We start from the raw sequence: 215,251 nt of genomic DNA, 5'->3' as shown, positions 1-215,251 counted from the left end.
AACCACGGCCAAATCAAAAATTACAAACAAAGAAGGAAACCATTTCAGCTGCTGGTGTCATGTGTGTTTATGTGGCATTTGTAGATGTGACTTCGTGAAGCTCACTGGAGGGAGTGGGTTTGTTGTGGGTTTGTCATACAAGGTCCGTTTGAAGGTTGTGGGCTATTAACCTGATGTAAAGAGCCCTGCTGTTTGGTCACTCTGTCCCATGCTGCCCTCCACTTTGATGGAAGCCTCTCTCCAGAGGACATTTGTAACAAGACAGAATAAACTAAGGTTCAGAGCACAACATTTCCATATTCTAGGAGAAAAGGAAAAAAAAGATGGCAGCTTCTCTAATTTTTCTTTTTTGTTTTTTTAATTAATTTATTTTATTTTTGGCTGCCTTGGGTCTTTGTCGCTGCCTGCAGGCTTTCTCTAGTTGTGGCGAGCAGGGGCTACTCTTCGTTGCAGTGTGCGGGCTTCTCATTGCAGTGGCTTCTCTTGCTGCGGGAGCACGGACTCTAGGCGCGTGGGCTTCCGTAGTTGTGGCATGCAGGCTCAGTAGTTGTGGCTCGCAGGCTCTAGAGCACAGGCTCAGTGGTTGTGGCCCACGGGCTTAGTTGCTCCGCGGCATGTAGGATCTTCCTGGCCCAGGGCTCCAACCCGGGTGCCCTGCATTGACAGGCGGATTCTTAACCACTGCACCACCAGGGAAGCCCTCTAATTTTTCTTGACTTGCTCGTATGACAGCCTAAGATTTTTCAGGGTTTGGGAGAAAGGAGTAAGCAATGCTAGAGAAATAAAGAAGTAGGGACTGTATTCAATATCTTGTAATCACCTATAATGGAAAAGAATCTGAAAAAGAATATATATATATATATGAATCACTTTCTGTACAACTGAAACTAACACAACATTGTAAAATCAATGATACTTCAATAAAAAATAATATAATTTAAAAAAAAAAGAAGTAGTGGGGGACTGACCAGATATCTGACCTGGGTGCATGTGAATCAATCCTATCCCACTAGAGCAGACAGAAATGCTCATGGTAAACCAAAATCCCATCAACAAAGTTCCCCATTCCCAACTTCATATACCTGAATCACAGTCAAGGGACTAAACCCTTGCTGGAGAATCCAACACACCAGTTTAAGAGCAGGACAAATCTTGGCAACTGTGAAAGCAGTAGACACATTTTGAAAAGCGTTATCTGCATGTCTAAATGCAAACGGAGAGGTTTGAGATTGGCAAGGGGTGTGCAGAAACACAAGCTCCATCACTCCTGACCAGTGTGGCCAGGTGTCCAGGGAGGAGCCCACAGAAAGTGGGAGGAGCTCTTTAATGATTATCCATCCGGCATGCAAGCTGACAACAGGATCTGTAAGACCACAGGGTTGAGTTAAAAGAGAAGCCTGATCACAAAATGCTGCTTCCACATGCCTTCTCTGGTGCTTTTTCTCCGACCGAGTGACTCTAGGAGGGGAACTTTCTGTGCTGGAACTCTGGCAGCCCTTTTACAATTCAAAATGTCACTGTGACCCTGTAAGCACAGCAGATAAAACACAGAGGGGAATGCTTACCTCAATCTGACTCATAAATCAGTTTTAAAGATCCAGTAAAGAAAAAAAAATCCGTTCCAAGGAGACTGGACCAGGTAGGTATATTTATCTTGTACTCATCTGGACCAAATCTCCAGGCCATAACTGCACTGTCATAGGTTCTCAGAATTTCTTATGCACCAGTTAGGTTACTCTTATGCTTAATCATACAGGCACATGTCTTGTGCCTGTCTCCATTTGATTGGCAACTCACACTGATAAGTTCTGGTTTTATTTACGGCAGCCTTGCCCACAATCTTGTTCCATAGTCAAGTATTGTTTTAGACAGCTTTTTGCTTTTGATAAAGCAAAAGCTGGCATTGCTGATAAATACAGACAGAAATGGAAATATTTTTGCAGGGTGCCTTTGAAGTGGACCTGCCCATAGAAAAGGCCTGAAAATGACCTTTCTGGAAGTTGTTTTAAATAACATCCACTAAACAAGGCAAAGGTCATGGTTTTAGTGTAAAGATAAGCCCTCTTTTTCCACCAAGGTTAAAATATATGTTCAGCAAAGACTGGAGCAGGCAGGACCTGACTATGTCAGCAGAGGGGAGGGAGTGGTGGGAGAAAGTGAGCTAAAATCTTATTTTCACTTCTCTCTAAATCAGTGGCTCCCAAACTTGGAGAGTTTTTTAAAAAATAGATTCCCAACACCTTTTTCTGCCCTCTTCCCCCTACTGATTCCGAATCTCCTGGGGTGGAGCCCTGTGGGGTGGAGACTGTGTGTTTTCCAGTTCCTGCAGGTGATAGGGGCAGCCAAGGTCCTGGAATCCGGCTCACTCAGAATGTCCAGTGTTAATCCCTGTGGCCATTAATCCCTTTTCTTTATTTTAGCAAATGTCGCCCTCTAGTGGAAGTTATGATCCAGCCTTCAAATGTTTGTGCCTGTCTCAATTCTGTTTGAAACCCTTCAAAATTTCACTTAAAAATGATTACGAGGTTGGTTTGCAGATAGCTATTTAGTGAGAGAGTAGTTCCCTTTGAAGGAGACTTGAAAGGAAAAGCTAGTAAAACCAGAAAGGGAGGTCATGGTTGAAAGCTTCAGTACCATCTCAAAGGAACAGTGTCTTTACCAGGCTAAATCCACTTTGACTATTTTGAGTGATCTCCACGCTGCCACTGCTCCCAAACAGACTTGAACTTACAGCACATGTTGAGGGGTGGTTAAGGGATAAAATGATGAAGCAAGAGTTTCTGGTAGCAAGCTAAATGTTTATCTCCTTCATGTCCTAATTTTTTAAGGGAAATTCTTTAAAAGCTGCTGTCACTGTGAGCAGTTTGGTTCTTAGGTAAATAGAACCTTGGTTCTTCCTGTTCCAGGATGACTGGATGTGAAGAGATTGTGCCACTCACTCCGGAGAACTTCTCTTTACCACAGAATCCAATCTGCTGTACACTTTTTTGCTACCGCAAAGATGATTCTTATCACAGTTAACATTGGTTGGCTGTGGGCTATTGTTTGGAAATGTGCAAACACATGTTTTATAGGACCAGCTCATGCTATCTGCATAGCAGTTCTATGAGGTAGTGTTCTTAGCCCCATTTTACAGATGATACATTGGAATCTTAAAAGATTAACGGCCAGGTGGGTAACACATAGCTAGTAAGTGGCACAACATGGATTTTTTTTTTTTTTTTTTTTTTTTTTGGCTGTACCGCACATCATGTGGGATCTTAGTTTCCCGACCAGGGATTGAACCTGGGTCCATGGCAGTGAAAGTGCTGAGTCCTAACCACTGGACCACCAGGGAATTCCCAGCACAACCTGGATTAGAACTCAGCTGTCAAAAAAAGAACTCAGCTGTCTACATAACTTCGGAGTTCATTGAGGCAACCACGGATGCTGCAGCCTGTTCCACCATCGCTGGCTGTTATCCTTGCCCCTCCCCCAGCGTAGTGACAAGGTACCATTCTGTGGCCCGTAAATGTGGTTAGGCAGGAGCCCAGACTGCCTTGTCCCTGGAATACTATTAACAAACAGAAGTTTGTACAAATATGTGGTGATAAGGGGCATTGCCTCAAATAACATGTAAGTCTCCTGATCTCACCTGGGGGTTGATTGTGCAAAAGCACAACTCACAAAAGGCACAGACCAGCCACCTGGGAGAGAAGAGTGGGCTTTCCCCTGGGGTTTCTGCCCTGGGAGGGAGCTCAGTCTAATCCTGATTATTTGTTCACTTCCCTCTGAGCTGTTGTATTTTACACCCATTTGTGCTGAGTCTATATGCCACCATGGTGAAGTGTCCATAGTGGTACCAGTGTATCGTATATTAAGATTCTCAAAGGGCCAGCTCAGTGCCAACGTGGAAACGGCCATCCTCTCAGAGTGCCTCTTCTTCCTCACTGGTCAGTCCCTCCTAATCCCCTGGGATCCAGCTTATTTCAACAGAACTCTCTGGAAACTTCTCTCAAGCAGCTCATATTCTTCCTCCTGCAAAATCCCAGTGGGCTTGCTTTATCTTTTTTACCCTGGGCCTCTCTTCAGTTCACGTATGTTTTTGTTTGTTTGGTTTTTGGGTTTTTTTGGCCGTGCCGCCTGACTTGTGGGATCTTAGTTCCCGGACCAGGAACTGAACCCGAGGCCTCGGCAGTGAGAGTGCAGAGTCCTAACCACTGGACTGCCAGGGAATTTCCTCAGGTATGTTAACAGTTCTTTTTTCTTGAACTTTTCCTCCTTGGATAGTACCATTTTCCGGTTTTCCTCCTGTCTCTCTGCTCTTTTTCCTCCTTGTCGACTGTGTTTCTTAAGGCTCAAGATATGTACCTTACCTCTTCTCTCTCTCTCCTTTCTCTCCAAGAGAGCTCATTCACAGACATAACCAAATTTTATTTTTTTAAATTTTTTAAAAAATATTTTTGAGTAGTTTTTCTTTTTTTAAAAATTTTATTTATTTATTTTTTGGCTGTGTTGGGTCTTCGTTGCTGAGTGCCAGTTGCGGTGAGCAGGGGCTACTCTTCGTTGCGGTGCGTGGGCTTCTCATTGCGGTGGCTTCTCTTGTTGTGGAGCACAGGCTCTAGGCGTGCGCACTTCAGTAGTTGTGGTGCACGGGCTCAGTATTTGTGGCGCACGGGCTTAGTTGCTCCACAGCATGTGGGATCTTCGCAGGGATCGAACCCGTGTCCCCTGCATTGCCAGGCAGATTCTTAACCACTGCGCCACCAGGGAAGTCCATAACCAAATTTTAGAGTAGAAAGAAACTTTAGCTATAATTTCGTCACCTTCATTTTTCAGATGACCTCATCTTTGACCTCGGATGGTTATCACTAATTCATTAATTTATTCATTCATTCTTTTAACAAATACCATCAAGGGCTTCTGAGTTCAAAGGATTGGTACCATGAAGGAATATCACAGTTTGCAAGCTGGTAAAGGTGATAGGACGTGCAGAGAGAGAACCAATGTACAAGGCCAACTGTGAAAAGTGCAAGGAGGTGAGAATAAACTCAGAAACAGAACTATGGTGTTCAAGAGAGAGATGGGTCTGGTGAAAGGAAGGAGGTGGGATGGATAGAGCAGGGAGGGCTTCATGGAAGAAGTGGTATCTGGGCTAGGCCTTTTGTCAGATTTGATAGGGGAAAGGAATAGTCTAGGGGGAAAGGAGGACCAGAACAAAAGCCTGGAGAAGGGAAAGGACTGTGTGGCTTCATGGAAGCCCCAGCTGCCTCATTAGTGAGCTCGTGTGCTTACTTCGGCAGCACGTATACTAAAAACAAGTGAGCTCATGCTCGACTTCTACCCAGAGGAGCAGCAGGAAATGAGGCAGGGCAGGCAGGATGGGCCAGTGGGTGGGGGTGTTAATGTCAGGCTGGGCTTTCTTAGCAGGCAGCAGAGTGAGACGGGACTGAAGGTATGCTGCGGGGGGAGAGTTTGGGCAAAAGACAGGCATTTGAGAGACATCAGGAGCTGGTTAACAAGGGTTATTTGGGCCTTAATCTAGAGCAAGAAAAAGGAAGGGGGGACCAGGGCTGATACAAGAGACCTTACCAAAGCAGGATGGAAAATATTTGACTGGTGCAGTTAAACAAACAAGAAGATTCAGAAGAAGGAATTCAACAACAGTTATCAAGTGTTTACCATGTTCAAGGGACCGTATTAACCGAACTGAACTTGGGTCCACTTGCCCGCCTCAAAGCAAAGCCAATTCACTGACACCAGGTTGTGATGAAGGAAAGCATAGTGTTTATTTGCAGCTCGCCAAACAAGGAGTATGGGAGTGGCTCATGCTCAAAACTCCATGTTATTGGCTTTCAGGGATGGGTTTTTAAAGGCAACACTTGGGGTGAGGGCTGCAGGGTGCATGACTTTCTTGATTGGTTGGTGGTGAGGTAATAGGGTGATGTTTCAGGAATCTTAATCATCAACCTTCTGGTTTCAAGCAGTTTGGAGTCTACCTGCTTTTGCTCAGCTTATAGTCACCATCCTCCACTTGGGTGGGTGGTCTAATTTCCTGCAGAGCTCAAAGATATGTGTGTCAGATCATTACGTACCTCCCCTGAGGAGGAACTAGGACTCTGTTTTATTGCTGAACTGTTGTCATTACTTTTCTTGTTTAACTGATTTTCCTTTGTTTCTGCATTCCTTCGCTTCCCTAATTCCCAGGTCCTGCTCAGCTTCAGCTGTTCTCACCATGGAAGGAGCAAGTGAATAGGAATTAGGGTCCGCCTTGGAAAAAGGGCAGATATGCTAGGTGGTACTGGCTCTGCCCTAGTGGGCACCTACCCTGGTGAGGCCAATCATTCTACTCTACTGTGGTAGCTAAGTTTCCAAAGATGGCCCCAAACAATACTTTCCCTCCTTATAAGCCATGCTGCTCTTCCCATCAAAAGTAAGAGCTATTTCCCTTCCCTTTGAATCTGGACTGTCCCCGTGACTGGTGTCCAGAAGTGACATTCTGAGACTTCCCAGCCCAAGTTTAAAGGGCATGGCAACTTCCATTTCCTTCCTCTTGGAATACCTGCTCTTGGATGCTCCCTCTTGGAATCTAGCTGCCATCTTGGGAGAAGCCCAAGCCACACTCAGGCCACATGGAGGAGAATGGAGTTGCTTTAATCAACAGCTCCCAGCTGCCAGCCATCTAGGTGAGCCATTTTGGGTGTTTCAGCCCAATCAAGCCCCACGGTGACCACATGGAACAGAAGTCCCTCTCAGCTGAGACGGTAAGCAGAGAGGGTAGGGGGTCTCCAGAGAAAGAGAACCAGGCATGGCTTTCTTGACATAAGAGAAGCCATTATTGGCCTAAGCTATTTTGTGATCTAAGCCTGGCCACAATGCTTGCCCTTGAACAGGTCTCAGTAATTAAAGATCTTAAGGCAAGTGAGGGAATGCAGGAACAAAGGAAACACAGTCAAGAAAAAATAGCTCAGTGATAAAACAGAGTCCTAGTTCCTCCTCAATGGATATACATAATAATCTGGTACGGTCTTTTGAGTTGTTCTACAGGAATTTAGGCCCCCACCCAGGTGAAGGATGGCTAAGACCCCAGACTGGTCTGAACCTAAGGAATGATGTTAACTTATTCTGACCTTTGTGCCTTCAGTCAACTAAAGCTTGGACTCTGTCAAACTTTGCCCCAATTCTGTGCTGAATTCTCCTCTACTCAAGGCCCTTCATGAATATGCACACACTGCCCCAGCCTCTTCATGAATATGCATATACTTCCACTGCCTCTTCATGAATATGCATATACTGCACCAGCCTCTTCATGAATATGCATATACCCTTAGCTTAAAACTTCCCCAGTTTTGCTGCTTGGGGAGACACTGCTTTGCGAAATATCCCCGGCATTCTCCTTACTTGCTGCAAGTAATAAATCCTTCCTTCTCCCAGTCTTTGGCTTGGTTGTGTCTTTTGGCTTGACACCTACCAAGAGGCAAACCCTGTTTTCAGTTAACAAGACTAGTTAACTCACAGATCTGTGAGAGATAATAAAATGGCTGTTGTTTTAAACCACTAAGTTATGTAGTGGTTTGTTGTGCAGTAATAGTTAACCAAAACAGCTACCCATCTGACCAACTTTACTCGACCCATGGGTAGGCTTGTACCCAACCTGGCCCCAACTAGAGCCACGAAAAGAGACTCGTTACCTCTTTACCGGCAAGGCCGGGAGGTGTGAGGCCCAGGAGCTGCCTCCATCGTGTAAAGAAAGCCAACACAAAAGAAAAAAGTTGACAAGTAAAGAGAAGCACAGATGCAGTCAAGGAGCCCTGCACAAGCTTAAGTTCTGATTCTAGTTGGCTTGACATCAGCCTGCACAGCTCTTCTTCCCCTATTTAAACAAACCTTCCCCTATTTATCCCAGCTAGTTTGAGTTGGGTTTCCATCACTTACAACCAATAATCCCTGATTAAAATGCTAGCTCAACATTTCTAAGAGGACTAAATCAACAATATACATGACTACACCTGGCCCATGACCTACACTAAAGACATCATTTTACACTCACCATACTGGCAAACATATAAAAAGTGTGATGATATCAAGAGTTGGTGAGGGTGGAGGCCAATGTGGGAGTGCAGATTAGAGCCTCCACTTTGGAAAATAACTTGCTATTATCTGGAAAGTTGGAAATGTGCTTACCTAGCAATTGTGCTTCTGTGTGCATACCCCAAAGGATCTTTTGCACACACACAAGAATATTCAGAGCAGCTTTGTTTGTCATACTAAAAACTGGAAGATATTTTAAACATCTAACCTAAAGAGGAGAGATGTATAAACTGCAGTATAATTGTGTACTGGGATGCTACACAGTAGTGAAACTGGTCGCATTACTACAAGTCCTGGTTGCATTACATACAACATGAATGTCGCCAATATTAAGCAATAAAAAGAGCAAGTCCAGAAGAATATATACAGTATATTCTATTTCTATAAAGCTCAAAGTCAGGCAAAACTAAATAATATACAAATATATGAAACGAAAATCTAAAAAAAAGCAAAAACCAGACAAACTCAAAATTCAGGACAGTGGTTTTCTCTGAGAGTAAGGGAGGGAGAAGTAGTCAGAAGGGGCCAAAAGTGAGCTTCAAAGTTACTGATGATGTCATTTCTCTTAAACTAAGTGGTATCTGAATGTTCAATTTATTAATATCTCCAAATCACACATATACTTTTATGTACTCTCTGTATTCAGAGATACTTCAAAATCAAAATTTTAAATGAATTTTTAAAAATTGAAGTATAGTTGATTGATGATGTTGTGTTGGCTTCAGGTATACAGCATAATGATTTGGGATTTTTTTTGCAGATTATATTCCATTATGGGTTATTACAAGATACTGGGTATAATTCCTTGTGATAGGCAGCAAATTCTTTATTTTTTTTTAAGCACCCTTCTTTACATTCATGTATTCTTTTTTTTTTTTAATTTTGGATATAATTTTATAGCAGTAAACTCAGTAAAGACATTTTCATAGGTCAGTGAAAAAAGGTAAAATCTTTCATATATGAGGCATAAAATCACGTGTTAATGTAAATTGACAGAATGTGTGGTACTGGAACAAGAATAGAGAGGACTGTGAAACAGAATAAAATTAAAAGTAGAGCCCGAATAATGTGGAACCCTAGTACATGATAAAAGTGACATCTCAAACCACTGCTTCAAAAATGGGCTGTTTAAAAAATTAATTAATTAATTAATTAAAAATTAATTAATTAATTTTTGGATGCGTTGGGTCTTCGTTGCTGCACCCGGGCTTTCTTTAGTTGAGGCGAGCGGGTGCTGCTCTTCATTGCAGTGTGCTGGCTTCTCATTGCGGTGGCTTCTCTAGTTGCAGAGCACGGGCTGTAGGCGTGCAGGCTTCAGTAGTTGTGGCGCGCAGGCTCAGTAGTTGTGGCTCACTGGCTCTAGAGCACAGGCTCAATAGTTGTGGCGTGCAGGTTTAGTTGCTCCGCGGCATGTGGGATCTTCCCGGACCAGGGCTTGAACTCGTGTCCCCTGCACTGGCAGGCAGATTCTTAGCCACTCCAAACTCCGGAACTCCACACTCCGGAGGCCCTCCTTGCCACATGCTGCCTCTCCCCTTCCCTCATTCATTTATTTTTATTTATTTATTTATTTTATTTTTTGGTTGTGTTGGATCTTCATTGCTGCACACGGGCTCTTCTCTACTTGTGGTGAGCAGGGGCTACTCTGTTGTGGTTTGCGGGCTTCTCATTGTGGTGGCTTCTCTTGTCCCGGAGCATGGGTTCTAGGTGCACGGCCTTCAGTAGTTGCAGCACGCGGGCTCAGTAGTTGTGGCACAGGGGCTTGGTTGCTCCACAGTGTGTGGGATCTTCCCGGACCAGGGATCAAACCCGTGTCCCTGCATTGGCAGGCGGATTCTTAACCACTGCGCCACCAGGGAAGTCCCTAGGCAGTAAATTCTTGTTGCTTTTCTATTTTATGTATACTAAGTTTGTATCTGTTAATCCCATACTCCTAATTTGTCTCTCTCCCCTTTGGTAACCATAAATTTATCTTCTGTGTCTGTGAGTCTGTTTCCGTTTGTATATACATTCATTTGTATTATTTTTTAGAGTCCACATATAAGTGATATCATATAGTCTTTGTCTTTCTCTGACTTATTTCACTAAGCATAATATTCTTTAGGTCCATCCACACTGCCACAAATGGCAATATTTCATTCTTTTTTATGGCTGAGTAATATTCCACTGTGTGTGTGTGTGTGTGTGTGTGTGTGTGTGTGTGTGTGTGTGTATATATATATATATATATATATATATATATATATATATATATATATATATATATATATATATGAATGACACAGCTTCCTAAACCATTTGTCTGTTGATGGGCACTTGGGTTGTTTCCATGTCTTGGCTATTGTAAATTGTGCTGCTATGAACAATGGGGTGCATGTATCTTTAAATAAATTTTTTAAAGGCAAATACTGTCACATTGGGATAAACACTATAATCCAACCATATGCCTCATACAACGGACACAGTAAGAATAAAATAACATGGAAAGGTTAGAAATAAATGGATGGGCAAACTTGTATCAGACAAACACAAACAAAAAAAAGACATGAGTAATAATGCTAATGTGAGATAAATTAGAACTCAAGGCAAAAGACATAAATAACTTAGAGAGTTATTTTATACACTGATATGTGTAATCCACAATGGAAATATTATCAGCCACAAACCATAATGAGAATAAATAGCATAGCCTCAAAATATACAAACAAATAACAATAGAAGTAATCATGGAAAATGACAGAAGCATATTTTTTAATTTTTTGTTTAAAATTTTTATACAATAAAATTAAATCTTTTGGGTGAACAGTTCTGAGTTTTGACAAATGCATAAAGTCCTGTAACCACCCACACAATCAAGATACAGAAAAAATCTATCACCCTCAAAAATGCCTTTGTGCTGCCTTTGTAGCCAAATGCTCCTCACATCCCCAATCTCTTGGGAGTTCTTTGATCTGTTCTCCATCCTTATAGTTTTGTCTTTTCTATAATGTCATATAAATGGAATTATACCATCTTTTGAGTCTGGCTCCTTTCCCACCGCATAACACCTCTGAGATTCTTCCAAGTGTGACATGTGTTGATAGTTCATTCTATTTTTGGCAATATTTTATGGCCAAGTAGCATTTAGTTGTAAGGATGTACCTCAATTGCTTACCACTTACCCACTGAAGTGCTTTTGAGTGATTGCAGTTTTAGGGGATTATGAAAATGGTTGTACTATTTTGCATTCCCACACAGTAATGAAGAAAAGTTCTTGCTGTTTTGCATCCTTGCCTGCATTTGGTATTTGAAGCATGATCTTAACACTTCACTATTAATCAATGAGAGTACATACACTCCCAATCAAGTATAAAATACAGAGAGAGAGTACATACACTCCCAATCAAGTATAAAATACAGAGAGAGATTTGGACAACATAATTACAGCTAAGATTGAATTAATAAATTTTTTTAATTAATTAATTAATTAATTAATTAATTTTTGGCTGCGTTGGGTCTTTGTTGCTGTGCTTGGGCTTTCTTTTTTCTAGTTGCGGCAAGCGGGGGCTGCTCTTCCTTGCAGTGCGCAGGCCTCTCATTGTGGTGGCTTCTCTTGTTGCGGAGCACAGGCTCTAGGCGCACGGGCTTCATTAGTTGTGGCACGTGGGCTCAGTAGTTGTGGCTCACGGACTCTAGAGTGCAGGCTCAGTAGTTGTGGCGCACGGGCTTAGCTGCTCTGTGGCATGCGGGATCTTCCTGGACCAGGACTCGAACCCGTGTCCCCTACATTGGCAGGCGGATTCTTAACCACTGCGCCACCAGGGACGCCCCAAGTTAATCAATATTTCATGTCAATATCTGTACATGATAGTGAAAACATCTCCACTTCAAGAATCTGTGGAACATTTATAAAAGTAGATCATATTCTAGGCTACAAAGAAAACTTTAATTCATTTCCCAATGTAGAAACTGTATGACAGTGTAATAAATGTTGACTTAAAAACAAATGTTTGGGACTTCCCTGGTGGTCCAGTGGTTAAGAATCCACCTTCCAATGCAGGGGACACGGGTTCGATCCCTAGTCGGGGAAGTAAGATCTCACATGCCGTGGGGCAACTGAGCCCGCGTGCGCCACGACTAGAGAGAAGCCCTCGTGCCGCAACGAAGATCCGGCGTGCCGCAACTAAGACCCAACACAGCCAAATAAATAAATAAATACTTTAAGAAAATGTTTCAGCAGCAATAGAAATAATCATTGTAGGGACTTCACTGGTGGTCCAGTGGTTAAGACTCTGTGCTCCCAATGCAGGGGGCCCGGGTTCAATCCCTGGCCAGGGAACTAGATCCCACGTGCCACAACTAAAAGACCCCACATGCTACAACTGAAAGATCCCACATGCTGCAACTAAGACACGGCGCAGCCAAATAAATAAATAAATATTTTTTTAAAAATCGTGAAGAAAAAAAATGTTGTCTGCCACTCCAGTTCTACAAGGAAATAAAGCCATTAGTCACTGAAGTCACCCACTGAGAGTGGGCCTGTGGGGATTTCAGGATGGAGAAAAACAGGAAGCATTCTGCACTTTGGACACTGCCCCTAGATAGTTAAGATACATATCTAAGGAAAAATTTCCACACCTCCTAGATTCTTGCATCTTCCCATAGGTAGAAAAGCACTAAAATCATTAACTTGAGATGTCTGTTCTTTGTGATTAGCAGTAATCTTTGATGTTCGACTACATGTTTTTTCCTCAGCAAAAAAATTCATATATAGCTTGGCTCCTCCCTTACCTCTTGAGAACACTTTCTCATAGCTCTCTGACTGTCTCCTGGGCTACAGTCCTCAGTAAGACACTGAATAAACTCAACTCACAGCTCTTACATTGTGTGTTTTGGTTTTTCTTAAAGTCAACATCATATAGATGTTACAAAACACTTGCCAAAATAACTACTGTTTTGGATCAAAGAGGAATTTTAAAATTTAACTAAAGACTATGTAGAAAATAATGAAAATAAGAGTCCTATTCAACTACAAACTCAGGCTGAAATGCTTTCATTATTACAAAAAAACAATAAACTTTCCTTATTAAGTTAGGAGGAAAAAAGGAAAAGAATTCCCAAGGAAAACATAAATGAAGTAAAGATAACCAGATATTGTGCCCGTGTGTCTTCTGTTCCCTCTCCCAGTAAATCAAACCCAGAGGGCAGGGACATATTATTGACCACTTGTGAATAATATGCCTGGCTCACAGTATGAGCTCAATACTTATAAGTACTTTCAGCTTTCCCAATGTTAGATCTTCTCTCCTTTGGGCTTCCAGAGTAGGCTGTTTATAGCTCTATTTTAGCATTTATTAAAGTATTGCAATCCATAAGTCTTCCACATCACACCAGTCCTTTAAAAACATATTTGTTTACCACTCAGAATGTGCCAGCTGACTGACATTAACTTATTTAAGCCTCGTACACTTTTTTTTTTTTCCTATTTTTCAGATATTGAGGCTCAGAAAAGCTAAGTGATCAAGGTCACAGGGCGAATTCATCACAAAGTCAGGATTTGGTTGCACATCAGTCTACTTTCAAACACAAGGTCTTTCTGCCGGAACAGGTTACTTTAAATTCAGGGACAAGACTAGTTTGTCACCTCAGCTCCTAGTTTAGCTCCTGGCACAGAATATTAAACAGGTTAGGCATCACTTGCGCCCTGCCGTTTGTAACGTATCGTTTTGTGTAGTATGGAGAAACGCACTACTCACAGGCCGACGACCTACGTCGCGAAAAAAATCAGAAGAATTTAGGACATCGCGCGACTCCTAGTCTTTCCTTGACGTCCATCTTTACGGTTGGCGTGTAACCGCTCTATATTCTGGAGGACTCAGCGAGCAGGGCCAATTATTAGGCCACTTTACAGGCACGTGGCTGGAAGTTTGACTTGCTATTGGTTAATGGCGGTAAAGCCCGCCCAACCACCTCCGGTCTGCTTCTTTAAGTAGAAGCCCGGCGAGTTCCCCTTCCTTTCAGCGACTGTGAAGTGGCGAAGGTGAGGTGGAGTGTGTTCTGGGCCGGGGCAGGCCTGTCCCCTGTTTCGGGGCCTGGGAACCGGATGGAGGGTGGGCGGCTGGCGGTGATGACATCCGAATTAAAGCACGTGTTAGACTGCTGACGCGGGTGATGCGAACTGGAATCTGAGCCGGGCCGCCGAGGCGGTGGGTGGGAAACGGGCTTGCGGGTATACCACCTCCTCCTCACCCACCGCTCTCGTTCTTGCAGGTCCCGGCTGGGAGAAGGACGTCGGATCTCGTCCTCCCAGCTTTTCGACCCTTCCCCGAAGCCCCTCAATAAAATGGCTTGATCCCAGCGGTGGTGTCTCTGTTGTTTGTCGCGACGCGTTGCCTTTGAGCCCCCGCCGCGCCTGCGCGTGGCGCCGGGGGTCAGGCTGCAGCGCCAGAGCAGCACGCGCTTGCGCATAACTGGGGCCGTCTTGCCCCCGCGGCGGCGGCCCTTTTAACCGCGAGCTACATGGCGGCATTGGGCTGCCGGGGTAGGGGGCTGGGGAAGACATCGGGGGTCCTGCAGTCTCTGCTTATTCCTGTGCCTGTCCTGTGAGTCCGAGTGTTCTCTCCGTGGAAATCAGTGAGACGGTCAGGTTCATTTAACCGCGGCGGGGAGGGCGTCTGCAGGGAGGGGAGATGAGAATCCGGCTGTGGCCTAGAACAGCTTGAGTGAAGGCCGTAGTGCACTTGACACGAACTGGCTCCCGGTCGTGAGCTGCATGGGCTGAACTCGTCTGGCTGAGGTGTATTCGCGGACGACTTAGGAAAAACCGCCATTTAGGGTCAACTGCTTATTTGGATATGCCCCAGATAGCTTGAACAGCTCACAATGACAGGGTTTTGTGCATTGCTGGGCACAACATAGGCACCTAAATAAATGCACAATCACTCCTGCGTAATCCACATTCTAGGTGATGACGATCCCTCCTGAATTTAGGTGAAACGTGCATCATTTCTGAGTACAAGGCAGCACGTGTTGAAGGGCAGGTATGCACAAGTGCCATGTCTAGCCGCTTTGGTACTTAATAATGGACGGGGCCCCAAGTTAGCAGGGTTAGTAGGCAGTTGGTGTAAACTCTAGCTCAGGAGCAGGACTTTTAAAAATACGAATCGAGGATAATAGCGCCTTCCTTATATCAGGGTGTGGTCTACTTTGGATCCTCAACAGAACCGGTCCAGTGACCACCCAAGAAGCTGAAGCTGCTACTGGCAGCTGAGGGCCCAGGTTTATTCTGTACCACAGTTTATTCTGGTCCTATTATCTAAGCAGGATCAAGTAGAAATAACTTAGATGCGTATCTAGTATTTGACATGAGATATTTATTTTGTGAAACAATGCAAGCGATTGTAAATCCCCACATACTATTTGATTAAGTGCAATAGGGTACAGTCATGTGTAATCTCTTTACACAATAGTGCATCTAGTCCTTTGCCTTTAATTATTGCACAAAAATTATAAGACCAGCGAACAAGACATGCGCACTGACAGGCAAATTGGCCTACACAATGAGAAATCAGAACAGTACACTGACTGGAATGGTCCAATAATTTACGTCAAATGTTTTAATGGTGCAATTAAAGTAATCAAATAAGGGTTCAAATGTTTTTTTCAATATATTAATTTCTTTAAAGTCCCGTTCAGGCAAGGTGCTGTTGCTGTTTAAAAAACCACTATTAGCTTTGTCCACAGATGTAAGTTGTCAAAAGTTAACCCAAGGTAAGTTTGATGTTGAATGCAGCTTTAAACAATTAAAAAATTGTATTGAGTGTACTTCTCAAAGCAAATTACACAGTTTGAGAGAGCCCCGAAACCTGTAAACTAAATGTTCTGACACAAATGCACAAAATAAAGTTGGCAACGTTAAATGTCACGTTAATTTTGAGATCTGTAGTGTTTGATGCTGAACAAACAGCAAGTGTTTGATGCTGAGCAAACACCAGCATCGTCTTGACTCAAGATGATAGAGAGCAGTCTCCGGGTTTTGGCCATCAGAAAAGGAAACTGCCCACAAAACATCCCAAACCAATTAGGTTAACAAAGCATTTAAGATGCCTATTTAAAGCTTCCCAGAGCTCACAGCAAGTGCCAGGTGGAAGGACGGTGGCTCTGGCTTTCTGGCCCCACCCCAGTCCAGTCATTACGTTTGTTTGATATTTCCACATATGCTCACGTCTCAGGAAAACACTTGGGATTAGTCAGAAACCAGGTGATTGTACCTCCTTGGTAAAAGGTGTGGGATGGTTTGATCTCATGGCTTTGCCTAATGGTCACATAAATCCCATGGTTCCCGCCCCAGCTGATAGTGTTAGAGTGTATGTTCTATGGCTACTTGCTTCCAAAACGCACAATTAATAAGAGTAAGTTGCTATGCATGTCTTTTTATCACCAAAGAAATAGTTCACAAAATTCCACTCCCCACCCTCCACATGTGTAACCACACTGACGTTCTCTTGGTGTGGAGGGCTGCATCACACGAACTGTAAAAGTGAGAAAACATTCCACTGCACTGGCTGCCTGAGAAAAAGCTTTGGAGGCATCGAGGAGGCAAGGGGAAGCCTTCCAGTTGTGCAGCTTCGCTCTCAATGTGCTCTTTTGCTGCCACAGAAACTGGTAGACTTAGAAAAGCCATGGTGGGAGTCACCTGTAATCTCTGGATCCACCGTGATGATCCTTCCAGTTTTCCTTTGCTGAGTCAAAGCTTTGCAGGAGGCAAGCTGGACCCCATTCACTGGACACCTCCCAGTGGGATGGGCGCCCGCAGGCAGAGGGCAGAAGCTGTGGCACGAGGAAAGGCCAGTGCTACAGCCCAGATGGCAGCTGAGAACCCCACACCTTGAGCTTCATCTCAATACTGGGAACACCAGGTCTGCACCCATCACAGCTGGTCAGCAGCCTCCAGCGGTGGGTCCTTCAGGAGGCTGGAAGTGGAGCGGGGATCCATGGCCGAGTGCATGATGGGGATATAAACGTCGTCCATGTTTGGCATGACAAAAACTTTCTGTAGAAAGAAGGAACAGGCATGTGGAAGAATGCTCTTTTCTCAGAGTTGCCCTAGTGAGTTCTGATAATAATTTTAGGCTTTAGACTAGTTTTTAAAATACATATGAAACAACTTTTCCTACACATTCCAAACTAATTCCTCTATGATATCTAGAAAGCGTTGAGGTATCACACCAGTGCACGAACACGAGAACCCAATAAGCTCTGAGGAAGAAGCAGCCTTTGATTTCATGTACATATAATAAAATTACTCATGAATTGATAAATAACATTAAGAGAATTAAGAGCGTAAGCTGCTCACAGTATTTCCAAATTACTATATCCAGAACACATATTCCAACACACATAAGCCAACTTACCCATTTAAATCCTAGCAACAAAAATGTAAGCTAATTTTTTTTTTTTTCCAAACCAGAACCAGTTAAAGCTACGTATGAAAGAAATCCTACTATAGTGAACACCCAAAGGATAATGAGTGATTGACAGTAATGGTGCTTTGCCTATCTGTTTATAAACTAATTTTATGTAAGTGAATTTTGGCAATGTATTCAACTTCAGCAATGCTTTCTTCCAAAGCAAAAACAAAAACAGGTGGCCATGGGAGAATGCAAGCAGTTACCCTTCAACTTCCCAACTTGCCTCAAAAATACCATGCACCAAAGTCTGCCCCCTAAAAGAGATGACCCTTATATCCCAATACCCCTAAAAGAGATGACCCACCCAAATTCCTAATGCAGGATCTAGGGAGATAAGAAAAAGGAAACGAACTGAAGGCATGAGATTGTCTTTCCCCTAATTAGGTTCAAAGTACTTTTCCTTTTGGAGATAAGATTAAGCTTTCCATAGACTGGTTTTTAGTTATATTTAACCTATAGCTTTTAAATAATAAAAAATATATAATTTTAAAGGCAATAACTCAAAATACACTACTGCAAAAATAATACCGGTCTTCTTCAAAAGCTGAAATTTACTACAAAGTAAATTGTTAATCCGTAAAACCTTAAAAGACAACTATGCCTCAAAAACCTGATAAAAATTTGATAGAAACAGCTCATTCCAGGGCCTCAGCTACACTGCTATTTCCCTTGGTGGCAGAATGCAGAAGACAGGCTTAGAGAATGAGCTCTGGCTTAGTCAACTCCAGAAGATCTCTAGACTACCCTAGAAGATCCACAGGGGAGGGACAGGCCTGATTCATCTTTGGACTTCCAGGGTAGGTGGTAGCTACACGCGGAATGTTTGTTGCAACAAACAATTTGTTTGTTGAAAACAAACCAAGCAAGGTGGGTACCACACAAGGGCAGGAACCACCACAGCCCGGGTGCTACTAGCTGGCCAATTCCAGGCCCCACCCGGGGAAAAAGTCCAAAGATAGCCCCAGCAGATGGACGGCTTAACCCTCGCTGGGCCTACTGGTACAAGACAGTCATTTTGCTCTTTGACCCCTACCTTTTGAGTTTCCTCTAAAGACTACTTCACGGGGTTCTGTGGATGAGTTTCAGAGTTTTTGAAACTTTATGCCTATTTGATCATATGTGTACTTTCCTGAGGTCCATAGCTTTCACCAGATTTTCCAAGGAGGATCCTGACCCACATGAAGTTCAGAACCTCTGTTCTACCCAGAGCTTTTAGAGCCTCAGCATGAAACACTAGATGACACTGCAGGTGTACCTGAAACTCTTGCTCCAGTTTCTTCTCTATCCAGTCTGTCACATGAACTAAAGTCACTTCTCTCTCTCCAAGTTTTGGCCGAGCTTTCAGCTCGATATGTGGTGGCTTCCGGAAACCATACCTTTTTAAAGAAGACAAGTAATAACCACATTTAGAAGCAAAGAAAAGAAGTGGACAATACCAAGAGCAAACATTCCTCATTTACACAAGGCTTTATCACTACTTAAATGTTCTCTTCTTCCGAAAATCCCTTCTAAAAAACACTTCAGTGCAGCAAGTATGAATTGTGAACTCCCTGTGTCCCTGGACCCAGGGCCGTGATGATCTGAGAACAGTTGTGACAAACTAAGAAAGCCAGGAAATGCCACTGGAAAAGTCCATGACCTGGGCATTGTTTCTGGTTTTTGTTTTTCCTAAAATGGCAAGGATCTTTTTTGTTTCTATTTTTATGAAAGTAGGATATGTCTGTTACAAAATCCAAAATATACAAGTGTATAAAGCAGAAAATAAAAGACACTCTCTCTCTGAGTCTCATAACCAAGATAGGACCACTGAGAGAAGTGGGATCAATTTTCCCCACACTCCTAATATGCATACGTAAATAGAAACGTTCTATAACCTGCTTTTTCATTCCACACTCCACACCATAATTATGGCTTCTCAATGGAGCAGACTGGCACTCAGAATTGTTGGTAAGGTATCCAGTCAAGAGACTGCGTGCTATCAAACTAAAAACTTCAACCCATCATGGACCAATGTTTTAAAAAATCCAGGCAAACCTCGGAGATACCGTGGGCTCAGTTCCAGATTACCACAATAAAGCTAATTACTGCAATAAAATGAGTCACGTGAATTTTTGGTTTCCCAGTGCATATAAAAGTTATATTTACACTATTCTGTAGTCAATTAAGTGTGCAAAACAATGTACGTATCTCAACTGAAAAACACTTTATTGCTAAAAAAATGCTAACCATCATCTGACAATGCAGGGTTGCCATGAACCTCCAATTTGTAAAAAACGCAATATCGGCAAGTACAAGAAAGCAAAGCATAGTAAGATGAGGTCTGCCTGTACAATAAAAATGGCAAATTGCTATAAATGTTTCTAAACACTCTCAGTATCTACACTTATCTTTGTGGATTAATAACAAACAGTTCAGCACCCGAGCATGCCCTGGGTGGCACTAGCCTAGAGGTCTCTAATTTGAACTCCCATTGAGCAGTGGCATTTGTAACTCCTAAGTCAAAGCTTGGAAGAGGGAGAAACGTATCAACTCTTACTATTTAAAAAAAAATTGTTATTAGGCTTGGAAAAATGCACAGCAAGTTACTTATTAACTTGGTATTTTTGGATGGTAAGGTTACAGGCTTTTTTTTTTCTGTTTTCTTCATGTTCTTCCAGTGAAAACATTACTTGTTAAAAATAAAATCTAAAATGGTATTTTAAAGTTTTTACTGGGAAACACCAATATCATCATTAAATGATCAGCCAATTAAAAAATCCTTTTGTGATCATTCCTACAAGCCCTTCTGAACACTAAGGTTGTGTACCAGCATGCTGGTTTCACTCTATAACAGAACAGAGCTATCTTTTTCACACAACTGTAGCTTACGGTACAAAGAGGTCTTTTATGCAATCCCTGTATACCCTTATGCACATTTGAATGTCAATTTTTTGAAAAAAATATTAATTAATTAATTTATTTATTTTGGCTGTGTTGGGTCTTCGTTTCTGTGTGAGGGCTTTCTCTAGTTGCGGCAAGTGGGGGCCACTCTTCATCGCGGTGCGCGGGCCTCTCACTATCGTGGCCTCTCTTGTTGAGCACAGGCTCCAGACGCGCAAGCTCAGTAATTGTGGCTCACGGGCCCAGCCGCTCCGCGGCATGTGGGATCTTCCCAGACCAGGGCTCGAACCCGTGTCCCCTGCATTAGCAGGCAGATTCTCAACCACTGCGCCACCAGGGAAGCCCTGAATGTCAATTTAAAATTGAGATTTATAGATAGTGATTTTCTTCTGCTGGGCTCATGAGAAATTTATTTCAGTGATTCTCAATCCTGGCTTAGTCCCCCAACTGCTGAATCCTGGGGGCTGGGCTGGGCATAGCTTTAACAAGTCACCCAGGTGACTGTGATATGCAGGTGGAGTTAAGACCCACGGGTTCAGTCAAATGACAAGACTTTCTACCACAGTTACCAAGCACACATGCTCCTGCCTCAACATCCAGGTCTGACCTGGGGAAGTCTTCCCTAACCGCCCAGGACTCTGCTGGATGTGTGATCCCCATCTGTAAGGTGGGCATAATGATGGCCCTATCTCCGCAGGATGCTGTGAGGACTGGCCAGCTGAAGCAGTTACACCCCAGGCTGGCAGAGAATACGAGGTCTACAAAGGACAGCTGTCCTCACTGGTGGAAAGGGTTGGCTTGAGAGAGGAGGAAGACCAAGAAGAGAAACAGCCCATCCCATAAACTTCACCAATAACCTCAACTCTCCCTAACGTGTGAAGATGAGTCTCTACATGTGAATTAACCACTCACAGTAGAAGGCAGAATCAGATTTACAACTAACGTTAAGGTTCCATGAAAAACGTTTGAAAGTGCTTCTTCCCAGGAGAAAGTACTTTCCATAATGTCAAGGATCAGCAAGCTGGGATTTTTATGGTCACGCAAGAAGGGGAATCACTGGCTGGCCCCAAGGGGCCCTCTACGCACCATATTCGGTCAGTCGGGGGAGGTGGAATGTTGACCGCCAAGGTTCCTCTGCATTCTTGTACTTCGACAGTTAGCAGCAGTGGTGTATTGGAGACTTCTTCAATCTTCTTTTTAATGAACTCTGTCTCCGTTGCTTTTTGGAAATATTTTGACTTGGTAATTTTATCAACAAACCTCATAATCTTACTTGTTCGGTGACCTCCAACATACCTTTAAATGAGGGACACAGACAGGTGTTATTATAGACTTTGTTCCTTCACAAACAACTTGGTGGCTCTGTGTTCACCTGACTTTAGACCTGAGTTTCTCAACCGCGGCACCACTGACACGGTGGACTGGGCGATTCTTTGTTGTGGATGTTGCCAGATGTTTAACAGCATCCCTGGCCTCAGCCTACTGGATGTCAATAGCACATTCCCCCACAGATATGACAATAAAAAATGTCTCTGGACATGGCTAAATGTCCCGGGGAGGGGGGGACAAAATAACCCCCAGGTGAGAACTACTACTTTATTTATTTTTTAATTTAATTTAATTTATTTATTTTTGGCTGCGCTGCACGGCATGCAGGATCTCAGTTCCCCGACCAGGGATCGAACCTGTGCCCCTGCAGTGGAAGCACGGAGTCTTAACCACTGCACCACCAGGGAAGTCCAGAGAACTACAACTTTAGACAAGGTGCAGACATCAGATAGAGCCTGAGTCTTGACAAAGGAGAGTCAGACCAAGTTCTCACAGTGCAAGCAGGGAAGGCATCTCACCTGCTCTCCTTTATAACCTTCAAATACTGAATATAAATCCAGTGTCCTCTGAGCGAAATCTCACCATCTCTACGTACCAAATAAGAAATCGGGCTGCATTAACAGGGCCACAAAACACAGTAAAACACCTGCCTTTTAGATGGTGTCACACCAACTCTGAGCAGCAACTACTTGTCAAAGGGCTTAGGAGCATCTAAAGAAAAAAGCTACATCAAGCTGATATGCTAGCAGCCCAGGAAAGCAAGCTTTCCTGTATCAGGTCATATCTACCTAAGACTGCCCTAAGAAGAGAGGATATTTGCTCTTAAAATCCTCCACAGTTCCAGAGTGTCAGGAATAGTATGTGTATGTGTGTAGGCAAAAGCAATTAAGAAGGTCAGGTGGGGAGAGTTTAAATAATGCACACAAACTTTAGTCCCAATTCCTCAAACATCTAGATTCTCTTTTCATCTTCTGTAGGATTTCAAAAGTGAATAGGTTGATATTTTCTTACAAATACTTCTGAATCACCTGGTTTCTTTATCATTTTAGTTTCTTCACTCACTTTAAATAATTAAAAGATCCTTACAGAGAGGCAGCCTAAGCACTTTGATCATTCAGCAGTCCAAGTAACAGGCAAAGGGAGCCACCAAAATGTAGTTCATGATCCAAAAGATCAGCTAAGTGATCCACGTTTTCAAAATTCACCGAAGAAATCACCTGAATGTTTCAACACTGTAGGAACTAAAAGCTCAACAGAAACAAGTGTGACCCGTCAGAAGGAAGTAATGCTCCCTATCGGCACCAGGGGGAGCTGTTGTGTAATCTGTGCTCCTTGTGATAAACACGCCCTTCAATTCTCTGTTATTTATTCCAACGGCCCAAGAAAACCATTTTGGTCTGGACCCTCTTAATTAGGGAAAGCTATTCGGGTCTTTTGCTTTGGGGCATGAAATTTTATCCCACTGGCTTTTAGTTATTAATGCAAAAACCATTCACTCAAAGTGAAGGAGGAAGGAAGATCAGAGAGGAAAAGACCATAAAAGCTCACTCCCAACTTGCAGCCCTGACCCCTGAAGACCCCAGAAGCTGGATCCACTCACCCTTCAGCCCCTGGGAGAAGCGGTTTGTCTCCTGTGCCGGGCTCTGGTGCGTCGTCTTCGTCAGAGGAGCCAGCACTGGAGGACTCCTCGTCGCTGTCGGCCAGACAGAAGGCCCTGGGCCTGCAACTGATCAGGGCAGAGTCACCACGGCAGCTGGCCCAGCGCCAGGCTCCACCGCCACCACTGCTACCGCGTCATCACTCTCCCCCACCCAGCCCAGACAGAAGAGGCCCAATCCAAGCGTCCTCGGGTTGGCCTGGTCCCCCGGGAGACCCTTCAGTGCCAAGTCCCCAGCAGGACCGCAGAGGACTTGGGCCTGATGGGCTGGATTCTGCGCATGCGTCAGAAAGACAGGTGGTGGGAGTGTGATGCAGTCCACACAAAATGCAGTGATCTCGTCAACAGTGCAGCGTAGCCAATGGGAAGGTGAGTGGAAAGAACGATGGTTGCACGGGGGAGGGGACAGCTCATGTTGGCGCCATGACCACCTCACAGATGACGGGGATGTTCAGGCAAGTCCCCTGACTCTGGCTGAGTTCAACAACTATGCTTTTTGGCTTAGTTTCCTCCCGTTAGTTTTGGCTCAAGACTCCTTCCTAGTGAAATTACGTATCCTAGCCCACCCCTGCCCCAGCTCCTGAAGGTCACAGAAAAAGTCAACAACCAACAAATCTCAAGGGACTCTAGGAAGCAACTGACATGAGAACCCAGGAACTTTTCAAGAAAAGTGCTAATTTAAAACCGTTTTTTAGGGCTTCCCTGGTGACGCAGTGGTTAAGAATCCGCCTGCCAATGCAGGGGACACAGGTTCGAGCCCTGGTCCGGGAAGAGCCCACATGCCGTGGAGCAGCTAAGCCCGTGCGACACAACTACTGAAGCCCGCGCTCTAGAGTCCTCGCGTCACAACTACTGAAGCCCGTGCGCCTAGAGCCCGTGCTCTGCAACAAGAGAAGCCACCGCAATGAGAAGCCCGCACCCCGCAAAGAAGAGTAGCCCCTGCTCACCACAACTAGAGAAAGCCCATGCACAGCAACAAAGACCCAATGCAGCCAAAAATAAATAAATAAATAAATTTATAAAAAAAACCCACACACAACGTTTTTTATTTTTTTTTTAATTTTATTTATTTATTTATTTGTTTATTTTTGGCTGCGTTGGGTCTTTGTTTCTGTGCGAGGGCTTTCTCTATTTGCGGCAAGTGGGGGCCACTCCTCATCGCGGTGCGCGGGCCTCTCACTATCGCTGCCTCTCTTGTTGCGGAGCACAGGCTCCAGACGCGCAGGCTCAGTAATTGTGGCTCACGGGCCTAGTTGCTCCGTGGCATGTGGGATCTTCCCAGACCAGGGCTCGAACCCGTGTCTCCTGCATTGGCAGGCAGATTCTCAACCACTGCGCCACCAGGGAAGCCCCACAACGTTTTTTAAATGAAGTAAGAAAAAACTTCACCAGAGAGCAATGTCCCTCGTCAACCTTTCCAGGGTAGAGCCTCAGTTTCCACTGGATCACTGGCAGCAGCCAGTGATCAAGGCTCCCCTGTGGGGCCCTGGCGGTTCCTGGCCAAGCTTGGGCCCCACAGAAGGCAGCTCCCTCCCTGGATGGCGGCTTTGCTTCAGAGAGGCAGAAAGCAGGGCCCATCTCTGAGGCTCAGAGACTTAATGGGGACAGAATGAACACAGTTAAGCTACCAAATGGTCACTAAGCAGAGGGTGGGCCTTGTATTTTTTTTTTTTTTTTTGGTTGCATTGGGTCTTAGTTGCGGCTCACAGGCTTCTTAGTTGTGGCACGTGGGGGCCTTGTATTTTTGATAAGGACAAAAATCACCAGGACAGGGGAAGGCAGCGCAGCTTAGGTCCCATCTTCCTGCGGGCGTAACCCTTTGGGGTTTTCCTTGGGCCACCAGAAGCCCACGGGGGCAGTCATCTCCTGACCAACAAGGGCCAAGGGCACCCAAGGGCAGAGCACACCTGCCAGTGTGGACTTGAAGGCCCAGCAGAGGCCCCAGCACTGGGAAGAGGGCACTGAAATCTCCGCCCTGAAACAGGAGCCCGGCTGTAAGAGGACCGAGCACAAATGTCCTCCCTGGCAGGACACCCGGATCCTCCTTGATCCTGGCCCTGAAACATTAGAGCCAGCGCTCTAGCCAACAGGCTTGAGTACAGTGTTAAAGGGAAACTCCCTCTGCAGACACAAAGGCCTCTTGTCCCTGGCCACGGGGACAGCACCTGACTCCTCCTCCTTCCATCAGAAGCCGGGCAAGTCCAGGAAATGCTCACGTGTGTCTGCTGGTCACAAAACCATCTCCGCACTTTCCAGGGTTAGGCAGCCCTCACAGAGCTCTTCTTTTATATAAAAAGTAAAATAGGATTCCCAAGAAAGCCTACACTGGGTCTTGGGATGAAGAAAGTCAGGGAGGTAAGTCCCCAAAGATAACACAACCATCTCAGAAACCTCTCTTACTTCTCCATCAGTAAAACGACTGTGCCCCCTGGCTCAGACCTCATGCTGCCAGGTAAGGAAGGTACAGAGCACAACAGGCTGCCTCAGTATCCTGGACCGCAGTGAAACCTGCAGAACCACTGCTCCCTGCTGTCCCCACTGGTATTTGTCATCTGGCAGCCTCCAGACCTGGGGCAGAAGATGCCAAAGGCTGAGCACTGCAGTGAGCTCTCGGGTTCCTGAATTAAGCCTGCACAGGACAGAGAACAGGACAAATTTTGTGGCTTGAAGTTAATCATTTAGACGATGTTCTGTCAGTTAAAACAGATCAGATGACATGAAATTCTGACTGTGACCAAATGGTACCTCTCCTCTCAGCATAGGGAGCTGTATTATGCGGCACCCAATACTTACTAATTAAAAGTGTAATTAAATATTTGGCTGATATTCAAGTTTTATAACTGAACATGCATTTTGTGATCTCAACTTTATGATGAATTTCAGAGAAAGACACCCTGCACATTCTTATATAAGATGTGCTAGAACGCAATAAGCCTACTTTTTTAAACACACCTTAGAATCTGAGATAAGTGTAATATCCTTTCAAGAGTCACCTTAAAGGGCTTATTCCAGTTTTGCTGCCTCTGCTAAAAATCTTTTTGGAAATGCGCTTGCAGTCGGACACATAAGAAAAAGTGCGTTATTTTATCACTGATACTCTCTGTCTTGAACCAAACATTTAATTTCTTAGTCTCATAATCACCATCACCTCTGAACGACGTCTGGCAATTTCTCAAAGATCCAATCCATCTAGAAAGTAGGAAGATTTGCTGTCACTCAGAATACTTAAAGGAATGTCACAGACTCCGGAGGCAACTCTAAAAAGCAGCTCCAAAAAATGCTTTAAGTCAGGGCTGCATAATTAGATTAAACAGCCCAGTGAGGACTGCGTGGAGGGGGACCACGCTCACGAGAGTGCGTTCGTTTCCTTTAACAGAAGTCGGGCCCATACATCTGCCACACACACGTGCACGTACACCCACAGAGCTAGACTGAGTCACGGCGTGAGCGACAAGCACTGGGCTCCCAGAATATCAGGGCCTCGGGGCGGGGTGGTGGACCCGGGTACACCGGGGACTAGTGGCCCAATACAGAGGTCGGGGGGGTGGGGTGGTGGTGGCCCATACAGGGACGTGCACACCAGCCCAGGCTGCCGTGGTAGAGCACGGACAGGCCAAGGGCCTTCCAGGAAATGCTCGCCCCGATGTGCATTTAAATAGCAGCCAACGGGCTTCCCTGGTGGCGCAGTGGTTGGGAGTCTGCCTGCCAATGCAGGGGACACAGGTTCGAGCCCTGGTCTGGGAGGATCCCGCATGCCGCGGAGCAACTAGGCCCGTGAGCCACAATTACTGAGCCTGCGCGTCTGGAGCCTGTGCTCCGCAACAAGAGAGGCCACGACAGTGAGAGGCCTGCGCACCGCGATGAAGAGCGGCCCCCACTTGCCGCAACTAGAGAAAGCCGTCGCACAGAAACGAAGACCCAACATAGCCATAAATAAATAAATAAATAGCAGCCAACGAGCAGCACATTCCCCTTCCCGACTCGCTTGGGTCCCCTTCAGGCCAATTCCTAAAGTTCAGACTGCCCAGCTCACCACCTGAATTCCATTTTGAGTGCCTTATCAGCCCAAAGTCACTGTAGCTACAATGTGTAACAAGAAGACTGTTCGGGAAATACAAAGACTCAAGGAAAAATGTCTGAAATATAAAGGGTACCCACATTTCAAAGGGAAAGGCCTTCACTAGAGTGAAGCGACACAGACTTCAATTTCTTACCACCAGCCTCAGGGTCCTCATGAACTTTCTACAGTAAGCAGGACTTCCCACAGGCTGAGCAGCACCTCCTCAGGTACTCCCCAGGGGCACAGTCATTTGCACACTTGAAGGGGGACAGACAAAAGCAGCGAGACAAAGCAGAGGCCCTGCCAGAGCGGGACGGCAGGGGACAAGCCCTTGCCCAGAAGTGAGGCCCTGGACAGGCGGCCACGGGCTGAAGGGAGGGCCTGGAGGAAAGGGCTGCTGCAGACCCACCATTCACACGTGCTGCTCTAGGAGAGGCTTCCTCAAGGAAACCAAAGATCACAGGCTCAGCAACAGCCACAGGTGCAGGGACTCTGCCTGTCCTCCGGCATTCAGCCTCAGGGCGATTCCATAGCTCCTGACTGAGGAGGAGGAGTGAGGCTAGAATCACTTCTGGGGTCAGGCTCTTAGCTATGGATGGGCTTTTGAGAGGCTCTCGAAGCTCCCAGAGATTGTGAGCCAAATGGTGCATGTGTCGGCATTCTCTGGGGGAAGGATCCAGAGCTCTCAGATTCCCAAGGGGGTCCTTTATGCAAAAATGGGTTAAGGGTTCATTTATCCAGGCGTTTTCCTCCCAAGTGCTTTTAAAATTAAATGACAGCCAATTACACCTCAACATAAAATTTAACACCCTCACAGGAAGAAGCAAAACATTTTATACCAGACTCTACTGGAAAAAAAATGGTACTTTAGATATATATTATAAATTAAATATAATACCATTACATTCCTAACACAGAGGACTTTTTTCATGCAGTCTAGAGAAGCACTGCTTGCTCAGAAACGTGTCTGTCCTCCGATCAGCTGAGTTTATGAACTTGAAATTGTGCCAAGAGAGCTGCATGAATAACAGTGAACATGGAACGCCTCAGTGGCAAGGATCTCAGGGACCTGGCTGTGGTGGGGCCCCACCTGCTCCCAAGACCCCTCTTTCCAATGGAGTCCCAGCAGCCCTGGGCCAGCACAGGGCTGTTTCCAGAAAGGGCTCCCTGCACAAATGCTCCTGACCGAAGTCTGCTCTGTCCTGCTCCCGGTTAGTTAGAGCTCATTTTCAAGACTGCTTCTGCCTAAGGTGCTTGGTTTTACTGGCAGCTGGTTCTGCAACTTTGCTGTCCCAAGGCTGGCCTGATGGCGCTCAGCTGGGCATTGCGCCGGAGTCGGGGCAGCTGGGGACAGAAGCTGAGTCTGCCTAGAGGGCTAGATCAGGACCCCGGCAATACAAATCAAGGAAGTCTGCACGACTCTCCCCACAGGAAAGCCTCTTAAAATGCTCCTGATCTCAATCCTCTCAGGTCTACAAACGGTGCCTTTATGTCGGGGAACATGATGAAAGGACAAGCTTCCTCGCGGTGTCACATGGGTCCGAACGAGACTCAGCACTGATGGGGTATGAAATGCTACATGGAGGGCTGATCAATACCACTCACCGGAAAACACAATCCACAGATTGCCGAATCCAAACACATTTTAACAAAACAGTAGAAAAGTGAAAGGAAAATAGCACAGATACAGGTTAGACTGCATACAGCAGGTGAAATTCTCCAAAAATTAAAATATGAACATTTTCATTAAGTCACCTGGATAACTCAGAATCACCTTAGTGAAAGAATGTTCTCAAATGTATGATCCAACTCCCCCATCTACTGTGCTTTCACCACAAGTATGAATACAAGCATCAGGTCAGCATCATAATGAAGCAAACATCTAAGAGCCTGTGTCTTATATTTATATTTAGATGCTGAGAAGGTGGCTCCTTGTGGCATTTTCCTATCGTCGTACTGCCAATTCCATGCAAAGGGGCTAAAGATGTGAGAAGCAGACTCCAATCAGCATTTTTAGTTTGGTTAAAAACAATAATATAATTTAAATATGTAGTCTGAAGCAGTCATTTTTAAGGTGTGTGGGAATGTGAAAGTTCCGGCTTATCCTTTCCAGGCATCCAAGAAAAAAAATCAGCTTCATTAACTATCTCACAAATTGGGAATATTTACTAAATTAGACAAACTCGGCAACAGATGCAGTATCTTCTACAAAAAGAGGAATTTACTAAGAAAACAGATATTGTATTATTTAGGGGAAAGGTGTCTCAAAACACTTTAGGAGCACCCTCTTGGCTACAAAATCAATCGTCTAATTGTAAATAATTCTGACTCTGTGATTAAAGCAGGCAGCCCCCTTGAAGCACCTCAGCCTGGCCCACATAGTGCTGTTTGTGGCTGCAACCTGAAGGAGGAAGCTTCTGGATGATGCTTCTCTTCACAAAGCATTTTATTGTGCAGCCTGCCCGGCTGGTCTGAGTCAGGGATGATTTCCAGGTAATCGACACTGTATGCTCCACTGGCAGCACCGAGGCCTACGGCACTGAGCAGAGGCGGGGACTCACGGTCTGCAGCGGGTGAAACCAGGAAACCATTCCCTGAAATCCTCCGGGGCCAGGAAGCACTTACATGAAGCTTGTGCTCAACATTGGGGCTATACACATCAAAGCTGCTTCTCAAGGGCTAGAGGAAGAAGGTGGTTCCCCAGGGTTGGGTTAGTAAATTCATATAGCCCCTTACCCTTCTTTGCCAATCTCTCCAACCTTCAGGGCTTCAACAAGAGGCTCTTTACCTAGTTTGGTCAAATTCATTTTGGTCTCAAGAGTCATCAGAAAGGACCCGTTGTAGGACATTTCCAAATCGATCCAGAGTCCTGGAGAAATGGAGAAAAAACAGAAGGTTTTTTCCCCCCCCAGAAAAACATAACTATAAGTGACAGATTAAAATTTATATTTTAAAGTATCTAAGTAGGTACCACATTGAAAGTCTATATATATTGCCTGTACTACCAATGCATGCAAGAAGAGACTGTGAAAAGAAAAGTTTCTGGAAACAGTTCAAGCGTCTGGCAAATTGCCAGTATTTCAGCATCTGTTAAAATGGTCACAGTGAGCTCAGGGTCCTGTCCTCTGGGTTCTTCTCACTTTTGGTAAGACACACACTCCCAGCAGGAGGAGATGGTTTGCGCCAGGGCAAAGCCAGGAGGAAGTCTGCGTTGTCCCAGCTGGTTAGAGGCAGAAGAGAGGTGCAGAGACTTCACAGCAAGCTGGGCTCTTTAAAGACACAAGTGAGAACCACTGTCTTTCTTAAAATTATCTATTGTTTGGGGGTGGGGGAGGGGAGGGGCACAGAAAATGGTTCAGGTTTAGCTTGGTATGATAAGCATGGTGACAAAACCTTTTAGAAACCTCTTCTTTCTGGAAATTGTGTAGGAATGGAATCAAAAGAATTCGTGTTCAAGCCCCAGGATTATCTAGATAAAGTTGGGTAACCACTTTGTACCTTAGTTGAAAAACCTGTTCCTTAATGACGCAGATGTAGAGAATGGACTTGAGGACATGGGGAGGGGGAAGGGTAAGCTGGGACGAAGTGAGAGAGTGGCATGGACATATATACACTGCCAAATAAAAAATAGATAGCTAGTGGGAAGCAGCCGCATAGCACAGGGAGATCAGCTCGGTGCTCTGCGACCACCTAGAGGGGTGGGTTAGGGAGGGTGGGAGGGAGACGAAAGAGGGAGGAGATATGGGGATATATGTATATGTATAGCTGATTCACTTGGTTATAAAGCAGAAACTAACACACCATTGTAAAGCAATTATACTCCAATAAAGATGTTAAAAAACAAACAAAAAAAACCACCTGTTCCTTAAAAAAGACACTCATGTCAACGAGAGCTTATCTTAGAGGCTTTTGGCTTTGCGGAATTTCACTGGGAAGGCCCACCAGCAGAAGTGGCCACTGCCCAGAAGTCTAAAATGCAAATGGGGTCAGTCATCTCACGACCTTTTCTACCCCAGGGTCCTATGATTCAGCAGGTGGGACAGACTATGCTGTGACTTTACAGAGTCCAAGCTCCGTAACACCTCAAGGACTTCCCATCAAAACACGGTCCTCACATGCACCCCAATGTTCACTGCAGCACTATTTACAACAGCCAGGTCATGGAAGCAACCTAAACGCCCATCAACAGACGAATAGATAAAGAAGATGTGGTACATATACACAATGGAATATTACTCAGCCATAAAAAATAACAAAATTGGGTCATTTGTTGAGACGTGGATGGATCTAGAGACTGTCATAGAGTGAAGTAAGTCAGAAAGAGAAAGACAAATATCGTATATTAACGCATGTATGTGGAACCTAGAAAAATGGTACAGATGAACCGGTTTGCAGGGCAGAAGTTGAGACACAGATGCAGAGAACAAACATATGGACACCAAGGGGGAAAGTGCGGGGGGGTGGGCGGGTGATGAATTGGGAGATTGGGATTGACATGTATACACTGATGTGTATAAAACTGATGACTAGTAAGAACCTGCTGTATTAAAAAAAAATAAAATTCAAAAATTAAAAAAAAAATCCAAAACAGATCCGCTAGCTGGCTTGTGGGTACTAACAGTATATTCAACAAGTGTAACTTTTGTAAAATGCAAAAAGAATAAATCAATAATACAGTGAAAAAAAAAAAAAAAACATGGTCCTTCAAGTGGGTGTTTAAATGTTAATAAAGTTTTATAGATCCTCATAAGACAAATGACAATATCTAAAAGGAAGCAGGAAATTAATCTAAAACCACTGTTCACACACAGCCGCATTTTCAAGCAATTACAGTAAATAACTTATCCCCTGTTTGGCCACCACCTCAGATAATAGTTTTCTTAACTTCAATAAGCGCTAATGGTGTAACTCCTCACTAAAGGCAGAATAATTTCCATTTTGCTTTCACCAAATTCTTTTTATCATAATTGAAGATAATTATTTTCTGTGAATGACCTGGTTTAATTAAGTGATATGTAGATCAGTTGTAAATGTCTTCTTTGCAGCAACACACAAAACTGCTTTATTTCTTGCTTACATTAAACATTTAAAAATCATTAATTAGCTTGCTCTTCAGAGGCAGTGTTACTGGAAATAAAGGGCACATCTGCTTTAATAAAGACATTTAGTCATTAATCACTTCCAGTAGAAAGGGAATTAGGGCAAAAAGCTTGATATTAGTAGATTTTAAAGTCAATATAAATGGAACATCAATAAAGAAGATATTTCTTCTTGTATATCTCCAGCTTTATTTAACTTGAGAATCAATAGCCTCAAACTACCTGGTAGCGGTATGTATTCAGACATAATCATTTCCTTTGAAAGTCCCAGTCAGGTTTCCAATAAATATTACTAGTATGTATTGCCTTCGAAGGTTGTCATATTAAAGGCACCAGAATTTTACTTGTTATAATAAAGTGGAAGGTTCTGTTTGTCTGTTTTTTAAATGAGGGGATATGGACACAGGTTTGGTAAACAGCTGGCCCACACCCCACTCATCGGGACATTCTACTCAGTGACGTGTGGTCTGGCCCCGCTGCCGGGAGCTGACGCTGGGAAGAGGGAAAAGCACATGCAGCCCAGTCACGTGGACCGGGGCTTGAGTTCCCCTGGAAGTTTCTCGATGTCTGGGCACCGGCCTCCTCGTCTGTACAGGGGAGGCTGCACGGCTTGTCCAGCCTGGCGCTTGGTGCATCCTGGCAGGGCTCTCCCCTTTCTCATCCATCACCAGCCACTTCCTTCTTCTTACCACTCTGGGCTACAGCCTAGCTTGCTGCTGTTGCCATAGCCGACGGGGACCAGACCAGAGGAGGACACAGGGCCAGAGGGAAGAGGCTGCACTGGGCAGCCAGAGAGCCCTGTCCAGGCTGGGGAGCGGGCAAGGCGAGGACATCTGACCAAGCTTCTGCACAGGGGATGAAGCCTGTTTTTTATATCATTGTAGATGCTCCATGAGGCCCACCCACGGGGCCTTGCTCAGCCCCCATTCTCAGTGAAGATATGAAGGAGTCAAGAATGGTTTGAGAATCTTTAAATACAGATATAAACTGCAAACATTCAAACAAGTTATCTTAATATGACGTGCTTGCATTTAGATGAGGGTAAGATGACAATTTTAACATTAGGTGCAAAGAAAAACACGCTTCTGTGACAATGACTCAGTGGGAAAAAGCTCCCTGAAAACCTTGGAGTGCACGTAACTGGAGCCGAAACCACATGGTTACATAAAGGGTGAGTCAGGAGCTCCCACCTTGCAGGACTGAAAGACGAAATCAGCAGTTACTAGAAAGGTGGTCTTCTCACTGAGGACAAATGTAGCAACACTGTGAAGAGGGGACAGACACTGTGCTCTGAGTGGCACCCTAACCCTAACGAGCTGCATGCTCCTCACCTGGGTGAGTGCAGGAACAGAGCTTTTTCTTCTGGGCTCTTGACAAAGGTTAAGACTTGCTTGTGAGGCATTTCATTTAAAATGTTGCTTCCTGTAACCATCTGGTCTTGGTAGTGCTCAAGGACAAAAACCAGAAGTTAAGGAGCAAGGCAATTTTTTAAATCTTTAAATAGGCGTAAGGCAGCCAGTCCTGAGAGGTTCTCTGGAAAGGGCATGAATACAAAGGGTCTTGTCTTAGTCTTCTTAGGCTGCTGTAACAAAATACCACAAACTGTGTGGCTGAAACAACATTTATTTGGCACAGTTCTGGAGGTTGGAAGTCCAAGATCAAGGTGCTGGCCGATTCATTCTTGGTGAGGGCTCAGTTCCTGGCCTGCAGACAACCGCCTTCCCCGTGTCCTCATGTGGCACAGCGAGCAAGCTATCTCTCTGGTCTCTCTTCTCATGAGGGCACTAATCCCACCATGACCTCATCTAAACTTAATCACCCCAAAGACCGCCTTCCCCGTGTCCTCATGTGGCACAGCGAGCAAGCTATCTCTCTGGTCTCTCTTCTCATGAGGGCACTAATCCCACCATGACCTCATCTAAACTTAATCACCCCAAAGGCCCCATCTCTAAATACCATCACATTGCAGGTTAGTGCCTCAACATATGAGTTTGGAGGGAACACAGACATGCGGTCCGTAACAATCTCCATCACATGAGGGGTCTTCACGTTGTGAGGCTGTCCAGTGGCGAAGGGTGGCACCTGATTACCAACAAGTCCCTATAAAACCGGCCCGTCACTGGCAACAAGGGAAACACAACTGACAATGAACATGACAAACTTCAGTCAGTCTTCACACAAGGACTTGAGGAGCTCGGAGGGCTGTTTTTCTGTTTCTCTTCAGCCTTGTGAGGGAAGGATCAGTTACCACCACTGCTACTCAGACTGTGGCAAAAGCTACTGCTCACTCCACCTCAAAATGTTTATTTAGTTCTTAACGCAAGCTATCAGAGCTCAAGACACTGAAGTGAATCCCTGTCCTCTGGAAGTTTATGCCTGAAGAAGAGTAACGATGGCTTGGGCCACCTGGTGCAGAGCAGACCTTGATGCCAGCAGAGACAGTACACATGCCCTGGTACGTGTCACCAGAGACGAGTAGAACAGAGGTTCTTCCGCCTTCTCCCTGGTAGTTGATTTAATAGACCCCATGGCCTCAGAAGCAGTCCTACCATGCTCGAATAAATCTAGTACTTTCACTCAGCAGTTCACTGTCATGTTTACTATTAAAATAACTAAAAGGCCTCAGTCTCACTGGAACAGGTTTAATGGGGCCGGGGTTGCTCAGGAGGAGGTAAGAGGCCCTAAAGCCTTGCTCACAGGGCCTGGCTCACGTTACCTGCTCCTCCACTTCCCTGTACCCGTAACTGATGGCTGGTTTTCACTCTGAAAGCCAACATTTGGCATCCAAAAAACAAAAGCTCTTAAAATGGAAGATTTAATAATATACAGATTTTACCAAGAACAGATGTTTGAGTTATTCAGCTCTTAGACAACCACATTAGTGACCGTTTCGTTCCTGGCAAACAGACTGGTGCCATATTGCTCACTCAGATACTGCAGAAAACTAGTATTATTCCTTGTAATTGGATGTGTCCTTTAGGACAGATGTCATTTTTGGTTTTGTCTACCTGTAACTGTTCTCGGAAACAGCTCCACCTTTCAAGGTCAACACAGTCCCAAATCAGAGTCTCTCCTCCCCACCCCACCCAAGTTCCACAAATGAGTATTTTTTTCCCCTTCCCACAAAAGGTATTTTTTCCTTGTGCAACACAGATCTGGTCAGAGAGTATATGTGCCATTCTTCTCAGTGCTGAGCCCCACAGTCTGGCCCTGTCACCGTGACCAACCTCAGGCAGCTGCTCTCTTGATGAGGGTGTAGCCAGAGGAACAGGCCGTTCACAGACTGCCCCTGGTTCCACTTTTCTGCAATACTCCGCTGGCAGAGTAGCTTCAGCCCCATCACTGAACAAAGGCACCAGGCGCCACAGATCAAGGTCTGGAAGGCAAATGTAGATGGTGGACGTGCCAGACACAACTACAGGCATCTCTGAAGACAGACCAGCTTCCTCTTCCCGGGGGACATGGTCATCTTTCCACAGAATCCAAGCCCTTTGGTGGAAACTCGGGTTGTTAATCGGGTATCTTGAAACAGGGCAAAAATGGTGCCACACGGCACTCTGTCCACGTGGACGCTCAATGACCATCTGCAGACAAACTCCGTGTAGCAAAAGCCCTGAAGACTAAATTAATTAAACTGAACCTGAGGGGTCACGGTCCCCAGCCTTGGCTCATTCTGACACTGCTGACACCCCTGCAGGCACTGCTCTGAGGTCACTGGTCCCAGGCATGGAAGAGAAAAACCTGGCTGACAGACGAGGGTCCCCACCAAACCCCTTCAGGAGGATTTTACTAATCAAGCTTTGCAGCAGCAGCAGCAGCAACGAAAACCGATGGCTTCCTGCGTGTCACGTGTGCTCTCTGAGTGCTGACATGAAGCGTTTAATCTCCACAACCAACAGGCGAGAGGCTACTGCCGTCATCACGCTATGGATGAGGAGCCCAAGGTGTTGAGTGCCTAGTAACCTCCCCAAGGCCTCGCTGCTGGATAAGGAAGGAGCGGGGCCCAAACGCGGGTGGCCGGGCCCAGAGCTGGTGCGCACAGCAAGCCTCTGGCTCTGGCCTAGAAGCTGTGGAGCGGCATGGAAAAGCGAGGCTGCTGAGTGATCTCTGGCACATCACGCCCTGTCTGGGCTTTGGCTTATGCATCTAAACACAGCAGGGTCCTGCTAGGGAACCTCTGATTGCCTTCTCAAGTCTAAACAGTCAATCTGCCCAACTCTTTAAGGGTTTGAAAAAGGAGCTATACGTTTTTAATTAATTTTTATCCATAAGAAAAAAGATTAGGAGAGAATGCACCAAGAATGTACCAAATGTAGCAGAATGGTCATCCTGGCTATCTCTGAATGATGGAACGATGGGTAATGTTTCCCTTTTCTAAATATTCCAGTTTTCCCCACAATGAGTATTTGTTGAAGGAACGAAGGAGCAAACATTACCCTAACAGAGTTAATGAAACAACTGGAAAGAGCTTGGCCTGGTGGCCCCCCGAGGACAGGCCCTGGGGACAGCAGCGTCGGGTGGGGATGAGGAGTGGTGGGGGGAGGCCTTGCTCTGTGGCCTGTAGGGAAGGAAGGAGACCACCCCCCACCCCATGGTGAGGTGTGTGTGGAGCGGGCAGGGCTCAAAGACAGGAGGTGCACGGCCAGTTTCCAAGGTTCAGATCCTCTCCACCTTCTGGCCACGGTTCCAGCCCCGTGAACGGTGGTCCTTTCCCCTTATCCGCTGCACTAGAACCTGGCTGTGTGTCTGGAACCAGGAATGGCCCTTTCCCTTCCATCTGTTCTGGGAGGACCTGCCGGCCTCAAGCTGTAGGATGGGTCAACCAAACACCTCAGCCGCTCACATTCTAAACCCTCCAAGAGCAGCAGCAGTGAAGGCAGTGATAATGTCGGTAAAAATAACAATAGTTAACACTTAGAGCTTGTTTGGCACCTGATGTTTTCCGAGTGCCTTTCATGTATTAACTCATTTAAGCCACCAAGTAGGTGCCATCTGTCTCCCCACCTGAGAGAGGAGTTAGTTAGTGAGGAGGTTAAGGACTTGCCCAAGGACAAGGAGCTCAGAACCACCGCTCTGTGTTGCTTCAAGAAGAGCATCCTGGGGCTTCCCTGGTGGCACAGTGGTTGAGAATCTGCCTGCCAATGCAGGGGACACGGGTTCGAGCCGTGGTCTGGGAGGATCCCACATGCCGCGGAGCAACTAAGCCCGTGAGCCACAGCTACTGAGCCTGTGCGTCTGGAGCCCGTGCTTCGCAACGGGAGAGGCCGCGACAGTGAGAGGTCCGCGCACCGCGATGAAGAGTGGCCCCCGCTCGCCACAACTGGAGAAAGCCCTCGCAGAGAAACAAAGACCCAACACAGCCAAAAATGAAAGAAAGAAAAGAAAGAAAGAAAAGAAAGAAGAAAGAAAGAAAGGAAAGAAAAGAAAGAAAGAAAGAAAGAAAGAAAGAGAGGGAGGGAGGGAGGGAGGAAGGAAGGAAGGAAGGAAGGAAGGAGGGAAGGAAGGAAGGAAGGAAGAAAGAAGAGCATCCTGAGGATGGAGCGATCCAGCAGCTCTGGCCCCAATATCCCTCCCAAGCCATGTGCCTTCAACAAACAAGCACAAGCTAGGAAATATTACCGAAAATAAGGGTGTGGGGTGTGTAGGGGGGATTCCCTGGGAGGCGCCCCCTCCTGAGAGCGGTCGAAGCCCCCTTCACCCTGGGGAGCAGTTCCCTGAAAGCTGAACTCTGCTTTTCAGAGTCAGTTTTAACAAGTCACTCCTGATTTTCATTCCCCCCAAAGGAAAGGTTTCTCTTAGAGCAATGGAATCCAAGATGCATTGTCCCTTCATGTTCATTTCTGCTATACCATCACATGTAGCCTTTGCAGACTTGGAAAAACCTAATTTGATCAAACTTTTAAAACCCACAGGCTTCATGTCTTTATCATTCCTTTCTTTAGTAACATTTCTTCCCTTGTTACATAAAGCAGGCAGATCTCTAAAACTTGCCCTGAAAGGAGCTAAGTAAGCCTCAAATGGATTAAAAACTGGCAAAAGCTTTGATCTATATAATAACATGTCTTGATGCAGCTCTGGCCCCAGAGGAACGGGAAAGAGACTTGAGACTTAGGCATTTAGTGAATTTCACTCAAAGCCTTACAAAGCTGCCGTGGGAGGCTGCAGAATTCACAGCCACAGGGACACTTCTTAGATGCTGCCAAGCCCAGCTATGGCCCTGCTCCCCTCTCACTGGAAATTTCTACTAGTTCAACAAAGGACAGTTCTGAGATAAGAGACTTCTAATGCATTAGAAAATAAAGCATGCACACGTATTATTTACCTTCGTTAAGCCTGACTCTCAGGAGGCTTATGTTACCTGATCGTTCACCAGCTCGTTACAAGTCAGTTCCTAAAGAGGCAAAGGGCAAAGGGCAACCTAGAGCCCCCCAGAGCCAGAGGGAGCCAGGCAGCCCAGGAATGCCGTCGGGGCGAAGACCCTAGCTCTGCACCTGACACATGGATAATGCAGCTGTTTAAATTTCACATGTGGTTGAAAGAACTCTAGCTAGACCATTTGCAAAGCATCTTTTCTAGTTTTACTCTTAGTGAACCAGAAATTCACTAAACCTAGGAGCACTCAGATTCATCAAAGTGTAGACACAATTAAGTGGTCACAGGTGATTTCGACGTGCTATTAGGTGGACTTCTGGATTTGCAAATAATTCTCTGGTCTATCTTTCTCTGAAATCGATGGGATGCTAAAGACCTGGAAATATGGACTAAACTGTTAGCTGAAATAATGCTAGAGAGATTTGTTAGAGCTGCTAGCTGTAGTGCTAAAAAAGAACTCTCTGTATTTACATCAAATGTATACAACACAGAACCTGATTTCACTAAATATGTTCAAGAGCCACCTGATATAGCCATACAGAGACAAAAGTAGATGCTATAGTCTATCAATCTTACAAAATATTTACTTCAAAACAAATATCACTCTCTTGAAAAGTTGTAATTATTTTCTCCCTTACTTTGTTCCTGAGCCTTTTGAGGAAGAATGTAAATCCAGTTTAAGTGGAAAGAGGCTCACTTGGAGAGGGATATTCTAGAAAAAAAGTTGAATGCTTCCATGACAGGGAGATTTTTCCCTTTCTGCTCATGGACTATTCTTGCCTACCTAATTCATTCTTCTTTTCACCAGACTCCTGGGTACTAAACTTTCTGTCACGGTGCCACAAAATACACACGTATCTTTACATCATAATTTTATTTAAACTCTCCACACATTTCAATCACCTTCTCACAGGCACACATACACAAGTAGGCACAAATAATGTGTCTGTAACATGTCTTAAAAACCAAATCAGAGAACTTCCCTCCAGCAGAGAGCCTTACTCTCAAAATACTGCCCAACAATATAAGTCTTCATTTTTCAAACACTTACTGAGTGCCTACTTGGAGTGGAAAGGAACAGAAAGAATAAAACATGAAGCTCAAAGAATCTGCATCCTAGAGGTTAAGGCAAGGCAAAGATGTCACTACTTATGAGGAGGGGCAGCTCCCGGTAAGAATCCAGGGCTGGGCACATGCAGACGAGAAGCCACGAGGGGTGAGTGGGCCTGAAATGCAGCCACTGCCTCTCACCCTGGCAAGGGCTGTGACCATGCGGGGCCGGGCCCCCATTAACTGGCATGTGGGCATCTTTGGGCTGGAGGAGGACCTGTAAGGATCCAGAAGACCAGAAGGGCTAGGAGCGGGAGTCCTGATCTACTCCCCACCGGTTTCAGGCTGTGACCGTTAAGAACAGAAGGCACGCAACATGAAATATGGTTAAAAACACCCCCAACTCCCTCCAAACACAAAGCCTTGGTATTCAATCTGCAGCGACGGCAACATTCTAATGCTCATATAAATGCTCCACTCCTCTCTGGAGTCAGTTAAGAGTTACCTTGGTGATCAACGTAAGGCTTGAAGGCCTGAAGGATTTTTGGCACAGCTACTCCCATGTCGAGCTCCGTCAGAGTTAGCTCATTCATGAAGTAGGGGAGCTGGAGGACAGAAGGAAACAACCAAGGAGACTCGTTAGGAAACTGGTAAATGCTAGAAGTCAACATACTCTCAGAGGGAACAATGGTCAAGGTTTTGGGAAAACATTTATTCAACCAAAATTTATTGAGCGCACACCAAGTACTAGGCAGCGTACTACAGACAGAGCCGCGGACGAGAGAGGCAAGGTCCTTGCTCTCGTGGGGCTTATGATGAAGAGGCAGGAACAGACAGATAAGCAGACAAATACCCTATAACTGCAGAGCGTGACCGGTGCTATAGAGCAGATAAGGTGGGTAACGGGGCAGAGGGAGGCTGGGCCATCTTGGATAAGGAGGTCAGCGAAGGCTTCCCTGATGGTGGCGTGTGGCCGGAGACCAGACTGTGGAGAAGGAACGAGCCATGCTGGTCAGGTTAATAATGCCCAGAGTTGGCTGAAGGCTGGGAAAATGGACCTCTCTTAGACTACTAGTGGGGAGTTAGGAAATCACTACAACATTTTCTGTAGGCCAACTCACAACATGTATTAAAATCCTTGGGAAAAAAAAAAAAATCACATCCCTTGACCCTGTGCTGGATGTTTTCCCTTTGCCGCCCTGGGATCGAGTTCCTCACTACATCCCGAGAGGCTGGTCTGCGGGAACCGAACCGCTTCGATGGACTCTTGCCCTCTGGCTTCTGGTCGGGCTTGGCCAGTGGGACACAGCCGTGGGCAGGGGGCGGGGAGGTACATGGAGAGGAGAACTGTCAGGCATCTGTCCCCTCCCTCTACTGAAGGCCACAGCTCCTATCGGACGGGCAGCCCCCTCCACCTAGCCCCTCTGCCCGAGGCTGGGTTAACCGCTCCCCACCGCTCCAGCCCTGGGGGGCTGCACGACGCCTTTCGGTCTCTCTGCATCGGCCCCCACCTTCATAAATCCTTCCCCAGCTTGCTGCACCGAATGTGCCATCTGTTTTCCGCTGGGACCCCAACTAACACAGCTGTCAGTAGGAATTTACTCTAAATGAACTAACGTAAGAGTGCTGGTATCATGCTTAGAAATTCCTACTTCACCTCAAGAGCAGAGAATTAATTGACCTATGTTTCCTTGACCCGGATTTATGTACATGTATGTACATTAAAAAAAAATCTTTAGTTCAGTCCAAATTTTTTTTTTTTTTTTTTTTTTTGGCTGTGTTGGGTCTTCGTTTCTGTGCGAGGGCTTTCTCTAGTTGCGGCAAGCGGGGGCCACTCTTCACCGCGGTGCGCGGGCCTCTCACCATCGCGGCCTCTCTCGTTGAGGAGCACAGGCTCCAGACGCGCAGGCTCAGCAGTTGTGGCTCACGGGCCCAGTTGCTCCGCGGCATGTGGGATCTTCCCAGACCAGGGCTCGAACCCGTGTCCCCTGCATTGGCAGGCAGACTCTCAACCACTGCGCCACCAGGGAAGCCCTCAGTCCAAATTTTAATGTAAGATGTAAACTAGGAATCCACCTTAATTTTTTTTCCCAGTGGCTAGTCAGGTGTCTTAACCTATTTGTTTTGAACAACCAAATCTTTCCCTACTGACCTGCAAAGCCACCTTTCATTATGGGATTCCCATTGCACTGGAGTCTGTACTGAGCACTGTTCCCTACTGGTAGCAAAGTGGTTTTGTTACTGTAGCTTTAAAATACATTGTTAAATCTGGCAAGTCCCTCTCTTTTCTTTTCCCCCAGAATTTTCTTATTCTCATAAGGACTGCTCCAGTTGAACATTAGAATAATTTTGTAAAATTTAGAATATAAGTAAGAGTTAAAAAAAATTGAACATACGCTGAACATTTCCCATAAAATGAGGAGCATCTAGCCAGACATGAATTTAGTGCCTATTTTGGCTGGACCTCTTCAGCTGTCTCTCTGCAGAGAAACTTAAGACACTTATAGGATTCACCAGTCAGGGAATTTCATCTCTGATTTTCTGTGGGGATGGAGGTGTTAGTTTAAAGAGGTTATGATGTCTGAGATGGACAAAATGTGACTAGAGACAGTATTCAAATGTGCCTTTTGAACTGGTGGTTGCTTTATTTGGAAAACCTTTTTCCAAAGCATTAATGTTATGTGGTGGCTGGCCTCCCAATCAGCCTACAGAATGATACTTGGCCAAAAATGTAGCCAAAATCTTGCACCCTTGCCCCAGTCCTTTTTGTCTATTATTGTCATCCTAATGCCCAGTGTTTCTGAGGCACGCCAGGTTTCTATGGGGACAGGAGTGGACACTGAGCCAGGGAAGTGCACGCAGAGAACATGGTGCCCCTCCTTGCGCCCCGTCCAGCCTCCCTCCCCACGCCATCCTGCTCCCTGGAGTCCCCGAGAGGGCAGAGGAAGGGCCTGAGGCAGGGCCTAAGATGGAGGAAGGAACTGAAGGAAGCGGGGACTGCGAAAGACTTGGCAGGGGTGGGATGGGCACTAATCACCAGTAAGCAGGATGGGGAGGGGAGGTCAGCAGGGCGTTTCCTACTTATTCACCTGAGCACCCAACTCCAAGATTCTGCAACATTTCTAACCAACCCCCTCACTCCCTCTTTGCTCAGATCTCTGATCTGAATCAAAACTCAGGACCAGGCCCTAGAGCTGCTTCCTTCCTGCCCCGTCAGCGGCGGGGGTCGGGGGAGGCAAGGAAAGGTCACTCCCCCTCCTGCTCTTTTCAACCAGAGACTCTCTTCTTTCCACCCTAAGGGCACCACAGTGAGACGGGAACCCACTGTGTGCTCTTTACCCTCCTGGGTAAAGCCAGCTGGGGACCGGGCGTTCTCCAGGGTGGTGGGGGGTGAGTTAGAAGCCGTTGCAATAAGAGCAGCATTTGCTGACATGGGCACAGAGGCCATAACTACTGAGGGCTCCAAGGTGGTGCCAGAGAAGCCGGCCAAGGCCTAGGGCATACTTGCCGTGGAGGCCGAAACTCAGCTTATTTTAAACCCATCACCGGGCACCAGATACACACACGGGGCTGCTCTTCCACAACGTGAGTTATTTATCACGGGTGAGGGTGACAATCACTGCAGCCAGCATAGCGCCCTCCATATGTCAGGCCCTCAAGGAGACCAGGAGACAGGGGGGATCTTTGTCACAGGGGGCAGCTCAGGCTTCTCCAACCACTCTGGTTCTTGACTGCCCATTAACCAATACTCACTACTGTATTTAAGGAACAGCCCTTCCCAGGGATACCTGGATATCTGGTGATAGTAAGAGTTCTCTTGGCAGGGGTGATGGCAGGTTCAGAATGGGGGTAATCTCCCGCTGCCTTCCCGTTTATTCCATCACCAGGGTCCCCTCTGGTCTGCAGGGCACTTCCCGGGACAGCAGCTCAGGTCGGGGTGGAGGGTGGGAGGCGCTGAGGCTGCCAGTGGGGGGAGTACAGCCCCCGCCTCTGAACTGCCGGCGCTGCTGGATCGGGACCACTTTCTCCACCCTAACCCCCTAGCACTTCTGACCTCAACACACAGACGAGAGTTTATCTCTGTACCCTGCAGAAGCCCACAGGGTCAGCAAAGGGAGAAGATGAAAATGAAAGCCCTTCGTCAACCTCCTCTGGCTTGAGGGAGCCCACGGTTCTCAATCTGGGGTGGAGGTTGGCCCCAAGGACTCCCAGCGCCAGAGAGAAGCCCTCCGACACCCGCTCCAAGTCTGTACTGGAACGTGTGTAGCGGCGAGAGCGGAGTCCCTCTACAGCTCAGGAGTGCCCTGTTTTGTCGCCAGGACCCAGAGCCCTCCTGCTCAGGGAAGCACCCGTGACAGTCTCTGGGAAAAGAGCAGCACCAGCCCCGCCCGTGCGCCTCAACCCGGGAACTCAATCAAGCCCACCGTCATTTCCCAAAAAGAGGAGGAGGCTGAGTGAGCTCCGGGGCGGCTGCTGGCCTCTCCTCTCCAAACTGCTTCCCGCTCCCCCTACGGACCTGGCTAGCGGAGCGCTCGACCCTCACTCGCCCGAAGAACATAAACGGGCTGAGCCTTGTCAACAGAGCCCTCCCAAACACCTGCCCCGAATTCTGCCTTGAAATCCACTCTTCCAGCTGAGGAGGCCCCTCCGCTTCATCAGGGCCTGGGGAAGGGGTGACAGCGGCCGGAGTGGCAGAGAGCCTGACTGTGCCAGGAAAGGCTCTGTTCCTGACCCAAAGGCACGACAGGAATCAAATCGAAGCTCCTCCGTGCCCACATTTTCTTCCAACATAATTTTACCGTGACTCACAGTCTCCTAACCTGGAGTCCTTGAACTCTCGGAAATCATGGGCAAAATCATGGGCAAAATGTCACAGGGCATTTTTCTAGGGAAAGGTTCCATATGTTTCTGCTTCTCAAAGGTATCTATGACCCAAAGGATCCACTGACTTAAGCTGCTGACTGTGTAAGCTCTCCGTGAAGATCTGGGTACCGAAGTGACTCTTCCTTGGTTGGGTCTTCAATGGATCAAAAACTTACTTCTAAGTAACCTAAATAAGGTCTCTCAGTCGGCAAAGGTGGTACTAAATGAGTCATTTAGTGGCAATTGTGAAGAATACTTATGCAAGTTTAAACTCACTTCCAAGTGGGCCTACATCAGCACTGGGACTGTTTCTTCAGCAAAGAGAGAGCCCAAAATAAAATACCATCTGGCCAGAAGTAAAGGTCAAATGCAGACACATTTAGAGTGCAATGGTAGCTTTCCCAGCTTTGAGAGGGAGTTGGGAAAGAGGTCTTAAGTAGTCTGGCATTTTCCTCAGAGCACATGCTGTGTGGCCAAGATTGTGAGGCTGGGTGGGCTGTCCGGCCATATGATTTCAGTTCATTACTAACTTAAAGATAACACAATTCTATATAACAAACCAGCTGCAACAGCTCCCATTTTCCCAAACCAAATTCTGGATTCTCACCCAGAGTGAATAACAATGAGGGCAATAGAAGGGGAAAAAATAAACAGGAACATTCACTACATCCCCAGAGGCAGTTAGTCGTATGGTCAAGGTCACAGCCCAGATGTGTTATTTTATAAGAACTTACTACTCCCATTTGTTATACGTTGAAAACCAAATGATTTTTCACTTAGGATATAATGTACAAAACTTCTAGAAATTAAGACGTGATGAATCGGAAGCCTCTTGGGTGGAAAACAATACCTTTATTTTGCTGAGTTTCATTTGGATTTTCTTAGACACCAGATCAGACCAGTACTTCTCTCCTAAGAAGTCCCAAAACATTCTTCCAAGCAAGGCATTCACCCAGGCTTCCTGTTCTTCCTCCTCAGAGGGTGGAGCCTCTGGCAACTGGTAAAAGAAAAAAAGGACCAGAATTAACTAGAAAGCAAATGGAGAGCAAGCCAGGGGCTTATTTTTATAAAGTCACCGAAGGTCCCTCCCTCTAGAGAAGGGGGACCGGCCACGTGAGTCGTATTTCTTCCCTATAAATTACAAGTCCCACGTTGTATCAGTGAATAGGAAAAGAGAAACAAAAGCCACCATCACAGATAAAAACTCCTCTTTGTCTGTTTTCTTCTTCTACCAGTCTTCTTGTGAACCAGCTAATATTTCATACAATTAGCTCAGCCATATTACCCTACCCTTCCCCTCCCCCCAAATTAGCTTGGTACCAACATTCTGAGTCAATGACACATCTGATCAAACGTCTGCCTCTCTTTCTTCCAGCTAAGGCTCCCAGGACATGTAACTGTCGAGCTGGTCTCACCAGGCAGCCCCAGAGTTTCTCAATGCCGAGGACTCTCACATTCAGCCTGACTCTTGGGAGGTCATGATTCTCCTGGGAGAGAGGCAGAGAGTGCTTAGAAATACTGGTGTCTCGGTCTTGTATCCAGCGATACTGATTTAAGTGGGTGCGAGGATTTTTAGAAACTCTCTCACTGATGTAATGAACAGGTGAGGTTGAGACCCACAGCCCTGGATTAGAGAGAGGAGTTCTGTGACACTCCTACAGCTGTTCTCACCCATCTCAGCCCTGTGAAACACCCTGGGCTTCAGCTCCACTTGATACAATCCATCTGAAACATCTGTTGTGGCCAATGTGCAAGGTGGGAAAAGAGCAAACCCTGTTAGCCTCCAATTTCCAAGGCTAAGAATTAGACCATGGATTCTTGCCTGGAGACAGCCAGGGTCGGGGTGAAGCAGAAGGGAGAAGCGGCCGTGACACCCACGGACGGTGTGGTAGTGCAGGCAATGCTTGGTGGTGTCCAATGACCCCACGCCAGGCCCTATGATAAGATTCCTGCTCAGGTTCCCTCGGTTACATCTCACAATACCCCGGAAAGACAGCACTTTTACTTCTATTTTAGGCAGGAGCAAACAGACTCGGAAGTGTTCAGCACCCTGCCCGAGGCCCTGATTCATCAGCACAGCCTGACTCACGGCTTCCCCCCCGTCCTCCACCTGCTGTGTCCGGTGGGAGGAAGGGGGTGTGACCGGCCCGGGTGTGACAGACAGACATGTCCTTGTGCCCAGGTCTCTAATTAGGTGATAGCCTTATAGAAACAATTCGCCTGGGAAAGCAAAGACTAAAAGAACTAGAAATGCAGGAATCTGTGGATTGCTCACCCTTTCTCTTCCCTCTACGGTTTATATAAGTGCATCTGCCCTGGCCTCACGGCTGCCTGCAGCCATCACCTACACCAGACGCCTCCCGGTCTCTGTGCTCCAAGCGTGTGGGCTCACACCGGTGACGTCTGTCCTGCACAGCCGTGACCACGCGCCCGCACAGCTGTGTCCTAAGCCCCCGGGTGGCCTGGGGCTTGTGGATTTGACACTTAGAGATCTGATGACCTGTGAGTGTCCTAAAGGTCTATGGCAGGGACCTATGTGTGATTTTTCTGAAGCCTGGAGTCCTTAGGGTCTGACCCAGTTGAACTGGTCACTGAGCTTGTGCAGGGCCTGGCGGACTGCCCAGGACCCACCTGTCCTCCACCCTCATCAGGGCTTGTGCTGTCTCTCGCTTTGGGGGCCTGGGGGTTCACCTGCATTTCTCAGTCTAATGTTACTGCATATAAGCAGGGATATCCTATGTTCTAGGAGTCCTCCAAACTGGGGTATTTCCAAAGTTCTCCCTTATAAATGTCGGCGAGTCTCATTAAAAAAAAAAAAATTAAACTCTGGTTTAAAAAATAATACATGTTGGTCACTGCATTTCAGAAGACATGGCTTTAGCTGCCTCGTGTGAATGGCTGTAGGGTACTCTCTCTGTGCTCTTCTGGAAAGGCTTCTTATATTAACCGAGGCATCTCTACCACCAGGTTCTGGATGGTCGAGTGGAAGCCTGTGCCCAGCGAGCACTTAGTCATGCCTCAAGCTGTACGTGGTGTTTGGAATCGCTTTTCTCTCTGCCGGAACATCTGCACCCCACCCCAAGGGGATCTGGTTTAGCTCTTCTGAGGTTACTGTCTTTGAGTCACATCAGATTATCTATGCAGACTTCTGAGTAAACACTCACCCAGGGACAATACCCTCTTCCCCCCAGGGATCCGGGCAGTGCCAAGAGGCTGCCCACGCAGGGCAGTGCACGTCTCACTCAGATTTGTAGGCTGCACAAGAGAAGAGGTTACTTTTTCCCTTCTCATGTGGGAGAGCTGACTCTTTACTAACCTTTCCTTACAACCCTACTTATTCACAGGAAACAGGTTTAACACAAAATAGCATGAAACAAAGGCTATTTCACAACTTTTGTCCAAGCCAAAGGCATATGATGTGGAAACAAATTTCTGAAATAACTGACAAGGAGGTTGTTTTTTCTTTTCAACTGTTCCTTTTTCTAATGCAGGCTTCTCTCCACAGACTCATTGGGAACAAAGAAATATCCATGAGCAGCAGAACACTGACAATGCATCAAGGCAGCTTTATGAACAAAATCTGGATTCAACAGGCTGCTAGGAAGAACTCACTTCCAATGGAAGTCATACAAATTTAAGACCAAAAACAATAAATGTGCACACATTTCCTAATGCTGCTGTTTGGCTACAGGAAGGAATGTGAGAAGCAGATTCACTTTACCATTTCAACTAAAGATGTACATTTAGAAAGGGTACGTTTCTAAAATGGCTTCCAAAATAAAGTTTAGAGAGTTCAATGGCCCGAAGCTAAAGCAAGACTATTGTAACTGTCTGAGTAGCTCTTGGGAGATATTTTATTAAAAACCAACCTGTAAAGAGAAAATAGTACAGATTTACTTTTTGTGGTGTAACTTTTCCTATTACAAATAGCCAGGCGATCAGCCCAGCTTTTCAGGGGCAAAGACAGCTTGGTGGCTTTGCTGCTAAGGTCTGGTCGCACACCATCTGATGTCATGAGGGCTTCACAAAGGGCTGCCTGGCCCAGGAGAAGGCACAGCGGAAGACCCTCCCCGTTAGCTGTTTCCCCAATTACAAAAACAAGTATATTTACTAGAGAAAACACCCATAATCCCATTATCCAGATATACTTATTTAAAACATTTTAACTATATTTCCTTTCAGTCTGTTTTCAATGTGTGTGTATATATATATATATTTTAAGAATACAAAACTTTAAAAAATAAGCATAACTAACATGGTTTTGTATCCTTTTTAAAAAACAGATTTATTGAGATATAATTCACATACCATACAATTCACCCATTTAAAAAGCATAATCAGTGGTATTGGTATATTCAGAGTGTGAAGGCATAACCACAATCAATTTTAGAATATCTTCATCACCCCCAAAGAAACCCTGTATCCACTAGTGGTCACTCCCCATTCCTCCCAGCTCCATCTCCACCAGCCCAAGGCAACTAACCACATATCTGTTGCAGTGAATCTGCCTATTCTGGACATTTCATATAAATGGAATCACACAATATGTGTTCCTTTGTGGCTGACTTCTTGCACAAAGCATAATGTTTTCAAGGTCATCCATGCTGTAGCATGTAACAGTACATCATTCCTTTTTACTATGGAATAATACCCTATTATGTGCATATACCACACTTTGTCCATTCTTCAACTGAGGGATATTTGAGTTGTTTTCCACTTCTTGCTATTGTGAATAACACTGCTATGAACAGTTGTGTCCAAGTTTTTGTGTGGACCTAGATTTTCATTCATTTCTCTTGGATATACACATAGGAGTGGAACTGCTGGATCATAGACCTCTATGTTTAACGTTCTGAGGAACCACCAACTGCTTTCCACAGTTGCTGCGTCATTTTACATTCTCACTGTACAAGGGTTCCAGTTTCTCCACATCCTCATGAATCATTGTTATTATCTGTCTTTTTTATTCTAGCCATCCTAGTGGTTTGGATGTAGCATTGCATTATGGTTTTGATTTGCATTTCCCTGATGGCTAATGACTCTGAATATCTTTTCATACACTTACTGGCCAGTTGTATACCTTCTTTGCAGAAATATCTATCCAGATCCTTTGCCCATTTCTTAATTGGGTTATTTACCTTTTATTATTGAGTTATAGGAGTCCTTCATATATTCTGGGTAAAAAACCCTTAGACATAAGATTTGCAAACTCTGTGGGTTGTCTTTTCACGTTCTTGATAGTACTGTTTGCACACAAAAGTTTGTAATTTTGATGAAGTCCAATTTACCTATTTTTTCTTTGGTTGCATGTACTTTTGGTATCTTATCTAAGAAGTCTTTACACCTAGCCCCAATTCACAGAGATTTACTCCTATATTTTATTTGAAGAGTTTCATAGTTTTAGCTCTTGCCTTAAGGTCCATGATCCACTTTGAGTTAATTTTTGTACACGGTGTGAGGGAGGGGTCTGACCTCATTCTTTTTCATGTGGATGTCCAGTTGCTCCAGCACTATTTGTTGAAAAGACTATTCTTTCCCCCACTGAACTGTCTTGGCACTCTTGTCTGTATCCTTCCTAAAATTTATTTTTAAATTGGATATATGGCTTTATATTTTTTACTTATTGTATGATAAACACTTTGCAATTCCACTTTTAAATGTTTAAAAATCTGACTCTGAGCAGGGAAGGGGGAAGCCTTGGGAAACCATTCTGCCAATTAAGATTTCCTGGTTTCTGTTTGATTCCTATTTGCTTTGTAGAGTTCTTATCTCCTGATAACACCAAACAGGATGTAGTATCTTATGATCCAGTTTGTAGGTAACAAGATAATTAGTGGAACTAGCAATAATGAAGACAGGACTCTCCAAACCTGGGGCAGCCTACATGACCTCTAAGTATTTCTGAAAACCTTGCATTGAAAAGGAGCGTGGCAGTGCCTGATGTGATCTGAACACCAGAGCCTCACACTTGGTGAACAAGCACAGCACTGCCTCACCAATGGTCCTCCCTCCCAGGCAGGCTGCTTCAGGGCATGAAGAACTAGTAGCCTCCCTGGCCTCACACCTTTGAGCAAATCCACAGGTTGCCCGTGAGGTCTCCCTTCCTGAGGTACCAACACTAGGGGTAATACTATCCCACCTTTAGACATTTCTTAAAAGAGTTTCCTCGTTTTCTTAATTGCTGTTTATATCTTCTCCTCAAACCAAGCAGACTACCTCAACAAGATGATCAAGCTCCGGGTCTCCTCAGCCAGCCTCACGGTCTCACTATTCTAGACGTTAAGCTGCCTGAGAAGAGAGAAAATGGCGCCAAGATCACAGGGGTTTGGAGACTTCAGAGGCTGGTACAGTCTGTGTTTGTGAGATAAAGCGGAGTCACAAGGGCAAGTCAGGGCTCAGCGATCACTAACCGCTAAACATCTGGAGAACCAGGCCCTTCCTCCAAAACAGCAGTATTTTATAATTCAAATTTTGAGCTCCAAAGTGATTTCAGAATCCCCCGAACTTGTTTTTAATTATTATGGGTAAGAATAACTACCAAAAGTGTTCTAGCATTGTTTAATACAAATCTAGTCTATATTTACTAATTATCACTGGCTGTTTTTAACATTGGTTTGGCTTCTGAGCACCCGTGGCCCTACTCACCTCCTGACCCAGTTTAGCACTGGGCCATGTGTGAGAAAGGAGGCTGAGTGTGTGGAAGGTGCCGTTAGACCTGGAGCCCTCAGGGTGAGAGATGCTTTGAACATGGCCTGTAAGAAGCAGCAGCAGGGTGGGGCAAAGGCTGGTGCTGTGTCCCAGGCTCCTTGTATAGAAGAGGAGGGGGCATGCTACCCGGGGTGAGCGTCTGGGTGGTGCCGACACTGATGAAGTGACAGTGTAACTTGAAGAGGTGTCAAAGGTTCCTTTGTGTCTCTGAGCCCTTTCAGTTCCTCTTGGACTCATGACAGCAGAGGCAATATGAACCCAAAGAAATAACCTGGCCGTCTTTGGCAGGAAGGATGAGCACTAATGACCATGTCCAAAAGGTCCACATTTGGCAAAATTGTGGGGAAACAGGCATTCTTATTACCAGTGGGAATGAACATTGGTACAACCCTTATGGAGAGGCATTTGGCAATATCTAACAAAACTACGTGTGAGTTTACATTCTGACATTCTCGTAAGACATCACCTTGAAGATATACTCCCCAACAACACAAAAATACACATATACAAGGTTGTTCATTGCAGCATTGTTTGTAGTTGCAAAATATTACAAACCACCCATACGCCCATATAAAAGAATGAATATACTATGGAACATTCACACAATGGAGTCAGTCTCTGCAGTTGTTGAAAAACAAGAGGAAGGGGAGATATCTAAGAACCGACGTGGAATGATTTCCAGAATGTACTGGTAAGCAAAAAAAGCGTGCAAAAGAGTATCCATGGCATGCCACCCTTTGAGTAGGACAGGAGGGGAAATGAACCCAGAGAGGATGAGCCAGAGACTAATGAGACTGGTTCACTCCTGGGCTGGGGGTGGGGGGATGGCTTGGATGAATAGAAGGAATAGGGCGGGGGAGACAGCACTTTTCTGAATATGTTTTTGTACAGTTTTGGTTTTTGGAACCATGTTAATGCTTCACAGGCACAGAAAAGAAAATTAAAGAGGAGGTGGGGGAAGATCCTCATTTGCTCAAATTACAGAATTAAAGAGAAATAAAACTAGTAAAGAACTATCTCCACTGAAAAGGAAAGCATGAAAAGTAATAAAAAGAGTATAGGAATAAATACTGTAGCAGACCTTATTTCTCAAAAATGGTGCAATGATACTTCCCATCCCAGATGCTCTTCTAAGAATTTGCTACTCCCTCAGCAAGAGGTGGAATCTATGCCCCTCTCCTTGAAGCTGGGAGGGCTTTTTGACTACTTTGACTAATGGAGCAGGAAGGAAATGACATTATTTTACTTCTGAGATTAGGTCATAAAAAGCCCACCTGGCTCTTTCTCTAGGGACGCTTGTGCTTGAAACCCAGTCACCACACTGAAGGAAGCCCAGGCCACATGGGGAAGAACCGAGGCCTGCAGCCCCCAGCCCTAGCTGAGCTCCCAGCCACCACCCAGCAACTACTTGCCAGCCATGCAAGTACCATCTTGGAAGCAGGTCATCCAGCCCCCCTAGCTGACACTGCGTGGAGCAGAGAGAAGGTTTCACTGCTAGGCCCGGTCCAATTACAAATTTGTGAGCAAAATAAATCATTGTTATTGTTTTAAGCCACCCCATTTGGGGCTATTTGTTACACAGCAATAGATAACTAAAACATACACCTATACCTTATTCATGACTGTCTCTACTACCAGACCACTCCTGAGAGCCAGGACGTGGTCCACACATGCTTCAGGCAGGCCAAGTGGACGTGGGAGCCCAGCACTAAAGCTCACACACTTGCTTCAAAAGCCCCTCTTTCAAAGACAGTTATCTGTGTTCACACAAGTCTGGCTCTCTGGTTGCCGAGCCCATGCAGGTTAGAACCATTAAATTAGGGGTAGGGGTGGGAGATGAGGATAAGCACTCAAGAAAAGGCAACTAGAAGGACACACACTAACACCAGCCAACTGACAACTGACAGAAAATGCTGCAGAGTCTGTGGTCTGGGATGGTTCAGACGGGGGTGAAAGGCCTGACCTCGGTAGTCCTGCAGGACAACAGGCCTGAATTTCCATGTGTTGTATTGAGTCTTTAAATCACCAGGAAAAGATTAAATCATCCCTGCCTGCTCTGCCTAAGGGGGGCAGGAAGTGCAATGTGGTTTTTAAAGACTTTCATCAGACTTAACTTAGAAGATGAAAAGAAGGTTCTGGTGTTTAAAGGGGTTAAGTGCTATGTACCTGGAAAAAAGGTTTGTAGCAGAGACACCCCCACCCCACCCCAGCAACAGCAGCGCAAGGTTGAGGGGCCAGGCTGTGTGCCAGCAGGACCTCCCAGGCCCTCCTGGGGCTTCCACAGACCCCAGTGATTACACGATACAACAGGCACATGTGACACATACTGAGGAAGCGATGTTCTAAAACTTTTGTTTTTTTAATTTACAGAACTCTTTTTTAAAAAGCAAGCATTTATTTATTAGATCCTTTTCTTACATCACACAATTCTCCTGATTTTCCTGAGTCTAATGAGAATCCAGACAGCTGACAGCCCAGGCAGAAAGGGAATTAGGGGGAGTGGGACTCACTGGTGGTAAACAGGACATTTCCAGAGCGGTTTTCTATTACCCCGCTCTAGCTTAGAGGGAAGTCTACTGCCCACTCTAGCTGGTAACTTAGGTCAGAGGGGGAGGCGGTGGGTCAGAGGCCAGCAAAGGCATATGGTCTTTTTTGGCCCTGACAAAGTAGGCTGGGTGAAGGTTCTGGGGCCTCTTCCACACTGAAGAGGGTCAACAGAATGACTAAAGCCTGAAAGCACAAAGAGGAAGGCACCCAATGCTTCCCGTTAACAGAAATACAGTCACTATAAGAGGTCAAACACTTTAGTAACTGAACATGGAAGAAACAGGCTTCGTGCTCCACGGGCAGGAGGCTGTGCCTCAGAACCTGAGGGGGCGTAGCGGCTGGAGGCCTCAGGTCAAGCACAGTCTGAGAATGACCCGCCAAGACGGCAGTCCTGGCAGCCAAAGGGCCTCGGAGTCTCAGATCAGGTTTTGTGCACTCCATCACTTAGCAACTGTGACATTAAGCTACTTAACTTCTGCAAACTTTGGTTTTTCCATCTGTAAAATGGAGAGAATACCACCTGGTTTGCAAGATTGTTCAAGGGATCAGAGTAATTCTATTACAGTGTCTAACAGAGTCTGACATATGGCAGCTTATATTAGTTATCTTCTCACAAATGACCTTGAGTCAATGTCCAGCTTGTTACATTTTGCAAATAATGCATATGGTAAACCTTCAAAAGCCCTGGACACAGCTGAGGAGTCTGAGAATTTGAGAATACAATGGTTATTGAGGAATTAGACCTCTATTGCTAATGATTCTGTGAATTTCCCTACTGATGGCCCAGTTGCTCAGGTCAAAAGCTAGGGGTAATCTCTGACTCTTTTGGTTCTCCCCATCCCACATGGAATTCATCTGCAAATCCAGCCAGCTCCCCTCCAACAGTATCCCCAAGGCCGCCACTTCTCACCACCTGCTATGACCACCTCAGTCTCAGCCCCATGCTCTGCTGCCATGATCACCTCCCACCGCCGCTTCCTCCTACTGCCCCTTCTCCAGTCTCCATGGAGAGCCACATGACTTTTTAAACTCAAGTCAGATCAACATTAGCCCCTGCTCAAAACCCTCCCAGGGCCTCCCACGATCTGATCGGACGAGGAATTGATCTGACGAGGCCCTGCCTCTGTCCCTTGCTCACTGTCACCCACGCTGACCTCACCATAGCTCCTTGAATACTCCAACCACAGGCCTGCTTCAGGGCCTTTGTACTTTCTGGTCCCCGCACCTGGAATTCTCCTCTCACACAGATCGCCAGGGCTCACTTCCTCACTTTGGTCAGTTCTCTGCCCAAATGTCACGTCCTCAAAGAGGCTGTCCTCGACCACAGTCTAAAACAGCAGTTCTGGCCACATTCCATCCTCCCTTATCTGTCTTTATTTTAGTGCTTATTGGCACCTGATGTTTGCTGCTTGCTGTCTCCCTGACTAAGAGTCCAAGCTCCCTAAGGGCACAGCCCTCATGTGTCTGGTTCAGCACTGTGTCCCCAGTGCCTAGAACAGGGCCTGGTACAAAAGAGGCGCTCAAAGGGCTTATGGATGAGGAAATGAACCTAAGAGCAAAAGAGCTACCCCCAGGCAGCCAGCTTTACCTTCTTCCCAGCTGTGGGGCTGCTCTCCGCACTCTGCGCTGGGCTCCTTTGGGGGCTTCGGTTTTCTTGGGGGACACACCTGGCCATGTACACACTGTAGTCCAGAAGCATCTTCTGCCGTACACTGCCCGCTAGCTCCTTCTGCTTCGGCTGGGGCATGATCTCCTCCACGCTGCCTTTGCTGCTGCTGCGGCTGTGGGTCAGGTGCCCCGAGGGACTGTTGTGTCTGCTGTGTGAGGGCAAAACCCCTGGAGCAAAGAAGTGATGGCTGTTAACACAGATGAAGAAAACGAGGGCAAAGGAAATGGAACACAGAGCAAACTCCACTGGGTTCAGTTGAAAAGCAGCTAAAATGCTATAAATGACTATTTAAAAAATACATATTTATAAGGTTATTTCCCACCCTGAAAGACACCTTCCATTGTAATGATAGATAACTTTTTAGAACAGTTTTTATTTTTCTTCAAGACAATTCAGAGGAATGGGAGCCATGATACATATCTGGTAGGTACCTTTTTCTTTTTTTCTGGCGCTCTCTTGGGGTCAGATGAAGGACTGACACACCCCAAGGGGCACACAGAAAGTGAGCAGAAGGCTAACTGGAACTGCCGTAAGCTGTGGAGGGGCAAACACCTTTCATTCACCTTTCATTCATTCATTCAACACATTGTTCATCGAGCACTTTCTCTGGGCCAACTCCACATTAAAAAGAATAATAAGACATACATAGTCCCTGCCCCTGAACTCGGGCACCTAGGCAAATAAACCACAATTTTCTGTAATAAGCACTGTAACTGAAGCACGACTAAAGGACTTTCAGGGCAGAAAGAACAGGGTGAGTCCCTCTGCCCAAGAGCCGAGAGGCGCTTCCTCCAGCAGCGACTTTCACAGGTAGTGACCTCTGGACTGCCCCTTGAAGAAATAGTTGGCATTTTCCCGGCCTAGGTGGGGGAAGAGCACTCCAGGTAGAGGGAACAGCATATGCAAAAAGCAATGACAGGGCACAGTGTGTCTGGAGGACGGTGAGAGATTCAGTGCTGTTCCAAGCAAAGTACATGGGACAGAGGGATAGGAAATGAGCAGAGGCGCGGGGTAATCGATGCAAATGCAGTGAGTCAGGAGGCCAAGGATTCTGTGCTTCGATGGCGATCTCGGGCGTGGAGGCCATGTTGAAGGCCAGGAGCCTGAGAGCATAGGCTGCCTTCTCACTGGCCTTCTTACTATAACTAGGGTTCTCCTGCTGCTGCTTCTCTCAGAGGAGCCACAGTACATAAACATAAATATTGATATAATCCTTAAGGAACCAGCAAAGGCAAAAAAACATACATCTGCAAATGGTTCCATCACTGGTTAAATGATTCAGTACAAAGTATTGCAGTGAGCAGCCTAGAAGGCAAATAACCCATGAATACACCTTAGGTGGCAGACAGTCATCAATTCAGGGTGGTCTTCCTCTCTTCCTACCTGGGACTCTCTCTTGATTCTCCCACAGGCCCTTTAAAAATACATAAGCATTTAGCACACATGTCATTACCTGGTTTACTTCCAGAGACACCAGGTGGCTTCTTGGTTTCCGACTTCAGCTTAGATGCCAGAATAAATCTCCTAAACCACTCCTCTTTTTCTCGGCCAGTTCTCCCAAAGAGATAGAGTATCTGATCTCGCTGGCCAGACCGTGTTCCCTCCTGAGGGTGGGGTGGCTTCTTAGGGTCCTCGCCTCCCAACTCCCTCTCAGCTGGTGGCTTTTCTTCAGAAGTCTCTTTATCAGTCTGGGCCTTAGACATAAAGTCATCTTGTCGACCAAGCTCGATACAAATGGGGTACTTTTTATTCCAGATTCGTTTTCGAGCCAAACTTTTAGGCACAAGATAAATCTACAGAGAAAGGGAAAGGATTTACACACTAAATTAAGAATTGGCTGCGTTGTGCATTACTACTGTGCAGAGCACAAATGCAAACGTCATAGTATTTTTGACTAAAATGATGAACGTGAATTACCACCTGTCCATAACATGACTATAGAAACTAGAATTTTTAGAAATGACTTATTCTTCAAAATAATTCCAGAAAGTAGATATTCAAGAATTTTGCAAGAGTTACAAATATCTACGATTTTCAGGTAACAGTAGCAGAATAATTATTTAATGGATTATCATCAACTAAATTTGGATATCAACTGAGTTTAATGACCCTGGGCCAAACCTAAGCTGGGGGGGAAAAAAAAGAATTTATCAAATTAGATCTTGATGGGAAGCTCAAGTTCATCAACCACAAGTTAAGAATGAATTTGTCAAAAAACTATTTTAAGTACTTCTGCCATTTTGGAGACACTCAAAGATCACTCACAAGATTTATAAGAAAAGAGAACCTATAGCTTTTTGGAATAACAAATAATTTACATTTCTCAAAAGCAGAAGTATACTTTTATCAAAATGTGGTTATTTTGCATAATTTTCCATAATTTTCATATTTACAGAGCTTGCATTAGTTATTAGCCTAGCACCACCACACGCGGCTTTTGTTTGACCAAAAAAATTAACTCTCAAAGTCAGAAGAGTGTATGATGCCTTTGCTTCTCAGAGTGTGGTCTGTGGACCAGCAGCATGGATATCACCTAGGAGCTCATAAAAATGCAGACTCTCAGGCCCTACTCATGGTTGCTGAATCAGATTCTGTACTTTGAAAGATGCTCAGGTGATTCATATGCACATTAACGTTTGAGAGGCACTGCTCTAAATTACACTGATACTTTAAACACGCAACCTTTTAAGGGGAAAAAATACAGTAAAGCGTACAAGATTCCAAATGCTTTTCATTCATCTAAGCTTCCAAATTAGTTGAGCTCACCTTGCTGTCGGACAGGTCGTAGATTTTCTGGCTGATGTAGGTCACCTCTGGCTTTGTTTCATTGTAGCTTGCCCTCCTGGATATATTTTTATTGGGCTTTGAAAGCCTTAAGGTCCCACCCTCAAGTCGAACAAAGACTGAATGTGTCAAAGTCGCATGGTAAGTTTCTGGATCATAGTTGTAAATCTCATTCATCCATCCCTGATGGAGGAAAAACTTCCTTTAGTAAAATCAGAATAAACAGACAACTGATTCAATATGAAAATGATGACCACTCTGGTATTCAGGGCACTGAAACCAAACTTGACTACGATGCAAGTATTAACTTACTGATGACAAGAGGTTGCTGAGACAAGTCACTTAGCCTGAAGGATAATTGGTGCTGAAGAGTGATTTGGTATGTTTTTGATAACTAAAAACCTGGATTTAGGGGGAGAACGATGATGTCTATTTTCCTAAATAATTAAAGGTTCTTTTCTTTCTTTTCTTTAAAGCTGACAAGCAAATCAGGAAACTCAGAAGTTTAGTTCATGTAAACAGAAGAAGTCTCTCCACCTGACCTCCTCTGGGGACAAGTAATCCCACCCAGTCTGGCCTTCTTAATTAAGCAGACACAGCCTCTTCTCAGCCCATCTGCAAACAATTTTTGAAATTTCACAGACCATATTAACTCATGTTACCACACTCCCCATTTCTATCTCAGTGAAATCACATAGTAAAGCAGATGATCGAGACTTAGGCATTAAATAAATCACAGATATGATCAATGGTATGTCAAATTCAAAGATATATAGTAACTTAAATGAATAAAGTCGTGTTCCAGGTTCCCCCCCACCCATTAATATAAGTTTAAAAATCAACATATGAGCACAGAGAGCAAACACGTTGCAGGTATGAACACCACACAAAACCCTTACACACAACAAAATTGTGCTAAAGCTAGTCTCATAGCTGTAATCAGTATTCATCATTTAACACTCTGCCAGCCCCACAGTACTTTTTCAGATGATACGGGTGGCCCAGATCTCTTTAAAAGAAGTTCTCTAGGGAATTTTAATTACTATGTTCCCACTCCCTTCATTTTATGTCTTTGAAATGAGCAGAGAAGTGCTGAAGATCACTACAGTAGAGTTGGGATTGTCATTCTTTTCAAGGAATAGCCATTTCCATGGTGCGTATTTGAGTCTCACACTAAAATCTTGAATTGAGAACCTCGGCAAGTGAGGGATTCTCAAAATTCTCTTTTATTCATTCATCCATTCATCCAAACATGCAGCGAATCTCTCTATGTGCCAAGTAGTGTGTCAGGAGTTGATACAAAGATTTAAAAAAGAACAGCATTTTCTCCACACCCTCTCCAGCATTTATTGTTTGTAGATTTTTTGATGATGGCCATTCTGACCAGTGTGAGGTGATACCTCATTGTAGTTTTGATTTGCATTTCTCTAATGATTACTGATGTTGAGCATGGAGGTTCCTTAAAAAACTAAAAATAGAACTACCATATGACCCAGCAATCCCACTACTGGGCCTATACCCTGAGAAAACCATAATTCAAAAAGAGACACGTACCACAATGTTCACTGCAGCACTATTAACAATAGCCAGGACATGGAAGCAGCCTAAGAGTCCATCGACAGATGAATGGATAAAGATGTGGCACATATATACAATGGAATATTCCTCAGCCATTAAAAGAAATGAAATTGAGTTATTTGTAGTGAGGTGGATGGGCCTAGAGTCTGTCATACAGAGTGAAGTAAGTCAGAAAGAGAAAAACAAATACCGTATGCTAACACATATATATGGAATCTAAAAAAAAAAAGGTTCTGATGAACCTAGGGGCAGGACAGGAATAAAGACGCAGACGTAGAGGATGGACTTGAGGACACTGGGAGGGGGAAGGGTAAGCTGGGACGAAGTGAGAGAGTAGCATTGACATATAATACACTACCAAATGTAAAATAGATAGCTAGTGGGAATCAGCTGCATAGAACAGGGAGATCAGCTCGGTGCTCTGCGACCACCTAGAGGGGTAGGATAGGGAGGGTGGGAGGAAGACGCAAGAGGGAGGGGATATGTATACATATAGCTGATGCACTTTGTTATGTAGCAGAAACTAACACAACATTGTAAAGCAATTATACTCCAATAAAATGTTTAAAAACAACAACAACAACAACATTCTTGACCCAAGGGTACTCCCAAAACAGTAGAGAAGAACTGGTCTTCATTTCACCATCCTATGACCCCACTAGAGTAAATTAAAAAAAAGTCCTCACAAAGAATATCCTGAGAGTGCTATTGGAAATAAAAATGGACAAACATACTTCTTTATCACTGGGGGTATGTGTGGGTGTGTGAAATTTATGAGCCAATGATATGGATTTATACACCTCAGTAGATCTTTTGCATGAGCTAGGAATATCTCGCCCTCCTCCCAATGAGTCATTGCATCTATTAAAAAATGTTGGATGAGTAAGCAGTGGCCATGGGAAGAGAGTGTAATCTAGGTGTTTGTAAAGAAACAGCGATGATCAAAGCAATGAAGCAAAAAAGGGGACAAGCGATACAGAGCACAGTGAGGCCTGCAGTGGACTGAACTGTCGGAGCATCAGTTCAGGTGGGCTTATTTTGCTAAGTATAGAACTAAGCACGATTTTTGGTTCACAGTTTTTTGTCTTTTTCTTTAGTCTGTTATTATGGTGAAGTACATTCACTGAGTTTTGAATGTTGAACAGTTCGCATTCTTGGGAAGATTATGCATGGGTCATGACGTGCTGAAGCTGGACTATACCAGCTCATAAGAGCTGATTCTACACATCTTTTCCCAACTCCACATTCAGTGACCTTGTGTTGGTAACTTGCAACTGGCGATGGTGGGAGATTTACACCATGGAAATCAGTACAAAGAGGGCTCCGCCCCACCAACCGGAGAGCCAGTTTACCAGCACAACACTATTATTATCCTTTTTATACATTGCTGGATTTGGTTTGCTAGTGCTTTGTGCATTTGTCCAAGTGCATGAGGGAAGTTGGTCTATAGTCTTTTTGCAATATCTTTTGGTATTATCTAGCCTCATAAAATGAGTTGGGAAGCGTTCCTTCTATTTTCTGGAGGAGTTTGTGTAGAATTAATATTTCTTCCTCAAAGGTTTGGTAAATTTGCCATGGAAGCCATGTGGGTCTGGAGTTTTCTTTGTAGAAAGGTTTTAAACTATGAATTCAATTTCTTTAGTTACTATTGGACTATTCAGGTTATCTATTTCTTCTTGAGTGGGCTTTGATAGTTTATCTTATATGGAAATTTGTCTGTTTCATCTAAGTTATCCAGTTTCTGGGCATAATGTTGTTTGTAATATTTCCGTATTATTTTTTGAATGTCTGTAGAGTCTGTAGTGATGTCCTCTCTCTCAGTCCTGATATTGGTAACATTTCTTCTTTTCTAATATAATCATTTATTGCTATTAATTTCTCTCTAAGCACTGCATCAGCTGCAATTTTTGATTTGCTGTATTTTCAATTTCATTCAGTTGAAAATATTTTCTACTTTCCCTTGTGACTATCTTTGGACCCATGGCTAATCAGAAGTGTGTTTAATTTCCAAATATTTGTGAATTTTCCAGACATCTTCGGTTATTGTTTCCTAGTTTACTTCCATTATAGTCAGAGAACTTGCTTTGTATAATTTCAGTTCTTTTCAACTTGTTAAGGTATGTTTTATGGCCCAGAATATCGTCTATCTGGGGAATGTTCCACGTACACTAAAAAAAATATGCATTCTGCTGTTGTTGGGTAGAGTTTTCTATAAATGTATTTATTTGTCTTTTTAAACAAAAACATTTTTCGCTAAAGATCTCCTGACATATAATCCACAGTTCTCTTTTTATCCAATTTTGTTGCAGATAATACTTTCCTACATATAACAGGTTTACTAGGCTTAAAGTTCTGAAGGCAACTAGATTAATAGAGAACTTGAAGCAGATCTGATTTTTCTGGGCTGCTTCAGAGCCATGCTCAAGGCCAGGTTGAGTTTACATGCAGTGCTACTAAAACCAAGAAGAATCCATGGAGGGAGGGAAGGAGGGACTGGTGCTTAAGAAGTTCTAACGGTCAAGGAACAACTATGAAATTAAAATAGCAACTTTCTATCAGTGTCCTTTATAAGCCATTTGGCCATATGGTCCCCACCTGGGATTGCTCTTTTGAGTCATTTCACTCTGAATGTATACCTCCTGGCTAAAGTAGAGGCTAATTGAGGATACAGAATATGTGTGATACATTTGTGGGTCCATCACAACATTAGCTGAGATGCTCAACCTTTATTTAATGACTTTTGAATTATGATAATTATAATTTTATATGACAAACATTTCTGCAATAATATCTCCATATAAAATATTTTTCATTAGTTCCCAGCTATGTGAGATTATAGTAGACATATAAAAAAGGCAATAGAACTAACATGGTTCTGGAATTTTGGACAAAATTCCCAGCATTACAGTTATCATCCAGTCACCACCAGACTAGAAAGGCTGAAGGGAAAAAAAGACAAGCATTATACCATGAAGTTACTCTTAAATAATAAGACAGCCTCTGAGAAACAGAGTAATTTTTAGAGAATTTCCCCTTTTCGAAACTCCTGAGACTGGACAGATTAATTATTTGATTTATGAATAAGAGAAATTTAGGAATAAAAGATTGTTTCTCTCCAATTGCTTTCATTTTTTCTTTCCTAAGTCAGAAAATGCAGAATTATTCAGGGAAGCACTCACTATCCAATGGAAATACAACATGAGCCATAAATGTGCATCATGAAAATATGTAATTTTAAATTGTCTAGTAGCCACACTAAAAAAGAAAAAAGCAGGTGAAATTAATTTTAACAATGTATTTTATTTAACCCAATATATCCAAATTATCATTTCAACATGTAATAAATATTAAAAATTATTAATAAGATTTTATATTCTTTGTTTTGTACTGTCTTCAAAATCCAGTATGTATTTTACACTTAGAGCACATCTCAGTTCAAACTAGCTATACTTCAGTGTTCAATGGCCAAATGTGGCTGGTGTCTACTCTACTAGACAGCCCACGCCCGATTCTTGGGTTCCAGCTTTTCAGACCTAGACACTGGGCTCAACCAGAACGGTCAAAACCCTCCTCTTTCCTCTTACTGACACTTCCATACATGCAGGTTTATGCAGTGTTAGTAGGTGCTTTACCTAATTAAATGAGAAGATAATCTAAACCTGTCTCCAGGTGAAACATTCTATTTTAGAAATTCAAAACCCCTTTAAAAAGCTAACATCAGGGCTTCCCTGGTGGCGCAGTGGTTGAGAATCTGCCTGCCAATGCAGGGGACACGGGTTCGAGCCCTGGTCTGGGAAGATCCCACATGCCGCGGAGCAACTGGGCCCGTGAGCCACAATTACTGAGCCTGCGCATCTGGAGCCTGTGCTCCGCAACAAGAGAGGCCGCGACAGTGAAAGGCCCACGCACGGCGATGAAGAGTGGCCCCCGCTTGCCGCAACTGGAGAAAGCCCTCGCACAGAAACGAAGACTCAACACAGCCAAAAATAAATAAATAAATAAATAAAAATTAAAAAAAAAAAAAAAAAAAAAGCTAACATCAAACATTAAAAACTCAGGAATAAGAACAAAAGTAATCTAGGTAAAAGGCTAAAGTTTTTAAAACTCTTATAGTTCTCTAAGACCATTAAAAGACACTCAACTTGTGAACAAACTTACATAACACTTTTAGCTTATTGCTCTGGTTTTTAGTAGAAAAGAGACAAGGCACAGGCACGCGTGTTGGGACACAAGCCCTGCATCAGCTCGTCCGTTTACAGGCTCGCTCAGGTCAACAGCCATCACTCCACACTAGTCTAACAAACAGCTGCTCAGTTTTTGTTCCTCATCAAATTCTTACATCTGGTTAACAAGAGCAACTGTTTCCAAGTGCTTCAGGGACTGGTTCTGAGCCACAAAGCCAGGCTCTTGACCCAGCAGCCTGAGCTACCACCTGAGCCCTCTGCGGAGTTCTCAGTGGGCCACAGCCTGTGTCCGCCCGCGTGGCCACAGTTCCGAGATGAGATGGGGCTGTCCTTTGCTGACGGCTCTGACAGGGACAGGTCACCCTCCACCACGGGCCAAGCTGCAAGAACACTAGAACAGCCTGATTCCCAGGAATACGGAGGAGAGTTTCAAGTCCTCCACAGCTCAAAACCACAGGACCCTGCCTGCCCCACTAGAGGAGACAGTGGTGAGAGGCAGGGGTAGGCCTAGGAAGAGAATCCAGGAGCTGCTTTTCCTTGGGAAAGCCCAAGGGGCGGCAAACTCCCTTCTTCCAGTTGGGATTGGAGCTGGCTTGACCCTCCTCCTCCCAACCCCCATCCCTTCACAATCACCTGTGGCAGAGCTCCAAACACAAAGGCACCTGTGGGTTCTCCTTCCCTTTTATCTTCACATTTCCTCCTTCCTGCGGTACCATTTTCTTCGTGTTAAAAATCTATCAGAGGCTAAAGTCCACAGCTGCCAAAACCAAGTAAATACAACTCACAAATCAGGATTTGAACTGCACATCTATTGTGAACAATCATTTGTTAGCTTCAGTGAGTCTGGATCCTTGATCTTACTTGATTACATGAAAGGCTGCTGGTCCAAACACAGGTACTGAAACCAACCCACATCCATTAGCAGAACTGCAAAGAGTCTGACACAATTGGGTTCCAATCCTGGCTTGACCACTCACCGCCTAGTTGGATGATGCTTAGCCTCAGACCCTTGGTTTTCTCACCTGTAAAAGCGTCCTGCACACCTTACTTCCCAGCTTCATGCCTCCCTGGTCCCCACCTCCCACTCTGCTCAAGCCATAATGACTTTCTCCACACTAACAGTACTTTATTGAGGTACAGTCTGCATATAGAAAAGGAACAAATCTTATGCATATGATTTTTAAGATACTGACACTAATATTCATTATAATAGCTGGCATTTAAGCTCACATTATGATCCTGGCCCTCACATGCATTATCTCCTTCACTTCTGCCAATTCCTTAAGGATTTGCAGGTGAGGAAAGCGGTGAGCGAGGTTAAGAGATTTGCTTAGACAAGGGTTAAAAAAAAAAAAAAAGTGGCCTGTGGAGCGGCAAATCTGGAACTTAAACCAAGTCTGCCTGACTACGAGGTCCAGTCTCCTACCCCACTTCCACAGCACAGCCCCACCTTTAGTCTGGCTAACTCCTGGTCATCCCTCAGGTCATGGCAAAGATGACGCTTCTCCTAGGAAGCTTCCCTGATTACCTAGGCTCAGTTCTGTTACCTTCCTCCTATCATTGTATTCATTAACTGCCTGGTTTACTTACCTACAAACTCCACAAGACAATCACAGTTGTAACAAATGTTTGTCAACTGAATACATAAATGTAGCCTAATTCAGAGGGTGGTTGTGAGGATTAAATAAAATCTGTAAAGCACAAGTACGTAGGACAGACTGGTGTGCTCATCACAGCCTGTAGGTATAGTTGTGGCTGCACAGGTGGAGAGAAGCAAAGGAATGAGCTGAGATCCTACTAAGCGCAGGGAGCTGTAGGACTTATTTGAAATAGAAGACTTGGTCCCTGTTTCCGAAGAGAAAAACCAAATTATTATTGCACCAAAGAGCACAGAACAGGGACTGCCCTGGTGGTGCAGTGGTTAAGAATCTGCCTGCCAACGCAGGGGACACGGGTTCGAGCCCTGGTCCTGGAAGGTCCCACATGCTGCGGAGCAACTAAGCCCACGCGCCACAACTACTGAGTCTGCGCTCTAGAGCCCCCAGGCCACAACTACTGAGCCTGCATGCTACAACTACTGAGCCCACGCACCACAACTACTGAAGCCCGCACGCCTAGAGCCCGTGCTCTGCAACAAAGAGAAGCCACAGCAATGAGAAGCCCGCGCACCGCAATGAAGAGTAGCCCCCGCTCGCCGCAACTAGAGAAAGCCCCAACGCAGCCAAAAATAAATAAAATTAAAAAAAAAAAAAAAAAGCACAGAACAAGAAAAGAAGTAACCTCAGAAAGACAATGAAGAGTAAAATTTGTTAAAGCTTTTCAGGACAGAAACTGAATTAGCCACTTCTTATCTACAGAGGAGAGGGCAGTGTTGTGACTAGAGCCCAGGTGTCCTGACTCCCACGTAGGGTTCTTTCTGGAACATTACAAGCTTTGATAGGAAACCCGGAGAGAATCACAAGAGCTGCTACTTAACCCACATTGTCAGGCATCCAGGATGCAGACTGGCCACTGGGAGACTCTGGCCAACAGGTGGCCAGGCACGACTGCTCTCCAAGTTCCCTGTTCTGCCCCCTAATGCACCCCTACTGACCCAAATCCAGGTTGCCCGTGAAGGAAGCAATTACCCAGTGCAAACCCTGACTGCTTTTTTTTTTTTTTTTGTGGCCGCGCCACGCAGCATGTGGGATCTTAGTCCCCCGACCAGGGATACAACCTGCAGCCCCTGCAGTGGAAGCATGGCGTCTTAACCACTGGACCACTAGGGAAGTCCCCTGACTGCCTCTGGGTACTACCAATCAGCTAAATTTTACCTGGGGCTTGACCTACTCCCTGGGTTAAGCTGCACATGGAATTTCCACACCTAAGCAGCCAAATATCCAATCTTATGAGCAGTGCAGCAACTCCAAGGCCTTCATCGTGTTCCCCAAATAGTGACCAACTGTCCACTGCGCAGCTGTTCTAAAAGTCTTCACCCTGAATTCCTTACCAAGTAAGATCTTTCTCCAACTTTGCTTTGTTATGTGGGTGGGTCTAAAGAGGTACAGATACAGTTAGCAACTCATTCCATTTCAACAACTCAACTAAAGAACTCAGAGATGCTCTCAACCCACACTAGAGCGTCTCAGACAAGCCCTGTTTCTTTCTGACGCTGGAACTGTCAAAACAGAGACAGTGCCCACCGCTGGGGGACAGTGACCTCAGTCAGCTGGGCTGCAGCTGTCTGGCCCACAGACTGGCCCTGTGATCCCAGCTGTAAAAGGTCAGGGGTTTCTCTTCAATTCTCTGCTGGATTTAGAAGCCATGTCTGGCTGAAAGTACAAACCACAATCTATAAAGGGACTCATTTAATACTTGGAAAGATTAAAAGCTACAATTAACCTTTTGCAAAATAATAAAGTCTGGAAGAACTATTATTGTGCTCACTTTCAGTTACAGTGCCAATCAGGAGGTCAAGGCCAATGCTCTCTTCGTCAGCTTGATGCTGAGCTGACCAGAGAAACGCGCCAGCCCTCTGGCCTGAGGACGCAATGGGGATTTCTCTATCTTCAGTGCGTGGGGTGCCTGGGCTGACACCCTCCTGTCACGTGGCTGTGCTGGCCTCAAGGCCCCTGCCACTCAGATCCCCTGCATCATTCCTTCATCTAGTCTATCAGGGAAGGAGCAAATCCTAAACGTAAGAACAGAGCCAGGACCCAAGGTCCCTTGATGCTGAAAAACATCTCTGAAAAATCACACAAAAATGTGATTATTTTTCTTTTGTCCCCCAAACTAAAACATAAGCAGGGCTTTCTCTTTGCCAGGCTCAAACCCTTTTTGATGTGTTAATGGTTTAGAACCGGAGTCATCAGTCAAAACATAATATCACAGATCATGGACTTAGAGAATACGGCAGGAACAGTCTACTAAACTTTACAGAACTTTAGGTGCTAATTTGATTTTACCCATGAAAGACAGACAGACCTACAGACAGAACTCACACTATGAATGACAGCCTCAAGCAAAGAGTCAACATTCAAAATAAATGCTGCTTGAAGACAGTATCTTAAAAAAAAAAAAAGTCCATTAAAGGAGGGAAGCGCCAGCATCAATACTATCCACATCCTCCAACTGCCTGCTTCAAGGTCAACCCTTCACAGTAGTGTCACCAGACACACTGGAGTCAGGGCTTAAGCCATAGTCTCTGCCTGGGAAAATGGCCTTTATCCTAGTTTTTCCTATCCTTCAGGACAGCACCTTGTAAATTCAGGTATGTGCCTTGGCAGACAGTGGTAGAGGTAGGAGATAACAAGCATGTAATTAGACAGAAAAACAACATCATATCAGATGAACCAATAAAATAATCGAGGTCTGAGTTATGTGAATACACGATAAACATTAAATCACATTAACAAGTGTTGAAATTATAAAATAGATTAGCAAGCAAATAAATTAGTAGATCAGCTTTAGATCACATATCCTGTCAGTTAAATTTTTTTGAGTACTCAAAAAAATTCTACTCAGAATGTAGACATTTACTTATAAATTATATACATGTTCTAATATAATACAGCTTTTATAAAAATTAAAAAATAGAAATAAAGAGCAAAAAATGAAATAATTAGCCTTTTCACTAACTTTTAGTTATGGCTTTCTGACAGCTTTGTACTATCTTCAGCTGACACATCAAGGCTCAATATATATACTTAGGGCGAGGCTCACTGTTAATGATAATGGATGTAAAACCATATTTCAAATAGTCTTCTTGATAATTTCCAAGGATTTTGACCAAAGGTCAACATATGGTCATCTGTATGTTAAATATTAGCAAGGCTTATTTACGTTCTTATAAAAAGAGTAAAAATATATACAAAAAGAAACTTTAATATTTTCTTCTTGGATCGTGCCTTCAGCAACCCATTTTGGAGACCACTGAAAGGAGAAACAGAATGAATCAGAGAGTTCACAAGAGCCGCTGGGGCATCAACACGACAACATGCTCATGTCCTGGGGCCATCTTGCTTACAATCTCCTTGTCTTTGGGGGGATGGCAAACTAAAGGCTAATGATTGCACAATAAGAAAATCTTCGATGGATTTTGTATCCTCTTTATACGTTACATATAAAATTTAGAAGTGAAAAGGTATATAGCATTGGTATTTTTTCATGATTAATACCTTACTTTTCAAAAAAAACATGATTTGAGAAATCTCAGACCCACAATGCTCACAGCCTCTCTCTTCACTCCATAGATGACACCTGGAACAAAACCAGAAAGGATGGTCCTCCAATAGCTAGCTGGAATTCAGGGTGCATTTTCTCAAGGAAATGATGCTACAAACTGTAGTTACCTATAGGTGGACCAGAATTATGGTTCAGCCATGCCATGAGTTAATAGGTTAAGAGGAAAACTGGCAAAATGTTGATAATTGTTGAAGCTGGGTATTGGATACATGGAGATTCATTATACTTTTCTCTCTACTTTTGTGTATACTTGAAATCTCCTACAATAAAACATTAAAAAATAAAAGATGAAAAAAATCATGCTGGGGCCGCCTGACATCTTTACCATTGTTCCCGTGTAATTCAGGAAGCATTTTCCCCACAGTTGCTTCTCCAACCAACTCAAAACACGGGGTACCTGCTTGCAAGTGAGAGTGTCTGCCCTGAAACACCTCACCCGACAAACTCCCCTAAGCAACAAGGGGCACTGGGAAATAGCCATGATTATAAATGCCAAACATAGAAACTTAAGTGACCCATTAGAGGGGCAGGATATTTTCAGTTAAGCACAACGTGGAAAGAAATATTTTTTTTTATTTCTTGTACTCATTGTATTAAGGATTATAAGAGACCAAAACAGAGCAACCTTTTTTGGCTGTATGCAGTGAGTCTCTCTTGGCTGTATGTAACGAGGCTGTTTTTGCCTTAAAGTTTGCTCACTCTAATTTCTGAAAAGAAAGAATTGCATGAAATTGAGATTAAATTTACAAGTTAGAATTTCTTCTCAAAATTGATAATGTTCTCCCTAAAAAGTATTCTTTTATATGTCAAAACCACAGCCTGTATTTAGGGAATGCAATTATTATAAAAACCTATCCCTCTTATTAAATATCTAAATATGACATGACCTAAGGAAAAAAGGTTCTCCAAAATTAATTTGTTAGTTTTGCAATGGTGTAAATGTAATATTAGTCAACCTTCTAGGCCATATCTTTCAAAAAGAGACACATCATCACTTCTGAAACCAACACCCTACTGCTGTGTTCTGCAGGTGGTTTATAAGTCTGAGATAAAGAATTTACTCATGAATATAATTCACAATTACATGTCATACACTCAGACATAAACCCAAGAACCTTTTGAAATCTTCAGGAAGCTTCTCATTATAGACATGTGGAAACTTAGTGTGCAAGAATGGCACTGAATTAAATACAATCGTGCCTCAGCATCCAAGGGGGCCTGGTTCCAAGACCCCCACAGATACCAAAATCCACGGATGCTCAAGTCCCTCATATAAAATAGTGTAGTATTTGCATATAACCTATGCGCACCCCTCCCCCATATACTTTATCATTTTTTAAATATTTATTTATTTATTTATTTATTTTGGCTGCGCCGGGCCTTAGTTGTGGCACGCGGGATCTTCGTTGCAGCATGCGGGCTCTTAGTTGCAGCATGCACACGGGATCTAGTTCCCCAACCAGGGAGCAAACCCGGGCCCCCTGCATTGAGAGCATGCAGTCTACCCACTGGACCAGCGAAGTGCCCCCACCCCATATATACTTTAAATCATCTCTAGATTACTTATAACACCTAAGACAGTGTAAATGCTATGTAAATGGTTGTAAATACAATGTAAACGCTATGCAAATAGTTGCCAGCATGCAGCAAATTCAAGTTTTGCTTTTTGAAACTTTCTGGAATTTTTTTCCAAATATTTTTGATCCGCAGTTGGTTGAGTATGGGGACGGGGAACCTGAGGATATGCAGACTGACTGTATACTCCTGGTCATGTGACAAGTACATTCTTGGAAAAGAAAGAGCATCCAACTTGCTTAAGAACACTCAGCAAGGCAAACATCCCAAGTGCAATATGCTGACTCTAAATGCCTCATTCTCCCATTCTTTCCCAGGGCCCCTAGTTCAGGGTATCTAGCTAGTCACCCAAAGTAAAACCCCCGGAAGGTTACCACCTAGGGGTGTTGCTCACAATGCCGCCCTTGGACTCAGTGGCACACACAAGGCCCTGCCAGGAGCTAACTTACCCAGACCCCCATGCTGTAAGTCCAATTAGCTTCTCCTAACATTTTGGTCTTCCCCCGGCTTTCATGAGTTCACGTGTCACTTTATTATGAATGCAGGTGGCAACATCTTTCTCCTAATTGCTGCTTCGTATTAGCTATGAATTCCCATCATTAAGAACAAGCAGGCTTTGGAGAAGGTTCTGAGAGTTATTCTGTGGACTTTGGGACAGCTCTTTGGCCTCACAGAGGCTTCGACAGCTTCTCTTCCAGACAGTAGAGCTGCTGATTGGTGGGGTTAGGGGGGGAGGTGGTAGGGTACCACGAGGCCTAACCAACCCCACAGCAGTCTTTGAGAAGAGTTCCTACTTGGCTGCAAAGTAGTCTTTTTGGCTCCCCAGCCCACACACTCATCACTGCTGCAGTGTCATTTGTAAACACAAATGTCGGCAGTATGGATGGAATAATAAAATCACCTGGATAAAGTACAGAAAAGCTTTACTTTTCTCCCCCCTTTCCTTGTCATGTGAAGGCACATCAAAAAAAAAACAACAACTGCAACGCTCCTTGAATTGTTTATGAAGCCAATAAAGGAACCAGACTCTCAGTCCAGGCTGCAAGGACTGCCAGGGCCCATCGATGAGAACTTCTATGGTTCAGAGGTTTAAAACCACATGGTCTCCTAAAACAGTCCCGAGCACCAAGCTCCCCGCCTGACTGGTTCACGGGCTTCCAGATGTAGTCTACTTAGGGTAGGAAGTGTGCAGGATCAAGGGGCTAGGCCTCTGTACTAGAGAGTTTTATCACAGAGTGAGGTTTTATAGCCTCCTGTATCAGTGAATGTTTAAAATTTTTTTCCATACCTGCCCTCAAGAATTGCATCATATCCTTTATAAAAAACCAACTAAACCGCATCAGATGCACAGAAAATAACTCAAACCAGCTGACGAATCCCCAGAATCAAGCCATATTCAAAAAGTGACTCTTTCAACTCCCCCCAGAAACAGGTTCACAGAACCGTTTTATAAAGAAACCAAGGCCCGGGACTTCCCTGGTGGTGCAGTGGTTAAGAATCCGCCTGCCAATGCAGGAGACATGGGTTCGAGCCCTGGTCCGGGAAGATCCCACATGCCGTGGAGCAACTAAGCCCGTGCGCCACAACTACTGAACCTGTGCTCTAGAGCCCGTGAGCCACAACTACTGAGCCTGCATGCCACAACTACTGAAGCCCATGCGCCTAGACCCCATGCTCCACAACAAGAGAAGCCACCGCAATGAGAAGCCTGCGTACCATAATGAAGAGCAGCCCCCCGCTCGCCGCGACTAGAGAAAAGCCCACGTGCAGCAACGAAGACCCAATGCAACCAAAAATAAATAAATTTATTAAAAAAAGAAACAAAAAAAAATACATTTATCCCAGGCATCAAAAACACCTTCCTTAAAAAAAAAAAAAAAAAAGAAAGGAAAAAGAGTCAGTCCTGCATGGCTCCCCTACTCACTAGCTACGTGACCTTGGGCAAGTAACTTACCCTCTCTGTGCCATCGTGTCCTCATGAGCACACAACTTAACTGAAAAGGGTTGTGATGAGGATTAAATGAGATAATATACCCAACACTCAGCCCTCTGTCGGTGCTCAGCATCGTAGTGCTGCCTTTACTGTTTCAATGATCAGATCAAAACAACCACACTGTGCTATATTATAACTCTGGCATCCTCTGTGTAGGCAGTAAGTTCCTGATTAATCAGTAGACTACTTAGTAAACTGGACTCAGCATTAAAGATTGACTGGATTAAAAGTAAAATCTTCCCAAGACAATTAAGAACTCAAACCAGTTTAAACTGAATACTGCAGTCAGTCATTGGGCACTGGAGTTAACGTAAGTACCATTTTTCTTTGCTAAAGTTAGCACTAACTTCCTTAGAGGGCATGTAATTCAGATAGTCACGGCACCACCCTATCAAAAAAGCTTAGCAACCATGCATAATGAGTCACTTTTGCTCCACTTCTTATATTAATGCTAAGCTTAAGTGTGTCATAGCCTCAAGATTCAGCACCAGCTTATCTTAAAAAAGAAACAGTCTCATAACATATTGCCATGTGAAAGGGGAAAAAAAAAAAAAGACTGAACTGCAAAACACAGGCATACCTCATTTTATTGTGTTTCACTTTACTAGGCTTCACTGATGTTGTATTTCTTGCAAATTGAAGGTTTGTGGCAACCCGGCATTGTCAGGTGATGGTTAACATTTTTTAGCAATAACTTTTAAAAAAAATTTATTTTACTGAAGTATAGTTTACTTACAATATTGTGTAGCAATGAAGTATTTTTAAATTAAGATATATACATTGTTTTTTTAGACAGAATGCTATTGCACACTTAACAGAGGACAGTATAGTGTAAACAAAACTTTCATATGCACTGGGAAACCAAAAATTCGTGTGACTCCCTTACTGCAATATTTTGCTTTATTGTGGTGCTCTGGAACCAAACCTGCAATATCTCTGAGATACGCCTGTATATGATCCCATTAAATCAAAACAAAAAGAGTGCATGAGTGTGAATGTGTGTGATATATGTACTCATACATGCAGAAATGTAGGAAAAAACAAGGATATATACCAAATATATATGTACATATATGTATATATTATATATTAACTATAATTCCTTCCCACTAGTGTGATAAAGAATATCTTTTTCCTTTGGGTTTTCTGTGGTTTTTTAAACATTGATCGTGCATTTTTTTTAAATAAGGAAAAAAGGTTATGAAATTAAAAAACAAAACAAGACAAATAGTATTTTGGACCCTGAGAGTTCTTCCCCTTGTTTTGTTGTGGGGTTTTTGTTTTCGTTTTTGTGTTGTAATAAATAGAGATCATGGTGCCATTTTTTGAGCACTCATTTAAACAGAGAGGAGGACAAACCTATTAACAGAGAAACCAAACAAGCTTTGAATTATAAAAAAATTATCAGGGCTTCCCTGGTGGCGCAGTGGTTGAGAACCTGCCTGCCAATGCAGGGGACACGGGTTCGAGCCCTGGTCTGGGAAGATCCCACATGCCACGGAGCAGCTGGGCCCGTGAGCCACAACTACTGAGCCTGCGCGTCTGGAGCCTGTGCTCTGCAACAGGAGAGGCCGCGATAGTGAGAGGCCTGCGCACCACGATGAAGAGTGGCCCCCACTTGCCACAACTAGAGAAAGCCCTCGCACAGAAACGAAGACCCAACACAGCCATAAATAAATAAATAAATAAATAAAAATTAAACTTTAAAAAGAATATCACCAAACATTCCGAGAAGCAACAACAACAACAAAAAAATTATCAAAAAAACAGAAAATAACAAGTGTTGGCAAGGATGTGGAGAAACTGGAATCCTTGTGCACTATTGGTGGGAATGTAAAATGGTACAGCCACTGTGGAAAACAGTATGGCAGTTCCTCAAAATATCAAAACTAGAATTACCATATGATCCAGCAATTTCACTTCTGGGTACATACCCCAAAGAATTGAAAGCAGGGTCCTGAAGACCTGTTTATACACCCACGTTCATAGCAGCATTACTCACAATAGCAAAAATGTGGAAACAACCCAGTGTCCACCAACAGATGAATGGATAAGCAAAATGTAGTAAGTATAGACATACAATGGAATATTATTCAGCCTTAAAAAGGAACAAAATTCTGCAATATGCTACAACAGGTACGAACCTTGTGGACATTATTCCAAGTGAAACAAGCCAGTCAAAAAAAGACAAATACTGTGTGATTCCACTAATATGACATACTTATAGTATTCAAAATAAAAAAAAAACAGAAAATAAAATGGTGGTTACCAGGAGCTAAGCAGAGCGGAAAATAGGGAGTTATTGTTTAATGGGTTTAGAGTTTCAGTTTTACAAGCTGGATGGTAGTGATGGTTGTACAACAATGTGAATGAATATTAAATATAATACCGCTGAACTGTACACTTAAAAAAGGTTAAGATGGTAAATTCTGTTATGGGTATTTTACCAAAATTTAAAAATATATATACAAAGAAGTGTGTATGTGCCTATGACTTATGACCTATACAAGCTACAGCTGTACTTCTATATTGTGTATACTGTGAAACATACAACAAACAAAAACTTTTTAAATATGCAGAAATAAACACAAATGGAAGTTCTAGTAGTTTCTTTCTGCACCCTAGTGGTTTGCCTTGGGCGCCCCTCAGGAGGCCCAAATCCTGAGATCTGACACGCATGGGAAGGTGATGCCTCCTTCTCGAGCCCAGACCCCACTGTGCACAGAGCAAAGAGTACTGCCAGCAGTGGCCCACCCCTGATGTTAGTCTGCCTTCTCTTCCTCCGTCCCTTCTCTTGCATTCCAGGAGTATTTAACCCTGCTCCGAGGTCTCAAGAATATTTAATCCTAACAGACTCAGCTATAACGAATCCTCAGCAAGTAGCAAATCCCTGGCAAATTTAGAGAGAGACCGGAATGGAAACTGGATGGAAATGCTACTCTCCAGAGCCATGGAGAGCCTTGAAAAACCACATGGTGAACTGGCAAAACTTGAACTAGAATGAGGTTTACCAAACAAGTCTCTTGGGTGCCTGGAGAATGAACAGATCCCAAAGTCTTAAAAACACTGCTTGGGCAAAAACCTGTGACAATGAACTAAAAGAATAAAGTCAGATCTAAAATGAGGCTGGATGCCAGCCAGCTACTGCGGAGAGGCTTACCTTCAGTATCTCAGGTTCTTTGATATCCAGAGACCTTGGGTTCCAGTGTTGTAGATTTTTATGTAATCTGTGATATTTATGAGCACTTGGTGGTGTAAGAAACCAAATCATGCAAACTGCAGTCATGAATCCAAGGCCAATGCCCAGAAAGAGTCCACTCACGTAATGGGGGAGGGGGAGGATGAGGTACGCATAGACACACACGACAAAGAAGACCAGCGTCTTCACGGGCAATTCGGGGTGCTGCACGGCCGAGTCCGCCTCGTCACTGTCCAGAGCCGTGCCGTCGTCCGCCAGCACCTCTGGCTTGAGAGGGACTTCTGGGAGCTTCTCAACTTTACTCTCTCCCTCCATTTCCAAATCAAAGTCCTCAGTGTACAGCTCGCAAAACTCTTCATCCTCTTTGCTCACCAAGGCAGACAGAGAGCATCTCTCAAGAACCAGAGAGCCGGTCTTCAGGCCTGCCTCCTTCAGACTGCTCCCCTGAGAACCCTTCGGTTCTGCCTCCCTCGCAGGGTCCTCGGAGGACTGTGGGGGGTCCCTCCCGGGGACGCCAGGGTCGCTCCCCAAGCCCTCCCCCTCGGAGTCACACTCCTCCTCCTTGATGCTGTAGTTGTTATTGCTTTCCAAGTGACCGTTCAGGCTGGACAGATTGGAGAGCTCTGAAGCACTTGAAGATAAGGCTTTGGGCCTATGGCTGCCACTTTCTTCCCCTATAATTTTACTAAAAAGCTGAAAAGGGTCATATATGACTTCGGAAAGGCGTCGCTTAGTGTCTTCGATTTTCGCCTCCATTTCGGGCACTTTAAAAAAGGAGCGTGTATCGGAAGGCGACGTCAGAGGGGAAGAGGGTGCAGTTTTGGAATCTCCACCTGTGTTTCGTGGCTGCGTGAACTGCTTGAACAGGTGTAAATTCAGCTTGGAGTCGGGTGGCTTGTGCGACACGTTATCTGACTCCTGCCTGGAGGTGTCGGTGGACAGAGACTTGACTAACGTCTTCATCAAGTGCCGGTGCCGTGGGGCGTGGGGGGATTCTTTTGGCTCCACCTCGGTCGACAGGGACTTCACAAGGCTCATGAAGGGCTTTGCGCTGGAAAGGGTGGAGGACGAGGCACTGGAGGGGAGGATGGGAGACCTGGAAGGCGAGGACAGCGGGGAGGAAGAACTGGTTTTCTGCTCAGAAAGGGACGACACGCTGGGAGAGCTAGCTAAGGGCCCCGACGAAGACGAGCCCGGGGACAGAGCCAATGGCACCGTACTTAATACTTGTGCTGCGGGAGGAGGGGGCTCCAGCAGCTTTGCAGTGTTCTCGGAGACGGGCAAGATGGCCGGGGACACGGACAGTCCGTCTGCCAGGATGAGCTGGGCGCCAGGGCCAGCGGGGTCATGGCCACCCTGGGGTTCAAGATAGAGGTCTTCCTTGGCTTCGAGCCCCGTTACAATGCTTTGGTCGTCCAGCCCCTCCTCCAGGTACTCCCTGAACTCCTCCTCCTCTTCCTCCTCCTCCTCCCCGGATGCCGAGAAGTGGATGGCGATAGTGTCTCGGGACACGGACCTCTGCACGTGCACTCTGGGGGCTGACGGTTTTGGCATGTCAATGGTTTTTCCGGCATGGCGACCATTCAGACTTGTCATCGCCGGCTTCACAAGGGCTCAGGCTCTGTGAAAACAGCGAGAAAACCAGAAGTCAGAAAGCGGTTTCTCCACGGGAGACGCTGTTGTGCGTGGCCAGGAATGCAGATGAAGCTCACTTCTCAATGGTGATTATGCTTTTACTTGGCAGGTGGCCACTGTTTTTACCTGAGCAGGTTTAATGGCTTACTTTTCATCAGATAAATTCCAGTTAGGCATTCTCTTTTATGAGCAAACTACAAACCAGTGTTATAAACGCCATACAATCTGTTTTCCTTCACAACATCTAACTCATCGTTTCCTCCCTCTTAACTGGCTCATTTCTATCAGTAATTCTATATTGCAAGGCCTGAAAGACCTGCACAACAGTTGCTACCAGTATTACTTCAGAAGCCCAACAGGATAAAATGCAGCATCCTGGCGATTTTGAGGATCTTGGAATAAAAATTTCACCAGTGGTTTTCCAGCTATAAAAAGCTAATCCTGGAGGGTTACTGCTTTCATTGCAATTTTCACAGCAATCCTAACAATTCTTTTGTGTCTCCCACCAACGCTCATATATCTTGCCACTGCATATAAGGAGCAAAGTATCCAAGGGTGGTAAGGGAAATCTGTGAACTAACTGCTGTGATCTGTCGGCTTCTTTATTCCCCAAGTGGTAGGTACCCTCAGGCCAGAGTATTTAGGCAGCCAATGAAGACATGGCCATTTTCTGAGGCTTCAAGATAAAGCAAACTTGTATTTTAAACTGAATCCAAGAAACAAAGGGCAGGAAAATGAAGTCTCAATGCTGCAACCCACCACCAACTGAGAACTCTGCTAAGAGCTAGGGCGAGAGACATGGAGGCTATGCTTTCTGCCCTTCAGGAGCTTAGTTGCTGGAGAGAAAACAGACACCTGAAAAGCTGGGCAGAAAAACAAAAGAAGCCAAGTGCACCCTGTGACACCCAGTGCATTACATCTCCCCCTATTCACTTATGGCCCATTTATTGGGAACAAGGCATCATGACAGGTCCTACAAGAGGGAAATGAACACAATCTGGAAAGAAACCCCGTCAAAGGAGCTAAAACGCACTTGAGGACTGACCTTCAGGCGTTCTGAGGAGGGTGAGAGCAGCGTGGACGGTAGGACACCCGCTCGCTCTTTTAAACTGAGGGGTAGGTTGTGGCTAAATGGGTGTGATTAGAAAGAAGGGACAAAGGCATGAAGATGAGCACAGGCATGGTGTGTCCTGACACATGGGTCTATTCTCCATGTCCAGGATGGAGGGTGGGTGTTGGGGAGCCGGGGGAGACCACCAGTATGAGACAGGCATCATGCGAGAGAGGAAAGAGCAGCCTTGGGACCAGGAAAGAGGGCTTCTGATACTTGCTCCTTTTCCAGCTGATTCTGTGGGACCTTGAACAAGCCAAGACCTCTATGGGTCTCAGAATCTTCATCTGTTAAATGAGGCACCAAGAGTCCTTTCCAAATCTAAAACCCTACGTTTATGTTTACAGGTGATAGTACACAACCCAATCTGATATACTCACACAAGTAATCTGCCATAGACAATCAACATGATGTTGCTTGCTTGTTTCTTTTTTTTTCTTTTTAAAAATACTTATTTGTTTATTTATTTATTTGGCTGTGCCGGGTCTTAGTTGCGGCACGCAGGATCTTCGTAGCAGCATGCGGGATCTTTAGTTGAAGCATGTGGGACCTAGTTCCCTGACCAGGGCTCGAACTACCAGGCCCCCTGCACTGGGAGTGAAGAGTCTTAGCCACTGGACCACCAGGGAAGTCCCTTGGTTATTTCTTTAATTTGAAAAACTCCTATAGTTAAGTCTTCCACCAAATATTCATGTTCAAAATGCTAGGAACTGATACTACCAACAAGAGAAAAGGTACCTGTGTGTGTGTTGAGGGGATTGGGGGGGGGAACCTGGGGCGGGTGGGCAAGAAAAACTATTTCCTAGAAACAGGAAATAACCCAGCGATGACAAGAATTACAGTTCAAGGGCCCAGTCACAACAAGGACACATCTGAAACAACACATTTTCAGTATCAACACTTGAGAGAAATTACTTTCATAAAAATTTTTCAACAGAGTTTTGCCCAAGCTCATTCACGACCCTCAGGCTCTCCTATCCCCATTGGATCCAAGAAAAGGGAATGATCTCTATCAATCAGACAAAGCACTTTAAATCCAGGAGCTGGCGGCAAGCTAGAAAGACACAGCCTCGGGTCCAGGACAATCCTTCCCTGTTATCTCAAAGCCAACAGGTTTGTTGGCTTAGTGAGAAGAAAAACACCAAGCGCAACAAACATTTTTCATTTAACTGTCACCTCCTTTTATAAGGGTAATTTTAAAAGAAAATTACAGAGGTAATTTAAAAAGTTTGGTACTTGATAATTCTCAATAGGCTGAAAAATCAGCTTTATTTAAATTGCTTTAATAACATAAAGGATGATCTGAAAGGCTCTGCTGCTCTGAGGCTGCTTCACTGGTAGTAAAAGTGACTGTGGGCACAGGTGCACATACAGAGAGCATGACTGGGGGGCTGAACAGTGTCAGTCGGTCCTCTGAGGAGCAAGGCAAGAGTGGAGAGGCTCTTTTGCAGTTGAGGGTGGGATGGCCTGGGAATCCACAGGCAAAGTCAGGCCCAGTCCAGGGTCACAGGGCCAAACAGCAGTGTGTCCGGGAGCCTGCGGTCTCAGCAGCCAGGGTCCTGGAGAACAGTGAGCTGGCACCTGCCCAGGAAGGGCCATCAGGGGCCGATCTGCCCAAACCTCCAACACATAGTTGGGCCCCCTGACTTGCCGGTTAAAGGGACCTCTGCTGATCTCTGACTAGACTGTCTTAAGGTCTTGTTGGGCTGCATCCTGCAGGCCTACAGCCCTGTGCTCGCCCAGCTTCAAGACAGAAGAAAGACCCTGGAGGCAGCTACGGAGACATCAACGGTTTAACGGATGGGGAAGCTTAAACATCTGAAGCAAGGTTCTGGAGCGACACCCCACCTGGGTGGTGGACGGTGGGCAGGACATGGCAGCAGTCTTCACTCGCAGGGGGAAACGGGAGACGGCCAGTTATAGGGGGAACTTACGTCAGGTTTGCTCATTGGTTACCAGGGAAACTAGCAGTGGGGCGTGCCCCTCACCGCCCTTTTCATAAGAACAATCACTAACTGGGGCCTGGGGCAAGCATGCAGGAAGGTCAGTCATGTGAGTAGAGTGTGGGTGAAGCAGGCGCAGGTTGGGCTGGGGATGTACAGCGAGCAAGAGAACAGCCATCTTGAGTGGCCTGACCGCAGAGGTCTGTGTCAGCCAACCGGGCCTGAGCTGGGCCCCATAGAGAGCTAGGTGCCAGGCAGCCAGCGGAGCAGGCAGTCTGGCTCACCACGGCTAATGTCTTTCACCAGGGCTCAGGCAGTGGCTTCAGAGGTTTAGAGTAACCTCCCCCAAATCCACGCTGACCAAAGTCCAGCTCCACCTCACTAGTTTTGTACTAAAACATGCCACGTGAGGCTAGAGCAGCACTACTACTTTTTAAATATACGAAAATCTTAGGGCCCTGTTTGCTTATCCGCAAATGAGGGGGTTAGACCAGATAAACAAAGACTGCTTCTAGGACCCAAACTGCTGGATAACTGTGTGTCCTGGAACTCGGGTCCCTGGTTTGGGTTCTAGACAAACCATCAAGTGGCCACTCCTTCCTCCTCCTGGGGAGTCCTCCAAGCCTCCTCCTCTCCATCCTTCAATGGCTGGCGGCTGGGGCCAGTAAAACCGACCCTCCCACAGTCACAGCACTGCAGGACAGCCAAGGTCAAGAGGAAGAGCACCTGACTGTTGTCCAGGAACTTTACATGGTTGGTCCAAGGACACAGCACTGAATGAGGAGGGGACGGGGAGACGGTTAGACACGGGCTTTTGACACTCATGTCCTGATGCCTTGCCACCACAGCAATCTGCCTCCTCAAGCATGTCATGGACACTCATTATGACTGCTTGTCCTGGCCTTGGTACCCGCCCTCCGTGCTCTGGGCATGAACAGCTCTACCAGGAACTAAGAGCTCAGTTCTCAACAGCTAGCATGTGATTAGCAGGATTGGGAAATAAGAATTTGTTATCCATCTGTCAAGCTAGCATCATAAAAAAGTAGCCTCCTGTCCTCTACTATCTCAATTCAATTATAACCAGTCTCAAAAAAAAAAAAAAGGGACAACCTTATCTCAAGCCCTCAGGAACTGAAATGTCAAAAAAGGTCATTTCTCACCCAACAGGTCTCCTTCTTCCAAAGCCACCAGCACAAGACCGTGGCTTTTAACACTGATTTTGAGTCTTGTGAGGGGAGGGCCTATAGCTCACATTGTCATATAGGATGATTTTCTGTCAGAGATATGTTTAAACAAAAGTCTGATTTGGTCATGAGCAAAGTGGTGCTAAAGATTAATCCCGTCCAGCCCCAGAATGGATGGGGGTGGCAGAGGCAACGTTGACAAACTGAAGCCAGAGGTCTGGTGTCTGGGAAAACAGTCTCCATCATCAGGTCCACCACTCTGCTGAAAACAACTAACAATGAAATCCATATTTTTTTAAAAATCTGAAAAGCACTGAAGCTTCAACAACTGAGTAAGGAACCACCAGGCCAAAAGGAAGTAAGAACCCCAGAGGGATGAGCCCTACAGAAGCCGCTCTTGCCCTCAAAACATTGGATGATTCTGGCACATTGGAACCTTCATTTTATTGATCTCCTGAGCAGAAATCAAAGCTCAGGGCTGGCTGAGGGGGAGCCATAACTGGAGACTGTTCCACAATGAGCTGGAATGCCAAAGGGCTACATCTATCTACCTGGTAGTAGATGAACCAGAAGCAAAACAGCCCTCACTTAGTTCTGAGAGCTTCGAGGACATTAAGCTAAGTGAAGTAAGCCAGTCACAAAAAAAAATGAATACTGTATGATTCCACTTATGTGAGCTAGCTAAAGTAGTCAAATTCAAATAAACAGAAAGTAGGATGGCAGTTACCAGGGGCTGGGGGTAGTAGGAAATAGGGAGTTGTTTTTTAACGGAGATAGAGTTTTGTATGATGAAAAAGGTCTGTAGATCGGTTGCAGAACAATGTGAATATACTTAACACTGCTGAGTTGCACACTTAAAAACAGGATAGTAAATTTTATGTTATGTACACTTTACCTTAATTAAAAATAAAATTTTAAAAAAATTTCACCATTCAAAACTTTAGAATGGGGACTTCCCTGGTGGTGCAGTGGTTGGGAGTCCGCCTGCCAGTGCAGGGGACACGGGTTCGAGGCCTCGTCTGGGAAGATCCCACATGCAGTGGAGCAACTGGGCTCGTGCACCACAACTACTGAGCCTGCACTCTAGAGCCCGTGCACCACAACTACTGAGCCTGTGCTCTAGAGCCCATGCGCCATAACTACTGAGCCCACGTGCCACAACTACTGAAGCCCGCATGCCTAGAGCCCGTGCTCCACAACAAAGAGAAGCAACGGCAATGAGAAGCGTGTGCACCACAACGAAGAGTGGCCCCTGCTCAATGCAAATAGAGAAAGCCCACGTGGAGCAACGAAGACCCAACACAGCCAAAAATAAATAAATAAATTTATTAAAAAAAAAAAAAACTTTAGAATGAAATAATGTAATATTTTGAATTACTTATCATGCTGACTAAAACAATTCTATTCAAAAAGCTCACACTGTTCTTTAGTGTTTATAGCACCATGTGGTTATGTTCTAAGACAATACTGTAAATGCAAATGTACTCATTTATGCTCCCATACTTTTGGGGGGTGCGGGGAAGCTGTTTAGAGCCAAATGCTCTCCAAACCTTAGCCTTAGTCAGGTATGTTTCAAGGAAGCAGCATATCTCAAACAGTTCTGGAGATGAGTCTTGATGAAAGTCTTCACTATAACTCTCCATTAAAGTTACTATGCCTTATAAAGATGTCATAGCTCTCATTAAGATTGAGAAAGCCTCTAATAAGGAAGAGGAAATCAAAAAATAGCTAGAAACAAATGACAATGAAAACACAACAACCCAAAACCTATGGGATGCAGCAAACGCAGCTCTAAGAGGGAAGTTTATAGCAATTCAATCTCACCTCAAGAAACAAGAAAAATCTCAAATAAACAATCTAACCTTACACCTAAAGCAACCAGAGAAAGAAGAACAAAGAAAACCCAAAGTCAGTAGAAGGGGAAAAAATCATAAAGATCAGAGCAGAAATAAATGAAATAGAAACGAAGAAAACAGTAGCAAAGATCGATAAAATTAAAAGTTGGTTCTTTGAGAAGATAAACAAAATTGATAAACCTTTAGCCAGACTCATCAAGAAAAAAAGGGAGAGGATGCAAATCAATAAAATTAGAAATGAAAAAGGAGGAATCACAACTGACACCGCAGAAATACAAAGGATTATAAGAGACTACTACAAATAACAATATGCCAATAAAATGGACAACCATGAAGAAATGGACAAATTCTTGGAAAGGTACAATCTTCCAAGACTCAACCAGGAAGAATTAGAAAATATAAACAGACCTATCACAAGTAATGAAATTGAAACTGTAATTAAAAATCTTCCAGCAAACAAAAGTCCAAGACCAGATGGCTTCACAGGTGAATTCTATCAAACATTTAGAAAAGAGCTAACACCTATCCTTCTCAAACTCTTCCAAAAAAATTGCAGAGGGAGGAACACTCCCAAATTCGTTCTACAAGGCCACCACCGTCACTCTGATACCAAAACCAGACAAAGATATCACAAAAAAAGAAAATTACAGACCAACATCACTGATGAACATAGATGCAAATATCCTCAACAAAATACTAGCAAACAGAATCCAACAACACATTAAAAACATCATACACGATGATCAAGTGGGATTTATCCCAGGAATGCAAGGATTCTTCAATATACACAAATCAATCAACGTGATACACCATATTAACAAATTAAGGAATGAAAACCATATGATCATCTCAGTAGATGCAGAAAAAGCTTTTGACAAAACTCAACACCCATTTATGATAAAAACTCTCCAGTAAATGGGCATAGAGTGAACCTACCTCAACATAATAAAGGCCATATATGACAAACCCACAGCAAACATCATTCTCAATGGTGAAAAACTGAAAGCACTTCCACTAAGATCAGGAACAAGACACGGATGTCCACTCTCACCACTATTGTTCAACATAGTTTTGGAAGTCCTAGCCACGGCAATCAGAGAAGAAAAAGAAATAAAAGGAATACAAATTGGAAAAGAAGAAGTAAAACTGTCACTGTTTGCAGAAAATCCTAAAGATGCCACCAGAAAACTACTAGAACTAATCAATGAATTTGGTAAGGTTGCAGGACACAAAATTAATGCACAGAAATCTCTGGCATTCCTATACACTAACAATGAAAAATCAGAAAGAGAAATTAAGGAAACAATCAGATTTACCATCACAACAAAAAGAATAAAATATCTAGGAATAAACCTACCTAAGGAGGCAAAAGAATTGTACTCGGAAAACTATAAAACACCGATGAAAGAAATCAAAGATGACATAAACAGATGGAGAAATATACCATGTTCTTGGATTGGAAGAATCAATATTGTGAAAATGACTATACTACCCAAAGCAATCTACAGATTCAATGCAATCCCTATCAAACTACCAATGGCGTTCTTCACAGAATTAGAACCAAAAATTTTACAATTTGTATGGAAACACAAAAGACCCCGAATAGCCAAAGAAATCTTGAGAAAGAAAAATGGAGCTGGAGGAATCAGGTTCCCCAACTTCAAACTATACTACAAAGCTACAGTAATCAAGACAGTATGGTACTGGCACAAAAACAGAAATATAGATCAATGGTACAGGATAGAAAGCCCAGAGATAAACCCACGCACGTATGGTCACCTAATTTATGACAAAGGAGGCAAGGATATACAATGGAGAAAGCCTCTTCAATAAGTTGCCTGCTGGGAAAACTGGACAGCTACATGTAAAAGAATGAAATTAGAACACTCCCTAACACCATACATAAAAATAAACTCCAAATGGATTAAAGACCTAAATGTAAGACTGGACACTATAAAACTCTTAGAGGAAAACATAGGAAAAACACTCTTTGACATAAACCACAGCAAGATCTTTTTTGACCCACCTCCTAGAGTAATGAAAATAAAAACAAAAATAAACAACTGGGACCTAATTAAACTTAAAAGCTTTTGCAAAGCAAAGGAAACCATAAAGACGAAAAGACAACCCTCAGAATGGGAGAAAATATTTGTAAACAAAGCAACAGACAAAGGATTAATCTCCAAAATATACGAACAGCTCATGGAGCTCAACATCAAAAAAACAAACAACCCAATTAAAAAATAGGCAGAAGACCTAAACAGACATTTCACCAACGAAGACATACAGATGGCCAAGAAGCACATGAAAAGATGCTCAACATCACTAACTATTAGAGAAATGCAAATCAAAACTACAGTGAGGTATCACCTCACACCAGTCAGAATGGCCATCATCAATAATAATAAATGCAGGCTTCCCTGGTGGCGCAGCGGTTGAGAATCTGCCTGCTAGTGCAGGGGACATGGGTTCGAGCCCTGGTCTGGGAAGATCCCACATGCCGCAGAGCAACTGGGCCCGTGAGCCACAACTACTGAGCCTGTGCATCTGGAGCCTGTGCTCCGCAACAAGAGAGGCCATGATAGTGAGAGGCCCGCGCACCGTGATGAAGAGTGGCCCCCACTTGCTGCAGCTAGAGGAAGCCCTTGCACAGAAACGAAGACCCAACACAGCCAAAAAATATATATAAATAAATAAATAATAATTAAAGGTGCTAATAATTTTAAAATAATAATAATAATAATAATAATAAATGCTGGAGAGGGTGTGGAGAAAAGGGAACCCTCTTGCACTGTTGGTGGGAATATAAACTGATACAGCCACTATGGAGAACAGTATGGAGGTTCCTTAAAAAACTAAAAATAGAGCTACCATACAACCCAGCAATCCCACTACTGGGCATATATCCTGAGAAAACCATAATTCAAAAAGAGTCATGTACCACAATGTTCATTGCAGCACTATTTACAACAGCCAGGACATGGACTAAGTATCCATTGACAGATGAATGGATAAAGAAGATGTGGCACATATATACAATGGAATATTACTCAGCCATAAAAAGAAATGAAACTGAGTTATTTGTACTGAGGTGGATGGACCTAGGGTCTGTCATACAGAGTGAAGTAAGTCAGAAAGAGAAAAACAAATATTGTATATTAATGCATATATGTGTAATCTAGAAAAATGGTACAGAAGAACCTATTTGCAGTGCAGGAATAGAGACACAGGCATAGAGAACGGACATGTGGACACAGGAGGGGAAGGTGGGACGAACTGGGAGATTAGGTTTGAGATAAATACACTACCATGTGTAAAACAGATAGCTAGTGGGAACCTGCTCTATAGCACAGGGAGCTCAGCTCGGTGCTCTGTGATGACCTAGATGGGTGGGATGGGGGGGGGGGGTCCAAGAGGGAGGGGATATATGTATACATATAGCTGATTCACTTCATTGTACAGCAGAAACTGACACAACATTAAAGCAATGCAATTATACTGCATTAAAGTAAAGCAATTATACTCCAATTTAAAAAAATTTTTTTAAGTAAGAAAATAAATAAACAAAACTCAATCACAGAATATTCCAATGGAAAGGGAAGCTCAGATATCACCTAGTCCTAAGTGAATAAATCAAATAATTTGAAAGTGGAAAAAAAAAAAAGAGAAAGCCTCTAATAAGGGTTTCTCTCCCCAGCATTGATGCAGGATTCTATTTTATCCAGTCTAAAAATAAGGAACAAATCAATGGCTCCCATCTAATCTGAACTCATAAAAAACAAAAGGCCTCAACAGGAAGCCAGTAGCCAACTTCCCTCCCTATCATGAACTCCACGAACCTATCAACCTCAGTGGAGTCAGGGTTAGAATACCAAACATCCATGAAATTTATTTTATTTCTAGTCACTCAAAAAGGTTATCATCATTAATTAGTCCATGAAAAACCAATCAACAATAAATCAGACTGCACAGTGAAAAATGAAGAGCTATCCATACTCGTGCTTCTCTTCATAATCAAATGAATATTTTGCCTTTTACTAAAGATTCATGTGGGGAGGGAAAAAAAAATTAAGAGCTATTTCAAGACTCAATGTTGGCATTTATTAGCTCAGATATAATAACCTCTCTGACTCTGATAGGTTTGTTTTTTGTGAGTTTTTTGGACTAATTTTCTAATAATAACTGCCCTTCCTACCTCTAGCTGTATTTGAAACAATTCAATCTCGGGGTCCTACAGAGACATAAAAAGAGAAAAGAGTTCCTTTCAGGCCACTCACTTATCAGCAACTCCTCCTCTTGGTCCTTCCTCATTAGAACAAATAGTAATGTGGCCATTATCATTATTATTATCAACATTATTATTATTAATTTCTAACTCATATACTAGATTAGAGGAAGTGCTGAAGGAAGGAAAAAGAGGAGGGAAGCAAGCAACTTGGACTGAAAATTAAACGTGTCTCCAGATGTAGAAAGCACAGTAATACTGCGTATTAAGAGGCAAGCCTGGTTTGGAACATGGCTCATTTCTCAGCAGCATCCCTACTCCCTCAAAATCACTGTTAAAATTCTTCATCTTTGTAAAATTTGGCCCGTTAGATATTTGCTGTCTCTGAACAAGCTTGCACTTGGACATATGATGTATGGGCACCATCTGCTAGCATGGGCTGTGTCGGTCAATAGTCTTAATTCAAAAACATCTCTTGGCAGCGGAAAAGAGTCAAGCTGCATTGTATTGCAGAGGATGTCTTAACATCTCTTATCTGTGCAGTTTTTAACAGCATTTGGTTTTACGGAAAGTAGAGAAGAGCCTCAAGGCTCATTTTTTTCCACTTTGATGCTGCAGAGGAAACGGTGAATCTGGTCGAAAACAACCATAGTAGGAAGTTCTGATTTAGCCTAAAAATCTCAAGTGCGTCTTAATAGCCATCCCTTGATTCATCTAAAGTCAATGAAGCATATGAGAATTGCCAGCAGCCATTCTAATCTGTTAATACTCCACCTCACAAACAAAAATCAATATTGACATTGTAGATAATGAGCCAGTGCTAGGCTTAGTTTCATTTAAAAAGAGAAAAGAAAAAGAAAAGAAAGTACTCTACTACCAGCACAGGCAAGCCTCCCAAGGCACTTAGACCTTGACTGGTAGAAACTCGGAACTCCTTTCCCATTAGTTATTAGGTTCCCAGACCCCCAACTCAAAGTCTCTTCCAGCCCAGCAAAACAACACAAGGTCTATACTACTAGTACACAACAGCTTCACCCTCCGCAGCCACTGCATGGACTTTTACCTGCCATGAGGAAGGCCCACCTGGGAAGAGGGCCACAACCCTGAAGGAAAAAGGTGTTCAAAAGCATCAACATGATTAGAATTTTGCTTTATAGATTGCTATAATAATAGATGGTTCCAGTAATGAATCCAAATACAGTTCACAGTAACTCATTCAAAACCAGGTCATACCTTCAGCACAACCACACGAGGCCTATGGAGGTTTATAAAAGATAACGCTGATGCCATTCATGGGGGGGGGGGCCAGGGGGGGGGGGCTCAAGGAGACAACAGATGGATGTCGTATGATGACATCTATATGAAAGTTCAAAACAAAACAAAACAACCCTAAAGTAATGAAAACTCAGGATAGGTATGCCCAAATCAGATGGTGCTAATAGAGTAAAGAAGTCTGGGAAATTGTTTTTTTAAGCAGAAAAGTCATGTATGTGACTTAGGAGGAAGAAACGTGAACAAAATAATATGGCGGACATGAAATACCAGCGCGAGGAAAGGCACCGAGATGGGAACAAGTCAATCAAGACAGAACAAGAGTCGCTAAAGATTAGGTTAGCTACAGCTGAAGGGCTGTACTGGGGGGGCACGGGAGGAAGATTAATATTGGAGTTTAGAGGCAGGGAATCAATTGTTCAAAGACTCTGAAGGCTAAGTGTCTGGATTTATATTTAAATCTTAGGAAACAGAACCACTGTAGGTTCTTGAGAAGTTTGAAACCTGGGTGTAAACAGTTTTGTTCAGGTGAGTGAGTACCTGGAACCTGGGAGACTGTTGTGCTGAAAATCCGGAAGGAGGATGAGCAGAGGGTAGTGGCTGGGGTCACAAAATAGCACATTTCAAAAGCTCGTGGGGTCAAAGGTTAACAAGGGGTGAATCTGAGAAAGAGTAAATGGTGTTCCTTATTCAGTTTTCATTTTTGCAACCATTGATTGATTGATTGATTGATTGATTGATTGATTGATGGCCATGCTGCTCGGCTTGCGGGATTTTACTTCCCTAACCAGGCACTGAACTGAAGCCCTTGCTAGTGAAAGCGTGGAGTCCTAACCACTGGACTGCCAGGGAATTCCCACAACCATTTTAAAGTTTGAGATTATTTCCAAATTAAAAACAACATCAACAACAAAGCAGTTTCCTAACCACTGTTTGGCTTTGGGTCTGTTGTCAAATATTGCCCTCTCCCACCTCCCACCGGCCCTTCCAGTCAGAGCTGTCAAACTCAGTTACAGGAGGAAGCCACAGTTTTACTACTCCTTGAATTTTTTAAACTTTAGTTTGAAATAATTATAGACTCTCAGGAAGTTGCATAAGAGAGGTCCTGTGTACATTTCACCAATCACTCCTTAAATTTTAAAGTCAAACTGCCTTTTTTTTTTTTTTTCATGTTTTTTTGGCCATGCCGTGAGGCGTTCAGGATGTTAGCTCCCCGACTAGGGATCGAACCCAAGCCCCCTGCAGTGGAAGTGTGGAGTCTTAACCACTGGACTGCCAGGAAAGTCCCTTAAAGTCAAACTTTAAAGTCAAATTCCAAATGGTTAGGAAGTCAAGTTTTAAACACAGACCACCTATTCATCCCTGTAAGAAAAACATATTTCAATAGGCAGAGTGAAACTTCCACTTATAAGGGCTTTCTAATAGTCTTGCTTAAGGTCTTCAATGGTCAACTTTAGGAAGACATCTTCCATAGATACTTCCCAAGTACATGAACAGGCAATTCACCCAAAAGTTCAAATGGCCAATAACAAACGAAAGAGCTCAAGTGACTAAATACAACAAAGAATTAGGAAACAAATCAATGAGACAATATTGGTCATCAAATTCCATCTTTAAAATATAACATGTGATGCTGTCAAGGGCATATGGAGACAAACCCTCTATTGCAGACAAACCCTCTATTATGTTGGCACATATTTAGCAAAAACTTTTCTGAAACCCATTCTGCAGTAACTATTAAGCACCTCAATAATGTTCATACCTATACACACACCAGGCAAAAAGGGCTGGGGGGCATTAATGCTAGTTTTCTCCATATAACAGGCTTATCAGTCATTTTTATTTTCTACTTTTTAGGTATTTCCAAATTCTACTAATTAGGTATTTCCAAATACTCCTGTAATCTGGGGGAAATAATTACATGTAAATGTATGTCAATTTAAAAAATAAAATAATTATCTTCAGAATATCAAATTGTACCCACACCTTACCCATGAGAAAACTAAGATGCAGAAAGATTCGTTTTTATAAAATGAGTCACACTGTATGTATGTATGTAATCTGTTTTTACACTCAAGATAACACAGTGAAGTAATCCAGCATCTGAGTATCAGCAAGGCCTTTGGCTTCAGTTCTACCAACTTGGTAGAAGTCTGACCCTCAGGCAAATTATTTACCCTAACCAAGCCTCCCTTTCTCCATCTGTCAAATGGGAATGGCAAAAGACGGTTCAGAAGATTAAATAAAACAATTTAGGTAAAGCACTGAGCATGGTCCCTGGTACAGAGCAAGCATTTCCTAAATGTTAACTGTACTTTTAAGTATTTCCTCAAGCCAGTAAAGATTCTTTCACACATGACTTTAAATAGCTTTATAAAATGAATATTCCATAATGTAACCATTTCAACACAGGATACTAGGAATTTTTTGCTATTACAAACAATGCTGTAATATATTATGATGCTATACATAACTTTTGACTGCCTCTCTGATTATTTCCTTAGTAATTATTTTTAGAAGTGGAATTACAGGGTTGAATAAGCATATATAAATTTTCACTTCAATTAAAAAAACACACACAATTTCAAGATCATTGTAAAAAACTTCAAAAACAGATGTATGGAGAGGAAAAGTGAAAATTTCTCCTGCTCTGCCCAAAATCAACTGTTTAGGATGTATCCTCTGTCCTTCTGTATGCATTTATAAATCCACACAAACACGCAAAACTGTTTTTGTTTTTAGTCTTAAATGTAATCATACTATGCATATTGCTTTGCTGTTTGTTTTTCACTTATTATTTCCTGGACCCCTTCCTATGTCAATACATACAAATCTACAGGCATACACACTTTTCCTACCTAGTACAGATATACCATCATCCACTTAATCATTCTTTTATTGATAGAAATTTGAGTTTTTTCCAGTTTTCACACTAGAAAAACTGCTGCCTTGAAAAGCTTTCTATATAGATCTTGTGTACAGAGCAAGTCTTTCATAAAGTGCCCACCTTGAACCCTTGTCAAGAATGAACATTATTTTTAATTATTGTCCATCTGATGGATGGGGAAAAGGCATCTCAATGCTTTGATATCATTTCATGTTTTTTCCCCCATCTGTTTCTCTTCTATTAACTGGCCATTCTTGTTTCTTGCCCAAGGGTTTTTCTTATTCACTTTAGGTATCATGGATAATGAACACTCTGTCTACCGTATGTGCTGAAAATATTTTTCCCCATCTCTGACTTTTTACCATTATGGGGTTTTTTTTTTAAACATACAAAGTTTTATATTTTTAGGTATTGAATCTCTCAATCTTTTTCTTTATAGTTGCTGGGTTTTTACTTCCTGAGGAAGCCTTCCTCATTCTATCAGCCTAAAAGCATTACTCTCTGGAATCATTTTAGAAAACACTGACAATAACATATGTAACACACATAATGTTCTCGGTCCCCTATACAAGAATCAAACTTTTAACTTTGGAAAAACTGACTTGATATGGACAATCATATTTTCTAGCTATAATAAACAGTAAAGTATTTGAACTTTTCCCCCTCCAAATCATACTAGTAAACTAGAAAACCTAGTTTACATTATCTGAATCCATTCGTATCTATTAACCATTCAGCTTCTCCATGTGCAAAAAGTATTTTGGATTAATTCTTCATAAATTGAAAAAAGTCTCTCAGAACTTAAAGAAAAAATTAGTCTTTCTTTTTCAGTGAGAAACAATACTTTTCATACATGCATCAGTAGACTTAACCTTGATATAGGGCAGTAAGATCTGATTAAATGTATACTTAATGTCAGAATTTTATTTACAGGTAAGGAATCTGAGGCCCGAAGAAGACAATTTTTAAAAAATCAAGTTTGAGAAGTCTATGTGTGTAAGTGTGTGTAGGGCAGAACAGTGGGAGTGAGAGAAAGGAAGTGACGGGGAGGAGGTGAGGGAAGGGGCATGAAGGAGGGCTTCCCAGAGGCGGTGTGTGCGCTGGCCCTTGAGATTTGACAAGCTGACTGCAGAGACCCAGGGTGGAGAGTACATTCCAAGTGAAGGACAGAGCATGAGTAAAGGGAAGGAGGCAAGAAACCCAAGGCCACGTTCAACACCTGCAAGAAGGCCTAGAGATACCGGGTTCCTGGCAGAGGTCCCAGATGGCCATCTGTCCACACTGTGGTTCCCTCTGAAGAGAACCACTTGCCCACAGGTCCCATGGGTGAGATTTCCCCCATCCCACTCTACCACCACTGAGGACTGTGACAGGGGAGGACCTGGAGAGCAGCCCCATGATATGACCCGGCCCCAAAGTCCCACCCAAGTGTAAGATTTTGACAACTGTTCAGTTGGTAGTGGAATCAGTCACTGAAAACACAAACCGAGGGAAGCCATGAGGCAGCAGGGGCAGGAGCTCCGAGGAGGACCAAGACCCTCAAATGACAGTGACAGGGCTCACCCCCTTCACCTCTCCTAACCTTGGGTTCTTTCATTGTAAAGGGGGAGGGGGTCCTCCATTGTCTTCAAAGAATTTTCCAGAAAGCTCTAAATTCTATAATTCTGTGAGTCCTACTTAGAGTCCTACTTTTCCATTCTGCACCAGAGATATTCTTGGCAAGTGCTCAAGTCAAGCAAAGGAAACAGAGTACACTTGAACTAATGTGCCTAAGGCAATTAAGTCAAAATATTTTTCTAATAATATTGTAACAGTTCATCCCACATTAACAAACACTTCTAGACCTTCTGGACTTGTCTTGCTTAGCCCAGCTGTAGAAACATCCTTTACCTCTGGTTAAAGGTGGAGAGTGGGCTGAGTCAGCTAAGAATGAGATGCAAATTATCAGCACTTGCAGGTGCCATGGCAACAGATGACATTCGTCCATCTTCCGCCAGACTCTACAAGGGGGCTGCCTCTGCCCTGGCTGTGATAAGGACAGGCTCTCTACCCCAACGCTTCCTTCGTTCTTATTCTGCACAAACATCCCTCCAAGCACAACCTCTTGGCTTCACCCTCTAGTGGAGTCACACCACACCAGCTCCACATTCCCACCGCCCTCACTTCTACAGTGCCCTGCAGAGCCCCCCAGGGACACAACTCCCTGCCCTCTCACAAAAAACCATCCGCCTCCTACTCTGCCTGGCTTTTTTTTTTTTTTTTTTTTTTAATGGAGAGGAGATCATGGTAAGAGAAGGGCTGGCCTCGTTTTCAAGACCAAACCATCATCTGTACCACCCTCTCTAAGTCATTAGCACTGCTATCTACTGCCTGCTGAGACATGTATGCGGGCCTGAGCCACTCCCACTGCCAGGGATCTTCATCCCAGCCAGGGAGGGTATGGGGGGAAGAGGGTTGGGAGCAGGTTGCTGCAGACCCCAGCCAGGAGGTGGCTGTAGCATGCGGACCTGGTCCATGTCCTTGCTGTTTCCAGGAAATTCCTGAATTAGCATACTGACTTCCTAGTCAGATCCCCCACTGGTGTGATTCTAGGCCTTGTCTCTCATCTAGGCCTCCAATTTTGTCTCCCTCCTTTCTCCCTCTAAGCACATGGCCTTGCCTCTATTCACCAGGAAGGTGGTAAGAGTTGCTATCTTGCCTCCCATATCCATCTATATACACCAATCACTATTCCCATTCTCATTCCTGTCCACCCCATCCTGACCCCACTCACTCCCTCTCATCCATCAAGGGACCTCTGCTCTTCCAACCACCAAGGCCCCAACCAAAAGGGTCTTCTGACACTCTCTTCTTGATCCTCCAAACCTCTTTAGCTCTCCAAGCCCTGTTGACTCACACCTCACACCTCAGCATTTCTTTCTGACTTTACCCCTTGCCCTCGTCTCCAGCCCACATGGCATTCTGCTGCCAGACTAGCCTTCTTTAAATACTGCTCTCATCATGTCACCATTTCGCTCAAAAACCTATCATGTTCTTGTGTCTCATCTAATCTCCTTGGCCTTCAGGGCCCAATACAACCCAGCCCCTCTATCTACTCACCCTCATTTTCAGTTACGCTAAAGTGTTCCCGATATTCTGGCTGGGTGTGATGAGCTACTGGCTCATGTGAAAACCATCCTCCTTCCCACCTCCCTGTACTGAAAATGCTTTCCCCGCTCTCCTCTGTCTTGTCAAATCCTAGCGTCCTCCATGAAGGCAGTGACGCTTGAACTGAACCCCAGGCCTTCCTTCTAGACAACTCCAGCCCCTCGGGTGACCTACAATATTTACACCACACAAATAACCAAAGGAAGTAAATCCTCAACCAGGAGTAGACTGAGTTCCCAAAGTTCATCAGTAAGTCAACTGTCTGAAATTCAAACTCCATTTATCCTGAAGGAAAATAAATGGGAAATAGGTTCCTAGGCTCACAAAACTTATGCAATCCACAGTGTAACAGCTATGGTACAAGTGTACTTTTCCAACTACACAGAACCACTCTTTATAACACACTCAAAAGAAAAACACACTCTGATTTCAGATAATGTCAGGACCCTAGAATGAGGGCCACACTCCAGAAAAAGACAATTCTAGAGACTAGGAAGCCAAAGGCCCAGGGGGTAAATCCAGACACTTTTCACCCATCTGCCCCAACCAGACTTCTAGAGTCTGAACTCCAGTTTCCAATCCAGCCCATGGACGTGAGTCTGCTTTAATTCACGTGCAACATTCTCTCATCCAACAGAAGCGAGCCCCTGGAAAAGTGCAGAGGGATTGGGTCTGCCTGCTCCCAGACACACAGGAGCCCAGGTAGCAGTCACAGGAGACACCCCTTCCCGGGACAGTTGCAGGCTGCAGAGAGACTGCTGCGATGACTTCCAAGCATTGCCACAGAGAAAGGCATCAGGGAGAACGTGGGAAATTCTTTATTGTGTCCAGAGAATGGAGCAGGGCACACAGGTCTAATTTTAGCACACATAGGAATTTGGTGCCCACTCTCCCGTGGGGACTAGGCTCTAGGGTCAGGGAAAAAAGCTATCTATAGCCAAAATCACCCTTGAGAATCTCCTCAGTCTCCCACAAAGTACTGTACACGTGCTTCAGGCGACCTCATGTAGTCATTATTGTACCCATTCAAGTTTCAGAAACTTCAAGGCTGACTAAAGGACGGAACTAAAGGAAAGGCTGAACGTGGGCTGGCCTTTCACATCACTCTGCCCCTAGGAGGACTAGCAAATCCCTAATGTGGATGGGAGCTTCTCTGGGGCTCCTGCCTGCTTGCAGCATTTGCTTTATCTTGTTTTAATATTAAGCCTCTGTGACTCTAGTACACATTAACAAATGTATTTGTTGTGAGGATTAAGGTGGAAGGTGGTTAGTTTTCTGAAGTGAGCTGAGAACTGGACGGGCCCCATGGTGCACAGAAAAACCTGGTTGAGAACTCTGGCACTGAAGAGATCCAGCTTCAGATCACAGGTCCACTGCTTACCGGCGTGCGACTGTGGACAAGTCACTGCAAAAAGCCTCTTTTTTCCTCATATATAAGTAAAATGGAGATAATAGTGCCTACCTCACAGGGGCTGCTGGGAAAATTAAGAAAGAACATTCAGCATATGTAAGCTATTATTCTCAGCATCCACAGCAGGCATGAGCACATCTTTTGTACCCACGCAAACTTGGCCAGAGTTGACCCCACCAGCCATGTTACCAAGGATGAAACAGATAGCTTGTCTCTACCTTCTCGAATCGCTTGAACTAGACTGTCCCATTTGATCTCAGGTTTAGTTCAGGCAGCTGTGACCATTAAGAATGACAAACATAGGGGCAAAGTAGAAAAATGGGAAGGTCTATACGTTATAATACAAAATGAAAAAGCAGACTTTGGGATTATGTGCATGCATCAAACACAACTACGCAAAAAGTACATACAATCAACAGGATCCCAGGAGGCTACAGAGACTAATAGTTGGTGCTTCACTGTAAATTATCTTCACTTTTAGTGCAAAGCTTTTAAAAGGATCATTTTTAAAATGAGGGCACTGAATGAGATCTGCAGTTTTACTAACCTTTTTTTCTTTCTCTTCCCCAGGCTGGCAAGAGTCTAACAAACGATGTTTAACAGTAATTGATTGATTCTGTGTACTATTTTTCCATTTCAATGCTAATCCAAATTTTAGCCAACAATCCACATTTACAAAGGGTTCATAATAACATTATGAAAACAAATCACTGCCACAGGTGTGATAATGATAAGCACAGCTAAGTAAACAAGAAACAATTAGTTGCTCTATCAAAAATATGAGGCACTCATATTCAAGGTCAATCTCATTCTAAAGGAATTAGCATGCTCAGCTTGGGGAGTGAGACCTGATACCAGCTCTAGTAACAATGTCTAGAGTTAGACCAATCCTGTCTCAGAAATTCCTATTATGTCATCCACAACCAATCAGAACTTGGAATCCGCACAAAACCATACAGACTTGCAATTCCCAACAAAAGCAAGGAAACTTGATGTTTTGGGTAGCTTTGGTGTCCTTATCCTGGGTTAAGGTATAATTTCTGTTAAGCCTTTTGAAACGCCGGAAACAGTCCCCTGGCTCCCGTGGGTTCCTTTGCAGATGCGGTTGGAACCATCAGGCTCAGTCAGCTCCACGCAGCAGACTGTGGTGGGACAACTGATTGGCCGCCCTAAGCGCCTGCTTAATCCTAGCTCTCAAAGGGCAGATGCACCTTGGGATTGGGCAGAGGGGAGCTGTGCCAGAAAACCCTAAGAAACATCTGCACACGGATGACTCAGCCACCCCTTCCCATCTCATGACTGAGGAGGAGGGACTGGAAGACATATATTGATAATTTGAAAACACTGCCCTATGTATGTGCACGCACGCCCCCCACCCCCCCAATGCCTACCACAGAATTGAGACTCACGGGTCTAAATCAACTTGCAATATCAGGAATGCATTACACTTACTTAAATACACACACACACTCACACACACACACACACACACACACAGAAAAAGGTGATGGATTCACCAGGAGCTCAGTTGGAGACACAGTACCAGCTATTCCCGGGCACCAGTAACTAGTTAATCCAGCCTACACAGAAGGCATCACCTGAGAGGCAAATTGCTTTGTAAGAGGCTACTGCTCTGTACCTACAGGGAAAAAAAGGCCTATCTCCACCAAGGCTAATCAATCAATGACTTCAGATATTTTAAATGAGGAATCAGAGGTGGGCCACTGCTTCCACAGGCACAGGACACAGTCGGACTGAGTCCTGCTCCTGATCTTTGATATGCCTGCCTCACTGTTTGCCCCTTGAGTTGTGGCCTCACCTCCTGCGGCTGGTCCTAACCACCCCACTCCCACCGCTCTGCCAGCCCAGACCCTGCAGCCAGGGCCTCCAGAGCTGCCCATTCCCGAAAGTCTGTTTCATTGCTGTCTCAAGCCCCAAAACAGAACAGAAGGCAGAAATGAAAGGCAAGTAGAATAAAAAAGAAACTTGGATGCACAAAGTAACAAGAGAAAAGGCTGTTTCTCAGACAATCAAGGAAAATAAGCACAAGTAGCATTTCATAACCGGAAATACGTACAACTGCACAGCATGAAACCAAACTGTCTAATCTAATTCTGGAGGCACTATAAACTTGATGGCCGTACGGGGGCTCCATTTGACGTTTCAAAGAATCAAAAGTTGTAAAGTTGTGATCCTGATATTTTTCTATCCACAGGTCCAATAATTGCCTAACAGCAGTGTCCTGCCCTTTCCCAGATGATTAGTGCTGAGTTTGTTGTTGGCTTTTCTTCTTCCAGCTTATGTGGGTCCTCAGAGAGTACTCTCTGCTAAAGCAAATTGCCAAAACAGGAGCAGAACTTTCTGGCCATCCGCGTGCAATTAGGATCCCATAAAAATCCCACTCAGATAACTCAGCACCTAAAAGTGCACTGCCTGGGCCAGCTGAGGCTCACCGGAAAGAGCGCCAGTTCAGGAGAAGCCTCGCTGGGTCTGGATTTTCTGATCTGTCAAATGAGGGTCATGATGGTGAAACCCCAGCCCTCAGACTGTTAGGAGAAAGAATAAATAGCATAGCACTTCATAAACTGTAAAGTTTGGGCACCTGACAGCATAGCAGTGTTGTTATAATTAACCACATTGCTCTCTCCCCCTGGATACAGTGGAGTAAAGTATAACAAGGTACTATCACTACTTGTTCTCAAAAGAACCTATCTGTTTGGCCGATATTCTATGTAAATAAAGATGTATCATGGTTATTCTTTTCTTGAGAAAATATACGGTTTTTTTTTTCCTCCAAAAACTTTATGACAGCCATTTAAATTTCCATGGCAAAGAACACCATTTATGTACTGAACAGTATGTGTGCCCCAGTCGACTAAAAAGCAGCAGTAGTTATTTCTGGGAGGGAGGAGGGCCAAGGGTCATGGAGATCCAGGAGATACACGGACCTGAATCAATAACAACAGTTAAATTTTACGTGGCTTTAAGTGCTGTACCAACAATATCTCATTTAAGCCTGACAACCCTCTGAGATAGGTACTACTATTATTTCCACATTTTACAGGTGAAGAAAAAGACCGAAAGTGGTTTAGGCAACTTACCAAGGTAACAAAGCTACTCACTAGCAGAGCTAGGACTCCAAGGCCATGCTCTTCACCACTGCACTACACTGCCTCGTTCAGCTATTTCCACAGACAAATCAATCTCGAGTCAACAGAAGCTTTCTACAGGTGCTCTGTGCTTCAAGAAAGAGTTCCATCCTTTCGACATTTACTGAGCACTAGCTACAGGCCAAGCCAAAGACCTTCACCCTATCTGTCCAGGGGTGCATCAATTCCAGGGTGGACCTTGTGTCTAAAGACAACTCAGGAAAGCACTGAAAAGTGCTTAAAAAAAACACTGTAGTAATGCACAGAATGGGCTATAAAATACTTTATTCTATTGTTATAGGTTCCTCAAAACCTGCTTGGGATAACAATCAATTCATTAAGGACATATGCTCCACGGTGGGAAGACTTTCCTATGGTATAATAAACTACAGTTTACAGCAGAAAGCAATCCTGAAGGCCTACATCAGCCCCCAGCCCTACCTATCCTATCCCACCCCTCTAATTCATTGCTCTGTATAAGTAAATGTTCTATTACATACATGCAATAGATCATAAAACCCCCAAATACTGCATACCCATTTTTGTGTGCTATGGGAACATATTTCCACCTTTAGGGAAGTTGGTTACAATTAGCTGGGACTTCACTGAGACACTAGGAGAGGCTACAGCAGGTGAGGCGCCCTACGAGGCTCCAGCTGCAGCAAATGTTCAATCCACACCACTGAGCATCTGGTGACTTTACTGATGTCTGTCTTCCCTTTTATACTGGCTGTCTCAGGCAGTTGCTAACCACAGATTTTCCCAATGTAAACTACTCCACGAAATGTTCATCTTAAGTGCCTCAAGGTACTACCATACAGAAATTAACTTCAAAAATAACACCTAGTTAAAAAAAAACTCTTATTTTCCTCTCAATTTATTAGGTATATAAAGCAAGCATTTGGAGTTGATTGTAGATCTCTTAATTTCATAATTTATGTACTGTTACAGCTCTGTTTGCACAAACATTTTAATTTAAGCCAAACTTTTCTAGTTGGGCACATGGAATTTAAGCCCTGAGAGCAGAGACCATGATTTAGCATTCAGCACTCGTCCTTTGTAACCTGACTTACAATTCACAAAGCAGCACAGTACTTGAGCAGACCTCAGGGAGCTTACAGAGGTGGCAGGGAGAGACAATCAAATAATCAATGCAAGAATGAAAGAGCTATGAAGGAACAGATCACAGCCAGCAGGGAGATCTGATCAGTCTGAGCATCAGTCATGGAAGGGTCCCTAGAGCAAGTGGGATCAGGCTGACATCTCAAGGATGAGTCAGAGTTGGCTAAGGGGTGGTAGTGTGGGGCAATCCAGAGGAGAGAATGGCATGAGCATGAACCTGAGGCAGAAGCATGGCCTAATGGAGGAGCCCTAGGAAGCCCCTTGGATGTGGGTATAGTGTGCATAGCATGAGACTGCAGATGTGGGCAGGGACCAGGTTATGCAGGGCTTTGAAGGCCACATTGAGGAACTGGTCTTTATCCCAAGAGTGGTGAGGACAACTGAACGGTTATTGTATGTGGTCTGGAGGCGGGTATGGAGGTCATCAGATGTATATTCTGAAAAGCTCACTCTGGCTAAAGTGTGAAAGCAGACTTAAAAGAGGCAAGAAGGGGTTCAGGGAGGTCATTTAGACTCTTACAACATTTTAGGTGAGAGACAACGTTAGCCCAGACAAGAGAGGTGGCTTTGAAGATGCAAGGAGGGACTTGAGAGAGTTAGAAGATGAAATGCATGGGACGCAGTGGGTGGGAAACAGAGTGAGGAAGAAGATGCTCTTAAGGACGAGCCTTAGGCTTTGGGCTCACAAGACTTTAGGCTCACAAGAAGGATAGTGGTCAGTGGTCCCATTCACCAAGTATGAGAATAAGAGGAGGATTGGGTTTAGGAGGAATGTAGTAGGCTCAATTTGGGACATCTTAAAGTCACACACTTGTTGACCTCCAAGGGTTGATGTCAGAAAGGTGTTGAAAGTTCTGGTTCAGTAACTGATACTATTACGTATCTACCCAGATGGGAGACTAACGGTTCCTTATAAATAACCTAAAACCAGTAGAAAGAGAGCTTGGATAATGAAGTATTTTCTTAAAGTCATGAGCTTCTAACAATACTGTGCAAGCAACATATGAAACAAAACCACCTCAGAAATGTCGGCATAAGTTCCGCTTTTGGGAATATGCCTTTCAAGAGAAATTTAATTCCATTTACTATTCTACACAAAAAATTCTTCAAATTTTGGCATCCTAATTTAAACTAGGCAGCAAACAAGAGACTTCAAAATGGAGAAGGAAAAGTAACTATTCCCTAAAATGAACCATGAGGGGTCTTTGCATTACCCAAACAGCTCATTTAGTGTGCACTAATTCACTCAAAGTTTTGAGTTAAGAGTAAGAGAAGAGAATTAACTTTTACTGAAGATTTATATCTCAGACACATCAAGACACTCTTCATTTAATCTTCATGGCCCTATGAGGCAGGAATTGTGTTCCCATTTTCCAAATGAGTAAACTGAGATGGAGAAGTTGAGAAACTTACCTAAGGCATTGTAACTAGTAAGGGCAGAAATGCCAATCAAGGGCTTCCCTGGTGGCGCAGTGGTTGAGAATCTGCCTGCCATTGCAGGGGACACGGGTTCGAGCCCTGGTCTGGGAAGATCCCACATGCCGCGGAGCAACTAGGCCCGTGAGCCACAACTACTGAGCCTGCGCGTCTGGAGCCTGTGCTCCACAACAAGAGAGGCCGCGACAGTGACAGGTCCACGCACCGCGATGAAGAGTGGCCCCCGCTCGCCACAACTAGAGAAAGCCCTCACACAGAAACGAAGACCCAACACAGCCAAAAATAAATAAATTAAAAAAAAAAAAAAGAAATGCCAATCAAACAAGTCTAGGCAAGTCCCTTTACCAAGGTCCAAGACCAGGAAAGGGAAGAAGCAGCTATTTCCTTGGTGTCAATCCTCTGCTGTGGAGGTCAAATGTTGGGATGTTTAGTTTGAAAAGTTATTGTTTTTTTTAAATCATCACCTGCAATTCAGTAACTATGTTCTTAGCCTTAAGATAACTTTAATTTTTTTTAAAATAAATTTATTTATTTATTTTTGGCTGCGTTGGGTCTTCATTGAGCTCTGGTTGCGGCGAGCAGAGGTTACTCTTCGTTGCGCTGCGCAGGCTTCTCATTGCGGTGGCTTCTCTTGTTGGGGAGCACGGGCTCTAGGCGCGAGGGCTTCAGTAGTTGTGGCCCACGGGCTCAGTAGTTGTGGCGCACAGGCTTAGTTGCTCCACAGCATGTGGGATCTCCTCAGACCAGGGCTCGAACCCGTGTCCCCTGCACCGGCAGGTGGATTCTTAACCACTGCGCCACCAGGGAAGCCCGATAACCTTAATTTTTAAAGAGTTGTCTTTGTCAATTCAATCCTCTCTGCTTCAGCTTCTTAAAAAGACTTTTACTTGGTAAGACATATAAATCACACCCAAAAAGGCTTTATAACGTTTAGTTATAACTGCTTATAAAATTCGGATCAAAATGTAAACTCAAATCTCAAAAAACCAAATGTTTGTTTTCCATCAAATGTCTACTTCATGTTTCCAGCCAAAATCCATTGAAACTATGGTGAATAAGCTACCCCTAACTTATAAAACAATTTTGCAAAAACCACTTATTCTTAAGCCAAACTCAGAACTTATCTTCCTAAAGAAATAATGCTATGAGGTAAGTTCCTTGCCAGGCCACCAGAGCTTAACAACTCAAATGGTCAACCAAGGATTCTATGTGTGCTAACAGGAAATATTACATAGTCCTTACAAATAGCAAGTAGGTACACTATATAGAAACGGGCAATATGCAAATAGAATCATGATAAATGAGGGGAAAAATAAAAACTAGTAAGTACACTGATTACACAATGTTTAAAAATGTAAATGTATGTTTGATATGCTAGAGTGGGATAGAGTTTAATTTTCTTTTATGAAGATGTAGATACAGACACACATACACACACATATACACACACACATTATGTATGTATGTGTGCATATGGAAGTATAGGTATGTACGTGTATGTGTGTATGTATCTGTGTGTATAAAGCTCTTCGTCACCAAATGTTTTAAAGTCTATTAACCCTCCAGGCACCTGAGACAGCAGCTCTTCTCAACTTGGCACTGCCCGCCGACAGCCCGGCTCACAACCCCCTGCCTGGCACAGACTCAGGTGGGCCACTGGCTCAGGTGCTGGGCAAAGTGACTGAGGCAACACTGAGGGCGGAGCTGGAGTTACAAAAGGAAGAAGGGAGCAAGGGGCAGGTGGCCTCAGGCAGGTGAGGCAGGCATCGGGTAGGGCGGAAAGAGCATGAGTTTCTGACTCAGAAAGACCGGGTGCAAACCCTAGCTCGGCCCCTCACCAAATGTGTGACCTCAAGCAAGTTACATGATCTTTCTGAGCTTCAGTTTTTCTTCTACAAAATGGGAAAAATAAAGTCTACCTCATCGCATCTGTGTGAGGGACAAAGGAATTCTACACTAGCTCCTGTACAGGCTTCTCCTCACATGGCTAGAACCCTTCCTTTCTTGACCAGTTTAGAGTCAGTTTCCTCATCTGCCAAGTGGCGACAGTAACAATAGGATATCTGAGGACTAAAGGAAGGCGTATGGCAATGGATCTGTCAATTGCAGCCCTATACAAACACCGGTTATCAATGTATCCTGGGACTATGGGGTAACGGGAATAACCGTAGGGTTCATTGACATGTCACGTGTGAAAAAATGTTTTGAATGGAGGCAGCAGCACTGGCGGAAATATACTGCTTCCTAAAAGATTGTTTTATAATTTTGTGATTCAATGCTTAAAAATGATATTCAGAAAAAAATAGCCTTAGGCCAACAGCTGCAATACTCCACCCTGTACCCAGGCCCCCTGTGTCTGAGACTCAGGGCCACGCTCAGGTCAGATGGCCTCTGGATGTGGTGAGCACCGCAAGGAAAGCATTCAGGTTGTTAGACCCCGTGGAGTGACCGGTGAAGGGTTGGTTCATGCATTTTACTCTTACTTTTTACTTACTTTGAAAATTTCCTAATTTTTCTTTTTTTTTAAATTTAGTATGGTCAACATAAAATATTATGTTAGTTTCAGGTGTACAACAGTGACTTGACATTTAAACACATTATGAGATGATCACCATGATAAGTCCAGTAACCTGTCACCATAAAAAATTATTCCAGTATTATTGACTATATTTCTTATGTTGTATATTACATTCCCATGACTTATTTATTTTATAACTGAAGTTTGTACCACTTAATCCTCTTCACCTATTTTGCCCAACCCACAACCCTCTTCCCCTCTGGCAACCACTAGTTTGTTCTCTGTATCTATTTCTGTTTTGTTTTGATTTTTTTAGATTCCACATAAAAGTGAGATCATACGGTATTTGTCTTTCTCTGACTTATTTCACCCAGCATAATACCCTCTAGGTACGTCTGTGTTGTTGCAAATGGCAAGATTTCATTCTCTTTTATGGCTGAGTAATATTCCATTGTATAATATAACACATCTTTATCCATTCATCTATCTACGGACACTTAGGTTGTTTCCATACCTTGGCTATTGTAATAATGCTGCAGTGAACATAGGGATGCACGTTATCTTTTTGAATTATGGTTTTTGGTTTTCTTAAGGTAAATACCCAGAAGTGAAATTGCTGTATCATATGTAGTTCTATTTGTAATTTTTTGAGGAACCTCCCATACTGTTTTCCACAGTGGCTGCACCAATTTACATTCCCAACAAGAGGGCACAAGGGTTTCCTTTTCTCCACATCCTTGCCAACACTTGTTATTTGTTGTCTTTATGATGATAAGTCATTCTGACAGGTGTGAGGTGATACTTCATCGTGGTTTTGATTTGCATTTCCCTGATTAGTTTTATTGAGCATCTTTTCATGTGTCTGTTGGCCATTTGTATGTCTTCATGGGAGAAATGTCTATTTACGTCCTCTGCCCATTTTTTAATCAGATTGTTTTTTAATATTAAGTTAATTATAATTTGGATATTAACCCCTTATCAGATATATCACTCACAAATATCTTCTCCCATTCAGTAGGCTGCCTCTTCACTTTGTTGATGGTTTCCCTCACTGTGCAAAATCTATAGATTCCATGCAACCACTCTCAAAATACCAATGGCATTTTTCACTGAACTAGAACAAAAAGTCCTAAAATTTGTATGGAACCACAAAAGACCCCGAATAGCCAAAGCAATCTTGAGAAAGAAGAACAAAGCTGGAGGTATCACATTCCCTGATGTCAAACTATACTACAAAACTATAATAATCAATACAGTATGGTACTGGCACAAAAACGGACATATAGATCAATGGAACAGAATAGAAAGCTCAGAAATAAACTCACACTTATATGGTCAATTAATTTACGACAGAGAGGCAAGAGTATACAATTGGGAAAAGATAGCTTCTTCGATAAATGGCGTTGCGAAATCTGGACAACTACATGCAGAAGACTGAAACTGGACCATTTTCTTACACCATCTACAAAAATAAGCTCAAAATGGATTAAAGACTTAAATGTAAGACCTGAAACCATAAAACTCCTAGAAGAAAACATAGGCAACACACTCTTTGACATCAATCTTTTAGATCTGTCTCCCTAGGTGAGGGCAACAAAAACAAAAATAAACAAATGGGCTCATGCATTTTAAAGACCACTGGGCATGCATAACATCAGAAAGCTAGATTCAGTGGCAGAGCTTGAAGCCAACTGGAGAGCAAGCAGGGAGATGCTCAGTCTGCTCTGAACCTCGGCCAAGAGGCAACTTCATCTCTCCTCCTATTCTTGCCACAGGAAAACTGACAGTAAGAAAAAAAGGGCACTAAACCAGATAAGGCCAGATCATTCTCTCCAAAGGTCACTGACACCGAAGTTCTGTCTCTTCAAAAGGTCCTTCAAATTAATCAGTCAAAATCTCTGCAAAGAAGTCTCACTGAATTCCATGGCCTCAAAGACAACTGTTATTCCCCCAAATTTGTTGCAATGGCAGGACTCAGCTCAAACGCTTCCTCCTCAGAAAGACCTTCTTGGCCACCTTCTCCTAAAAGAAGAGTCTCCCCATCCCCTTATTCTCTTTATTTTTCAGAACGTTGTGTTATATGGCTACTTACTTGTTTGCCCCACAGAATATATCTCTAGGTGGGCAGAAACATAGTTTATTCGCTGCTGTGTCCCCAGTTTTGTACAGAGTCGGCATTTAAAATATTTACTGGTTGAATGAATGAGTAAACACTGCATATAACACCTAAGTAGCCTGTTTATGTCCTTTTCAGAAAATTCCATACAGTACAGACGATAAATCAATTATATCATTTACAATTGAGTATCTTTTTAGAAATTGGGCATCAGGTTTTAGCTCCTGAACGTAACATATTACAACACTGTTGCCATAAGCAAGTGAGATCTAACTTAAAACCCAGATCATCTCTACTCAGTAATACCCTTCCCAGGAATACAGGCCTTCCTAGCTGAGGACTGCAGGCATGGTCCCTCTCCTGTCACAGGACCACTCTGTACAATGTTGTTTCTGCTCGGAAAACGCATTTCTTTTAGGAAACTGAAATTCTAATCTGGATGCTGTGTCAAAGATAAGGATCCTTCAGGAAAAGGGGGAATACTGAGTGGTGGTGAGTTCTTAGACCTTGATGGCATAAATAAAGGCTCCTCTCCAAGTCACCATCCACCAGGGGTTCAGAAGTGGAAATCAAAGAGCTGTTGCCACCAGCAGGACTGCAGACCTGTGGCTTCAGGGCCTGCCCTTGTGTCAGAATCACCCCACTCCCAGCTTGTCTCATACGGGAGGGCTGTTGGGAAGTGCAGCAGAGGATTTGAAAGCAGGACACAAATCCAGTATAGGCAGTTTTCTCAAGGTACTTTCTTAAAAACATATTCTCAAATGGGAGAATTCTGAAATCATGTTATACCATAATAAATCAGGCAATGCCTCCTTTAAAACTAATCTAACAAGTGATTTACTTAACAGATTAACTTCAGGTTCTACAAACCCACTGGGTCAAAGGCTGTATCAGTCTTTTCACTCTAAGGGAAAACACATATAAATAACCAGGGAAATAAATGCAGATTTGGCTGCTTTTCCACATAACAAAACTGCCCTTAGACAAAAAGAACCTTCTCCCCAAAGCCCCTAATGGAAAATACTGGGCCCCAGCTCTGGAGGGGAGTAGGGAGCTGCACCTTCCAGAAGCACTACTCTCAGATCGTACGACTTTCTCAGAATGAGGCCTGGCTGCAGGTTCCAGCCCTGCTCAAACTTACTGTCCAACAACCCACAAGGTACATTTTCAAGCAAGAGCCTGAACCCTCCAATGAAAAACTGTGTAACAGCAGCAAACTCCCTTCTAATATTCTCTCCAAAAACTTGCATCTTATTATAAATCAAGGGTTCTTATGTCTACATGCAATATTGATCTGTGTGTACATGTGTGGTTTTCTAGAGAGACCTCAGAGTGTTCAGAGGCTCCAAAGGGGTGTATGTCAAAAGAAGTTAAAACACCACTCTTTTAAAGGGTGGCGAAACTTTTTCCTTTGGATTATTTTGGGAAACCGAAGTTTCTCAGACCCGCCTCTGGTTTCTATCAAGCTGGGAACTGTCTGGGGTCAAACACTTTTTCCCAGAAAGAATACTAGGAATCCGGAGGACCAGCTGCCACACTCCTTTTGTGGGTGCAGATCCCTCACATTCCCGGGGTACCCAACGGCAGGCAGCCTGCCGGACCTCACTGTTCATGCAGCCTCTGAGATCAAGACAGCAAGTCAGCGAGGTCTCCACTTAGGATGCTGATTCTTGAATTTGCGTTGGACTCTTGGATGTTGGCATATTTCACTGCAAGGCTGTGACACTTCATAATAACTTTTTTTCTCAGAAACACATTATTTTATCCAGCTTCCTAAGAAAGATCAAAATTAATGTGGAGTCTTCAATGCTTCAGGACATCACTCAAGATGCAGGGCACATCTCCATAGAAACTTTCCTCCTGGGCAAGTTTTTTCTTCAACTGCGCGTTTCTACATCAAAAAGTAACCCTGAAGTCACTGTTCCCACTGATCTCTGGCTCCCTCAACACACTGTGTCCTAGACATTTAAAATTTTTCAACATCCTGTAAGAATTAATACTTGTACATTCCCCCTTCTATTTATAAAAATTATTTTTTATTTTTGTTTTAACAAACTTGCTATGAGCTTTTTCTAACATGGAAATTTAAATATCATATAAATTTAAATATCCTACAGATTACATGAACTCTCCACTCCCACCAACCCTGGCTGCTGGACCTGCTGTGATCACACATTCTTTGTTCCTATAAGCCAGGGAAGAAAGTGACCTTGTTACTCTCAAATATCACTCTCATTTCAAGTCCACCCGGTTACCACTGTTCTTTCACATATATGGCAATTTTTGGTCTTTCTTCCAAGATGTGGCCAAAGGTACAATAAAAGGCTGAAAATGACTATTTTCTGCTTGCTCTCCTGGACTACAATCTCCCTCTACCATTTTTTCTAAACCAAAAGGTACCATTGTATTTGGAAAATAATAAATTTTAGAAAAAGGTACCTTTACGCTCTTATTTCCAGAATGACTACATGCACAGAATGAGAAATTAGAATCTGCTGAGAAAACTGCAAAATAATTTCTAATTCTGTTTGCTATAATTTGACAATTCTATCTTAAGAGTCTAGAAAAGATACCATTGTGAGATGTCTCGAAGACATTATCCTAATTGAAATCTATATAAATGGAATACTCAGTTCCTTTTCAAGTCACATAAAAGCACATGCAGACCAGAGATCCTTCCTATTAAATCAAGGGGGGTGGGATGCCTGTAAAGTACATGTCACCAAAGTAGTAAATATTTTAGCCTCAAAATACCTCAGCCATCTATCATGGTATATGTAAGCGCTGGTCTAGAGACCTTCACATGCTGACATACAAACGAAATATTGAACAGTGCTCCTTTTTAAAAAATCGAAGTCAGGAAAAGCAGACGTGTTCTATTCCTCTAGCTGGTTTTCACTCCCAAGTTTTTGTTTTCCACACGTTTTATTGTTTTCTTTAAATACACTAGACCTTTCACTTCTCTGTGTTCATGGAAAAGAAAAGTGGAATGGATAATCCCAAACAACTGATTTGGGAATGCACTGCATTTTTTGGTAGCTCTCCATTAACATGGGTCTGTGTCAGAGGAGGAGGGATGTAAACCGACTAGAGTCACAGGCACAATGGGGAGAAGAAAAGCCAGCTGAAGGCTTAGAGACTGGCAAGAAATAATCCACCCTCGGGAAACTGAAAGCCAAGGCCATAATTTCCTCTGTATTTAAAATCCACAGTGCTGACTCTTCATTAATTTTAGATGAATTTCACAGTAGGTTTTTTGTAATTCCCAACAGCTTGCATTGCTAGCTCATGAGGTGGCTCTATCAATTAAGAGATCTGGTTTCCTGGGCAGAGCCTCCGGATCACATGCCCACCTTCACGTGAAGGTGTTGTGCTGCCAAGGGGCTCATGAATCCTCAGAAGTAGCAGAAGCCCCTCCTCCAAAACCCCGTTCAGGGCCAGATCCCTGAGCCCCCAGGACACTGTGAGAGAAATTCCGAGAGGGGAAGAAACAAACTACCAAAGGTAGAAGATGACCATCTTTGACTGTAATTTAAATTTGACAGGGTTCTGTTATAATAATGCACATCTGTCACCAGTGTTGTCTTATATATTGGCCAGCCCCTGGAAGAATGGTCTTTCTGAAAGCAACACCTTCTGTCTTTTCTGCCTCTGGCAAAATTGGAATAAGGAATATAAAACAGAATCTTACTTTCATGAGCAGAGCTCACATCATAGGATACACATGAGGTCCACAAGGAAAGAAGCGAGCCAGTGACGGTGATGCCAGATGTGGGTTCCTGACCAGTCAGAGGCTGCAAGAGCAGATCGCTGGACTTCCAGGCTAGAAACAGTGAGCTGAGACCCCAAGGCATTCCAGGGAGGGGCAGCGTCGCCCCAGGGCGGGGGGGCGGTGTGCGGGGGTGGGGACTGGGTCATTGATCAAAAGAAACTGACTAAGGAAACCAAGGAGAAGATATCATGGTGCAAGATACCTGGCTCAGAGGACAAGTTTATCCAGTGCTCTCCCACAGGGATATCTTAAGGATTTGAGGAGGGGCAAGAGGCCAGTAGTGAGGAAAGAGAATCTCAGGGGTCCAGGGACAGAGAGCCTGGCATGATGACTGGTGAGGAGAAGCCAAGCTTGCACGCATGGACTCCCACCAGCTAGGACCCTGCAGCCCTTGTTCTAGGTTCGCCCCCTACTGTGAATCGGTCCCTCCATTCTAAAAAGCTGGCTTCAGAGCTTTTTAGACGAGATATAAAGAAACTCTAGAGCTGGAGTTCTTCCGTAACTTAGCCTGATGAACATCAAAGACCCCACCCCACTGCCACCACTGTCACTGCCACTGCAGCCAAATGCACACACACAAATACCCACAAGATTTCGCATTCAACTTGCGGGAAGACAAAGACTTCTCCCTTCCCCTGCCCAAAGTTAAAAACCCTGACTGAAAGAACTCATTGCATTGTTTTGAGTAAGAGGGTGGTGTTTTGATCCACACCCCTTTGGATGGTGGGTGTGTGGGCTGTAGGCAGTCCGGGCAGGGCAGGAGACACAGAGCAGGGTCAGGTCCTGCTCTAGGAAGATGACAGTTATCTACGGCCTCCCAAAGCTTCGCCAGGATTTTTACTCCTGGAACCAAGACATTAATGAGAAGATAGCTGGTTACTTTCTAGACACTCCACAAAATAACCAAAAAATTGAAAAACAAACAAAAATTCCAAAACATAAAAGTGCTTACCTAAGTTAAAAAAGAAAGAAAAACTGGCATGTTGACTTATAAACTATTAACCCGGGAGAAAAGAATCTAACTAACCACTTTATAATTAAGAATGTATCATGTTTAATGTTATTCAAATACCTGCTTTAAGATTCTTCAAAGGCCTTCCTCAAAGGGAATGGCAAAGTGGGTAAGGACTTCCTTTAAGAGATTCACAGAAGACTGACTCTCACTGCAAGAGTCTGACCTGCTCACTGACCGTCCCCAAGCACAGCCACTGTCTTCTGAGCAGTGTCATCTGCTGAATGCTCAAGGGATCACTGGAGAGCCAGCCCATATTAACTCACTATGGGGATAACCTACTTGACAAGCCCTTTCTCAAGCCTCAAAGAATCTGGTTGGAAATCATCACGGTGGTTGGATGAGGGGTTCCAAAGCCAGTTTCCAGGCTTCCCGCTTGTCTGGCAGGGCCACTCAGTCCCTTAGCAACAGCATCACACCACTGAGAGAGACTGATGTAAGCCCTACAACCACAGGCAGGAAAGGAACCGACAGGGCTGAACCACGTACCTGCCCCTGCCTCATCACTGCAAAAACAAGAAACCAAAACCTCTCATTCCCATTTTAAATACCAATTTGGTCACTTGTATAAAAGAACTCCTAAGGGAAAAATGTGGCCAAAAAATACTCCTTTCTTCCTTAGCTTGAGCACCCATCTCACTCAACACTAACCAATCAACAGTGCCCCCCTGCTCTGTGCTTACTCAGCACGGAGGTGGGTAAGAGGCCAGGGGACCCCACTGCAGTGCGTGGGAGGAGACCGGGAGGAGCAGGACAGCATTTCTAGGAAGGGAAATGGAAGTTACCAGGTCAACTCTGACAGATAACACAAAACGTCAACAATTCTTGTCAGGCCCATTAGAGCAAGGTTTCAGAAGACAGTTAAGTCTGCAATTTCTGGAAGATTTCTTCTAAGCTGCGGGTCAAAATGTATATACTTTAAACATGTATTACATTTTAATTTCTGAGATTAACACTCTGGCATTATAAATTCAAATAGCTGGGAGGACCTCTTGACCATCTGCCCCGGAAAACCCTGGGCCCTGTACTTGTTACCTGTGCTGTCAAAACAACTCACCACCCAATCCAGAAACTCAAATTGTGTTTTTTCCTTCCATGAGATTTTCGTACCACAGATCAGACCTCATGAAATAAAATTCACCGCAGGCCATTAAGCCTCTGCCTACACCCCTGTTGGTCACAGTCAAGCCTGAAGACAAAAGCTCGGCTGACCAAATGAGTTTGGTCTCTGGCTCGGAGCATGATCAATAGTCATTTCTATTGGGAGTTTTAGCCTTAAAAAAAAAAAAATTAATGCTCCTGTTTTACTATCAGGATCGAATATCACTCATCACCTCCCCACAGACATTAGCCTACCTTGGGAAATTAAAACAAAAGCAACTCCTTTCCCCTGGGTTTTCTACTACTCTTGACTTATTTTCCGCTTCGATCTTGCCTGTGAGCTTAGCCAGAGCCGGCAGCTCCGCCTTCCCCAAGGACAGCTCCCTTCAGCCTTCCTAGCACAGGTACTGGAGTTTCTGCTCCTAACTCTGTGGGGTGGGGCTGGACCGTAGGATGGGAAACCAAGCAGGGGCCACATCAAAGTAGTCACTGCCGTGGGCTAATGTTCCAGGGGTCATTTCTAACAGGCATCTGGATATTAAGGACACAACAATGGCTCCAGTTCCAGCTCAGGTGAGAAGCATTTTTATCAAAGGAAGCAACAAAATAAGGCAGGAGATGCTCACCCCAGTGACCGCAGGGTGAAGAGCAGGCGCTGCGGAGCCCACCTCCCCGGAACCCAGCCCTCTGCCTGTTGCTGGCTGCAGCCCCAGGCCCCTTGTCCTCCGCACGGCTTTACCCCATCCGCGACGCCAACCGGCATTTCCCTATTTGTCATCGTTAGGTCCAAGCAGGACCAGCCCCCAAACACACACACACACACACACACACACTTCCTTCTACCTGCTCTCAGAGGTAAAATTATCAGCAAGGTAGGGTTAGAATCTACCACATGGTCCACTTTGCATGGAATTCACCTTAACAAACATCTGCTTGGTCTACTACACCTGCCAGGGGCGGGGGGCTCCTGTTTTAAAATCTGTCTATGAAGAAAAGTCATTGCCCCTCAATCTGGCAGGCAGAGTCCTAAGGTGAAATAACCTGCCCTCTGCTCCTTCCATCATAACTGAAACACTTCCCGTCAGCCTTCCATGATCAGGGCACACACACTGAATCTCTCATAGCGTTTTCTTTTGGAGCCAGGTATACCCACGCTACTTTGCTCTATTCTCACCCTCCCTCCGCCAGGTCATATTTACCTGGCTGTGCTGTTAAGGTTTCCAGGGCACGGAGCCATCACCTGCACACCCTCCGACAGGGGCATTCTCAACCGGCTCTGACGCTAGCTCCCATTTGGAGCTCCTAGGCGCCACTTCAGTGTCGACACTGCTGCTAAGTCACACAGGTGTCTGAGGTCTCTGGTTCTGCAATTTTCCTAGATGCTTTTCTGTCCCCTTAATATTCAGCTTAAAGCCTTCTTAACCAGGCTTGCAAGTCTCCCAGAAAACATCACTCTGGCCTTCATGAAATACTTCCTCTCTGGTTATCAGAGGGAACCAGCCCCTTCCTTCCAAAAATAAAAACAAAAACAAAAAGACGCATTACCTAGGAAACCAGCTAGAGACATCCCATATCAGTTTTCTCTTTCAGAATCACAAGTTGTAGAAGAAATTTAACCACCGTCTCTGCCAAGTCCTTCCATTTCCTATTCAGAAATTCAGAGTTTCTGGTGAAGACCCAGCTTTCTCCTACGAGTCCCTCCCACATGACTGGAGGATCTGATGAGCACCAGCAGGGTCCTCGCCTCAGCCAGAAGTCGGCTCAGGAAGAGGGCAAGTGTCCTCACCTGCTGCAGGGTCAGGTCTAAACACAGCTGCCTCCATTCTTCCCAGTAGCTGGAAGTCTCTCCCCCGACAAGGCACAACTAGAATTCCCTCCCACTGCAAATACGAACAGGGCAGAATCCTGACTCTCCAGAAAGAGAGGAAGACTACTACATCCCTGAGACTTCCCTGGTGGCGCAGTGGGTAAGAATCCGCCTGCCAATGCAGGGGACATGGGTTCGATCCCTGGTCCGGGAAGATCCCACATGCTGAGGAGCAACTAAGCCCGTGCACCACAACTACTGAGCCTGCGCGCCACAACTACTGGGCCCGTGTGCTGCAACTACTGAGCCCACACGCTGTAGGGCCCGTGCTCCGCAACAAGAGAAGCCACCACAAGAGAAGCCCGCGCACCGCAATGAAGAGTAGCCCCTGCTCGCCACAACTAGAGAAAGCCCACGCGGAGTAGCGAAGACCCAACACTGCCAAAAATAAATAAAATTTTAAAAAAAAAGACTACTACATTGCTGACTGTGGGCTGCATATGGAAGACTCCAACCCTAAGGTCTCAAATTGGAGACCCATGCTACTAAGGACACACACTCAGTGAGAGTGATGCCTCCTGAGGGCTGGGATAGGAAGCCAGACAGGAGGGCCACCCTTGCAACTCCACAGGCAAATGCCTTTCAAGTCTGTGACAAGGGCACAGACATACTTCTCTTGTAAGACAGTGCTAAACCCACTGGACAGCTCCAACAATAGATTCCCAAGGACTCTCCCCCGACCCCCACCCTGGCCATTTCCCTTCCCAGGTTATTCTACTCTAAAAACTATTCAATCCTTCCAATAAATCCAAGTTTTAAAGAGCATTCTTCAAGTTCCTCCTTGCTCCCAATGTGCTTGCATTCATTCATTCATTCATTCACCCAGAAAACATTTAAGAAGCTTGTGCAATGGGTCAGATACTGAGCTAGGCACTGGGTATATAAAAATGAGCAAAATTGACAAGGTCCCTGCCCTCACGGAGGAAGGGGAAAAGAAGATGTCTCCTAAAGAATATGTCACAACAACAGTGAGAAGTGCTGTAAAGGACAAGAGAGAAAAGGGGAGCGAGGTGAGGGGGCGGAGCTGTTTCCTGAAGAGGGAGCAGCAAGGTGGTTCAGTTCCTGAAAGACAGAGCTCCCTTCCAGCTGGGAATGGAAGGGTGCCTGCACTATAATAAACCAGGAGGAGAGAGGCACGGGCCCAGGCTGAAGCAGGAGGCAGGAGTGGCTGGATCAAGCAGCAACTTTTCAGACCAGGTTCAGAATGTGGCTCTTATCCTGGGAGCAACTGGAAGCCTTCCTAAGGTTTTGAGCAAGGACATGGCATGATTATATTGGGAATTTTTAAGACACCACTCTGGCTGCAGAGGGGTGAAGAGATTAGAAAGGAGAGGAAGCAGCTGTGGGGAGAGGAGGGCGGCAGCTGCTGCAGTCTTCGAAGCCAAAAGATGGTAGTTTGGACTAGAGTGGTGGCAGTGAAGTTGGCGAGAAAGAGAACCATTCAAGAGACGTTTAAAAGATGAAAATAACAGCACTTGGTAACGGATGAGATAAAAGCCAGCTTGCATTTGCAGTGAAGAGAAATGTCAATCACCTCTGGGAGAAAATACTGGCTGTATATACTCTGCTGCTCACTGGTATTACACATACTTCCCTTGGCAACTATTTTTCAGAATTTCTAGACAAATTTAAAGCTCTTCTTATTTGCTCTTAAACCTATTCTTTAAAACTGTCATCCATTTTTGAAACACATTTATTGAGCATCTACTATGTGCTGGGGATAGAAAACCATCAATGTGGCCACATAGAGCTATTTAACTGAAAATTAACTAAAATGAAAACTTCAGTTTCTCAGTTGCACTAGCCACCTTTCAAGTATTTGATAGTCACATGCAGCTAGTGGCCACCATATTGACGGCACAGATGTAGAGGTGTTGCTACAGGGTTCTTTGCTGTTTGATTTGAATTTCCCCTTCAAAAAAAAATACACAAAAGTTTAACATATGGAGACTTTCAACATATTAACTGTGTTCCCCTCAATTTTATAAGTGAATGCTATAATCTGAATTTAAATTAGCATGCACCACAAAAATAGTGCTTTTTAGTTAGTTTCATAGTTTGGGCTTTGTGTATATTTTATTTGCCAGGAATGTTGAAGATAACCTTGTGATTCCTTGTGAGGAAGAAAGGGACCATGATTTTACAAGCCAATGTGGCCAGAGACTGTCTTACTCTTTTTACATACACCCTACACATTGCCCAATATAGCTGATATTCTCAGTAAATACACAGATTAATTGGTAATCTAATTTTGTGCCTACTTTTCATAATCAAGTCTATAAGGGGCTTGCAAGAAATGTTCATTTCAGATTTGGAATTTCAACTACTAACACCAGTCCTGTAATGATGCAGCATGCAGGAATTTTTTCTCTCGGACCATATCTACCATGTGATTTTATATCCCAAAGATACATTTATATTGTGACAGAAAATCCACCAACAATGCTTCATATGTGAAACTATCTTGGAACAAGATTAGCAAAATGTTGGTAATTACTGAGTGACAGAAACACGAGGCTCATTATGTTATTTTTTACTTTCGTGTATTCAAAATTTTTTTCCAGAATAATAGATCTTTTTTTAAAAAAGGGCTAATGCAATTATATACAAATTCAATCGGTTCTAACAAATATTCTGTAGGGTAATTATAAACTTTGATATGGCTGGGTTCATAGTATTTTACCAAACCTCCCAAGCCAGGTCAAGAACTAACAAAGCCGGTGACTTGTTTTATGAAATTCTCCTCCTGTGTGATCCCGAGGTGGGGTGGTTGTGAGAAAGCACCACACCGTGTCTCTTCAGGTGGGTTCCTCTTTCAGCAACTCGGAGCCATCATGCTTGATCACCTGATAATAAGGCCACTGGCCTCTGCCTCCTCTTATCAGAAAAAAAGGCTAAAAATCCACTTCCCACAGCCCGACACTAAAGCGGACACCTGCAGACAGAGGAACAATGCTTCCGGTCCAGGTGAGCCCTGCACCCACTGCAGAGGCTCCAGCGCAAGCACTGCCCAGGTGCCGGCTGATGGTTAGCACGTTACAGGCTGTCCCACACCGAGCCACAGCAGGATGCCTCCAGTGGACTCCAGTGGACGTGCACAGGAGCCATTTCAGTCCTACCTACCACCCTGTGGTTACTTTGCACACAGAATGATGGGAAATGTGGACCCAGAACAGAAGCTCATCCCCTCCAGGCCAAGTTTCCCACTGCCTGTGAGTCAGCAAACCCTTGTAAGAAATTCCCAAGGTGCCTCAAGCAGTGTCCGGCTCTGAGCCCCAGCCCCTCCCCTCTGCTCTGTGATGCACCTGCCTCTCCCATCTTCAGCCCCTCCTCTCAGGCCCTCCTCGCCGCCCCCTCCTCCCCTGAAGCCACACTTGCCACACGCTGCTCCCTCCCTTGAGGTGCTCTTCCCAACACTCCCAGTTGCTGGCTCCCTCCCTTTATTCTTTCTCAGGGCCTGTTCTTTTTCCTCAGAGGAAGGAGACTTCGCACTTATCACAATTTAATATATACAATGCACACGTCTGTTGACTTGTTAATTGTCTAGACTACGAAATGTGCTATGTGCCGGCAGGGAACACATCTGTTTTGCTCCCCATTGGATTTCCAATGCCAAGCACAATGCTTGGCTCCAGCAGACGCTCAGATACTTGTTTAATGAGTGATAATCACTGTTTAGTCAGTCCTTTCAGCAGAAAGACTTTTAAATTTTATATTTCAAGCCCCAAATGATAAACAGAACCATCTTGAGGAACACTGCCTAAAAGACAACATTAGGTGTAAGAAAGGACTTAAAATTGAGTAAGAGAATAGGCCAGCTTATGTCAGCTTTAAGTAACAAACGTGAAATGGAACCCTTATGAAATGCATACTGTGATTCTGAAAGGTTATTTGCGGGAGCAATCCAAGGGGTGGGTTTAAATCTCAAATCCTAAATAAGGTGGTGACTGAAGAGGGCTCCTCTTGCCCAGTTCCATTCTCAACTGTTAGGATAAGCCGGGGAGGGGCTCAGTGGGTTAGTTCCAATCATCTCTTGGGGTAAAGCCCTTAGAACCAATCTTCCAAGCAAACCCAACAGACAAAGATTACCTGGTTGTTTCAAAGCCCACCCTGTTCCCCACCCCACCAGCTTCCTCACAGAAAGGTCAGATTCTTCTCTCAACAGTCCCACCTATGCTCACAGTGACCTGGCCTGTGGTTTTGTTCACCAAAGAAAAACCAAAGAGGACTTAAGTCTTCTGCAACTCCCATAGAGTTCATCCTTAGCTTTAACAAAGTTCTCCCAATACGCAGCAGATGTTCTGAATGAGAACTCAGAATTTAAACAGGGGTCAGTACACAATAAAAGACTAGGAATGCATGACCCCAAAGCAGAGGGAAATCTCACTTTTTAAACTGGGAAAACTTCCAGGGCACATGGCTTGAGAAGATTCCAAAATGAGGCAGGGTGCATCTGAAACAACCACAGAACTCATATTGGGGAGCAACATAAGCTTGAGTTCTAGTCCCAGCTATAAGCCCTTGTCCTTGCTGTGTGATCTTGGACAAGTTACTTAACTTCTCTGAACCTCAGTTACCTCATCTTAAAATAAGATTGAGACTAGTCTCTACTACTCATAGGATGATGTGAGGTTTAAAAGTAGGAACAGTGCACACAGTAATTCTCCATAAATGATGGTTACTCATATTGTTATCAACTACCCATTCTTTTCTCTTTACAAAAGCACGAGCACAAACATCCACCTGAGACTTCAGGAGTCATTTCCTTTCAACCATTTAATTTCTCAGATCCTTAGATTCATAAACTCACATAATCTATGACACTGTATTGGAGGGAGTTGGGGGAGGAGACTAAGAAATCAAGTCCTCATTTTGGAAGAGACCCTCAAGATCCAGAGTGGGGAAATGATGTGCCCAAGACACACATAATAACAGGATAAACCCCCAGGACTGGAAACAGGTCTCTTAATACCAACTGCAGTGCTCTCTCTACCTCACTCAGAAACCCAGGGTTTCTGTGCTTTCATGACCTCCTAGCATCCCTCTGATGAATGGTACCTCACAGACACTTCACACAATGCAATTAAGCATTACAAGGAGTTTGGCAAGAGGCAACACGGAATCTTGCATAGAACCTTGAGGTGCTTTAAAATTCACGTATAAGAGTATTCACATCAGCCTACGTTTCCAAACTTCTTATGACGACAGTTATTTTTAACTTGGGATTTAAAGTTGACAAAGAACTTAATGAACAGGCAGGACAAAGGGAGCTGTCTGTCCATGGCTGGTTAGCTCCTGAAGTTAATGCTTCACATGCGGACAAGAGTCAGCCAAAGGACAGAGCTTCACGCAAACTGAAAAACGTTCCTCCAGCCCACAGATCATGGATTACTGCTTGGGCTCCAAGTGGCAAATCTTACGAGATGCTCCCTAGCTTTTCCCCAGAGCCACCTACCAGTTAACCATACGTTCTGTCATCCGACAGGAGCAACTGTTACTGGGTGCTCACGCTGTGCCAGGCACACGAGTGACTTCATGTAATCCTCACAACTACCGATAAAGAATGTACTTCGGTGGTTCATATGACCTAGAACCCCACTGACTATGACACCACTATTTTACGTACAAAAAAGGAAGTCGCTGCCAACTACAACTTAAGACCTCATAGATTATAAGATACTTTTCAGAAATGTTAAGATGAGACAAACTGTACTGTCTTAGCGTTGTTGAAATGTGAATATTGTCCCATTTACAGATAAAGAAACTGAGGTACACAGAGAGAGAAAATAATTGCCCAAGGTCACGGAGCTGATAAGTGGAAGCATTGGGATACAGACCTGGTAAGTCTGGTCAACTTTTCATGGCAGTAAACTCAAATTTCCTGAGAGCCACATGAATTACCCAAAAACACACCTGGCAGAGAGGAAGGACACAATGGTGCTAACTCTTGTTCCACCACGAGCACATTAACTGCGGCAATTCTCTGAACATCTCTGAACCTGACCTTTCATGTGTCCAAGAAGGCACTGTGCTAGCCTATAATAAACCGCCGTCCTTCTTCTGGGAAAAGCAATGTGGTACGATGGGAAAAGCACATTTGGAATCAGAAAGTCCTAGACTGAAATTCTTGTTCCAGAGAATTCCCTGGCGGTCCAGTGGTTAGGACTCTGTGCTTTCACTGCCGAGGGCCTGGGTTTAATCCCTGGTGGGGGAACTAAGATCCCACAAGCCGTGTGGTGTGGCCAAAAAAAAAAAAATCTTGTTCCACTATCTAACCAGCTTATTGCCCTGGGCAAGTTACTGAACTGCTCTGAGCCTCTGTTTCCTCTCCTGTAAATTGAGGCTACCAGCATCTATCTCACTTAGAAGGCTGCTCACGGACGGGAAAGGATATATACATACAAATAGAGAAAGCAGCACATGGCAGAGCTGGAATTCAACACATGCTCTTTTCTACACTAGCCACCTTCTGCTTTGGGACAGAATCAAGGAAAAAACAATTCCCTGTGACCTCAGCAATTCCCAAGTGGGACACTCAGGAGAGAATAAGGACCAGACAGGAGAAAGCAGACCCTGAGGGACACTCAGGCAAAGAAAATGAACTGGAAGCACCTGGAGGTCAGGGACAGTTGATGAACTTCCGAACTTCTCAATAAACTGACTGACAGCGGAAAGGGAAAAAAAGAGAGAACTGAACACTATCAAAAGACACTGGTCAACAGATATGAGGATGAAGAGATACCAAACCGGACACAGAAAACCAGTCTTGGAAGATTCAGTTTGATACCCAAAGTGATCTACAGCAGGAAGAATTTCCCCATTGTTCTGTTTTGTTCTTACTTAAGTAATATTCTGTGCATTTCTTCCCCTTCTTTCTTGAAGAGCTTCAGAAAATCCTCAGAAGAGCTTTGACTTGGAGGGAAGGTGAATCATATGGATGTAGAAACAAATTCTTGTCCTGTTTGTTTCTCCATCATACCCATAATGCCTCAAAGTGTCTGGCACACAGCCAACTCTCAACAAAAATTAGTTGAGTGAATATTTTTTGACTACATGCTTTTTCACTTTGACCAAAACTGCAAAACATCCTATATATTTATTCTACCTAAAAGCCTAATAATCTTTCCTACTTCTTTTCCAGAAGCATTCTAAAACCATAATCTCTAATACACAAACGATACACTTGGCGAAAGCTATTTCTCCAGTCCTCTCACACGAAGACATTCTACCCTCTCTTCAAACCTCCAACAAGGTCCAGCCCCCTCAGCCCCACCAAACCCCTGCACTTTCTCTTCCCCCTCCTCTGTCCAGCCCTCGGGTGCCTTGGCAGTTGTCTCAATTACCACCATCATCTGAACTGAATCAGTTTGTTAATCTCCTTCCTCTCAGGCACAGCACCTTTCCTGGAGATAAATGTGCAGGCAGTTCACCCACAGTCCTCCATACACCCCCTACCCATCCCCATCCCAGCCTTCCCTGACACTCCCAGAGAGGCCCAGTGGAAAAAAAAAAAAAAACAGCATATGGCAAAAATCCCACCCTACCCCCATTACCTCAGGAGGCTGCTTGTTTTCCATAAGTTTAGACCAATCACCAACTTTTAGAAGAATCTGAAAGAATCCCGAAATGATTTAAGGGTTGGGTAAGAGCTGATAGAAATGGCACTTTTGCTCTTTCAATACCTCCTAGAAGGTAAGCTTCACTGTGTCACTGAGCTCTAAACCCACAAACCTAGACTCCTGGGAATTCCCTGGCAGTCCAGTGGTTAGGACTCTGTGCATTCACTGCCCACGGCCCCGGTTCCAACCCTGGTCTGGGAACTAAGATCTCACAAGCTGTGCATCGAAAAAGAAAAACCCACAAAAACCTAGATTTTGCAAACACTCCCTATCCCAGAGTTCAAGGATCATTTGCCCCTCCGTTTTTCCTTGTTGGTTTCCATATAAAAGTCACTCATTGTTTCCCTTCCAGCTTACATCAGGCTCCTGAAAGGACTCCTTTAAATCCTTTGATGAAAACCATCAAAACATGCGAAAGGCTGGTTCTTTTCAATTCCTGTGCAGAGCAGCCCTGGTGTCAAGACCTAGAACTTCAAACATGAATATGGCACCACCCCTGTCTTCATGGAGCCCACGCTTTTCCTCCAACTCTGAAAAAGTATGCCCTCCCTGAGAAGCGTCTATTAAGACGTAGTGACAAAGTACTTCATAGCTTTGGAGGAAGAGCGAGGGTGGAAACAGACTTTGCCCTTACATTGGCTGCCCTGTAACCATAACAACCGATGGTTTAAGTAACCATCAACCCACCTAGGGGCTAAGTTTTCCAAAAACCATTTTCAAAAGGGGAAAACTCCCCTGCACCGACTCCCGCGTCAGCCGTGCATTCTGGGCAGCGTGCGAGGCGCAGCTGAAGCCGACGGTTCAGTCCATCCCCGGTCCCACCGTTTCATTCGTGTGCTCGCCGGCAGCACAGCCTCCGCCGTCACACCCGAGCTCTTAAGGGCAGGGCACCTGGCATTAGGCCTCAGCCCAATGTCACTTGTTAACCTTCCAAACCCCCGGCTTTCGGGACGCCGCCGCCTCAGGTCTAAGGGACGCAAACCACCCACTACCACCCACGATTTCCAGGAGCTAGAGAAAAACAACCCGAGGCGCAGAGAGCCTCTAAAAGATCTGCGTAAAAGTAACTGCGATTCTCGACTTCCAGGCATTTCGCAACGTGAGCGCTGGGGGCGGCAGGAACCCGGGGCCCCATTCACAAAATTACAAGCTGTTTTCCCTTAGTTTGCTTGTGGACGGTTCTCCCCGGACGGGGCCGAGCCCGGAGCCCGTGGACCGCAGGCTGCGGGGACCAGCCGGAGGGCACCTCCAGCGGGGTCAAGCCCAGACTGCCCCACACCGCCCCAAAGGAAAGAAGGGTGCGCCCGGGGGCGTCGCGGGTAGGCGTCCCTGTCAACTTAACCTAGACCATGGTGACAGCGGGGCGGGGCCCTGGGTGGGCCGGACCCCCGCGCCCCGCCGCGCCAACGGCCGCCGGCCCCCGACCGTACCCCGGACCCTGAGGAGCCGGAGCCTTCTCGGCGGGCGCTCCCTCCACCGCCCCACCCGGCCCCGGGAGCGCTCACCCCGGATCCACTGGCTGCCTCATTGTACTGCGCCGGCGCCCGTGCTCCACGGCCACCGCAGCTCTCGCTACGGCTCGGGATCCGGCCACCTTCCTGCCGCCAGCCCGCCCCCGGGCCACCGGCCGCCCCGCCCCGCCGGCGGACCCGCCCCGCACCCGCGGCCGCCGCCGCCAACCAGAGGGCGGCGGGGGCGGAGCAGGCCGCGCGCCAGGCCCGGCCAATCCAGCCCTCTTCAAGTGCGCCGAGGAGCGGCCGCGGAAATGGCCGGGCGATTGGTCAGGTCTGTTAAAGGGGCCGCCGCCCATGGGGCTGTGGAGAGGGGCGGCTGCGGGGTTACCAGGGAGAGCCTGGTGTGGGAGAGGTAAGAGCTTCTCTTCTCTCCCAGCCTGGCAGCAGCGCTCTCCCCAGCACTTTGCATTTATTAATTTCCTCTTCCTGCAGCCTAGCAACAGGTGGGGACAGAACCTGCCTCTGTCAGAAGGAGAAACTGAGTCTCCTAGAACCAAGGGTCTCCCCGCTCGACAAATTAACTCAGATTTGGGTTTAGCGGGCAGTCAGGCAAATCTGTTCCCGTCCAGTCCCAGAAATTGGCTTACAAAGACACATTCTCAGCCTCACCCTGGAGGATCTTTTTAAACATTTTTAATAGACATTCCGTGTGTCTGGTATGGGACTGGGGAAAGTATGCATTTTTCAACGCCCCTCCCCTGAGGCGATTCTGCTGTAGGTGGTACAAGAGCCACACTCAGGCACGTATTTCAAGTCGATCATTGTAATGAAATCCAAATTCAACTGCCAAAAATAAAGAGAAACTTTTTTTTTTAATTCTCAAAATCAGTAATACGGTTGGGAGACTTGCTAGTTGGGCTGGACGTCGCCTACTGAGAAATTCAGAACAGTTCCCTGAGTGGGTCATGCTGAGATCTGAGTTTGAAGGGCCCTGGGCTAGGATGAAGCAACAAGCCAGTCTTGTTTTCTGACTGGTGAGACAATGCTTAAATACTTCAATGGCAAACACACCCTTCCTCGTTGCCATCACCAGGCCCAGTCATAACCCCAGGAGGGTGCCTTGCCCTTCTGGAGCTTGGTTCCAAAGACATCAAGCCCTGCCCACCCTCCCAGACACATTCCTGTCCCCATCCCTGTGTCCCAGACACACATCTGACCCAGAAGTCACTGCCTCGGCTTGAAAGTCAGCCCCTTCCACCTAGACCCCTCCTACGAGGAACAAACTGACTCCAAAGAACAGCTGTTTTTGTCGTTGTTGTTGTTTTGCTGTGATATCTGATAGGTGCTGTGTTTGCCAGGAGCAGCTCGACACACACATTCATCAGCCTCGTCAGGATTAAGCCTCTGGGTTGCAGATATCACTGCCTGGGATCACCATTTGCTTCACTTGGCCTTCCCAAAGGAAAAAGAATTCTTGTCTTAAATGGAGAGGGTTCCTTCCGGTCGTGGATATCTGGAAATGTGCAACAAAGGCAATTAGCACTAGAGAAACAGCCCAAAGCTTGTCTCAGCCACCTCTTTTATTTTTTTTTATTTTTATTTTCATTTATTTTTATTATTTTTATTTTTTTTAATCAGTCATCAATTTTATACATGTCAATCCCAATCGCCCAATTCAGCACACCACCATCCCCACCCCACCGCAGTTTTCCCCCGTTGGTGTCCATACGTTTGTTCTCTACATCTGTGTCTCAACTTCTGCCCTGCAACCCGGTTCATCTGTACCATTTTTCTAGGTTCCACATATATTCAGCCACCTCTTAAAACCTCCACCTGGGCTGGGGGTGGGATGGGGAGTGAAGGGGGGTGCCTGGAGCTGCACCACCGCAAGGGTCCCCGGAAGCTGGCAGTGTGCATCTCAGAGTGCCCCCCAACCCTCCTTGCCCAGGCCAAGCCCTACATAAATATTAGATTAATTAATACAGTGTCAATCTTACCTGGAGGCCAATAAGATCTAGCACGAACTCTTAGAAGAAGACTTTCTTTCTGAAAAGTGAGGAATTTGGATGCTTTGAAAAATAAATATACAATAACATAATAATATTAACACGTCCTACCTTTAAGAGGTTACTCTGGGCGAGACACTTTGTCAAGATCTTTGCACATATTAATTCATTGAAACCTTACAAGAACCCTGTGTGGTAGGTATGGTTGTTATTTTCTCCATTTTACGGATGCAGAAGCTGCAGCTCACGGAGGATTGGTAATGTGTCCAAGATCACAAGACTAGCTCAAGAGAGAGCCAGCATTCATGACCTCCTAACTGCCTGCTCCAGTGCCTGCCAAAATGCCCTTCCTTGCTGCCAGAAACAGGATGGCTAACTTCAAAAGGCAAAAGAAGCAAATATCACTGATCTTCACCAAAAGACAGTGCAATATAGCAGCACTGCCTTGGAGTTTAAGTTCCATTGCTCTAACCTACCACCTGCTTGATCTTGAAAAAGACATATCATTAAATCCCTTTGAGCCTCTGAGTGCTTGTCTATAAAATGGGATAATAACAAATTCTGCCTCCTTGGGCTGGCATGAAAACCAAATCAAATAAAGAATATCCATAAATACATACGTACTTTGAACTTACAAATGACAAGAGTGATTTTAGAGCTTGGCATCTGTGACTCAGTATAGTGACCAATGACAAAGGCCTGGGATTGTGATGCTAAATTTAGATATCAAACAAGATTCCTTACTTTGTCCCCCAAATAGCTGATCTCTAGGTACAATATGTACAAAGTGAACTAAATCTTTTCTACCTACAGAAGAGATAGAAGTCATAGAAATTCAAACCCGAGTTATTACTCTGGCATCTGCCTCCCTCCCCGCCAACCATCACCCAAATCTTTCTATCAACCCAGGCTCCAGCTTAAGCCTACAGGTTCCAGTATACTTGAATTATTCCCAATTATGGCGTTTCAAGATAATTCTTATTTTCTCATGAAACTTAAACTGAAAAAAAAAAAAAAAGGCTGTACGATTTTTTACTTCAATTTTTTCTTTTTTTTGGCCGTACCACCCAGCATGTGGGATCTTAGTTCCCCGACCAGGGATCAAACTTGACCCCACTGCGCTGGGAACATGGAGTCTTTACCACTGGACCACCAGGGAAGTCCCTACTTCAATTTTTTGACATTGCATTTCACTCTTGGCAGGAGAAATGGTTATGAAGTACACAAAAACAAAAAGTTGATCCACTTATTTTTTTATTTTATTTTTTTTTAATTATTATGTATTTATTTATTTATTTTTGGCTGTGTTGGGTCTTCGTTTCTGTGCAAGGGCTTTCTCCAGTTGCGGCAAGCGGGGGCCACTCTTCATCGCGGTGCGCGGCCCTCTCACTATCGTGGCTTCTCTTGTTGCGGAGCACAGGCTCCAGACGCGCAGGCTCAGTAGTTGTGGCTCACGGGCCTAGTTGCTCCGCGGCATGTGGAATCTTCCCAGACCAGGGCTCGAACCCGTGTCCCCTGCATTGGCAGGCAGATTCTCAACCACTGCGCCACCAGGGAAGCCCTGATCCACTTATACATCTGAAAAAAAGGGTTAGGTGTCCATTGCGCCACAAGCTGCACCTTTTTTTTTTTTTTTTTTTCAAGCTGCACCTTTAATGAGCAATCACTGAGAGCTCAGTAAGTACCAGGTGTTGTGCTGAGTACTGGGGATGAAAATGAAGACAGTATTTGTAAAAAAAAAAAAAAAAAAAAAGTGCATAAAGATGGCCTTTTAGCATTAGATCTAGCAGAGAAAGACTGACAAATTGATAGACCATTATAGGCTTCCACAAAGTTAAGCACAGGAGCTATGGCACACAGAATAGGCATTTATAATTGCTGGGGAACCCCATGGTGTTTTAGGGGTGACCAGATGAAGGCTATTAAGAAGAGAAACCAGGGCTTCCCTTGTGGCGCAGTGGTTAAGAATCTGCCTGCCAATGCAGGGGACACAGGTTTGAGCCCTGGTCCCGGAAGATCCCACATGCTGTGGAGCAACTAAGCCCGTGTGCCACAACTACTGAGCCTGTGCTCTAGAGCTCGTGTGCCACAACTACTGGGCCCGTGAGCCACAACTACTGAGCCCGTGTGCTACAACGACTGAAACCACGTGCCTGGAGCCTGTGCTTTGCAACAAGAGAAGCCACCGCAATGAGAAGCCCACGCACTGCAACGAAGACCCAACACAGCCAATAAGTAAATAAATAAATAAAATAAAATATATCTATTTAAAAAAAAAAGAAAAGAGGAGAAACCAGAGAGGTGATTTTAAAAAAAACAAAAACAAACAAACAAAAAATAACAAGTATGTTGTCACCAAAGGAGAAGAGATTGGAGAAGGAGGGAGCAAAATATGCCTCAGAAAGGTCAAGTTGGAAGAGATCTGAACAGTGCACCTTGGGATTCGGAAATTAGAAGGTTACTGAGGCCATTGACAAAAGCAGTGTAGGTGGGGCTGGAAATGCAGAGTCTCCCTAGAGCTGGGCTGAGGAGAAGAGCTAAGAAACCAGAATGAAGAGGCCGGGCAGGAGAGGACAGGTTCGCCAGGAAGCGCACGGGGACAGGGGAGCTGCCCCTGCGGAGGAAGAGGGTTTGCTCTTCCACTTAAGCTGGTTGCAGACAAGAATGGGTGTGGGTGCAGATTCATTCATAGATGGAGGGCAGGAAGTTAAGGAAATTCCTGCTTGCTGGCTTCTATTATTTTAGCTCTAAAGTGAGAGGCGAAGTCATCTCTTGAGAGTGGGTGGGAGGTAGTAACAGGGGCTTTGAGGGAAACAGTGAAGAACTGGAAAAGCCACCAAGAGGAATGAAGGAGGGAGCTGCCAGATGGAGAGGGAGAATTCTGGGCAGCCCTGAGGGCCCCTGCATTTGAGGCATTCCCAGGATCGGAGTTGGATAGACGGTTATGTGGGGCTCGGCAGCCGGGCCCAGGTGTGGAGAATCCAGAGTCAAGAATTTACAGGGTCAGGAACAGGAGAAATACAAAACAGTGCAGGTTACTGACAACGGGGGGCGGGGGGGGGGGGGGTCGAAGTGATGGATCATGTGTTCTAAGTTGGATGGAGATAGAAGGAAATCCAATGGGGGTGGGGAGCTGCATCAGAGGAAATCTGTGGGGCAGGAGAGATGGGAAGAACCAGACTTTGTGTCGATTTGGAGTGGGATGGGTTAGGCGAGGTTTTCACAGACGAGCTACTCTGAGTGATGACAAGGTCAGGTGCGACCATACAGTTGGAGTTTCTAAAGACACTCGACTCCTGGATTTTCCCTCCTCTGGTTCCTTATGGAGAATGATCTGAGGCTGTGTGGCCTCCAGTGCTTTCTGTTCACTCTGCACCACCACTGGGCTGACCCTCTGAGATGATGGGGCTGGGAAGAGTATCCTTCTCTCTTGTTTGGTTTTCCTTCTAAAATAAAAACCTGGGAATTCCCTGGCGGTCCAGTGGTTAGGACTCCGTGCTTTCACTGCCGGGGCCTGGGTTTACTCCCTGGTCAAGGAACTAAGATCCCACAAGCCGCACAGCATGGCCAAAAAAAAAAAAAAAAAAAACCTGTTAATGAACAGAGGGACTCCCACCATCGTCATGGAGACATGAGCATTTGCAGGAAGGGATACTGGAGGGAAGTCTTCCCGGGCTTTAGAAATGCCTCACCCAGTGGGTTGATACACCTGTGAATGATTCCCGGCCATCAAGGAGCAACAAACAGCCAGCTGATGTCGATTATTTACTTTGCTAATTAGCATGTGAGACCCGAGGTTATTCAATATAAATGTCTCAAAGCTCTGTCATTCCGAGGGAGGGCCACTGGCGGAATGGTGGCTTCTAACCGATTTGGAGCAGAGCCAGAGTGAAGTTCTAGGAAGAAAGACTGACATTTCCCTCCCTTTCCCTGCTGACTCTCTGCCTTGCCTCTCAGGGCCCTCCCAGTGCTCCACGCAGAGAATGAATCCATTGTACAGCGGTCACTCCCTCACTTTCCCTCTAACCTTGACATCACCCGCCATCTTTGCTGCCTTCCAACCCCCGGGCCCTCTACTCCACTTCGGCACAGGAGATTCAATCTCTGGCTTGCCCAGAATCACCCTGGAGCACAATTTTAACTCCAGGGATAGAGGGTCAGCAGTGCAGCCAACAGGTTCTGGCCCCAGCCCTGCACCATCTCTCCTGTCCCCTTAAGTAGCAGAAGTGGGAGGGCTCAGCTGGCCATTTTTTTTTTTTTTTTTGCCCACTCCGCTTGTGGAATCTCAGCTCCCCAACCAGGGATTGAACCCAGGCCACAGCAGCGAAAGCCTGGAATCCTAACCACTAGACCACCAGGGAACTCCCTCAGCTGGCCTTTTAATGACGTATACATCCACCTAAACATACGGGAAGGTTATTTGTTTGTTTTAATCTTGAAAACATGATTTACATACCCTGATATAGAGTAGCTAGACGTCAGTGGGAAATGTCCACTCCCAGTCTGGTGGTTAAACAGAATTAGAAATGGAAAGCGTGAAATTGCTCGCCTTTGCCATGTCCACGTGGTTACTGTACTCAGCACCTACGCGATTCAGAAGACAAAGATGGTCTATATTTGGGTGAGAGCTTAGGCAAAGAAAATGTTTGAATCTGTTTTGGCCAGGGTTCCCCCAAACGCAGAACTTGAGACAAAGCTCACATGTGAATACATTGCTGGGGAATGTGAGCGCAGGGAGCATACCTGAGGCTCAGGAACCAAAGCAAGGATAGAGGCAGAGGCGTTTGATAATGTGTTATTGGGGTGGCCACGTTCCAGGCTGCTCGATTTGGAGAGACTGAGAAGCCCTAAGAAAAACATCTCAGGACCCACCTTCTAGGATGGGGGAGAGAGGGGGAGACATTTACCCAATGGTTTCTGCCCCCATTGGTGAAAAGCTCTGCACAGGGGCCTGCACCCTGCTTCCAGGATGCACTGGCATGGCACTGAGTGGGCATCAACCGAGATGCCCTGGGTGGGGTCTGAGGTACCGGCTGTGAGCCAGAGGCAAGACACTGTCAGACTGTACCTGCTGGAAGCTGGTAGGAGCAGTCACAGAACTGACCACTCCAGCGGTGGCTGAAGATCTCCAGTGGGACACAGAGGTTTCTGATACAAAGTCCATTTTCAAAAAGAGGAACGTTGCACTGTCCAAAAAAACCTGCCATCTTAAGTTAGGCTTTAGGGATATAAGATTTCAAATGTCTTTTAATGTTGTTATAATGTTCTCTTTAGGGAAGCAGCATTAGTCTAGTGACTTTGGGGTCATTTGGACATGGGTTCAGGTTTTGCCTGTGTCATTTCTGAGCCATGTGACTTTGGATAAGATACTGAACTTCCTTGAACTCCTGTTTCCTCATCTGTAAATTGGAGATATCCACATCATATGCTGTTGTAAAGATTAAGTGTATGCATAAATGTTTAGTGTAGCATCTTTACATAACAGGTGCCCAATTAATGGAAGCTGTTGTTTTTGTTTTTGTTTTAAAGATAGTAGTCATCTTTTCTTTCTTTTTTTTTTTTTAATTAATTAATTTATTTATTTATTCTTGGCTGCGCTGGGTCCCCGTTTCTGCGCGAGGGCCTTCTCCAGTTGCGGCGAGCAGGGGCCATTCCTCATCGCGGTGTGCGGGCCTCTCACTATCGCGGCCTCTCTTGTTGCGGAGCACAGGCTCCAGACACGCAGGCTCAGTAGTTGTGGCTCACGGGCCCAGCCGCTCCGTGGCATGTGGGATCCTCCCAGACCAGGGCTCGAACCCGTGTCCCCTGCATTGGCAGGCGGACTCTCAACCACTGCACCACCAGGGAAGCCCTAAGCTGTTGTTTTTTTATTCTAGGGAAAATTCCTAGCCATGGAGTGTAATGCATACAGGAAGACAATCGGGTGATATGCTTAAGCCTCAAAAATAGAAGTGAAAGAAGCTATCACATGGTTGCAGGCAACCAAAAATGTCTAATACTTTAAAACAACTGAACAGCTTTTATCTACAGTGACTACATATCTTGGAGTTTCCAGGAAAGCATCAATTTCAAATGTTCTCTCATGTTGTCCCAGTACAAAAACTCCTATTTGAGAGGCAGTGACCTTGAGCTTGGACCAGAAAACAGCATTATAGGTATATCCCATCAGGAAGCGGGAACATCAGCCCTCTAGTTTCCTTTGCTCCCCACTCTCCTGGAATGCAAGCAACACAGCTTTTTTTTCCCAAGAAGGTTCTTCTTCCCACACCTCAGCTGAGGGGCCACAGCTCTGTTTGCACAGGTGAGCTAATTAACAGCCACTGCCTTTCAGAAGAACCAGAAGCACAATGACTGCCACACAGCAGAGGAGGAACCAAAATCCACAGGTGGAGGGCTCCTTCCCCACCCGCCAACCCCCCAGCACGCCTCTCTCCCACTGTGCCTGTGTGATCCACCACAGCAGGAAATGGTTTGGGTTTTTCCATTATGAAAGTGATAGAAGCTCGGTGTAGGGTATGAAAAAAACACAGAAACCTAGGAGAAGGAAGAAAAAAAACACCACATATTTTCTTATCACCTATTAACAATTGTCAACACTTTGTTTGTATTTCCTCCTGTTCTTTTTTAAAGCATAGTTTGTTTTACATAGCTGTTATTTTACACTAGATACAATTTTGTATCCTTTATTTAAAAGTTAACATGGTAACATAACGAGTAGCAGTACAGGATAAGGGAAAGAAGGGTTTGGCTTGGGGTCAGAAGAGTCTGAGTATTAATCTCAGCTCTGCCACTTATTCACTATATGACTTTGGGCGTATGATTGGTCTTTTCTGAGCCTCAGGTTTGTCATCTGTATAAGGAAGATGACAGACACATCCAGTCTGTGCCACTAGTTTTCTGTGTGGTCCTAGACTATAGGACCTAAACCATGGTCTAGATTGTAAGTTCTATGAGCACAAAGCCCTTCTGACTAAACCCTTAGAGCCTGGATTTGGTGGACTAAAGATGGCCACAAACTCTTCTTGGTCATTCCCGCCATCCAGAGGTAGAGTTTATTCCTCCACTTCTTGGAATCTTGGGCTGGCCTCGTATGGTAGCCAGCCTCCAAGATGGTCCCAGTGATCCTCACTTCCTGGTCGTTCATGCCCTTTCATAGTCTCCTCCCACTGTGAACCAGGGCTTGTCTGTGTGATAAAAAGAGTGTGGCAGAAGTGATGAAGTCTGACATCTGAGGATACTCAGATCCTCATCAGTGTAATGAGGATACTCAAGCAGCCTGTGGAGAGGCCTGTGTACAGAAGAACTGAGTCCTCCTGCCAACAGCAAGCCCCAGTTTGCCAACCATATGACTGAGCCACCTTGGAGCTGAGCCCTCCGGTCCCAATCAAGCCTTCAGATGAGTACAGCTCTGGATGACATTTTGACTGCAATCTCATGTGATGACCCAAGCCAGAACCTCCCAGCAAAGCTTCTGCATGATTCCTGACTAATCCAGAAGCTGTGAGAGAGGAATATTTATCATCATTTTAAACCACTAAGTGGGATTATTTGTTAGGCAGCGTAGATAACTAATACACTCTAGGACTGACTTTGACCCACAGAATGCAGCAGAAATGGGATTCTGAGACTTCTGAGCTCAGGCCTTAAGAAGACTGAGAGGACTGACAGCTTCCACTTCCTGGCTCTTGGAAATCAGTCACCTGCTTTGAGAAGACCAAGCCACTTGGAGAAGCCAGAAAGAAGAGAACGGAAAAAAAGAAGAAGAAGAAGGAGGTGGGGGGAGGGGGAGGGGGAGGGGGAGGAGAAGGAGAAGAAAAGAACTGAGGGACGCCGGATGAAAGGCCCAGCTACTCTCCAAGCACCAACTGCTATCACTGTGAATAAGCCTCTCAGAGGGTCCAGCTGAGTCTCACCCCAGATGACCACAGCCTCAGCCATCATCATACGGGGCAAAGAACCACACAGCTGAGCCCAGTCAACCCACAGAAATGGGAGAATAAAATGGCTGTTGTTCTAAGCCTCTGAGTTTTGGGGTGATGTCCTGTGCAGCAATATGTAACCAAAACACTGGCCCAGCCCCTGGCACGTAACTGGCTCTTGAGAAATGTCTGGGGAAGAAACGGACAACCCTTGTTGGGCTTCCATTGCCTCTTCTATAAAATCACAGAGGTCAGGCCGTTCCACACCTTACCCATTGCGAGTCGCTACCTCTCTATTGTGTTGTGGCTGCTCACCTGGCTTCCTGCCCCACGGCCTCACTTTACTCTCGTGGGAAGACTCCAGTGTCTGTGGCATCGCTGGCCCTCACCCCCACGCTGGCTCCTCCTTCTTTCCTTCTGTGGCACACATACCCCGGGCCCTCACGATGCTCTCCTGGTGATTTCAATCATGGGGCAGTATAACTTGCCAAGAAGAGATTAGCACAGGCCCTTCACCTTACAGGCAGCACCGGCTCAATTCAGCCAGAGGAAACTGGAAACTCTCCTATCAGGTCCCTGGGGCACACTGGCAAAGAAGGGAGCAAACACACGGACATCACTTTCCATTGACCCTTCCTCAAGGCCAAGTCCTACCGTTGTCTTTGGGCTAGAAAATGATTGACCTCTTTCACGGTATCCAGGGCCCCACTAAGCCTCCTCAAATAGACACCAAGTCTCTGCTTCTGAGAACTAGCGCTCAACTTCTGGTTTACTAGGTTCCCTGGTTTGCCATAGAGGCTCCGTGATTTTATTAGCAGTGCCTACAGCTATTTGGGGTGGTAGATCTCTATCACTGCCATAAAAAAAAAAAAAATTAAAAGGGCTGGAGAAATCAAGAAGTTAGCCTGAGGTCCAAAACAAACCCTGCTTACTGGTGGAATTGGCATTGCCTCCTTCCCATTTTCCAATCACCTATCCCACCCTCCTACTCCTACCTTGACTCTCATAGCCCTCTGAGCAATCACAGTGTGACCCATTTAAATGATTATTCAGAAGAGCAATTGCCCCTTCCTGACTATAAGTCATCCCTCAATCATCGGCATCATTGTTATAATTAGTAAGGCCTCTCTCATTAAGCTGTGAAGGCATCTGTCCCGGGCTTTAGAAAGTCACCCAGTTTCTGGAGACTGAGAGGGACCATAATGTTATTCATCCATCCAGATGGAAAATACTGATTGAACATCTACTGTCTCCTGGTGCTCGGCAAGGTGCTAGAGACACAGCGGTGAACAAAACCCAGGAGCTTGCTGTCCAGTGCCGAAAGCGTTCCTCTGCTTTGTGCAAGTTATGGCGAATGTCACATCCCCAGGCCCAGCTCATGCTATAGGTTTCATACATTTCAGAGAAGAGGAGAAAACACAGGGCTCCCGCTATTCTCCAGCCTTACCCAACTGCCTGCTTGGTCTCTCGTGGATGCCTGAAAATCATCCCATGTTAAAAGTCCTCGAAAGGAGCTCTTGGTCTCTGCCCACCCCCATCATAGTCAATGGCACCATGGCCCACCCACTCACTTGCTGGAGTCAAGAACATCCGGAACAATGAGTTGTGACAGGGGGAGGGATAAACTGGGAGACTGGGATTAACATATACACACTACTACATATAAAATAGATAACTAACAAGGACCTACTGTATAGTACAGGGAAATCAATAATCTGTACTGACCTATATAGAAAAAGAATCTAAAAAAGAGTGGAGGGGGCTTCCCTGGTGGCGCAGTGGTTAAGAATCGCCTGCCAATGCAGGGGACATGGGTTTGAGCCCTGGTCTGGGAAGATCCCACATGCCGTGGAGCAACTAAGCCTGTGCGCCACAACTACTGAGCCTGCGCTCTAGAGCCCGTGCTCCGCAACAAGAGAAGCCACCGCAATGAGAAGCCCACGCACCACAACGAAGAGTAGCCCCCGCTCGCCGCAACTAGAGAAAGCCCGCGCGCAGTAACGAAGACCCACCGCAGCCAAAAATAAAATAGATAAATTAATTATTAAAAAAGAGTGGATATATGTATATGTATAACTGATTCACTTTGTGAATAACACTGTGTTAGTTTCTGCATGTTATAAGTCAACTATACTCCAATAAAAATAATAATAAAAGAAAAAGAACAATGAGTTATCTGGGATTTCATCCTTTCCAGCTCACATCCAATCCATCAACATACAAACATGCTCTAGCATCTCTTTTCTGAAAAACCCCCTCCCTCTTGCCCAGACTCCCTGCTGCTGTCCTATTCTCTGCTATCCTTTACAGCACAACTTCTCAAGAGTTCTCCTCTTCCTCTCCCACCATCCTCTTTAAGCTGCTCCCCCAGCGTCTTCCACCTCCACTGCTCCCCTGAAACTGCTCTTGTCAAATCATTGATGACCTCCACTCTGCCAAGCCCAGGAGTCATTCCTCTGACCTACTTGACCCTTACTTAACCCTTTTCAAAGCATCCATTGACCACCTCCCTACTCATCCAATCCTCGTTCCCGTAGTCTGGTCTCTCATATTCCCTCCAAGCCGTGGTGGGATGGAGACAGCAAGCTTTGACAACCAGGTCACATGTTTCTTTTTTTTTTAATTAATTAATTAATTTATTTATTTATTTTTGGCTGCATTGGGTCTTTATTGTTGGGTCTTCGTTGCTGCGTCCGGGCTTTCTCTAGTTGCGGTGTGCGGGGGCTACTCTTCATTGTGGTGCGTGGGCTTCTCGTTGCGGTGGCTTCTCTTGTTGCAGAGCTTGAGCTCTAGGCGCGTGGGCTTCAGTAGTTGTGGCACGCGGGCTCAGTAGTTGTGTCGTGGGCTTAGCTGCTCCACGGCATGTGGGATCTTCCCAGACCAGGGCTCGAACCCATGTCCCCTGCATTTGCAGGCAGATTCTCAACCACTGCGCCACCAGGGAAGTCCCAGGTCACATGTTTCTGATGGCCTGTTTCTTGTCCAACAGATCAGACTTCAGGCAGGACCTCGATGTGTCCGTGGGTGCCGGGAAATGTCATAGTGGGGAGCTGGCCAGGGCAGGCCGTGGGATGTCACCAATGTCTCCACAAGCCTGTTCTCTTCGTCTTTTACATGGAGCTGGAAATGGAAAACCTAACATGTTTTTTTTCTTTTTTAATTAATTTATTTATTTTTGGCTGTGTTGGGTCTTCATTGCTGTGCACAGGCTTTCTCTAGTTGCGGCGAGCGGGGGTTACTCTTCCTTGCGGTGCACGGGCTTCTCATTGTGGCGGCTTCTCTTGTTGCAGAGCTTGAGCTCTAGGCGCGTGGGCTTCAGTAGTTGCGGCACACGGGCTCAGTAGTTGTGGCGCATGGGCTTAGTTGCTCCGTGGCATGTGGGATCTTCCTGGACCAGGGCTTGAACCCAGGTCCCCTGCACTGGCAGGCAGATTCTTAACCACTGTGCCACGAGGGATATCCCAAACTTAATGTTGATATGGGAGAGTGATAGGATTGCTGTGTTCCCCCCCTCCCAACCCCCGTCTCAATTTCCATTACTGCTGTTACAATGTTGTTTGGGCAACAGAGGAAAGTTGAGTAACCCAAAATAAAATGCCTGATAAGAAGATTTGGCCCTCACGTGTGGATGGAGAGTTCCGGGGGGTGGTGCCAACGGTGGGCAGCAATCTGTGGATGTGACAGCCGGGGGGTCTGGCTGGTATCACTCAAGGCTCCCCTGCAGCTGTGATGGTATCTCAGTGACCTTTTCAAGAGCTTGGCTATAGCATTCATGTATCTGCTATGATTCTGGTTAATGTTTATGCTGACAGAGCGCCCAGGGAACAACATGGAACCTCCTTGCCTTTTCTCCCTTTCTGGAGAACAATCCATCTTGAATCCCAACCTTTTTCATCAACATCCACCTCCTTCTTCTCAAACCTCTTCACTTTTACCAGATTCTTCCTTTTCTTTCTTTCTTTTTTTTTTTTAATTTGGTTGCACCATACAGGCTTGCAAGATCTTAGTTCTCTGACCAGGGATCGAACCCTCACCCTCGGCAGTGAAAGCTCGAAGTCCTAACCACTGGACTGCCAGTCTGGAATTCCCCAGACTCTTCCTTCTCTAAAGATGAAATCGAGTCCTGTCACCTTGGAAACCCATTTCCTTTGGCCTTGGGTTGTCAATCAGAGTGGCCTAGATCCCTCTGGTCCTGAGTATCTCCTTTGCGACACTTATCCAAAGGGGGATTCAAGTAATTATTAGCACCTCTGCCCCTGGATGGTGAGCTCCAGGAGGGCTGGGTTGGGATCTTGTCTCTCCCTCCTTCTGCAAGACCAGGCCCATCATAGGCCCTCGGTAAACACTCGTTGCTGAAGGAGTGACGTCCAGTAAGAGACAGTGAAGGGTCCTCCCTGGACCTGTTGGACCCGGGGAAACACCTCTCAGCTCTTCTCTGCACTTGGCTCTTACAGACACGTGCTCTGTTCAGCAGAATTCAGAAAGAATTCTGCCTCCAGCCTTGTCTACCAGAAGGAAAGAAGGAAGAAAGTTCCTGCCTGCCAAGTTGGGATATTTTTAGACTAGAAGCCACCGGGATGAGCTGGAGTTCCTGTCTCGCTCCATGGTGGTGTGGCGACCTCATTTCCTTCTCTGTCTCAGAAGTTTCTAAGTGACAAGTCCCATCGCAAGAACAGAGCAGCACCAGGAAAAAAAAAAAAAAAAAAAAAAAAAGAGGCAGAAACCCTCTAGTCTGGATCCTTAGGATGGAGTTTCCAAAGCCTGGAGAAAAGTACAAAAATCCTTCCCATTTATGGTGGCGGGCAGGGTGGTGGCTTCAACGACTACATCTAACATCCACTGAACTTAATGAAACCCTGCAGTCATGCTATTTGTTTAATGGCGTGCACTCTCTCTGCCTTAAAAGATTTTATTTCCTAAATCACGTGCAATATATAAGGATAGCCAGAAGTTCCTGTTTCTATGGCCAAGTCAGTGGGGAAAAAAGGGGAGAGGGCGTGCTAAATTTTGCTTTTTCTTAAAGACTTAAAAAAAAAGAATATCCAGGGTTTTTAATAAAATTTATATTTCTAATTACTCATATAGTAAAAGCCGAAGACATCTGACATTTACTAAACACCTACTTCATTCTTTTTTTTCTTGCCTTTTTTTTCTTTTGTCTGTGCCTTGCAGCTTGTGGGATCTTAGTTTCCCAAGCAGGGATTGAACCTGGGCCCTCAGCAGTGGAGTGCAGAGTCCTAACCACTGGACTACCAGGGAATTCCCATCTTGCTTTATTTAAAATCTAGATATAGGGGCTTCCCTGGTGGTACAGTGGTTGAGAATCTGCCTGCCAATGCAGGGGACATGGGTTCGAGCCCTGGTCTGGGAGGATCCCACATGCCGCGGAGCGACTGGGCCCGTGAGCCACAACTACTGAGCCTGCGCGTCTGGAGCCTGTGCTCCGCAACAAGAGAGGCCGCGATAGTGAGAGGCCCGCGCACCACGATGAAGAGTGGCCCCCGCTTGCCACAACTGGAGAAAGCCCTCGCACAGAAACGAAGACCCAACACAGCCAAAAATAATAAATAAATAAATAAATAAATTTAAAAAAAATTTTTTTAAATAAATAAATAAATAAAATAAAACCTAGATATAATTGACATATAACATATTAGTTTCAGGTGTACAACATAACGATTCTGTATTTGTATATATCGCAAAACGATCACCACAATAAGTCTAGTTAACATCCATCACCACACATTATTAGAAAATTTTTTCTTCTTGTGATGAGAACTTTTAAGATCTATTCTCTTAGTAACTTTCAAATGTACAATACAGTATCATGAACTACAGTCACCGTGTTGTACATTACATCCCTGGGACTTAGGTATTTTACAACTGGAAGTTTGTGCCTTCTGACCCCTTCACCCATTTCACCCACCCCTACCTTTACCTCTGGCAACCACCAATCTGTTCTCTGTAGCTCTGAGTTTGGCTTTTGTTTTTTGATTTTTTTGATTCCATATATTAAGGACTCTTGAAGACTGAAAAACCAAGACCTATGGCTGGGGCACCATGCTGTTCCCAGTCTTTCCTCAACCTCCTCGTTTGAGTTTACCTGCATGGGGACCAGCTGTCCAAAGCGAGTGCCGTGTGACAAGCCCAAACCTGGCTGCTGGGAGCATTGGCCGGGTGAGTCCTGTCTGTCCTGGAGAAAGAACACAGGAGGGTGGATAGAAGGTGCCACCCCACAGGAGGGAGAGCAGGGAGGGCAGGAGGGCGGAGCATCCATCAGTCTGAAGGAGGACTGGTGTTCCTTGGCACACCGTCTGGGAACCACTGGCCTTCCAGCTCAGGTCCCACAAGCTCCTGGGCTGGGCCCGCCTGCCTCTCCAGTTTCTCCTCTTCGCCTTGTGTCAACTTTCTGCTCCAGCCACACCTCGCTGCTCACATTTCCTCAAACGAGCAAGGGTGTTCATGCCTCTGTGCCTTTGCACAAGCTGTCCCCTCCCTGAGCCTGCAATGCTGTTTCCCTCCTTCCCTCCCTCCATGTGCCTCAAGGACTGGCCGAAATGTCTCCTGTTCTGGAAGTGGTTTCCTAAGGCTTCTAACCAGAGCTAATTACTCCCTGGGTTGCACCAGCCCTAGCACTTACCTCTACTACAACACGTCTCTCCAGGTAATATTTGTCTTCCCATGGCTCTCTCCTGCGGAGGGCTGTGAGCTTCTCAAAGGGCAGACTGCACTTGCCTTATTTCAGAATTAACACCATGCACAAGGCCTGGTACACAATAGGTGTTTGTCAGTTGAACTTCCTTAGCTGTCCTCTAGTCTATTTTCTTAATATATTTTTCTGATTATAAAAGTAATTCATGCCCACTGTGAGATCTGAAAAAAGACACATGTATATATGATATATATTTAAAGAAGAAATACCCATAATCTTAGAGGGATCAGGGTGAATGAGTCTCAAATTTGCATTAGCATAAGAATGTCCTGTGTGAGCTAGTTAAAAACAGAGGCACTCAAACCACAGCTGGGCCACCCAGCTTCTGCCCCAGTGTATGTGTGCACATGCGTGTGTGCATGCACACGCGTTTAATAAACTTCCAGTTGATTCTAAAACGCATCTCTCGGACATTCCCTGGTGGTTCAGTGGTTAGGACTACACGCTTTCACTGCCAAAAACCTGGGTTCAATCCCTGGTCGGGGAACTATGATCCCTCAAGCCGTGCAGCGTGGCCAAACAAAAAAATTAATTAATTAAAAAAAATAAAACGCATCCCTCATTAAGGGTCACTGCTTAGGTGAATTCCAATATTTTGTACTACGAACAAGGCTGCGATGAACATCTTTGTATGTAAATCTTTGTCTATGGGTCTACTGATTGCCTTAGGAGAAATTCCTAGAAACAGAATGATTGAGCCAAAGGGCAGGAAGGTGTTTCAGGCTCTCGGAGGAGTTATTCTTCAGAAGGATTTTGCTGCTCCCTTCTCCCACCAGCAGCTTGTGAGGGTGTTGTCTCACCACGCCCCCATTATTATGGCCACTTTGGACAAGAAAGAATACAAGAATAGTTGCTATTAAATGTGAAAGAAAAATCGCCTAGCTTGGTGTTTTTTTAAGAGGGACATTTAACGAGCTTTTGAAGTATAATTACTGTTTAATCAAGCCTGGGAATGCACAGTCATTATTTTCTTTTTGTGCACGCTTGGTAATTTTGCCAACGAATGCTGTGAACACCCATCACTTCATCTGTTTTCATGGGCTTATGCGGCTTGTTTTCCTAGAAGAGGTTCAATCTCTTGCTCTGTGCGTGTCTCTACCTCTGTCTCTTTCTTTTGCTGAGGCGTGTAGACTTTGAGTTTAGTTTCTTCCTCCCCAGAGTCTCAGCTAATGAGTAGGTCCCCTCACCTGAGATGCTCATACCCACCGTGCGGGTAGCCGTGCCCGTGGCTAGCTGCCCACCACCTAGAATGGCGCTCGCATTTTCTCCCTATCTGCCTCCATCCAACTCTGACAAGTGAGGGCCGAGTTTCTCAGTGTCTGGACCCACCTGCAACAGAGGAAGAAGCCTGCTGGGCCAGCTCCTTCCTGCCTGAGAATGGAAAAGGCCACAGCTCCCTTGGCTATGCTCAAGGAGGGTCTCTGCCATCTACAGTGTAGTAGGCAACGAGAAGCTTCCAGAAGGAGGGAACTGCCCATGACCAAGGCCAAAGGAGGACAATAGCCATTCAAACATTAAATATCCTCTAATCTGCAGTTCTCAGGCTAGAAATCTTACTTAGAGAATGCTCCCACATGTGCGTGATGCTATTTGCAAGGGCTTTCCCAGCTGTTTACAATGGAGAAAAAAAAGCCCACTAAAGGGCAACTGATTAAATAAGTGAAGACCCCTGCATATCATGGGATACCAGGCTGGTGCACCAGGCAACATTTAACAGTTAAAAATAATGAGGCAAAAAAGACAAACCTGTATAGACGGCGGGAAAATATCTACTGTTAAATGAGAATAGCAGGCAGAAGAAAAATATGTTCAGAATGATCCCGTTTCTGTGAAAGGCAACAATTTATTCAACCAACATTTAATAAAGACCTATTATATGCCAGGCACCATGGATAAATAGGCAAAACCACACAAACCTTGTCCCCCATGGAACGTGCATAAACAGGGATTATCACTAAACAGAAAGGAGCCTGGAAGGAACTGTTCACCCTGGTTATTTCTAGGCAGGGTGCATGGGAGCAGGGAAATGGTTTTAAGAAGAGTTTTCAGGGACTTACCTGGTGGCGCAGTGCTTAAGAATCCGCCTGCCAGTGCAGGGGACAGGGGTTCGATCCCTGGTCCGGGAAGATGCCACGTGCCGCGGAGCAACTAAGCCCGTGCACCACAACTGCTGAGCCTGCACTCTAGAGCCTGTGAGCCACAACTGCTGAGCCCGTGTGCCACAACTACTGAAGCCCACGTGCCTAGAGCCTGTGCTCCCCAGCAAGAGAATCCACTGCAATGAGAAGCCCGCGCACTGCAACGAAGAGTAGCCCCCGCTCGCCGAAACCCCACGTGCTGCAACAAAGACCAGAAGCAGACAAAAATAAATAAATAAATAAATTTATAAAAAAAAAAAAGAAGAGTTTTCATATTTCACTCTCTATCCTTCTATATTGTTTGGATTTTTTCCACAGTGAATATGCACCATATTTGTAATTTAAAATAACATGGAATGAAAGAATGAAATAGAGGGGAAATGGAGCCCATGATACAGCCAGGCCTGGAGACCCAGGCCTGAGATGATTTCCCGCCTTTGCTCCTTGGGACCCCATCACTTCAACTTTCCATCTGCTCAAAGGTTTGGTCTTTCATCTCTCTAGGGAAATCAGCCAGAGAAACAGAGATAACCACCGTGGCGGGGGAAGGTTCAAGGTTACCCCAGCTGTTACCACTTGGTCCACTGGTTCCAGGTCTCCTCGAGTAGCTCCTTGCGCCTTAAAATGTATTCATAGATGATTGCGCTGCCCTCTTTTTTTTAGTTCTGAAAAATTTCAAACCTTCAGAAAAGTTACAAGAAGTAGTACGATGAACACTTGTATATTCTTCACCTTGATTCACTAGTTGTTAACATTTTGCACATTTGTTCTCTCTTTCTCTCTCATTCTATGTATTAATTTTAATTTTTGCTGAATTGTTTGAAATTTAGGTACAGACATCATGACACTTTATTCCTTACTAAGAAAACATCCTGCGTAACCATGGTGTATTATCACACTTGGGAAACTGAACATTAACACCATCCTAGTATCTTATATACATTCCACATTCAAATGTTCCCAGTTGGCCCAGCATTGTCCTTGAATAGCTCTTTTTTTTTTTTTTTTTCAGTTTTCCACTTTATTTATTTATTTATTTGGCTGTGTTGGGTCTTCGTTTCTGTGCGAGGGCCTTCTCTAGTTGTGGCAAGCGGGGGGCCACTCTTCATCGCGGTGCGCAGGCCTCTCACTATCGCGGCCTCTCTTGTTGCGGAGCACAGGCTCCAGACGCGCAGGCTCAGTAGTTGTGGCTCATGGGCCCAGTTGCTCCGCGGCATGTGGGATCGTCCCAGACCAGGGCTCGAACCCGTGTCTCCTGCATTGGCAGGCAGATTCTCAACCACTTCGCCACCAGGGAAGCCCCTTGAATAGCTCTTTTTCAAAGGGTCTGGGATCCAATCCAGGATCACGTGTTGCATTTAGTTGTCCAGGCGCTTTAGTATCCTTTAATCTAGAGCAGTTCCTCAGCCTGTTTTGCTTTTTTCTGACATGGGGATACATGAAAAGTCCAACTAATTGTGTTAAAACTACACAATCTCTAGGAATTCCCTGACGGTCCAGTGGTTAGGACTCTGTGCTTCCACTGCCAGGGGCGCGGGTTCAATCCCTGGTCAGGGAACTAAGATCCTACAAATCTCGGGGTGCGGCCAAGAAAACCAAAAAACTACACAATCTCCGCGTGATCCTTCTCTTAGAGATGTCAATTTTCTTAAGCCACCACTAGGTGGCACTCTCGGTAGCTCTTGTCCTTCAACAGCCCTTGTGAAAGGGCAATTTAAGGATTGTCTCAGTCAAGGCTCTCATTTGGTAAAGCATATGCTGTTTAAAACGCCTGTATATTGGGGAGAGGGATAAATTAGGAGTTTGGGATTCAAATATACACACTATTATATATATAATATATAACCAACAAGGACCTATTGTAGAGCACAGGGAACTGTACTCAATATCTTGTAATAACCTATAATGGAAAAGAATCTAAAAAAGTATATGTATGTGTATATATATACATATATATGTACATATATATGTATGTATGTATAACTGAATCACTTTGCTGTACACCTGAAACTAATACAACATTGTAAATCAATTATATTTCAATAAAAAATAAAATAAAATGCCTGTATATTTATAAAGGTGGTATCCTTTCAAACGTGTCTTCCTGTATATGATTCATAATCACCCGGGGATATTGTTCATCAGGATTCTGATTCGGTAGGACTGGGGTAGGTCCTAAGATTCTGCTTTTCTAACAAGCTGAGGGTTGATTGTGATGCTGCTGGTCTGGAGAACACACTTGGAGGAGCAGGATTAGAACAAGCATATGAAGAAACATATCTATTTACAATTAGGCAACTTTTCTTTTTCTGTCAGAACCAGCAATGAAGCTGGTCTCATCTCCTGCTAATCCCCTCTCCCCACCCAGCCCTTTGGCCTCCGTGCTTCTGTACCACAGGGCCTTTGCACTAGCTGTTCTCTCTGCCTGCACTCTCTTCCCCCAGATATCCTCTACTTGGTTAACTCCCTCTGCTCCCTTAAGTCTTTCCCCAAACCTCACTTCTTAATGAGGTTTGCCCAGACTACCCTATTGAATACTGCCCCCTGTCCCCACCCTGATTTCCCTTCCCCTTCAACCTACTCGATTCTTTCTCTATAGCCCTCACCACCTTCTCACATACCATATAATATACTTACTATATTAATTGCTTATTTATGTCTCTCCCTGCTAGAATCCAAGTTCCACGAGGGTGGGTATCTTAGTCTATTTTCTTCACCGATATATGCCAAGCACCTAGAACTGTGTCTGGCACATAGTAGGTTCACAAGAAAATATTTGTGCACCTTAATGGGACCTTCAAGATGACAGCGCCCAATCCCCTCATTTGGTTGATGAAGAAATGAGCTCCAGGTCTTTGGGCAAGATAAAGAAGTGCCCAAGGTCATGCACTCCCTACGTGTACTCCCTACAAGACTGTAGGGAGATTGTCCTGTTCGTCTAAATGAATATAATTTAAAAGCAGGACTTGTTTGTATCAGTTAAATTTTTTTCCTTTTTTTTAAAATTTGTTTTTGTTGTTTTCTATCAGTTAAATTTTAAGCTACCGTTTTAATTCTTATTATTTGTGTTAGGCCTTTTCCAAAAAGGATCTGGAGAGCTAACAAGATGATATAAAATCATATAAAATGGAACAGTTAGGAATCAAGATGGAAGCGATATCATCTAAAGGAAGAGGGAGTTGATTTTAACAGGCCCTTGACAGTAGTTAATTACCCTAATGGGGTACAGAACTTGGCTCTGAATTCTTTGGCAGCCGAGTTAAACGGGAAGCACATGGGGCTGCACAGTGTTCGTTGTCTGTGCTAAGAAAGTCTGAGCACTCAGCAGGAACGCACTTCCGGGAGGCATTGAGTATAAGCACAGGGGAACTCTGTGTGACATCCAGTGGGCCCCCAACTGGCTAATGTTCACAAAAAAAACCCCAAAGTTCTCACTGAAGAATGCGCTCCTTTTATCAGGGAAGACTAAGAGTGTAACATAAAATCACGTGATAGCTCTTATGGTTCAAGTGAGTTCTTTTCTGATGGCTCTACCAGAAAATAAGGATGAAAACCAGAGAATCTAGAAGAAAACATAGAAAACATAGATAAACATGTCTAGGAATATCTTTTACAGATATCTGCTGTCTCAGGTCTTAGATAAACATTGAACCACAGGCAATTCATGGATTAGACTTTCATATGTTCAGTGGGGGAGGGGGGTGATATTTATTGAGTTTCTACTGTAAATGGAATCCTCTTTCCTTTTTCCCCAGAGGGCACCCGCAAGGCCCAGCTAGCTCGAGGGCAGAGAGGACAGGAGGGGAAGCCACTTCTGTTTCTTTAAGTTGCATGAAGTATTTGCTAGGGTGTATTCTGTATCCAAAAAAGGCATCAGCAAATTCACCTCTCTGGCCAACAGGAAGCTGTCCTCCACCATCAAGTAGGGACAATTGCTCTCTTTTCTGCTGATGCTTTTTCAAAACACAGTTCTTTTACAAAACCTCTGAATATCCTGTGAGTGAATACTAGCCAATGTATTTTAACAAATGATAATACATTTTTTCTTATAGACCCCTTTAAAAGTTATTTAAAGATTTCCCCTTTAGGGCTTCCCTGGTGGCGCAGTGGTTGAGAGTCTGCCTGCCAATGCAGGGGACACGGATTCGAGCCCTGGTGTGGGAGGATTCCCACATGCCGCGGAGCAACTAGGCCCGTGAGCCACAATTACTGAGCCTGCGTGTCTGGAGCCTGTGCTCCGCAACAAGAGAGGCCGCGATGGTGAGAGGCCCGCGCACTGCGATGAAGAGTGGCCCCCACTTGCCGCAACTGGAGAAAGCCCTCGCACAGAAACGAAGACCCAACACAGCCAAAAATAAATAAATAAAGAATTATTTAAAAAAAAAAAAAAAAAGATTTCCCCTTTAAAATAATTCACAGTCTAATGACAGAGATAAGCACCTAAACAAACAACTACAAGAAATGTGATGAGTGTCATACTGTACATGGATAAGAGTGGCTGGAACCTTTCCTTTTCCAGCAATGTACTTCCTCTTTTGATATTTGTACATCATTGCATTATATACCGTGGATTGTTCCACTGAGATCGGATTGATCAAATGAGCATGTCTTGGTCTTTGTGCAAATACTTTTTCAAAGTTCATTGTGTATTTATATGTTCCTTGATGACTGTGAAGTAAGGATGTAGTAATTTTCCTATCAAAATGACATGTATATGTTCAACTGTCTCCACTATGAGAGTTTAAAGACAAAAAAACTGAGGTACTGTCCTATTCATTGCTAGTGTGATATCTGTATAAAAATTGATGAATTTCTCAAGAGGTATTTATTGGGAGAGTTTTATGTTACACAACCAATTTATAAATATTTCATTAGAAAAAAAAAAAAAGATTTCCCAAGGCATTTTTTTTTTTCTGCCTGGTGCAATTAAAAAAAAAAATTTGGTGGGGGGGACTTCCCTGGTGGTCCAGCGGTTAAGAATCCGCCTTGCAATGCAAGGGACGCGGGTTTGATCCCTGGTCGGGGAACTAAGATCCCACATACCTTGGGGCAACTAAGCCTGCACGCTCTAAAGCCCTCAAGCCACAACTAGAGAGAAGCCGGCGCCGCAACGAAAGGTCCCACATGCCGCAACTAAGACCCGACACAGCCAAATAAATAAACATTAAAAAAATTTTTTCCCCATGGTAAAATACACATAACATAAAATTTACCATCTTAAGCATTTTAAGTGTATAGTTCAGTGGTATTAAATACATTCAGAATGTTGTGCAATCAGTCATCACCACCATCCATCTCCATAACTCTTTTTAGCCTGCAAAACTGAAACTCTATATTCGTTAAACAGTAACCCCCAATCCTTCCCATCCAGTGCCCGGCAACCACCCTTCTACTTTCTGTCTCTATGGTTTTGACTACTATAAGTACCTCATATAAGTAGGATTCTATCATATTTGCCCTTTTGTGACTGGCTTATTTCACTTGGCATAATGTCCTCAAGGACCATCCATAAGGTAGCAGGTGTCAGAATTTCCTTCCTTTTTAAGGTTGAAAAATATTCCACTGTATGGCTATTCTACCTTTTGTTATCCATTCGTCTGTCGTTGCTTCCACGTTTTAGTGATTGTGAACAATGCTGCTATGAATAAAGGTGTACAAATATCTCTTTGAACTCTGCTTTCAATTCTTTTGGGTCTCTACCCAGAGGTGAAATTGCTGGGTTGTACGGTAATTCTAATTTCAATTTTTTGAGAAACCACAATATTGTTTTCCACAGCAGCTGCACCATTTTACATTCCCACCAACAGTGCACAACAGTTCCAGTTTCTCCACGTCCTCACCAACTTTTGTTCTTTTCTGTTTTTTGAGTAGTAGTCATCCTAATGGGTGTGAAGTGGTATCTCATTGTGATTTTGATTCGAATTTCCCCAATGATTAGTGATGTTGAGTACCATTTCATGTGCTTCTCGGCCATTTGTATATCCTTTTTGGAAATATCTATTCACATCCTTTGCCCATTTTAGTATTGGGTTGTCTGGTTTTTTGTTGTTGAGTTTTGGAGTTCTCTATATATTCTGGATATTAATCTCTTATCAAATACTTTAAGATATTTCTCAAGGCATTTTTTTCTGTCTGGAAAACTTTTAAATAGAAATCACATTGTGACCATGTCTTCAGCGGAGTCCCACCACCTCTGCCTCTGCCCATCACAGATGTGTCACACACATGGAATGTTCTTTCTCCACCTGGCAGTGGTTCTGCCACACTGACAACCCTGGGCCATAAGAGGGCCCAGGGCTTGAACCTGAAATGTGTCAACTGGTGTTAGCCTCTGGGGGCTGTATTTTACTCCAATCACACCCTGGACTTATGCCTGAATGGCCTGGATTCCTCTGTTTCAACTACATGGATCAGTTGCTTCCACCTTGAAAGAAGAGATCGGATTGGGTTTGCCGACGAGCCAGCTGTGTGCAAACCATTGTGGGGAGGGCCACCATCTTTGAGGGCGGGGTCGGCTTATAACTGGCTTGTAGTCTGTGTTGGTTATTTATGGGGTCCTGCTTCTTTGAGGTATCTGCTTATCTTGGCTACTTCCACGCAGCCATGGAACGTGCAGAGCCTTGCACAAACCAGGCACTCATTGTTTGTTGAATAAACTCTGATAAGCAAAGGTGATATGTTTGGAGTCACGCTGCCTTGATTTTCACTTTTTGGTTTAAATATCACATCCCCATATGCCAACACCTCCCATGAAACAAAGAGAAGCACCTGTGTTGGTTTTGGCACAGGCTCTGTTCAAGGGCAGGGCTGGGCCATCCTTGATCTCTGTGCGCTGTGCACGTGTATGTGTGCATATGGGTGATCACAGGCGTGCGTGTGTGTTCATGCACTTGTCTACTTACGTTTGCTCGTGGACCCAGGGCTGGACAGTCACATAACCTCAAGGCACCAATTGGAACTCTGACAAATGCAGAGAGAGATGAATTTGTCAGTAAAGCAATGGGTATCAACCTGTTCAAGTACGAAGAATCTTCTCTAACATAAAAAAATTGCAAAGACTCCCACATGAACAAGAAAGACGTTACTTGTCTCTCCTGCATTTGCAGGTTGATAAAAATATGTCCCCATGCATTTGAAGACCTTTTGCAACGATTCCCAAGCTCTCCAGATCTGGGGATCCACTTCCTGAATAGACCTTTAACACTGGAAAGAGTGTCAAATGCTCACTCCTGTGAACATCTGACATGCTAGCAACTTTCCCTCTAAACAAGCATGACCAAAAACATGAGCAAAGTATCACAAGCCCCAGAGACCACATTTGTGTGGATCTCTGATGCATCCTCTGAACCTAGCACAGGATCTGCACCTTAGGTACTGAAAAAGTACTTCTTGCAAAAATATCCCATAAGATGAGGCCACAGAGTGGCTGGCTAGGCTCACTCACCAGCTATGCTCTCAAGTCCTGCACACCAGCCTCAAAGAGCACAATGCAAAGCACTGCGTAGAAGGCCTGACTGATCAACGTCAAACTTGGTTGTGAAACAAACATCACATTACTTTATTATCATTAAATGAAATAGAATCTGTTCCTGGGCCGCCATTTTGCCAGCCTGTTGGGAAATTTAATGTTGGCCTCAACTGGCAAATCCCTTCTCTCCCTAGGGTTGCATAAGAATCTGGAAGGATCATGTGGTTCCTGGAAAACAGGGGAAGGGAAGAGAGTCTGGCTGTGGTCACTGCTCAAGCTCCTTGTGATTCAGGCTCCCAGGGTCCCGAGAGGACAGGTGGCTCCCCAGGCTCTGTGTCACATGAGGTGCAAGGTGATCTCGGCAGAGGCTGCAAGTCCCAAGCCTAGTGTCTGGGCTCCCTGGATGTCCGGGAGACATTTCCCTGAGGGAGTTGCCTCTGTCACAGGGGCAGCTCACTCTCCCCAGTTCTGGGGACTCCCCTTTGCCTGCTGTTCCAGCTCTGCTCCTCCCAGCTACAACCTTCCTTGGGGTAGGGGTCACACAGGGCCTCGGCTGGACCTCCTAGAGTTGTGCCTGGTGGCAGGGGCCGAAGGACCCCAGAGGGAACTAATAACAAGCTGCGCCTCAGTGACTGGCTCTGCCACAGGAGCCCATTGGAATGACCACCTGCCTGCCGTGTGTCTAACTCTTCCATGTTGTTTCTAAATAATCAAGACCTCAAAGAGCTTCTTCTGCCATCTTGTTCTTCTGAAACTGACCTGCCGGAGAAGCAACCTGGAATCCGAACTCGTCTTGGCTCAGAGATACGTACTTTTATTGAATGGCTGGTGGTGTGACAGAGCTTCTCGAGACGGTGTCAGATCCTGGCTTGAGGTTTGCCCTCGCTTTGGAAGGCACCGAAATCCACTCTTTTTCCTTTTCTAGGACCCAGTCCTGGGCTCCTTCAAAGTCCCAACAGCAGGAGGTTTCCTTGCTTGGCAAATTCTGGCCCAAACAACCCAAGCCCTGAGGAGGGGAGCGTAGGTTGTACCAGAAGCTAACGGAATAATTTCTGGCACAAAACCAGACCCTCCTGTGCCAAGAGGTTCCAGGAAAACCAGCACATCCCAGGACTGGGAGGAAGTAAGGCAGCGACTGGGGACTTTTCCTAGTGAATCCAATAAATCCTTGGAAAAATAATCCACCAAAGGTCAGATATAGACAGAAAACAACTTTGCAGGCTTTTGGAGGTGTTTTGTTTTTTTCCTAAAGAGAGAGAAAAGTAGAAAAGATTCCATGCATTGGCTCTCAAAATAAATAACTGGGAATGGAAAACTCATCTATCCATATAAGAGATATATGAACTTCAGTTCTGTATTATGGCCAGTTGATTGGGGGTGAGGGAGAAAAGGAAAAGATGAATTGGAGGAGAAAAAGAAGTAGAGAGAGGAAGCAGAGAAAGGATGAGAGATGAGAGGCACGGAGAACTTGGAAGAAGGTTAGAGAAAGAAATTAAATATTTTCAGAGGCAGAGACACGAAATACAAGAGAACAGAGCATAGTGAAAGAACACCAGATTGAGAAAGCTCAAAAGATATGCTGTAGATACAAAGAACAGAGTAGTGGTTCCCAGAGGGGAAGGGGTGTGGGGGGAGGGTGAAATGGGTAAAGGGGGTCAACTGTATGGTGATGGCTGGAAACTAAATTTTTGGTTGTGGGGACTTCCCTGGTGCTGCAGTGGTTAAGAATCCGCCTGCCAATGCAGGGGACATGGGTTCGAGCCCTGGTCCGGGAAGATCCCACATGCCGCGGAGCAACTAAGCCTGTGAGCCACAACTACTGAGCCCACGTGCCACAACTACTGAGCCCGTGTGCCTAGAGTCCATGCTCTGCAACAAGAGAAGCCACTGCAATGAGAAGCCCGTGCACCTCAAGGAAGAGTAGCCCCCGTTCACTGCAACTAGAGAAAGCCCGTGCGCAGCAATGAAGACCCAACGCAGACAAAAATAAATAAGTAAATAAATAAATACATTTATAATAAATAAATAAATTTTTGGTAGTGAGCACGTTGTAGTATATACAGAAGTTGAAATATAATGTATGTGCAAGAAACATATAATACTATAAAACAATGTTACCTTAATTTTAAAAATGGTTATTTAAAGGTAAATCATTGTTCTTATACATTTTTAAAAATATTTATTTATTTATTTTTGGTTCGTTGGGCCTTCGTCGCTGCACAGGGACTTTTGCTAGCTGTGGCGAGCAGGGGCTACTCTTCGTTGTGGTGCGTGGGCTTTTCATTGCGGTGGCTTCTCTTGCTGCAGAGCATGAGCTCTAGGCACGCGGGCTTCAGTAGCTGTGGCACATGGGCTTAGTTGCTCCACGGCATGTGGGATCTTCCCAGTCCAGGGCTCGAACCCGTGTCCCCTGCATTGGCAGGCGGATTCTTAACCACTGCGCCACCAGGGAAGCCCTGTCATACTTTTTTTACAGGAACGTCTTTTTTTTTTTTTTTTTTTAAATTTTTTTTTAACTCTTTATTGAATTTGTTACAATATTGCTTCTGTTTTATATTTTGTGTTTTTGGCTGTGAGGCATGTGGGATCTTAGTTCCCCGACCAGGGATCGAACCCACACCCCCTGCATTGGAAGGCGAAGTCTTAACCACTGGACCGCCAGGGAAGTCCCTACAGGAACGTCTTATACACATGGCAAGTAGAGCTGCGAGAACATGAGGTCATCTTGTCCAATTCCTTCTGGAGTGCATTGGTGTCCCCTCACCCCCACCAAAATTCATGTCTACCTGGAACGTCAGAGCGTGAGCTTCTTTGGAAACAGGGTCTTTGCAGATGTAATTAGTTAAGATGAGGTTATACTGGATTAGGGTGGGCCCTACATCCAATGACTGGTCTCTTTATGAGAAGGCCACGTGAAGACACAGATACACACGTATCTGGAAGAAGCCCACGTGATGACAGAGGCAGGGATGAGAGTGGTGCAGCGCAAGCCACGAGACACCAAGGATCGCCAGCGACCACCAGAAGCTAGAAGAAGCAAGGAAGGAATCTTCCCTGAGACTCTGGAGGGATCCTGGCGTGGCCGACACTTTGATTTCGGACTTCTGGCCTCCAGAACTGTGGGAGGATAAATTTCTGTTGTTTTGAGTCACAGTTTGTGGTGCTCTGCTATGGCAACCCTAGGACACTAATACGCCTTCTTTTGTAGGAGAAGAGCTCCAGGATGTGTGACATATCCAAGATCACGCAGTCAACTGGTAGCCAATCACCCATTCCAACTTGCCTTTTACTTTTCCTTAAGAATTTTATTTATTCCCAGCATCTTTCATCCTCTCTAAACATGGAAATAGTTTTTCTATCGTCAAAGTTTATGTTGAAATAAAGATTCATTTCCCATTGAATTAGGAAATGCGTATGAAGGGACAATTCAGGCTTTAGAAATACTTTGGACTCTGAAGCTTTTCAAAATATTTACCGCCTATCCCTTTGGCATTCCAAAACAGTCTAATAGTTTATTACTTTTGAGAGATGACGGCTGTCTCTTTTGAACACTGAAATCACCATTTATTTCTTTATTCTGAGCAATTTTTTCAAGGCAAGCCAAGTCCCTCTTGGGACATCGGACTTAAAACTGCCCATGAAGTAGACCCTTTGATTAGAAATGGGTTGACCTCTACCTGGGTTTTCAACTGACATCAAATCATATGGAGAACACATGAGTTTTTAATTATTTCATAGTTCTTAACCCTCTTTTGGATTATGTCTCTGAGAAGTTGATAAAAGCTATGGACTCTCCCCTAGCATATCATGTACGCTCACAACTTTTTGCACCCACTCTCAGGGTGTTCACAGACACCATGCCCTGCCCCCACCCTCCCGTGGACCCCAGTTGTGGAGACCGTCCTGCTGGGCATCCACCTCCCTCCGGTTCTTCTTCCTTGAGCCTCAGAGTGCTAAGTGAGCAAGGGCAGAATCTGACCTGTGGCAGAGGTTTTCTCTCCAACATGCTAATGACACCGGTGGAGAGTCTTAAAAACAACTGTGCTCAGGAGTTGAGTTCTGGCCGAGCAACTTTTGGGAACCTTCTTCTTAAGACTCTCAAAGATTGGGTCGGGCCAATGGGATTCCCCGGCAGAAATTCCCAGGGGACAGTGCTGGCTTTTTGAAGAGGACTGATTGGGTCATAGGGCTGACAGGCAGTCTTCCTTATATTCATTGGGGACACCATCCTCTCCCTTGCCTCAGGGTCTTAGCACACGTCCCCCCATTGTTGGTCACGCTCCTTACCCCACCTTTTTGACCTGCTACCCTCTACCTGCCCTCAGATCTTTGGTTACACCCACCTTCCTCTTGGACACTCTCTCTGATCCCCCAAAGTCTGTGTTAGGAGCCCTTTCCCTATGCCCCCATTGGCTTTGAATTTTTCCATCACCACCTTTGTCCCACTGTTGTAACTGGCTCTCTACTCACCTGTATCTCTACTGGACTGTATAGGAAATCAGAGGCCATGTGATTCTTATAATCTTCCTACTCCCAAGTGTCGGGAAAACAGAGCATGGTGGATGGATGCAAGCTTGTTGAGTAAATACATGAATAAACTGGCTGGTTCAATGCAGGGCTTCTCAGCCTTGGCACTATTGGCATTTTGGACTTGATACTTCTTTGTCATAGGGGTTTGTCCTGTGCATTGTAGGATGTTTAATGGCCTCCCTGGCTTCTACCCACCACGTGCCAGTAGCATCCCCACCCAACTGTGACAAAGAAAAATGTCTCCAGACGCTGCCCCGTGACCCCGGGAGTTAAAATCGCCCTGGTAGAAAACCACTGCGTGAATGAATTAATGTTGACCTTGGGGTCACTTTGCCCATCTTGAGTCTATGTCACGGAGTGAGAGTTCAGTCAGTCAGTTTCCGCGGGTGGAGCGCTCGGTATGTGCTCATGAAGTGTGTGGCTGACCTCGTGTGGCTCCTCAGAAGAGGGGAAAACTTCCACTCTGCCTTTTCTAAGTGGTCTCTTCTCTAATAAGCTATTACAACCTGAGGACACAAGAGGGAGCTCTAACTAACAAGTTCCACAGCTGAGAAAACGTCCTTCCTCTCCTGGAAATGGTGACTGGACCCTCCTGTTACGTGATGAGCTCAGGCTTAGACGTTTGGTTATGGCATCAGGTTAGGACAGCGGAACCAGGATCCTGAGTTGGGAGATTTTAGCCATTAAATATAGTGAAAGAGGGACTTCCCTTGTGGCACAGTGGTTAAGAATCTGCCTGCCAATGCAGGGGACACGGGTTCGAGCCCTAGTCCGGGAAGATCCCACATGCTGCGGAGCAACTAAGCCCGTGTGCCACGACTACTGAGCCTGTGCTCTAGAGCCCGCACACCACAACTACTGAAGCCCATGTGCCTAGAGCCCGTGCTCTGCAACAAGAGAAGCCACCGCAATGAGAAGCCCGCGCACAGCAACGAAGACCCAACGCAGCCAAAATTAAATAAATAAATAATTTTTTTAAATTTTTAAAAATTAAAAAATATATATACTGAAAGAAAGACCCCTGCGTGTGTGGCCTGCTTCTCAGACATACAGACTGAGGGGAAAAATAAAGACCCAATTATCCTCCATAAATAAGTTATAAGCAGTATGAACAGGGTCTTCCCAGCTTCCACAGAAATGCTCTGCTCTGGTGGCAGCAAGGGACTGAGGAGTTGACACGGGGGCTCGGGGTGCACCCCAAATCACCGACACAACAACTATCAGGCTTGAATGCTGTTAGCGATTATCTAATGCTTTGTCCTGCGCTGAGTCAATGGCTCTGAAAACTGGGAAATTGTATAGCATCTTTGTGATACAGCATTGTGTGTGTGTGTCTACAGCTGCCATCCCATTCTGAAAGGAATCTAAACCCTCCAAATGTTAAGAACCGTTAGTCTAACCTCCTCATCTTAGAGATGAAGAGACAAAGAGGCTCCTTCAGGTTTCTGCCGCCGCAGACCCAGGACACACACAGATCTCCTCTGCCTTCGGGTCCAGCGGGCGGTGCTGGCCTGTGGGGCAGGGAGGTCTGGTCTGAGGCCACAGGGGAGGGTGGATCCTGAGGCCTAGAGGGGTGGGAGGAGGCTTTGCCAGTAGGATTACCAGATAAAACATAAGATGCCTAGTTAAATTTGAATTTCAGATAAATGAATACTCTTATAAGTATGTCCCAAATGTTACATGGGACATACTTATACTCAAAAATTATTTGTTGTTTATCTGGAATTCAAACTTAACCAGGCATCCTGGTTTGGGGGGGTTGTTATTGTTCACTCAATCTGACAACAGCCTAGCAGGTTTCAGCTAGGAAGCAAACAGTGAAGCACCAGCTGATGGATATTAATAACTCAGGGTTTGAGACTCAGACTACCTGTGACTTCAGTGAAGGCCACCGAGGCCCTGGCCTGCTGATAGGACCTGCTTGGTTCTCTCTGTGGCCTTGGGTGCTCTGAGGAGTCCCCAGGCACAACAGATATTCTGTACGCGTGTGGCCTCTCAGAAGATGACATCTCACAGGTCTGTGAAGAGTAAAGATCAAATTTATTTAATACAACACCCCTCAGGGTCCCTGCGGCTGTGTCAATGAGGAGGACAAGGGAGGTGGTTCCGCTTGGGTGTGCTCACTCGTGCAATCCCACCGCAGAATGGCCGCAGCCCCTCATCCACCCACTCAGGGCACCATCAGAAACATCTGAAGACCTCGGGAGACCATTCCTTTAGCAAGGAATAAATAACAAAAAATTAGTAAGAAAAATAGGCATTTCATTCTTCTATTAAAAAAAAATATTTGCTGGAGGCAACCATCTTCCTGTCCTTCGGCCTTCAGCACGGTAGAGGAAAAGAAAGAAAGGGAATAGAAAACCAGCTCAAGAACATCTGTGCTTTGTCCAACTTCATTTTCTATTTGGTGCCTTGCACAGAATGAACCTCATCTTCAAGTTGGCATCTCAAAGGGGTCGCGCCCAAGCAGCTCTGTTTTCCCATCTGTGGCAGGTGAGGTGGTAGAGGGGACAGGGTGCAGCTGTCTGGTCCATGCTGTGCACTTCCAAGGAACAAGGACTGCCCAGAACCACAGACCCCTGAAGGACCAAAGGCAAAGAGAAAAACTAGCCCCCAAGTCAGGCCATTCGCTAGGAGGGATTGACTACAAAACAGAAACCGGTTTCCGTGTATGAGGGGACTTGGAAAAGTTCTTGATCTCTGTACAAGACAAAATATTCAAGTTTCAAAATATCTCAGTGGCCAGTTTACTCTGAACCTCCTGCTGCTTCCCTCCACTCCCGAGGGTGCTCCGGCTTGGTGGGAGGCGGGCCGTGTGGGAAATTAACCAGCCCCTCTGTTGGCCCTTTATACCCAACATAAATGTAGTTAAGATGGATTTAAGAACTGGTGACTTGGCCTGAGGAATTGCCACGTTCGGTGGGAGCAGGGCAGGTTCATAAATAAGTGCACAAAACTCTTGGAATACAGGAATCATCCGCTCTTCTCAGCATGTGGGTGTCCTCCCAGGGAGGGGCGTGTGCTCTCGGAGTCCTAAGTTCCATCAAGGGAGCCTTCCGTTCTCTGCAGTGACAAGAGACAAGACACGCTATGGTCACACCCTTCAGGATTGGAGACTGGCCTGGCGGAAAGATACGAAAAACTGCACATAGCACTTCTCAAAGGAACTGCAAAGCAGCGCTGTCATCCGAGGACACCACCCGCGGGGCAGCTCCTGCCCGCACTCGTTTTTCCCTTCTCTCCACACCTGCTCTGTAGGGCCTGCAGCCTCTACTCCCCCCGCAGACACGTTGCACATCAGGCTAGCAGCCAATTTCATCAAGCACCCACTGTGAACCCAGCACTAGGTCCCATGGGTGCTACATGGGGAAGACTAGAAAAGAGGAAGACTAGGAAAGTTAAGGGACACCTGGTGTCTTGCTCCAGCTCTGCCTCTAACATGAGGTGAACCTTCCCTAGGTCTGTTTTTATATTTCAAAAATGAAAGACTGAACTCAAATGATCAAACCTAAATGTTTTTAAATTATATGATTCTGCCTTAAAAAGGAATGTAATTCTGATTCCTTTCAACATGGATAAACCCTGAAAACATTATGCTAACTGAAATAAGCTAGACACAAAAGGAACAAGTGATTCCACTTAAATGGGGTCCCCAGAAGAGCCAAGTTCATAGAGACAGGAAGTAGAATGGTGGCTGCCATTCTGGGTGGAAGGGGAAATAGGAAGTTAGGGCTTAATGGGTACAGAGTTTGGGTTTGGCATAATGAAAAGTTCTGTGGATGGATTTGGCAATTGTTGCACAACAATGAGAATGCACTTAATGCCACTGAATTGTACACTGAAAAGTTGTTTAGATGGTAAACTTCATGTTGTGTATATTTTGCCACAATAAAAGTGAAAAAAAAATTTTCTTAAATTCCAGATGCCGCCTTGCAGTGTTCTCTAACTGCTCCACAGGGTATGTGTGTCACCTACACACCCATCAGTGACTGGACCCCCGTCTGACCCAGGCACTGTTCTTTCTGCTGAGGATGCAAGAACCTGCCCCCGAGAATTTTATATCCTATCCATTATCGACAAGCAATGTGAGCATGAAGTAGAAGGTGGAAGAGGTCCTAACAAACTGCAGAAGGAGTTGAGAGGTGGTGAGCGGACCCTAGCTGGGCAGCGAGGTGAGGTGGATTTTGATGAATGGACGGAGCAAGGGGGCAAGAGTGGAGCATGCTGGGAGATACTGGGCCCTGGGCGGCAGTGAGTCCGCAAGAGCAGGCAGCACCTGCCTGAGTGCCTGACTCTGGGCCCTCTGCGAGCACAGGGCCCCCTGCTGCAGGTGGATCTCAGGGGGAGGCAGGAGTAGAAGTTGTGGGGATTGGCCAAGGCCTTGGGAACGCCATGGCTGGGCTGTCCGTCTCCCTGAGGGTTGGCTGAGATGGAGTCCCTGTTTTATTCTGATCCTGCCAGGGCTGAGGAGCCTCTCGGAAGAGGATGCAGGTCTGTGGGGCCACAGCCGGAAGGCCGAGGCTCTGCCTCCTCCTTTGCCAGGAGAGACCCAGGCAAGCAGGCCAAGAGAGCTGTGTTGGCCCCTGGGGGCTGGAGGCCCGCCAGCCCTGGCAGCTACCCTCGCTCCACTTCCTCCGCTCGGCTGGGGGTGGCGGGGTGTGTGTGTGTGTGTGACCCTGGTGTCCAGCCTTCTGCAGGCCCCAGACCAAGTCCTTCCCCAGACATCTCCGCTCCCCTCTCCAGGGGAAGTGAGTGCTCGGGGAGCTGCTGCAGGACCAGCTCCAGAGATGGGAAAGGCTGGGCCACAGTCATCCAGGCCTTGGGGATTTGGAAGTTAAGGTTAACGTGCTCACATCCAAGGCTGTGCTTGCCTGTGTGTAAATCAGAGGCCAGCTGTCAGGCACCAAGTACAGCCAAGAAATTGCCCCACTTCTGGCCAGAACATGGTGTGGACACTCTCAAAGGTCATTTTGCTTCTAACACTCCTGGGATCTCCACTTCCTGCTTCTAGAATGTTCTCCCCCCCAAGCACTTCCAATGAACCAGATCTGTACTAGGTGCTGGCTTAATCCTTGCAACAACTAAGTGAGAGGGTTCTATTTCCTCCAATTTACAAATGAGGAAGCTAAGGCCCCAAGAGGTTAGGAAATCTGCCTGAAGTGACATGTCTAATAAATAGGTATGAGGGAAAAGTCAAGTTTGAATGTGGGTCTCTGCTTCCTGTCAAAGCTTGGCTTGGGTTGAATCCTGTGCTTTGGGTAAGCAACTGCTACCTTCCTCTCAGGTGACAGGGACATTTCAGGGCCAAGTGAAGTAAATTCTCCATCCATGCCTTATGCTGCCAGAGTGTTTGATGAAAAGAACTTTAAAGTAGATAATCAATTAGCTTTTATATGATAGTTTGCAATCTGCAAAGTACTCTGCACACATGTTTCTCACTTAACCCTTAAGATGGTCTTTAAATAGGTAGACATTACTGCTTTTGTTGTTGCCATCACCATCTCCATTTTACAGACGGGGAAGCTTAGGCTTGGCTGGAGAGCTGGAACTCATGCCCCAGTCTCTTGATTCCCAACTCCAGGGCTGTTCCCATTGCAGTCCAGCTGCCTGCTGCTTCCCGGGAGGGAAGGAGATGAGTTGTAACTAGAAATTGCCTTTTGTCAGTAAGAAGGCAAGTCCCTTCCAAGATCCTGAGACCCACGCAGGTCCAGATTCATCCCTTTAAGTACAGGGTGTTCTCTTTCACGTTATCTGTCTGCCTGGGCCACAACACGATTTATAAACAAGGCAAAAATGGCAGAGGAAAAATGAAGTCAGAATGTGCCATTGAAGCAAGTCGAACAATACTAAATTAGTATTTGGCTAAGTGGCTATCTCATTGTTAAGATATTTCCTCCAATATGTTTTCAGAAGCAACGGCCATTAAACAACTGGGAATGATCGCCAGGTTTGATTTCAGGAAGGAAATCCCCTCCCATTTCCCTGCTGAGCAATTCAATTAATTTTCTCCTGACCCTCACCAGCTGATTATTAGGGAAACTATACCTGCTTCTTTTATAAACAAGACGCATTCCCTTAAAGATTCAAAATGCCTTTCCCAACGGCTGGGAATCCCTGTGCTCCCGCCAAAAGGCCTTATTATTTTGCGGCACAGGACCAGCCATGGGTGAACTCTCAGGAGCGTTCTGGAAGCAGACCCCTGGGGCCATGGGCCGGCTTCTGGGGAAAGGGAAAGTTCTGTCTGTCCTAGAGCTCAGAGCCTTTGTCCAGAGAGACCATTTGGATTGAAGAAAAAGTAAATAAGTCAGTCCTGCAGGTCCAGCAGACCTGCCTCGGGTGGACACAGCCATGATTATTGCAGCGGGCGAACATCTCTTTATCTGAGTCCCACAAGGCCCATGGGGCAAAGTTCTCACTTTCTACTCTCGCAACGCCATGATGGCTGGGGCAGTGACATCACTTCTTGGAGGGAGTCTTGTGTTGTGGACCGGCCGTGGAGTCTGGAGACCTAGGGTTCTAGGCCTGGCTCTGCTATTAACAAGTTGGGTGACCCTGGTCAAGCTGTCCTGCCAATTCAGGACTCGGTTTTCTCATCTATAAATTGGGCCCCCTTTCCTTCCAATGCAACAGTCTCTGATTTCAGGAGTCTGGGTGGCTTAGGCTAGAAAAAGACATTCATTTCATTCCTCTTTTCCTTAAATTGATAGCCTTCCTCCATAAAAAGAATGTCAGCGGCTTCCTGTCTGTCAAAGGCATAATGAGTTCTCTGTTTTACAAGAATTCAGACTCAGGCAAAACAAAGGAAGCTGGGGGCCCATTGGAAGGGCTACCAGCAATCCTGCTGAAAGTTCTTCCCAGACCTTAAAGAAGCAGTTTGAGAGACAAACCCCTCATTTCTTAAGATGTTAGCTGCCTAGTTAGTTAACTCCTGTGCTGCTGGGTAGCTCATAAAAAGGTTGGGAGTAGGAAGACAGGGGAAAATGGGTCTTTGCAAAACTTGAACTTGGGCCTCTGCACTTCTTTTAAACATTCCCATCTGCCAAGTGGCAGCTTCCTAAATCCTCTATTTCCTACAGAATGAAACCTCATAATGACGGGTTCGAGCCTTTCCCAAGCAAGCCCTAACTGACCTTTCCCCTATCACTTGTCACCGGCACCCTCGTCTGCTCCCACTCCGAGCTGCTGGAGACTGCTCCATCCCTCACGCCTCTGCCCCTGCTCATCTTTCTACCTGGACGCTGCTGCTGTAACCAGCTCATTCCTCAGGGCCCATCCAAATGACCCCTCCTTGGTGAAGAGACCACTAACCAGGCAGAACAAAGCACCTCTGTTCTCTGTTTCCATGGCTTCTGGAGTAGCTGTTATCCCTTTGCTTTCTCAGCCAAGAAAACTCATCTGATTCCCTCACTGGATCAAAGACCTTGTGTGTCCCCTGCAGCAGAGGGCCTGGTGTGTGAGGGTGACTGTTGGATGCCTCTCTTCTCCAAGTACACCCCCCGAATCTGCCTCACCTCCAAGGACCTAGACTCAGAGGAAATGTGGACTTTGCTGATCTGGAGCTGCGAGCCCCAGATTCCCAACCCTGCGGGAGACTTCCAGGCTCTCCCTTCACAAGTGGGCTGAGTGGTAATGATGGAAACAGTAGGAGAGAATTTCAAAACCACAACTGGCCTAGAAAACCTGGCTAGCCTGATGACCAGGCTAGTCACAGGAGCCCAGGCTCCTGGTCTAAAACAGATGAGGCTAGTCCAGGGGTGTAATTGCTGGGGCTGCAGAACCTGGGTGAGTCTGGAAATACTTCACTGTTCGATGGACTGTTTTCAAAAAATAGTGCATATGAAATGTGTACTTACAGAATATCTGTTTTCCACGAAATCTGCAAAACAAAGGAGAACACGGAGGTGAGCAACACAAAGAGCACGAGTTAGGCTCCGCCCCCACCCCCCCACCCCACCCCGCGCACCCAACATCTCAGGAGCCAAGCAAGTGAAGGAAAGAGGGCGGGAGGCGGCGCGGTGTGGGAGACGCCAGACCCTCAAGCTTACTGGGTGCCCAGGTTTACGGCTCCTTTGCCCACAGAGAGCTTCCCCTGGGCCCTGTAGCTCCATGTGACAAGCATATAACGTCCCAGGCAGCTAGTTTAACATTTTAAACAGTTGTTTAAAAATTAATAGCACCTGTTAGTTTAGGGAAAAAAACCTGAAAACTACAGAAAAGTAGAAAGCAGGTAAAAATTATCTCTGGTTCCACTGTTGACTTAAATGTCAACATTTAAGTTGAGCTTCTTTCCAAGTTTTGGCTATTTTAAATAATGCTGCCAATGTCCTCTTTGGGAACAAAGCAATTTCCACATTTCATACTAGCTTGTCTGTTCCCAGGAGTGGGATTAATGGAGCAGAAAGTACCAACAAGGCCAACGCCCTTGGCATATGTGGGTTCAAGTGCTGTCTGAAGGGCAGGGCCTGGGGAGCCTCATCTCAGTCATCCGGAGACCACACAGTCTTCCTGCCAGGGTGCACGCCGGCACTGGCTGGACATTCTGAAAATGTCCAGAAGAGAACAGGAGACATTGCGTCGAAGGTGAGTGACCCCCGCCTGCATTAGTTAGAGATGGTTTTCACGGCAAGAGGCAAGAGACGGCTATGATTTGCCTCTTGGACAGGACCAGGCCCCACTAACAGCAGAGTTTCTGAATGGGGAGTGGCCTACATGTTGGGGCTGATTCCCCAAATAGCCCACTATGGACATGGCTCCGAAGACACAGAAGCCTGGGGAAGGCCCAAGAGGAGATGAGGGTTTGGGGGTTGGTTGCTATTCTTAAAGGTGGTGGAGAGTCATACCCTGTCCCCACTCCCAAATCCTCAGTCTTACTTGAGAGGCAATTCAAGGGGCCTTGGTGCCGCCCAAGCTCAAGCCCAGTCCCTTTGAATCCTGGGCTGTCTCAGGACCCACTGTCATGACGGGAGTCACAATCTTCTGTTTCTTTCTCTAATTTAAAAATATCCTGTTTCCACCAGTCCACTTCCCCCTCAAACCCTGTCTTATCACAGCTCCATTGTACGTCTCCTCTAGAGGGAACTGGGCCAGGAGTTCCTAAGGGGCCCCCTTCTGTCCTGGCTGGGTCAGAGGTAGGCGTCAAAGGCCAAATGGATGAATCAGCCCGACCAAGAAGTTGAGCCATTGTGTAAACTTCCACACATTGAGTGAGGCTGTGGGCAGCACCCCACCCCCAGCCCAAACCTGACCTGGGAGGACCCAAAGGATCCCATGCTTCCCGTTCCTCCAAAGCCCCAAGGGCTCTGGAATCAGACACAAGAGGGCAAGAGCCTCAGGCTGTGTTTCCTAAAGCAACAGGGACACAGAATACTAAAATTCAAGTATGCTGATAATGCTGATGGAGCACCACGTTATGCGCACTTGTTTTGTTTCTTTTTGGTACCAGAATCTGGTGGGTAGTATCCATATTTTTTTTTTTAATGGAGCAAGTTTTACTGCCTTGCACTCTGAGGTAGGAGATGCCACCCTGGGGGCAGGCTGGCAGTGCCCACTAGGCTAGTTTGCTCTGGGCCTCGCAGGATAGGTGGGGATGGGTCCTCAAGTGCTCTTCTCTCCCTCCCAGAGGGGACATGGCATAGGGCCCCTCTGTTCTTTGGTCCCGTCTCCATGACCAGCCACTCTTGGTATACTGGATTTCTGCTCCCTTAAGAAGTATCCCAGGAGTCTGAATTCCAGGCAAAGAGAAAGCAGAAGAAAGAGGCTGAGTGAGGGAGGTGGGCCCTGCCTGATCCAAAAGACATAGGTTAGTGTCTGGAGCAGGACTTGGCATCTCTCCCCAGAACCACCAGTTGTCAGGTGGGATGTGCCCAGGATACCTCCAAGGTGGGCACAGGGCATCTAGGGAGGAAAACCAGCTCTCGTCTTGGAGGAGTCACAGGAAACGAATTCCTCCAAACCAGAGTTTCTTGACACGGGCACTACTGACATCCTGGGCTGGGTAATTCTCTGTTGTGGGGCTTGTCCTGTGCGTTCTAAGGTGTTCAGCAGCAGCCCTGGCCTCCAGCCATTAGATGCAGTAGCACCCCTCCTCCCGCCCCAAATTATGACAACCAAAAATGTCTCCAGACGTCGCCAAATGTCTCTTGCATTGAGAACCTCTGCTCTAAACTGTGGAAATCTTATCCTAGACCTTAGTTCTTTCACAGGGAAGAACTTGACTGCATTGCTAATTAGTTATAATAAACCGCTTTACTCTCCTGTCTTAAAAACTGGGGTAAATAGATGTCAATCAGTTATACTTTGGATGAACTGCAAACCATTTTATAAAGTACTTTCAGGATAAGCTGGAGCACTGTAAAACCATCAGTCGCCGAATCAGAGTGAAGACACAAACTTCCCCGGCTAGCCAGGAATTCCAGTTCACACAAGGCTCAAGCAGGCTGAGCGAAGCTGACGAGTACGCCACGGACAACCGTGAGCTCACTTACGGAGAGGCTCTCTACCCAGCTACAGTTTAGCTCCTTTAGCTCATGTCACTAGGAGAGTACTAGAGAACAAGGGGGAGGAAAAGAATCAAACCTTTCCTTGAATTAGCTGGCACCAGTCAGAGGAGGAAGAGGTGGGGTGGGGGGCGCTTTTGACCCCAGGTCAGCTCACAACCCGGAGCACCAAGCTATGAGCAAACCCTGGGAAGACGCCTCCTCCACCTCGACCAAGAGAACTCAGCTGAGTAACAGATTATCCTGCGTGAAGTCCAAAAGCAAGCGGGTGGGAGTAAATGGGTTCTAGTTAAGGGCTGGGAGAGAAAGGTTCCACACTGGAACCCGGATCACTTTCCTGCAACGCTCACTTCTTAGGATCATCCACGTGCCTGCGTACTGAGGAGCACAAAAACAGACTAATCTTCCCATTTCTGGCAAGCCGTATCATTAACCATAACTAGAGCTACTACTGCTGACAAATCCTAACCTCAGGCAAATAAGTGAAAAGGAAATAAGAACTTAAAAAAAACCCCAAGTGCTAAGCTTGCAGATCTAAATTATGAGGAAATTATCAGCATTCTCTCCATTCCCCTGAGAAAGCTGAAGCTTTAGTGAGGGGCAAAATCTCTTTCTCCACCCGTTCTGGCAGTGTCCCCGGGGCTTGCTCTGTCTTCTCCTGAGGCTGACTTCAATTTGGTCTCTTTCTGATAAAGTCTTCCGAGTTCTGAGAATCCCTCTCCTTCCCTCCCTAACAGGCAGGGAACATGTAGCAAAGAATCATCTAATGGCTGGAAAGTGAAAAACCTCAAAGACAGAGAGGTTTCCTCGCCTCAGACTGAGTTAATTGCTGGGACAGGAAGATGTTAGCTCAGCTGTATGTCAACAAAATAGAACAGCAGCAGCACAGGGAACTCTGCTCAATATTATGTAACAACCTAAATGGGAAAAGAATTTGAAAACGAATAGATACATGTATATGTCAAAAAAAAAAAAAAAGCCAAAGTAACTCCAATGGGAAAATAAGCTTTAATATCAACATTTTCTAGTATACTACTATATTAGTACTTATATTTTCCTAAAAACGAATATTTCAGGTGTTGGAATAGTTAAGAGTAGAAAACATAACGCCATTTGTGCTTGAGTCACTGTAACAACATATTAATAATGAATTTAAATTTTCCAATAGGAGTTTCCCTGGTGGCGCAGTGGTTAAGAATCCGCCTGCCAATGCAGGGTACACGGGTTCGACCCCTGGTCCGGGAAGATCCCACATGCTGCAGAGCAACTAAGCCCATGCGCCACAACTACTGAGCCTGCGTACCACAACTGCTGAGCCCACATGCCACAACTTCTGAAGCCCACACGCCTAGAGCCCATGCTCCGCAACCAGAGAAGCCACTGCAATGAGAAGCCCGCGTACCGTAACGAAGACTAGCCCCCACTCGCTGCAACTAGAGAAAGCCCGGGCACAGCAATGAAGACCCAGCACAGCCAAAAAAAATAAAATAAATTTATAAAAAATAATAAAAAAAAGAATCTTCCTGCCAATGCAGGGGACACAGGTTCGAGCCCTGGTCCGGGAAGATCCCACATGCCGCGGAGCAACTAAGCCCGTGTGCCACAACTACCGAGCCTGCGCTCTAGAGCCCGCGAGCCACAACTACTGAAGCCCGCACACCTAGAGCCCGTGCTCTGCAACAAGAGAAGCCACCGCAATGAAAAGCCCGTGTGCTGCAACGAGTGGCCCCTGTTCGCCCCAACTAGAGAAAGCCCGCGCGCAGCAATGAAGACCCAACGCAGCCAAAAATAAACAAATAAAATAAATAAATTTATAGAAAAAAATTTTTTTCCAATATATTTTCAACTATGAAAAAATACAGAAGAGCAGATGTGCGTGACTGTGGTCAAGACCCAGTGGGAGGTAATGAGTTGGAAGAGATGCCTCCCTCCCTCCTCATTTTACAGAACCCACCTTCCACAACAGCCCTTATCCACTCAAGGGCCACGTACATTCCTGAGGAACACTGACATGTCCACCCCGCGGCAGCTCCACTGAGGCCAAGGGAATTTACTGGGGACTTGTGAGGAAACTGACGTCTGATGGGAGAGCAGTGGGGGTGGGGCCAAGTCCTATAACCTGATGAGGAAGGAGCCAAGACCAACCCCCGGGTCTCCTATTGAGGATGTTTTCCATGAGGTTTGCAGTACAGAAAACCGCCCAGGCTGGCCTCTGGCTGACACGAATGCGGCAGAAACACGGTAAAATGGCCCCTGAGATCCAGGACTCAACTCAGATTTGAAGGGCAAACGTGGAGTCAAAGGTGGGCAGAGGATTAGGATTGGCGCCAAGTGACCTGGGGAGTGACTCTTAGAAGGGACCGAGTCCCCACCCACCACAGACATGTTCCAGAGCCTGGGTCTGGAGACACCAAGGCATACACAAATGACCATCCCTTCCAAACGCCAGGATGCTGAGACTCTGAATGTTATGACTGGAAAGCAACTTAAGGTCATTCATTCAACCACCTGATCTGACAGATTAAAACAGCTGAACGTAGTCAAGTTCACAGGGACACAAAGTAGAATGGTCGTCGTTGCCAGGGGCTGGGTCTGGGGAATTATCATTTAATGGGTAAGGAGTATCAGTGTGGAAAGACGAAAAAGTTCTGGAGATGGATGGTGGTGATGATCGTACAACAATGTGACTGTACTTAGTGTTACTGAAATGTACACGTAAAAATGGTTAAAATGGCAAGTGTTATGTGCTGGGTTGGCCAAGAAGTTCGTTTGGGTTTTTCCATAAGATGTTAACGAAAACCCGAATGAACTTTTTGGCCAACCACAGGTTTAAAAAAAGAAAAAAAGTGCTGAGCTCAGAGGCTAAAGCCAAGGTTCCAAAGACCTGGTGCCTCCCATGGCCTACAAGATCCCCTGACACCCTCTCCAGGGCCCCGCCTGGGGCTACCCAGAGCCCCGCCTGGGACTGCTCCTTGGAGGCAGGCCTGCCTGTTGCCCTTTTGCTTATCTAGAGGAGCAGTTTTCCTTTGCATCACTCAGGGGAAAAAGGGGGTCTAAGAGCCAGAACTACGCCCTGTGAGCCATTTCCCAAAATAGCCAGCCCTGAAGTGCTGCTTGTTGGAAGATGATGGGGAACTGAGAAACTAAGGTGGGGAAGAACAAAAACCTAAGAAGGAAAAGTCAGAGAAGACTCAGCCCTGCGCTCAGCCTGCTCACGGACCAGCCCAGAGACCCTCACCGGGGCCTTTTTTTATTGTGGGTCACACCCTCCCCTCAACACACACACACACACACACACACACACACACACACACACACACACACACACACACACACACACACACACACACACACACACACACACACACACACAGTGTTTCTGGGTTATCTCTGCCGGCCAATCTGGAGCAATCCCTCCAGGATTGCTGGGGAGTAAGAAAGACTCTACCCCTTCAAACGAGAAGCACAGCAGAACTCAGAGTGGTACAGTCAGAAGGGAACTCAGAGTATCTAGAAAATGGTTCTAAAAGTGTGTCCCCAGACCAGCAGCAGTAGTATGTGGGAATTTGTTAGAAATGCAAATTCTCAGCTCATTAGACCTACTGAATCAGAGGTGGTGCCAGTCTACCTGTATTGTAACCAACCTGGAGAACCCCTGATCCAGATTCGAGCCCATGCCCCTCATTCCACAGAGAAGGTGACCGAGGTCCCGAGAGGCTCCATGACTCACCCAGGGTCACCCAGACCATACCAGGCTGTTACTCTTAACTTCTAAAGCAGACAGAGTTGAATCCTCTACTTAGGCTGATGAAAGTGGAAGCCGGTGGGTTTGGCAACACAGAGGGAACGTGAGGCTTGTGAAGCGCGCCACTCTGCAGCCAGGCTCCCCGCACTCCGTCCCTGCTCTGCCACCACTGGCCTGGGACCAGGACAAGCTATTTGACCTCTGCCCATTTCCCCATCTGTAGAGCAGGAATAATAATAGAGCCTCCATCAACCCTACGATGGTTTTGAGTGGCTGACAGAGGAAGAAAAAGAAAAGAGAAGAGGAATCAACCAAGGCCTGCAGCCTCCTCCCCTTGGGCAGCAGCTGAGTGGGAAACGCTCAAAAACAGGAACTCCCTTGGCTTCCAGGACACTGGCTTTTGCAGCAGCGATGTGGTTTTGGCTATAAGACCCAGGGCTCCCTCTACCTACCTGGCAGGAGCTGGCTGCCAGATGAAAGACCAGATTATAGAGAGACCCAAGCCCCAACTGACACCTGATGGCCCAGACAGCACAGTGGGAATGCCCTGGCCTGGGAGTCCGGAGCTGGCTCTAGTCTTGCCCTGGGCCAGGCACTAGGGCTCAAGTTCCTCATGCATTTTTTAGCTAAAATGGATTGAATGCTCACTGTATGGTAGGGGTGATACACTGACTGCGTGCTTGGAGTAAATGGCACCATCTCCCCTGGCGCCATCTCATCCCCTTTTCTCATTTAATCCCATCTCCATTTAACAGTTGAAGAAACTGAGTCACAGAGAGGTCAGGCCTCTTGGTCAAAGTTGCACAGTTGTTAAGTGGCAGCACCAGGACAGGGGCTCAGATATCTCCCAGCAAAACAGGGCTCTTTACCACCTCAAATCCCTGCCGGGTTGGGTTCTATGGTGCCTATGGTCTGTTCCAGCCTGAGGCCAGCGGGAGCAGTCAGGTTCCAGTAGCCGGGGGACTGAGGACTCAGGCATCTAGAACCAGCCTGGGGACACTGAGAGAACCCACTTGAACAGCTACCCTAAAGCAGAGTAGAAAACCAGAATATGCCACCCCAAAACATGCCACTTTGGCATAAGGGTTATTTTGAGCTAGAGGCAAATGAGAATCAACGGATGCAGAAGGAAGCCTTCCGGGAGCTTCCCTCACCCCACTCTACCGAGTTACTCTCACTGCTTTTTTCTTGTTAATCTGTCTCTTTTCAGGCTAATTTGCAGGGTCCCTAACACAAGCCCTTTGGAATCCACACTGGGCATGGCCTTCACCAACTGTATGGGACCTCAAGGGGTGGCCTCAGGTGGCCACAGACCCCAGGCCTCCTGTAGCCGGGGTTCCCTGTGGCCTCCACACTTCACCAGCTTCCCCTCCCCCAAACCAAAGGCAGCTCAATGATCAGGAGCATGGAATCCAGCTCTGGGGTGGGCCAGTCCTGGTGTACTAACCCTAACCGTGGGGAACTGTTTTAAGCCCTCTATGCCTCAGTATCCTCATCTGAAAAATGGGATTTATTGTGGAGGATTGAAAGAGATAATGTAACATAGACCACTTAGCACAAACAGTAAGTGCTTAATAAACGTGAGTTTTTGCATAACCAAAGCAACTTAAAGCAAACCATCTCAGGGACCATCCACGAGGAAAGCAAAGGGGGCATTTTTACACAATTACCCATCAGGACCAACCTTGAACCTGATCTGAGCTTCAGCTTTCTGTTACACTGGAAGAACAGAGGAAGCCTGTTTCTAAATTTGTGTTTTGCTAGCTCTGAATAGACTGAGACTGCAAAATGAGATACTGAAGCCAAAAATTCCCCAGGAAATGGTTTTCAAATATCATTCAGTCAGTGTCAAGTTCTCCATGGGGCTGAATTTCTGCTCTACCCATGAAAATACCACTTTTAAAAAGATTAATTAAGGGGTGATTCCTAGTTCAGATAACAAGTAGGCTCTTCAGGTAAGACAGTGCTTCTCAAATATTGGTAGCATCAGAAATACATGGGACCAGGACTTCCCTGGTGGCTCAGTGGATAAGACTCCGTGCTCCCAATGCAGGGGGCCCGGGTTTGATCCCTGGTCAGGGAATGAGATCCCACATGCGTGCCGCAACTAAGAGTTCGGATGCCACAACTAAGGAGCCCGTGTGCTGCAACTAAGGAGCCCACAGGCTGCAACTAAGACCTGGCACAACCAAAATAAATAAATAAATATTAAAAAAAAAAAGAAAAGAAAAGAAAAGAAATACATGGGACCTTGTTGGAGTTCAGATTCTGGAGATTCTGACCCTGTGAGTCTGGTTTGGGCCTGAGATCGTTGCTACCTGTCTGTGGACCACCCTTGGGGTAGCCAGGCTTTATCAAAGTTTTCCAGCCTGTTTTAATAATTCCCTTTCAAAGAATCCACTTAAGTAGAGGTTTGTTGTACAAAGCAAGATGTCTGCATAGTGACTATTTTCCCCCTGGAATGTTTATGCCCTTTGGGTTGTGACTTATTTTCAGAATTTGAAAGTAGTCTTTGTGTGAAAACAGACTCAGATACAGGGAACAAACTGTTGGTGCCAGAAGGGAGGAGGATGGGGGATGGGCAAAATAGGTGTAGGGAATTAGGAGGTAACAAACCTACAGTTATATAAAACAATAAGTCATGGGGATATAATATATCACATAAGGTATATGGCTAATAATATTGTAATAACTCTGTATGGGGACAGATGGTTACTAGACTTATCGTGGTGATCATTTCACAATGTATGCAAACGCCAAACCACTACGTAGAACACTTGAAGCTTACATAATATTGTACATCGACTTGATTTCAATTAAAAAAAAAGATAAAAAAATAAAAGTGGTCTTTGTGGATTTCATTTCATGAGACTGGAAGAGAATAATTACACAGAAAATGAGATTGCTGGGAGCATCCCCAGTTCCGTGTCTGTTCAGTCCCAGGGAATCTCTCCATGAGGAAGCAGTGGAGATGCGAAATGAAGTGGGGTCTGGGCTGAAATCAAAGGAAGCGGAAGCGGAAGCAGATCCATACACCCTTCCCCAAAGTCAGCGTGCTCACAGAAAGGCCGAAGCTACTGAACGTCTTCAAAGCAAAGCACTGACTTTGCCTAAGACCTTCGGGAGCCCCAGAGCACCAGGGCCCGGCTGAGGAGCAGGTGAGGCCCCTGGCTGGCACCTGAGAACAGGCAGGGCCACGCTGCTTCTCTTGGGGTCAGGAGTGCCCGGAACGCTGCTGGGCATCTCATGAGCACACAGGGGCGCCAGGACACGCTTTGGTCCACCTGGCCGTTAGTTGGGTGTGAAGGTATAAGGTTCTGTTTGCCTGGCATGCAGCCGGCACTCAATAAGTGTTCATCGACTAAATAAATAGGACACGTCACCTGTGGCCACTTTTTAAGGGTGGTGGGGAAGAGAGGGTTAACAACTCCGGTACAACTCTGGCACCCTTTCTGGCCGCCTTGGCTCCTTCTTTCCCCTGCCCACTCCCAAGACCCCGTGGATGAGATTGCGGGAAGTGCCCTCCCCCCAACCCCCGGCTGGGGGAGCTAGGGGGCCCTCACTCACCAGGGTCAGCTTTCCGGATTTCACTGTACACCGTCTCCGTGCCCTTTGTTCCCAGACCTGGAAATGGACCAAGCACAGGTCAACAACTGCCTCTGGGCACCAGGTCAGCTCACTGCTGAAGCAGGAAAATGTCGGAGGCTCCCAGGCAAGGCTATACACCACTACCCACCCCACGAGTGCCCATCTCCAGGAGCCGCTGGAATCCCTGTCACTACTGAGCCCGGGCCATTTCCCGGCTTTAGAAGATCATGGTCTCTCCAGCATCACTCTCAGCCTGGAAGTTTGAGGCCAACAGGCCACTGTGGGACCCCTGGACCTAGAGGGTGCATGTAGAGGTACCCCCAGCACAGACCTGTAGCCTCCAGCTCAGTGGCCCCATCCCTCTTCCTCTGCCACTGTGTCCCTCTGTCCAGCTGCTCTGCCAGCCCCTCCCAGGAGGCTGGGTTAGGGTCTCCCAATCACCCAAGGTCTGGGTTAGAGCCTGGGTATCATCTGTGACTCTAAGGATAAGCTGGGACCCACTTACAACTCTAGACAACTGGGCTGGTTGATTTCAAATGTTAACAAGCCCGGCCTCATTGCAGATTGATTGAATTGGTCCAGGGTGGGCCCTGGTGTTGGTGTTTTTAAGAGCTTCCCAGGGGGTTCTAATATGCAGACAGGGTTCAGATCCTCTGGTCTGGACCCTTTCTGAACAGCAGACAAGATGACCCACTTAGGGTGTGGATTACACCCAGAGGAGACTCAGTGGTTTGGGAGACAAAGAGCCCCCGTACAGCCATCTGTTTAAGCTGACGTACACATGCAGGTTGCGTATACACACACGTACACACACTCATGGTGCGTGTACATGCACTTACACACACAGACCCTCAGGATGGAGCCCGCCACTTCCCTCTCACCTGCACAAAGGACCAGGAAGCCTTATTGTAGAAAGGTGCCTGATGCCGTGTGGCCAGCATTCTCCCTCTATCAATTGGGAAACGGAACCCCAGACTGGGTGATGCTTCCTGCCGCCATGGTCAGTGCCACGTGGATGTCGTTTTCCTCAGTGGCAGATGGCCAGGGCACGTACACAGATTCTAACTACACCAAGATATCCTCGACTCACCAGGCTCCCCTCTCTCACGCCCTGATCCTGCACACACTCCTCCGCTGTCTGCACGGCCCTTTTGCTTTGCCCCGTTCCTCCTCATCCTCCAAGCCCCAGGACAAGCTTCACTCCTGCACTTGGTGGCACATACCCTCACACACCTACATACTCCCTTACACACTCCCCCCTTCCCTGTGCCCTGGGCAGTTACGTGGGCTCCCACAGCACTTTGGGGACACTTGCCCACGACACACTGACACGACTTGTCCCCAGGACCGTCTCCCCTGGTGGACCCCACGCTCCTCTAGGGCAGTGCCTTGGGTCTTGTGCTCCTCCCGATCCCAGACTTTGCACAGCTACCTGGAGGCACCTATAAAGGTTTGACGGGACAGTGAAGACAACAGTCAACGTCCCTGCGGGCGTCTCCGTCTCAGACTCCCAACCTTCAGGAAGGCCTTGGCATGATCAGCCTGATCGCTGAGGTTTTAGGTCTTAGGATTAAAATCACGGTCATTCATCACACACGAGATGGTCGTGGCTCCTATGTCATGACCTAAATGGCAGGAGAAAGCTTGGGTGGCAGTTCAGATAGACAGCTGCACTGGGGCACTTGGGTGCCAGGACCTTGCAGAAGGCATCGTAGTGACTCCCCCCAGGGCACCAAATAGCAGTTGGTACTCAGCAGAGTGGCTGAGATACCAGGCACCCCCTGCTGGGACACCTGCCTTTCTCTAAGAGGACAGCAGAGATGCCCTCACCACTCTCCACTCTCCACGGCACCAGATCTGAGGGTGTAGAGGGAAGCTCCAGCAACTCCCCTATCTACTGGGGGTTCTACCGCATCACTAAGGGACTCTTTGCTCAATGTCAGGCATGGGCAAGTCACTCGTTCAACATGGTCCTAACACCTACTGTGTGCTGGGCACTGTGGAAGAGGAAAAGGTGACCGGGGACCTGGTTCCAGCTTTCGGAAGCTCCGGGCTCTGGGGCGGATGGTACGCAAACAATGCTGTGATAAACGCTCTAGGACACTGCACACCAGGAGCAGTGGGGGCCCTGCCAGCTCATCCTCCTTCACAGTGGGAGCCGGGGGTGTTGGGGAGGGAATGGAGGGGAGGGAATGGGCGGCCAAGCCTGGGGCCCTGGACACCCTTGGGAACTCCACCGCCCCCAGGCACATAATGGGTGGCCAGCAGACCTCTGGTCACCTTGGGGACGCTCTGACACCCTCTGGACCCAAGGAGCTGCACTCAACTCCCTTTCACCTCATAACTCTGTGTATCAGCCAGGGCAGCAGGATGGTTTCACTTCTTGGTTGAGTTGCCAGATCTGCAGCTGGCCCGGCAGTTTCCCCCACTGCCCTCCTGGCTCCGCCCGGCCAGGGGGACGGGGTTTGCAGCTCACTGAGAGTGCCCCTCCTCCCGCTGCTCCGAGGCAGCAGCTGCCTGCTAATGACTAAACCAGGCCAGCAGGCTGTTTGTCTCTGCTGTCAGGGATGTTTCCGGATGGGCTTTGTTTTGGCTTCTGTTTTTCTCTGTTAACAGAGAAAGAGATGGCTTCAACGTCATGGGGTTTTCCCAGCAATTAGTCTCAGAGCAAACATGCAGCAAACCGGGATTTAACGAGTTCCTTCCCACCCCTCCTCCACCTCCAAGTGACCACTTGGTCAGCTGCCAGCCACGGTTAGAGCTGGACATGGTCCCCATTCCTTCCTCCATCCCATCTGTAGAGGACGGAGGCCTTGAGGACAGGGAACTGGGTTGGCCAAGATCAGGTCAAGTTGACTCACCACTGGCCTTGAACCCACAAAGTCTTGCCCTCACCTAGTAATGCCCCACTCCCCACCCATGAGAAAACAGGGGGACAGCATCCTGGGCCAGGCTGCTCTCCCCAACTGTCCCTTAGCTGCCAAAGAGGCTGGGTCCAGAAAACAACTTGAATCCTCTAGAAACTCTCCATTTCCATCCAAGTGACTTTCATTCCAGCTCTGCCGAGGCCCCTGCAGCCCACTCAGCACCTTTGTGCAAACTGGGGAAAGGTGACCCGGCTGGTTACAACCCTGCAGGTACAGAGCTTGGCAAGGAAAGCACCCCTGCTTTGCCCGGTCCCAGGGGTTCTCTTTTCCCTTCAACCGCTCCCCACCTTCAAGCAAGAAAAAGAAAACCAGACACTGCTAACGTGGAAACATCCCCACAGGAATGGAAAACGGATGCTTTTCCAAGGACAAAACCTTGCTTCCTTCTTCCTGTTTCAGTTTCCTTCAATCCAAAGCCTTCCAGGCCTCACGTACAGCCCTCATAACTCCACCTCACCCGGGCCCAGCCGGCAGCAGGGTAAGGGTGGGGCCTGGCCCTCTGGGACAGGTATCAGAACCGTGAGGCCAGAACCCAGGGCAATCGCTCTCTGCTTGAGCACAGTGGGGCATGGAGGACAGCGGGGTTTCCCACACACATTCAGCCCTGCCCTCTTGTTGTGGCTCCCCTTTACTTCCAAGTCTGAAGCCCCCTTAGGAGGAAGTAAGCTGTTACCTGTGGGACGGCACCCACGATGCACGGTGATGGAGGGGCTCAGGCTGGACCAGGGAAGGCCGGCGAGGAGTGCCCTAAAGTCCCATCGGCCAGAGCCCACCCACACTTGGTTCTGAGCACCAGACCCCTGCGCTGTCCCCTCCTGGGCTCTCAAATTTAACCCAACCGAACCAGGCTCCCCGTGAGCCTGTGCCTCCCAATCGCAGGCATCACGACCATCCATGCGGTTGTTTGGTCAAGAAACATGTAGTCAGTCACTCTGTCTCCCACAACCTGGCCACGAATTTTCATCCAGTACTGCGGTCTGTCTGTAACATATATCCAGAATCTATCCACTGCCAGCACTTTGGCTCCATCCTCATCCCCTCTTGCCTGGTTTCCATTTCTGTTCCCTTTAATCCGTCCTCCGCACCAGCCACAAGGATCGTTTTTAAAAGAAGGAAGTTGGAACTTGTCACTTTGCTGCTTAAAGGCTTCCAAAGGCCCCCAGTCCACTGAGACTAGAACAAAAAGAGAACCCCAGCAGCCCTGCAGTCCGTGGCCCCGGCCTGGTCCTCCCAGCTTCATCTGCCTTCACTCCCTGTCGCCCTCTCTGCAGACATTTAAGGACCAGAAAGAGTCATTTAAGGATTCTTTAAGGTCTCCTTTCAGGTCTTTAAATGAGCCAAGCTCTAGGCCACCACCCACTGTCCTGCCACCCCTCACACAGGCCTTCTGGGACCAGCCAGCCAGAAAAGGCATCACCTTTCAGGCCTTCCATCACACCCCACTCTTCCTGCAAGCTCTGACTCTAACCTGATACTATCTGCTCATCGGTTCCTTGTTTTCCTGACTCCCTCAGGGGCTACACCTCCACGAGAAGGGGACCACATATGTACCTTTGCTGCTTGCACTGGGGCTGGTCCATCATGGGCCCCTAATTTGCTAACCCAACAAGCAAATCACTTTACTGTGAAGTAAAGAGGAAGAGAACTTCAGGCCGGCCGTGGCCCCCACCCCTGCCCCGACCAGTCTAGACTTGGAACTGCGACGCCCTGTGTAGTGGTGCAGATCAGGCAGTACCAACTGCAGGGGCCATGCTGACTGCAGACTATGGGCATGGTGGCCCTGTTGTGCAGCACCCAGCCCCAGGGGCTACAGGGGACGGCCCTGCCTGGAAGGTTCCATGGACACATCTGCGGACATGGTACCTGGAACTGTGCTAAGCAAGGGAAGAAGGAAGGAACCCCAAACTCCTTCCAGATCATGGAGCAAGAGGTGACAAGAGAACGCCATCACCACGTGGCTCTGGCTGAGGCTACACAGGCATGGTCTGCAAAGCAGCCCCGGGCCTGCAAGGCTGAGTGGACGCAGCTTGGCCTCAGCCTCAGCAGGAAGGGGGATGCACAGCAACAGCCCTAACGAGCTTCCCAGCAGGGCAGGAAGGCTCGGGTGGCTGCTTCCTTTGTGTGGCAGCCTCTGGGGGAGCTAAGGAGGTTTGGGAGGATGTGCATCTTTTTTTTTGTGGTGCCCGAAGCAGCTGAGATTGACGTTCTAGTGCTTGCTGTGGACTGACCCACCCTGAGTCAGTCTCCCCATTGCAGGACCAGAACTAGGAGCCTTCTCCAGGCCAGTGTGCCCAAGAGAACCACACACAGAAAAACAAAGCCTGAAGCATAATGATGGTGGCACTGTTTACATGCAGAGGGAGTCTGTGCTTTCAAAAGCCTTTACCCAATTGTCCCTTTAAATAGCCAAGCCCTTTCATCCCCTTGCACATTTCATTTATACAAGCTCAGTCTGCAAGCAACTTTTTAAGGAAGGTGCTGGATTGGGGCAAGGGGGCTACCTCTGGAAGGATTCCCAAACACCCAGGAGTGAGGCTGCCTGCTAAGAGTCTCTCAACAGACCCATTTCTTAGCACTTAGTAATTGTTCAATAAAACGCAGCCATCATTAGTAGTATGACAAATAACAATTAATGAAATTTTACACCTCCAAACCTGGGTGGGTGTCACTGCTCCTGCCTTGGGCATGTCCAGCCCGTCTGTCTGCTGACCACTTCCCTTCTGAGTGATGAGGGTGACTAGATTCTTGTCCGGGGGCCACAGCACAGCCCACCCTGGCATCTACACCCAATCAGACAGTAAAACGTGGGGAATCCCTTGAGTGATGGTGTTACCTCTGTGAGGCTCAGGGGCGGTCACTTCCACTTCAGTGTACTCCACGTCCAAGGTCAGAGGCTCTGCTCGAAAGAACCACAGCAGCCTGCGGTTAGACAGAGTCTCCCTGGGGGGTCTCAGACCACAGTAGAGATTTCTATTCAAGTGATCGAAGAAGTCTGTATTTTAACAGGGAAGCTGGATGCAGGCTTAACTCCATTCTAAGTGGGCGAGAAAACTCAGGCTGGGAGAGGTAGTGAGGAGGCCTGCACTCCCGGGATGTGGAAGGACCCTCTGGCTCAGGTCCCGTTGTTACCACAGTGTGAGGACTCGTAAAGCTCATTAGATACAGAAAACAGACGGCATCGGCCACAGCAGTTAACTATAGAAGCCTTCTCCATGGCCACAGGCACAGAATGCTTTCTCCAAGATGGAAAGGATCTCAGGAAATGGGGAACGGGGGTCCCCAGCCTCAAACTGCTTTGAGAGTATGAGGCATATGCATAGGAGATCAAGTTACACCCAAAATGGAACTTCCTGATTCAGAATGGGCTACTAAATAAGTCAGGAGGATCTCCCTTCTCTTGGATAGTAGAGGCACAGGTGTTTTTTAATGTAGCATTACTGCAAATCATCATGTTGTACACTTTAAACTTACACAATGTTATATGTCAAGTATATCTCAATAAAGCTGGCAAAGAAAAGTGTTAAAGAGGCTGGGGTGGGAAGAAGTACGCAGGGTACTTTAAAGGTAGTGGAAATGTTCTTTTTTTTTTTTTTAAAGGATGATGGGTATGCAGTTATTTATTGAATTGCTATTGTTTATATTTTATACATAACTTATAAATATTATTTTGTATCTACTAAATGTTTAATAAAAATGAAAAATACATGAGAAAAAACAAAAAAATGAAAAATACACGATAAAAAATAAAATAAAATAGCACTGATGCTTATTTTTAAGACAAGTAACAAGAGACACGAGACAGCATCTTTGGAGAAAGCAATAGCCATCTCCATTTAAGAGAGATGAGGAAATATCCACAGGTCTTAACAGCTTTTGTTCTTTTCCTAGGGGTCTTTTATATAAAAGCAAAGGTTTCTAATTTTTAAAAAGTTAGATAGATAATTACCTTTATTTTCATTTAATGGCTTCATTGCATGGTTTCCAACATCTTCATTGTAACCTAGTTGAAAAATAACAGGATGAGTGACAATGGAATTCCTAGTTTTCTACATAAATTTTAGAAAACTCAGTGCCACTAACAAAAGGAGTCAAGCCCAAATTCTTCAGTGTAGTTGGCAACCAGCAGTGTATCTGGGGTCCGAATACCCTCCTGGTGGCCCTGGGTCCCATCCAACCCACTGCCTGGTCTCTTTCTAAAACCGGTATGATGCCCACCATCGCATGGGAGGGACACGGCTATTTATGAGTTGTTCAAAATTCAGAATTGTTCACTAGAAGCAAGCTCAGAAGAAATTAAGCTTAATTCTAGAAGGGGCGAGCCAGTGACCACAAACATGAAGGATACTAGTGGACCAGTATCCTTCAGCTGGAGAATTGGATCCATGAGAACATGGTTTAAAGATATTGCAATACCTCCAGGCTGCCACCTGGGCAGGAGCAAAAATTTCTTGATCTTTTTTATCAAGTTGTTCTTTATTAAAAAGAATTCTTACAAGTGTTACAAATACTACTCCTGAAGAACACATGGTTTTCCATTCCATTCCATTACGTATTTACAAATTACTATTGTGATTACTAACATACATTTATAAACTGAAATAATCCATGCAGAGAAAATATTATAAGAATTGGAGTATTTCTTGAATTTTGGAAATTTGGGCGGAAATTCTATTTTAATATAAGTCTTTATCAGCATTTAATTTAGAATATCATATCTTTGTTCTTATGTATAAATACAACTTACCAACAGAACCCACTTTATACCACAAAGAGGTATTTTCTCTATAGCACTGGATTACTTTTTGCTAAATATTCACCAAACTTTTCTGAATGTAGTTTCTTCAATGACATATTTGCTCTTTTCTCTTTATTGGCACATTACTCTTATTACGACAAATGTTTTATTTTACTTTTTAAAAAGTTTATGATTCAATACTATAGGAATTGCTCATTTCTCAAAAGATTTCTCAGGAATGCCCTGTAAAAGGTGTATTCTAAAAAGTTTTTATTTTGTGCGACGCTGTTACAGAATTAGAAAAGAACATCAGTGTTTAATTCCCAAAACTGTCTGGGACAGAACTTTTTGTGTGATGTAATCATGGCCCCCTCTGGGAAACAAGCAACACCCCTGCTAAAAGGTCTGAACAATTTTCTCACAGACCTAATGGGATTAAGAACAGCTGGGGTTGGCTCCCCACCCTATTGAGCTGACTCTCAAGCTTGTGATAAACCTCATAACCAGTTATTCCTTTATTGTACCAGTCTTTTTTTTTTTTAATGCCTCTACCAACAGTGAGATCTTTAAATTGGTTTCCCACTGGGGCAAGTTTGAAATGAGACTGCCTTGTGTTTGCAATAAATAATTCCACCTGAGAAGATGTTTTACCAATGCCTTCATTTGATAGCTGGTCTCTCTCTTACAAATGAAGAATGGTTTCACTTGCACAGCGTCCAGTGTGTGAAGGGAACCCACGTGGGTGTCCACAGCATTATAATTATTCTCCACCTTTCATTCCTTGGGATATTTAGAAGGTGGTGAAATTAGAGCACAATGTTCTGCCTTTCTTCTTAAGCTTTTGTTTTGCTTGTTAGCTCACCACCCAATGCCTGATTAGATTAAGGGTCCCAGCTTGAAGCCAGAGTTTCCCTTCCAACCTCACCCCACCGCCCATAGATTCTGCTTCTCAGAGGGACAGGAGAGCGTAGAGCAAGTTGGGAAAAACTCTTAACAACTGCACAAAACCATGACGGTACCATAATGTCTGTTGGCTTCAGTATTGGGATCTGACAACGTCTTCTCATTGTTGGAGTTCAGAAGTGGTGCTGCTGGCCTTAAATTGAAATTTAAAAAGGAAAAAGAAATAACGTTTTTTTGGCTCTAACTCCAAACCAACAAAATAATCAAGGAAAGAGCATGAGAAAACCAGGAAGAGTTTTCTGAAGTGAAGAAAGTTTTACTCTCTCACTTGGAACTAATGCTTTCTTCAGCTCTACGATTATTTGACAAAACCCTTTTTGCTGTTGAAATAAGCGTCCGGGCCAAAGGGCGTACAAACATGAGGAGTCCTTTATGAAGTGAATCCCATGTCAGGAGGGGATTCCTCATCCTGTGCTATTGTTTCTTTCAGGAACAGAACGATAGTTTCCATGCTTTGGGATTTTAGATCTCAAGAACAGTAAAAATAGTACAACCATTTTTAAGGCAACTCTATTTTGCCAAGTAAGTAAAAAGTTTTTTAATTCCACCTATCATTATAATTTCATAAGGAAAAGTGTAGACAGGACATGACCTCAGAATAAAGCCATTCCTTCCCGTGAAGGACAGTTGGCAACCTTCCACTGAGACACAGACACAGACACACACACACACCCCTACACCGCTTACACCCAAGGTCCTAATTTTTCTGAGTTTGCCAAGAACCACTGAAAACTTCCTAATGACAGGAATCCCTCCAGACAAGTCTATCCACGCCCACAGGACAGCCACCCCTCTTCCAAGTACACTGACCTGGACATCTCCACCGGCATCTGCTTGGCTTTGAAAGACAAAGAAAAGAACCAAAGTCAGTATAAAGAGCCCACAACCATATCAGACAGGAACACTCATTTCAACCATATTTGACTTGTTTGAAGATTGAATACCCATAAGAAGATGGAACAGAAAACCAAATATATTCACACTTTTTAAAAAAGGAAAACAAACAAATAAATGAAGCAGGTCTTCTCTTGGTCTTATACCAAGAGATTTCACATCATGTTCTCTGAAATTTGACATTTCGACTGTTTTAGCCAGAAGCAACTTCCCTTCATGGAATGTGACGGAGAGGAAGACAACAGCACAGGAACCAGAGGAGCCAGATGAACGGGCAACTGTCTCTTTGCTTCAAGACCATCCCCAAAAGTAAAGGCTTAATCAATCCCCGTGCTTTTAATTCCAAACTGGCCTGAGGCCAAGGCCAGACTCAGCCTTAGGACTGTTTTCCCAGGGGGGCTGCCCCTTTCCTGCTTTAGGAAAAAACCCTCCTCATCCCATCTGTCTCCTCCCATCCCAGGCAGCAGCACCAACAGGGATAAGCAACCCGCCTTATCCCCAAAAAATTTTTGCAGACTTTACCGGTGCTGTGCCCTTCTGCTTGCACCTTGCTTAACTGACTCTGATTCCTGAGTGCCCATGAGTAATCCTGGCTTCCCTCCACACGTGGCTAACCCCAAGCACAGGGTAGAAATCATGGCACAACCAAAAGATTAACTGGGAGGCATTCCGCGTGTGTGGGTGTCTCCACTCATGCCCAACTCTACCAACTGTAGGACTCGATGTCGCCAAATCCACACGAAGGGCTGCTTCTGACCACATGTAGATGCAACTTCCCCCCAAATTCATCTTTTCTGGGGAGCCCAACTGAGAAAGCAATTGCTTTCACTTTTGCCTACCTAAATCCGGGGGCAGTAAAATCTCCACACCCACCAAAGCCAAAATCTTTGGTTATCAAGGTGACACCCCAGGAGGAAAACAGCTGTCGTCAGGCACATGTCCTCGACCCTCACTGGAGCAGAGCACGAGCCTCCCGTGAGGCTGAAACCCCTCACATCCGTGGCGGGTTCCCTGGCAGGGCAGCCTGTCAGAATGGAATGAAAGGACTGTGCTCACCCTTGGCTTTCTTCAGAAAATAGCATCTGGCCCCAAGTATCAAGGTGGTAATGATCACTCCGATGACAACCACTGCAATAAGTCCTTTCTTCCAGGGGGCAAGATAGACTGGAAGTGCAAAAACATTTTAAATATATCAGTTTTTCCTCTGCCAGCAAGAAATAATATCAGCCCTAAGCAGCAAATAAGACTGATTTTTATATCCTTGTAACTGATGTCTTTCACTGAGCATCTACCTCTGAGGGACTCTGTGTTCATAGGAGGGGCAGAAATAGTTGTTTCTGCTATAAAACGAGTCAGTGATGGTCTGAAAGGACCATAGGACTGAAGGAGACTCTTCTTAGGGTGTCTGTTCACCCTTCCTCGTTCTCCATAAATCACCCTCTGCCTATATAGGTGGGCTCCTCTAACCATGTCTGTTCTGCATGACCCACTCCTCTTGACCACAGGTGGTCCATGGGCTCACATTTGACCCAAGCTGGTGTCTCTCCACCATGAATTTGTAATTAGGACTGTGTGAAATACTTCTAATTCCTTATAATAATCAATTCCTCTTTTATACTTGAGTGGATTGTTATTATCTGAAACCAAAGAGCCTGGCGAATGTGTTGGTCCCTTAACCCCCAGTAAAATGCATTAAACTTCCACCCATTTCCTCTTACAAGTGCTTTCTAGCCTTGCCCTTGGAGCTCACACGACATTTTGCCGTTGAGACCTCGACTCACCTCTGACTGTCAGGGTGTTGCTTTGGAGGACATTTTTGGAGAGATTGGCTCTGTTGGAGGCCGTGCAGTAATACTGTCCCTCCTGCTCCTTGCTAGCCTTCGGCTTGTGCCAAATGGCCTGGGTGTCATTCAAGGTGACTTGGTAGAAGGGTTTGCCCTCCTTTTCTCTGTAAAACTTGTATGTGATGGGACTAGATCCTTCATTCACGGAGCATCGAAGCACAATGGGCTTCCCAGACTCCACCTCCTCACTCAACAGGATAGAGAGCTTGACTTCATCCACCGGGGCTGGAAAGCAGGAAAGGGATTAGCACTGAGAAGTGGGGAAGAGGAAGAACATGACACGGCCACTGGTCAAGACCAGCTATCTGTGACTGTGACTCAGACTTGGACTTTGCCTTTTATTCAAGTCACTTGTGTTATCCCACATTCTTCACAGTTCTTCCCCCGATTAGCCCAGAAGGGCAGCAATGGACACCTCCTGCCCTCACATATTGATTAGACACAGGATGCTAGGGACACCTCCCTTCACTTACCACCTCAAGTATTACTGACCACTTAGCTTAACTATACGATTAGCTTCTGTGTTCTACTAGGGTCTGTTCTGGGTGAGTTTGTGTGTGAGACTGTGTGTAAGTGTGTGAGTGACAGTGCGTGTTTGTGTCTGCATCTGTATGTGATTTCTCTCCCTCTGCTTACAAAGATGCATGGCACTTCCAGATCTTACGAGCAAATAACCTTGACGCACTGCCTTCTTGAGCTCTTGTCCTGTTTCTCTCCTCCTTTGAATGATCTAAACCAATTGCCTTCATGTCCTCATTTCCCACTTTCTTGTTAGCCTGGAAACCTGACTTCTATCTCTCTGCTTCTGAAACTGCCCTATATCTCTGGTTTTGAAGAAACTCAAAGATGACCTGACCCCTGACTAACTCATCCCTGAGTTCCCTGCAGGTCCAATCCATGGTAGATGTTCTTCCCATCTTCCCATCCTTGGCCTCCCTACAGCTCTCGCCTGTCACCCAGCCCTTCCTTTGGAACTCAGCTTTCCCTGGGCTTCTGTGAAGCCTCACACTCTGATTCTCTTACCTCCTCACCTGCCACTCCCTCTTTATCAATTTTTCTTCCGTTTGCCCCTTAAATGTGGACTTTCTGCAAAATTCAATCCTCAGTTTGCCGTCTCCATTCTCGTCTTTGGTGATTTCATCTACATTGTAGCTTCTATTTGCAAATTTAACACGTAAACTTATGGCATTTAATGCCTAGATATATAGCTCTAGTCCAGGTTACTCCCCTGAATTCCAAGTCTTGACTTTTACCTGCACATTTCCACTGAGAAGCCCTGCCAGCCTCTCATTCCCAGCAGATCCAAGAAGAACTCATCTACCTCCTATAGACAGACCCTTTCACTCCATGTTCAACCATTAAAATTCTGACCCTAAACTGTCTTCCCAAGTATGTTCCTGCTAGTGTCAGAATGAACCGATCGGCAGACCGGCATCTGATTTATGAATCACCCTCTTGTGAGCACAGGGCGTGGCCAGACCATGGAGCTGCTGATCCAGCGAAAGGGAGCACCAGGCCTGGGATGGGATGGTGGGGGTCAAGCACAAGGGCAGACTCCTGGAGGGTGCAGCTGACCTGACAGCCTGTCTTCTTGTGAAGCACAAGGGGGTGGTGGCAGGCCAGGCTCAGGAGCCAGACTGCCTGGCCTCAGTTCCCGACCCTACTGCCCACCAGCTGTTTATCTTAAGCCCTAGTTGCCTCATCGTAAAATAAGGATGATATTAACATGGGGCTTACATGGCTATTGTAAGTATGAATGGGAATAATTTACTAACAAACTTCACACGGGGTTGGACATGTGGTCAGAGCTCAGTAAATATTAGCCACTAATACTGACTCACTTTAAACCAAGAGTTTCACACGGGCTTCTACGTTAGCTTCTTAAGGTATTGTAAGGTCTGAAGTCTCCACTCCTGCTAACTGATAGGACCAGCAGGTTAATCTTCCCAAGACCCCATTCTCAGCATGCCCTCCTTCTCTCTTCTGGCTCTTCACTGCACACAGGACAAAGCCCCAACTCCTAAGGCTGGCAGCTGATGCCCTTTACAGTTAGGCCCAGCTACTCTACCAGTTTATATCCAATGACTCTCCATTCCCAGTCCTTCTTTCCAGGCATCTGACTTACACACAGCCTTTAGAGCTGCTCCATGGAGCCTTTTGATCACCTATTTGACTAGGCTGCGGACCATCTCTAGCCCTCTCTGCCCACCCACTGTTGAACCCTGGCTCCTGACCCAGCTATTCCCACTCAAGCTAGATATCTTTCATGCCTTAAATTCCTATCACCATCATTGTAAGGAGAGTTCGTGTGACAATTAAACATGTGTTGCCTGGTAACATTTTTTTCTACATTTGTTTGCACTGTTATTCAAATATATTAAAATGTTTCTTCACTATTTAATCAGGAGATCCTGTGTTTCTCATTATATCATTGAAAACAAAGAATATGTCTTCTTTTTTTGTATGCCCTATGGCATGAGAGGCTTAATATATATTGATGTTAATTTGAAAAGTATTGTTTCTCTTAGGCTATACATTAATAGTAGGAGGAACCAGGGAGTTCCCTGGTTGCCTAGTGGTTAGGGTTCCGGGCTTTCACTGCAGAGGGCATGGGTTCAATCCCTGGTCGGGGAACTGAGATCCCGCAAGCCGCACGGCGTGCCCCCCCCAACCCAAAAAATAGTAGGAGAAACTACTGTCCAACTCAAGATGTCCACATGGCACGTGTAGATAAGCAGTTATTAAACAAAAAGGAGGAGGACAAAGAGGAAGCCTTTTTAAGCTTTTTACAACAAGATGCAAAACGTCTCAGAGATGCAAGTAATGGGCACTCCTAAGGTCTCCGGAAAGGTACAAGACAGAGGCTTGAGGAAAACTATCCATCTCAGGACAATGGTATATTGCTCTCGAGTATGAGAGTCCTAGTGACTGTTAGCCTGAAGCTCTGACTGCTGTGGGTTCCACACATAACAGAATTTGCCCCGCCGAGGGTCCATGGTAGAGAAGAGCTCTGGTCTACAATTCTCAGAGATGACTGTCAGTTCATCTAAACACGAGCAAATGCTAAGGGAGCCCCAAAGCACAACTTTTGTGCTTCCTCAACTTGGAACACTTTATGCTTATAATTTCAGCAGTTCACTTGAAAGGTTCTGAAAAAGGATGACACTGGCCACACTGATAACCCCCAGATATTTTCCGGCTCCATTTACTTGGGCCTTGGTCTGCTTTGCCACATGTCATGTTCATGGACTTTGCACAAGTACCACCCACTTCTCTTGTCTACCCCAAAACTTTGAAAATGTGAACTAAAGCCCCAGTCCCACATGGATTCTTCTTCCCACATGACTTACCTATCACCTTGACCTGCAGAAGTTCACTGACCAGTTTGGTGTGGGAATGGCAATTATCCGCGATGCAATGGTATTCTACATCTTTCGTTGGGTTATCTTTGAATATTGCGGGCTCATTGGAGCCCATGCTCTGACTCGCCAAAGTCTTACTTGCTTTTGAAAGCTGATAAAAAATGGGTGAGGTTCCATTTATGGATTGACAACTGACTTCTATGGTCTGTCCTTTTATCACCTCAGATCTGGAGTCATGAAAAATACTGGGCTTGGAAAGCATTTCTAGAACGACAGAGAGAGAGAGAAACAATCTGAAGCAAAACATCCAGCCCAAGGGATTCCTTCTCCAAACTCTGGGCTTGGCTTTCTCTGTCATTACTAGAATTTAAAATGCCTGCCTGCTTTATCTACATTTGGAGGACTCCTTTAAGATCTTGAGGAGGGAGAGGGAAAGAGAATAATATAAACAAAAAAGGATGACACAAATTCAGGAAGAACATTACATCCCCCTAAATATATGCTTATATTTTCACATATCTTACATGCACATACACACACATTCACATCTTTTTTTTGTATTGAGAAAAGACACAAGAAAAATATTAAAAAATACAAGTACCCGAACAGAATATATTTTAAAACAAATTCTCAGTGCCTCAGCCTCTCCTGATAGTAAATTTCATGCCTCAGAAACAAGAATTATACTAGGTTATTATTTAGAAATTAGCTTATTTATAAAGCTAATAAAGTGAAATGACCTCCTCCCAAGAACTACAACAACAAAAAGAATTACAGTGGAATGACCCACATTTGTCTCTTACATTATTTCCTTGTGAGGTAGATGACTGCTAAAATCCTGCTTCGGTTGAGACTAAAATCTTGTCTGGATTTAAACTGAAGGCTAAACTGAAGGATCATGACTGAATAAGAACAGTGACAGTGACAGCTTGCCTGGTGTTCCACATCCATTTAGAACCCCGCTACTCAAAGTGTGGTCCAGGGCCCAGCAGCACCAGCATCCCCAAGGCACTGGTGAGAGATGCAAAACCTGGCCCCATCCTGACCTGCGCTGTCACCCGGTTTTGCATGCACATTCAAGTCTAAGAAGCCCGGCTCTGGGTGGTCCAAGTACCTACTTCTGCCCGCTGGGAGTCCTAGCCCTTCGGGTGAGCCAGGATAGGGATCAAAAACTGGAACTTAGATCTTAAAGTTTAGTGTCGACTAAGCAGTGTTTCCTCCCTGACCCTTTGGGTGGGTGCCTGTTCAAGCAGCAGAATCTTGCCGATTCAGAGGCCACACCATCAGCATAAAGCCACAACAAAGCCATGAACGTGACTTTTGCCAACGACATTCTCCTTGATGCCTCTCTCCTGTACTCTGAGCAGAAATACCCACTTGCTGCTGTTTGGTCTCTCGTTTCCACTCCTCTCTCTTTCCCCCGAGTTCTTACCCTGCCTCAGTCTGAACCGCCTTCAGAACAGAGAGGGTGGCGCCTGGCAAAAAATTCCCTTTCTCCCATTCAGTCCCAAGACCCTCAGAGCCAGCGAGGACGTACTCACCACACACAGCTATCTGGACCGCGTTGCTGCTCTTGACCACCTTGCCGATGCCCGCGACGCAGGTGTATGTCCCACTGTCCCACTCTGAGGCTATCTTAGTGAAATTTTGAGCCTGCGACACAACCGTGCCTCCCTTCTGGATGGTGAAGTTGGCTGGAGGTGCTCCTGGGATGGAGCACCACAGGTTCAGGCCTTCCCCCTGATCCAGACGTGTGGCGGAAGATTCCAGCTTTGGCTTGGAAAACAGCTCTGAAAAAAAAAAACAGTGAGTGGGAATGGGGTGAGATGTTTCTGGGTACCGGCCCCAAAGTCTGTTTATGGAGAGGGCTTCGGCCCAGCTGCTTTTGACAGAACCATTTCCCAACTTCCTGCACAAAGTTTTCCTTTGCTTCTCATGTACCTGACGATCACACAATTGAAGAGCCAGGGTTCATTCTTCACCTGGGATTCCAATGGCAGGTTTGCCTCCCTCGTTAATCCAATTTATTTCACAGACATGGATTAGAAAAATTTTGCAACTTGTAATGCAGCAAGTAATGACTCAGACATTTACTCATTTATTCATCCACTCACTCATTTCATTCCCCAAGTATTTATTTCAGGCCATCTCTGTGCTTGGCATAGGAGAGACAGCAATGAAAAAGAAACAGTCCTTGACTCCAAAGTTCTTAAGTCTAGCGGGTGATTCAGATAGTGTTTGCAGTAGAGCCCATAGAGGGGACACCGAACCTAGGCTTGAAGAATCAGGAAAGAGCTCCTGGAGGAAGTTATCCAGGCAAAGATGGAAAGTATCACAGGCAGAAAGAATAGCATATGGAAGGCCTGGCAGGAGGTTCAAGCACCTGAAAGTTCAGGCAGCCTGGGACATAGTGGGAGTAGAAGAAGAAGGCTTGTAGATCTTCAAGGAACTTGGGAATCACATAAAAAAGTGTGGGTTATGTCCTCAGGGCAATGGGAACCATGGAGAGTCTGGGTCAGGGAAATGGCATTGGATGTGTGTTGTAGGAAGATCTTTGGGAGGAGAATGGATGGGGTTGGAGGGGCCCAGACTAGAAGCAGGAGGCGATGTAGTGCAAGCTTGAAGCAGAGTGATGGCATGGGGTTGGGGACAAGTGGCAGCTTGGCCACCATCCCTCCAGCACTCCCCATGGAGAAGAATGAAGATGTCACCTGAAGCCTCCAAGGTCAAACACTTTGTAAACTATAACATGCTATGCTATGCTACTGTAAGGAGTTATTAGTACCATAATGTAGGTTGGATGTCAACAGTAGTAAAGACTGAGGTTGTATTTCAAGAAGTCTTGCCATCTCCTAATTTAAGTATCCCCTGAACTATATCAATATTTTATCATTATGGTGAATGTCTTTATTTTCAGCAGCAGGGAAATTACTAATTAACTACCTAACCATTGTGGAGACTTGGATCCTTCGTGTAAGCAAATGCACACTGACTTCATGGTTATGACCCTTGATGCAGAAGGAAGAAGGAGCTTGACACTATCTTCATATTAAGAAAGAGACTGAGACTCAAAGTTTCTCTCAGGAAACCTTAAAGGTTTGAGAATGCAACTAGGAGTCAGGGACCAAATTCTACCTTTGGCTCTAAATTTATCTGCCGTAGAGGTTTGGAAGTAAAAACCAACACTGTCATTGTCTTCACTGATATTCCACAGATGGAAACGGAACTCATTTCCATCATAATCAGTCCACAGTGTCTTCCTAGTTTCCTCAACAGGGAATAAAATAAAACTGCAAGTAAGGTGATATCCCAATAATTAATTCATTAAGGCACGTTCCATCTCTCTGTCCTTCCATATAATAAACATCGACTTACCTCTTTTCAGATCACCATCAAAAGCTCTAGGTTAGGAGTGGGGAAAAGGAACCAAAGAAATTGACCTCCTTAAGTGCCTTACAATCTCATTGGACAAACACCAAAAAATGTGAAAAAAATGACTTAGGAAGAATCCCACAGCAATGACTCTACATTTAAAAACACGTAAACAGGGACTTCCCTGGTGGTGCAGTGGTTAAGAATCCGCCTGCCAGTGCAGGGGACATGGCTTCAAGCCCTGGTCCGGGAAGATCCCACATGCTGTGGAGCAACGAAGCCCGTGCGCCACAACTACTGAGCCCGTGCGCCACAACTACTGAAGCCCGCGTGCCTAGAGCCCTGCTCTGCAACAAGAGAAGCCACCGCAATGAGAAGCCCGCGCACCGCAACGAAGACTAGCCCCTGCTCTCCGCAACTAGAGAAAAGCCCGCACACAGCAACGAAGACCCAATGCAGCCAAAAATAAATAATAAATAAATAAATTTATTTTAAAATAAATAAATAAATAAAAATAAAAACATGTAAAAAAAATGTAAAAAGTATAAAACAGCTTGCTAGGGTGGGTGCATGGTGGTTTAGAATTAGGAATACAATGTTGTCAGGGAATGTCTGTTTGTAAAGGAGGTAACGTAAACAGCTGGACCATCATGGGGGTTAACAAGGATGGGTCTTTTGTTCACTCACTGAACAAATATTTACTGAGTTCCTACAATGTGCCAGGCTCTGTGCTAAGTATCAATGTTGTCAGATGAATTAAGCCACAGACCTGGTCCTTCAAGAGCTCACCCAGGGTGGTGGAGAAGGATGCTAAATCTTTATAGCGACGGTTGACATGAAGACAGGAGAAGAGTGTGATGGGGACTGAGGTGTGACCATGGGACTCTGCCTGGGGGAGCCTAGAGGGAGATTTGCGGCTTGGTCTTTAAGGACAACAGAGGTTTTCCAGTGGCCAAGGGGAACGGATGTTCCAGGCAGAGTGGGATGGGATGTTTGGAAGGGGGTGGAGTCAAGGTGAAGGCAGCTAAGCCCATGAATAATGATGTCGAATAGGTGCTTCTCCTACAGGTTGGCTGAAGGATGAATTGGAGCAGAGATGCTTGGGGAACCCCTGCAACCATCCTGGTGTGAGGGCCAGAGTTAGGGTGTGATTGTAGAGACAAGATGACAGGGCAGATTTGAGAGTCCTGGCAGCACTTGGTGACAGATTGGGTCTGAAAAGGTGGACAGTGAGGGGTAAAGGAAACCCACTTTCAATCCAAAGACAAATTACTAATTCAATGGTTTTTATGTTCACAAAATTATTGTGATTCTCCAACATCACTATATAGAGCCACTTACAGTGAGGCTTGATAGCAACAGAGGAGTGGAAAACCAGATGCATAAGTGGGCCTGGAGCCATATCCAAGGGCTTGCAGCACTTGAACGTGGGGGTGTTGCCTGCCAGCCCTGGCATGGCTCCGGTAGCTCTACGTGGAACAGGACCACAGGGCACCAGGCTGAGGGGATGGGAGGGGCAGGCCGAGTCTAACACTGTGCTTTCTTGGGCCAGGGAGACTCATCTCCTGGTTGACTTGTATACTCCGCATGACTTGGACTTCTGGATATGGGGGATCAGCTACAACAATAGTATCTTATGGTCCAAGATGCTTTATGTTTCCCTCAAGTAGGCTGGCCTGAGGGGTCGGGGTGCTGCTCTAACTGGTGAAACGGCCCATGTGTTTGTCACGTGGTCCCTGCAGCTCCCACAGCAATACACCCATCCCTTTAATGTAGTTGTTCATTGCATTGCATTCTCATGATCTAGTTATGTCTGTGAATTCTTCAAAGGCAAAGCTTGGCCTTAGGCAGCCCCCTATCCCCCAAAAGTTGCCCAGCATGCAGAAGGTGCTCAATATATGTTGAATTGAATACTGTTCTCTAATGAGATAATTATATTTTATCAGTGAAAAATATGTGCCATCAAAACATTTGTCATTCTCAATAATAAACTAAATTGCTAGCAGGGTCCAACACATGCCAATCACCTAGTTGGGTAGTTGGCAGCCTACCTATGACACTGGGGACTGTCACTGTTACTATACACTCTATGCTTGACACAGAGGAGGCTTTCAGTAAATGAGTGAACAAATGATGAATGAATGAACACTTTCACTTGGGAACCAAGAAGTGCTGACTCTCTCTGCCTCTGAAACACTGTTATCCAATGTTCATCTGTTCATCCAACAAATAGGTATTGAATGCCTACTATGTGCCAGGCACTGTTCTAGGTGTTAAGGATATAGCACTGGATAAAACAGATAATGTTCCTGCCCTCATCAGCTTACATTTTAGTGCCTGAATACATACAATACACGGGAAGAGGCAGAGTACTTTTTTTTTTTTTTTTGGCCGCACGGCTTACGTGATCTTTGTTCCCCAACCAGGGATCAAACCTGGGCCCCAGCAGTGAAAGGGCCAAGTCCTAACCACTGGACTGTCAGGGAATTCCCAAGGTAGAGTACTTTTTGAAAAGTAAAGTCAGGAAAAGGAGGAAGGAGTCCAACGGAACTTTTAGGTACATGGGTTTGGAACTCTAACAGGCCTGGGGGTGACCCTTGCTCTGCCACTTGGCAACCCTCTAATTGTTGGGAGAGTGACCTAACCTCTCAGCTTCAGCTTCCACCTCCATAAAGCCAGAATCATAATTCTTACCTTATACTACAGTTGTGAGCTTGAAATGAAAATGTATGTAAACCAGGCATACAGTGTTCAACAAAGAGGAATTGGGACTATTATTTTTGAGTTTAGTAATGCTTTCTCATTCCTGACCCTGTCACAGGACCTGCACATGGATACAGGGATCTAGCACAGTATTTGGCACAGAGGAAAGAAAAATGTGATGTAATAATAGAAACACCAGCTGACATTTCACTGAGTGCTTACTCTATATGCGGCCCTTTATGGCAGGGTGATGTCATTTGGTCCTTGTAAGAGTCCTAGAGGGCTGTCATTATCCCCATCTCAGAGTTGTGGCAAGGAGAAGGTCAATAACGCACCCAAGGTCACAGAGGTACTGAGTGGCCGCGTTGGGATCTGATGCCACAACCTGCACCCTCAACCACCACAGTGAACGGCTTACTTGCTCTGTACTGACTTTTCCCCACCAGCACCACGGCCCTGCCTGAGCACATTCATTCAGACCAGCAGGAGCGAAGGATCAGCTCTCACTGTCCATCCTGGATTTCAGCACAGCAGCTTCTTGGGCCCGCCATATGCCGACACCCTCCAGCAGCAGCCCTACCTGTTATGTTGACCACGATGCTGCTGACCTTGGATATGCGGCTGGCTTCCACTTTGCACGTGTAGTTGCCGTTGTGCTCCACCGTGGCCATCACTGAGTACACGGCCTCGTTGCCGTGCCTGCTGTGTGCTACAATCGCCTTGTCCTTCTGGATTATGATTTCCGGAAATGACTGGGCCAGGTGCGTCACTTGAATGGTGCACTTGATGTGGAGATCATCCCCTTCTATGATCGTTCCCTTGGGGCTGATGTGGAACTTGGGATTAGAGAAGGATTCTACAAGAAGAGGACAAGCTGGTTGGATTCAGGTTCAAACCTGGGTGAGGGGGAAAGGCACTTCCTCCTCTTTTCTGTTCTTTTTCATACCAACCACAGTTTTTCCTTATTAATTAAAAAAATTCAACCTTTCCCCTCAAAAACCTTAGTCTAGGCTGCTTTGATGCTTCCTCCCTTTTCGCTCATTCTTGCATCTTCAGCCTTCTTCTTAACTTCAGTTCTCTAACTTTCTTGAGCCTCCCAAAGGCCAAACCATCTTCCCTAGATCTCATCTACAGAACTTTGTTCAAATGACCTCAGAAATAATCACAGCAGTGAGAAACAGACTCTCCCCCTGCCCACCAAGGATTTCCTAGGTAATTATCGCACCATTTCATGGACCTCTGGCATTGCAGCCTAGATATTCCATCGCTTTCCAAAGTGCAGCTTCGTGGAAATGCATATTTAAATAACCGTATGCCCCCCAAAAGTGATTTCTAATCTGTTCTACCTCTTTTTAAAAAATGCTGGTTGTGACAGACTAAATTGATTTCATGACTCATGCAGTTTGAAAAACACTGCTTTAATAAAATATGGGTCAGATATCAGGGTGTCGGATCTTCAGGAGATGGTGAGAGAAATAGGGCCAGGCCTTTGCTTCCACCAAAAAAACAGCAGTGCGTAAGGGAGTATGTACACAGATTACAACTATGTAAAATGCAGATAAGAACATTAAAAAATGTCAAAAGTGAATTCAGGGTATTATAATACTTTAATATTCTTTTTTTTTTTTTACTGTAAAGTCATTTAAATTCACAATAAAAAGGTATAATTTAAAAAAGTCATTTCCTGAGTAAAAGTCAAAAAGAGAGAGCATCTAACTAACTCCAGATGCACCAGAGATCTAAATGCAGAAGAAAAAAAAAATTAACGCACAGAAACAGTAAAAGAAAACATAGGTGCATTTTTTCTTTAATAATCTTGGAGTGTGGAGGAACTTTAGGTGTGAATCACAGAACTGGATACCGTAAGGAAAAAAAGATGCATAGATTTTTTTTTTTTTTTTTGGCTGTGCCGTGCAGCTTGTAGGATCTTAATTCCCAGACCAGGGATCGAACCTGGGCCTATGGCAGTGAAAGTGCTGAGTCCTAACCACTGGACAGCCAGGGAATTCCCAAAAGATGCATAAATTTGATTAACTAAAGATTAAAAGCTTCTTCATGGAAATAAAAAATAGGACACATGACAAACTGAGTAAAATATTTGCATAGTACCTGACAAAGAGCACATTCCTTTAATTTATAAAGGGCTCAAACAAATCAACCAGAAGTGGTAAATATGGGCAAAGTGTGTATGAACAGGCAGTTTATGGGGGCGGAAATGTAACAGACCAATAAACATAAAAAGCATACTCAACCTCACGGAAGACCAAAGAAATACAAATCACAGCAATGATATATCACTGCACCTCAATCAGATTGTCAAAAATAACAAAACATTGATAATATTCTGTGTTGGTGAGGATGTGGAAAATGGAACACTTTTGATGGAAATGTGCATCCATTTGGAGGAGTACTTTGGCGATATCTTTCAATACTGAAAATGCACAAAACATTTGAATCAACAATTTGACCCATAAATAATAATAAAATACTCACGAAAGTACAGAAGTTATAAGTATGTATAAGTTATAAGTATAAGCAAGATTGTCTTAATAGCAAAAAAGTGGAAAAATACCTAAATGCCATCAATAGAAAACGAGGTAAATATATTAGGGCACAGGATTCCGAGTTGCCACTAAAATGGTAAAGATTTGTATTTCTTGATATGGACAAAAGTCCATATATGTTATGGTTGTTAAAAAGAAGTTATAAGATAGAATGTTTGACTGGTCCTATTTTTTTGTAAAAACAAAGAAAAACAAGCAAAAATTGTGTGTGTACATGATGAATGAGCAGAGCAAGTCTAGAAGACCACACAAGGGTTTTCTCTGAGTAGTGGTACTTACTATGAAGACTGTCACTTTATACTTTATATAGTACCATATTTTCTGAAAATTTAACCCACACCACGTATTATAATAAGAAACATATCATATATACAAAATACTATATATTATATATACATAATACTATATAGTAAATATATACACATAAATAAAGTATTATGCATACACAATGGGCAGAGGTGAAGTAAGGTACCAAAAGCAGAGGGTCGTTTATGATAAGCTTTAGGGCTCCTATCCCGAATACATTTGCGGCTCTCTGCAGTAGACTGTGCCTTCTCCTGATTCCTCCCTGCTTCACAACTGCTTCCCTCTCAGGTCACCGAGAGCTGCTGGTTGCCTAACCTGGAGCTCTGAGCTCTCTCTGTCCTGGACACTCACACCCAGGCTCCCCTCTGCTGTTGCCTTTCTCTCCTGAGAGCATTTCTCAGGTCACCTCATTTGTTTCCTATTTGTCCAATGTCTTGGGGATGGAAGGGTGGGTAGAAGAGTGGAGTCCCTCATCAAATGTGGGAGGCAGAGGGACTTCCCTGGGGGTCCAGTGGGTGAGACTCCGCGCTCCCAATGCAGGGGGCCCGGGTCCGATCCCTGGTCAGGGAACTAGATCCCGTATGCATGCCGCAACTAAAAGTCTGCATGCCGCAACTAAGAAGTCCGCGTGCCACAACTAAAAAAGATCCCGCGTGCCGCAACTAAGACCCAGCGCAGCCAAAATAAATAAATAAATAAATATTAAAAAAAAAAAAACAACCTGGGCGGCAAAGGCTGAGGACCTGGTCCCCCTTCCCTCTGGATCCCCTCCAGACCCTACTTCCTGGTGTCTGATCCTCACTGGCTTAAAGCCACGGTTTCCAAACTGCAGGTCATACAAGGCATCGTTTCAGGGAGTCGAGGCCAGTGCTATAAAAAACTGAAAGAGAATAGAAAGAAAAATAGCAAAATGCATCATGTATTAAGGTTAAGTGTTGTTGGGAAATATATACGTATATATATATTTTTAACTGTGTCACAGTCAAAAAGTTTGAAAAATATAAAGTGATTAAGAACAGTCTTGAGACAGCAGTCCAGACAGAAGGCCCCAGCCCCTTTCCAATTCTGGGCTCTTTCTCCCCAGACCAAACCAGCAAACCAGAAAGAATGATAAAAAGGAGAGTAGGACTCTGACCCCTCACGGTGACCAGTTCACTCCTGATGGACCTAGAGGGCTCCACGTGGGTCCCGGAAACGATCCTAGCTTGACACTGGAACCATATAGCATGGTCTTGCTCTTCAACTGTGAATTTCAGCGTCACAAAATTCTGGTTCTGGGAAGTTTTTTCTCTTTTTTGCTTGACGCCTTTTACATTTAGTTCGAATTTTTCAATTGTGAAATGTATTGGAGCCTTTTCCTCCGGGACAGAGCAGTTGACCATCACGACCCCGCCTTCTATGACCTCCTTCTTGTCCAGCGTCACCCTGGGATCGGACACTCCTTTGGGGGAAGAGAAAGTCTGTTAGTATGTTTGCTCCAGTGGCACAAGCGTCCCTCAGCTGAGTCACTGTGGCTGACCCATCTGAGGGTTCTTCTGTTTTGTTCCCAGAACCTCAGTGCTACCTACCAGGTAATTATTGAGTGAGTATGTTTCCAGCACCGTACCAGGTACTTTGAAAAATATAAAATATGTTTAAGATGTGGTTGGTGCTTTCAATGTTTATAACTCCATTGGGAAGGCAATCATCCCAACTGATACAGTTAAAAACAAAACAAAACAGCCTGTATTTGTGGATATTATTGTGATTGTTGTTATAATTTATTGAATGCCTACCACAAGCTAGGATTGACTTTATATCCATGACCCGATTTTCTAATTCTCATAATAAAACTCTTGGGTGGGCAGGAAAGAGAAAATTATGCCCATTTTACAGATGAAGTAGGTGATACCCAGAGAGGTTCAAGACTCATCCAAAAGCTCACAGCCGTCAAGCCCCAGAGCTGAGACTCGACTCCAGGTCTGTGTGACTCCAGAGCCAGAGGTTGGGGGGTGGAGGGAGAGGAGGGAGGCGTGGCCTCTCAGTTCAAAAAGCAAAGCTGAAAATAACCAAGCATCAGAGTGTGTCACAGAGACAGAGTGATGGAGCAGTCGGAAAAGGAGGAGGCCCTCTTTGCCTGGGGGGATCAGAGAAGATCCTAGAAAGGAATAGGGCCTGAGAGGAATCTTGGAGGGAGGGGGTTATTTGGACGCATGAGATGGGATGAGGGCTAAGGACAGGCATTTCAGAGCGCACACGTGCATGGGGATCTGCTTGTGCTAAGGGTTAGGAGTGGCTTTTCAGGAGGGCCGTCCGGAGCCGAGGAAGGGCTGGAGGGGAAAATACAACGGGTGGTGAGCCAAGGTCAGATTAGGGGGAGCCAGGAGAGCCTGGCTGAGACTAGATGTCCCATCCAGGTCCCGTGGTCTGGGGATCATGAACTCCACCTTGGAGTCAGACAGACTTGCTTGTATCCTAAAACTGCCTCTTCCTGGATGTGCCACCTCCCCCAGTCACCTAAGACTCATGAACCCTTTTTCTTGACCCACCCAGGTCAGAGATGGAGGGCTGTCCTCTTGGGAAGGAGATCTGTACTGTGTTCTCACCAGTGCTGTTACTTCTGGTGGCAGCTGTTTGAAAAGGTGTTCCCCTGCCCCACACGAGCTCCGCAACGGACGGGGTCATGTCTTATTCATTGTTGGGTCCTCAGCCTGGCTCAGAGTGGGCACTCGATACATGGGTGATGAATGAATGAATTGCCTTTTGTCTACTTCAAAATCCTATCATAATAATCAAGAGTTGGACAGGCCAACTGTGGAGTCAGATAGATCTTGGTTCTCACTCTGGCTCTGCCTTCTATGGGACCAGTCTACCCAACCTCTCCGAGCACCAGCATCCACACCTGTACGTGGGAGGAACCAGGCTTATCTGCCAGTGCAACTGCAGGAGGAAAACGCAACACGTGTAAAGCACTTAGAATCGTTTACCTCATGAGGGCCTGATAAGTGGTATTTCTTATTACTGGAGGTAACAATAGTATGAATGACTATTCTGATCACAGAAGTGAGCTCAAAAGTGCAGAAATGACAGTTATGTCAGCAGCTGTCAAGGAGGCACAGGGCTGAATTCACAAACTGTATCCATTAAATCATCCAAGTTTGTCAGCGCATTTCTTTTCAACGTACATTTCCCAAACTCTTGGCCTGCCAATCTTTCCTCATCACTAATGTGAATACCTGGACCTGTTGGCTCCTCCCCTGTCTGCGGTGGAGATGGAGGAGGGCTGGTCTGCATCCCTGTGGCTGTTGCCCCTGGTGACACAAAGGGATGTCTGGCCAGCTGTGCCCCAACAGACCAGAAGACACCCAGGGAGGAACTGGCCTGGGGGGTGATGCAGTCACATTCTCCCGTGTGAGCCTCAAAGCCTGACGGGAAGGTAGCCAGAGGTTGTATACTTTTGAAAGGAAAACGCCCCCAAACACTTGCCCACTGGTTCTTCCTGCTTCTTGTTTGATGAAAGGGTTATTTCTTTCTAAGGATGGTCAGGGCAAGCACCTCGCACACGACGGGCCATTCATTCATCCAACACTCAATCACTAAGAAGGCTTCATCTGCTACCCATTAATCCTCAAAACAAAACAACCTGGACTTCCCTCGTGGCTCAGTGGTTAAGAATCCGCCTGCCAAGGCAGGGGACATGGGTTCGAGCCCTGGTCCCGGAAGATCCCACATGCTGCGGAGCAACTAAGCCTGTGTGCCACAACTACTGAGCCGGCGCGCCTAGAGCCCCCGAGCCACAACTACTGAGCCCATGAGCCACAACTACTGAAGCCCGTGTGCCTAGAGCCCATGCTCCACAGTAAGAGAAGCCACCGCACAGCAACGAAGAGTAGCCCCCGCTCGCCGCAACTTGAGAAAGCCTGCGCGCAGCAACGAAGACTCAACGCAGCCAAAAATAAATAAATAAATAAATAAATAAATAAATAAATTTATAAAAAAACCAAAACAACCTTCAAGGGTACACATAGATTCCCAGTGATCTCTATTTTAGAGACAGGACATGAAGACCTGTCTTTAGGAGGTCGGAGAATTTGACTGAGGGGCACTCTGCTGGGTTGGCAACCTCTTTCTCAGCCTCTGCGCTTTCACTCTTACGCTACATCCCTTTTCTCTGTCCTTTGCCCCACTTCACCATCAAGCAAATTCCCACACCATCTTCTATATCTGGACCCAGTGTCCCTTCTTCCAGGAAGCCGTCCCTAACTTCACTAGGCAGAACTGTTTCCTCCCACCGCTGTGCTCCCAAGGCGCTCAGATCATATGACTGTTGGACCGCAATGATTTGTTTACATGTCCCTCTTCCCCACAGGACTGTAAGTGCGTCCACAGCTAGGACCTGTCTGATGTATTTTCATGTCTGGCACCTATTTTTTTTCCTGACTTGCAGCCTTGGGACATGCTTCTTGAAGGAGTAAATCAATGAATGAATGGATGGATGGAACTCTATGACCCAAATTTCCCACAATGATATTTCTCTTGTTTTTCCATCTCTATTTCTACTTGCTGTTTTCAACTGTTTAATTTATTCCACAGTCATTTATTGAGTGCCTACTATGAGCCAGATTTTTGTTTGTTTGTTTGAGATACAAAAATAGACCAAACACCATCTCTTAGCTCAGGATCTCATAATCCAGAAGAGCAGACAGATATGTGAGAAAGTTGCAATATCGAGTGAAATAGTAATTGCTGCTTACTGGAAACTCATTATGTGCTGGAAATTGCACTAAGCTCTTTACCAACAGGATATCTTTTAATCCTCTCAATAACTTCCTGAGCTCGGTAGTATTATTATCTCTATTTTACTGATGAGAATTTTAAAGTGTAGAGAGGTTAAGGGACTTGTCCAGATTGGAATCTAGGCAGAGTGACTGCAGAATCCAGAGTCAACACTCAGCCCCATGACCTTGATATAAATACCACTGAACGCAGAGAAAGCATAAGAGCTGTAAGGACTGGGACCATGGGGGAGATCAGTTTTGTTTGGGAAAGTGTCAGAGAAGAGATCATTGAGTTGAGTGTTGAAGGAGAAATAGTTCACGAGGAGATGAGATGAAGAGGGTATTCCAGGGAGAGAAAATAGCATGTGCAAAGGCACGGAGGTGAGGAAAAGCCTGGTGTACTGGGAGCATGTCTAATGCCTGCATTTCCAGGTTAGGAAAATGTCAGGCAGATGAGTGAGAAGGATGATGGACGGGCAGGTAGGTCCGGTGTTACGACTCATTGAATCACCATTCTGGCTCCTGCATGGGTTCACGCTTCACCTGCCTGAGCTGTGTTCCACTCCAGGGACTCACCTCTCACCAACACCGTGTACTCCACAGTCGTTTTCTCCTTGTTGTTCAGGATCACGGTGCATTTATAGGTCCCTGCGTCATAGACCCGGGCTTGGGGAATAAAGTAACTCTCTGTGTTCTCCATGGAGGAGACGTTGTGAAACAGCACGTCATCCTTATAGAACAGCACCTGGTGTTGAGGCTTGACACTAGACGTGGTGCTGACATCCACGACGCACTGCAGGGTCAGGTTCTCCCCATTTTGCACCTCCTGCTTCGGCAGGAACTGCATGTGGATGCTGTTGATGGTGAAAGCTAAAGGCCAAGGGAAGGAGAGCAGACACACCAGTTATCTCAGAAACAACGTCACCACATCAGATTGGTATCATCACATCCATGCAGTATAGTGTCCAGGGGTCCCAGGTGAGTAGTGACTGTGTGTGGCGGGTCAAGCACGAGGCAGCTGATACTAAGCTGCTCATATTCCCACCATGACAAGGTGGCAGCCTTTGGAGTGTGACAAATAAAACATGTCCCTAAGATGTATGCAGCCTGTGAGCTGCCACATGGTGGCCCCTGGAGGGAGCATAGGATTCAAGCAGACAAACGTTCAAGTCCTGGCTCATCACTTACTGTGTGACCTTGGGTGATTAACCTCTCTGAGCTCAACTTTCTCATCTATAAAATGGGGTTATAATACCTACATAGTAAGTTGCTGTAAGACTTACAGAAGAGGAGCAGGAAATCACCTAGTGATTTCCTGGGTATACCAGTGCCTGGTACACGGTAATTGCTTGATAAATGATGGCTACCACCATTCTGAAATCACACGGTCACATCCAGAAACCGCTTCCCCAACCCCACCCCACCCACCCACCCTCCGCCTGCCCAAATTAGCACAGTCTCAACTGGTGTTTTCTAGCTGATGAAGTCAGAAGCCTCACCAGATGGGTGAGAACTTGAAACCACTTTTTCTCATGCACCTTGCTTCCCGTTTTTGCTTTGGCTGCTAAGAAGTATAAGCCCCAAATTTTACCTCTAGCAACCTTTGGGATGCAGTTTTCTGTGCTAAAAGAGTCACAGTTTTATTTGACTGCCATATTTTCCTCTCATTCTGATTTCCTTATTTATTTTATCCTATTGAACAATAATACATAATTTTTATAAGTGGTCCCAAATCATTTTACAAACCAAAAAAGGTATAGCAAGGTAGCTGGCCAGAGATACTGGCAAAAAATCGTCTTTCTTTCTCTCTCTTTTAATAACGTCAAACTGTTCTTGAACACCTTAGAATTTAACTTGTCTATAACATGTCTCAGGTTTTAAGCTGAATACAACAGTCCATCCTTGTGCCTTTTTTTCTGAGCAATTAATTTAACAAAAAATGGCATCTGATTAGTCATGAGATGAAACAAGATGACTGTTTAAATTTATTTCTTACAGCAGGAATCTTTAGAATTCCCTTTTCTGTCTTTCTGTATTCCTTATTAGCTCCTGGTCTGAGGAGCTTGCTGGGTGAGCTATCGGAACAAAAGTTTCTTTGAACCATGTTTAGTTTCCCATAGATTAATACGTTCCCTTCCCAGGTAGGGACAGGCAACTCTCCCTACTCCTTCAGTACCTCCTTCTTCATTTTAAGCCATGCTGTTTAGTACAGTGATTCTATCAGGAGATGGTAAAGAGCAGAAGATGAGTGCAGAGTTAGACTTCCTGGGCCAAATCCCATCTCTGCTCACAAACTGTGTGGCTTTTAGTAAGTTACTGAGCTTCTCTGAGCCTCAGTTTGTTTATCCATAGAATGGACATAAAAACAGTAAGTGTAAATGAGAACCTGAATTTAAGTTCTTGGAGCAGTTCCTGGTACAGATGAATTGCTTGCAAAATGTTAGCTAGATTCTGTCAGTCACAGGTATAATACCAACTCTTGAGTCTTGAGGTCTCTAAAGCTCTTTCTTGAAATCATATTTCTAGTCAATTTTTTCAGAAAAAAAAAAAAACAACAATTTTTTAATTTCCCAGGTGAATTACAGCAACTTCTCCAGACTCCCGGTGTTAGTCATCGCACTGTGTTGGGCTACTTTAGTGTCATCAACCTGAATGAAATGCATACCCATGGCTGGTACACCCCAGACTGGGACACAGAACTGGGTACAGGAAGAAAAAAAGTCAGGCACACCCGGTCCAAACCCCTGATCCCACAGTCATTAGCTGGGTGTCACTGGGAGTTACTTAACCTCTCCAGGCTACCACCTCTCCTCCTATAAAGTAGGAACACTAATACTTGCCTTCCCTGGTATTTTAATCTTGAACAATGACGGAACCAAGGTGGCTGAGAGCACTGAAGGGGCAGGTTTGTATTGCCCGATGCGTGGCCCCTGATTGACACCTCCTTCCTGCTTCCTCAGCACCATTCATTCAGCAGACATTGAAGGGGGCGTCTCTGTGCCAGCCACTGCACCCAGTACTGGGGATTCAGAGAAGGGTAAGACTGGCACAGTTTCTGCCCACCTAGAGCTCACAGTCTGCATTTCACAGTTCTTCCCTACTCCAGGCCTTCCAGCCTCAGAGCCAGCCCTGCCTGGGTCTCCTACCGACCATCCCTAGGGAGCTCTACCACTGTTTAACAATTTTAAAGCAAACTTGGCTAAAGCATCGGGTAGCGGTTTTTTAGAGAGGATGATGTGCACTAACACAAGACGCTTCCGCCTACCTTGCTTTTCTAAGCAAATCTAATATACATCTGCTTAATAAATTAACGCAGCTGATTCACTGGTAGGAACCACACACTTCCATGGCCAGCAGGAGCAGACAAGGAAGAAGAAAGGAAGGCAGGACATGGGATTTCCCCGATGGTCCAGTGGTTAGGACTCCGCACTCCCACTGCAGGGGATACGGGTTCGATCCCTGGTCGGGGAACTAAGATCCCACATGCTGCGCGGCGCGGCCAAAAGAATTAAAAAAAAAAAAAAGAAGGCAGGACAGGAGAAGGAAAAGCATTTTTTAAAATTATTCAAGACATAGGGCTTCCTTGGCAGCGCAGTGGTTAAGAATCCGCCTGCCAATGCAGGGGACACAGGTTCGAGCCCTGGTCCGGGAAGATCCCACATGCCACAGAGCAACTAAGCCCATGCACCACAACTACTGAGCCTGCGCCCTAGAGCCCGCAAGCCTAGAGCCCGTGCTCCACAACAAGAGAAGCCACTGCAATGAGAAGCCCGCACGCCACAACCAAGGGTAGCCCTCGCCGCAACTAGAGAAAGCCCGCACGCAGCAACGAAGACCCAACGCAGCCAAAAATAAATAAATAAATAAATATAAATTTATTTTTAAAAAAGCAGATTCCCCAGCGTCAGACAAGCCCTCAGATAACTGTAACCCTGACCAACATTTTATCTGCAATCTCCTGACAAACCCTGAGTCAGAACCATCCAACTAGGCCATTCCCAGATTCCTGACCCTCAGAAACTGTGAGATAATAAATTGTTATATTAAGCCACTAAGTTTTGGGATAATTTGTTAAGGAGCAATAGATAACAAACACACCATCCAACCTTCAAAAATCTCTACCTGATTGATGTAGAGAACAAACGTATGGACACCAAGGGGGGAAAGTGGCGGGGGGCTGGTGATGGTGGTAGTGGGATGAATTGGGAGATTGGGATTGACATGTATACACTAATATGTATAAAATGGATAACTAGTAAGAACCTGCTGTATAAAAAAAAAATTCAAAAATTCAAAAAGAAAATCTCTACCTGATTATTAAGATAATATGGAAAATATTATCCTCTTTGTGAATAAACTTTCCAGGAACAGCCAGTAGAGAGACCTGTGTGTAGGTCTCACTATTTACACGATAGAGTGATTGCTACAACCGGGGCCTCCCGGAGGTTCACAGATGGGTGTCAGGGGGCCCATGAACCACCTCTGATTATATGCAAGTATGCGTTTCTCTGGAGAATGGACCCAAAACGTTCAGAACTGTAATGGAAGGACGGGGTTGTAGAATAGCCTAAAGAGGCCAGATCTTTTCAACCTGGAGAGACGAGGGGCTGATGGAGACGACCCAAGTAACAAAGTCACCACAGCACAGATAAGACACCTAGGGACCACAGTGCCAAATCCCCAAATCCTAAAACAAAGGGTTTTAGGATCCCCTCTGCCTCAGGCTACCGGTCAGCGGATGCTGATGCTCCAGGGAAGATGAGGCATCCTGACTCAGCCACTCGGCCCTCAGCCTGGAAATGACTCAGAAAGAAAGGGGGGAGCGGGTAGAGGAGGAGGGGCCCCCCACCATCGTCAGGAAAATCCAGGGAGCCATGAAGCAGGGAGGCCCTGATGAACTGCGGTGCTCAGCATGCAGCGTGCTGGCCCAGCTCATCTGACTCTCAAGCATATCCAAGTTCAGTTCGAGTCCCTTTCAGTGAGACATTTCTTGAGCACCTGTGTCAGGTGCTGGGATTACAAGGTGAATAAGAAAGCATCCCTGCTGTCCTAGACTGTGCAGGCTGGTGGGGACCCAGATAGCTGGAGTACAATCATGTAAGCACCAGGAGGAAGGGTTGCCCAGGAGGGGCCAAGGGAAGCCTGAAGGAAGTGACCCCTGAACTGAGCCTTGGACCAGGACAGGAAAGGGTGGTGGGGTGCTCGGGGCAGGAGAACAGCAAGTACCAGGGCACAGAGGCATGAGAAATCAATGCATTCTGGGCGCCGGTGGTTACAGGAGCCAGAGTGTGAGGCTGGAGGGTCCAGGGGGCCAGGTAGGAGGGGGGCAGAACAGAGAGCCTTGCCCACTGTGCTGACAAGCTGGGCCCTGTCCTGAGGGTCTTGCGGGGGAGGCAGTAACAGGATGACACTGGAGCTTTAGAAAGATCACTGTGGGCTGGAGGAGAGACTGGAGGCCTGTAACAACCTGGACGATGGTTCAGGTGAAAGCTGATGCAGCCTCTGCTCAGGCAGATGCAGTGGTGCTGAGGGGAAGGGGTGGACTTGAGAAATATTTAGTGTAGGCAAAAGGGCTTGTTTTTTGGGGTGAAGAAAATGTTCTGGAACTAGACAGAGGTGATGTTTGCACAACATTATGAACGTACTAAATGTCATTAATAATAACATTTGTAATATGTATTTTACTTGTTTGATTGGCTATGGGGATTGAGGCAAAGAGTGGAAGATAAGGTTCCTGGATTAGGTACCCAGGGGGATATGGATGCAGTGGACTGACGGAGACAAAGCCAGAGAAAGATAAGGGCGGAGACAAAGTCGTGGTGGTGCAGCTGGTTTGAGGGGCCCGGGGGACCACTAGGAGGAGATGTCAACCACTGGCCCCGTGGGAAGCTTGATGGTCGGGGGAGTGGCCAGAGCTGGAGTGGACTTGAGGGTGGGCATGTGGAGGTGTACAGAGTGGAGGGTTGAGCTTCAGAGAGGATGAGACCCTGGGAAAGTCCAAGTCTCCCGGGGGAAAAAAGGAGGGTTTGTCAGAAAGGTGGGAGAACACCAGGGAAGAAGGTCTACGAGGCCAAAGAAAGAGGCTCTGTGCTAACACCGGGGTCCCGAAGGCTAAGGGCTGGACATGTTCATGGCATCTATGAGAGGGTTCTAGTGACAGGGAGGCGTGGGGGCCAAGGCCAGACCTGCTAGGTAGGGGCGCCTGAGAGGTGAGGAAGCGGAGACGGTGATTAGAAACCGGGCTTCGGAGAAGTTTGACTGAGGAAGGGAGTGGATAGATAGTGGGGCACAAGATAAAAGGGGGATGGGGGGCGGGGGGGGGCAGGGGGATTGTCTGTGATTTTTCTTTTTCCTAAAAAACCAAGAGCTACCAATCATGTTTGCAGACTGAAAGGAAAGAATAGATACTAAAAGTGGGGTGGAGGCTGAATAAAGACAGCGTGAGATCCTGGGGGAGGAGGGTGATGCCAGAGATGGGCGCGGAGCCCAGGTGGACAGGCTGGCCGTGCCCCACCACGGGACAGACACGGCCTCTGAGGCCAGGAGGGAAGTCAGGAGGACGGGTGGGGAGGAAGATAAGCCTGAAGCCGGGGCAGGGCGGGAAGTAGAGGGAGTTCCCTCCAGACAGCACTGTGTTCTAGGTGAAGAGGGAGCTGAGGTCATCTCCTGAGACTGGCCGGCTGGGGTTGGGCGGGGGCCTGAAGTAAAAGGAGAGGAAGGGCCAGGGCGGACCAAGCACCTCAACCGTGGAGTAGGCCACGTGGAGCAGGCTGGCAGGTCATGCACGTGCAACGTGGTCCTGGGTGGCCTGAAGAATGGGAGACCTGGGTCCCAGCCCCCACTCTGCCAGCACCCAGTGGTGACCTTGCACAGGCGCCTTGTGTAAAACAGGGCAGAAGCCTGAGGAGGGAGTAGGAGAGCCTCCCGGCTCTGGGTCCTGCAGCTCTGAGGTCTCCCCCGAAGGTACAAGACCTTTCTCTAGGAAACCTGGGCAGGGAGCGATTTACCTCCCCCTGAGGTGGGGACGAAGACGGGAGATTGGAGCAAGAGAAGCAGAAGCCCAGAGGCACACGCGTCGGCGGGGTGTGGTCTGGGCTAGAGCAAGGGCACGAGGGCTGGAGTGGACAGACAGGGAGGTGCAGGAGCCGTGGTGGTGGGTGAGCTAGGACCATAGTAAACCATTATTTACTGATCACTGCCTGCTGGGCTGGCACGTCACCTCTTCTTATCTAATCTCATCTCATACTGATGCATCACCCTCATTTTACAGATTGGGAAAAAGGCTCAGAAAGACAGAGTAACAGTGGCTTTAAAGATTTGAGTCAGGCCTATGGCTCCAGGCTCCGGACAATCGGGTTTTGGGAAGGGGAGGTTCTGGTGCTGATGTCCTGCTATCCGGCTCTTTTTGGACAAGTCGGTTGTTTCTCTGAGGTGCAGAGATATCATCAGTCAATTAGGTTGATTATGAAGATAATGGACATCCTGCCTCCATGGGTTGCCATGGGGATCAAACACCCATAGAAGCACATGGACACACGCACAGGAGACCCACCAGACCGGCTTTGCTAAGTAGCCAGCACGAGCCCTCTCCGTGCAGAGCTACTGCTCCAAGCCTTGGCTCAACAAACCAGCGTCACCCACACACGTCATCTCCAAATAGCTGTACAACTGTCTGCAACCCAGTCACCCCGATTCTGCGTGGAATGAAGTGACCTCTGACAAGGGGATCCTATTCTATCCTGTTCAGAGCCTCTGACAAGGCTCTCCCTCTATTCAGCCCCCAGACCCAGCCCAGTCCCCTCCTTCACAGGGTCCAGATGAAGCAAAACAAAACCTGCTTATCTATTTGTGTGTGTGTGTGCATGTGTATGTGTGTGTGTGTGCTGCCCTGCCGTGCAGCACGCGGGATCTTAGTTCCCCGACCAGGCATCGAACCTGTGCCCGCTACAGGGGAAGCACAGAGTCCTAACCACTGGACGACCAGGCAATTCTCCAAACCTGCTCATCTTAATGATTCAAAATTAGCTCTAAAGTGGATGACAGACCAGATTTCAAAGACAGGCAGAAGCCCCACTTCCCATGCCCAAGCACAAAATATTGCAGATATCATCGTAGCCTCATGGGTAGATGGGAAATGATATCTAATCTGTTTTAGATCATTTAGGAGAAAAAAAATTCACAACAACAATTTAAACTATGTTCTGACTTCGGGACTTCCCTGGTGGTCCAATGGTTAAGAATCCCCTTTCCAGGGCAAGGGACACGGGTTTGATCCCTGGTTGGGGAACTAAGATCCTCAACTAAGCCCACGTGCCACAACTAGAGAGAAGCCCCGGCACCGCAAGGAAAGATCCTGCATGCCGCAACTAAGACCCGACGCAGCCAAAAATAAATGAATAAATAAAATATTTTTAAAAAATAACTAAATAAACTATGCTCTGACTTCATGAATTTAACAAACTGATTATATCTAATTTGTGAATAAACAATCAGGGATAGGGTAGAATATGAAAAAAAGAAATTTATGGTAGAACAACAAAAAACAAATTATGGAATCACTTTCTTATCACCCCCCCCCCCCAATCCTAACAAACAGCATTCACCAGGATCTAGAAATGTATGCTACTTCTAGAACATGCTGATTAAAACTTGGCTTAGAATAAGTGTTTTGTTCCAAAACCTTCTTAAAATGCAGAAAGGAATCAACTTTAGCTGACAATTCGAATATGTTTCTGAATTGTTATAAACATTAAACCCGAGCAATTTGACGTGAGTTTTAAGAGTCACAGGTAGGAATTTTACAACTTACAGTTTTCTTGACCCTCAAGGCTTGAACCTGGAAAAGACAGGAGAAATATGTTGATTTCACGAGCTTCACTTCTCATGAAGTTTAAGTGATGTGGGAAGACAGTGCAAACTCACAGAGCAGAAATGTCAGCAGGCCGCGGAGCCACATCGTGCCCCCCTGGGTCCACCCCAGCGGCATCCTGAGAGGGAGCGGAGGCTTCGGGCAGTTAGTGCTGCTTTTGCGCCATGCCCCGGAGGCAGAAGACACTTCCCACGCGACGGAGGTGAGAAACCTGCCCCGTGAAAAGCAGAGACCCCTGTGGGAGCTTCTCCAGGCGCCGCGGACAGACCGGCCGTGGCGCTGGTCAGGTAATGGCGGCCATGCTGGAAACCAGGAACAATGCCTGGGCGGCCTCATATCTCCTCAGGAAATGACTGGCCTTCCTGAGGGGCCACCGGGCGCAGCTGCTTTGTTTAGTTTGTTTAGAGGGAGGAAAAAAAGGCACAAGTGACATTTGCCTCAGCGCTCCTGGCCCTCCTTGCGTCTGGCCTGGATTTGGGGGCCCCTTCTCGCGGCAGCCTGACAGGGTTCGTCCCTCTCTCCGACCTCCCCGCAAAGGGCTTCTCTCCCTGGACACTCACCAAATCTCTGTTTTCCCTCTGGCCCCTCCAAGGGGGCTCTTTCCACACAGCCTAAATCTGGACCTCCTGCCTTTCCTGACAAAGGCATGGAGAGGACTGACTTTTTCAGAAAATTGCAGGTTTGTCAGGGAGACCCTGTAATGGCTCCCCCCACTGCCCTCCGGGGAAAGTCAGTTTCCAATCCTGCACGATCCAGCCCTTGCTTACCTCTCCAGCCTGGTCTCTCACCTCTTCCTTCCTTGCCCCTACATTCTGGTTGCTAGAATTTATAGTTCCCAGAACACATCACATGTCTGTGACTTTGCCAATGCTCTTCCCCTGCCTGGAGTACGCTTTCCCCTCTCCTTTTCTGGCGAATTCCTACCCATTCATCATAACTCAGTTTAGGCATCAGTCCTCTAGCATTGTCGCCTGTCTTCCCCACACTGAGCTGCCCTTCCTCTGGGCCCCTCACCTCCCTAGTCTTCCTTTGTCAGACACTTTCTACCATGTGCCGTAATGGCTGCTCCTCCCCCAAGTGGACTGCTGGCTCCGTGATGGCGGGACAGTGCCTGGTACCTAGCAGATGACCAAAAACATTAGCAAAACGGGTGACTGACTGAAAGAGGACAAGTTAACTGTATTGTCTGAATTAGATGATCGTTGCCTTGGGGTCACGGTGCTGCTTTTTGAAATGTTACCCTTGAATACCGTCACATGGTAAAGCTAAGTCATATTAGAACTGGGACCAGAGAAACCAAAGACTTCTCTGCCTCAGGGCAAGTACCTAGAAGTGGTGGCTTCCAGCTAGAGAACAATTCCTCTCTGTGATCTACGGTTCAATGGAAGTTTTGATAAGAGCTGTTAGAGAGCAATGCATGCATAAAGGAATTTTTTTCTATTGTGTTTTTTTAGTTTTGTTGTTCTGTATTTTCCATTCCCCACTGTAAACTATCTCCTTTGGCAACCTACTGGAAATTACCCCCACCAGCTACCAAATTTTGATTTGGCAGGGAAAAAAAGGAAATGCCATGAGTAATAAAATAGATGTTGGTTTCAAAGGTAACTTTTACAAACTGTAGAGTAAGCAACTTTTGCTTCTCAAAGTGACATTCAAGCCATAGTGATAAATGTCCCACCGCATGGCCCTAAGTTCCAAAGCAAACTTCTAAAAATTAGTTATTGTTTCATCCACAATGCTAGTACTTTTAGAACACCAGGAGAAAATAAAGCTTTATTTCAAAAATGTGTTAATGTTTCAAAAGAAAAGTGGAAAAATTATATCCCACAACTTACACTGTGCACCAGAATAAATTCCAAATGGACCAACCATCTGAAGGTACAAATGAAACATAAAAGTTCTAGAAGAAAACATAAAAGAATTCCTCATGATCTTGGGCAAAGGCTGGTTTAACTATGACTTAAAATCCAGAAGTCATAATATGAAAGACTGATAAATTATACTCCATGAATAAATGTTCTGCTTTGCCCCCACCCCCAAAAAAAGTTCAGTCAAGAGAAAAACTATAAACTGGAAAAACTATTTGCAACTCACATCACAGACAAAGAGCTAATCTCTCTGATATGTAAAAAGCTCTCAGAAATCAAGAAGAAAAAGATCAACAATACAAAAGGAAAATGGACAAAGGAAATGAACACATAGATAACATAAGAAAAGTTACCTGAAATTTAATTTTAATTTTAATTTTTTTTGGCCATACTGTGCAGCTTGTGGGATCTTAGTTCCTTGGCCAGGGATTGAACCTGCGCCCTCGGCAGTGACCGCTCAGAGTCCTAACCACTGGACCACCAGGGAATTCTCAGAAAAGGTATCTGAAATTTAGAAATAGGCAAAAAGGATTACAGTGTATTCTTTCAATACGGTACTGGGCATTGACCAGCAGGCTCCCCTAGGTATTACCTGACTCTCTAAGGGTACATAAATCTTTGTTTGAATTGCTACTTACTATTGACTATTGTCAGTAAAGGTAAACATTCACTTAACGTAAAGTTGATAGCAATGCAAAAGATTCTTGTTATCTGTAGTGGGTGGTGGAAACTGGGCAACTAGGAATTTTTCATAGTAAACCTTTCTGTACTTTTTAGTTCTTAAGTTATGTGACTTTTTATCTCTTTTATTTTTGTATTACCTTTTAAATTTTTAAAAAATTGAAAAATTTAAGAGCTTTATAGAGGTATAATTGACATACAATAACTGCACCTATTTAAAATTTACAATTTGGGAATTCCCTGGTGGTCTAGTGGTTAGAACTCTGCACTTTCACAGCCGAGGACAGGGTTCAATCCCTGGTTGGGGAACTAAGATCCCGCAGGCCGCTGGGTGTGGCCTAAATAAATAAATAAATAAAAGTTACAATTAGAAAAGTTTTGACATGTGTGTACCCCATGACATGAACACCACAATTAAGAAAGTGAATATATACATCACCCCCAAAAGTTTCCTTGTGCCCCGTTGAAACAGGAGGGAAGCGGGCAGGGTACAACCTTTAAAAGAATGACATAGCCTGAGGACACAACATAAACTGATTAGAACCAAATAGGTCCAAGACAGCAGACAAGTTGACTTCCACTAGACCTTGAGCCTCAGTATACCTCACTGTAACACATCAGTAAGCTAAATGACACACCCACAGGCGCCATGACAGCTCCAAGGCTGACCATAAGGGTCAAAAAGTGGGTGGTAGCCCAATTCCTGGAAATCCCCACTCCTTCCCCAAAATAGCTGGAATACTTCTCCCACTTATTAGCCTATGAAATTACCCACCCCTATAAAAACTGACAAACCCCATACCCTGGTGCCTTTCTCACCTTTTGTGTTTCTCTCTGAATAAATCCACTTCTTACTTATCATTTTGTCTCTTGCTGAATTCTTTCTGCAATGAGACATCAAGAACCTGAGCTTCATTAAGTCCTGAGACCAGGTGTGTAATCTCAGTTAACAGACCATGGGTTCAAGTCCCAATCTGAGTTACATGGTTTCACCTTTGCAATCCTTTCTTCCCTGAATCCCTCTCCCCACACCCACCACCCCCTATACAAACACTGATCTGCTTTCTGTCACTATGGGTTAGTTTGCATTTCTAGAATTCTATTTAAATGGACTCATATGGTATGCACTTTTTGTTGGTTTTTCTGGCCTATCTTCTTTCAATCAGCATAATAAGTACTTCATCCTTTTTATTGCTGAGTAACATTTCATTGCATGAAAATACGGGTTTGCTTATTCACCTATTAATGGACGTTTGGGTTGTTTCCAATTTTGAACTAATACAGATAGAGCTGCTATGAACAAGCCTTTGTCTGGACACATACTTTCATTTCTCTTGCATAAATACCTAGGAGTGGAATGCATGGGCTATAAGGTAGGTATATGTTTAGCATTTTAAGAATCTACCAAACTGTTTACCAAACTGATTACACCATTTTACATTCCCACCAGCAATGTATGAAAGTTCTAGTTGCTCCACATCCTCATCAACACTTGGCAGGTCAATCTTCTCAATTTTAGTCATTCTAGTGGGGAGCATAGTGCTTTCTTTTTTTTTTTCAATTTTTTTAATTTTTATTTTTACTTATTTTTTTAATTTTTTGGCTGAGTTGGGTCTTCGTTGCTGCACGTGGGCTTTCTCTAGTTGCAGTGAGTGAGGGCTACTCTTCGTTGCGGTGCGCGGGCTTCTCATTGCGGTGGCTTCTCTTGCTGCAGAGCACGGGCTCTAGGCGCGTGGGCTCAGTAGTGGCGGCTCACGGGCTCCAGAGCGCAGGCTCAGTAGTTGTGGCGCGCAGGCTTAGTTGCTCCGCGGCATGTGGGATCTTCCCGGACCAGGGCTCGAACCCGTGTCCCCTTCATTGGCAGGTGGATTCTTAACCACTGCGCCACCAGGGAAGCCCAGTGCTTTCTTATTATGGTTTTAATTTGCATTTACCTGATGACTAATGACATTGAGCATATTTTTATGTGCTTATTTGCCATTTAATGGGTCTATTAAAATCTTTTGCTCAATTATTAGCTAGGTTGCTTGTTTTCTTAGTGTTGTGCTTTTAGAATTCTTTATATATTCTGAATATAAGTCCTTTATCAATTACGTAATTTGCAAATATTTCTCCTAGTTTGTGGCATGTCTTTTTATCTCCTTAATGGTGTCTTTTGATAAGCAGAAGCTTTAAATTTTACAGAATCAAATCCAATTTATCAATTTTTCCTTTTATGCATCATTCTTTCGGTGTCACATCTAAAAAATCTTTGCCTACCAAAGCCTCAGAAATTTTCCCCAATGTTTTGACATTTCGATCTATTAACTACTTTTTTAATTTAAAAAAAATTTTATTTATTTATTTAATCTATTTATTTTTGGCTGTGTTGGGTCTCCGTTGCTGCACATGGGCTTTCTCTAGTTGTGGCGAGTGGGGGCTACTCTTCGTTGAGGTGCACGGGCTTCTCACTGCAGTGGCTTCTCGTTGTGGAGCACGGGCTCTAGGCACGTGGGCTTCAGTAGTTGTGGCACGCGGGTTCAGTAGTTGTGGTTCACAGGCTCTAGAGCACAGGCTCAGTAGTTGTGGCGCACGGGCTTAGTTGTTCCATGGCGCGTGTGGGAATCTTCCCCCACCAGGGCTCAAACCCATGTCCCCTGCATTGGCAGGCGGATTCTTAACCACTGAGCCACCAGGG

The 215,251-nt window shown here is 45.5% G+C and overlaps 2 protein-coding genes, 2 long non-coding RNA genes, 2 other non-coding genes and 1 pseudogene across 9 annotated transcripts; 4 read left to right on the top strand and 3 right to left on the bottom strand.

Annotated features, from left to right (window-relative positions):
- The first annotated feature begins 14,032 nt into the window (after positions 1 to 14,032).
- LOC118886071 lies at positions 14,033 to 14,406 on the top strand. The gene is made up of 2 exons (XR_005017654.1): positions 14,033 to 14,089; positions 14,320 to 14,406. It is a non-coding gene; the product is annotated as an uncharacterized LOC118886071 (long non-coding RNA).
- LOC118887570 lies at positions 14,171 to 14,240 on the top strand. The gene has a single exon (XR_005018050.1). It is a non-coding gene; the product is annotated as a small nucleolar RNA SNORD104 (small nucleolar RNA).
- A 29-nt stretch (positions 14,407 to 14,435) lies between the features above and the next one.
- On the top strand, positions 14,436 to 14,572 carry LOC118887589. The gene has a single exon (XR_005018068.1). It is a non-coding gene; the product is annotated as a small nucleolar RNA SNORA76 (small nucleolar RNA).
- Positions 14,573 to 15,402: 830 nt separating this feature from the next.
- On the bottom strand, positions 15,403 to 124,308 carry TEX2 (testis expressed 2). 2 transcript variants are annotated; one of them, XM_036836572.1, is made up of 12 exons: positions 124,179 to 124,308; positions 76,251 to 77,910; positions 58,520 to 58,720; positions 57,207 to 57,546; positions 55,673 to 55,920; positions 45,680 to 45,826; positions 40,472 to 40,571; positions 30,182 to 30,314; positions 23,329 to 23,454; positions 21,486 to 21,695; positions 18,775 to 18,895; positions 15,403 to 17,101 (listed from the first exon to the last, which is right to left on the bottom strand). In XM_036836572.1, exons 2-12 carry the CDS (start codon positions 77,883 to 77,885, stop codon positions 16,979 to 16,981), a joined length of 3,384 nt encoding a protein of 1,127 aa, XP_036692467.1. In that variant the 5' UTR covers positions 77,886 to 77,910; positions 124,179 to 124,308; the 3' UTR covers positions 15,403 to 16,978. The 2 variants fall into 2 exon arrangements, with proteins under 2 accessions (XP_036692467.1, XP_036692468.1); XM_036836573.1 differs by having other exon boundaries at positions 23,329 to 23,448.
- On the top strand, positions 88,012 to 88,137 carry LOC118887611 (annotated as a pseudogene).
- A 157-nt stretch (positions 124,309 to 124,465) lies between the features above and the next one.
- On the bottom strand, positions 124,466 to 140,757 carry LOC118886601. 2 transcript variants are annotated; one of them, XR_005017773.1, is made up of 3 exons: positions 140,693 to 140,757; positions 126,125 to 126,173; positions 124,466 to 125,640 (listed from the first exon to the last, which is right to left on the bottom strand). It is a non-coding gene; the product is annotated as an uncharacterized LOC118886601 (long non-coding RNA). The 2 variants fall into 2 exon arrangements; XR_005017772.1 differs by lacking the exon at positions 140,693 to 140,757 and adding an exon at positions 126,315 to 126,398.
- Positions 140,758 to 156,919: 16,162 nt separating this feature from the next.
- PECAM1 (platelet and endothelial cell adhesion molecule 1) lies at positions 156,920 to 210,342 on the bottom strand. 2 transcript variants are annotated; one of them, XM_036835850.1, is made up of 16 exons: positions 210,079 to 210,342; positions 209,966 to 209,992; positions 201,733 to 202,026; positions 197,535 to 197,840; positions 194,110 to 194,385; positions 188,996 to 189,244; positions 187,443 to 187,718; positions 184,030 to 184,317; positions 183,305 to 183,412; positions 182,165 to 182,192; positions 181,411 to 181,487; positions 179,603 to 179,656; positions 178,490 to 178,552; positions 172,709 to 172,765; positions 162,754 to 162,776; positions 156,920 to 157,963 (listed from the first exon to the last, which is right to left on the bottom strand). In XM_036835850.1, the coding sequence occupies exons 1-16, from the start codon at positions 210,140 to 210,142 to the stop codon at positions 157,934 to 157,936; spliced, it is 2,220 nt and encodes a 739-aa protein (XP_036691745.1). In that variant the 5' UTR covers positions 210,143 to 210,342; the 3' UTR covers positions 156,920 to 157,933. The 2 variants fall into 2 exon arrangements, with proteins under 2 accessions (XP_036691745.1, XP_036691744.1); XM_036835849.1 differs by having other exon boundaries at positions 156,922 to 157,963; positions 178,490 to 178,555.
- Positions 210,343 to 215,251: the final 4,909 nt, after the last annotated feature.

Source organism: Balaenoptera musculus, chromosome 20, assembly GCF_009873245.2.
Source record: "Balaenoptera musculus isolate JJ_BM4_2016_0621 chromosome 20, mBalMus1.pri.v3, whole genome shotgun sequence".
In the NCBI taxonomy this organism is placed as follows: domain Eukaryota; kingdom Metazoa; phylum Chordata; class Mammalia; order Artiodactyla; family Balaenopteridae; genus Balaenoptera; species Balaenoptera musculus.
This window is presented reverse-complemented; position numbering and strand designations above follow the sequence as displayed.

Excerpts from the sequence above, each read along its gene's own strand:
- PECAM1 (XM_036835849.1), bottom strand. The coding sequence starts at position 210,142 with ATGCCGCTGGGGTGGACCCAGGGGGGCACGATGTGGCTCCGCGGCCTG. Across the intron at positions 197,841-201,732 it reads GTACACGGTGTTGGTGAGAG|GAGTGTCCGATCCCAGGGTG; the intron begins GTGAGTCCCTGG and ends CTTCCCCCAAAG. Across the intron at positions 172,766-178,489 it reads CGCCCCTGAGCCTCACAGAG|GTCTGGGAACAAAGGGCACG; the intron begins GTAACACCATCA and ends GTCCATTTCCAG.
- TEX2 (XM_036836572.1), bottom strand. The coding sequence starts at position 77,885 with ATGACAAGTCTGAATGGTCGCCATGCCGGAAAAACCATTGACATGCCA. Across the intron at positions 55,921-57,206 it reads TGTCTCTGGAAGTAAACCAG|GGGTTTTGCCCTCACACAGC; the intron begins GTAATGACATGT and ends TCTTTGCTCCAG. Across the intron at positions 23,455-30,181 it reads GGAGAGATTGGCAAAGAAGG|TTGCAGGCCCAGGGCCTTCT; the intron begins GTAAGGGGCTAT and ends TGCCCTGATCAG.